The 282,392-nt window shown below is 49.4% G+C and overlaps 6 protein-coding genes and 3 long non-coding RNA genes across 19 annotated transcripts; 7 read left to right on the top strand and 2 right to left on the bottom strand.

Annotated features, from left to right (window-relative positions):
• Positions 1–2,816: 2,816 nt before the first annotated feature.
• Positions 2,817–8,360, top strand: LOC123614905 (uncharacterized). 3 transcript variants are annotated; one of them, XR_006722405.2, is made up of 3 exons: positions 2,817–2,963; positions 3,664–4,981; positions 5,093–8,360. It is a non-coding gene; the product is annotated as an uncharacterized LOC123614905 (long non-coding RNA). The 3 variants fall into 3 exon arrangements; XR_012509167.1 differs by having other exon boundaries at positions 2,834–2,963; positions 4,800–4,981; positions 5,093–8,357; XR_012509168.1 differs by lacking the exon at positions 2,817–2,963 and having other exon boundaries at positions 2,982–4,607; positions 4,800–4,981; positions 5,093–8,357.
• Positions 8,361–9,515: 1,155 nt separating this feature from the next.
• Positions 9,516–46,418, top strand: AHCYL1 (adenosylhomocysteinase like 1). Of its 4 annotated transcripts, none has more exons than XM_010948270.3 (17): positions 9,517–9,909; positions 32,318–32,429; positions 34,653–34,796; positions 35,816–35,916; positions 36,321–36,423; positions 37,592–37,686; positions 38,260–38,366; positions 39,182–39,298; positions 39,544–39,607; positions 40,413–40,501; positions 40,870–40,940; positions 41,321–41,415; positions 41,501–41,599; positions 42,015–42,083; positions 42,525–42,603; positions 43,748–43,868; positions 44,393–46,418. In XM_010948270.3, exons 1-17 carry the CDS (start codon positions 9,790–9,792, stop codon positions 44,397–44,399), a joined length of 1,593 nt encoding a protein of 530 aa, XP_010946572.1. In that variant the 5' UTR covers positions 9,517–9,789; the 3' UTR covers positions 44,400–46,418. The 4 variants fall into 4 exon arrangements, with proteins under 4 accessions (XP_074226234.1, XP_010946572.1, XP_074226232.1 ...); XM_074370131.1 differs by lacking the exon at positions 9,517–9,909 and adding an exon at positions 15,749–16,210; XM_045511647.2 differs by lacking the exon at positions 9,517–9,909 and adding an exon at positions 27,518–27,672.
• An 11,839-nt stretch (positions 46,419–58,257) lies between these two features.
• Positions 58,258–76,500, top strand: STRIP1 (striatin interacting protein 1). The gene is made up of 21 exons (XM_010948271.3): positions 58,258–58,482; positions 60,970–61,039; positions 61,787–61,861; positions 62,286–62,420; positions 62,511–62,631; positions 63,474–63,542; positions 64,570–64,676; positions 64,787–64,914; positions 66,272–66,454; positions 66,829–67,046; positions 67,986–68,051; positions 68,160–68,223; positions 69,316–69,387; positions 69,843–69,917; positions 70,157–70,254; positions 71,544–71,670; positions 71,883–71,983; positions 72,773–72,839; positions 73,416–73,520; positions 74,135–74,339; positions 75,528–76,500. The coding sequence occupies exons 1-21, from the start codon at positions 58,303–58,305 to the stop codon at positions 75,773–75,775; spliced, it is 2,514 nt and encodes an 837-aa protein (XP_010946573.2). The 5' UTR covers positions 58,258–58,302; the 3' UTR covers positions 75,776–76,500.
• Positions 76,501–78,486: 1,986 nt separating this feature from the next.
• Positions 78,487–90,906, bottom strand: ALX3 (ALX homeobox 3). The gene is made up of 4 exons (XM_074370134.1): positions 90,512–90,906; positions 85,122–85,438; positions 82,062–82,190; positions 78,487–81,648 (listed from the first exon to the last, which is right to left on the bottom strand). The coding sequence occupies exons 1-4, from the start codon at positions 90,786–90,788 to the stop codon at positions 81,340–81,342; spliced, it is 1,032 nt and encodes a 343-aa protein (XP_074226235.1). The 5' UTR covers positions 90,789–90,906; the 3' UTR covers positions 78,487–81,339.
• On the top strand, positions 85,452–133,989 carry UBL4B (ubiquitin like 4B). The gene is made up of 5 exons (XM_074370135.1): positions 85,452–89,874; positions 114,973–115,094; positions 131,336–131,453; positions 132,169–132,282; positions 132,453–133,989. Exon 5 carries the CDS (start codon positions 133,087–133,089, stop codon positions 133,987–133,989), a length of 903 nt encoding a protein of 300 aa, XP_074226236.1. The 5' UTR covers positions 85,452–89,874; positions 114,973–115,094; positions 131,336–131,453; positions 132,169–132,282; positions 132,453–133,086.
• Positions 133,990–140,313: 6,324 nt separating this feature from the next.
• On the top strand, positions 140,314–153,958 carry LOC141578623 (uncharacterized). Its single transcript, XR_012509169.1, has 4 exons — positions 140,314–141,345; positions 145,717–145,877; positions 147,450–147,515; positions 147,711–153,958. It is a non-coding gene; the product is annotated as an uncharacterized LOC141578623 (long non-coding RNA).
• A 5,793-nt stretch (positions 153,959–159,751) lies between these two features.
• SLC6A17 (solute carrier family 6 member 17) lies at positions 159,752–209,640 on the top strand. 3 transcript variants are annotated; one of them, XM_045511648.2, is made up of 13 exons: positions 159,762–160,201; positions 165,292–165,408; positions 176,272–176,642; positions 181,174–181,331; positions 182,911–183,037; positions 183,768–183,949; positions 185,615–185,725; positions 200,129–200,370; positions 200,619–200,811; positions 202,551–202,743; positions 203,287–203,446; positions 205,087–205,249; positions 205,752–209,640. In XM_045511648.2, exons 3-13 carry the CDS (start codon positions 176,360–176,362, stop codon positions 206,118–206,120), a joined length of 2,181 nt encoding a protein of 726 aa, XP_045367604.2. In that variant the 5' UTR covers positions 159,762–160,201; positions 165,292–165,408; positions 176,272–176,359; the 3' UTR covers positions 206,121–209,640. The 3 variants fall into 3 exon arrangements, with proteins under 3 accessions (XP_074226237.1, XP_045367604.2, XP_010946574.2); XM_010948272.3 differs by lacking the exon at positions 165,292–165,408; XM_074370136.1 differs by lacking the exons at positions 165,292–165,408; positions 200,129–200,370; positions 202,551–202,743; ... (1 more) ...; positions 205,087–205,249; positions 205,752–209,640 and having other exon boundaries at positions 159,752–160,201; positions 200,619–200,789.
• Positions 209,641–216,910: 7,270 nt separating this feature from the next.
• KCNC4 (potassium voltage-gated channel subfamily C member 4) lies at positions 216,911–239,865 on the top strand. Of its 4 annotated transcripts, none has more exons than XM_045511651.2 (4): positions 216,911–218,999; positions 229,649–230,585; positions 232,653–232,856; positions 235,241–237,371. In XM_045511651.2, the coding sequence occupies exons 1-4, from the start codon at positions 218,322–218,324 to the stop codon at positions 235,408–235,410; spliced, it is 1,989 nt and encodes a 662-aa protein (XP_045367607.1). In that variant the 5' UTR covers positions 216,911–218,321; the 3' UTR covers positions 235,411–237,371. The 4 variants fall into 4 exon arrangements, with proteins under 4 accessions (XP_045367607.1, XP_045367608.2, XP_074226238.1 ...); XM_045511652.2 differs by lacking the exon at positions 235,241–237,371 and adding an exon at positions 238,672–239,865 and having other exon boundaries at positions 216,912–218,999; XM_010948273.3 differs by lacking the exon at positions 235,241–237,371 and adding an exon at positions 238,734–239,865 and having other exon boundaries at positions 216,914–218,999.
• A 17,688-nt stretch (positions 239,866–257,553) lies between these two features.
• LOC141578624 (uncharacterized) lies at positions 257,554–259,576 on the bottom strand. Its single transcript, XR_012509170.1, has 2 exons — positions 259,197–259,576; positions 257,554–257,959 (listed from the first exon to the last, which is right to left on the bottom strand). It is a non-coding gene; the product is annotated as an uncharacterized LOC141578624 (long non-coding RNA).
• Between the last annotated feature and the right edge of the window lie 22,816 nt (positions 259,577–282,392).

Here is a 282,392-nt window from a genome sequence, read left to right on the forward strand (position 1 = left end):
AACTATGCAGATTTCCAAGGAGCTAAGGGCATCTCTGCTTCCTTCTCCTCCAGAAAGGTGTAAATAGTTCAGATAACCCCAGGCCTCTAGGTAAGCATGGCATTTGGCTGAACAGATCACCCATTTGAGGCCCATGGTCATTTAGGTAAAAGCCAGCCCAAGTCATTGATGTGAAGGCAGACAAAGGCGGAACTCTCTACCAGGCAGCCCCTCTCCAAGTGATGGGAGGAACAGATAAGTCAGTTATGTATTTGTTTTGTTTGATTTTCAAAAAAATAATTTTTCCTCAGTATTAAATTGATATAATCGTAATGTAAAAAAAGCCTATGAAGTAGAATGAGAAATTAAATAATAAATACACTAAAATACTTAAAGTTCATATAGTCATATAGTGCTTTTTACATGCCAGGTACTGTCTAAGCGCTTTACATATATTAACTCACTTAGTTGTAACAAAACCTCCAGTAAGATCGGAATCATTGTTCTCTCAGTTTTACTAGGAAATTGTTTGAGAATAATACGGATAGTTCTATTTGTGCAATTTTTAATACCTGTATGAAAATATAAAAAATAATATATGGAGGTAAGGTTCCTCACTCTAAGCCTGGAGCTTGGAAGTGAACGGGGAAGAGGAATTTCATTTGTGTTGCACATACATCTGTTTGCTTAGCTTTTTTTATGAGTACACATTATTTTTATCATTTAAAATTCAATTTTTCTTCAAATTACTCACCAAAAAAAAAAAAGGCAATACACACTCATTGTAGAAATTTTAGAAAATGAAAACAAGCTAAAATGAGAAAATAAAAATGACCTGTAATCTCACAACACAGAGGAAATAAGCATTTCGGTGTTTACCCTTTCGGTTCTCTTTTCTTTGTACAAACATGTAATTTTATGTTTATCAAACAATCGGTTCACACCGTAATGCTATTTTAAAAGCTGCTTTTTTTCAGCTGGCAATTCTATCATGGATATCTTTCCATGTCACTAAACAGTCCTCTGCCTGGTTGTACAGTATCGCCTTTACCATATTTTGGTCGCCTACTGCTGAACTCTTCTTTTGCTGTTGGTGGTGGAACGGGGTGATGAATTGAGCATTTAATGTGGCAGCATAACCTGATTGGGAAATCAGCCATATCTGGTTTTCTTGGCTGTGGACTCGTCAGGAAAGAATGTGAAGTATTTTCCCAACATCCTCCCAGGAGGGCGGCCAGGGCTTCCAGTCCTAGAGGTCAGAGAGGACTGGGGCTGGTTTTCCAACTAGGGAGTGGGAGCAGCCTCACCTGTGAGGCAGTGGCTTCCAGTTCCTAAGAAGAGGGTGGGGGGTGTGGGCGTCCACAAGTGGCAAAAGTTGAGATCCAAATGGAACACACACACCTCCCCCCCAACTCTCAGGGTGGCAAAACCTGGTATGGAGATAGCCATAAAGAGAAGGTTGGAAGAAAGACCACTAGGTGGCCAGCTGTTGGGAGAGGCCACTGTGAGTGGGCACTCAGCAGCCTGCCTGGGGAAACAAGAACCAGCTGCCCAGCTCTACAAGTCGGGCCTTTTGTTTGACTGTCTGGGGGGTTTTGTTTTGTTTTGGGTTTTTTTGTTTGTTTGTTTTGTTCTGTTTTGTTTTGTTTTTTTGTAAAACCCATGGAGCCAAGGGATGAAGCCCTAATAATGATACTAAACTTCTCACCAGTTGTGATGGGGCTTGGGACCAGATTAAACAAACCTGGAAAAATAAAGAATCCTGGCCTTTCTTTCCCAAGTGTTATGGCCATCATTCCTCGTTTATATGCAACACCATGAGGAACATTCATGTGACTGAATCTTTGGGTTCACCCTTGATCAATGGCTGCTCATTTCAAATGTCTTCTTGACTCCCTAAGGGGTGGCAGGCTTGCTGGGTCAATCAGCTCTGTGGATTAAGCTCCTTGCACTAAGGGACCTGAACTGGGCCAAGACAGATAAGGATAGGGAACTTGGCTCTAGTCCTTGCTCTATCACGAATGTGCTTTACAGCCCCAAGCAAGTTTCTCCTCCTCTGTGCCTCCATTTTCTGGTCCATACAGTTCTAGGAACCAGTAGGTCTTTGCCCCTTGGGAGCCCTCAGCCTGTAGGAAGGCTGGACAAACTCACCGGTAAATTAAGTGACACGTGCCTGGACACCATAATCAGCTCAGTATTTTCCCATGTGCTCCAGTCAAACCAGACTGCGGGCCATGTTCCACAACATTCTCTAAGTTTCATACCTTCATAGCCTTGTTCTTGCTTCTCCTTCCATCCAGAATGAGTGCCCCTCGTTTCTGATTATTGAAATCCTACTCATTCTTTGAGATTCAACAAAAACAACTCTCCTCCACAAAGCTACCCTCTTTCTTTCCATAGGAAGCCATCTTTCTTTCTTCTTCCACAGACATCTAATATCTTTGTCTACAGACACAGGGCACATGCTGTAGGCTCCCTGAAGGCAGAGGCTGGGCCCCATTCATCCCTACATCCCGTACAAGACCCAGCCCAGGATTCTGCCAGTTACAGTGCAGCCAAATGTTTGTGGAACTAAAACTGGGAGCTGGGCCTAGGCCCGGATGAAATTTCAGGCTATTTCAGGCCCTAGAACGGGTGGGGTATTGAGGGGAATGGTAGAGCTGGAGATAAAAGTCCTGAGCAGGAATGTGGCCTGGGCCTGACTGACTGGAAGGGCCTCTGTGCTCCCCTCCTATCCCCGCCCCACCCCCGACGCCTCCTCTCCCAGCCCCTACAGGAACAGGGACACACTGTGTACTTGGGACTCTTTCATCACACCCTTGGGCCCCTAGGACCATCACTCCACCCACGCCCTCCATGGTCCCTGTAAAGAGGGCAAAGGCCCAAGCAGATCTGCAGGAAATGGTTAGAGGGGCTGTGGAGCGAGGCCAACATCGAAGCTCCTGGACTGGCTTGGGCCCGACTCCTGCTCTTGGTCGAAAATGGTATGTTGACCCTTTGTCCGATTCTGTTTGGAGTGTGGAAGTGACATGAGCTCATGACAGAGTCTGAGAAGTCTTTCCTCACTGCTGCAGAATTGGACAAATGCTGAGGGTGGGGGTGAGGAAGCTTAACTCTTTTCCTGGGGAAGAGGCCGGGCTTGCATTGGGTAAGGTGGAAACTTCAACCCTCAAAAGGCTGCCCAGGCAGAACACCTGTGCATCGTAAAGCAGAAGAGAGGTTTTTAAGGTCTGGACAGACAGGTGTTTGGGGTAGCCTTGGGAATCCAGGTCTGCTACAAGGAGACCTAGGAGGATGAAATGGTTAATGGTTTATTGAAAAACAGGGAGAGTCCCTCCTCCAGGGGCCCAGCTGGCTGCAAAACCAGGAGCAGAGGCTCCAAGGGTGATGCAATGGGGCCCGCCCTGCACACCAGAGAGGGTGAGGAAGGCGGTTCCCACCCAGCAGCCTCCACACAACCAACAGCTGACCACTCTCTCCTGTAGCTCCAACAAATCCGCTACAGGGCAGGGCCTTTGGGGTGAAGGGAGCGAGACCCTGGCCACCTGAAATTTGGGAAACTGCAGCTTCTGCCTAGCCACTCCATCCAGCCCCAGTGCCTGTCCCGTCAAGACAAACACCTCTACTAACCCCCAGCAGGGTATCTAATCAGCCTGGTCAACCTGTTGTCTCTTCCAATTCCAGGCTCATTTCCAGGCCTAGGAGCAGGTGGCAGGAGGGGGTGGAGTGGCAGTCCCTGTGAGAAGCACAGACAGGCAATGCTGCGCCTGACTTGGCCAACTGGCACCTCCACCTCACCAGCCGTCTCTCCATCACCTTGGAACAGGAAAGCTGCCCAGGAGACAGTATTCCAGAAGCTTCTAAAAGACTCAGGGCAACTCCAAGGGTTGATGGGTCGATCTGAACTTTAGGGATGGACTGCCCTTCTCCTCCCCACCCTGGGGTCTGGGAGTCTCAGGAGCAGAGAGAGTGTGACTTTTACTTCTAAGAAGGACTCTGCAGGGTGTGGCACATGGAGAGAGGAAGGAGGAGGGCTCCTTTCTGAGAAGATATTGGGGGGCCCAGATTTTGTGATAAAGGCCTGCTATTGGACTCTAAGCCCCATGAGGACAAGAACTGTGTCTGTCTTGTTGACTTCAGATTCCCTGGCGCATACCAGAGCCGGTGCTCAATAAATAAGTGCCTGGCAAAAGACGTGGGCAGAGGCTGGAGGCTAAGGCCAGTTTCACAATTTCTGGAGTCTGCTTTTTGGTAAACACCTCCCCACAAACACAAACGCACACACACAGGGTAGAAAAGTACACAAAGTAGCACAAAGAATCATCAGAGCAGATTCCTTGAACATTGTTTACAATTACTGGATGCTTTCTCAGCCTTAACTTTTCTGAGCTGCAGCTTTGGAAACTGAAGAAAGATACATCAGGCTCTCTGGTCCAACCCAGAAAAATGCATTTGAGAAAGTTTTGAGGGGCTGCTAGACACACAGCAGCCAGTTCCGGAGCCAGGCTGTGCCAGGGAAGTGGCAGCTGCTCATGGCTGGGGCAGGTCCAGTCCCCCTTTTCAAAGAAGGACAATCCTAGTGCAAACAAGTACTGAGGACCAGCAATGACAATCTTTTTCTGCAGCAAGTGAGTTTCCGCTTTTTCTTGTCATTCTGGGAAGCAGGGCACAGGGAGAGTTCCAGGTTCTAGAAAGTAACTCCTTTCCCCTCCAGATTTTTAGCCTGGATCCACATCTTTGTAACTGACATTTGCACAATACTTGCAACTTTTTCAAAGCTCTTTTATATTTATTGTTTTGTTGTACTGGATCATGGCAAGCCCCAGATGGAGAGCTATCACCCTGTTTTGCGTGAGGAAACAGAGGTCCAGAAAAACCCAGAATTCCAGCAGCCAAGTTGGTAGTACAGTCCAGACTTGAAGCCACATCTCCATCTGCCCAGATGCCCAGCTTTCCTCCACACCACACAGCCTCCCCATGAGTCAGTCATCATGAGTTCCAGGTACTGGACCTCACATCCCCTTACAGCAAATACGTGCCTTCCCCTAGGCCCTGTTTATAGCCCGGACAATTGACCCCACTGCTTAACATTTTTGCTCCTTCTCTCTGGCAGGACCTGGTGCTGAGATCCAACCTTGTCCATTTTGCTTGAAAGCCATTTCCACTCTGACTCCTACCCTGACACACACTCTGTTTATATTGCACCGAGTTGGAAAGAACTCAAATAACGATAGGAAAACGCTTAAGTAAACTCCTCTGGCAACAGGATGGAACCCTTGGGAAGCGCTGACAACGACAAGTATGTGAAGGTCTCTGTATGTAGTAATGTGTTTTGGGAATATTGTAATTTGACCAAAGCAGAACCCAAGATGACATGTACATATCAATCACAGGTATGCAAAAGTAAGCTTCTACAAACTGATAAGAATCAGAAGTGAACTTAGAGAGATGTAAAGAGATATTTATCTTCACAGGTTTTTCTTTCCTCTAAAGATTATGTTCAAAGTAATAACAAACAGTAAAATAAATAGTGAATAGGATCATAATAAGCAGAGGAGGAGACAGAGAAGGAGGAGTCCTCAGCCCTTGGCTCTGGGGAGACTCTTCCCGACAGGGCTGGGATTGCAGATGGGGAGAGGAGGAGGCTGGAAGTGGGGAATCAGGAGCCGTGGGAAGTAGGAGCCAGATCTGACTGGGAGCCAGCGCCTGGAGCCACCAAGATGCAGCTGGGAGTCTTGCCTTGGGAGTCTCTCAGGGCCAGCAGGGCAGATTAGCAAAGGACGCCCTTCACACCAAATACTATGGTCAATGGTGCCTCCCAGGGCTGTGCAACAGGGTGGCTCTGGGTCAGAAAGAAAACGTCTAAAGTGGGGCCTGGAATATGGAGATGAAGTGGCCACAGGCAGAGCACAGCCTTGTTCTGCTAGGGCGCCGGACGGGCAGGGAACAGGAGAGTGTGAAAGTGACAACCCAGGCTCCCTGGGGACTCTGAGATGATGGTGCACTCCACGGAAAGATCACGCTCAACATGTCTCAAGCTCACTCCTTATCTCGGCAGCCCCTCTGCTAGACCTGCTTCTTCTCCTCCTCGTGGTCACCATCCTGGTGGACGCCACCACCACTCACCCACGGCCCGCCAGGCTCGGCAGGACCTGTCTCCGGCTGCAGCTCTCACTCCACCCCGATTTGCACCCTCTGCCCCACCCGCACTGAAATCTTTACAGTTCCTGTAATGTGCCAGGCTGTTTCATTGCCCTGCCTTTCTCCAGGCTGTTCCTTCAGCCTGGACTCCCTTCCCTGCCTTGTCCAGCTGGTATTTGTCAGGAGTCGGCTGGAGCAGCATCTTCTCTATGAAGCCTTTGCTGCTCAGCCCTCATCCCACCCCCATCGCACCCAGGTAGGGATCAGTACTTCACTTGTCTCTGTGGCCCCAACATCTAGGGCTGCTCCTTGCACAGCTTCAGCACTGTATATTTTATGAATTAAAAAAAATGAATGAATGTGGAGGGGAATCTTGGGGGTGGACAGAAGAGTGAATTTGATTAACCAGCCCAAGCCCACATATTTCCAGTGACAATATCTTCCCATTCATCTCTATCCTCAGGCTACTCCTTTCTAGAGCAGGGTCCCTCTGGTCTCTAGGCCCCTTGGAGACTTCCCCCCACCACACACAACACGTACACCTGTCCTTGGGTCTCTTGTTCTTCTCAAACATTAGTTCCCAGTCACGTCTCTCACTGTGTTGCTCAGGGCAGTGAGCCCTGACTCACTCACCTGACTCAGCACAGAGGCTCAGCTCAGATAGGTGGGTGGGTGGGCGGGCTGTTAGCCAGACCCAGAGCCAGGTTGGGTGGGAAGGTCATTTCTTCCATCCGTGAGAGGTCATGCCTGTAGCTGGGCCATGGCGCCATCTAGGAGTAGGGGTGGGGCAGCCGGCAATGGTTGTCACACATGCTATGTTGACATACTCTCTGACTGGGTGAGCTCTTTGATCCCCAGACTATGCATGACAGATGGCAGCCACCCAGGTCCTCTGCAGCGGGCTGGTTTCCAGGAATGCCCTTGGCTCTAGCCTGGTGTGAACCAGCTAGGCCTGCTGCCTTTCCACCAGGGCAGGGAATGCTGGCCCTCTGGCCTTCCATGAAAACAACCCGACTCCCTTAGGTCAGCCTCCCCAGCCTCCCCTTGGGCCAGGCACTTAGGTAAGTGGAGTCATACCTGCTGATCATCTTGGCTCAGACTGCAAAGGTACTGCTTACTCAAGGCCTGGCCCAGTCTTCACCATCCTCAGCAGTGGCAGCAGCCAATTCTGTGAGCCTAGTGTGAGGGGAAACCTGTTACTTGGTTCAGGAGGAATAAAAGGAGGCTGAACCTCAGTCCCCAGCAGTCTCACAGTCTGAATGCTAATATGCATGGCAGAGCTGGGGTCTGAGAAACAAAGCTCTCAGCCAATGGGAATTTTGAAAATGAAATCCAAAAGACAGAAATACCTGTGCTCCCCCCTCCCCCCAATACAATAAGTCACATGCTTTCCTATTCAAGGGATGTGGAGTTTTCACCTCTGTTCCAACTGGCTCTGCCTCTGTTCTCTAAGCAGGCAGCTCTTATCCCTGGACTCTGACAATAGTTTGGGCAAACCCACAGGATGAAATCCACTTCAGCCGTATGTCCAGAGTCCTCAGTGGGCAGGTGCAGCTCCTGGCCCCACTGGGAGGTAAGAAAACAAGTGCCAGTTTGGCACCCTTACGGATAAATCTGGTGTTCTGTTCCCCAATCTCTTCTCCTTTCCGCTGCAGGAATATCTCTGAGAGGGAAATCGAGGAGCTTAAAGAGTGGGCAGACAAGAGAATCCTAACAGTTAAAGATTAAGAGCCACAGAAGTGTGCATCTTTCCAGGCACTTCTACAGCCTACTTGAAACAGGTAGCCTCATGGGAGTGGGTTGCTGGAACATGGGCTTCTCTAAGACTTCAGGGGCCCCAGAAGCAAGTATTTCACACTCTTCCTAATCGTGAATACAAACTAGTGGGGAAAATGTCACTTCAAGCCACAGCTTCTTTCTTGAAAGAGGTGACCCTGCCAGACACCTGGTGGGTTTCTGGATATAAAAAGATGGGACAGGAGGAATTTAGGAAAAGGGACCTGGGAAGACTTGAATATTCAGCAGAGTAGAGAGGAATCTGGCTTCCCGGAGTCAGTCGAGGAGGAGTGGGGGAAGGGAGTAAGAGGGAAAGCGAGATGAGATGGCTGGGGTCTCCGGAGCTCTGTTGGGGGTGGGGGTGGCTAATAAGAAGTCCCCGGTGACGAGACAGCCAAAATAACTTCTCAGAACATTTCAAAAATGTGACTTCAAATTGTTTGTGGTGTGATGTAATCTCTCCCTTGTGGTCCACAAACCTTCATTAAAAGTTCTACTACATGTTACAGCATTATTTTTGTGGTTGTTTTGGAATAGGGGTGGGGGTTGAATGGAGACGGGACTGTGCTCCGTATTTTAACTGACAGCAGGAACTAAGAAACAGCCACAAGACCAGAATAGTGACTAAAACTTCAGATGAGGCAGAAAACTAGAGCCAGAGGTAACCACGAAAATCTAAGTCCCCCCAGTAATTCACAGAAATCCTGGGCAGGGGATTGGACTTTCCACAGGACGTGGGAGTTTGAGCCAATGTCATTTCAGTGTCAAAGGACAAGCTACCTCAGCTGACATTACCTCGCCTGCTGGACTAAGCCTTACAAAACATAAAATGTATTACTCACATCTGTACTATCTAGGGCCTTAGCACCGGGACAGCACATAGTAGGGCCCAGTAAAAGCGTGAATAGTCCATGAATGGCCTCGTGGTGCGCTGGGAGCTGGCAGAATGTAATGCCTGGCTGGGGGGCGGGGGGGTGGGGAGGGGAGCAATGATTTCTCTGCCCACCCCTCCACCCTCTGTCCTGTTAGCCCTATCCCATCAGCACTGTGGCATTAAAGTCTCGTAAACTGTCAAGGCCCAGCGGAGACAGTGGCGGAGAAGGTCACAAGGGTTGTGTAGAAACCACACTGCTCTGGGTCTGTTCTGCTCACCCTGACGGTGTCTAAAGGCAAACGCTGCCCCTGGGCAAGGGGCTTCTGGTTCCAAGGGCCTGGGCGAGGGCAGTGAGTAGGCTATCTTGAGCCCCGGAATTTTCCTAGGCCTGGCTGTACGCTGTGTCATGGGGACTCTGGTTTTTGCTCCCAAATATCCTTACGCCTTTGTGAGGCCTTGCCTTGAACTCCGCAGTCCAAAGACCGCCCCCGCCCGGTTCCGCGGCATCCTTTTAGGAACCATGCCCCGCTCACAGGGCTGATGGCGACACCTGGCGGCGCAAACAGTCTGGCTCATCCCCGGAGGTTCACTCGCGAGCTAGGAAGAAGGGGTGGCTTCGGCGGCCCCGTCGGGTGTGGTGACGTCATGACAGAGCGCCGTTTCTCCCCGCCTCTCCCCCGCCTGCCCGGAGCTGCCAGTACTCGACGTGGCGTCGCCGCCCTCTACCCTTACTTTGCGTGCGTGTTTGCGTGCGGCGGAGGTGGCGGCGCGGGCCGGTCGGAGCTCGGCGTTGCTGCTTCTGGTGCTCCTGTTGCCGCCGTCTCTGTCCGGCTGTCTTGGGCCATCGAGCGGACGAGGCGCCGGCCACAGCACCTCAGCCCCAGCCGCAGCTCCGCGCGGGGCTCGGCGGGAGGGTGGGCGAGCGCGTGTCGGAGGGCGCCGCGCGGGCGGGCGGGAGGGCGCCCGTGAGGGAAAGAGGCGGGGGCGGTGGGTCAGCCGCGGGCCGGGCCGGCCGGGGGATGTCGATGCCTGACGCGATGCCGCTGCCCGGTGTCGGGGAGGAGCTGAAGCAGGCCAAGGAGATTGAGGACGCGGAGAAGTACTCCTTCATGGCCACCGTCACCAAGGCACCCAAGAAGGTGCGGGGGCTCTGGGTAGCTGCGGGGTCCGGGCTGGGGCCTCGCGGAAGGGGCGCGAGCGAGCCCCGGGCCCGGGCTCCAGCTAGTTCGGGACTTTAGGGGGAAGGTTTGAGGGACCCTGGACGACTGAGGTGGTGTGAGGGGTGGCGGGTGAGCGGCCCCAGGCCGATCCCGAGCTGGAAAGGCCGCCCCTGACCTCACTTTCCTTTGTCCCTCGGCTCTTAGTCTGGGATCTTTTCGAAACCCCACAGGGCTGGGCCTTAAAATTGCGGCTGACTTTTCCTGGACGAAGGGCCTGGAGGACGGGAGTGGGAGGGGGTGAAGCACTAAGTGAGTTGACCCTTGTGACCAACCCCAGGGCAGGGGATGAGGGCGCTTGGAAAATCTCCCTTCAGGTGAGTAGGTAAATCTGGTAGTGCTTCTTTGGGTAAATCTTTGGGAGCAGTGGCCGGCTTATCCAACAACTGCGTGCGATCTTGGAGGCAAGGTGGAAAAATGCGTGGAGCTAATTCTATTATGCAGGTGAAACCATGAGGGCAGAGTGAAATTGAAAAGAAAACAGTGATTTTTGTCTTCTGTGGTCGTCTGGTTGCTTCGACATATGTAAGAAATTAACATTTGGAGGTTGGTGGCAGCAGACACTGTCATGGATACAGGTTGATTGTAAAGTCATGAGAACAGAACACTTAAGCATCCCTTGAGAAAGGAGCTTGGGTGGGTTGGAAGGGTGGGTGGTAAGGAACGATTGCTCATTCTTTATTGCACTTAGGGAGGCAGAACAAGTTTAATCTGTTGTCCTGTGGGTTGAGCTCAGAAGACATCCTTCTAATTCTCTTACAGTGGGAGATTAAACGGCAACCTTTGGAGGTTTTAATCTAACCAGCTCTTAGTGGTGATATTAGGATCCCTAGTGCTTTATGAACATTTGCTGCCAAACATATCTTGACCTTCTGCATACCTGGCACCCAGTTAACAGTAGACCAGAGAACCTTTGCAGAGAGGTGACCTTTCTGAAACCGGTAAGAACCTGGATAAATATTTCCCTCCTGTATAAAGGCATGCAGTGTTTGATGGGATGCACTGCTTGTATGAGCTGACAAAAGCAAGGTTTGCAGGAAGTTACAGTCCTTCAGGCAGAACTAGTTAAGCTGTCATCAGTGGAAGAAATGATTCTTTTTTATTTTAAGGAAATTGATGTACCCAGAAATCAAATTCAGGATTGAAAAGGTCACCATCGTGTGCTTTAGCTTTGTCTACCCACAAAATTTAGATCTTACCAAGAATGTCTCTCAAAATGTTGTAGAAGATCCCTTAATTCTAAGGAGTCTCACTAACCTTATTTTTAGTGCTCTCAATTCAGCTGACTGCTTTGCTGGGGGAGTAACCCTTTGTAATCTGCAGTATGTGGAGACAGAGTCATTGTCTTTATAAGCAGAATGCTTAAGGATAGTACCTGTGGTGAGTTAAGGGGAAAGAGTGGGAAGGCCCTGGTACCCTAGTTCCCTGAAGTCTTTCTCTCCCCTTTTAGCCTGTTGTCTTTTGTCTAGTTACTTCAGGCATGTTTCTTACTTGCTTTTATTTTAGCAAGGCTTTATTCTTGCAAGTGCCACTATTAATAAGACAAACTTTGTATTGTAGATTGTAAATTCCATTAAGTCAGAGACTCGTGTTCAACCATTGTATCCATTGTGCCTAGCTCTGTACCAAGCATGATATAGTAGGTACTCAAATATTGATTGCCCACCTGGCTAACTAGTAATTGAGATGTCTGTATTGCTGCCTACAGGAATAAATATCCCTTTTCCTCTTTTCTTCCCAAGAGGAATATTGCTAATGTGTATTATTGTCAGCCAAGTGCTAATGATTTTAGAGACTCATTCCATTAGCGGAAAGGAGCAGTCTCTGCCATGAATGTAGGAAGACCCTATTGTAAGTTTCCATTTGCTAATAAATTTACCCCCGTGTTTCTTATTAATCTTGTGCTTTCTGAGCTTTGTTGTTTAGTATTTACACAGCACTTTGTGTTAAAGTGCTTTATGATGACTAATTACCCTTCCACTAGTAATGGTAAAAGGCATTTATTTAGTTAATGAGTTGATTGAGGACTAGTCAAGGTCATACAGCAAGTCCTAAGTAATCTGTTTTTTCATAGCTTCAGCTGAATTGGACACTATGGTTTAAGTCACTTTTGTACTTCTGCCTTGTGTTGATAATGTAAGAAAGCATGAGCAAAGAGAAAAAATTCTATCTTGGCATGTGTTGAATGGTGTGAGAAAAAGACCTCTTCAAATGGTGCCGTCCTTCTCCTTTGAGGATTCCAGTGTGGCTCTAGACCAACTAATCCTAGGATCATTGCAAGCCCTGAGGCCCCTCAGGAAATGAGGATATTTCTGGTGCCACTTGGAGGCTATAGGTTACTTCAGGGTGACCTTGATGGCCCTTAGTCAGATTAGATTCCACTGTAACTTGTGAGTTTTATACACTTTGGGGAAGAGTGTATGTCCTTCAGTAAAAAGTATAGATACCAAGATTCGTCATCTATAATCATAGCTTACTCATTTTTGTATGCCCTGAGGTCTACTGCAGTACTATGTAGATAGTAGGACTTGTTGGTTTGATTCAAGGCTTGATCTGGGTGTCACAAAGCCAAATGGGTAACACCTCAAGCAAGTGAATTTCTGTGCCTGTTTCCTCAATTGCCAAATAAGTGCTTTTTGTTTAGAGCAGGTGGAGATAGGTGTGTGTTGGGAGCTAAGATAGCAAAAATGGTTTTTAAAGAGAAGTCTATTGGTATACTTACATTCTTTCTCTTTAATGAGCATTTGAGATGGCTTTTATAACACAGGACACATGCAATATAGATAGGAAGTCAAAACTGTAGAAAAAAGGAAAACAATATTGTTAACCCTGAGGGCTAAGGCAGTTGATGAGGCTGATCATCACACGCAACTCTAAGCTTTGTAGGAGTAGGAGGATGAAAGGAATCACAGAATTACAGTCTCATTAGCAGACATGGGAAATAATACACCAATTCCTCAGGGAGACAGCGTTTGCTGACACTAAGTTCTAAAGGAAATGTTCATGGGTCATTATTAATAGCTGTAGTGTGATTCACGTGTTAAGAGTTGTTCATGACTGTCACTGGTGATTTCAAATGATATTGCTAGGGAAATTTGGGAGGGAAAAGGAGTCCTTGAGTTGTAAGGGCAGTGTACATTGTACTACATCTAAAGAGGGTCCTTTTTCAGTGTTGGCATTTATCAGTGGAACCAAACAAGTCAGCTAGTTCCTCATCATTAGTGGGTATTTATCACTTTTTTCCTGCTACTTTGTGTTGCAGCGGTGATATTTGTCCTTGGGCCTTTGGAAATTGACATTGTATCAAGTTGTTTTTTTTTGTTCTTTTTTTTTTTTTCTGTAGAGTAAGCCCACATCTCCAGCTTGATAGTGAAACCTCCTGAGAGACGTGTTTCTCTGGAAAGCCAATCAGAGCATCTGCACTTCTGAATATTTGGGGGTACCCTCCAGAATGATACATTAGGCATTTAACCTAGGATCTGTGGAGTCAGACCTTTACCACCAGCACAATAGGGAAAAGAAAAAACACAAGGAACTACTTTTGCTTGTAGGATATTTGTAGAATGTATTTGAATAAAATATATACAGCACTAATTCTTCAGAAGGGTCAGCTGAGATTTAGGAAGCGTATCAGGTAGAGTCCCAGTGTTGACCTGTTGGGTGGAATCCAAGATGATCCTCTTACCAGGGTTATGTAACGGCCCGTTCTTGGTGCAGTTTTGTAGAACTTACACCAGTATTAAGTGATTTGATAGATTGGCATTTCCTATCTTCTCCACGTCATTAGTTTCTCTCACTTCTCTTTAGAGCAGGTACTGTTTTAGTGCTAATCTTTGAACAAAAGTCAGGGGTATAAGAAGGTCTTACTTTTTTTTAGATTTCTCTACAGATATTGATTACCTTTCTTTTTCTTATTTGATTCTGTTTAGTTAGACATTAGTTTCCATATTACTTTGTTGTAAGTTCCTTTAGGTTTTTTGCTTGTAACTAAAATCTGTTCATTGTCTAGGTCTCTTGCTGGCAAGATTACAAATGTGAACCTTTTGTTTCATCACTGGATTTGGATCCAGTGTATGTTACCCAGTATAATATTCTTGTAAAGTTATTTATTAAAGCATATTTTGATACATAGAATCAGGTAGATCTTTAGTTGCCTGTGACTCAGAAAAGTTTACTCTGCCACCTCAAGTAATCGTAATCTGTAAACAAGCACTTTAATGCCCTCTTGGGGCTTTTATTTAAAAGAACTGGCCAATAAAGGAGAATCAAATATACCTACTGTTTCTCAAGTTTGGAAATTTGAGTGTTAAAATTTTATAAAGAAGGATCATCCTTATTATACTGGGTATAATAATTCAGAACACATCACATTGAGATGGGTCAGAAGCATCCTCCTCAGGTGTATGAAGAAAAGTACATTTGCATAGACCAGATTTCAGTTTTTTCCTTAAATCCAAGAATCCAAAGTTAAAGACAGATTCTTACCACAAATCTTCCTTCCAACTCTTGTCAATATTATCAGTCCCTTGCATATGGTAAGCAATTAAAAATTCATATAATTGTGAATTCTGTTCTGATTCTGTATTTCCCTTGACTCATTCAGGTAGTTCTCTTGCTACCCCACTGTTGTTTGGCTGTTACATAAGACCTCTTTAACTTCCAGTAGTACAATGTAAGGTAAGCACTTGATTTTTGGAGTGAGATTTACCTTCTGCCTCTACCATCTCAAAGCTGTCTGACCTTTGGACAAGGGACTTCACCTGTTTGAGCTTCTGTATTTTTAATCTGTGAAATGCGGAATAATGATAGTACTACAGGATTGTTAAGGGGATTAGCATTTAGTAAACACTATTTGATATATTGACTCCTTTATAACTAGAGTGACCATATGCCCTGGTTTGCTTAGTACAGATCTGGTTTATACGTGTTATTGCAGCATACTATTCAGTGAGTGCCTCCTTACACTCTGAAAAGTACCCTGCTTTATATGGAATTTTAGAATATTCTTAAAGAGCCAAAACAAAGATGTTTCTATTGGAATATCTTCAACAGGAAAAAAATTTCCCTGACAAAAACGTTTTATGTAGAGCTTACACCTATTGAACACTGTAATATTGGTTGATTTCCAAGAGGTACACAGACAATGGGAGAACTTGGAGCTTGTAACAGAAATGAGATATGCTCTACTCCCCCACCTCATTCTGCATACCACACAACATACCCATAGAATATGGGCATTTGTCAGACACTGGCCTTGCTGAGTCCACTTTATTTCCTCAACCTGCAATAGTTTGGGAGTCTTCCCAAGCTAGACTCCTTGAATCACATGAAACAACTCCAGAGGCTCTTCTGAGCTGTGACTTTATCTTTGTAAATAGTCACCTTCAAATCCCATCCATGTGTACTCCAACTCCCTCTGCCAGGTACTGTTTCTCTCTGCTCTAAAGAGCCTGCTCCTAATATGTGTCGCTGATTTTCTTCTGCAGAAATATATGGCCTTTGCTCCACAGCAATTACAGAACTAGGGTGGAGCACCCTTTGCCTTTGTTGACACTCACAGTGGTTTCATTTTTGTTCCTATCTCTGTTCAATTTTTCTAAAGGATTCAGTCAGGTGCCTTAATCTCAGAATGTATATAGTGATTGGTACTGCTTATCAGTATATAATGGGGCTTAATCATTTACTACCTAGGCAGGACACAAAGTAAAGAAGTTTACTGACCTGCTGGTGAAAGGTAGTATCTGGCATGCTGGAGGAGAGATAGGGAAAGGACTTTGACAGAACTGCAAATCTAGGACTGAGCATGTTCCTGCTTTCTTGCTTTGAAAGCCCCAGTGCCTCAGCTAATGTGCCTCTGTACTAAACCTCTGGGGCGTAATGGGCTTAAAATGTTCTCTTTTACCAGCCCAACCAGTTCAGTTCTTTTAAAGTGGACACCCTGTACTTAGTTGTATGCTAGAAGTGAGGCTTAAACAGAAGGGATTTGTTCACTGTTCCATGCTATTCATCTTGGACCTGCCTCAGGCTTAGTTCTTTACAATCTGAAGAATTGCCCAGCTATAGCAAGCCCTGTTGTTTATATATTTTTCTCTTCTCTCCGGAACCTGTGTGTGTACAATAGCATCAGTGGAATCCCACTGAGCCTATGTGCTCAAGGTGCCAAGGAATATGCTAACATGCGGATCTGCAGTGTGCGCAGCCCTGTGAACTAGATGGTGAATTGGTGAGTAGCAAAATGAAGGGGCTGAAGGCCTGGAACAGATGAGCGTGACCATGTTTTTCATTCATTTTGGCCTCCTGAATGAGGCTATTCATATCACTGTGTATTGAGCAATATCAGGATTTTGGAAGTTGTGTTTTTAATGAATGGCTCCAACTCTTCTAGTGCTTATTAATTGTATTAAGGTGAACCTTTGGAGCACAGATTTCCATGGGCATAATGGGAATTACTTTATTCCCCCACCCCTGCTTCCCTCGCAGGACTGGCTTGACCTTAAGTCAAAGTTTTTAGGCTGTGAGCTATGGTTTTAGGATTCTGAAATCAAAAAGAGGACTATTAGGAAACTTAGTAGGAAAGATTCTGCTCTGCCTTCTTTGACCACCCCCAGCTTGTTTCCTTCCCCAAAGGCTTTTAAAGAAAATCTGTTTGGGCTCTTGTGATGGTTAGCTTTATTTTGGAGATGTAGAAAAGAGCTGTTCACCTTGAATTCTCAAAGTGCACACCCATCTCTGTTTATGATTTCAGAAGAGAGGTCAATAAGTAGACAAATCTGTGTGAAAGGTAAAAAACTTAAATAGATTGCTCTTTCGCCAGTTTAAGGGAATGCTCCTGAGATACGCACTGTATTAGAGACTCTAAACATGGTTCTTAATCTTTTGAGTGACAGGTCCCTTTAAAACTCTTTTAAAAATCACAGTTCTTTCCTCAGGAAAATTCAGGAGCACAAAAACATACATACAGTTTCAGAGGATTAATGGGACTCCCTGAAACTCATCCATGGATCCTGGGTTTAAAAACCCTGATTTAGAAAGGTAGGCCTCTGAGCCATAGTGTCTCCCTTACAGGTTCAGAAACAGACAAGATTAAGTTTCCAGCATGCAGTTTGTCCTTGGACAAAGCTACGGTTGTTGGTGTTCTTCGTCACCCTCCTCTTTGGGATGCTTCTAAGCTTCCCAGGAGACTCATTATCAGTGCCTTGAGGGTTCAACCCAGGAACTTATGCACACTGAAACCAGCATTTCAGCAGCTTTTGGGTTTTTTTTGTGCTATCTCAACCCAACTGCCCTTCATATGAACTGTTGGTGCCCCTAAAGCTCCAGAGCTGATCCCATAGGAGTGTTTAGAAGAGAAAGCTCACATACTAGACTGAGTATCAAAACTAAACAAAATAACTTGCTCCTCTGTGTCTCAAAAATAGGTTTGATATCAATGTAGTACTTCTCAGACTGTTCACAGGACTGACTTGATATCTGAATCTTATTTTTCTTTTGATTTCTCTAGACCAAATGTATTAAGGGCAAGGATCATATCATATATATGTATAGTATGTAGTGCCTGGCGCATAATACTGTTAATAAGTGTTTATTGAGTAAAATATTGTGAGATGGTTATCCCTAGGAGAAAATGAATTGGACTTAACCTGGTGGCTTTGGCTCACTTTCCCCTTTTGTTAGCCAGGGTTGTTTTTCTAACTTAGACCCCTCCCATGTGGGTGATAGTGGAGTACCAAGAATTGCAGGTAAGAAATTGATGAGATTTTCCAACAGCTTAGTAGATCCCTGTATAATGCCAGAAATGGGAGGTAAGGGAGGAAACTGCTGAGAATTTGTGGCCCGAGGCATCTTAGCCCAGTATCGTGAGAACCACAAGGCCATAGGCTTGAAGGTTCGAGGCTCCTTAGACATAATGGGGAAGGTAATTTGAATTTCCCACCAAGTTTTAAACCCTTAGCATTAGGGACTCTGCCCAAAGTTGAAACTGGTGTTCTGGTTTATTCTTGATTTAAGCTTACTCTTAGGGTGTTTGAGATTTGGGGCCAGTGATGAGTTGAACAGTTTCATTTTGGAATCAGTGTTGGAGTTCTAAAAGTAATAAATAACAGCTCTGCCTGGCAGTGCTAAGCAAATTTCTGATTCTTCTCATTCTGTAGCTCTGGCTGCCCCTTCTGAACCAGAGGCTGAGCTCAGTGCTCAGAAGCTCTGTATGCTGTTGTATTTGAAGCACACCTTCTTCAGAGTCACAGTCTTCTGGGAAAGTGCTTGCCCTAACCAGGAACTCAGGCTCTAGTTGGGACTGGGAATTCTGTGTGAGTTCTTTTCCCTAAAGTGTATATCCTAGGCAGGATTCAGGGGAAAGGAAGACTGCCAGAATTTTGTAGCTTTGGAAGTAGAAATCTGTGCTTCATAGTGATGGCAAATGTGTTCAGTTCTGGTAATTAATTCAGTTTCCTGCGGGTGGCCAGGTGGTATCCAGCTTCTAAAACAGTACTTGAGTTTTTAGAGTCTAGAGCACCAGACTTCTTTGCAGGCAAGACATGAAGATTCTCAGTATTCAGCTCTTATAGAGAATAGCCCAGCTGGCTTCTCATGCTGGACTAGATGAATTGTGAATGTTAATTATACTGATCAATACAGTGGCCTTGGTAACAGGCTTGTAGCTGCTGTAGAATCTGTTTACTTCAGATCTGTAACAGAAAAGACACCAAGCTGGTTGGGAACACGGTGTTCTAAGTGTAACAAATGTATTGCAAGTCCAAGGAAAATGCACACTGGAGGGACTGACCCTATTGCACCCCTTCCCCAGGATTTCCCAGAGAGAAACATTCCTCTGGGGGTGGTTTTTGTTCTTCTTTGCCAGTTGAGAATGAATTGAGGTTGGCAGAGGCTTGGTTTTTACTATAGTGAGGTAAAGGATGTTTACAAATCACAAAGGTTTACAAATCACAAAGGTTGGCAGCCTGAAGAGCACATATGTTGGGAGGCATCTCATTTCTATACCTGGTTTGTAATTAGGAGTAGAGAGTTGATGGGATTAGTTTCAACCCTTGCGTTCAGGAGAAGGAACCCCTCGTACTTGGGGAGTAGAGGGTTCAGAATTCTGCACATTCTTTTCTGACTCCACAGGGAGAGGATTAGCTGAGCATTGGGCATGTTTGGAATGAGAGCACCTTGCCAATTTTTACTGAATTTGGACCAACCCATTGGAAAAATACAGTCTCTCTTCTTCAGACAAGCTCTTTGTTGTGTTCTCCTAAACCCTTGTGGATCCATCTGATGGACTGTCTGTAGCTGACAGATGGAGTTAATATTAAAGGTAGATTCTATACTTCTTTGGCCTTATTTGTCTATGAATGATACTAACTCATTTGTTCCCTGTGTTCCTTGAGTCACTTTATCAGGAGCTTGGTAGACTCCGTGTGCTTAGTATTTGCTTTCTCAGATCCTGCTTAGATTGTCTCAGATCAGTCCTTCCCATGGAGTGGGAAGGAATGAATAGTATCAGTCACTTATGGAGCTTTTTCAAAATATTCATTACTGGGGCCCTAATCTAGACCTACTTAATCAGAATGGGGTGGGATTAAGGGTAAGGGGCAGGTGGAGAATGGGTTGGTATGTGCATTTTGGAATAGCTTCCTCTGCCCAACTTGAGAAATCTCAGATTTAGAACTACTGTTTTAGATTATCTAGCAAGGCTAGCCAAAATTATTGTGAAATCTGATATCGGGATGGTAATGCAGCTGCCAGCTATATTAGATGACTTTGGCCATGAGGAAAATCTTGGTCCTCATGTGAGAGGTCCTGAAAATATCCCATACTTACTCTTCTTTTCCAAAGTATTCAGAGTAAGCAGTGATCAGAAATCATGCAGCCCTCTCAGCTCAGGATTGAGCACCTTCTGTGTCCACACTTAGGATACATCAGTGAACAAAACAAATGTCCGTATCTATCCTGCGGAGTTTACATTCTTGTGAGGTTATTATTTGGGTCATGTAAATCTAATTAGTGGTTCCAGCCATTTGGGGTTTGGAGCCCTATCAGAGCTCTGCTTATCTTCCAGATAAATGTACATTATCTGTAACAATTTGCATATAAGGGGAGTTGGCAGCCTGAAGCCCATCCATGGACCCCAGGCTAAAGACCTAGAAAGCTTGCCTAGAATTGAAAATGTAGTGATTAGGATAAAGCCAGGCTGTGAGTTTGGGTGTTTGGACATATCTCCTAGACAAACTAGGTTGTATTTTCTTCATCTGTACAACTAAGGCAATGTGCAAAGAACTCGAAGGTGAAGTCTCTAGAAGAAGTATAAGTATAAAAAAAATGGCCAGACGTCCACTAAACCAACAGCATTTCTTTAGTCTGTGTTCTCTTTGAAATGCTAAGAATGATTTTGACTCTGTCCCCATTCCCACCTGTAGTTTCTGGTTGGCTGAGCTTGGACTCAGTGGATTAAAAGTCGAGTCATATGAGAATTTCCTTAACATGATCATTCATATTGTAAACTCCTGGACTTAAAGTGATAGTAAAATTATAAAGGACTTGAGAGGACATTTTAGTGAAATTCTGGCTTCAAAACACAGAAAATCACAGAAGGAGTTGATTGAGGGGCTGAGGAAACAGCCAAAGAGTAAAGATTGGAGAAAGATGATAGGAAAAAAAGAGGGCAGCACTCAAATACAGTAGACTAAGCTGTCTGCCAGGAGAGCAGCTTCCTCCTTAAGCCAAAGTGAGTGGACTTGAGACCCAGATTAAAAAAAAAAAAAAAAAGATTCCTTTTTAGTCTCGAAGGGTCTATCACTGTTGCTTTATTATCAAATAGAACTCAGGGATAAAAGGGGAGGTGGGGGTGGGTGGTATAGCTCAGTAGTAGAGTACATGCCTAGTACCGCCCAGATTCAATCCCCAGTACCACCATTTAAAATAATTTTTTAATGAATTAATAAACCCAGTTACCTCACCCCATCAAAAAAAGAGGGGGAGAGAGGGGGGCAGATAAGGTTTGCTTTATTTATACCAATATTAATATGTCTCCATCCATAGAAAAGTTGTTGTTTGACTGGAACAAATGGCCAAACTGTGCCTCAGATGGTTTGTGGGTAACATGTACTGTAGAAACATGAATGAAATTTCCTTAGAGGCAACAGGAGAAAGAGTTATGTAGAAAGGACACAACTAAATTTAGAGGTTGACACACAATGAGCATGCAGAGTCCCATGCCAGTTGTACCTTTACCTCCCTGAAATCTGACCTTTAGTATAACCATAGGCCAAGACCTCTTTAAGGTGATCTTTACAGGGATAGTCTTGCCTGAGGTCTAGGAAGAACTTTCCAGATCTACACTGAGGAATTGCTAATTAAGTGCAGTATTCAAGGCCTTCCAGGCCAAGCTCCTATAAATTCAGAGCCCTTTGGAGAACAGAGCTGACCGTCCTCCTAGAGGAGCCAGGAGACTAGATGGTTCCGGTTGTAACTGTTTTCCAGCACATGTAAAAAATTATTCTACATGAAACCTTACAACCTGCTATTAATAAGAAGATGTCTCATTGTTAGCTCAATGATACGTTAAAGCCAAAGCTAGCTAACCTAGGGGAATATAATCATACCACTAATTATCTTTAGTTTCTGTTTTTAAAGAAGCCCTTTAAAATGGTCAAAGGAATTTCAGACTTCTCTTCCTGGGACTGTTTAGATTTGTTTTGAGGTTCTATTCAGCTTGTGAAGCTATATTGTTAAAACCTGCTACTCAGTTTTTGAAAAAATCCTACTGTTCTTAAAAAAACAGAACAGCCAGAATTTTTATTCTTTATTCATTAAATGAGTGCTTTAAATAATGTCTGCCATGGATATGAAACCAAGATTCAGTAGTCGTATATCATGTCACTTAAATCCAGAATATTTCAATAAAATTAATAACCTTACAAGAACTTTTTTAAGTCGTAGTAGTCAGAGAAGTGGCACCAGAAAGTGGGAAAGCATCAATAACAAAATGTAAAAATTGTTTTATCCAAAAATTTTAGTTGGGGTCCCCAAATTTATTATAACTCATGTTGAAATGGGAAAATCCAGCCCTACCAGATCTTCCAAACATGTTACAAGGTGTGACGTGACTTGGACTGGGTACTGTTTGAGTGGTACACCACAGATGAGAAAGGAGCCTAGTAGAATGGTCTCAATTTAAGAGCATAACGAAGAGTTACTGTGTGAAAGAAAAGTTCCCCTATCACCAATCTGCACAAACTCCCATAAAAAGCACATTTAAAATATATTCTCTGGTGCAGGTTTTAAAACATGATCATTTCTTATGAAAATAGCCAGCAGGTTTCCCAGATGACCAAAAAAAAAAAATTATTGGTCAGTTTTGACCATACCAAATTGAAAACCCCCTTGTGGAAATAAATATAGGTGGAATTTTAAAATTGCTTTTGATTCCAATAGGAAACTCTGATCATTTCTTTCATCGTAGTAAAGTGTCAGGATTAGGTTGCCCGTACATTCTCCTCCTTCTCAAAAGACAGTTGAAAGTATGTGGCAGAGTGGAGCTTTTTGCTTCCACAATGTTTGGGCTCTGCTATTTTCTTCTCACCCTTTCCAAATCTAAGCAGCATTATCCCTCAATGACATTTTATTGGCAACTTTAAAATATTACTTTTCTTTGCATCATTTCACTTTTATCAATCTGGATTTTGGAACTGAAAGAATTCTTTTCTCTCTCCAAAGCTCACAAATGTTTATCTGGTACTCTAAGTTCAGAAAGCTTTAGGGCAATAGTAGACTGTTATGTAAACTAACCTCTTGAAAATAAATGGGAAAGCTGCTGTTTCCCCAGCCTGTTCCAAAAGAAGGATAGTACTGTTCTTGTAGAGATTTTTTTTTCTTTTACTTTTAGCATAAAAAAAAACAAAACAAAACTCAATGTTGGTAGCAAATTGCCTTGAGCAAGTCACTTAACCCCTACCCCTATTCTGTTTTGTCATCTGTGAAGGATAGATCCAGCAGTCAAAGGATTCCAAAATGTTTTGAAAATACAAATCCTCTATAAGAAAATCTTAGCCATGAGCCACAAATGTTGAAGCAGACTGTTTAGAGAGAATAGAAATGTAGGCACTTACAAAGGACTTTGGTTTTCACCATACTAATAAGTACGGATTTCAGACTTACAGTCAGCGTATGCTATCAGGTGGTTTTACTTGTTCTTTATATCCAAGATTTAAACAAAAATGGCTTGAAAAACATTTAGATCAGTGATATTCTAGCAGTGTTATTGGTAAAATTTGCTGAAGAACTTTTCCTATACAAAAGTTCATTTTGACTTTTTGGTTTACCATACAGCCTAAAGCGAGAGATCTTTATCCTTATGCATCTGTCCACTTTGCTCATTAGAAAATAGCTAATCAGAAAGTCACTGGTCAGGAAAACCCAAACTGTTTTATTATTATCTGAGAGAGAGAGTAGGGGAATTGTACTGTATTCATTCTGGAGCAACAGGTAGCTCTTATTTCTAAATACCTTCAAAGAAGTTGTAGTCTGCATTTTGTTTCAACCAGCTTGTTTCTTATAGGCTACCTAAGTTCAGGATTTCATACTGAGACTTTTACCTAAAATTGAACATAAACATTTCAATTTAGAAAGCCAAGAAGATGGCAGATACTGCCTCTCTAGAATGAAAAATAGAATTATGTTTTTAATGTGGTTGATTATCTTTGATAGTTCTTGTCTGTGTATTATGTCCCTAGTCTCTCCTCCTAGAGGCTTAATATTTTGTTTTGTTTTTAAGAGCTGTGCAAACTAAAGCGCATTGTAGCTGATCTTTAAAGTGGTTTCACCTTGTCATTTGAACTTGAGAAAAATTAACTGCACAATGGATTCTGAAAGGTCTCATTAAGCCACTCACCTTTAGAAACAATACCTGTTAACTACATAGTTACTATTTAACATTAGCTCTTTTAAATTAGATTATGTTATCTAATACTGAATTGATGGGTTTTTCCTCCCTTGAGCCTATGCTTGATGGGAAGCAGTGATGGTGACTAAAAAAGTGATACAGTTTCTGTGTCATTAACCTTTGTTGAGTGTTAGTCTAGGTTCTGAAAGCTGACTCTCATACACTCAACTGCTGCTTATTGGGAGCTACGTGTATTTCTTCTGTCATATCACAAGAGGAGTTCACTCACTCAAGCAGATATATGAAGAGGGTTTGAATTTGTAAAATGTAGCTGGCTTTCAACTTTACTTAAGCTAGACTTCCAGATCAAGAAGGACGAATTGTTCTTATAACAACTGCAATCTTGTTCCTTCTTGGTAAGCTAAGAAATTACACAGATAGCATTTACTCAGCTTACGTGGCCACCTTCCAAAATACCACAGACTTCATTTTCCTTTTGGAGCTGTCCCCTGATGGCTTGCTTTCAGTGTTAACTTTTCTTCTCATAGAAATTTGTTTGGAGAATACAGATTTACCTAATTTGTAAGCAGTTGAAAAGTTTCCATCTTAAAGAACATCCCAGCATACCTTGTGAGCTTCACTTAAAATCAGCATTGGCTTTAGAGAGGATTGCAAATTAAGGCTAATGACTTTTTATTACAAACATATAAGGTGAACAGTAGTAACCTGGCTCGATCTTTCCCAGCATTCAAGAATTATTGATTTTTATACTCTGTGAACCAATGCAAGTGGAAGAAAAAAAGGTGCAGAGTATTTTGCCATGCTACCTTTTGAGGAAGGAAGAGAGGGAAAATAAGAATATAAATACATATTTGCTTTTTCTACCTCCAAAAATGAACATAAGAAAGATAAACCAGGAACCAATAAAAATGGGAGAGTGGAACAAAGTTAAGGGATAGGAATGGAAATGAAACTTCTTTGAGTCTACCTTTTAAACTTTTGAGTCATGTTTATATGTCAAAAAATAAAATTAGGAAAAAGGAAACCCTGAAATTGCTTGTAAACAGAAACAAATGAACCTAAATACATATTAGGAAGGTTACACAATCACCCAGGAAACAGTACTTTGACTATACATCTTTATGACATACATTCTAAGGACAAAAAGAACTTCAGTGAAATACAGTTCACTGTGTAATTTATTGTTAATAGTATTAGTCTTGTAATTTTAAAATTATTTTATATTTTATAAAGCAAATAAGTAAATATTTTGTTGCTATTAGAGACTGAGATTGTCATCATAAGAGAAAAGAGACAGAAATAGCAAAATTAAAAGTTAAAAAAATCATGTTAAATTTGAAATAGAAATATCAGTAAGAACCCATGAGTAAAACAAAAAGATTTGTATGTCTACTGAAATAACCCAGAAGCACTGACATCTCTTATAGCAACTAGCACACCTTATACCCAGATTTTAGTTTTTAAATACCATTCCCCAGTGGAAGAAATCAGGGCTCCTTGGAGAAATGACTGATTCTAGGTCTGAAGTGCAGGAAGAACAAGGTGAGCCTGTTGTAGCTTCTTATATCAGAAGGAAAGGAAGCATTTAAATGACATCGTGTCAAAAGAAGAGTCACAGCTTGAAAGAGGCTCCTACTGGCCCAATTTGGGACAATTGGAGCACTCAGTGCACTCATGTAATTGAGTATAACGTTTTGGATAAATAAAAATATGAATGAAGAGTAAGAAAGAAAAAAGAGTGAAAGAGAAAGGAGGCAAGCTTTTCTTTATGATAGAACACCAGCTAATATATGTAGAAGGAATGATAGAAAAAAAATCATGATTCTCTCCTCCCCAATATAATTGGCTCAGGCAAATATTATGAACAGATGGTAAAGTCACTAGGGAACAGGACATTCACAAGCTGACAAGTATCACCCCACAAATTAACCTTTACTTACAATGGAGAAAATATACCTTTCAAAGACTAATGTTACCACTTTAACCAAGGGTCCAGTTTGGTGTCCCTAATAGAGAAGTGTATAACATCATTATGAAATATTCTTGCCAAATTTTAGCCTCTTTCTAATCAAAACTCACCGGACTTCCAGGTTACAGGAAGGAAACAATCTGAAAAATTCAAAATATAGCAGATTCTATAAAAGCAGTTGACTTGGACTCTGGGAAGAAGAGTCAGTACCACAAGGGCGGGAAAAAAAGTGGGAGGACTGTTCTAAATTAGCAGAGACTACAGGAACCTAACCGTCAAATGCATTTAATGAACCTTAATTCCATTCTGGGTTGGAAGAGTTGTGGAGGCTGTTGGGTCTACAACCATGAAGGATGTTCTTGAGAAAATTAAGTGTTTGAATACAGACTGGATATTTGATAACACAGAATTTTGTTGCTCTCAAGTATGATAATAATATCGTTTTGTAGGAGAATATCCTTGTTCTTAGAAGATGCATTCTGAAGAATTTATTGTGAATTTTTGTATTTGCAACTTTTTTTTTTCTTTTTTGCAGGACTGTTTGAAAGTATGCATATATAGAGAGAGAAACTTAACATGGAAAATGGAAAGATTCAATCTAGGTGGAGGGTATACACATGTTCATTATATTATCAAATTTTTTATATGTTGAAAGTGATCATAATAAAGTTGGAAAAATATATAGAAAGTATAACAGTAGTGCCAGGGCGGGTGCAGTGGGAGGAACTTTGGTGTATCACTGAAGTTATGGGTATATTCCTGGAACCTGGATTTCTTCAGTCACCTGTACAAAGAAAAAAACTTTTTTAACCTAGAGTTAATAATAATTCTATGTCAGGAGTAAAAGAAGAATGACTGGCATGTTTTCATAGAATATTGGTAAGTGGATTAAAGATGAGGGAAGTAGAGACAGGCCAGGTAATTGGACGGGTAGATAGCTAAATAAGCATTGAAACATAGCCCAGATGCTTATGTTCTGTTGCAGTTTGTGCTTTTCAGAAGATTAGGAAGCCTTTTGTCTTGTTGCCATTTGTTAAACCTCTTCATCTTCTGGTTGGCAGTTGGAGTCTCAGATCACTCATTTCCACTAGAGCACTTTAGGAGATAATAGAAAGCCAGAGTGCATTGTCTGATATGAAGAGAGGAGGAGGAGCTGATAAGGATAAAACCATTCTTTGGTAGAGTTTTTCAAGCTTTATATTCCTTCGTCACCATTTAAGTGGCTCCGTGGTATGGGCCCTGGTGTTGCCTCACCCCTGGTTCCTGCCAACATTGGAGAAAGATCAGGTTGAGTCCCATTTTAAAAGGAGTGTTTCTTCTGCCTGTGGAATTAGATTCTAGTGCTATGTGTGTGTTATATCCTGTTACTGTTGAGAGAGATGGGTGGAGTGGGGGAGGGAGATGTGTACTGTGATTAGTCAGCTTGCCCACTCCCTCCCTCTAGAAACTCAGGCTCCATCTGGGGAAACTGACAACTTAGGAAACTTGAGATAGGGAAGGAGGACAGGGAGCAGCCCAAACCTGCTGAGTGTCAGAAGACTGGTTTTTGCACCGGGGAATAGAAGATTTGACTGGATGTGGCTGTGGATTTGACTCTGGCCTGAGATCGATTCCTTTGAGATAAGCTCTTTTCAGGTGGTGTATCTGAGGGCAACAAGTTGGAAAGGGGATGCCCTTCAATCTTTGGGATAGTTCTCTTGCCTAATTGAAAGTCTGAAAGACATTCAGACTTTTATAGTTCTTGTACCAAGAAATTGGCATTTATTGATAACTGTTTCTTTGGATTCATCTGAAATGGGAATCAGACTGATCAGTGGTGAGTATCAAGAAAAGGTCTTGCACCTCTTTAGGCTGACAGCCTTACTCTCTTCTTTTCCTCTGAAAAAAGAGCATGTAAGAGTAGAATCTGTGGAAGAAAGAATAAATTAGCCAAAAGATGTGTGAAAGAGGTATTAGAAAAGATGTGATAGGAATTCTGGAAGGGATTAATAATTGAGTTTGTTAAAATTTCTAGCTTCTGATGTCACTTTTTTGCTTAGTTTCTAAGTGTTAGCTTGGAAATAGGCTGACCATAATTTTTAAATAGAAAAAATTGCACACACAATATGCTAGAGATAGTGGGACATTGTATAAATTTGAGAATGTCTCAGAAAATCAGTAGTGTACTAGAAGAGGAATACGGGCCCTTCTGATAATCCTCAGCAGTAAGGAGGACCAGTGTCTCTGTAATCACTTCCAAGCTATGCTTGCTTAATGATTTGTTTTCCTAGTAAATTGCTCTTTACCTTTGAGCCTAGTTCATCACCCTTAGGAGGAAACTTTCTGAAGAAATTAAAAGCTGTTGTGAAATAACAGATTTAGTAAGATGTCTAGCCTAACCTCTGATTTTTGGAGGCCCAAGTTAAACAATATCCAGATAAGTCTGTGAAGAGTACAGCATTTAGCATGTTCCTGAAGAAGCAGTGAAATTCTGTGACAAAGCCATTTATGTTATCATTACACTGTGATTCAAAACATATCTACAGATATAAAGGACCATATTACCCTTCATAGCTCTTAGAATATCACTGGAGTACTTTGTTAGTACCTACCAAATGTGTTGACTAGAAGAATATAATACTTTGCATATTATCTTGATCATCATCTGTTGGATATAGTGTCATAGTGGAATGCTGATGGCTATCAGTTTCCTGATTCAGGAGCTAGAAGGCAAAATTGGGTGGGACCTGAGAAGGAAGTGTAACTAAGCTGTTTAACATCTGACCAGATAGATCATGTGTTTGTGAAAGTAAACTTCTCAGCTTGTAATGATAAAAAATATCAGGAGTAACTAAACAAATAGTATAGAACAGTTTTTCTTCTCTGGGTCTTATGATTGTTTTCAGTTGCCTATGATTCCTTTTTCTTGCTAAATTCTGTACAGCAATTCTTTCTGCTCACTCTGTCACTAGACTTACCACTAGGTTGTAGGGGTACCGTACCCCAAATTATTTCTTCAGTAGAGCTGTTTTTTTTTTTTTAACCATTCTCAGTATTACATAGAAAAGAGTCAACTGTTGTACCACTAAGCTATTTAGAGAAGTGCTCTAAAATAGTTAGCATGTAAAATTGGCCTCACATTTAATTGAGTTTTTAAGGCACAGTAAGTAGTCTTCTGTATTTGGATGTGCTATTTGGAGAATGGGTCAATCTGACCTTCTAACCTTTCTCAGATGTGATTGATATTAGTTCAAGAATAGAACACTGGTGTGCTTGTTTTGGGTAAGGCCATTTATGGGGTGGTGAGTGTCCAAACAGAATAGTTCTTAACATAGGACTTTATGATTTTCAGATACTTTTTGGGACTTCAGTTATGTTGTTATCTTCTTTCCCCTCCTCCTCTTCTCCATCCTACATCATATTTAGAGCTGGCATTCCTAACAGACCTATATTTAAAGAAACATGAAAACATACCAATTAAGACTTAATAATGATTAGAAGAAACCATGATAAAAGGAAGTAATGTAAACAGAACAACTTTGTAGTCATTCTTTGTATTATGTTTTTACCTAAATGACCATGTTTAGCTTAAATGCAGTGAGTCTAACCCAGTTAAAAGGCTGTTATTGAGATCTGGTTTCACTAGAGAGAAAACTTGTGATATCTATAAATTGCTTTTGGCAACACTGCCTTTATTTACAACGTGAAGGTGAACAACACTTGGGAGGTACTTCACCAAGGGGAAGACAGAGCTGCTAGCTATGAAAACAGCCAGTGGAGCTGGATAGCCTGGTGGAAACTAGCAAAGAAGCTGCATTTCATATCAGCAGTTGCTGATACAGCTTCTCTTCCTGCAGGTATTTTGGGGTGGGAGAGAAGACAAGGTTGTTGTCCATCTTTGTGTAGCTGGATCATTTTACTTACAAGCCATGAGAGTCTTAAAATGCTGCAAGAATACACAGCAACATGTATGACATTCATGTCATGGCCTGAGTTAACTTTCTGTGCCCACTTCAAATATGGACCATACTCATTATTTGAGAGATGAGGCACTGCCGTGATTAGTAAGCTGCTTGCAACACTGATATTTTTAGATGGGAAAGATTTTGTTAAGCTTTAGACTAGTAGTGAGCTGTATTAATACAATGTAGGATTATGAGTGTTAGTTCTTAGATTGCTAAAGAAACACATTTCCATCTTGACACAGCAGCCTCTATATTTTTTATTTAAAAAATTGTAAATGTTAACTGCAGTTCCCTCCCCTTCCCTTCTGGCCCAGGTGAATGGTGTCTGGGAATATACCTAGAACCTTTTGGAAAAAGATGAACAGGGGAGGAAATTGTAACAGCCACTAGAGGAGAGCAGCTTCCAGATAGGCTGCCCACGCTAGGAACGAGGAGGCTGGTGTTGGAAGGGCTGCCTCTGGGGAGTGTTAAAAGGTGTTGATGGTCTCTTGACAGTGTATTTTTCATGCCACCAAAATAACTGCTTATTGGATTGGAAGTCATTACCTTGGTCCTGGATTAATCGCTTCAGTAAAACTAGCTTTGCTGACTACAGAAGTCATGTGAACATGCAATGGGAAATCCTATCTAGAAGGGCAGATGCTGACCTGTGGCCACTTAAATAAGTGATTTTGTTTTTGCTTTGTTTTGTTTTAAAAGGCCATTGTGTTTTTGACATTTAAGCAATTTAAAGTTGAAGTTGGAACACCTAAACTAAAAAGCTGCTTTGGATATATAAAGATACTTCTTAATCAAGTTCCAGTGCAGTATATGTGGTTTAGCTTGAGTATTATTTACTTATTTATTTTTGAAATTCGATTGATTTGATCCTATAGAAGAAAGAAATTTGAAGGGTTCACTTATTCTACAGGTAATTATTGAACACTTTCTATGTGCAAGGCCCTGGTCTAGATGCCAGGATATGTAGCTCTTTCCCTTCCACGCCTTTAGGATCGTCCTTAGACTTAATAAAACAGGCTGTAGACTCTGCCTCGTCCTTATTTCACAGAGCAACCTAAAGAAAAAAACTTGCCCTGTCAGATGTTGAGCCGAGGTGGGTTTTAAATGGAAGCACACTGAAGCTTTTCTTTCAGGCCTGCTACCCAGTAGTAGTATGTATGACTAATATTGCATCAGTATTCTCTGCTTTGATTCTTGGTAGAAACGTAAGTGTTCCTTGGTTTCTGCTTCATTACTGTAAAGTCCTGCTAATTCAGTAATAGCCTTGTTCATAGTAGCCGCCTGTGCCTAGGCTGCACATCTGAGCCTGATTCTTACATTGCCAGCAGATGCTACCCTAGCTGGAGGGTACATATGACAGAGGAGGGGAATGTTTTGTAGCTGTAACTAATGGGCAGTTTACTGTTCTTGGCTTCAAAATGCCTATGACCCTGTTGCTAGCAATATTGAGAAAAGATTTTTAATCTGTAAGAGTTTACATTTCCAGAAATATTTGCTAAAAACTTAGTTTAATGGATTCTCCATGGGAACCTTTTCAGATTCAGTCAGATTGTTTCAGATTATCAAACCATTCTGTTTTTCATGGGAGGTTGGGGTTTATTTTATATTCAGAGAAAAGATGTATCAGAGTTTAAACAGGAGTTCAGGAGGTAGGTTTAAACCACTTAATAGAAGAATGTGTTTTCCTACACTTTAGAAATGCCCATTAACTTATCTATAAATAATGTTAATTGTAAGCTACTTGCTATTTATTAAGGCCAGTATTCAAGTATCCTTCAGCAGGTAACTAGTTCTGCTTTATTTCATTTAAGGAAGTTTTTAATACAGAGTTTCCAAGTAATTATTTTTTCCTTCCTTCAAATTAGTCCTAATTAGTTAGAATTACTATGATGTGTATGTTTTTAAATTTTTTTAGAATATTCTGATATTTTACTGGATATGGAAGGTTCTGGGGATACCATCTTGGCTTTGTACAGTATAGATGTGATTGGACTCTGACTATTGGCACCTCAGTGCCCATCACCATTTAAGGCATCTCTTCATAATTCTTTCAAAAAACAAGACCGCTGCTAACTTCAGGATAAGAATGTGCTACAAGAGAATATTCTGAAATAAAAAACAAGCAGAAGCACTAAGAGATTATGCCTGCTTTTTGATAAGAGTTGGGAGGAAGGGTAAAGAGTTTAATGTGTCAAAGTTGTAAGGGGGAAGAAAACTGTGGAATGTGGGAAAGAAGACCCGTGGAATTAGACAGATGCTAAAAGAAGTTGGGTATTAAGATTTTTCTCTCTTGTCCCCCTCTCCCGACAAAATTCTGCCAAAAGCATTGGGAAGAGATAGGAATTTTGGGAGGAGTCAGTAGCTTCTGCCATCTTCATTTCTGGAGGAAAAGTGGGTGGTTTAATAGGAGCTACATGACAGCATTAGCTTTTAGGGGAGACAGTGTATGGCCTTTAAAAATGAAACATTTCATAGAATCCTTGTTGTAAGTTTCAACTTTTTGTCTTTCTCTTATAGCAAATCCAGTTTGCTGATGACATGCAGGAGTTCACCAAATTCCCTACCAAGACTGGCCGGCGATCTTTGTCTCGCTCTATCTCTCAGTCCTCCACTGACAGCTACAGTTCGGGTAGGTGTGGCCTTCATAATCTCTTTGATCTCTCTTCCTTGTTCCAGAGCCTTGAGCTAGCTCTCTACCCAGTTTTCTTCACTTATCTAGAATCTGAAAATATATCAGGACCGCCCATCTTTGTGCTGAAAGCTGATAACTAGTGGTGGGAAATGTTCCCATCCAGGTTGGTAGCCGGAGAAACTTTTGTCATCTTTAGACTTTCCTCCCCTGATGATCTCTGTGTGTGGTCTGTGGCCAGTGACTGGTTGGTAGTACTGGGCCAATTCCCATTCCCACGTTTATCCACCCAGATTGCAAAGGGAGAGAATCAGTGGTATTTTGGCTGACAGAACTGGCCTTGGAAAAGAGGTGTTCTTTGGAAGCATAATTTCTGATTTCTTTGTGTAAGATATACCCTGCCACCTCTTTTTCTTTCTTGCCTTTAAGACTGCTTATATTGGCACAATAAAAACTAGTATTTGGCTCCTTTTATTTACTAGGTTGCCCTTTTGGTTGAAGTATCCTGCCCTGTTAACCTTTGCAGTGGGAAAGAGTCAAGCTAATGTGGCTCCAGCTGTTTCTTTTTAGTTCTCCTCTCCTATCTTAACCCTATATAAGTAGTCTTTTTTCCTGATCTGAATTGTGCCCTTCTCAACTTTAGAGGGGGTATTAGAAAACATGGAAAAGGGTACAGAATTTTAGGGTTTGAGTACTGGAGGAAACGGTGCATCTAATCCAACCCCCTCATTGTTCAACTGAGGAAACATTGTTAAAAGATTAAAAGGCTTGCCCAAGGTTATAGATTGCTATTAATGTCAGTAAAGGGATTTTTACTAAAAGCTATTTATCCTCTTTTGCCAGAATGAACTGAGCTTGAGATACAAGGACTTTTAAAAAAAAAAAAAACAAAGTAGTTTTTAAAAACAACTTCTCTGTCCTGTGCCACTGATAACCCAGTATGGAAAGGGTAGGCAGATAAGTGCAAATGGTGGTATACATGGTTAAGCACTAAAATAAATGAATATTCAGACTTACTGTAGATATGTGGGCAAGAAAAGATTTCAAACCTAAGGACTATCATAAATGAAAATATGTTTTGGAATGACAGATACAAAAATGTTGTTAGTTGACAAGCTAATTATAGCTAAGAAAGAAAAAATTTTGAAAGATTGAGTTATAAGAGGAAGGAAGATGGGATGAGTGAAGAAAGCTTTAAGGAAGTCTTCAAAGATCTTGATGGCCATGTATTATGGAAACCTATTAGAGCATTTCTCGAAAGCATGGTGACAGGTAAATTTTCCTAGTGGGGTAGATAACCTTTGGTAATATTTGTGTTAGCTGGATAGAAGGAGGGTGTGTGCATGGAAGTCAGTGAGAGAGACCTGATGCTGGCAAAGATGGTAATCAAGAAGATATTTGATTAGGGAGAAAAGAGGTGATTTGTGAGATAAGGAGTGATTGTTGTTATATGTCCTCCTGCATATCTATCTGAAAGGACATTTTTAGCCTTTTGTAAAGCTGCTTTTTAAAGTTGAACATCTTGAGTGATCTCAGGACTGTTAATAGAAGCTGCTCACCTTTTATGTCATTTCTCTCTGTTCATGAATATAACCTAGTGTAAAATCTGTAAGATTTTCTAAGATCATCTTACTGCTTTTATCCATTTATACATTAATGGTTGTCAAAGTATGGTCTTCTAAACAGCAAGATCAGCAACACTTGGGAACTTGTTAGAAATGCTAATTCTTGGGTCCCACCTGAGACCTGCTGAGTGGGAATTTCTGGCATTGGGGCCTAGCCTATGTGTGTTCCAACAAACCTTCCATGTGATTCTGATAGATGCAAAGTTTGAGAACCAGTAATCTATAGAAATAGCATCTCTTATATGCCCTAAATTATTATTTTATTTTTGCCATGTCTGGTTCCAGTTCAGGTTGGGACCAAGTACCCACATTATCAGGGATTCACTTGAGCTGGCATAGCATTGGAATCAATAGCTCCTTATCACAGGCACTAATGGCGAAGTGTCCTCAGGGTATGTAAGAGGCCTACAACACTAAAAAATCTACATAGGTTTCGTTAGTACCATCTATTAGACCCTGGAGGAGTAGAACAGAGAGTGACATAAAAGGTGGCTCCAATTAAGAGTGTTCACTTAAAAGAGTCCCTTAGAGACTGTACTCTGTGGAGTTGAGCCCACTGAGGTTTTTCTATCCTCATTTCTTTCTTTCCCGGCTCTAGCTGCGTCCTACACAGATAGCTCTGATGATGAGGTTTCCCCCCGAGAAAAGCAGCAAACCAACTCGAAGGGCAGTAGCAACTTCTGTGTGAAGAATATCAAGCAGGCAGAATTTGGACGCCGGGAGATTGAGATTGCAGAACAAGGTAAAGAAAGGGGGTGGGTAGGGGACCAGAAGCAACCCACTCGTTGGTCATCCAGAATCCAGAAACAACTCAAGACTTGAAAGCTAACTTGAAAGTCTCCTGGGAAAATCCAGTATCCTGGACGTTTATATAAAAACAGATCTGTCTGTATGGAGCTTGGGCCTCAGGATTCTTGCTCTTGTTCTCCCTGCTTCCTGTTCTCAGCATGTGGTAATTACACAGAGTGGTTTCTCTTTTCCTCCCCCAAGACACCATATTCAAAGATCTGCTTGCGGAGTCAGCAAGTCCTGGGTCACTACGTGGTGGTTAGTTCTGTGGGATCCTACCACAATAGCAGAGACCCAGATTTCCCAGAAGCAGCAAATGTAGGAGGATTTTCAGCTAAGGATGTGGTGACCTGGGGGCTCACGTGGTCTTTGATCCTGAGCACCCTCTGCTGGAGCAGGAGTAAAAGTGACTGACAATAACAATAAGTTAAATATTGGTTTCTTTACCCAGCCCCACTCCCAATAAGGTTTCTTTACTCTGTTGTTGCTTTCACATTGAAGGCTCTCTACTGGCAGGGAGTACAGAAATCAAACAGACTGACAGAATAGGATTAGATAGCATAGAAAAACAGAAGCAAGTGGCTTCTGCTGAGGTGAAGTCTTTCTTCCTGGTCTGATGATTGTAGTATGTAGGAGTCCATTAGCCAATGCCATGACTACTGAACTCTTCTCCCAAATGAATGATGAGACTCACCCTCCATTGTGATCATTTTTGAGAATTTAACTACATGTAAGCCCTCTAAATATAAGTCTGAAACAATAGAGGAAGAGAGTAATTCCAAATAATTAGATGACAACTCCCTGCTGTGGTTCTGCCTGTTGAAGCTGCCAGTCACAAGAGAAATATGCTTAAAGTTCTTCTACCTTATCTCACCATATCTCAACATATTAGACCAGCCCTAGATGTTGCAGGGGCAGGAATTAATGGCATTCCTAGTGCAGACCTAGCTCAAATCCTCTGTTCTTTCACAGACATGTCTGCTCTGATTTCACTCAGGAAACGTGCTCAGGGGGAGAAGCCCTTGGCTGGTGCTAAAATAGTGGGCTGTACACACATCACAGCCCAGACAGCGGTGAGTTTGCTGGGGGAAAAGAGATGGACTTCTGATGAAGAGGGAAAAAAACTTTTTTTTCCCTTGCCAATCTATCCAACCTACAAATGCTAACTATTAGGTGAAACTTGTCAGTTACACAATAAAGGGGTTTTCTACTTTGTTTGTATAGATATAACCTGCTTTTAGCAAACCTGACTTAGATCTAGATTTGCAAAAATATAATTGTTATAAAAATGTTAAGACTTTTAGAAACATATCTTTTGGGTAAAGTTAGATACTAATGTGCTAACTAGTGGATTACACCCTTTTGTAATGTCCTAGTGTACTACCTGTTGCTGCTGAGTTACTGGGTGTTGTTCTTTTATATGCCACTCCTGTCTGGCCCTCCCTTTCTCACCCTGTTTTCCTATACATCTACATAGGTGTTGATTGAGACACTCTGTGCCCTGGGGGCTCAGTGCCGCTGGTCTGCCTGCAACATCTACTCCACTCAAAATGAAGTGGCTGCAGCACTGGCTGAGGCCGGTAAGTTCAGTTTTTTTCACCAACTTTGCCTCAAAGTAATTATCTAAACATAATTTTTACATATCAGAACTGTCTTTACAGCGTCATTTATGTCTGTGGGCTATAAAATATGGAGGGTAATAAAAATATCAACAGGAAGAAAATGAATAATAAAATAAAGGTCCATATCCATACTGGAATATTATATAGTTATTTTAAATGATCTTGAAAAGAATCTAATACATGGGGAAATGCCCAATTCTAATGTTAAATGAACAAGAAAGAACTTTGAACTTTAAACTATGTGAGCTATTTATGTCTGAGCTCAACTGGTCTCCTTTCACAAAAGTCTCATCACTTTTGAGAGAAGAGAAATAAGAAGTACCTTCTATTTGTTAGTTGCTTAGATAATTTGATATTCAGTATTGCATTGAAAATATATGGACCGCTTAAGAGTTCAATTCAACGTAAGCAATTTTTATTGTTAAATGTTCAGAAGAAAATCACTCTGAAGTTTCTTTAAGGATCTCCCATTTTCCTGTGATCCTCAGATAGCAACTGTGTAGTACTTTTGTTGTTTACTCTTTTCTAGTATATGTTGCAGAAAATTTGACGTTCCCCCTCAAAAATCCATAATCTTGCTACACAGAGATAATATTTGACATATTTTTCCTTTTTTGTATTCAGTTTTTACAGAGATGAAATCTCAGTATGTATACAATTTTATAACCTAAATAATAACATTTTCAGAAGCAGTTCTCCATGTCACTGAAAACTTTGACAGCATCATTAATAATACTGATATAGCCATGTGATTTTTCTTGACTGTTTTCCTATTGTTAAACATTTTAGGTATTTCAAGATACTTGCTAATATAAATAATGTTCCAGTGAATAACTTTGTCTTGATTTCCACTTCACTTTATCTCCTTAGGATACAGTTTCAGGTATAAAATTGGCCAAAGAGAATAACATTTTTAAGGTTCTAAAATACTTTGAAAAACAAAAATCCCTTAAATTCTTAACCATTTTCTGAACTAAAGGTGCTCTTTTGACTTTTTGCCCTTCCTAAATTTCCTTTCCAGAATAATATCTGTAACTTTTTTCTCTTCACCTGGATTTCAAAGACTAATATTGGTATAGGACACTCCCCAAAGGAGGAATCCACTGATTTGTTTCTATCTCTGCAGGAGTTGCAGTGTTTGCTTGGAAGGGCGAGTCAGAAGATGACTTCTGGTGGTGTATTGACCGCTGTGTGAACATGGATGGGTGGCAAGCCAACATGGTAATAATGCGTATTTATCCCACACTTTTGACAATGGATTTCTTTCCTTTTTTCCCTCAAAGCATGGTTCCCTAAATGTTTTGGATGTTTGGTCTTAAGCATTTTGTTGCCAAAGTGTTTAGCTTGATACCTATCCAGAATAGGTCTGAGTACTGAATGGAAAGGCGGGGGAAGGGTAAGACCAACTGAACACATGTGGCTCAAACACAGCAGAATGAAATAGAAGAAAATGATATGGTACATCTTTGGAGTAGGATTCTGGTTTCTTTCCTGCCCCAGCTCTCCTTTTGCATTCAAAGGGGCTGTATATTTCAAGGCTCTAGACTAAAAATGAGTCTGTGATAAGCCTACTACTCTTTTCACTATAGCCTAGAACAAACTTAGGAATCCATTTAACCATTTTACACCAACAAATTTAACTGTGTTTCCGCTGTCTAAACCTGCTCTAAGGAGCTCTCAGGAGTGCTCTTCCAAAACATACAGGGCTCTCTTACTAGTACGGAAAGTGGGTTCACAGTTCCCCCCAGCTCTAGCAGCCTGAATGCCCATAGAAGTCTTCTGGCTGTTCTGTAGATCCTGGATGATGGGGGAGACTTAACCCACTGGGTTTATAAGAAGTATCCAAACGTGTTTAAGAAGATCCGAGGCATTGTGGAAGAGAGCGTGACTGGTGTTCACAGGTAACAGATTCTGGAGTAGCTGCCCTTGTGTCCCTGCCTCAGCAAATTCTTCTGGTCTCTCTTAGGCTGTAGGGCTGTGTTTCAGGCTTGTAACTAAATGGGAGTATTTTCATTAGATAAAACTTGCAAATTTTTACCTTTGAAAAATCAAGGAGACTCTAAAAGGAAGTCATTTCAGGTTCTAGTTCACACATTTTTCTCTCCCATTTATTCCACTGTGATTCTCAATCAGTATTGGGAGGTAGGGGAATGAGTATATCTTGAAAACTGTATTCAACTTTGTACTATAATTTTATATTTGAAATATGAAAAAAGTCTATTGTAAAACTATGTTATACACACAACAAAAAGTAAAAGTGGGCTAAATATTCTTTGCTTGTTGGAATACCTAAAAGATGACTGAGAGAGTGTTTCTCATTTGGGGGCACATTGCATATGCTTAAATACACACACACGCGGAACCATATCAGAATCATTGATAATCTTTGTTTATCAGAAGTAGGCATGGGTTTTTTTAAAGATTGAGAAAATGCTGATCTAAGGAAATACATCCCCTTTTATGGAAGAGGAGTAAATTTCTTCAATTGAAAGTTTTTTTTTTTCTTCCAAAAAAAGGGAAGGGGGGAGGGGAGGAGAAATGAAAAGAAGTAAGGAGAGATAACAAGGAAACAATTTGTTTACTAATATTCTTGCGTAATAAATAAAACTGGGAGGGCAGCACGGAGCTTGAAGAGAATTAGGCAGACTTTGCCAGTTACTATGTTTTACCAGCTGATTTTGGTTTTGTTTGTTTTTGTGGCTTCTTCTCCCTTTAGGCTATATCAGCTCTCCAAAGCTGGGAAGCTCTGTGTTCCAGCCATGAACGTCAATGATTCTGTTACCAAACAGAAGTTTGACAACTTGTACTGCTGCCGAGAATCCATTTTGGATGGGTAGGTTGAATTGTATAGTTACTCAAATTTATAGGGGGTTAATTTGGGTTGGGTTGTAGTGTTAGTGTGATATCACTAAGTTTTGTCCCTGGTCTTCCTTTGGCATTAAAAGTTTGTTAGAGGGGTTCTGTCTCATACTGAGCCCAGCCAAATTCCAGTTAGGGGGCATTGCCCCACACTTAATTTTCAGAGGGACTGTGTTTGAGCTAATAATGTTTGAGTTGAGCCCTTGTCTGTTTTCACAGCCTGAAGAGGACCACAGATGTGATGTTTGGTGGAAAACAAGTGGTGGTGTGTGGCTATGGTGAGGTAAATAGCTGGGCCTCGGTGTCTGAGTTTTCATGGACTTACTAGAAATGTTGAGTGAATGGGTCTTGTGCTGTCAGTGTGGAGTCACTGATGCACGGTTTAAAATATGCTTCTACATAAAAGTATTTGAAAATAATAGCAAAAGTCCTTTATTCAGATTTATGAATAGAGACACATAAAATGAATTGAGTTTTCAGATTTCACCACTTTTCTTTTGGAGTGGAATGTTGGCATCATTTTCCCCCAGTAATAACAGTAATCTTTTATGAGGCTTAATTCAAGTAGATACGTAGCATTTTAGCTCCACGAGTGACTTGCAATGGAGTGAAGTATAGAATCTGAAGTAGCATATAGTTTATTATCTCTAAACTAAAATAGGTAGCAAGAGATTTTATTTATTGTCATCAACAATGACCCACAGAAGTTCCTGAGCTCCTAGGCTGTCCATGTATTAGATTCTTCACAAATGAGAGTTATCAGGTTTTCCTGGAATAAGAAACTAGATGTTACAGTTGCTCTTCTTTGGTCCTGTTTCCCTAATAGTAACACTTACCTCCGTGATCTCTTTTACTATCCCAGGCTCCAGCCCTTGCTATGAAATATGAAATGTCTGCTAGATCACTCCTCTGACTAAGGGTTACAACATAACAGGATCTGTTTCTCCTCTGTTGGGTTGGAGCATCCTTGCAAGGATTTTAGCTAGATGGTTGATGATTTTAGGGAGGTTAATTCCAATCTCCCAAAGAGCCTGCCTGCCCAAATACCCATGCCTTAGTGGACCTGACTTCTTTCTTATGCTCTGCAGGTGGGAAAGGGCTGTTGTGCTGCTCTCAAGGCTCTTGGAGCAATTGTCTATATCACAGAAATTGACCCCATCTGTGCTCTGCAGGCCTGGTAAGAACAGAGTGGTAATACAATTAGATTCACTCCAGGTACTTTATGTTTCTGGGCATTCATGATTGATTATATTAACTATTCTTTGCGGAAATCTCAAAGGAGACTAGGATTGCTCTATTCCCTCCATTATAATCCTAGGGCACTCCTAGAGCTTCTTGGTATTTTCCCTTCCTGGATGGAATCTTGGGGAGTCTGAAGAGGCCAGTGTGTGTATAGTTTAGCACAGCTGGTCACTTGTCATCCCAGTGAGGTAACACTGGATCTGACTTTTTTAGAAAGGAGTTTAGTTGTCTCATTTTGTGACCAGCTTCTGTCCCACTGCCTCCTTGCTTTTTCGCTCATAGTGTTTCTTCCTTTTCTTCCAGCATGGATGGGTTCAGGGTGGTAAAGCTAAATGAAGTCATCCGGCAAGTTGATGTCGTTATAACTTGCACAGGTTAGTATCAGCGCTTTGGTGTACGCGGAGGAGTGTTAACTCTGAGGTTAAATCTTCAGAATGGTCTAATAGGCTTTCATATAAAGTAGGTAAGAGCTTTGTTCTGTGTAAAAGTCTGAGAACTAGAGTAAGCTGTCAGAGCCTTAACATATTTTTCAGAACAAAGAGCCTTTTTCCTTGATGGCTTTATATACTACTCAATCTTAAAACCGAAGAACTGAGCCTAAAGAGCGGTTATGCAATGCACATTTCCTTCCTTAAGATGTATACATGCTTTTTGATGCCAGCAAACCTCCTCTCTCCCATATTCTAACTGAAAGCCAGTGCAGTATCTTTGTCCCACAGGATCTCTTTCCTCAGCCACTCTCCTTTACTTTTAGGAAATAAGAATGTAGTGACACGGGAGCATTTGGACCGCATGAAAAACAGTTGCATCGTATGCAATATGGGCCACTCCAACACAGAAATTGATGTGGTAAGGCTTCTCTTACTGATGTGTTGCTAGGTCTTTTTTCTCTTCCTTCTGTTATAGCCAGTCCCCTGTGCTCTCTTCTTTTCAGACCAGCCTCCGCACTCCGGAGCTGACATGGGAGCGAGTGCGTTCTCAGGTGGATCATGTCATCTGGCCAGATGGCAAACGCGTCGTCCTTCTGGCAGAGGTGCACACACACACAGGGTTTGGGCTGTGCAGCACAAGCAGTGTGCTTAGAGCCATTAGGGAGGGGCGGTAGGGGAAAAATATTCTGCCTGTGTTTCCCTGTACCTGCCTTTGGATAGAGGTATATTTCTCAAATGGTCTGGTCCCCAAAATAGAATCACTTAAAAAATACTTACTTTTTACTAAGTAACATACTACTTCTGGACCACAGCTGATTCTTCAGCTTGTTAGACTCAGATGGACTTGCAGAAACTAAGATAAAACCTGGAGTCCTGATCTGGAACTGTAATTCTTCCTCTACCAGCTGAGTCTGGAGGGGTATAAAGTCCTTCCCTGCACTTGCTGGACCTGCAGCATTGGAATCTGAGACAGAGGGATAACACAGCTCATCCCAGCGTCTTGTTTCAACTTTTCAGGGTCGTCTGCTCAATCTGAGCTGCTCCACAGTTCCCACCTTTGTTCTGTCCATCACAGCTACAACACAGGTATGTGACAAAATGCCTGCATAGCCTGCACTGAGATTACTGGAAATGGTTCCAATGAGAGTGGAACCAGCCGTCCTCCTATGTTCTTATCAATGTGTTTTCTTCAAGTCACAAGTTGTCGAAATTTAGGCTTTCTTAAGTATAGAAAATAATCATTATTCAGACAGAGTCAGTGTTTGTGTGCCTTTGAGTTGGCTGTTTTGATTGAGAATATAGTGTTCCAGCTTAGCTGTAGTTATTCTATTCTCTTATCAGGAACTACACAAAAACACCAGCAAATTTTCTTATGATGTGTGCTGGTGTTTATTACAGTCTGAGTCCTGGGTGCTGTCACTATGGTACATCACTGAGTATTAACCCCAAGTCCTTGTTAAATCTACTTTTATTTTAATGTCCCTAAGAAGTGTTTTTGTGTTTTCTGATTCTCTTTTCCCATCTTAGGCTTTGGCACTGATAGAACTCTATAATGCACCTGAGGGACGGTACAAACAAGATGTGTACTTGCTTCCTAAGAAAATGGGTGAGTGAAAACAGTAGAAACCTATATTTATCCCCAGACTGGTACATGGTTTGGTAAAATGAAGATCATGAAAAGCATTGGATTTAGAGTCAGAGTTCTGATCCCTATTCTACCACTTAATGGGTTTTGAACCTCGGGACAAGTTCTGATCTCCACGAGCCTCAGTTTCTTTATCAGTTAAGTGAGAATAATGCTACATATATTGCAAAATTAGAGTAAGAATTACAGCTGATGAGTAAAAGTGCTTTAACACAATGGTTTAGGATAAATGCTCTTACTCTGAGTAGCTTTTTAAAGTTCAGTAAGCTTATTACTACTGATTACAGTCAGGGACCAAAATAAGAGAAACAGAAACAAACACAGGTTTTATTGTCCATCTTCTGTGAGATAGGCAAACAATCGCCTATCATTCCGGTGGTCAGTTGTGTTGCGTTCATGTGACATAATACATCATCTTTAGTTCTTTACCTCTCTGAATAATGGTGCCAGCCTCCCATCTCTCATTGGTTGGCCCAAATTCCTGTCCTGTTAAAGCTAAAAGACTTCTTTCTCTTGTCCCTTCCAGCAGTTTACCTCAGATTGTTTTATTGTTATTATTAGCTATTCATATTCATAAAAGTAAAAGCCCAGGAAGCTTATCTATAGGAAACTAATACATTTGTGCCAGCTGCCTTAGAAATCCATGATCCTAAGATTTGAGGTCTTTATGGATCTTATCCTAAATAAATGTTAATGGCTCAACTCTTTTGAGCTTACTGGTATCCACTTTGATTCATAATTTGACTGTAATTCAGTTAAGGATGCTGCAGGACGGTGAGAATAGTACATGATAACATGGTATGTTGGCCATTGAGGTGAACCCAAAAGCTTTGCCAGAGAAGAATGGGGAGATACAAGTCTGCCCCATTTTGTCACCCCGGCACATGGCTTTCTAAATGCACTCTGTATGTACTGAGAGAAACAACTCAAAGGCAACTTTGAGGGTTTTTTAAATTAAGCAAATATTTCAAGTTGTAGATTCTTTCAAAGTTGTTCCACCCCTTTTCCTCTTTCTCAAAAAGCTTCGAATGAAAATAGGGGAGGTTATGCCCTGAGAGGCATATTTGAAATGGAGTCTGCTCCCCTGCTGCTTTGTTCTTCCTAGATGAGTACGTTGCCAGCTTGCACCTGCCATCATTTGACGCCCACCTGACAGAACTGACAGATGACCAAGCAAAATATCTGGGACTCAACAAAAATGGGCCATTCAAACCCAATTATTACAGGTAATCTAGGGGAAAGCAAATGAAAAGCTCTTTTCCCCAGTATTAAGCCAAGCAGGCTAGCTAGCCTTCTTAAATAGTGTTATAGGTGATTTTTTTACAGAGTATAAGAACTCTGCCCAAACTAACAGGGTAGACAGAGAAACTGTTTATCTAGTAGTAGATGTAAAGAAAATAAATGTTTTCTAAGATTTTGAAGCTTGAGCCTCACCCCCAGAGATTCTGAAACAGTTAGTCTAGAATGGGGCCCAGGGTTATTTTGTGAAACTTCCCCAGATTATTTTAATGTATTGCTAGGGTTGAAAACCACTGACTTATATTATTAGAGAGCAGGAGGTAAAGCTAGAGGTGGCGTTGTTGGAAGCTCTGTGGACGCACAGGGAGAAAGGATCCTGAGGAAATGGCTACAAGAGTCCCCAGCCTGGGCAGGGGAAGGACCCTGGAGAATGTTCTCTGTTTCTGATTCTTCTCTTAGAATTCTCATGTGGAGGACACAAGTGCTAACTGATCAATCTCTTTCTTTACAGATACTAATGGACCATATTACCAAGGACCAGTCCATATGACTCTAAAAGAAATATTTTTTAAGATAACTTTTGATTTCTTCTTATTCCTTTCCTCTTGATTTTTTTTTTTTCCTATAATTTCTTTCTTGTTTCTTCATCTCATTATCCAAGTTCTTCACACAGGAACTTGCTTCATGGCTCTTTAGATGAAACTGAAATTCAAGGTTTCTCACCCTAGTCACTAAAGAAGGATTTTACTCTCCCAGCCCAGAAAGGTGACTCTTTCTTTACCATTTCTGGGGACGATATAGTCTTAATTGGGTACCTTATTAACAGGAAATGCTAAGGTACCTTCTATGTGGAACAATCTGCAATGTCTAAATTGCCTTAAAAGAGCCCATTTCTTAGCTGCTGAAATCAGTGTTCTTTCACTTCTTCAGAGGAGCAGGGATGGTACCTACCAGTCAGGTAGGTTAGATGTAGGTGGTGCATGTTAATTTCCCCTAGATGCTCCGCGCCCTGTTTCCTGTGTAAAGGCGGTATGTTTGGTTCAGAGATGTGTACTAGTGAGTGTTGCTTGTTAAGGTCCAGTAGGCCCACTTGAATTTAGTACAGCCCCTCCTTCACTCCCACCAGACCTCATTTTTTCAGGTTTTTAACCAGACTGCAATCTATTAAGTTGAATTTTGTCCCCTAGCATTTATTTGTTGTATTTAAAAAAGAAAGAAAGAAAGAAAAATGTTTAGTCTTAATACTGAGAAGCTGGTTGGGTGGTTAGTTACCAATTTATCTTTTGAACTTTTGGAGCTAAAAATACAGAGTTGAGTCTAGAGACATGCTGATCTCAAACTCTGATAATTTCTCTGTTTCTAGCCCATAGTTTATAGCATTAATAAACTGGGGCCATAATAGCAAATTTTATCAGCTCTGCCCCATACAGCTTGGGCTGAAAGCAAATTTCTTGAGCCATTACTCAGTATAAAGCACTGAGCTCTATCTTTAGGATTTATCCTTCAAGAGCAGATTTCTGGTCTGCTGTGCTTCTGCAGTTTAAAATATTTAAAGGGATGAAGATGTGGATGGGAGGAGGAAGTATAAATTGTGCCAGGGTGAGAGAAATTAGCTCCATATAACTTGTCTGGGACTTTAGGCCCCATAGAACATTAGTGTTACACAAGCGGTACCACTTTTGATTGACACATGTCACAGAAAGTTTTTGAACTAAGATATTAAAAGGCAGTTTGTGCGTAGAGAAAGTAATCAGTATCTCCTGGCTCACACTCTGAAAGAATCCTCAGAGAGGTTCTCTCAGAGATTTATTCCCATGCCATGCACCCTGCTTACCAGCATTTCTGCATGGTCAGATGAGCTTGATGCTCATGAGCTTTAAGTGTATAATTATCCAGGATTCTAAATCCTCAACTTCTTCTAGCTTGTGATCCTTCAAAGCTGGGTCGGACATTAGTGCTAGATACTAGAAATTTTCATTTCCCTGTTGCCAGTGATCAGAGAGACAGACATTAAAACAGGAATATAAGGAAGGAAAGCTTTTCACTCTGTGACTTCTAGAAGGAGACAGTGATCTTGCCAAAATTTTTTCCCTTTCCTCTCCCCACCCAGCCCCTTCCCAGTCCTTGCCGATGTGACCATGCTTTCTTCTCTTAGATGCTAACGGTTCAGGCCCTTTTTCCCAGGGTATTTAACCAGCCAATCAGAACACCACATCCTTTAGGAAAGGTAACCTGGCAAACAGTGGTATCCATGGCGTCAGCTCTGTTTGAGGGAAGGAGCCCAGGTCCTGCTGCCCCCTGACCTGCCCCTACTCCCTTTTCTATTACTGTGTCCATAGGAATACTAGGTTAGGGCTCCATCTCTGTCAAGCCATGTAACAAATGACACTGGGAAATGTCTGGCATCAGAGGGAGCGTGTGGAGAGCAACTTGGGAGGAACAAGTTTATTTTGTATTGAATGATTTTTATTGAATGCAATATTAATCCTTGCAGATGAGCAATAATCATTAAAGTCAATTAAAATAATAAGACTTTATTGGAAGCCTGTGTCATTCTTGATTGAACAGCAAAACTTCATTACAACCTGTTTCCTAAGATGGGACAGGTCATGGGCCAGTCAGCAGTATCTAATAGAGATTTGTTGTGGACCTAATACGTAGAGGAACAGGCTGGATACAGTGTTCTTCAGTAACATCTTAAGTTTTGTATGCCTCCTCGGTGCCAAGCATTGGGCCTAGGCACTTTCACTCTAAATTCCTTCAAGAAGTGACTTGCTGCTTAATCTTCAGGGCTCCTCACTTACATAATCCTCTTATAAGACCCTGTACCTTAAAAAAAAATGCCTTCAAAGTTATGTAAGCTTCAACCCCCTCTTACACCTGTATCCATCTCTGAATTTGTCTTCATGTTATCTCATTTAACAATGTATCTGTTAATATTGCTCAAAAGTAATACCTTGTCTGTTTTGTTAAATTGATCCCAACCAATGTTGATATTTTCAGTGTAGACCGGTAAAATGAGTGTTTTTGATTCTGTGAAGCTTTATTATCCATGCATATAAATCCAAATTTAAGATAAATTTCACATTGCCTAATTGGAGATTTAAACATTTTTTTTTAGCTGCCTCATAAATCTATTTGATAACTTTACAGTTTATTAAGTTATCTGTTATGGTAGATGGGAAAATATCTCAAAGTTAAATATTTGACTATAAAGAATTTAAATGAAATGTTGACCCTGCAGTCTCATAAAACCAATTCTTCACAGTGATTTTTATTACCTACCCATGTGCCTAGGATATGTTTTAGATGTTTAGGATGTATCAGCTGAAAATCAATATCTCTTCCTTTGTGTAATTTACATAAAATCTCAGTAAGACTCAGACTTCCCCTTCCCCTTTTTCCTTTACCCACAATTCTACCATTAGATAGGGCAGAGCAAGCTAGGCATCCACGTGGGTTCCCAGCCTGGTGTGTGTGGGTGGGAGCTGGGGATGTGGCCTAGTACCAGGAGTCATTCTACACTTGGAATGGGGAGGACATCCATGCAAGGGAGGGGTGGCAGTGGTGGATTGGGTAGGAACAGGGAACTTGATTAAATAAGCAAAAATGCTAAGGATAATGGAAGCCAATTCTCTCATTTTTAGAGGAGGTATTATAAATTAGAATGGAAAAAGACTACAATAAACTGGAGAAATGGTTGGTTCCATGGCAGGGCAGGAGAGATGAACAAGGGAGTCCTCAAAAAATGATTGCATGTTAAAAGGACACAGAAGGCAGCTTTAAGGGGCTTATACTGAACAAATCTGGAATAATCTGAACATCAAAACAATGACATAAATCATTGAATAAAATAGGAAACTATGAGCATACTGATAGGAATGAATGAATGATCTAAAGTGGAGAGGCTTGCAGAGTTCACCTTAAGTGAACAAAATGAACAATAATAATGGGAGAAATCTACACCTTCTACCGCTTGATAGGATGCCTTGAGAAGAACACAGCATCCCTTCTGTGATATTTCTGCCACAGATACAAAACCTGACTAATCATGAGGAAATGTAAGAAATCCAAATTAAAACTCGTTTTACAAAATAACAGGCCTATAGTCTTCAAAAGTGCCAAGGTCGCCAAAGTCAAAGAATGACCAAAGAACTGAAGAGACTAACATAATAACTAAGTGAAATGAACTGGACAATTTTGCTGTCAAGAACATTAGAGCAATTGGTGAAACTTGAGACTGGGGACTAGGTAGTAACATCAGTGTTAATTTCCTGTGTAAGGGCTGACCTGTAGTTATTATAGAATATGCTTGCTTGTAGAAAATAAACACTAAAGAATTAGGGAGTGGTGGGTCATCAGGTCAATGACTCACTCTCAGATGGGTCAGGAGAAGACTTCGTAATGTACTTGCTACATTTTTTCCTTATTGGAGTATTTATTTATTTTCTAATTGAGGTATAGTCAGTTTATAATGTATCAATTTCTGGTGTAGAGCACAGTGTCATACATGGATATACATAGATTCATTTTCATGGATTTGGTTGTTTTTAAATCACAAGTTACCACACATACTCATTACTGATTCCTCTATTGCAGTGCATAAACACCAAACAAAAGGCCAATTCTTTTCAATGCTTTTCATGCCTTTTTGTTCCTATCTGGGCAAATTACTTCTGAAGGACCAATTTAGAGGTGTTTTCTAGTCAGGGGAAGTAATAAGGAGCTGAAGTTGAACTGAGCACAACCTTCTCTGAGGTGAACTAGCTCTCACTGCTTTTATGCAAGTTTGCCAACGAAGGGGATGGATTTATGTAATTTTTTTTTCAAGGAAAGACTGATTTATCTCAAGGCTAATGGTAATACATGATAAGGAGGAAACTCTCACACATACCAGCACTTGTGCCTTTTTCCTGTGGATTCCTGTGGATTTCCTAATCTCTAGTAAATGAGCTCTTCGCTCTTTTCTAATTTTCCTCTCAAAATCAAGTGAATCATATGAAAACATCACTAAATAATATGAAAATGGAGATGCAGCAATCCCTACCATTTTTTTCCAAAAATAAATATAATATTTATGTTCAACTGATTTTTAATTGAATTTTCTTTTTCATTGTGAAAAAATACACAACATAAAATTTGCCATCTTAAACATTTTTAAGTGCACAGTTAAGTGGTATTATATACATTCACATTGTTGTGCCATCATCACCACCACGCACCCCCATAACTCTTTCATCTTGTAAAACTGAAACTCTATGCCTAGTAAACAACAACTCCCCATTCCCTTCTCCCTCCAGCCCCTGGAAACCACCATTACACTTCCTGTCTCTTAAGAATTTAACTTCTCTAAGTACCTCATATAAGTGGAATAATATGTATTTGCCTTTTTGTGATTGGCTTATTTCATTTAGCATGATGACTTCAAGGTTCATCCATGCTCTAGCATATTGCAGAATTTCCTTCCTCTTTGAGGCTGAATACTACTCAATTGTTTATGTACCATACTTTGCTTATGCATACACCCATCACTGGACATGGGTTGCTTCCACATTCTACCTATTGTGACTAATGCCACCAAGAACATGAGTGTACAAATATCTCCTTAAGACCCTATTTTCAATTCTTTGGGGTATATACCCAGAAGTGGAATTGCTGGATCATATGGTAAATCTGTTTTCAGTGTTTTGAGAAACAACCAAACTGTTTTCCACAGTATGTATACCATTTAACATTCCCATCAACAGTACACAAGGGTTCCAGTTTCTGCATATCTTTGCCAACACTTGTTTTCTGGTTCTTTGATAGTAGCCATCCTAATGGGAGTGAGGTGGTATCTCAGTAGTTTTGATTTGTTTCCCTAATGGTTAGTGATCTCTTCATGTGCTACTGGTCATTTGTATGTCTTAGGAAAAATGTATAGTCACGTCCTTTGGACATTTTTGAATACTGTTTTTTTGTTGTTGTTGAGTTTTATGGTTTCTCTGTGTATTCTGGATATCAGTTCCTTATCAGATATATGATTTGCAGATATTTTCTCCCATTCTATGGGTTGCCTTTTTACTCTATGGGTAGTTTCTTTTTATGCACAAAATTTTTAAATTTTCATCATGCCAATTGTGTTTCCAGGAATTTGTCCATTTCATGTAGGTTATTCAAATTTTTGGTGTACAGTTATTCATAATACTCTTACAATTCTTTTTATTTCTGTGGAATCCATAGTAATAGCCCCACTTTCATTTCTGATTTTAATAATTTGAGTCTTCTCTTCTTTTTTTGAAGTCCATCTGCTAAAATTTTGTCAATTTTGTTGATGATTTTGAAGAACCAACTTTTTGTTTCATTGATTTTTCTCTATTGTTTTTCTATTCTCTTATTTATCTTTTCTCTAAGCTTTATTATTTCCTTCCTTCTGCTAGCTTTGGGTTTAATTTGTTTTTCTTTTTCTAGTTATTTAAGTTAGATTTTGGATTTGAGACCTTTCTTGTTTTTTAAATGCAAGTGCTTATAGCTATAAAATTGCCATTAGCATTGCTTTCACTGCACCCCATAAGTTTAAATATTTTGGGGTTTTGTTTTCATTCATTTCTCAGTATTTTGTAATGTAACCTTGTGATTTCTGCTTCCATCTATTGGTTGTTTAAAAGTGTACTGTTTAATTTCCACAGTTCAGTAAATTTTCCAGCTTTACTTTTGTCATTGATTTGTAGCTTCATTCTATTGTGGTTAAAGAAGATATTTTGTATGATACCTATCTTTTTAAATCTGTTGAGACTTAAATGTGTTGCCTAACATGATCTATCCTGGAAAATGTCCCACGTGCCCTTGAGAGAAAGGTGTTTGCTGTTGTTGTTGAGTGTTCTGTGTCTGTTAGATCTAGTTGGCTTATTGTGTTGTTTAAGTTCTCTTTTTCCTTACTTATCTTTTATCTGGTTCTATCCATTATTGTGAATAGGGTATTGAAATATCCAACTATTATCATGGAATTATTTCTCCCTTCAATTTTGTCAGTTTTTTCTTCATATATTTTGATGATCTTCATTAGGTGTATAAATGTTTATAATTATTATAGCTTCTTACTGTATTGGAACTATTATTAATATATAATGTCCTTTGTCTATTTTAAACTTGTTTTAATTTAAAATCTATTTTGTCTGCTGTTAGTATAGCCACCTCTCTCTTTTGGTTACTATTTGTATGGAATATCTTGTCCATCCTTTCACTTTCAACCTGCTTGTATCTTTGGATCTCAAGTGAGTCTCTTATAGACAAGGTATAGTCGGGTCATGTGTTTGTATCCATTCTGCCAACATCTGTCTATTGATTAGGGAATTTAACCCATTTACATTAAAAGTATTACTTATAAGGAAGGACTTAATTCTGTTACTGTGCTGTTTGTTTTCCATATGTCCTGTAGCTTTTTTTTTTTTGGTCCCTCGTTACTTTCTTCTTTACTGTTCAGTTGATTCTTGTGGTGAACTCTTAATTTTCTTTTCATTTCCTTTTGTCTATACTGTAATAGCTGTTTTCTTAGTGATTATCATGAGATTACATTTAACATCCTAAAGTTATAGTACTCTAATTTGAATTCATACCTTCAAAAACAAAACAAAACAAAAAACTATGCTTCTTTACAGCTCTGTGCTCACCCTTTTTGTTGTTAATGTCACAAAACATCATCTTTATACATTGTGCATCCCAAAATATAAACTAATAATTATTTTAAATGCATTAGTCTCATAAATCATATAAAACAAGATGTGTTACAAACCAGTTACAGTAATACTAGTTTTTTTTACTAACACTTTTTTCTTTTAATATATTAGTCTCTTAAATTACATAGAAAACAAAAAGTACAAATATAAACCATTGTTATAATAATAACTATCTTTTATAATTGCCCACCTATTTACCTTCATTGAGATCTTAATTTCTTCATATAGCTACAGTATTGTGACCAGAAACAGCAGCCTGTGACCAGAAGCAGCAGTCAATGATCAGAGCACAGATCCCCAATATTTGGAGAACAGGGTTCTTTTTGCCCACCCTGAAGCAATGCTCAATGTGCTCCATGCTGTGTGCAGAGCTGCCTGCCCCATGGCTAGGGGTGAAGGGTGGATAGCTGCTACTGTGCCAAAAGATGAAATTGACTGTAATGAACCACAATTTACCTTCCAAGTCTTCCTCTGGAAGTTGTAAGCTTTCACCAGACTCCAGAGTTCCAAAATAGTTACATCAAACTATTCTGCCAGTGCAATTGTTGTCTAGGTGGGGTACCAGATTCCTGGTGCTTCCTACCCCATTATCTCTCCAGAATCCTCTCCCACAATTCCTACCATTTTACCACTTAAATGTCATTTGAATATAGCCCACCAACTCCCCCATCCCCAAGCCAAGCCTCCAGATGAGACTACAGCCCTGGCCAACAGCTTGACTGTGACTTCATGAGAGACCTTGACAAAGGCTCTACCTGACCAAACTTTATTCGGGCTCCTCTGAGCCTTCTTGACTAGGCCTTACCTTGGCCCCCATCCTTGCTGGGCCTGCATACCCAATTGTAGCAAGAATCCCCTCACCCCTGGTATATGTTTACCCTTGATACCTGATCATACCCCTCATCCCCTACCCATGATATCTGATCACCCTGGCAGGCCTTCAGCCAGAATCCTATTGTCAGTTAAGCAAGAACCCCCCTAGCCCTGATGTCTCCTCTTAGTAATTTTTCATCCACTGACCCCCTCACTCCACTTATTGGCTACAAATCCCTAGCTGTCTTTTTTGTATTTGGAGTTGACCCCAAACTCTCTCACCTATTGCAATAGCCTTGACACCTATCACAATAGTCCTGAATAGAGGCTTCCTTTCCACTTTAACAAGCGTCAGAATAATTTTTTTCTTTAACAACCTTGAGCTAGAGGAACATAGCTAAGCCAACTTGATTCTTGACCCATAGAAACTACAGGATAATAAATGTTTGTTGTTTTAATCCTTTAAGTGTTAGGTGGTTTGCTACACAGAACTAGAAACTAATGCATGATGTATCATGGCTATTGTGATGTACTGCTCAAATTCCCCCTCCAGGATTGCGGCCCTCATTCTTCTACTGCCAGGAAAGCTGGCTGCTGGTAGTTTGCAGCTAAGTCCTTCTCCAGTTGTTGCCCTTAGTAAAGAAAGTTACCTTGCACAAAGATATGTCCCTTCCCCCAGAGACAGCCTGCCACCCAAAGATCTGTCCATGCAGGAGTATTAAATCCTGGCCCCTTGATCTCCAGCTTGGGCAACTCTGAAGGATCATCTCAGTTCTAGAGTGCCCTGGGGACCCACTGCAACCTCTGCTGCAACTGTGTCACAGTTCAACTTCTCCTTCTACCCAACCCTGTTTCTCTCATGTCCTCACAGATGTTGTTACCAAAGGCTCAGGGACAGTCCCCAACACACCTCTAAAATGCAAATCTCTGCCTGAGAGCATGCTTTCTGGGGACACTGACCTAAGACACTATGTGACCTGCAGCAAATACTTTACCTGTCTGTGTCTTGGTCTCTTCATCTGCAGAATGGGAGAAACACCAGTGTTCATCCCATAGGACTGTTGGGAGGATTCAATGAGTTTAAGCCCTTGGCATGGTGCCTGCCACACAGTAAGCACACATAAATACTTGCTGCTGTTATGATTACTATCTATCATATCTATAGTATTCCAGGCTTCTCTTTCCCCCATTCCTGCCACCACCCTCAGAAAACCAGCGAGTGCAAAGGTCTTGAGATAGCAGCAAGGTTGGTATGTTAGAGAAATAGGATGGAGGGCATGAGGCTAAAGGAGGAGAGTGTAGGAGATGAGGTCAGAGAAGCAGGCAGATCCCTGTTGGGCCCACGTGGGCCTTGTATGTTGGGGTAGAGTTAGGATTTAAGTCTAAATGAGGTGGGAAACCATGGCAGATTGAGAGCAAGTGAGTGATGTGAGTTGGTACATGGTTCTAAAAGCTCTGGCTTCAGGGATAACCAGTTGAAGGGCAGCAGGAGAGTAACTGGGGAAGGCTAGCGTGGTGAGGATCATGAATAGGGAGCTCCAGGACATGTTTTGGTCAAAGAGTTATTGGTGGACTAGATGTGAGGGGTCAGGAAGAGAGGAATTAAAAGAGAGAGAGAGAGAGAGAGAGAGGAATTAAGGATGTCTTCCAGGTTTTGACTTGAGAAAAATGGGTGGTTGGTAATAACACTGATTTAGATAAGGAAAAGCAGAAGAGCAGGTTTGGGGCAAGAAAGGGAGAACCCAGAGTTCTGTGTGTAACATGTTAAGGGTGAAGTGCTTTTTGGGCATCCAAGTGAGATGTCAAATCAGACCCTGGATGTGTGTTTGGATCCTCTTCTGACTGAGCCATACTGAACATAAGAAGCCTAGGAGGTTAACCACTATACATAAAAGTAGATTAAAAAAACAGATTTCTTCTGTATAGGGAACTATATTTAATGTCTTGTAATAACCTGTAATGAAAAAGAATATGTAAATGAATATATGTGTATATATATATGCATGACTGACATTATGCTGCACAGCAGAAATTGATATATTGTAACTTACTATACTCCAATTAAAAAAAAAAAGAAGGCTAGGAAGTTATAAATTAATTTAACCTGAGATAGAGTTAAGCTAACTGATTCCTTTGGAAGGTAAGGTTAATATTATTTGCCTTATTTATTAATGACTAACTAAAACATTATAAATCTTTTCCTCTTCTCATAGTCATTGATGAAGAGAACTCCACGTGGCACTGCAGCTAGAGGTTAAAATCTGGCCCAAAGATATCCTAGGGGTCATGACTTTAACACTGAGCATTTCAGTGGCTTAATCTGAGCTAAGATGGAAACTGCCAGAAACAGGTTTATTTTGCCTCCCAGCATGCACTTAGGGATGGATGGATGTGAAGCATCTTGCCCAGTACCTGATACCCTATAGGCACACAGTATGTGCCAATTTTTCTCTACAGAGCCCAGCTGGAACAACTACCACGTTTTGGTACAGCCCCTGCAATGCTATGATGGCTCAAATATGAAATTGTATTTCCTCTAGTCTCTTGAACTATGACTGCTTCTGGCAAAGGAAGGGCCTTCTTACTATAGGCTTCACCTCTTTGTAATAATAATAATTCTCTTTTTAAAAGCAAACATGTATACTTTTTAATATGATTTCAGATAAATTAGCTCATTTAGTCCATAGCCTTAAAGAGAGATGGGATTATCCTCATTTTACAGACGAGAAAAGAAGACAGAAAAGAGAAATGCATGAAATATCTTCTGCAACTTCCACCCCATCCTGGGTTGTGCTTTTCTGAAAGTTTCTTAGCCAGTGGAGGGGAGTGAGTTCACCAGCTGGACTTAAGCTTTCTGACATCTGGGATTCTTTTTCCTACCTGATGCCACATGGAGTTGAAGGGCTTTTTGCCAGGGTGAAGTGAGGACTCTCTGGAACTCAAAATTTGTGCCAAGTTAAGTATTTAACTCTCCTATCTAGAATTCTTGAGCTCATCACAGCTTGGAGACACTGCATTTCATTCAGGAAAGATTCCCAGACGAGCTGAGACAATTCTTATAAAAAGAAAAGAAAAGAAGTCTTGTTACTTTTCAATATTAAGTTTGAACAAGCAAGAACAATTGGAAACAACCGACATGTCTATCAACAAGTAACTGGATACACAATGGAATACTATTTATATACTATTGCTATCATGCAACAAGATGGATGAATTTCAAAGTAATTATGTTAAGTGAAAGAATTCAGACAAAAAAGAATACATATTGCATGATTCTGTTATTGTAAAACTGTAGAAGATACAAACATACCTATGATGTCAGAAAGCTTAATAGTGGTTACCTGGAATGGGAGAGAGGCACAGTAATGAGTGGAGAGACGATTACTAAGGGGCACAAGAAAACTTTTTGAGGTGATGGGTTTATTCATTATCTTGATTGTGCTGATGAATTATGGTGCTTGTATATATGTCGAAACATCAAATTGTATGCTTTGGACATGTACAGTTTATTGTATGTGAATTATACCTCAATAAGAATAGCACATTGATTATAAAATTTTCAAAAACAGAAAAGTATAAAGAAGGAAATGAAAATAACCTGTGTTTCCACTATCCAGAAATAAAACCTGCTAAGATTCTGGTATATTTCCTTCCAATCTTTTTTCTACACACACACACACACACACATTGAGAAGCAATTGTATGTTCAATTATATCATAAGCATTTCTCCATGCCACTAAAAATTCTTCTTAATATTAAACACAGATATTAACAGCTTCTCTATATTCAATCTTTTGCATCCCCCATTATTTAGTTAGCCATTTTCTTATTGGCTATTTCTCAAATTAGCCTGGTCCTAACTTTACACTATTGAAAATACCACTGCCTGGAACATCACCATACTATACCTTTGTCTAAATCTTTGATTATGTCCTTAGAATCTATCACTAGAAATGGAATTACTGAACCAAAACATACTTTATTCTGAATGTAGCTGAAACAGTGTACTGTGTTTAAAGGTCTAAATTTTTGCCCAGGTGATAGAGCTTGTGGTCAATCAGTCTTAGAACTTGACCAAACTGTAGCCACTGAAACTAGATATCAAGTGTGTGTTGGGTTGTGTGGGATTTGCTGATTTTATCTAAGAAGCCTGCCAGCATTAGTCCTTTTCCTGCAAATTCCCTAGTTTTTCTGACTAGCTTGACCTAGCCCAGCTTGGATGAAATGCTAGTTTTTAAAGTATATTATGGGATTTGAAAAGGAACAGGGGCAAAGGACAGGAAGATTGGTAGAAGGAAGTAGCAACACAGTGGCTTTGAATTTATTCATTATTTGGCAACAAAGATTTTTAAAGCACCTACTAGGTGGGACCTTGGTAGAAATCATGCAAGAGTTGCATCACAATGACTTTCTGAGAACTGAGCTAGGGGTGTGGAGCAGCAAAGATGTAGTTTGGAGAGAGAAAGATGAAAAAAATGCCTTTAAGAATTTCACAACACAGTAAAGGTAATTATTACACATCACTTCTAAGATGTCAAAAGGGCATCTCAAACATGACATGTCTTGATCTTCCCCCTAAACCCGTTTTTCTTTCTCCCAGACTTCTCTATTTTAATAAACAATACAACACACTCAGTTGCTCAAATCAAAGATCTAGGACACATCCTTTATTCCTCCCTATCCTGCTGACAGGATTCCAGTCTTTCAGTAAATCCTGTTGAATCTACCTACACAATATAGAAATACCCTATCAACCCAACACTCCACCCTGGTGTAAGCCACCATCGTTTCCATCTATATAGTCTCCTAACCTGTCTACACTCAGCTACTTTTGCAGCTCCTCAGTCCCTTCTCCAAAAGCAGCCAGATTGGTCTTTAAAGCATCAAGCCATGGCAGCTTCCTGGTTAACGCCTTCTGATGGTTTTCCATTTCATTTAGAATAAAATTCAAACTGCTTTCCATGCCCTTCAAGGCCGTATATTTATCTGGCTTCTGCATTTACCTGGCCCTCATCTCCTACTATTCTCCTCCTGGCTCACTGAGTTGCTGCCATGCTAACCTCAGAGGCTCTGCAGTTTGTTGGCCCCACTGCCTGTATTGCCCGCATGGATCTTGCATGGCTCTCCCTCACTTTCAGAACGCATTAAAAAATTTCACTCTCAGGCCAGCCTTCTGTGAGCAGTCTACCTAATATAGCCATGCTTAACCTCCCCGGTCCCCATCACTGCCACCTTTGAAGGTCTTACACTCCTTTTTGCTTCTTCTCAGCATTTATTTGTCTAATATATTCGTGTGCACATTGTTTGTCTCTCCCACTTAGGCACTATGTTATATACCATTAGTGCAGGAACCTGATTTTGTTCCCCATTCTATCGCACTGGCTGGAGCGTAAGAAATATTCATTAAATGTTTGTTGAATAAGTGATTAATGAATATAATAACTATAATTGTTTTATTCATTTGTTGATTTGTTTCGCACATCTCTCCCCTCGTGAATGTAAACTCCATGAAGACTGGGATCCATTTTGTTCACCACTAACTATACCCCACTAAGTTCTGAATCAGGACTGTAACGGTGACAAGAGCAAAGCGATCTTAAAGGAAGGTGGGGGGGGCGGGGCACTAAAACTGATGGGCAAAGGGAGGTTTCACAGACTAAACGACCTATAAGCTGGAACAGAAACAGAGTAGAAACTGAAAGAACAGAGATTTCAAACAAAATAAAATTTCAAACAGAGGTAATCTCGCGAGGTGTTGGGCAGCCAAGATGGCTTCCGGAACCTGCCGCCACACTTAATATGGCGACCAGAGAGCGTTCCCGGAGGAAGTCACGCGAGAGTTGGATCACAGACAATGTCCGTGAATTGAGCCGGGGGTGTGGAGCACCCAAGATGGAGCCGGCAGCCGGCGGTCCCGGCCCGCTGATCTTGAACAACAAGCAGCCCCAGCCGCCGCCACCTCCGCCGCCGGCAACCGCACAGCCTCCACCTGGCTCACCGCGGACCGGCGGGGGCCTCCTGCCTGGGGGAAAAACCCGAGAGTTCAACCGCAACCAGCGCAAAGACTCGGAGGTCAGGAGCTTCAGGGGGCGAGGCTAGCACCAGGCGGGCGGCGGCTGGGGGCCCGAGCCCGGGGCCACTCTCGGGTCCAAGCTGGGTTTCCTGGAGGGTTCGGCAGGGAGGTTGTCATTTAAAACCAAAGGGAGCAGGAAGCAAGGCTGGCATCCCGGGGCCGAAGGCGTGAAGGCTGGGTCCCCGCCCCGAGTTCCGCCGCCCAGCAGAACCTCCCAGAGCCGGTGTCCGCTCGTTTGCCCCTCTGTGGCCTGGGCTGTGAGCGCGGCCTTGGGGTCCCAGCCCTTGGGGAATCTGCTCCCTGCCCCACTTAAGGGGTGAAGAGTCAGTGGTCTGCGTGCGCTCCAGAGGGCGGGAGGCTGCACCCCTGACCCCGAATCATCTTTTGCTTCTAGCCCTGTGGGTTCCGCAGCGCTCGGCGGACGGCGTGTGTGGGCAGGGAAGGGACTGGAGAGGGTTGAAAGGCACCTCGAAGACAGAGCTAATTTGCACTAATAGTACTACCCGCTCCCAAGGTTGCGAGGGGAGGGGGGAGGAAACAGCCCTTTCCACTCTGACCTTAACCACTGCAGATTCAGGCCATGGTTTGACAGTGCCATGGTTTGACAGTGCCTGGTGTTGATGTGCCCCATGCGCCGATGCTGAACTGTTAAAGATCAGAAATATACATTTAAACATGCGTTAGGGCCCAGCAGTCCCTCTTTTCTTGCTAGAGCTGTTCCTCCCGTTCCGTAGACACCGTAGTCTGGAGCTGCCTCGTCACCTCACCCCGAGTTAAAGAATTACTCCCACTGCTTCCCATTGTAGAATTCATGAATGAAGACACACACGTCGCAGCGTTTTAGGGCTTCTTAATCAGCAAGTTCCCAGAGCACTTACTGTGAGGTCTCCTTCATCTGAGACAACCCCGAGGCTGACCAGCAGTCAGGTGCTTATTGAGAGGGAATTCCTCCTTGTCCAGGCATAACGTACCAGGTCATACCAGAGAGTGATGATACTATCTTTAGACACGTGAAATCAGCTTCTCTCAAGCTTTTGTTTTTGTTGGCAAGAGCAGACCTCTGGTAAAACATCAAAATTTGGCAAGTTCCAATCAGATGCACTTTGAGCTTGAAGTGAATTACTTGAAAAAGCAACAAAACTACTCTTAGTAGCCCTTGCTTGGTGGACTGATTGGACCGCAGTGGTGACTTCTTAATTTTTCAAGTATGGAGGATTATGAAAATGGTAGGGGTGAATCCACCTTCATCATGAGAGGAGTTCTACTTTTAAAATAAACATTTTCCTAAGTGACTATTAAGTGCATTTTGATGCATTTAAATATCACTTTCTATCCATTAATTTCCATGTAGACGCGACACGTGGAAGGCCACTTCTATTTAACACATTTAACACAGTTAAGCTGAGAGACCTGTGTAAATCCATTTTCTTAAGAGATACTGATGCGGCTCTTTTTTGAGTCATTGCTGAAATCAGTAGGCGGGGAGCCTGAGGAATGCCTGGAGGACAGGGAGGCATGTATTTGATGAGAGCTCACTGTGTACTCCATAACTGATTAGTCCTTAAAAAACCTTCAGGATAGATTTTTGTCATCCTCATTCCATAAATGAAGAAACTGAAGCTCAGTAACTTATGGAAGTGTCACTCTATTACCTCTGAATAAGGAGTAGAGTTCTTTGTGATATTCGCTGTTTGTGGCTATATTATATCATTTTGCGGGTGGTCTTTGTCTCCCCAGGCAGATTGTAATTAAGCCCGAGGACTACCTTTGTCTTCACCTCTTCTCTTTTCCCAGAATAAGGCTTCCAAGATGGTGTGTCCTTAGTAATCACCTATCCCCAGCAGTAAAAAGATTCTCTTTGTCATTCTCTCTTGTGTGTGGGAGGGAAGCCATTTCTGTTCAGCTGCTGCCTTCTCTGTCTGGTAATTCTCACTGCAGTTTGAGAGGAGGGCGGGAAGGCTGAGGGTGTCAATACTCATTTTATCCTGAGCTCTTGATAGCCCTCTAACCAGAAAGAAATGAGGCTTCCAAAATCTCAGCACCATATGAAATGGTCATTTCACTGCACAGAATTCAGAGAAGCTTTAGTGTTCATTCATCCAACAAGTATTTGAGTCTAAACTATTCATTCATTCAGCCATTCATGCCAATTAGTGTGTTGGGCATTGTGAAATCATTGGTGAGCAAATGTTCACTCTCAGGGAACTTAACAGTCTCATGGGGAAGAGGCAGACACTAAATAAATACATGTGTGCATATATAATTATGAATTATGATAAGTGCTCTGAAGGAATAGTGCAAGATACCCTGAGAGGGCTTATTAGGCAGACTTGAGCTCCCCCAGGAGAAAAAATATTGTGACAAAACATCAGAAAAGTGAAGACAATGACGTCCCATAACACAACAGTGTCTCTGGAAACATATGTGTTTGTCCCTTTGGAAAACACTCACAGTTATCTTTTGCATAACTCTCCTGTCCTCAACAGGGCTATTCAGAGTCTCCAGACCTCGAGTTTGAGTATGCTGACACGGACAAGTGGGCTGCCGAGCTCTCGGGTAAAGCACAGCCTTCCTATTATTTGGGAATACCTTTTTCCTTATTGGTCTTTAATAAAATTAAGAGTGAATGTCGTTTTGGAGTTCATCCCCCCCCCCCCCAGTTAGTCCTAGTAGTGATATGTATATATAAAACATGTTCATTATTGGAGTCAAGCCCTGTGTATCTCATAACTTTGGCTTGTCCTTGACTTTTATGAAGCACCTCTGTGTGGTCAGCTCACTTGGCTGTGGCCCAGTCCCAGCGTGGACACTGATATTCCTTGGCCATACACAATCCCCCTGACAGTGGTCTTTCCTGGAACAGGGGGTCATGAGGAATGCCAGGAGGTGTGCTTGCATCTGTGCACATTTGTCGCTGCTACTGCTGCTCACGTGTAATATGAAGTCAGCCTGAGCTGCTTCTCTAGCCTCCACAGTACAAGGCCTATTCTCGGGCCGCTTGAGAGACACATGTTCATGGTGGCGGGCAGCCTTTGGCATGGCATGGTGGGCTCGATGTGCGTCGGACTGGAAATGCCCGGGTTTGTGCCTAGCTGGCATTCTGGCTATCAGCTACAGGGGAAGTCAGCATTCTCTCCTTTGTGCACATCAGGGCACTAAGACCCCCTCAGTAATTAGATAGTGTAGTCCAGGGGTCACTGCAACTCAGGGACAGCCTAGAAGCAAACACCTTCCCCTCTCTGCTTCATGTGACACCTGCTGTGGGACATGGACCTGGAGATGATGAGACTTTGTTCTTAACAGAGCTTTACAGCTACACGGAAGGACCAGAATTCCTGATGAATCGAAAATGCTTTGAGGAGGACTTCCGGTTCCATGGTGAGATGATTTCCCCCACTTCTTGGCTCCTTTCCCTTTGCATCATGAGAGCTGCAGGGCTTCTCTTAGTCAGCTGAATGACCTAAGTCATCCTGGAGAGACCTGAGAATCCTGCTGAACCATGACTATTCAAGGCCAGTTGTGACATTTAGAGTGGGCTTGTAGGTACTCTGGTGGTGGCTTTTCAGAATGTGAGTATTGGGGGGAAAAACCACGTGATTAAAATTGCACCCAAAGTAGCTTTGTTTCAGTCTGGAAATTCAGATTCATAGAACAGTGTGACCTCATCCCGTACATAGAGAGTAATTTATCTTCCTGAGTGTTCTGGTCCTGTGGCAGTCCTGAATTTTATGGGTTAACATGGTGTCCATTCCACTGTGAGGATGTTTCCAGGCTCCAGTATAAATGGTTTCTCACTCGGCAGTGACAGATAAGAAGTGGACCGAGCTGGACACCAACCAGCACCGCACCCATGCCATGAGGCTCCTAGATGGCTTGGAGGTCACTGCCAGGGAGAGGAGGCTGAAGGTGGCTCGAGCAATTCTCTACGTTGCCCAAGGTACTGAGTGGACACCCTGGTACCCCCTTCAGTGATGTTGCCTAGTCAGATACGGGCAGGGACTTAGTGAGCTGTGCCCTGTGTTTGCAGGCACCTTCGGGGAGTGTAGCTCAGAGGCGGAGGTGCAGTCCTGGATGCGCTACAACATCTTTCTGCTCCTGGAGGTTGGCACATTCAACGCTCTGGTGGAGCTTCTGAATATGGAAATAGAGTGAGTTCTTCTGAGGAACTTGAGTGGAGAGAGGGAGGCCAGGGGCAGAGGGACAGAGCTGGCAGAACTAACTGGTTTTGAGAGGGTTATATGGGCCACATGGGGCTGAGGGGCTGGTCCCAGGCTCTGTTCTGACCAGCCAGGTGGAATAACAGGGGAGATGCTCACCCAAACCTTGAAGACTAATGAGGGGTCTTGCAGCTCACTAACACCGGAGATCTCTCCAGACAGTGCAGGTCCTGCCCAGGCCTACAGTGCCCCTCAGAAGGAAGCCTCTTGTTTTGAACTCTCTTTTGAACCTGCAGACTCCATTGTGTTTGCTCTGCAGGTTTCCCCTCAGCAGGAAGCCAGGCACAAGTCTGACACATGGGCTCAAACAAAGCCTGCTCTAGCCTGTGTCTCCGTTAGTCTCTTGCTTGGTGGGCAGGTCAGCTGCTGCTGATCTGAGGAAAACACCATCAATTATAAAAGCCCTCATGAGATGCTTATATGCCCCAGGCATTGTTCTAAGGACATTACACATACTAAGTTATGTTAATGACGGACGTGCTAGTACCATCTCCATATTACAGATGAGGAAGCAGAGAAGATTGAGTGTCTTGAGTGACAGAGAAGTTGAGTGTCTTGCCCAAGGGCACGTAACTATTAAGTGTTAGAACCAAGATTCAAACCTTGGCTGTCTGGTCTGGGGCCTGAGTCCTTACCCACTGAGTCCTGTGGGCTTTTGTGCAGTCTGGGTACAGAGCATAGTGTTTAATTCCCCTGTTGGGCAGCACTTTGTCAGGGGAACCACTTCTCTTCCTTCCTGGGGGAAGGCACTGACTCTCACATCTCTCCTGCAGCAACAGTGCCGCCTGCAGCAGCGCAGTGAGGAAGCCAGCCATCTCCCTGGCTGACAGCACCGACCTCAGGTGAGGCGAGCGGCAAGCCTGGGCTCCCTGAGCTCTAGCCAGAGAACAAGATCAGAGCAGGGCATGGGAGGATGCCTTTGGGTTTCCTCGCTGTGTGTGTGTTCCTTCACACCCTAATCTGCACACACTATAATCTGCAGGTGCCATGTGCCTGGTGTGTGATCAGTAGGCCCTACTGAGGGCTCTCCCCTAGGTAGGACCCTGGGTTGAGACTCCCAAGGAAATCCAGGGTGAAGCCACTTAACAGAGCCACAGTGAGGTGAGGCCTCGTGCCCACACTGCTGCCAAGAAATCTGGTGCTGTAGCATTTTGCATCCGGATGAAACACATGATGTGGCTTCTTGTGCTCCCATGTTTTTGTGCACAGCTTGGCCCCTGTCTACATAGGGCTAGTCCTGACAATTCCTGGTGTTTCCTGGCTGCACCGGAAGTGATAGCGACTGCTAAACAACAAGATCAGCTTCCCATTGTTGTGAGAATTAGAATCTGTCTCTTTTTGTGAATATGGAAGTTTTCAGACTAGATGTCCATGGTGTTCCCCACACTGTAGTTAGGGTCCCTGGCCATTGCCCTGCTCCTGCTGATTTCTACTCCATCACTTCCTTGTTCTCACCCTGACCATCCTCTGCTTTTTCTGATCTGACACCCGCTTCCACGGCTCATTCCTGCCTCTGTGTTGTTCTCATTCTGGGAGGCTTAGGGTAGTAAGTGCTTTTGGCCGTTCCTGTTCGTATCCCCCCATTCAGCAGCCATTTATTAAGCACCCGCTTTGAGTAAGCGCTTTGCTTGACCCTAGAAACACAAAGTAGAAGACAATCTGGTCCCAACCTTTACACCACAGACAGAGAAGGAAGCACCACAAGGTGCTCTGTGGGACTCTGTTTTCAGTTTTGACTATTTTGTAGCCCTCCCCCAGCACTCAGCCTTTGTGCACAGGCTTTTCTCACGTAAGCAGGGATGTGAGGAAACCAGGGGTGCTCCCTTGATCCCCCATCCTGTTCTGTTATGAGCTGGCTCTTGTGTCCAGGGTCTTGCTCAACATCATGTACCTGATTGTGGAGACTGTTCATCAGGAGTGTGAGGGTGATAAGGCCGAGTGGAGGACCATGCGACAGACCTTCAGGGCCGAGCTGGGTAGGACTCTGGGGACCCTGACTCGAGGCCCTGCCTGGGAGTTGAGACTGGGAGGCTTTGGGAGGGTCCTGTTCCTGCCTGTGATCCTGACACCTTTCGGCCGCCTCCAGGTTCCCCGCTGTACAACAATGAGCCATTTGCCATCATGCTGTTTGGGATGGTGACCAAATTTTGCAGCGGCCATGCCCCTCACTTCCCCATGAAGAAAGTTCTCTTGCTGCTCTGGAAGACAGTACTGGTGAGCACTTCCGTGTAGGGGCAGGAGGGAGACTTCTCACTGTATATTCTTTTGAATATTGAATTATATGGATACATAACTGCTTTGGTTTAAAAAACATTCTAAGAGAAGCTTCCTGAAAGGAAGTGACAAAAAAGTGTCACTTTTGGCTCACTGCAGCCAAAGAGGACTTGGCCTTTGAGTCAGAATAGACTGTTGGCTCCCTGATTCCTGGAAGCTGTTTTCTGCAGTCATAGAAAACCTTCTCCCAGACAGCTACTCCTGGACCTGGAGTTTGTGAAGTGATTTGAGGTGGGATTAGAGCTGATGTAATTGGGGCCCCTTAGTCAGAAGTCCTTTGAAAGAGGCAAGAATGAGTCCTGAGCCTGCATTTCCCTCAGGGTCTACTGTGAAACCTGACTCTTTTTCTAGGTAGAGAAGGGCTGGGTCTGGGAGAGCAGGCTGACCAGCGCCCTTGGCCAAACCAGGAGCCCTTCCCCTCCAGGAGGAGCGACCTGGGAAGAAAGTGGAGCTGGAGTCTGGACTCCTGCTCTCTCCCTAGGACTCGCCTTCCCTTTCAGAATGGGCCAGCTCTGCAGAGCCAGGGCTCAGTGAGGTTAGGCCCTCTTTAGAGTGGTCTACATGTTTGATCTTGGCCAGATAGCCTGTTGGTTTCTCACGAAGCCTCACTGAAGCCAGAGAGGAAAGCTGAATTGCTCAGAAACAGTGAACTAAGCAGCCTAAAATTGCTGAACCCTACTGGGATTTTGCTTCTAGGGTGATATTTAAAGGAAAGTTTTTTGGTTTTGTTTTTAAATTTGAGCATCCAACAATTTGACTTTGAAAGACTGACATGTACAGCTTTTGAAGTATTTGTGTGTCACCTACTTTTTTAGGTACTTGAAGCGTCAAGCATTCCAGGCCTTTTTTTTTTTAATTTTTTTTTACATTTTTTAATTGAGTTATAGTCATTTTATAATGTTGTGTCAAATTCCAGGGTAGAGCACAATTTTTCAGTTACACATGAACAGACACATTCATTGTCAAATTTTTTTTTCGCTGTGAGCTACCACAAGATCTTATATATATTACCCTGTGCTATACACAGGCCTTTTTTTTCTTGAAGAGTTTGCCGTACATACAGAGCTAAGTGTGTCTGTGCGCTAGGGCTCAGCCAGCCTGTGTGTCTCCCCTCCTTGCTCCCTTTCCTCCTCTCCCGTGCTGATGTCGCTCGAGTCTCCTGTGGGTGGATTTAGTCCCCTTGTTCAAAGGTTGTGTAGGTCTCTGCAAAGATGTTGGTCATGGTGTCATGAATGCTTTGGAGCCTGTCACAGACAGGGACCTGCTTACCCCGGTTCTGCACCCGTCTGTGATGCAGTGCACGCTGGGCGGCTTTGAGGAGCTGCAGAGCATGAAGGCCGAGAAGCGCGCCATCCTGGGCCTCCCCCCGCTGCCTGAGGACAGCATCAAAGTGATCCGCAACATGAGGGCTGCCTCTCCACCAGCCTCTGCCTCCGACCTGATCGAGCAGCAGCAGAAGCGGGGCCGTCGGGAGCACAAGGTGAGGGCAGCAAGGTTCTTACAACTCCTGAGGGTTCTAAGGTGCACGTGTGTGGTGGCATGGTCCCTGGACAAGTGATGTTGTTGGAAGTCCCCTCTGATCAGCAAGGCAGAATGAATGCCTTTAGGACAGGGACACTGTGCCCAGCCCAGGGCCCAGTTTGTAGTGGGTACTTGGGATGTGACACTTTGGAGGGACTTGGGTAAGAACTGATGTGTCACTTGGGCCCATCCTTGACTTCCTTTCTGGTTTTTCCGCTGCTCCTGGCTCTCTTCCTGCCACCTTTCTGTGTGATCGCTTCTCTAGCCTCCTTGCCCCCTTCCTGGTTCATCAGTTGGCTCTTGGGGTCTGATCTCCCTTCCTTCTGCTCTCAGGCTCTGATAAAGCAGGACAACTTGGATGCCTTCAACGAGCGGGATCCCTACAAGGCTGATGACCCTCGAGAAGAGGAAGAGGAGAATGATGACGACAACAGTCTGGAGGGGGAGACGTTCCCCCTTGAGCGGGATGAGGTGATGCCTCCCCCACTGCAGCACCCCCAGACCGAGAGGCTTACCTGCCCAAAGGGGCTCCCATGGGCTCCCAAGGTCAGGTGAGTCTCTGACCTCCCAAACGCTCTTAGCTCCTAAAACCAGAGCCCTCACACCCCTAGGCCTGGGACCTGGCCTGAGTCACCACGTGAGGTCCTGTGTAGGGCCAGGCTGACCTTGGCTCTGGGATGAGCCTCTCTTAAAGTGTCCAGTGCTGGCCCGCGGATGTCGGGGTGCTGGCCTTGCACAGAGAGGCCCTTGTGTGGCTCTTGAGTCAGTAGTGTGGGTTAGTTCTTGGTTAGACGTGATGCTAGTGAAGGGGAAATACGAAAACATTAAAACAAGGTTATTGAAGCAAATCCATCTCCACTCACCCTGGGGTTGTGTATAGTTATTAAAAGAAAATGATAGATTACAGAAGAATTTCTTGAGAACCGTAATTAAGATGTTTGAGGTACATGTGTGAATCAGTGGATGTGAAGGTACCTGGATGTACAGAAATTGTATCTGTTTGAAAGGGGACCAAGTTAAGAAATAGGTGAACATATGAAAGGTTGGAGAAGTCATTTTCTTGATCTGTGTTGGGAATACAGAGCAGGTCATCAGAAAATGCAAGATAGGCTGATTATTTGAGACAGGAAAATATGACTCATATGAAAAAAATCAGTAGCTTATAGCTCTAATTGTAAAAGTGTTAAATATTTGAGAAATTCTTTTGACAAACTTGTTATTAATATCTGAATAGAGTAAGCTTTTAAGCTTTATGTGTCACCTTAAGTTTTTGGGTAAACTGTTTACAGATATTTTCAGATTATTGATCCAACAACATTATGAAGAGTAGCCTGAAGATTTCAGTTCTTTTTCTTCCTTTCAAAAAAAAAAAAAAACAATTGTGGGAGACCTTTCTCTTCTGGCTTTACAATTTCTGGACAGGCTATGTTTTATTAACCATGAGACCTTGAAATAACATTTAAGAAAGCCGCACTCTGTTCCTTTGGCAGAGAGAAAGACATTGAGATGTTCCTTGAGTCCAGCCGCAGCAAGTTCATAGGGTACACTCTAGGCAGGTGAGTGTGATCTGAGTTCCTTTTGAAGAAAGGGAGCAGGAAGTTCACTCTCCCGGCCTTTGGTGTTTGGGGACCCAGGCTTAACACAGGGCCATTGTTGTTCTCCAGTGACACCAACACCGTGGTGGGGCTGCCCAGGCCAATCCACGAAAGCATCAAGACTCTGAAACAGGTAGGTGGCTCTGGGTGAGCTTTGGGCCTAGTTTGGTCCCCAGGGAGTAAAGTGAGAGCAGCCCTTTGGGAGAAGCCTTTTTAGACTGTTGCCTGCCTGAAGGAAGCTAGAGTGGAGGAATAGGCAGACTGGCAGTACCCTTTAAAACAGTTCTTTATACGTTTTACTTACTTTAGCTGAGCTTTTGTGGGGTACTTACTGGGGGTTCATTAAAGATTACATTACCTGCCAATCGGAGTTTTAAGGAGCCTAGTAAATAGCCTCCCGTTTCCTTGCCCAAGTTCTAAGGCAACTGAGTTAGAGGAGTAGGCAGATGGAGGTTGAAATGTCAGCTTTATTGCCCATATAGTGGTTGGAGAATGGGGCATAAGAACACAGCAGCAACAGGTGTCCTGATAGCTTACTTCAGAATTAGGCAGACTCACCTACCCAGACCCAGGCAGTGCTGGGACCCTGCTAAGCCTGGTCAAGGAGCAGAAGAAGGCACAGGCTTTTCTTTTTCCTTAAGAGAGAAGAGAGAGAGAGACTGGGCCGGATGTCCCGTTCCTGCTCCCACAGTCACCAGTCAGCGAGGGGGAGGAGAGAGTGGGAAGGGGCAGGGAGAGGTTGGGAGTGTTTTGTACTTGGATGTCCCTCCACATGGGAGGGACCATCACGAGCGGAGAAGAGGTGTCTCCTCTAACAGCATGTCTGGAGTGTTAATGTTTTTGAAATATATTTTTGAAATTTGTAGGACTAAGTGGGCCTTGTGCAGCTAGGCTTTTTGAATACCTGATTCTGAGTACTTGACTGCTTGATTCTGCTTATAAGTTTTTCTCCTGTCACTGTAGCTCTCTGAAAGCCCCTTTCTCTCCTTTAATTTGCTTTTTTCCTAATCCGTGTGTGTGGTTTTTTACACTGGTTTTAAGAGGTGGGTGCCCACATAGGAAAGTATTTTGGGTTTGGGACTTTAGTTCAGGATCTGTGTGGTGACTTAGTCCTCTCTGAGTAGGTGGTGTTTCAAGGAAATTGTGTGGGGACTTTGCCAGGTGTGGGTGTCTGGCAGGAGAATGAAGGATGCTTTCTCCAGCGCCTCTCTCCCTCTCTCTCCAGCACAAGTACACGTCAATCGCAGAGGTGCAGGCGCAGATGGAGGAGGAGTACCTTCGCTCTCCTCTCTCGGGGGTGAGTTGGCGGCCTTCCTCAGCCCACAGGATCTCACAAAGTGCCCCAGGACTACCTTCAAAAAGCTCCCAGTCTAGCTCCCGCTGCAGGGGCAGCGTGTGTCAGGTGCAGGGCTAAAGAGCAGGACTCTGAGCCAGCCACCTGCCTCTGAATCCCAGCTCCACCACTTGGTGGGCGGTGACCTATATGAGGGCCTGGATCTCTTTCTGCTTTCATTTCCTTGCCTGCTCAATGGGAATGACTGGAACCTTCTTCGTAGAATTGTGGTAAGGATTAAATGAGTTTTTACAAGTGCCAGGCATGTTGTCTTAGTCGTTTGCCATCATTACCAACATCATCACTGGCATCCACACTCAGACATTCTCCTCCAGTCAGCTGGCGAGCTAGCTGGCTCATGAGATCGTTGTCAGGACCAGGCTTTGTGCTTGTACCCATTGTGCCCATTGCGTTGAAAGGGAGAAGAGGAAGTCGAGCAAGTCCCTGCAGAAACCCTCTACCAAGGCTTGCTCCCCAGCTTGCCGCAGTACATGGTGAGTGCTCGTCCTCTGAGTACCCTCCTTGAGGGTGCTCTGTCTCGGCCCCTTCGGGGGGTTGTCAGTAGGTGCCTGCCATGGGATCAGCCTCCCCCCCTACACTGGCCTTGAGAGCGTGCCTGCCGGTGTCCCTAAACCCCTCCTGCTGCCTGAGCACCTCCAGAAGGACCAGCTCTTAGGGCTTACTTCAGCCCCTGGGCTCATACGTGCTATCTCGGTGGTCTGCTCCTCCCCAGATCGCGCTGCTGAAGATCCTGCTGGCTGCAGCTCCCACCTCAAAGGCCAAAACAGACTCAATCAACATCCTAGCAGACGTCCTGCCTGAGGAGATGCCGTGAGTATCAAGTCTCAAGTATTGTACAGAGTACGTGTGGTTCCTGTGAAAAGGAGCAGGGCAGGGTGGAGGGGAAAGGGGAAATGTTTTCCTTTCAGTCCCAGTGTTTGCTAGATTTTTTTTGCTGTTGCTATTCTTTGTTTTGTTTTGTTTTTGTTGTTGTTTTGGCTTAACTTCTCTGCAGGTTAAGTTTAAGGTATTCCTGGCTCAGAAGGAGGAAAATTTACTGGGTTAAATATTTAGTTTTACTACTTAGGGAAATGGCTTAATCTAGTTGGCTTGGATTCTAGTGTAGACTCTGCCACTGAGTGAACCCCTGAATGAACTGGGGAAAGGCATTTGCTCCTCTGTAAAATGAATTGGGGTGTGTTTGACATTTCCCCAAATGTTCCCTCAAAAGCTATGTGTTAGGGACATCCAGGATGTATAGTTTTAGCTTCTGGACAAAAATCAGCCAAACTTGAGCTGGGTGTAGATTCTTTCCTATTTGCCGGTGAACTGGCATCCATAATATTTCTGAATGTCTCAGGGTGATAGTGAAATCCTTAGGGGTTCTTCCTCCCTGGTGCACTGACCTCATCTTTTTGATGTGAGTACAAACCAAGATCATGTTCTACTTTGAGAAAGACCTGGGCCTTGACCCAATCTCTTATCAGTCTGGCATTACCACCTAGCTCTGAGCCCAGCTCCCTGGTGGCTGGGCCCCTGGAGTCTGGCGATGATAGCCAAGTGAGGGAGGAGGCAGGGATTGGCTTAACACCAAAGGGAGTATCATAGAGCACCAGGCCATTGTGATAGTCCTTGGAAAGAGGATTCCAGAGTCAAATTGTATCTCCTCTTAGAAAGATTTATAGTAAGAACTCCTAAATTAAGAAACTGATTTAACTCAATGCTTCCTAAATTTATATGACTCCAAAACCCTTTTTCCCCTTAATATGAAACATCTCAATACACTGAGAGTCTATAGAATATACTTTGAGGAACACAAGTTCATATGGTGGCAGAAGCTTAGGGGAGATCTTGAAATGAGAAGTTCATTTTTGGAGGAAAAGCAGGGAAGTAGGCCCAGAATGTGTTTGGGGCATCACAAGGAAGAAATAAATTGTGCTGAGCTGGATTGCTTGGGATGTGGGTGGGAGGAGCCTGGCCTAACCTCTGAGATGTCCGTAGGGTGGGTGGTGAGGTGGGTGCTTTGCCCAGAGAAGGCTCAGGAGCCCTATCTCTCCTGGGAGCACCCTGAGAGGGCTGCTGCACATGCCGCTGGCTCACCCGGGGGATTGTGCTTCCAGCACCACAGTGTTGCAGAGTATGAAGCTGGGAGTGGATGTGAACCGCCACAAAGAGGTCATTGTTAAGGCCATTTCTGCCGTCCTGCTGCTGCTGCTCAAGCACTTTAAGTTGAACCACGTCTACCAGGTACCTGCAGCATCTTCCTCCTGCCCGCTGGGCCAGGGCCTCAGGCAGGGCTGCTCCTCCAGCCCCAAGGAACAGAGGCCTTGGCCTTCAAACCCCCTTGAGCTCTGCCTGAATGTTCTAAGACACAGTCCTCCAGCCAAGGTCTTTTTATCACTGGAGGAAGGAGGGTGCATCCCAAGGGGCATGCTGATTTTTTTTCTTGTTGGTTTCAGTTTGAATACATGGCCCAGCACCTGGTGTTTGCCAACTGCATCCCTTTGATCCTCAAGTTCTTCAATCAAAACATCATGTCCTACATCACTGCCAAGAACAGGTGATAAGGACCAGGGATCAGGAAGGGGTGGGTTTGGCCAGATGGCTGGGCTCCCAGCTGGCCTCTCCCACTGAGCGCATTCAGCACCCACAAGCCAAGTGTCAGGACACAGAGATGAATGACGCACAGTCTCTGCCTGTGGAGGATGCCAGTTTGTCAAACTGAGTCTAGCTATTAGTGACAAGTGACTCATCTGTCTGTGCCTGGGTGGAAGGGGGCTCATCCTGGGCTCCAGTACTGCCGTGCTGCCCTCACTGTCCTGTGCTTTTTTTTCCCTTTCCTTTCTTTTTTTTCTTTCTCTCTCTCTTTTTTTTTTCCAAGGAGGAGACTGGTGGGGCTGCCTGCTCTCTCAGAGGAGCTTGGCCATGTGCACTGTATATAATGCCTTGTCTGCTGACTCTTACCCTCCACCCCCTCACCTGGGGCCAGCTGTACTTGACAGTGACCGCTCATCAGTGTGATACACCATGGGCTGAGCTGTTAGCCAGACACAGTCTCCAGGAGGGGCTTGGCATAAATTAAGTGCCTTGAGAAATCTCCCTCTCCAGCCCCAGATTTATTGCTGTGAGGGAAGCAGCGTCTCTATCCCTCACAAGATTACAAGCTTGTCTCTGGCTACAGAGGAACCTCACAAGTTCTGTTGTAGCAGGTATTTCGCTGACTTATAGCTGGGGAAACCAGGGTAGTGCAGACAAGGTAGATTCCTTTTTCTGCTCCAACAAGTGAGGCAGAAAGGCAGGAGCCAGCTGTTGCTCATGGTGGGCACCTGGGTTCTCTTGCCCTCTGCAGCATCTCTGTCCTGGACTACCCTCACTGTGTGGTGCATGAGCTGCCAGAGCTGACTGCCGAGAGTCTGGTGAGTAGCTAGGCTCTTCCCTGGTAGTCCCTTTGGCATGAGAATTGGTGGTGGAGAGCCTGCCCCGACCCACACAGCAATAGAGGTGTCTTCACAGGTGAAGTCACTGTCAAGTGCTTGGCATTTAAAGCACTGTAATCGCAGAGAAGGGTTGAGGGAGGGACCTTGCAGAACAGAAAGATTTGGTTTAGGGATTTTTTCTAAACCTAGGAATGTGGTCTTCGGGCTGCGTCTGACCCAGAGCTCACCTGCTCGAGTTGTTTCCCTCTGCCCACTCTGTAATTCTTTGGGGCCACAGCTCTGAGGGAGCCTGGGTGCCCCAGGTAGTGGGGCCTGAAGCCACAGCCCCCAATATCATGCTCCATGTTCCCTGCAAGAAAATTCTAGGGAGCGCCCTCTGCCCTCTGCCAGCTTCTGGGATGGAGATCCCCCTGGGCCGAGAAGAGGAGAGGAGAGGGTTGCTGGTCCAGGCATGGAGAGACCCAGCAGTGCTGAGATGATACATGTGAGGGCCTCTGAAACTGCTGAGCACCTGCAGCTGTGCAGGTGATGGTTGTTCTTGGGTTTTCCCTGCAGGAAGCAGGTGACAATAACCAGTTTTGCTGGAGGAACCTCTTTTCTTGTATCAATCTGCTTCGGATCTTGAACAAGCTGACAAAATGGAAGCATTCAAGGACGATGGTGAGTCAGCGCAGTCAGCAGGTGTGACACCTGGAGCTCAAAGCAGAGCACCGCATGCTATCCTGTCCCCTTCATGTGGGGAGCTTGCTGCTATAGCCGCATCCTTCTCACCTCACTTTCCTGTAGCTACATCCTTGCATTTTAAGGGCTGATCCCTGGTTCCTTGATGAGTTGAACTGGAAGCTGGAAGCAGCTCAGTCATCCACTGAAACAAATCCACATGTGCAGAAGGAATTATCTGTATCCTCTTAATTTCCACTGGTAACAAGCCAGGGTTCTGCAAGGCTGCTTAACCCTGAGTCTTTGGGGTGGGGTGGCCCATGAATTCTCTGAAATTGTACGTATATGTACATAGGGATATTTCTGGTGAGGGTATTCATAGCTTTCTTCAGATCCCAGAGTGACCTGTAATTAGAGTGACCAACCATCTAGATTTGACTAGGACTGTCCTGGGTTTAGCAGTGGAAGCGCCCTGTCCCAGGAAACTCCTCTGTCTGGGGAAAACTGCGACAGCTGGTGACTCTGCTCATAACCCCAAAAGGGGTTGCAGCAGGGTGGCAGTGCCAGCATTTGTGTCTGCCCTCAGCGTGGGCCTCCCTTGTGCCCCTTCCCAGATGCTGGTGGTGTTCAAGTCAGCCCCCATCTTGAAGCGGGCCCTGAAGGTGAAACAGGCCATGATGCAGCTCTATGTGCTGAAGCTGCTTAAGGTGCAGACCAAGTATCTGGGGCGGCAGTGGCGAAAGAGCAACATGAAGACAATGTCCGCCATCTACCAGAAGGTGCGGCATCGGCTGAACGACGACTGGGCTTACGGCAACGGTGAGGCTCCGTGCCAGGCGGCTGGAGGTGGAGGGGACGAGGTGACAGCTTTCTCTCTCTGCTCTAAGCTTCCCTCTGAGGAACCTGGAAGAGCCCAGCTTCTGCTTTTGTAGCATCAGGATGGGAGCTCTGGGAAGGACTTGGAGAAGCTGCCCAGGCTTGGCGTCTGTGATCACCCCTCATTCCTCTTGGTGCCTCCCCTTGAAGTCATTGCTTTTCCAGAAATTGTCACAAGACTTTTTCTGTCCTCTCATCCTTTCTCCTTCCCCCCGCAATTGCCTTGGTTCAGCATTCTCGCAGCTCCTGATGGCTTCACTGCCTCCAGTTGCTTTCTCTCCGTCAGGGCTTCAGACTTTGCCCTAGTCATCTTTTTAAAATGCAGAGCTGCTGGTGGTACCTCCCTGAGTAAAATCCTTCATTACCTTCTGATTTCCCTTAGAATTAGAACCAAACCCTTAAAGCATTTAAGGCCCACACATCGTCCCTTCCTGTCCTCAGCCCAGCCTTTGTCACACCCAGGGCTCTGGGCATATGGGGCGCTCAGTGCATATTGGCCACATTGTCCCCCACTTTTGTTCCTTCTCCCGGCAGGATGCCTCCCCTACCCCCTCAAACTGTTCTGTATTCGCATGTGTTCCTCGTCTTCCCCCACCCCCGGCAGCCACCTTGGCTTCCCGGGCAGTGTGGGTCTTCCCGGGGCTCCCTGAGCATGCTGCCTCACCCTCACAGTTCCTGGCCCCAGCACCAGGGCCACGGGGCTGCGTCTGCACTCCCAGCACCCTGTGAGTTTATGTGGAGTCAAGGTGGCCCACAGCACCTGGTCAGGGCATTGAGAGAATGAGCAAACACAGGAATCTGCAGGTTCCTGCTCTGAGAACCAGAGAACCAGGGAGACCGTGACTTTCAGGGAAGCATGTTGTCCCTGTGGCTTTTCTTCACCGGCTCCATGTAAACTGCAGTGTAGCCTGTTTCTCCATAGATCTGGCTTTTCCCCTTTGACCTGACTTTCCTTTGTATCTAGGAAAGAAGTCCTGTCAGTCTTCCTGAGGATGGGGCTTGGGGGGTTCTTGCTCCCAGTTGACAGTCAACATTCCAGGCGCAGGCCAGCCTGGCCCTGAGCTGCAGTCCACCCAAGGGGAGCTGCCACAAGGGCTTGGCTCCTAACCATGTCTTCCTGCTTTGTCCCAGATCTTGATGCCCGGCCTTGGGACTTCCAGGCAGAGGAGTGTGCCCTCCGTGCCAACATCGAGCGCTTCAACGCCCGGCGCTACGACCGGGCCCACAGCAACCCCGACTTTCTACCTGTGGACAACTGCCTGCAGAGTGTCCTGGGCCAGCGCGTGGACCTCCCTGAGGACTTCCAGATGAACTATGACCTCTGGTTAGAAAGGGAGGTCTTCTCCAAGCCCATTTCCTGGGAAGAGCTGCTGCAGTGAGGCTCCAGAGTGGGAGACTGGAAATGAAAGAAGGGGTGATCTCAAGGTACCCCAGGGGCTATCCTGGTTCCTTGCTGCAGTGCTCCCATTGCCCTCCAGGTGGCGGCACAGCCCCACCGTGCCCTCCTGAGCCAGCCGTGGGCTGGTGGGCCAGTCTGGATCTGGCCTTTTGTTGATTCCCAGTGTCCTGTTCAGGAGCGGTCATCTCTCTGCTTGGGATCCTCTCTTTCTTCACTCCTCCCCAGGCTCTTCTCTTGGACATGATTGGTTGCAGCTAATTTGTCATTTGGCCTAAGGCTGGGAAAAGCTGGGTGGACTGGGAGTGCATTACATCTGAGTATCAGGGGTCATGCTGACTCTTCCTGAGACATGCAAATCCTTGGCATGTCAGCTTGCCACGGCCAGGGCTTAGGGTGAGAGCCAGGACCAGAAAGTCAGAATCTTGGTTTTGCTTTGGGGGGTTTCTTATGTCATTCCAGCCTTCTGCTAAGTTTCATCCAGAAGCAATTGCAAAGGCTCCTGCAGCTGCCTCAGTACTTTTTTGGACAAGGTTGGGGTAGGAAGAGAAGCTTCCCTTAACCAGAGGTGCCATTTACTTTTTTTTTTTTGGTTTGCAGGGGTCTGTAAATACCTATATATAAATCTGTGTGTGTTCTCTTGTGTCCTGTTGGGGAGTTTTTAATGTGTTTGTGTATTCCGTTTACATTAAAAGGAAGCAAAAACAATGTCCATTGCCTTGTCTGTGGGAAGTATGACCCCTGAATATCTCCTCCAGGTCTAGAAAGTGGGTTTTTTTGCCAGCATTGATAGGTCACCTTCTTGTCCCCTGCCAAGCTGCCCACCTCTCCTGTTTGAAGGGGAAGGGGAGGGGGAGTTGGCACTTATCCAGAGTGTTCTTTCCACACACGTCTGGTATCACTCCAGGGCTCCCAGCCCCCAGGGCTCTGGGTTGCTGGAGTGGTAAGTTGTCTGCACTCCTGGGTTTGATGTAATTGCAGTAGGAGCCCCGGGTTTCTCTGGATCACACCCCTGAGCTGGCCTCAGCCAAACCAATTTCAGTGTTATTGAGAGAGAGACCAGGTCAGAGAGAGGATCGACTGTTCTGGGCCCTCACTGGGGCAGGTATTTGGGACTGAAAGGAAACTTAAGTGCCCAGGGCCTGGGGAAGCCGGCCATCAGGAGTCCTAGGAAAGAGAGTGTCGGAAGGCCCAGGAGCCCTCATGGCGGAGAGAGAAGCCAGGAACACCCTGTGGTCGGTGTCAGTTTGAGGCCCCCTGGAGCCTGCACCTGGCCTTCAGATCCCTGGACATGTCTGCTGCCACCTAGCTCGATCCTGAGGCTCTGCTTCTGAGGATCTTACCATTCTGATGCTGGGAAAAGGCATGTTCCCTTTTCAGAATTGCTTAAAATTCCCTTATCTTACCCATAGGCCAGGTATAGGGGGTTTTAAGTCTCCAAGGGATCTTGACTTACATTCTGGGGGAAATCTTCCCTTTGTTGGCTCCTGCCTGCAGTGTCTGCCTGAGGAACCTCAGTCCAGGCCTGGAGCTGGACCTCCAGCACAGGCCTTGATGTGCCAGCTTGATTAAGAGAAGCCTGGACAGCAGCCAGCAGTGTGCTCCTTATGTAAGTCACACGGCCTGTGAGATGGGACGGCCCTGTGATTGGCCATTTCCCACAAAGTGACTTGCACAGGACGAGGGAATTTGACACAATTCGTGTGTGCATGATGGATTCTTTGCTGTTTCTTACTAGGATTGATAAGAAGTACTAACCTTGAGATTGCAATTTGGGTAAGATGGATTTTCATGTTCTTATGCCACCAGGCTGTCTGGCTCACGGAACCTATCTGGCTGAGGCTTTGTCCTCCTTCCCCATTTTTGATTTCCCTAGTCTTTCTTCTCAAGCTTCATTTTAATCAGAGGTGCCATTTTCCTTCTTGTTTTGCAAAGGTCTTTACATATCTCTGTATAAATCTGGGCAAAATGAACACAGAATATCAAAGTTACAAGGGCCACAAAGCCTGGGCAGGTGAGTCCTGCGTCCCTGGGCCCAGGGCTGGCCCGGGAGGGCAAGTGCTTTACCCCGGCCACAAAGTATGCTCGGAGCAGATTGGTTGTTCAAAGCCAGGCCTTTGTGCAGAAATATCTTTGGAGTAATAGCCCTGGCATCACACCTGGGAGGCCCTTCTGGCCAGGCCCTGTTCTTGGTGCCCTGAGTGTCCAGGGGAACAGGACCCCATACTTGCACTTTCCTTGACACGCTCAGTCAATGGAGAGCTGGACGTAAAAGTAAGAGCAATAGTGTGGCAGTACCCAGACAGACATCTGCAGGGCCACACAGGTCCCATTGGTCCCAGCCAGTGCCCTCCTACTGGAGAAAGTGCTGGTGGGGGGTGGGCCTGCAGTTGTTGAGGGGGAGTCCTGGGGGTGGGGGTGGGCGTCCAGCATTAAGAACAAGGGCTCCAAGAGCAGATGCTTTGTGCTCGTGTCCAGGATGAGCCTGTGGCTGAGGCTGGAGCAGGGGTGAGGTATGTTCTCCCTTTGCTGGATACAGGAAATGCCCAGTTCCTGGTGATGCTGGGCTGTTCCTGTCTGGGGCTGCAGAGGGTCTGCACTTTGGGGTTGTAATTCAGGCTGATGTGTAAATGGTTGGGGAGGCGGGGAATGAAGACTGTATGCCTCTAATGAGAAGCATTTCCTGATGTGGACTGAAGCTGGAAGCCTGGACTGAGGGTGAGCTGGCTAAGACCCTCCTCTTGCAGTCTGGTGTCCAGGCCCCTGCCAGGACCAAGTGTTAGGACTTCTCTGGGTAGGCCTCACTGGAGCCGAGGAGCCTTAGCAAAGGGAGACCGAGCCTAGCACCTCTCTTAAGTTGAGATTCCAAGTAGGCCCACTTCCCTTTTCCTTTTCCAGAAGGGCTGCCCAGAGCCCCAGCCTGGTGTTGGGGAAACATTGGGCCTACGCTGAGGGCTGAGGTCACCTCTGGAGTGAGGCTGGGGGCAGGGGCATCTGGAGACCTGGGGTCTGTGTCTTAGGGGTGAGATGCCTAGGGTGTGGAGGAGGAGGGGAGGATGGGAGGACAGCTAATGGGAAGCAGGTGGAAGGGCTGCCCTAGTCCCAGCCGGGGGACAGGTCGGCTGGGATGGCCCAGTCAGTGGGAGAACCCATCAACTCACAGATAATCCTGGGGAACAGGCTCCGGGATGCCCATTCATATTCATTATGTGTGAAGTGGGCGGTTGTAAAGTTAGCTTTCTCTTCATTTAGCTGTCACTGGACACAAAAATATGAGCTGTGGGCAGATGCCCCTGGATGGGAGCCAGTAGCTGGTCCCTGGCCTCCCTGTGCCCTCCCCCACCAGGGCCTCCCTCCGGCACAGGGCCTGCTCCCGGCCTCTGTCCGCCTCTCCTGCCCCTGCCTCTGCGCGTTACTCTCTGACTTGACTTTGTTTTCATCTCTTGCCTGTCTCTTCCCCAGTGCTGCTTCCTTTGCTTTCACAGCTCCTTCCCTCTTCCCTCTTTCTAAGCTGTGGGAGAGGGGGAATCACGGTTGTTCTTGAACTTCTATCTCTGGCACCCAGAACAATGCCTGGCACAGGAGGCACTCTATTTGTAGAACAAACTAATCTTTCTCTCTGCATCTAACTTTTGTGAGAAAATGCAAAATTTTGCCGGCCACTCCTTACATCAAGAAACTTCTAGTGCAGTGGTCTTAGCCCTGGAATTAGAAGCGTGGGTTTGCACCACAGTTCATTATTGACCAGCTGGGTGAAGGTGGTTCTGCTCATCAGTGGTAGCTAGGTCTGCCTCTCCCTGCTACCCAGACTCTTCCCTTCCTAATGGACATGGGCTCACATCTGGACCTCAGAGCCTCCGATAGAGGAGAGAAATCACCAGAAGCCAGGCCCTCAAATGAAGGGAAGGGAAGAGAAGGAAGACACTGGTTTCCTCTAGGGGATGCTTGAGTCTTGTCACAGTGACTATTTTGGCCGGAAAAATCCCACGTGATGGGGGACTTACGCCCTCCTTGGAAATAAGCATGGTGCTGGCGTCTTTGTGTGCTTGGGTTTCTCTGTGCCTGAAGGAGGAGGCCCAGGCTTGGGGGGCCTGGGCTGCTAGCTGAGGCTGAGCTGCTCTGAGCAATGTGGTTGTGTTTACTGGGAGGGTGGGAAGGTGGGAGGGTCAGGCCTGCTTTTTTCCTGCCTTCCAGGAAGATAAGGCAGAAAGCGCGGATGAAGGATAGAATGGGTAATACTCTGAAACCACAAGAAAGAGTCCTGGCTTTCGTCGCTGCCCTACTGCTCAGACGTGCTCCTGGGGCGTCTGAGAGCAGGGAACGGCCCCACCCCCACTACTCCAGGGTCCTGGCCAGGGTAGTTCAGAGCCCTCCGTGGGCTCCCCTGACTTCATCCCATCTCCTCTCCGATGTCAGTCCAGCTTCAAGCTTCTTTCAGCTTTCTCACTCCCCTTCCCACCCCCAGTTCTTCCAAATGAGTCCAGCAGCCCTAGAACCAGGCTTTCCTCCCTGTCTCCTGATACCACTTGACCCCGGGCAGGTGGCAGAGCCAGGCATGGCATGCATGGGCTTCGAGGGCTGGTGACAGGCCCATCTTCCCCTAGCCTCTGGGATCCCTGCCTGGACCCTGTCACAGACCAGCCCTGGAGCAACCACGTGCCAAACCCTGAGGAGACACAATCACTTGGTATAAAAAATACTGCCACCTTTATTATAATGCTGGGCAGCACATTTTTTACAAAAGTATCTTTACAAAAGTGGGGGTTGGGATCTCAGGGGCTGAGTCTGTAGAAATCTGTTTTACCCTTACCAACATCCATATAGTAAACCAAGGGATCCTACAGTTTCCATGACATTGCTCTGGCCTGCTCTCATGGAAGAGAATCCAAGTATTTGGTGGTTTCTGGTGGAATTTCTGCCCCTTGGAGGGGGAGGAGGACTCCATAGCATGTTGCTGGAGGGAGCACAGGACAGGTGTAGAGATGGCTGAGCAGGGGAGAAAGGGGCACCTTTTACAGGGACCTCGTTTCCAGGTCTTTGACGCTGGGTGCACGCCCCCTTGTGGTGGGAGGGGCCAGTGAAGCCGGCCCTAGTGATCATGCAAGGCCCTGGTTTCCCCTAAGTGGCAAGGAGCTCCTATTTCAACCTGTGTCCTCCTCTTCTCATCTTCCTGCATTCCCTGAATGAGGAGTCAGTTAAGCTGTTTCAGCTGGAGGGATGACAGGTGAAGTCTGAAGGAAGCAGGGCAGTATCTTCCTCCTCCAGCCCAGAGTTTGGGTGAGGGGACCCACTCTATGGTAGGAAGAATCCTACCCGTTTGAAGCCTGCTCTCTCCTGGACAGCCCCACCTTATTCTAAGAGAAAAGACTCTGTAGCTTTTCCCTGCGGAAGCCTGAGGGTCCCAGCTGCTCTGCCCGGGCCTCCAGGAACCATCTGGGGCTTGGAGGCAGAGGTGTGTCCTCTCTGGCATCCAGGCCGGGGTGGGGTGGGAGCAGCTAGGAACAGAAATGGGGTTGGGCAGCTCAGTCTGCATGTCCACGCAACAGATCACGTGGTCCAGTTCAGCAGGCTGGGCGGCTCCTTGGGCTTCACCCTGAGTGAGATGAGGCTTGGAGACTTATAGTCGTCATCTGGGGAGGGCTCAAAGCTGTGGCCCCCTAGAGCGGGGGAAAAGCTGTGGATGGAGTAGATACCAGGGTGGGCTCCAGGAGAGGCTGGCACACCCATGAAGCCAGCCACATTCCCATGAGAGTGGGAGTACGGAGACATACATGGGGAGGGGATGCCCTCTGGAGACACGAGGCAGGGCCCCCCAGGGCTCCCAGACCCTGGACTGGGCCACAGGGAGTTCTGCAGCTGAAAAGAGAGAAAAAAGAAGGCCCATGAATCAGGAGTCCCAGGGGCCACCTTCCTTACCTAGAGACCCCCTCTTTGTCCTCAGGGCTTCAGAAACTTTCCAAGAAAAGTCCACTTGGTCCAGGTCTAGTATCTGCTCGCTCCTACCCCCACTTCTCCCAGTGGCATCTCAGGAGGCCCCTGCCATTGCTTCTCAAAATAGGAGTTCCTTCAGTGATTCCTTTGTACCAGCTGCTCTGCACACATCATTCATGAGACTGGTAAGAGCCCATTTTGCGGAGGAAGAAGTGATTTACCCACAGTCACATGCAGCCCTAATGCTGCTCCAGGTCTCCCCAGGGCCAGAGCTCATACGTTTGCTGGCCTCCTCACAGAACCGTCAGGCCCTGACCCTAGTGCAGAGGGGGTCTCACCTGGGGATGGCTGTCGGTTCGAGGCAGCACAGAGATGTCATAGGCAGACGTGAAGGGGTTCCGCCCCTCCTGGATCTTCCCATAACGTTCACGCTTCCGCCACTTGGCTCTGCGGTTCTGAAACCAGACCTGGGGGCCGGTTGGGGGAGGTTAAGGGGGTGACTGATAAAGCAGCCCTGAGGCATGGAGCCTACTGGGGAGAGAGCTGACGGTTGTGTCCTCCTGTGGGGAGGTGGGGAGCTGGCTCAAGGCTGGAGGATCTTGAGTTGCAGGAACTTGTAAATTCACATCATTCTCATGGCCCCGGGGGGTTGCTTGGGATGGGGCCTAAGAGAGGCCCAAGCCCAGAGGGGGTTTATTGGCCCCATGGGCCCTCCCCAGATCCCCAGGCTGAGTCACTCTCTGATTCTCCAGCCTGGCTGTGTCTGGTAAGGGTGTTATTGGAGTCCGTGGCCTCTGGGCACTTCCTGGGTGTACCAGTGCACATATGTTGTGTTTCTAGCCTCCCCACCTCATCTCCTTTCCCAATATACCCACCTCACCGCATCTGAGAAATCTTAAAGATATTTCTGTTCAGGTCCTAGTCCTGCTTAAATCCTCAGTGGTTCCCTGGAGACATCAGCCTAGACAAGGCCCTTGGCGATGACCCCTGCTCCTTTCCTTAACAAGGCCCCTTGGCACTGACCCCTGTTCCTCTCCACAGCCTCGTCTCCTGCCAGGTCACAACACTCGATTCTTCATAGCTGCCTCCCACCCCAGTTCCCCTCTGAAACACTGCTACATCTTGCCTCCCTGCCTTTGTTCTACCCATCCCCTCCACACGTCTGAAATGGGCACCTTCCACTGGACTTTGAAATACCCCAGCATTGTTCTCATTGTACTTACCACATTCTAGTAGCATTATCTGCTTTGGAATCTGTCTTTCCCATTCACTTGTGAGCTCCTGGCAGGTGTGGGTGGCATATCTGTGTGCTGTGCACGTATCTGGGATGGATTTGTCGTCTGGTATATGCCCTATGTGTGTTGGTGCACGCATTTTGCATTTCTATCATCTAATAAACTTTTATGTGTCAGGCTCTAGGCTAGACATTGGCAATATCAAAACCAAACCAAACCAAAAAGGCACCTGATTTCCAGGGATTTAGCTGGGAGCCACAGCAAAAGAAGCTGTGTACGTGTGTGTGTAAGTAACCCCATCTGAGTCCCTCACTCCACACGCTGCCTCTCATGCAGGCAGGAAAGGCCTGACAGTTCAGAAGCTGGGTGCTCTCTCAGCCCCTAACCCGGGTTGCAGATCCAGGAGCAGGCCTGGGCTGGAAAAGGGCACACCACCTACCCAGCTGCCTGGCTCTCCTTCCTCTGTTCTCTCTCCCTGCAGGCAGATGAAGGAGCCTGCAGCTGCTGATCACTTTCCTGGGAATTCTTCCCTGTCACCACCAGCTCTCCCCTCTGTGCCCTGAACCTGCCCCTGCACTGTCCCAAGTGGTCCTGTCACACCTCTCCATGGGTGAGGTCTATGGGTGGCGTCCAGCTCTTGTCAAGCTCCCTATTCTTGGGCCTCAATCATGGGGGAAGCTTCTGGACTAGGTCTGGGGGCCTTGTGGCCACCACTCCACCCTTTCAGGGTTGAAAAGGCCTAGAAGAGCAGTGGGGCGTGTGCTCCGCTGCCCCAGGGCACTTCCATAGGGGCAGCCATTCAGAACCAGCTCCCTCACCCTGTTTCCCTCCCCTTCCCCCTCTCTTCCCTGGCTGAGGCTTGCTGGGCTGTCTAGAGATGCGACATTTGGACTTCCATGGCTTATGTAATCTGGGGTTGTCCCAGTGCTGGGCCTCTTACCCTCATGGCCCCAGGCCCTGAGGAACCCTGGGGAGGAAGTCTGTTTTGGGTGCCACCTGGTAGGAACATGGGAGCAGGAAGACCCAGCAGAGAAGGGGAAACAGCGCAAGCTCCTCTGGTGCTATGTTGGATCCAGCTGTAGGGCCTTCTCTGCTAGACTGTTGGTCCCCACATTCTGCCAGTGCTGGCTCCTACCTCACCCTCAGAGCCTCTGGAGGGCCCCACCCCATGCAAGGTGTGATAAGAATGAGTGCTGCCCCTACTCAGTCTCCTCTGCTGGGAGAGGGACTGTCCTCTGCTTAAAGTTCGCCTCCTCACCTTTCCTGAGAAGTCCAAAGCTAACCCCTCTCCCGGCGCCTCCTGCTTGGCATCAGGGAGCCTGCTGCGTATCAAGCTGGTTCAGAGCAAGGCAGCAATGACCATCTACCTGTTGGGCCAGACTCTTACTGAAGCCTCCTTTTCCAGCCCCATCTCCTGCCTGCCACCTTTCTCACTTCCAGCATGCCTTGGACATGGAGTCCCTTCTCTTCTCCCTGTCCTAGCATCCCTTCATCCTCCCACCCCATCCAGCAGTGGAGCAGGCTGGGCTCCACCCTAGTGAAGCTGGCGACAGCCTCATTCAGGAAGCCCTGGGGCCTGATCTCTGTTGGGGAGCGTTTGTCATGGGCACGGGCTCCTGACCAGACTCTCTGAGCCACGGTCTGGGAGTTGGCAGGACTGAGGTCACTGGCTCGGGGTGGCTTTAAGCATCACTGATCCTGAGACCCCTGACAGGGACCCTCCCAATTTCCAGTAGCTACCTCTGGAGCAGCCCTGATATTTGTTTAGCATTTCGCTGCTTCCAAAATGCTGTCACATCTGTGATTCTCAAAGGTACTCCTTATGTAGGTATTACTATCATTCTCTTTTCCTAAATTGGGAAGCCAAGACTGAGCCAAGTCACCTGTCAGCTAGTAAGTGGCAGAGTTAGGACTCCCACACAAGTCTTTTGACTCCAGGAGGCTGTCACCCCCCCTCCCATGCAGAAGCCTCAACTTGGGCTGCAAGCCTGTGGCTGCAGCAGAGCCAGGCGTGGAGGGGAGCCCAGGAGGGCCAGCGGGGGCAGGCACTGGGAAAGGCAGCTCTGCGTGGTGCCAGCGTCCACCTCTCCCAGCCTTTCCATGGCCTGTCTCAGTCTGGATGGTCGAGTCAGCCAGAGAACCCTGTGGCCGGGGTGCCCTCACCTGTACCCGGGCCTCGGTTAGGTCCGTGCGCAGAGCCAGCTGCTCCCGGGCATACACATCAGGGTAGTGGGTTTTCTGGAAGACTTTCTCCAGCTCCTCCAGCTGGAATGTGCTGAAGGTCGTACGGTTACGGCGCTTCTTGCTCTTGTTCTTGGCTAACTCCATGGAGTCAGGGAGTCCTGGGGACAGAGGGACACGTAGGCTGGCCAGGCAGGGGCCTGGGGAGCTTGGCGCGTTAGAGGGCCTGTCTCTGGGGTCCCCTCGGCAGTCCAAGGGCAGCTGGGGGAAGCTGGCAGCTTTGGAGGCCTTCTCCTCAGCTGCAATGGAAAACACAAAAAGGAGGATGGAAACCGAACCAGGGGGTTTTGTGGGTGGAATAGAGGGAGGGGGAAGAACGTTGACGCTTCAGTCCCCGCCTCCCCCTTCCTTTTCCCTCCAAGCAGCCACCCTCCAAGGGAGCCTGGCATTTGGAGGCCTGCCTTTGGAGCCTCCAGCTGGGGAGGGGGCCCTGGGGAAGGCTATGCTCTGTGGTCTGGGTGGATCTGCTGGGGCCAGAGGGGGGGTTCATTTCGGGGAAGCACTCTGTGGTGGCGTGTCCCACAGGGTGTGGAGGTGCCAGGATTGGTGCCATGGCAGGGCCTAGCATGGGGGTAGGAAGAAGGGATGGGGATGGGGTGGTTGACACTCCCTGCCTCTACCAGGAAGTGCCTCCTTGTCCCTGACTCTGCAGGTCCTGGTTCCCATGCCTCTGCTCCAGGACTGGGCAAGGGACAGGGATGTTCAGACCACCTATGGCTGATCTGGCTATGCCTTATCCTCTGAACCCCAAGTTTCAGGACAATGTCAAATTCCCCTGCCCTGGGGTATGAGGGGCAAGATGGGGCAAAGAAGCTTCAAGAGGGATTATCAAATTCCTATGAAAATGTAGAGTAGAGGACAGGAGACAGACTGTGCTCGGAGGAGAGATGGGGGACAGTGTGGAAACAGGGCACAGCTCCATAGCCCATCATCCTCGTCATTGTCTACCCCCTCCCTTCCCGGGAGTTTATGACGGCTCTCTCAGTGCCCACAATTAGCAAGCAGCCCTGCTCTGACGTGCTAGCTCTCACTCAGGAAGCTAGGTGGAGCCCGCCATGACTGGGGCATGGTGAAAAATAGGTCACCCTGATCACCCCTCCCTCTCCCTCTGGCGAGGACCCCCAGCAGCGTAGCCATGAAATCTCTTCTCAACGGTCCCCTGGGATGGCAGGAGCGACGCCACAAAGACGGGCCACTGACTCACACAGCCCCTTCCCTGGCCCCAGGCCCATCCCCGGCGGGGGCCTGGCCCCCAGGAGGCCCAGTGAGCTGGCACCAAGAGGCAGTTTCTTTCCCAGGACTCGGTGTTGGGATCACAGCTGTGGCCGGTGGTGGGGAGGCCAGGACCGGAGAGATGGGCTCTGGGGTTCTGGGTCTGATGAGTCCCTGCCTGCATTGTGGTGGACTAGTCAGGCAATGTTCCCCTCGGTTGGAAGATGGTTGGTGACCTCCCAGGACCACCCAGGCTGTGAAATAAGCTCGGCTTCCTGAGTGTGTCCTGGAAGTCAGGGAGAGTCAGGCAGTGCCTGTCCTCAGACTGGTGCATAGTGACAGCCCAGACGCCAGGCTTCTTTCATAACTCAGGTGGAGCATGGGGGAGAAAATGCATCAGTCCCTGACTTCTATTCCTGGGTAACACATTTCCGTCCTAGGGGTAGTTTCCTCTGGTAGGACCTGAGTAAGGAAGACTGATTGGAAGTTGAACCAAATAATTTTAAACGGTCAGAAGGCCGGGGAGACTGGAAGGAGACACTGCACACATAGCAGGCCTGAGAGGGAGGGGTCTTGGTATCTTGAATTCAGAGGGAGAGCCTGCAGGGCTCTAGGCAGAAGCAAGCAAGGGTGGCTCAGGGATGGGGGTCAGAGGGGCACGGACATCACCACAATAGGCTCCCCAAAGCTCTGGGCTTGCTTATCTGCCTCTTGGGCCCTCCATCTCTGTCTCAATAGGAACTGCCCAGAGTAAGTGACCAGATTTGGGGCTCTGGGACTTGCCTTCCTGACCTTAAGCCACCTAGCTACCAGGGTAAGGGATGACAGTGGAGCAGGACTTCTCGGAATAGCCATCCCCAAAAGGGCCAAGCCTTCCAGCCCCTGCTGACCACCTGTGCCTGCACATTCTACAGCCCTCTCCAGGGATCACAGAACTTCTCCCCTCTTCATTGCCATTGCCCTGAAACAACCTCCATCTGCCTGGACTCCAGCATGAGGGCAGCATTCCCCCATCAAGGGGGACAGGGGCATGCCTCATTGAACAAGCAGCCTCTTGAGGAGCAAGGCCCAGAAGAGAAAAGAGATGGAGGTGGGATAAATGGAGGGCAGCAATCAAAGAAAGGCAGCGCAGGAACAGAAGCTGGCAGTTTGAATCTATGCTTGTCAGGGAGAGGCCGCACTGCAAGGCCGGGAGCGTGTTTCAGGCACGCACAGGCTGTGTGTGGGAGTCACTTGCACCTGGTGGGCACATTGGGTCGTTAACGGGGTAGTGCTCACGTTGGAAACTGGAAGCCTGGAGCTCAGCACTGCGGTATCCACGGCCTGGACAAATGCAGAACCACAGCAGCAGTCTGTCAGGACTCAAAGACAGGAGTCAGGACAAGCATCAGCGGAAATCTGTCCCTGACTCCACTCCCAGGCCCGGTGCACTTCCTTACACCCAGGCTGCCAGGGCCTTCAGCGGTGGCGGCCCCAAAGCGGCACCACTCCGCCGCCAACTGGGGGCCCCATTGTCCCCCATGAATGGTGTCCATTGACGTCGCAGGACCAGCCATCCGGCTTTCAGCTTTCGCAGCAGCCTTGCTCCACGCACGCCCTTTCCCAAGCGACCAGCGCTCGCTGAGGCCTGGGCTTCCGCAAAGCGCCAGAGCTGGTGTGGGCATACGCTTCCCTTGTAAACCCCAGCGGGGCCTTGGTGCTCTCTTCCTAGAGGTTCCCAGCCTTGGTCTAGAGGCCTCAGACGGGACTGACGACTTGGGACTCTCCTCTAAGTCCGCAGCGGCACCGGGGAGCGCGGCCCGCCGGGTTATTCGTCTTAGGGCTTCAGCGGCGGGCGCGCTCGAGATCAAGTAGCCAAGCTAGGGGGCAGACTGGACGGCCCCCGGCAAAGCAGGAAGGAACGGCCAAACACTTCTCCCGCCCTCTGAGCAGCCACGCGCAGAGGGCGCGAGGGTGGCTGGCATCGCCAGGACGCGACCGGGATCCAGACCAGAGCTGGCGCTCTCTGCAAAGGGCGGCCGCAAAGGGCTCGAGAAGAGCGCGGTGCGCCAAGCTCTCAAACGCGCAATTGCTCAGCCTCGGAAAGATCGCGCCGCAGCTGGGGAGCAGCTGCGCGCTCACTGGTCTGAACTGGAAACGTTCAGAGCTCGTTATTTTAGAAGCCGGGAAATAAGGCGGAATACCCCTTTGACCAACATTACCCACCAAGCAGACTGGGCAGCCCGAGTCCCCGGAGCCGGCCCTCCCTAGCAGCGCGGCCGCGCCGCAGGGACACAGGCCCCTCGGCCCGCCCGCCGAGTTCCGGCCAGGGCACCCGGGAGGCCAGCGGCGGCTGGGGTCTCTACCCAGGCTCCGCTCGCACCCGCCGAGCCTTCTTTTCGTTTGGTCTGTTTGAATCATTAATTTCTTTCTCCCGGTTGTTCCATTTTATTATTTTCTACTCTTTTTGGATGTCCCTTTTTTCTTTCCTTTTGTCTGCTGCTCCTCTTTTCGTCCGTTCCCTCCTTCTCCATTTACCCGCTTCGTTCGATCCTCCACTTTTTTTTTCCGTTCGTTCTTCATTTATTCCTTTCCGTTCTGTCCAGCTCGCCGATTGCCTTTTACCTCCTCTTCTTGCCTTTCTCCTCCGTTGTTTTGTTCAATTTCCTTTTCCTCTTTTTGGTTGTTTACACTCTGATTTTCTTTCTACGCATTTTGTTGTTGTCACCCTTGCCGTCGCCAGGTTCCTCCAGCCGCTCGTTCTGTTTCAGCGCTCTCCGCAGTTTGCGCGGTGCCGGGGCAGGTCCGGCTTTCAGTGTCCCGGCGGTCTGTCGCTCCCAGCAGGGACTGAGACCCGCGAGGTGGGTCGTGCCCGACGCTGCGCGCCGAGCAAGGCTGAGTACCTGTTCTCGGCGGTGCTCAGGGCGCTGCGCGTTCGCCGCCGTCTGGCTGGGATCAGAGGAGCCAGACCAACTGCTTCTCATTAAGTCCCAACTGTGGTTTTTATCAGGAGAACCTTTTTCAAAGGGCACAGACACGAAGCTCCGCGGACTCGTTCATTTCCTCGCTGACCCCCACATACCTCCCCTACACATTCCCACCGCCCCGACTAGGCGAAGGCCCGAGCTGCCCGCGAGGCGCCAGTGGGGCGGAGGCGGGTTGGGGCCGATCTCGGAGGATCAGGCTCTGGGCCTAAACTGAGGGATGCGGCAGCAGCAGAGATGAGGCGGGCGCGAGCGCGGACACTTCCACGGGTCAGCGGATGCAGCGGGCTGCGGACCCGCCCGCCAGGTCCCTGCATTCAGGCGCGTTCTTGGAAACCGCGCCGTCCAACTGGCCTTAACGATTAGGGCACCGGCCCAGAAGCCGACGGTGCCCAGTGTTTAGGCCCGCTCCCGACGGCCCCCGCGGTGACAATCCAGTGAGAGGAAACCAAGACCGCAAGAAGAGTGGCCATCGCCGTCCGTAACGACGGGGAGCCCAGGTTAGTCTGGGAAATAAGGAAACAGTTATTCCGTATTGAGAATGGCCTCGGCACTGCAGGACCAGCCGCAGCCATTGCGCCGAGCGCCTAAGGCGCAGGCAGTAGCGCCTTTCCCGGGGGAGGGCAGGCCGCAGCCCTCGGCTGAGTTCAGCTTGGCTAGTGAAGGTCGGGGCCCACCTCGGGGCCCTCAGCGGGCGCCAGACACAAAAGCCGCGCTTCTCTCCCCGCATCGGGGCCAAGAGTTCAGTGTGGCTCCCAGGCCCTGGGCCGGGTCCGGGCTTCTGTGTCGGTGGCAGTTCCAGCCCAACTCTGGCCAAGCATGATGTCTCCTTCCCGGTTCCAGCCGCTTTCGGGCCCGACTGGGCCCCGGGCAGTCGCCGCTCCACCCTCTCTCGACCTCCCGCCTCCCGTTCCAGGCCGCCAGAGGCACGGATGGCTCTGACACCCGCACCGCTCTGGCTTTCGCCCGGGACCAGCGCTGGTCTGGCTTCAGAGGGAGCCGTGGCGAGAAGCGAGAGGAGTAAAAAGTTAAGAAATAGGCAAGCGGGAGAGGGGAGCGAGGAGGCCCCGGCGGGCCCGGGGAAGGAAGTGGGAGAGTGGGTCGAGGCTGCGCGCTACGCCCCGCGCCGCGCGTTACCTTCCGCGGGTCCCTCGTAGAAGTGGCCGCCGTTGAGCGCCGGGCCCGGTCCGAGGTCCTGCAGGTACTTGGCGGGCGGCTTGGCCGGCTCCGGGAGGTAGGGCTCTAGGGGTCCGCAGGCCGGAAAGCGGGTCAGCCGCGGGCCGCGGGGCGGCGCGGGGTGCAGGTGAGGCGCGGAGGAGGGGGTTCCCTGTGGGCCTGGAGGCTCGTCCCCGGCGGCCGCGTAGGGGCCAGGCCCGGGCCCCACGCCGAAAGGCGCGCAGCGCTCGGGGTCCATGCCGGCTCGGGGCGCACAGGCCGCCGGGGTTTCGGGGCTCGCGCTGCCCGCGCGGCCTGTGAGCACCCGCCAAGGGGGAGGGACCTGGGCGCGGGGGCGCGGAGCCCCCGGGAGCGGCGCGCGCCGCGGGGGGCGGGGGGCGGGGGACCGGGGAGGGGGCCTCGCTCTGACTTAATGCTGGAACCATCCACGTCACGTGCGGCCCGCGCAGGTTAACCCCTCGGATCCCGGGAGCCCCCAGATTCACTCCAGTCCCCGTATCAGAGGAAGCTCGAGAAGAGGGGGAGGGAGCCACCCCCTCTGGAGGGCAGGGTCCCTTTTGTCTATCCATCTTGGTGAGTCCCTTGTTTAGAGCTGCCCCCTTAGCCCTGATAGCTAGAGGCTCTTGCTTCTGGATGCGGGAGGCTGTTCGGGGTAGAGTCCCCCTCCACTCGCAACAAATACTTTTAGGCCTGGTCTCTAGACATTGCCTGGGATGGTGGCCAGGGAGCAGGTAGGGGCCGGGCTGGGATTTTACCTAACTCTTTTCTGGGAGTAGGAAGAACGTTGCCTCCAGCAAAAACACCCCCGTTGGAAATCTCTGTTTCTCACCGGGAGAAGTGTCATTGGGAGTGTTGTGTGGAAGCAGCTCTAATCTGGCAATGGGGGCTGGGGAGGTGGGCACTCTCATTAAGTAGCTGTGGGACCTTGAACTAGCCACTTAGTGTCCTCATGTGACTGCGGAGGTTGGACACAGTCAATCCTCAGAGTCTTTCTATATATTCCTGGTGGGTTTCAGAAGCAGAGGCAGGGCCAGAGAAGACAGGGGTCTCGCAGGGGCAGTTCAGGACTGAACAGAGTCCAGCAGAGGTTACCACTGAAGCAGGTGGAAGAGTACCTAGAGGGTTTTGTGTTTGAACAGCAGGCATGGAGTGAATGCCTTTTAGTGGCAAATGAGCATGAAGTTCCTGGAGACCCACTGGAGAGAGTCTGTCTGCAGCTCAGACCTCAGGGCTCTATTGCCCCTGGCCTGCCATTTTGGAGGAGGATGAAGGTGGGACCATATCTCCTAAGTGTTGGGTCTCCCTAGCCAAAAGGAAGCATAGGACTAGGGCAGTAGCTTAGAATTTCTGACAAGTGAAACACCCTCCACCCTACTGGGAAGCTGCAGAAATACCCGAGGGCCCTAGGACCCTGCTCACTTCTGTGCATTGAGGGACCTCTAGGTCTGGGTTACACTGATTTTATTTTCAGTGCCTTCAGAGACTAGCGAGAGGGGTGGAGAGTCATCATTTGTATTTCATTTGAATTCTCAATTTTTAAAGGAATCCAAGAGGCCTGGTGTGAACACCTCCCTCTTCCGCTGGGGGCTTAGAGGGGGGTTTCTTGGCTGTCCTCAGCCAGAGCTGGGCTGTAAATCAAGGCCAAACAGGAACCAGAAGCCTTGCATCTCACAAGTAGTCATTAAGCCATTATTAAACATACCATAACTTCTCTGAAGCCTTATTGGTTTAAACACCACATTGGAGGCATTATGGCCATTAGGGCCCCTAATCACAGGCTGCAGACTGGCACAGTGAGATGGCAGCACCTGGGGCTGCTATTTCCAGCCAAGAGGGAGGCTTAGCTTGGAATCAAGCTTCCTCTGTGGACTCACCAGGGGGATCCATTCTCTTGGATCCAGTGGATCTCAGCTCTGTGAAACCAACTTGCAGTGGTTTCACTTTTGACCATTGATAGGATTTTTCAATAGTTATTGTGTTAGTAAATCCACTATACTTCAATTTAAAAAAATAGTTATTGGGTTAGGGCTGTGATATCGTTGACTGTTTTAGGCATATGTTATGTCAGTTCAGGATCCCTCTTCTGTTCCACAAAGTAATCAAGCAGCTTATTGTGGAAGGTGGAAGTATGACACAGGAAAAACATCAACAGTTTAAACAAAGCAGCCTAGCTTAAATGCCAAGTGTTTTGCCTCAGGTGATAACCTTTCTGAGCCTCAATTTACTCATCATAAAAATGGGCCACACACATGGATGAGGGATATTGGAGAAGCACTTGTTTTGATGGATGTGATGAACTATGTTTACTTAAGAGATTATTATTATCATTAAGAGATCCAGAAACTGCAGCCCAGATTTCTGGGTTACATCACTGAATTGGTGGAAGGCTCCTGTCCCCAGACTGAATGGACCAGAATTTGGGGCTGAGCAGAGAGACTTAGGGACCCACACCCCTTCTCAAGCCCAGAAGGCCCTCCTGCCATTCTCCCACTCTTTGACCAGAATTAATTTCCATGCCGAGATGGTGTTGCCAACTGAGCTGAGGCAGCAGGAAACCACAGATTACATTTCAGTTGAGTAGGTAGATCGGGTTGCCCCTCTGAGAGGGTTTTCTACCAGGACCATGCAAAACAGGGTACTTAGAAGAGCCATTCTTGTTAGTGCAAACTCTTATCTTTATCCATATAAGGTCTGGGCAGTTTGATGGGGCAGGTGCATAGAAAAAACCAAAAATGAAACCTCAGAGTTACTTAGTTTTCTTTCTTAAGAGGGCTGAGAGAATCACAGAGGCCCTAATTTTACAAATAAAAATAATAGCTAAGACATAGTACTTACAGTATGCCAGGCACCATCTAATGTATTCTCTATGTGTTAATTTACTTAACCCTCACAACCATCCCAGGAAGGACGCACAATGATTACCCCCATTTTTACAGAGAGAGATTGAGGCCCCAGAAGGAAGCTGTTTGTCCAAGGTGAATACCACTTAGTGGCAGAACCAAAACTTATGCTCAGATTAATGGTCTCCCACCCGACACCGACAGTCTCTGTCACATAACAAAGCTGAGATCATTTGGTGCACCTCCTTCTTCTCCCAGAGGAAGGTCAGAATTTCTTCCTGAGAGGGAAGTTGAGACCAGAGTGGATGGGGACACAGTTGGTCCTAGGTGGAGCTGAACCATGGCCTTTCTGATCATCAAGTGACAGTTTACCAAGACTCGCCACGCCCAGCTGTGGTGGAGGGTGGTTTCTGCTAAGCCGAGACCAAATGAAACAGAGCGTCTTAACACCTGAGAGGTTTTATGACCCCCAGATGTGGGGCAGAGTTTTAAGAGGATATGTGAGTTGGTGCTGTTTAATAACCAGTTGAATTACAAAAACGTTTTGTCACTGATGTTGTGTCCAGAGACTCAGTAAGATGGACCGATAGAATGATCCAGATAATCCTAGGTCCCATCATGAAAAAAAAAAAAAAACAAAAACCTAAAAACTTTCCACCTGCTGAGAAAAATTACTTTTAAAATGGAAATGATACTTACTGGCTGTTTCTCTGCAACCGTTTTACACTGGCTGATTGTTTCATTCGTTCATTAAGTAGGAAGACCCACGATGTGACAGACATTTGCTGGTAGTCGAATACAGTAGAGAGCAAGTCAGATGTGACCCCTGCCTTCATGGAGTGTACACTTTGCTGGGATGGAAATATCTCCTTCACAGTGGAAAAAAAAAGTTTGGATATGAATTAGAATGGAATCTGGTCTCCAGAGCAGAGTTCTGGTTTCTAGCCTCAACTGTAAGTTCATTTCTTGAATTAGGGAGACATCAGTCTGAACTATAGCTTTCCTTTCCTTTCCAACTTCCCTCAGCCTACACTACACCACCCGAAGGCAAATGTGCTCCTTTCTCTCCCGGTGGATGTCCAAAGGGGTCGGAACAACGGGAAAGATGAAACCTCAGATCTGATATTTGTTTGACATATACGAAACTTCCTTCCAGACAGGAAGAACAGTTGCTTTTTTTTTTTCTTTGAAGGCAAGACAGTCGGGACTACTCTTGTCCTGTTTAGACTCTTAAATCCTAAATTGATCCCTATGAAAATTCTGGGTTGGGGAGCCCAAGTAGATTGTTTCTCATTAGTGACATTCTTCCTGGAAGGTCAGGCTGAGGAATGGTAAATAAACCTTCAGATCCGGAGCTTCCTCCTCACCCATGATATTTGAAAGAAAGGGGTGGGGGGTGTTTGAAAAAAGCAGCTTTGTGCTGTGGATACCCACAATTCTTGGCTATGATTCTGACAATCCAGCCTGAAGTCTGTGCTTTGGGGTTAAATTTCTGGGAAGTTAGGGGGCTATTTTTTCTCTTCCATTGATTTGATCCGTTTCATTGGGAGATCGACTTAACCTGTCTGTACCTCAGTTTCTCCCCTAGAAAACTGAGAGGAATGATTCTGTAGTTCAGCTCTTCTGGCATGAATGAGACAGTGTTCACAGCGATGTTTCTTGAGCCTGACCACCCCCCCCTCCGCCCGAACCTGTATTTCTCTGCTCATTCTCTCCACCCGCCTACCTAGGGTTGGGTTGGTTTGGAACAGGGGCCAGAGAGGTCGAGCTTTGCCTGGGATGTGGCAGTGTCCTGAGGGCCTGATTCACCCTGATGTCTGCCTTACAGCCTTTGGGTGAAGGTTAATGGGTTCTGTGGGAAGTGCAGGCATGGGTCAGGAATAGTCATTTTGTGCGGGAATTTTTGATGAACTCTTTCTTAGTATAAAACAGAAGGGGGCAGTTTTAGACTTCCTGGCAGTTTTCACACTTTGATCAATTGATTTTATATGTTCATTCATTCAAGCACTTACTGAATGCCAGCCATGTGCCAGACAGTGGGGCTGTAACATTGGGAAGGGACTCAGAGACACAAACCACTTATTCTCAGGGCTTTTCTACACCAGCAGGAGAGACACAGAGCAACAGGCATGTATATAGCAGGGCGCGTTGTGCTGAGGCGGGAGAGCACAGGAAGCCGTGGGGGCCATGAGGCGGCACCTGTCCCAACCTTGGGCAGGGGCAGCTGACCATGGACCGCTCCCAGGTTGCATCCTGAGAGCTGAGTGGGGTGGGTGTATGGAGGGGGGCGAGGGGAGAGGACAATTCCAGAGAGAACTGCCCAGAGCTGAGAAAGAGGAAGCCAAGTTGGGGAACTTGGATTTGTTGACTCTTGCTGGGGCCTGGGCAGTTTGGGGTGGGGCGGAGGAAGACAGACAAAGGCGGAGCAGTCCACAGGAATCAAGGGAAACTCCAAGGGGAGGGGAGGATGGCTCCACAGGCATCAGTCCCCAGCATCTCCCAGTCCAGCTGCAAGCACTGGATTCGCTAGTGGGAGATGTAGAGGAGGAGCCGCAGGCCCTAGAAGTCTCCCAACACTACGTGGGAACCCAGGACCCACACCCAGAGGGCAGATATTAAGAAAACATGAAGACAATAACAGCAGAAAGGACATCTGCTCTTGGGAGCCATGAGGTGGAGAGCTGAGCGCGGAGGGGCAGGGGAGCTGCGGGATGTGGTGATGCGGGCAGGTGGGTGGTCTTGTGATGCAGGGCTTCGGCTCTTACCGGGAATGCTGGTCAGGGCACCCCTTGAACTCATTTCAGCAGGAAATCCATTGGTTCCAGAGGGTAGATTCCAGATTTGTTATTTTACAGGGCTAACAAGTATGTAATTATCACATTTGGGGCCCTTCAAAGGAAATGCAAACACACAGCCCTGAACACCCTTAGAAATGTGAGTGGGACCCACCCCAGAGTTCTGGATGGAGCTCATCACCACGTCACACGTACATCCATTCCAGCCTAGGGTCTGCTCCTGCCCTAGAGGAACAGAGAGGGAGGAAGTGAGGGAAGACTGGGCCTGAACCTTATAAGAGGCTGGGAGAAAAGCAAGCAAAGAGGGTGGAGGGCCTCTGCCCAGCCTTCTCTGAGTCCCTAGAGAAGGAAAGGGAGCAGGATGGTTAATAAAAATAGTACCCACCACCCAGAGAACACCTACAGCGTGCCAGGCAAGCACCATCTCATATCATCTTTACCGTGTTATAAAGTCGGTATGAATATTCCCATTTTACAAAATGAATAAACTGAGATTGGTCTGTGTATTAGTTGTTTAATGCTGCATAACAACTCACCCCCAAAATTAATAGAATAAAACAACAATAGTCAATGACTGTGGGTCAGGGATGCAGGAGCATCTTGGCTGAGTGTTCTGTCTTGGGTGCCTCATGACCCCAAGTCAGACATTGGCCGGGCTACAGTATTCTGAAGACTGACATGGCCTGGAGGGTTTGCTTCCAAGGTGGCCCACTCACATCGTTGGCAGGTTGGTGTTGGCTGTTGATGGGAGGCCTCAGTTCCTCCCCATGTGGGCTTCTCCCCGTGGCTGCTTGCGGGTCCTCATAACCTCCAGCTCACGGTAAGTGAGCAAATGACAAATGACCCAAGAGACCAAGGGGAAACTGAGGTGCTGTTCTATGGCTCAGCCTGGGAACTCACATACCATTACTGCTGCCGTATTCTACTGCCATACAAATCAGTCCTTGTTTTGTGCAGGAGAGGATTCCACAGTGTGGCTCCTCAGGGGCTGCTCTGGAGGCTGGTGACCACAGACTGGTTCAGAGAACTGCCCATATCCCCCTATTGCTGAGTGCCGCTGGGATTCAAACCCAGTTTGCCTGACCCCAAAGGCAGGGCTTGAATGCCAGATGTTGGGTCTGGAGGAGTGGACACATTGGTGTGTTAAGGAGGGGAACTGAAGGGGCATGTCGGAGTGCCTGGCAGGCAAGTGGCAAGGCCCACTGGGCAGTGAGAGCCACACTGCCTGCCCTGAGGGACACTGGGGAGGTCCCCGAATGGGACAACACGTGCCCTGTTGTTTTCTGTATCCCAAGTGTTCAGTTGTCATGGCAGGCAAACTCCTAGGGCGCTCCATCAAAACAGTGAGCTGATATCCAGGCTCCACGGGGGCTCTTCATTCATGTGGGTGAAGGAAGAAAGCAGACTCACCTCTAATGTGAGAAGGGTATTCAGATTCCCTACTCACATTGCTGTCAGTGTAGCAGAGGGAACCCTGGCCTTAGACCTTCAACTGAGTGATGGGGAAGGGAGATGGTGTGGAGAGCCCACTGGGAGTTAGGTCTGAACTAGGCATCTACACTTTAAAATTTTGGATAATCTGCTCCGAGGGTAGCTATTATGATTTCTACTTTACAGAAGAGAATACAGAACTCAGAGAAAAGAAGTAAGTTGCCCAAGCTAACATATACTTCCTAAGTGATAGAACCAGGAGGGCCCCAGGCAGGTGGCCTGGTCAGCTTGCACCAGCTCCAGCACGCATGCTGCCTGGGTCTCAGACTCGCCTGCCCTCAGTCATTCAGGGGATCTGAGCACTCAGTGAGGCAGAGACCATGCTGGGAAGAATTGCGGGAGGAGAGGGAGTACAGCCCCACTCCAAGACTTCTTCTCCTGGAGAGACAAGATCTGGACATAGGAACAATGCTCAGTGTTCTAAGATGACCACTAAGGGTGACAGAGGCTGCACTTGCCAAGGAACAGATGTGAGAGGGAGGGGCTGGTGCACTCGGAGGTCACCTGCAGGTGCAGAAGGACACTGCTGGGTGGACATGAGTGCATCACCACCGATCCCTGGATTCCTCACTGCACACCCTGAGGACCAAGGTGAAGGGCCAGCAAAATGTGGGCCACTGGGGAAGAGGGCAGCTGCTGAGCCTGGGTCAAGGGGGCAGGGTGTGTCTGGGCACAGGGAACTCGGCTGCCTCCTGCAGGAGGGTTTGGGGAAGGAGTAGCAGACAGGACAACAGATAGGCTGTGCTGGACCAGAAGGTGGCAGGTGCAGAAAACAGAGCCTACTTTCTTTTGGGCAACGGGGAGCCATTGGAGAGGATTGAGAGGCACTTGGAAGAAGGCCTGGCCCACAATAAGTGTTCAACAAGTGTTAGTCTTATTACTGTTGTTGTTGTTACTCAGCAGGAGAGTGAGAGCTGTGCTTTGGGAATACAGTTTAGGCAGCTTGAGCACAGTGATAGCAGTAATGATGGTACCTAACATTTGTTGAACACTTACTATGGGCCAGTTCTTGTAAGTATATTACCTTATGTACTTCCTTATGAGGGAGGTACCATTATTTCTCCAGACGAGAAAACTAGGGCACAGACAGAGTAAGTAACTTGCCCAAGGTAGCCAGGGGACACAGTCAGCGTACAGGAGAGTGGTCCAGGCATGAGGTGACTAAGGCGTGACTGGGGTGTGGCTGAGAAAATGAAGAGGGATGATGTATTTATTGGGAAGGAATGACCAGACTTACTGCCATATGGGGGGATGGGGTATAGGGACTGTCAGCAGCTCAGAGAATGCGGCTGCAGAGACAGACAGGGACAAGGCTTCAGGGAACATTTTGAACCTCTGAGCCAGATTTCCATCCAGAAAGGGATCCTTCCCTCAGTACATTTTGTCAACTGTAAAGTCAGGGTATCTGCAAAGTGCCAGGCTACTAGCTGGACTTTGGGGCTCTCCTTAAGGGGCTGAGGGAGGAGGGCTCTGTGTGGACTTCCCAGGCTCTGGAATTCTATGATCAGTGCCATCCTGGTGATGGCAGGGGGCATACCAGGTCCTGAGTGAGAGTGGGCCTGTCTGCTGGCTCTGTTGCCCTTCAGAGAGCCCTGGCTGTGAGACCTCATGTGGGGTTGGAGGTAGGGAGCAGAGCGCTGGAGTTGGGATGATTTCTGGGAAGCAAGAAAGATGCTTGGGGTAGTGGGGAGAGCAGCGGAGAAGACCTTGTTCTGAGTCCACCTGTGGAGATTAGGGAACGTTGGTCCCTTTAAATGAGTTGGAGGGGGCCTGAGTGCTCAGATGCAGGGGAGGTGGTTCTCTCCACAAAGCTCTCAAACTTTGGGATCAAGATGACGGTGATGATTTTAGAAGCTGCTCCTGCCTTTGGGGTGGGGGCACTATGCCAGGCTGGAGGACTGGGATGGGGTGTAGAGGGTTGTTTGTCTGCTGTGGGCATCTGAGGCTCTGTTGGTGGAGGGTGAACATAGTGTGTGCACGTGTGGAGTATGTGTGGCTGGGTCTCCTGATTCGGAAGACGCCTCAAAGCCCTGCATTTGCTTGGGGGGCCCCTTGCAGCATAAGTCAGCAAGCCCTGGATTTTGCGGGGTCCTCACGGGGGAGGATGTCTGTAACCACACGCAGACTCCAGGACGTCTAGGCAAAGGGATTTCTATAGGCACATTCACACCAGATCCATTGGACAAAGAGACCGGATATTTTGCTGCTTGATAAACTTTGTAAAACAGTGGAGCTGAGTGATTTTGCTGCTGCCTGAATGGAAGTATTCTAAGAACCCATGCCAAGAAGATAAATAAGGCCATGGCTCCAGGAGAGGAGCTGAAACAAATGTGCAGCGAGAGGTACATCAAAGTAAAACTAGTTCTCCTGACGACTGGGGCTCTGTGTGTGATGAAGCGCGTGCGCGGATGTTGGGGCAAGTGTTTAGCAGACACTAGGCTACACGGAGGGGCCAAAAGATGGACCCTGGGCTCTTGCCAACCCCTCGGAAAGCAGCCGTCTACACAGCAGGCCTGCTTGAGATTTAGCTAGGATTAGCCCCAGCCCTGCTTGGTACAAAGGGAAACCAGCATTAGCCACTGTTGGAGATTCAGGCCCTGTAGTCAGCCAGCTGGGGTTAACTCAAACTGGAGTACGTGTGCTGAGAGGGCAGGAATCCCTCAGTGGGCAGGGTGACCAGTCCCTGTTGGCCAACAAAAGATTTATCTGCACTGATGATGGGGTAAAGCTTGAGTGTAAAAACATCGGTCCTCTCACATTTGGTTCCAAACAGCTCAGGGGGTCAGGGGGAGATACAGGGCATGGAGATGGAACAGAATGTTAGATTTGGCATTTAAACACCATTTAGTCCAAAGGTTCTCTGATCCACAGGCTAGGAGCAGCAGAATCCAGGAACTTGTTAGAAAAGCAAATTATTGGCCCTGTCTTAGACCTACGGAGTCTTGGGAGAAACTCTTGGGGTGGGGCCAGCAATTTTTATTTTAATAATTTTTTCTTTTTTTCTGTGTGATACCAATGCAGTCTGCAGCTTGAGAAGCACTGATCGAGGCTGTCATCTTCATCTAGAAATGAGGGAATGGAGGCCTAGAGAGGGAACTTTTGCCAAAAGCATAGAGCTAATTAGGACACAGCCACTTCCCCCCTTACCCATATGGTCTCAGCTATTTATTTTGCAAATAACATGGGGGGGATTTTAATAAGTTTTTTCTTAGAGGCAATTGTTATGTGTTTATATATTTTCCATTTGTTAATAAACTATTTAGATCAGCAGTGTCTCTGGGGCCCAAACCATGGAGTTATTGGTTGTAAAGTTTAGGCTCGAGGAAGGAGACTTTTTTCCCAGTTTGGCCCCAAGTCCAGGCAGCCTGGTCACGTTCCTCCAGCTGCCCCTAGGTCACCAGCACCTTCTAGGTCGGTCTGTCAGTCGGTCGTCTAGCCCAGCTGCTCTCTCTGTAAGGCACCACCAGCCCCATCGGCCCCATAGGCTCCCTTCGTGCGGATGTTTTGGTCAGTAATCCCTCCCTCAGTTTGCCGTGCCAAGTGAGGGTGGACGTGGTGGGCTTAGTTTTGCCCACTGGCCTTCTCTGCCTTCCTGAGAAGACCTGCCTCTCCTTCCGGCTCTCACAGTGGGCCCAGCATGTTTCCAATATTGCAACAGTGTTTTCCCTAACAGCGTAATGCTTTAATGGGGCAGATTTGCTCTCTGTCCGGGAAACATGTGGGCCCTTGTCAGATGCCGTGGAAGCGAGTTGCTCTCCATCACGGCCATCTGGTCATCTCTTGGGGCTCCTGTCCCTGAGCTCAGGAGAAAGGCAGTTTCCTAGATCCGGTGGTGTGAGGAGAATGAGGGGCCCTCCGAGACTTTGGGGTGAGTAACTCTTCTGAAAGAGCAGAACCATGATAGATAGCATGTTTACATCAGCCCAGATTCCTGGAAAATTCATACAGAAATTCTGCTGTAACCTGAATTTCCTAGCAAAAGAGGAAGGAACCACTTTGCTTTGTCCAGTAAAAACTGGACCTTACTGAAGGATTTTAAATGGGAGAGAGGTGGGGTGGGAAGGGGGAAACCCATTCTCATCCTCCTCCAAGGCCTAGTTGGAAATGGCTGGCAAGAGGGTAGGGGGAGGAAGCCCAGGGCAGGACAGCGTCCCTGGCACCTCTTGTTAGACAGCTTTCCCTGTCCCCTAACCTCAATAAACCAAGCCCCTGCCCTCCTGGGAACTTGACTTTCTTTTCCTGAGCCCTGAAATTTCTGAAGCTGGTATTTCTCACCTTCAGAGAGCTGTGACATCCTGGGATGTCTTGTTTGATTCACCAACCTTTTCCTCCGCTTCTCCTGCCCAGTCAGGGGTCCATAACCTGCAGTTAAATAATTAAAGTTAATTAAAGTTTATTTCATTGTGAGCATTTCACAAAGACCTCGAGATAATTGGAGTTTCCCTAGAGCGTTGCAAAACCAGGTTTGGAAATGTCAGATCAAGAGGACATTGGGCAATGGATGATGGAAACAGAGGAGGAAGAAAGAGAGAAAGAGGTGGGAGGTGGGGGGTCGGGGTGGGGGTGGGGGTGGGGGGAGAGACAGAAGCTTTTGTTTCCACTGGGTCTCCGGTCTGGGCTGGAGGACTCTAGCAAGTTTAACAGTGATTCAGTCCAAAAATGGTTGATTCCGTTCTGATGTACGGGTAACAGAGATAGAGACACAGCCAAGGAGAGACCGAAAGAGACACACAGAGAGGCTGTCCAGGTCCCCCAACGGGACCACTGATAGAATCATCCCAGAAAGAGACCTCTATGCTCTATTCTCGATTGTTTCTATCCCCTCTCCATCTCCCCAATCATACAGGATTTTAGAGAAGCCCCTCTTTATGAACGCGAAGTCCTCTGATTTGAGTTAGGCCCCTCCTGCCCCCGGAAGATTTATTTTATTTAGTGGTCCACACCTGAAAGTAATTGAGTCTCTCGGCATGGATACAGGGGCTGCGGAGGGAGAACGGATTTGGGGCGGAGGCTCCCAGTTCCTCTCCCGCTCCGCGCCCTGCGCCTCCCGGAGCTCCTGTTTCCCGGTCGCTTCTCAACCTTGGCGCGGCCTCCCGCGCTGGCGTGGCGGAGAGAATGGCCTGGGGCGCGAGTGTGGGGAAGGAGGGATACGTGGGGCGAGCGGGGGCTGCGCGTGGATGTGGGTAGGTGGCAGCGCCCAGCGTCGCCCCCACCCCCCACTGTCATGCTACCGGGCCCGTTGATCCCGGTGCCTTCGCTATCCGTTAGAAATTGTCGCGCTGGCACAGGAATCCCCTCCCAAAATGGGAATGAGAGATTGAAATAGATAAAAGCATTCAAAGTTTAATGTCAACATCAAATCTCTATAAAACCAGATCAAAGGGAACAGGCGGTTGGTTTCTTCCCCGATTGCCGGGGACCTTGGGGCTCAGGGGCCCCGGGGGTCGAGCCCTCGGCCGTCCGCGCGTTCTTCTCTCCAACCGGGCCAAGTATTCCATCACCGCAGCGCGGGGCCTGAGACCCGCCGGGGCGCAGGCGAACGGAACCGGCGCGGTGCCCGTGAACCTAGGGCCTGCTGAATTGACAGCAGTCCGCAGGTTGTCTGCTGCGCAGCCAGGCTCTCCCGGAGCCGAGCCGGAGGCGGCGGGCAGAGAAAACGCGCGAGCCGGGAGCGCAGCGAGAAGGGTCCGCGACGGACCGAAAGCCCAACGGGCGGCGGACAGGCGGGCGGGTGCCGGCTGCTCCGAACCCACCGCTGCAGCGCGCGGCCCGCTCTGGTCCGGGCAGCGGGCCGGCCGTGGTGAGCTGCCCCACAGCGATTTGCCGCTTTCGGTCGTTTGCGCGCGCGGAGCCGCGCGGGCTTCCGCGCCTTCCCGGGGTTCTTGCCGCGCGGACCGTGCGTTTGCTTTCGTTTTCTCCTGCCCTTTCTCCATTCCTTTCTTCCATAAACATATGTGTGTGTGCTTCCCCTTGCGTTTCCAGAACGATTCTTCTAAGATAAATGACTAAATGGAGCTTTCTTCTCGTGGTCACTGGCAATTTTTGCGGGGCGGAATGAAACTCCCGGGTGTTTCCAATGAGAGGTGAGAATTGAGCTCTTTTCTAATTATAAACCTTCAATCTAACAGAGCCATACGACCACAAGAAATATGAATGAAGATAAACCCTCACATCTTGAGGATAAATATGGTGAACTTTATTAGTAGCAAAATTATAGTCTCTTTCTCTCACTCCACATAAAAAAGAATTGTAAATTACCGACGTTCTCTGCGTGTATCAGTTTTATGTGCTGTAGCATTCCACCCTTCCAGACATAAATTTCCATGTCTGCAGAGCCTGCTCATAGGTAAAACCACATGTCCGTTTTGTGTGCCTGCGTATGCTGGCACAGTAATCTTGCCGCCACGGACAGTTCATGGTGATGGACTTTGGGACGAGAGTTCCTGGATGGGCACGCATGGAGGGCCGTTTGTGTTTGGACACCTGGGAGAAATACCCAGGACTCATAACGGTGCATAAACCAGCCAAGGAGGAGTTCACCTCATACATAGTCTGAAATTACAGGAAATTCAGAAGAAGAAAAAGGGCAGAAAAATTAAAGAAAGGCCAAGGAAAAGAGGTTGTTGCTGTGAAAGAAAGAAAGAAAGAAAGAGAGAAAGAGAAAGAGAGAAAGAAAGAGAGAGAGAAAGAAAGAAAGAAAGAGAGAAAGAAAAAGAGAGAAAGAAAGAAAGAGAGAAAGAAAGAGAATGAAAGAGAGAAAGAAGACAAAATGTAGAGAGACAGATGCAGTGCTGAAAGACACAAAAGGGATGGAAATTCACAACAAAGGGATGGAAATGTCACAAAAAGACAGATTAGGAGAGGGAAACAGGGAAAGGAGCGAGAGATAGAACAGTTAGGACAAGACATATATAAAGAGAGATGGAAGGAGAAGAAAGACAGATGGAAGGAGAAAGAGTCGGCACAAAAAGATGTAGAAGAAAGGCATCAGGAAGGATGGAGAGACAAAGAACTGGAGCCCAGACTGGGGGTGGGGTGGGGTGGGGTGGGGAGGAGAAGATAGAAGCTTTGGAAGCTGGGAGCCTTCCCAGGGCTAGGCACCTCCCCAGGGCCTCACTTCTCAGATTTCCCCAACGCAAGGGAAATCCAGGGAAGCCTTTGTGGGCGCCGTTTGTTTGCTCCAGACCCGGATCTGATGATGCCGTTGATTTGGTTTTTAAACAGTGGGTTTGCAGCCTCGTGGGCTGGGGCAGGGATCTGCTAGCCATCCTTAAACCTGCAGATTGGATTGAATTTCGGCCACTTTGATGGTCCTGTAATCGTCTCCCAGTTTTTCAATTTCCAATCCCCTCCACCCGGCTGGGGGTTGAAAAGGGACTTTAAAGACGCCTTTGATAACGTCTCACGGTTACATATTTCCATAACAATTTTCTTTACCAGATCGTTATGTCTGATGCAGACCCAGATGTTCTGGGAGAGAAAAAGGGAACCAGTCCTCCTGTCCCAGCCTGCCTGGCACTGGAGACAGGCATGGGGAGGCAAACTCAAGTGTGGCAGGACCTGGGACCCTCCTCCAGCCCCTCTCTCTGCAAGAGCGCCCCCTTCCTCCAGGTCTTCCTTGGCCACACTTTCTGAATCCTCCCAGGGCCAGGGACACATAGCTCTGGCACTAGTGTGGCTTGAGATGTCTTTTTTCCACCCAAACTTCCCTGTTTTGGATCGCCTTCCATGCTCTCTGCTTGGTGACAGTTTGTGAAGTCGAGAAACCGCTCCACACTCATGTCTTAGTAGGGCAAATTGATTCCAGGTGCCCCTCTTAGAGAATTTTAACAGGCCCTTCTGGAGACACAGTGTCCTTGAGGGTATCAGGAGACTTTCCTTCCTCCTCAAACAAATATATTGAATATTACTGTTCGAATGCACTGTGATGGAAGCAAACCTCAATCTACTATGTTCTGCCTGTAAGGAGAGCAGCATCAGCGCTGTTGGGGAAATGGGACATGTATGCAAATAACTTGTGTTGAGGGCTGAGTGCATGTGAAGAATGCAAAAAAGAGGTGTAATAAAGTGGCCGCAGCAGTCAAAGGCAGCACGATGACGATGGCTGGGCACATCTGGGAAAGCTTCATGGAGGAGGTAGCATCTGGAGAATGTACAGGGTTAGACTGCCTGGTAATGGGGAACAGTAGGCACCGTGGTAGACTGACGAGGGAGAAGTTTGGAGGGAGAGGCAGTTTTTGGTGCCCTCTCCCCAAATCAGGCCTGGGTAGTTATTGGAGCAAGATTCTCTCATTCAATTCAGTTCACCCAACATTTGTTGAAACAGGGCACCAAACTGGGCATGTGCTGGGCACTGGGGCATAGGAATGGAGGAGACATGTTCCTGCCCTCCTGGGCCTAGAGCACAGTGGTATAGATCATTGTTCTGCAGAATTCTGAGGGGCTACTCAGGGGCACTGAGACAATGAAAGGGGAAGCCAAGCAGGCAGCAGCCAGCCCCCACCCCCTACTGCAGCCAGAGCTGTCCCACTTTTCATATACTGAGGTTCCTATGACATTTCCTTTAGAAGTAAAGCGGGGCTCTACTGCTTAGAACGAAAGAAAGAAAGAAAGAGTTCTGGTCAAGAGGGCGGAGCGGTAGGACCAGGAGCTTGCCTCTCCTCGCGACTACAACGAAACCACAACTGAAAGCTAAATAACCATTGAAAAAGACTGGAATCTAGCAAAAAAGATCTTCTGCAACTGGAAACATAAAAGAGGGAACCACAGCAGGACGGTAGGAGGGGTGTGCTCGCGATATAATTGAGCTCCATACCCCCGGGGTGGGCGACCCACAAGCTGAAGATTTGTTAAGTCATAGAGGCCCTCCCACAGGAGTGAGAGCTCTGAGCCCCACGTCAGGCTCCCTAGCTTCGGTCCTGGCATTGAGAAGAGAAGGAGACCCCAGGACATCTGGTTTTGAAGGCCATGGGGGCTTGGCTCTGGGAGCCTCACGGGACTGGGGGAAACAGAGACTTCATTCGCTTGAGAAGCGTACATGGAAACTCGTGTGTGCCAGATCCAAGGGCAGAGGCAGTGATTTCATAGGAACCTGGGCCAGACCTGCCTGCTGGATTTGGAGAGTCTCCTGGGGACATGGGGGATGGCTGCAGCTCACTCAGGGGACATAAAAGCTGGTGGCAGACATTCCGGGAATGTTCATCCACATGTGCTTTCCTGGAGGCTGACATCTTGATTGGATCATCAGCACCAAGACCCAGCCCCACCCAAAAGCCTGTAGGGAAGCCTCAGGCCAAACAACATACAGGGCAGAAACACAGCTCCACCCATCAGCAGACTTCCTAAGCCACAAAGGCCGCTAGACACAGAGGTCCAGGACCAAGCTTTACCCAGCAGTGGGCAGGCACTGGCTTCTCCTGCCAGGAAACCTGCATAAGCCTCTAGTCCAGCCTCATCCACCAGGGGCAGATACTAGAAATAAGAAAATAATAATCCCAAAGCCTGTGGAAGGAATCCACAAATACATAGAAAGATAGACGGTATGAGGCAGCAAAGGATTATCTCCCAGGCCAAGGTACAAGATAAAATCCCAGAAGAAGAAATAAGTGTTGAGGAGATGGGCAATTTCTCTGAGAAAGAGTTTAAAGTAATGATGGCCAAGATGTTCAAAGAACTCAAGAGGAGTATAGAGTGAAGTTTTTAGCAATGAGTTGGAAAATATAAAGAACACCCAATCAGAGTAGAAGAATAAAATCACTGAAATGAACAATACACTAGAAGGAACCAAGAATAGACTAAATAGACTAAATGAGGCAGAAGAATGGATCAGTGAGCTAGAAGACAGATTACTACTTCAGAACAGAAAAAAGAATAAAAAGGAATGAAGATAGTTTAAGAGAACTCTGGGACAACATGAAGTGCTCTAATATTCACATTATAGGGGTCCCAGAAAGAGAAGAGAGAGAGAAAAGACCTGAGAAAATTTTTGGAGAGATAATAACCCAAAACTTCCCCAACTGGGGAAAGGAAACAGTCACCCAAGTCCTGGAAGTGCAGAGAGAACTACACAGAATCAACCCAAAGAGGAACACACCAAGGCACATAGTCATGAAATTGACAACAATTAAGGATATGGAGAAAATATTAAAACTAGCAAGAGAAAAGCAACGAATAACATACAAGGGAACTCCCATAAGGTTATCAGCTGATTTCTCAGCAGAAACTCTACAGGACAGAAGGGAGTGGCACGATATATTTAAAGTGATGCAAAGGGGAAACTTACAACCAAGAATACTCTATCCAGCAAGGCTCTTGTTCAGACTTGATGGAGAAATCAAAAGCTTCACAGATAAACAGAAGCTAAAAGATTTCAGCATCACCAAACCAGCTTTACAACAAATGTTAAAGGATCTTCTCTAGTCATCAAACCATAGGAAAAGAGAACAAAAAGAAGAAAGAGAAAAAAAAAAAAAGAGTCCTACAAAAGACTGCTTTGGCTGTTTGGGGTCTTTTGTGGTTCCTTATAAATTTTGGAATTGTTTGTTTTAGTTCTGTGAGGAATGTCGTGAGTATTTTGATGGGGGTTGGGTTGGATCTGTGGATTGCTTTGGGTAGTGTGGCCATTTTGATAGTGTTGATTCTTCCACTCCAAGAGCACAAGAAATCTTTCCATTTCTTTGTGTCATTTCAGTTTTCAGAGGATAGGTAACCTCCTTGGTTAAGTTTATTTCTAGGTATTTTGTTGTTTTTGATGTAATGGAAAAAATGTCTCTGCCAGTTATAAAATTCTAGTTTTTGAAGTGAAAAAAAAATGAATGAAGGGCCGCAAATGGCAAAATAGGCTTCTTTTTTATGGGTGAGTTGTATTCCATTATATATATATGCTGCATCTTCATTATCTATTCAACTATTGATGTGCACTTAGGAAGCTTCCATATCCTGGCAATTATAACTAATGTTGCTGTTAATAGCAGAGTGTATGTATCTTTTGAATTAATTCTTATTTTGTGGTTGGCTTTATTCCTTTGATGACTGTGTAAATTTAACAAGCTAAAGCTCTAAACATTCCTAGAAACAATGAACAGTACATACACATAAATTTAAAAATATATATGCGGTAAAAAAAAAAAAGATCTATCAAGCCATGAAAGACATGGAAGAAACTTAAGAGACATATTACTAAATGAAAGAAGCCAGTCTGAAAAGGCTACAAACTGTACAATTCTAATCAAATGACATTCTGGAAAAGGCAAAGCTACAGAAACCATAAAAAGATCATGGTTTCCAGGGGTTTGGGGAGAGGGAGGGAGGGAGGAATGATAGATGGAGCACAAGGGATTTTTAGGGCAATGAAATTATTCTGTATGATACTATAGTGGTGGCTACATGTCATTATGCATGTCAAAACCCATAGAATGCACAACATCAAGAGTGAACCCTAATGTAAACGATGGACTTTGGTTGATAATAATGTGCCCGTGTTGGTTCATCAATTGTACCAAATGTGCCACACTGATGAGGAATGTTGAGGTTAGGAGAATATATATGTGTGGGTGGGGAGGGCTATGTGTGAACTCTGTATTTTCTGCTCAATTCTATTGTGAACCTGAAACTGCTCTAAAAGAATAAAGTCTATTAGAAATAAAAAAAGAAAGGAAGGAAGGAAGGTAGGAAGGAAGGAAATCCCTGGTTCATAGGTGCTTACGCATTATGAAAAATTGTTAAGTGAATGATTAAATGAAAGCATGACAATGTGTCAGGAACCAAACACTGTGATGATCCAATTCTGGGCACCTGAGTTTCAATTGAAAAGATCCAAAGTCCTATGCCTTCCTGGTTTGTCTGTGGCCTGTGGATAGAGAGTGCATCAGGTCCCAGGCTACGACTTTCTCTAACATTGTTTTTCTAAACCCTGCTCTTTTCTCCCACTCCTCAGCTGGTTAGGAGTGGCTAGATTCCATCTGTTCCTAGAACACTCAGGGGCCTTATCTTAGTGATACCCAAGATCAGGCTGCCCAAATAGAGGGTATAGTGGGCTGAACTCAGCCACAGTCAGAAATCCCACCCCTTGCTTTTTGAGTTCTATCTGTGAGTTGCAATATGATAAAATGCCACCAGGGGGCAGGACAGAAAAGTGGGGTGCCAATCTCTGACGGGCAGGCTTGATTTTGGCATCAACCAAATGTCTGGGGAGCGAGTCTAAGCACTGCCCTGAGGAATAGAAGAAGATGAGTGCACACAGCCCCTGCCTACAAGAAGCTTACATTCCCATGGATGACTTCAGTGATACAGTTCCCTACTCCTTAAGTGGGCAGAGGAGTCTTTTGGAGTTGTAACTGGAACCCCTAGCCGCTTTTGGCACCGCCCCCACCCCAGCAGTCCCTGCTGTACCCCAGACGCCTAGCCTCTGCTCAGAGTTCCCACTGGTTTCTCCAGCTCTGAGGACCAAGGCCAAGGGTGCCTTGGCTTGGCTCTTCCTCCCTATGAAGACCCCAGACATAACGTGGGATACATCGACTGCCGTGAGCTCCTTGCAGGTGGGACTGCTGAGGAAACAGGATGCTGGAGCCTGAGGCCAAGACCTCACAGCCAGAGGAGAACAAGCCAGCTCTGGTCCCCCCTCATCTAGGGGACCACCGTTCCCTAGCCTAGGCTGCGATATGCCTATAGGCCCACCGTGTGTCCCCCTCCCACTCCAGCTGAGAAAGGTGGGTGCCCTTCTTTGCTGGGTCAGGAAGAATGTCACTCAAAGACTAGGTGTGCTCATGTGCCTATGTGTGTGCACATGGTGCTGTGCGTGAGGGGCAGTGAGTATTCACAGATTGCGGTGGTGTCCGCACTTCCAGCCTGCTCACAGTGCCTTAGCCCCTCAAGCCAAGGATATGTTCTAAGCACCTGTCCTGCTCAGGGCCCTGGGCCAACGCAGTGGGAGGTAGAGCTGTGAACTAGACACAGTCCCTACCCTCAGGGTTGGGTGGGGTAGACAAAAAAGAGCTTCCTAGAAATGTGCGCCAGAGGCACTGCACGGTGGGCTGGCTGGGTGGGGGTGCGGTAAGGATTCCGCCTGAGCTGTGAGGCGTGAGCAGTCTGCGGGCTCTGATGGCTGGGGCATGCCTGTCCTTTCACTGCTGAGCCCCCTGTGCCTGGCAGCAGGCCTGCCATAGCGTGGGCATTTCGTTATTTGTTGAATGAAGAGAGGGAGAGGGAGAAGTGGCATTCCATCAACGTATGTGTTTGTGTGTGTGTGTGTGTGTATTGGTTCTGCTGGTCCTCTAGCCAGGACTGCTGCACGGGTGACCAACCATCCAGGATTTCAACCTGGAAGTCTTGTCCCCAGGAAGACCTTCAGTCCCAGGCAAACCTGGAGGGTTGGCCACCCTCGCTTCTGCCCCAACCTTGAGAAATGGCCAAACAGCTGGTTCCTCCCAGGCCCTCGCTCCAGTCCCCTACCCTTTCCTCTTTCTCCCCCATCCCAGCAGGGTCACCTCTTAGGTCTCCAGGGCCTTGCCCTGCCCCAGCCATGACCCCCAAGCCCGACCTCCAGGGCTGCCCACTTCCCTTTCCCTCAGCCTCTCCTGATAAGGAGACTAGAAGCAGGTTTGCCCTTTCACCTCTGCATATCTCTCCACAGAGTCTGCGGGTCCCCACATCCTAGGTCACATCCTCCCAGTCCCTGTGGCTTCCCCCCGGCTGCAGGCTTTAGGTAGGGGAGGACTGTGGGGATGAGGGGGCTGCAAAGGCCACAGCCCTTGGGATGTGAGCCTCTCCCTGTCCTGGCTGAGGACAGTCCAGGCGCCTGCTCTCAGGACACACAAGAGCTGCTGGACAGGATAGCTGAGCTGACCGAGTCCTGCCCTGCATTTTGACTGACATTCTTGATAGAATTGGCCGGATGTTTCTCCTTCACAAGAGACACAGCCTCGGGCAAGACAGCTGTGCCTCCCTCAGCCCAGCCGCAGCTGGAGGTGCTGAGAACCTAGGACCCACAGTTCCTACTTTGGGGATAACATCGCTGGGCCAAGAGGTCTCCAGGGAAGCGGCCTGGTAGCTTCTATGGGGTCCTAAGAGGTCAGCAGGACTTGTATCTAAATATCTTTTGTCCTTATTCTTCCCAAGCTCTAGTTTCTGCCTGGGTCTTTGGACCCCACATGGTCACTGTCATCTGACTCGGGCAGACACTGCTGTGCAGGGACCGTCTGATACACAGAGACCCTTGAGGTCTGGCCTAGGGCGGGCACTGCTCAAAGCCCTGAGTCATGCCCAAAGCCACTGCTTATTTTTGAGAAGTGCACCATTTGAGGACATTTGGGTCCAGACCCTCCATCTCCATAAATTAGAAATGTGATTAGGTGCAGCTCTTATTTAAAAGGAACATCTTAATCTTTGCTGATTCAGAAGACGTTTCGTGAATTTGCAGTGTTTGGGGGAATAGCATTGGTAACGTCAATTCTGTGACCTTGAGATGGTGAGAAATGTATATTCAGAGAAGTTTCCCCTTTGGTGAGACCTAGTCACAGCAAATACCAAAGGCAACATGGAAGAGGAAAAGTTATCCACCTGCGGCCTGCCAGGGCTATAAAGGGAAAGGAAAATGTTCCTGCCCTTGATCTTGGGTGGTTTGGGTGATTATGAGCTTCACGTATGAATATGAGGCTCAGGGCCCTTATTTCCATTTCTGCATCTTTTATAGCCATGGTTTTTCAGGCTTTAGTCACGTGAGTAGCACCTTCATGATTTTGGCCACATCTGAGCGTCACTTGGACTGTTAACATCTAACTTTAGATTAACACACACACACACGCACATACAGGCACTCAAATATCTTTTAGGAGGACATTGTGCATTCTTACCATGAATGGAACACCAGTAGCACTTGTCTTAAACAGAGAGTAGCTAGAAAAATAAATAAAACTTAAGTATAGAATGTGATTACATTGTAGCTAGAGTTGCCTTTGGAAGGCTTTGAGTCTAAGGTTTGCTTTCTTTCCTCAAACAGGAATGTCAGCCAGTGTTAGAGGATGTTAAAGTCCCATTGGCCACAGTTTTTAGTGACCAGATGCAGCTCTGATTCAAAGGGCACATTGTAATCAGGTGTGAGAGAGAATCAAACAGGAAAGATTTTCTCACTCTTTCTTCAGGACAGCATCTCATATTGTCTCCAGTTCTGCCTAGAGCACTAAGCGGTCCTGCCCAGGAGGCATTTTTCTCTGGCCCCCAGCCTAAAAGCATCCCTCTCAGCTGATTCCTGACCACATCTCTGTGGTTCTGGCCTCAGACATCTGCTCCACCCGCCCAGGGGGAGAGGACCCATGGAGTTGCTGGAGACCAGGGTGCCGGTCTCGCCTTCTCTGATGTTGCCCAGAATATTCCAACCTTAATGAGACAACCCTAGAAAGACTGTTTCCACTTTTCTTAGCAGAGCTACAGGGAATTTTCCATAATGATTATAAGAAAACCCCAAGCGTGAGAACAAGCAGGGCGTTCGGGTCCTACTTCCTGCTGCTGACGATTCCCAGCGGTATTTTCAGCTCTGCCCACTCCCCTGAGGTCTACACTTGTATGTCCAGCTGTCCATTTGTCCTCTCCACTTGCAGGCCTAATAGATGTCTCAACTTAACACGTCTAAGCAAAGCAGAACTCTTGACTTTGCCACAAACCGGCTTTTCTTTAGGGTTCCCTGTCTCAGCTACAGACACTGCCCCTCTCCAGCTGCTCAGGCCAAAGACCCACGTGGCCCCTTTCCTTTCCCCACACCCCAGATCCAATCTGTCCTTCATCCAATTGGCTCCACCTTCCAACAGTATCCAGAATCCAATTCCCACCCCCACCCCCTGCCCTGCCTTCTGCCCCCATCCTGGTCCATGTCCCCACTGTCTCTGGCCTGGATTACACCTCATAGCTGGCCTCCCTGTGCCTCCCCATTCTCCACACACCAAAGCTAAGTGTGATCTTTGCGTGACAGAAGCCTGATTGCATCACACCTTGGGTCAAACTACTCCAGTGGCCTCTCTTGACTCTCAGAACCAAACTCAAACTGCATCCAGGCCCCGGGCCCGTCCCTTCTTCACCTTCCCCTCTACCTCAGGCCCATCACACTCCAGCCTCTGGCTTCTTTCTACTCCTCTGACACCCACCCGCCTCAGGGCCTTTGTCCCTGCTGCTCCCTCCGCAGGGCACTCGCTTTCCTGATCCTCAGCCGGCCCCTGCTTTGCTCCTTCCCTTTATCCAAGTCTCCATGGAAACAGCACCTCCTTAGGGAGATGCCCTGACTTCCCCTTCCCCAAGCTGGCATCTTCCCTTGCCATTCTCCAACCCTTCACCCTGCTTGCTTTTTCCTCCAAGGATTTATCACTATTGACATTTCTTGCCTGAGAAGGTCTATTTCTCTTTCACTTTTGAGGGATAATTTCACTGGATAAGAATTCTTTCCTTCTTTTTAAAAAAATTTTTATTGAAGTACAGTCAGTTACAATGTATCAAATTCTGCTGTACAGCACAATGTCCCAGTCATGCATATGCATACATATATTCATTTTCATATTCATTTTCATTAAAGGTTATTACAAAATATTGAATATAGTTATCTCCATACAGAAGAAATTTGTTTTTTAAAATCTATTTTTATATATAGTAGCTAATATTTGCAAATCTCCAACTCCCAAGTTTATCCCTTCCCATCCTCTTTCCCTGGTAACCACAAAATTGTTTACTATGTTTGCAGGTCTGTTTCTGTTTTGTAGATGAGTTCATAGACCTTTTTTTTTTTTTTAAGAATTCTTTCAACATTTTAAATATTTCACTCCACTTTCATCCTGCTTGCATGGTGTCTGAAGAGAAGTCTGATGTATTTCTCACGTTGTTCCTTTGTGGGCAAAGCAGTTGTTTTTTTTCCCCTCCTGACTTCTTTCGAGATTTGCTCTTTGTCTTGTTTTCTGCTGTTTCAATGGCTTGGTGTGGATTTTTTGGTCTTTATGCTGCCTTGTGTCCTCTGTTGACACTATAGTATCTATTTATTTGCTTATTTTTGTACTGACTGTCTCCCACATGAAAATGAAAATTCGTGAGGGTAGGGACTGTGTCTAATTCACTGCTTTATTCCACTGTCTGGAATAATTTTGGAAGCTAATGGTATTCCATAAATATTTGTTGAATAATGAATGAGTAATCAAATATAGAGCATCTGACTAATGAGTTTGTGTAAGAAAGCAATGTTGTATAATGCAATTCATACTATCAACTGTCATTTTAGGTTTTCTCTTCTTAATTTGAAGTCATTTAATCTATTTTTATATTTCAGTATAAAGTTGGCAGCTGCACTTTGTTGGAATAATATTATTAATGGCTACCACTTACTACACGGCAAACACTGTTGGGCTTCGCATGTATTGGCTTACTTAATCCTCCCAAGAACTCTTTGAGGTAAGTACAATTATTATCCTCACTTTAGATATGAGGAAACTGATTCACAGAGAGGTTAACTAGTTTGTTCAAAGTCACACAGATACCAAAAGGTAGAGCTAGAATTTGAATACATGAAGCGTGGCCATGAGCTTCCATGAGCCTAATGTCCAACTTCTGTCTCTATTTGCTGTTTTTCATTGAGATGTGACTTACATGAGCAAAGTGCACTAACCCAAGAGTACAGATCAGCACATTTCTATGTGCTCCCAGGACTGGAGACAGGACTTGACTCGAGCCCTGCAGGCCTCCTCGTGTCTCTTTGAGTCATTTTCCCCCAAAGTAACCCCGAGTTTAACCTCTGTCACTAATTGATGTTGGGAAGTACTGTCTTTTATGTTACCCTCTTTATTTTTTAAAAAAACATTAAAATACCTTTATTTTGTCTTTTCTTTAGTGGCCTTACTTGATTAAATGAAGGCTAAGAACATTAAATAATGGTTTTGTGGTCTGTTAATACGACATTTGGGAACCAGCAAGTTAGACACCCCGATGCCCACCCTCTGCTGTCCCTGCCTGGCCCTGCTCTGAGGTGCCTGCTGACTCTCCTAGATAGAGGGAGAGGCGGGCCTTTTGGGGAAAATTTGGTATGTTTGTCACAGTGTCAGGCTTGTGGCAGGTATTTAAAACACCTGCTGGTGGGTGGACAGATGGATTGGTTATCTGTGTAGATTCTCTATCCCCGCCCTTGAGGATTTCTTGGAGAGATGCTGGTCTTTGTCTGGGTTGCAGGCTCCTAGCTGCCGGCAGGTGAGGTCAGAGGCTGCCCGCCTGGTACCAGGAACTGTTCATCACCAGCTGGGGGCCCGTGGCTGGACTCTCCCACCCCCACCCCCACCCCATGCTCACACGATGCTCACCACCCTCCCTAGTCCTATCTCTTTCAGTCATTCCTCCTGGATGCCCTCCTGGCTTTCTTCCAGAAGGCCTGGCCCCTTCCTGAACTTCCACTGGGCCTGCTTCTACCTCTACTGTTCCTCTTCCTCCTGCCTGGGCGAGGGCGAGGGCTAGGGTAGGGCAGTCCAGGATCAAAGCCATGGTGGACATCATATTCCAGGACTGAGGGCTTGCATCTGGGGAGAGAGGTATGGTGCACAGGGGAGAGAAACCCACAGACATTTATTTCTCTGCAAGTGGGTTGGGCCCAGCCTTCTGCAACTATTGCCCTTGAGAGCCCAGAGTGCTCTGTGCCCTGGTCATTCCATCCCCAACGTCCCCAACACACACATGCACATGCGCGTGCCTGCACGATTCCTAGCAGGGAACTGGAGGGGCAGCAGCAGTTGGAGGATCCCAACTCCCAGTCTGAGGGTTCCTCCCCCGTTCCTGCCACTTACCCCTGCCCTGTCCCCGTTTTCTCCCCAAGTCTTTGAAATACTCAGGAGCACCTGGGAGCCAACGGATGTTTTTATGTTAGTAAACGCAGCAGAGAGGAGAGAGGCAGCAGGGGAGCGAGAGAGAAAGGGGTGGCGTATAGACACAGGGGGAGGCTGCACAGTAAACTGCCCAGGACCTGAAGGGACAGGGGGACAGGGGAAAACCCAGGAGGAGGGGGATGTGATCCCTCTCCAGATTCAAGCATGTGGGGGTCCCCTCGGTGTACTGGGCAGGCAGCCTGGTAAGGATGGGGCGGCTGTGGCACCCCTCCTGGGGGGATGCTAAGGGGCAAGTTTGTACAACTTTAGGTGGGGGATACAGAGGGAGTCCTGTGACCCTTGCACAGTGCTGCCCCTTCCCCTCCATCCCACTCCACGTGGCCAGGCTGGCCACAAGCTCCAAGGTTCCCTGGCCTCCTGGGGAAGCCCAGGAAGGGCAGGAGTGGGATGGAGACTCAGGGCCCAGCCCTGCGTACCTAGAATCCCCCTCAAACCTACAGCTGTCTCCCCTGCTCCAGCCCTGTCTAGTGCTTGCTCAGAACTTACCGACTTCACAATCCCTGGCCGCCCCGCTCCCGGGGCCCTTCCCCGAGTGTCAGCAGCAATTTCCTGGCAGGCCTGGTGACAGTAGCCTGAGCCAGCCCAGGGGAAACCCAATGCCATGGTGTCAGCAGCGGGTGTCCCTTGGTGTCTGGGGAGCAGGGCTGAGACTGTGCAGAGCTGAGCCGCCCTAGGGGGTGGGAGGGCTGCCACCACCCCACCCCCGCAGCTCCCCGTCCCTTCCACACTCAGTGGAGGCAGTTGTGCCCACTGCCCCCCAAACCCAAGGACCCTGGCAAAGACACCTCATTCCTACTTCACAACTGGACAAAGGCTAAAAATTCACCCACACCCTGGAGACAGTGCTTGGGAAACAGTGCCCTGTTCTGGGCCGGCACAAGCCCTTTCTAATCTCGCTCCAGCATTCAGAGAGATATCTTTATCCCAGGCCCATCACGGGCCCGCAGTTTGCACCTTCTGCCTCTGCTTTTACCTTGTTGCTGGCTCTGTGCACGACGCCCACCTTTCCTGTCAGCCAGAATGCCTGCTAGGGGAGGAATGGGTCTCCTCTCTCCTCTGTATCCGCCTCAGGTCAGGGGCTCTGTCTTCCAAGGACTAGTTCTTGAGGGCAGAGACTGGTCATATTTTATTTAGTCTAATTGCTTCTTAACACACTCGGATACTTATGAATACATATATTCTAATTTTAACTGATGCGGCACTACTGTATGCACCGTTTTCCTGGGTAATGTGTGTTTGCCCCACCCTTGGCAAGAGCAGGGGCTAAGTCAAGCTTTGCTGCATCAAACTGGTTGCACTTGACCTACAGAGGGGTGGCAGGACTCACCGTGGAACGGAGGCTCTGAGCCCATCCAGGGGCGTGGGACAGTGAGTCAGTGGGGCATTAGTTTGATTTGGATCTAAGTCCTGCCTACTGTCCAGTTAAGCCTTTTTCTTATGGCCAGCAGACCATTCGTTGTTGTTACTAGAACTTCTCTCGCACGGGCCAGCTGAGCAAGCCACCCCCCGCCCCCGCCATCCACTTTAGTCCTCTGCCTGGGCCACAGCTATGGACTCAGTGCTGGAGGCCTGGCGGGTCTCTTTTCCGGGCGCTCCTCCTCTGTTTCTTCCTCCGGAAGAGGAAACTGAGGCTGAAAATGGAGTAATGTGCTCAGGCCTGCCCAGCCATCTGAGGTGCTACGCCCCAGATCTCCCCATCAAGTCCCTGCTGACCCAAACGCTAAGAGGTCGCGTGAGCCACATATACTGAGCACTTGTAGTGTGCAGAGCTCTGCACTCTGTCTCAGGCTAGGTAAGAATGTCTCCAAATAAAATAATACAGTTGTTCCCAAACTTGTAGATTTTATGGACCAGTTAAAAATTAAGGGGATGGACATAGGTCTGACAGTTCTCACTTTGCCAAGAATCAGTTTTCTAAAGTCTTACTTTCATCATGTTTTGTAACAAGAAAGAAAGGGCATTTGCAGTCAGAAGAGGGATGATACCATTTTAAATCGAAAAACTGACTAAATGTTCCCATATGAGGAGTTCATTATTGATTTTTCTTCTTCACCTCTGGCCGGTAAATGCATCATCATGGACCAAAACCCTCCCTTGGACCTGAATGAGAAGACCCAGGTCTGTCCCAACGGGCCCATGCTCTGGTCAAATGGGGAGTGGGCACTGGCCCAGATGTCCAGTTTTCACTTCACAGTCCCCTCCAGGCGAAGGTGGCCCAAAGTGTTGGAGTGTTGGAGTATGATGGGCAGAGCTAGTCCACCCTTCCCTAGTGCCCTGCTGTCGGGGAGCAGGACAGTTCTGGGAAGGGCCTCTGAGAGCTCTGCCCTCAACTGTCTGACACCCTTGTTTCCATCTGGATGCTTTGACCTAAGAACTAGCTGAGGCTGTTCCACCTGTGGGAGTTAGTTAGAACATAGGCCAGATATCCCAAGCCTTATGGGATTGTACCAGCTTCTTCTCTCACTGGCTGTGTGACCTTGGACCAGTCCCTGAACCTCTCTGGGCCCCTTTCCTAGGCTCACAGGGCTAATACACATACCACAACTCATACAGCAAGTGTACAATCATATGGCCACTGGGACTTTTTAAAAGGCGGTTGTTCCAGGACCCCAGAGCACCCAAGTCCTGCCTGCCACTCCAGAACCCTTCTTCCATGCCCCACAGCCTGCAGGTCTTCACCAAACCTGAGATCTGCCCAGGGATGTTGTAATTTCCCAGCCTCTGGCTCCTGTAGGCCTTGATTCCCTCATCCTGACCCTGACACCTCGCATCTTCCACCAGGTCCTGCGTTTTTGACTTAACGTCAACACCTGTCCCCTCTGGTGCTGGCACATCTGGAAGCTTGAGTCCAGACGCTGTTGCTCAGACTCCATGGCAGCCCCTGGCAGGGCTCTTCCTGTTGCTGGGCAGTGGAGACCGGTGTTGACTCTCCCTCACCTCCTTCCCAACATCCCTCATCCCAAAGGCCAGGAGGAAGCCCCTTCCCTGGAAAAAAAATGACTCCCCATTGGCTCTTCTAGGCTCCAGGGTCCACCCCCCGAGCCTGGCATCACCCTCCTCTCCTGCCTCACGCCAGCACCAGCATGGGGACTGCGGGCCGCCAGCCCTCTGCCCTCTCAGGGAAAACCTGTGTCTTTCCCTCCCTCCTTCCCATCCTTTTCATCCTCCTTCAGCCCCCCAGTTCCCCCGGCCCCCCAGGTCCTCTCCCACTCGGCTCTTATCTGCCCCAGGATCTGACCTGCACATGCACTCCCTGCTCAGCATGCTCCTGACCCTGGGATGGCATCACCGCCCAGCCTGCCTGCCCTGGGGCCAGCTCCGGCCCGCTCTCCTTCCCTTTAAAAACCCCCATGTCTTGAAGCTGATTAAAACAAACACAGCTCATATTTTTGTTCTTAATCCAATTCTGCACTGGGCTAGGGTCGAGGAGGGAGGATAGGATGACAGAAGCACATTCCTCGCCATGCCAGGGGGGGAGCCAGACCAGGTACCCGCCAGGAAGTCCCCAGTGGCTGGGGTGGCCATGGGTCCAAGTGGGGTGCTGTCCGACAATAGTGGATAGACCCCTCCCTGAGCAGGATTCAGCTGCTGCTCCTGGGGCAGGTCAGGAGGAAGGGCAAGTTCTCCAGGCCTTCCCAGAAGGGGGACGAGAGCCCCTTCCGGGAACGGAGCAGCCAGCTGGGGGCAGGGTCTTCGAATAGAGGCCTTTATTCTCTCTAGTCTGGAAACAAGACTGATCCTCTTGTCTCTGCGGACCCCTTCCTGTGACATCCCTCCCCAGTGCTTGGACTTGGAGTTCCTCAGGACACACAGACACAGACACACACTATGGTCACCTCCTCCTGGCAGGCTAGGCTCACAGGCCTCTGAGAACGCTGTTACTGTCTGAGTGAGAGGTGATTCCTCCATCACCCTGAATTTCCTGGTGAGGGGACCACCTGCAGTAGAACATGGAGGGGAGGGCGGGTCCAGTGATGGTGCATACAGTCTGGAGGCCAAGTATCTGGGTTTGAATCTTGCTCTGCCACTGACTAGTTGTGTGACCATAGGCCAGTTATTTCATCTTTTTGCTTTTCAGATTCATTATGTGTAAAATGGGGGTAGTAATAGCAGTATCGACCTCAAAAGGGCACTTAGAACCAAACACTGATAACAGTATCTGGCCCTGCACTGTATACTGTATTAAATACGCCATCTATATTTGCCATGTACTGTGTTCTATTCTGGCACTATACTGTCTACCGCTACTGTAGGAAGACTTGATTATTGTTAGTACTGAAGGCAGGTAGAGGTAATCATAGATCCACCATCTAATGGCTGGGTGGTTCTCAGCAAATCATGCCTGTTCTCTGAGCCTCAGTTTTGCACCTGTAAAATGGGAACAAAGTGAACCTCAGAGCATGATGGTGAGGTTTAAATGTGATAATAAACACGAAAGTGCCTAACACTGTTTATTAAATCTTAAAAGTGATGGGATCTCATTGTTAAGTGAGACCTTGAAGGGAGAGTCTTGTCCAAGAGAGGAGGGAATAGGATGGTTAGAGCAAGCAAAAAGAATGGAAAGAGGAGAAAGAAAAGATAAAAACAGTGGAATGGTTCAGAGAATGAGAATAAGAATGAGACTAAAGAATAGTGAAAGGAGAGAATGAGGACGGAGAGGAAAAATTAACAAAAAAATAGCAGAGAAGGAGCTTGATAGAGAGAAGAGAGTCAAGAAGGGAGGGGCAGTGGGCAGGATGGGGAGTGGCCTGGGAGTGAAGGGTCTGCCTTGGGAGCCCATAGGGCTGGGCTTTCTCCTTGGCTCAGGTCTCCAGGCAGGAGAAGGTGGGAGCAGGCGGAGACCCTGGCTGCTTCGTCCTCCCCACCAGGCTCTGTCAGCTCCCAGGCTGGGAGGCCCCATCCCACCACCCACGCGTGCAGAGCCAGAGAGGTCTCTGTACCGACGAGGCCCAGGTGGGAGAAGGTCTCCTGGGCTCTTCTGTGAGGCTACTGGCCTGATGAATTTCTAGCTCTCTGTTGGAGAGATGCTTAATAATTCTTTTCCCCAAATCCTTAGAAGTTTACAGCTTCACGGTCTTTTGGGCTACAGAAGACGCTAAAAATCCATTGTTTGAATGGTAGTCTGGACAGCTCGCCTGCCTGGCCAGCTCCAGAATGGGCTGAATACCTCCTAGGACAAGGCCCTACCTACCCTTCAGAGGGGTTTATTGGGCCCCTTCCAAGACAGACCCACAGTCAGTGGCTGCAGATCAGTCAACTGATCAGTAACAACTTTGTGAGACCTTATTTTGAGCCCTGTTTGAAGGACAGAGGGGCATCCTGGGGCACCCATAGAGGGTGAGTGGGTGGCCAGTGTGTCCTTGCTGAAGCATCCCTGCCTGCCAGGTCTGGGCTCTCTCTCATCCTCCCTCCCTGCCCCGTGGCCACTTGGCTTGGGCTGTGACAGTTCCCCACACCGTGGCTAGAAGCCACCATGCATCAGTAGGTCAGGGGGAGGGGGACTAGAAATGGCCCATAAAAGTCTTGGGCTCCCCATAAATGCAGAGCCGGCCTTTGAAAGCCCAAAGCACTTTTATGTGCTAGTTAAAGGGCCTTCCTGTTGTGTCGCCAGGATTTACAGGGAGGTGGGTGGGAGAATGGGGTGAGGTGAGGCCAAGTGCAGCCTCCACCTACTGACACTCCCCGGGCTTTTTGGAGCTTCAGCCCTCGGGGTCCCAGAGGAGAAGGGAGGAAGGGGAGGACTTAGCGACTTCTCGGCCATCACTCTTCATTTACGAAGCAGGGACTGGGAGGCTCCTCCTCGGTCCTTTGAGATCCTGAACCAGCTCACTGGGGCAGTGGTGACTGAGGCAGGGACACATTCTGGGCCAGCAGTGCCCAGTGCCAGGGGAAAGGAGGCCCTGAAAACAGAGGCAGAGTCCAGGCTCCCCATGTAGTTTTCAAGCACGTAAGAGTAGGATGGTCCAAATGGCTTCATTTGGAGAGGCTGTTCCGTGGCCAGTCTTGCCTATGCCTTGTGCCCGATGCCAGCGCCAGGGGATCAAGGAGAGAGAACAGGCCCTCGGCCCCCATCTCAGCTCCATGAGTTAGGGGTGCCTGTCCATCACCTGTCTCCACCGGGCATCCTGTAGGAATGCACTATTCAGGAATTTAAACTTCAAAACGTAAAAATAAAAAAGGGAAAAGCCCCACAAGGTTAGTGTGCTATTCTGGCCCCTGTCCCTCATGGAATGATAGCTGCGTGAGTTTACTTTTGTCTTTGGGAGAACTAAGAAGGACCCTCCCTGACCTGTGTGCAGAGGGGCAGGAGAACCCTCCCTGTTCTTCCACAGCATCCTGTGCTCACACCTTACCCCCAACTCCGCCCCAGGGCCTGCCAGCATCGTTTAAAGATCCAGTGTGTTCTGAAGGAAAGAATCAAGGTCTCGGATCACCCCTGGAACCAGCCATTATGCTGGGTGACTCACATCGTCCCATTTCGACCTCCTCTCGCCCTGCTCGGGAGATACCAGCATCCTCCCCATTTTACAGTTCAGGAGAGAGAACTAGCATTTGCCAAGCTCTTCTCCTTTATCAGACCCTTTTGAGAAACAGTACATGTGCTCTCTGCTTTAATCCCCCTGGCCTCCCAGGTGGATAATATCAACTCCAATGTGTGTATGAGGAAATTGAGACCCACGGAGGTTCAGTGACTCAGGGAAGGTCAGGTGGGTAGTGCCCAGCCCAGAGCTCTTTCCCCTCTCTTTGTTCCATTGGAGCTTTAGGTCTCCTGCTGTCCCTGTGCTAGCATGCCAGGACACTGAGGCAGGGAGAGAAGCCTGCTTCTCCGTTGATGTCTGAGGTGTCTCAGCCTTTGGCTCTCAGACCTGACTTGTTTTTGTCTTTCTAACAGCACCCCTCCCTACCCCTGCTTTACCTGGATTGCTTCATCCTTGGTCCATCCCTCCTGGGGAGCAGCCACCAGAGCACACTCAGCCTCCTAGGGGTAGGGCCCTGGGCAGGGGGATTTCTACATTGACCTTATGATGACCCCTGTCCCCAGCCTGCTGGCCCCAGGTGTCCATTGTGGCCTCAGGCCTCTGGCATTCTTCCCTGACTCTGCAGCTCCCCTCTGCTCCTCTGTGACCCTATTGAGTTTCCCCAGGTCTGGCCAACCAAACACTGCCATATGAGGGAGAGTTACATTTCCTGTATATGTGTCAAAATATCTGGGGGATGTGAAATAGATCAGACATGTATAAAAATAAACTTTTACAGGGTGACTGACTATTCCCCTCCAGGGGGAACCAGCGATTCACTCTTCATCTGGGGCCCAGAAGCTTGGCTGGGGCCTTGGGGACCACTCCCCACACCCAGCTCCCCACCGCTGTCCTGCCTCACTTCCTTGGGCTGGGCTCCAGCTCCTCTCCTGCAAGGCATTCTCCCAGGGGTCCATGGGCGTGGCAACCCGTCCAAAATAGGGCTGAGAGTAGCCAGTTACCTCTCCGGTCCCAGCTTCTTGATGGGGTGGCAGGACTTGCTCTGTCAGCCCCTTTTTTCTTGTGGGAAATTATGATTCTACTACCCAAGGTCTCCAGCCTAAGCCACAGCAGGACCATCTCATCACCTCTTCTGTTGAGTGGAACATGGAGATTACATCTCAGCTGTCCTTTTCCTGTTGCATTAGTGTGAGGCCTGGTGGACTTGAGTGCAGGGGTCCTTCTGACCAGGAACCCTTGCTTGAATTCACCAGGAAGGCTTGTCAAGGTCATCTGATTGTCAAGGTCATCTTGCCCATCCCCCTGCTTCTGGCTAACTGGTTCAATTAAATAGGGCTGTTCTGTTTATTGCTAAAAGTTTACAAGAAGTAGCATCCTAGGTTCATATCAGAAATTTCTCCCTAAATGTTATCCTAAATCCTTCTGCCCTCAGATTCCCTTTTACCCTTCTCCTTAACCATGTCCTTGCAGGGAAGTGGGGGGGAGGGGTCGTGTGTAAGTGGAAGCTTGAGACAGTGCACTGTGGTTTTGGACAGCTCTGGAGATTCCTGCCCCGACCTCTCTGTCACCCCTGAAGCATCTGGGGGAGAAAAGCCTACCTGCCAACCTACAGGATTCCCACCAGACCCCATTCTTGGGCCATTGGTTCCTGTCTGGCAAAGAACCTAGCCTGGTCACTTCTGCCTCTGCTCAGCCAAGTGGCCAGGGGGTCTCAGGACTGAAGACCAGATACCTGGCACTTAGTCAGGGCCCCATTTCCATTTCTCTACAACTGTGCAGGCTGGAGAATTCCTCTTCCCACCCTGGCTCCCACACCTTGCTTCCTGGCCCCCGGGCTGTCACTGCACACACACCACTCCCGACAGACACTGGCATTTGATGGGCAGCTGTCATTCCTGCCTGAAAGCTGGTGCCCAGAGCTCGGGCTGTGGGACAAGCTCTCAGCCTCCATTCAGCCTGGCCCTCCCATCACCCAGCCACCTGCCTGTCACCTCCCAGGCCTCTTTTGAACACTTTGTGTCCAGACCAACTGCAGACGCCAGAAACAGCCTCAAACCAGTGGTTTCTGAATCTGAGATGCAGATGGATGGGAAGACACAGGTATGTTAAGGATGTCAATAGGGGCATTATTTTGGAGAGCCCAAGGGAGGGGAGCTGACAGCTGGCTCATGGCTCCCTGGACATTCTCTAGTTCTCTCCAAGGCAAAGGACCCCTGCCACCCTCAGATCTGGTCCTGTTGCTCTATATTCCTTGCCTGAACATGAACCCTGCCATTCTCAGACACTTAATTAGATCCCTGTGAGTGAGAGGAATGGGTTGACTTGTCTAGGAGTCCCAGAAGCATTTGTTAGGAAATGGGCTTAATGTCCAAAAGGTCCAGTGTGATATTCTTACAACTGAGAAGCTCTTGAGCTCATGTTGGTGACCATAGGAGGGCCATCAGCTGGGATCTCAGGCTGTTGGCTGAGCAGCTGGTCACTAGGGTTTCAATACCAGGACTGACTCAGTTGAAGAAGTTCTGGTAATATACTAGGGAGGCTGAGGCAGCCCCTGATTGGGCCTGAGTTTTCCCGTTGTTTGATATAGCCCATGCTGCTTCCCGGAACATCCAACCAGCTGTTGGTTAGATTAGAATTTTTCCCTCTTGCTTTTGGCTCCAGCCTTTTCTAATGACTGGCTACGTGTGGTTAGTGCTGCCAGCTGGAAGAGCAGGAAGGTAACCATTACAACAACCAGCAACCTGCCCAGCCCCATACCCCACCTGCCAGATGGACTTCCTCACAGTTTTCCAAGCCCAAATCAAATCCAAGTTCACTAGCTGTTTTGTCAGCTGTCATTAGGTTCCTCTTCTCCCGGCAGAAGCCTGCCTTCCAGGTAGCTGGGTCCCCCCAAGGCCAGCCTCACCTGGTCTGTTCCCAGATTTCTTCCCTCTGGACCTCCATTTGGCCCGAGCATCTTTGAGGCAGTGGTCATGTGGCTGATTACATGTCATCTTCCCTGGCAGGAGCCTGCCTTTATCTCAACTCAGAGAATAGGGGTAGTGGGCAAGAATTTCATCCAAGGGCTGGCCTAAGCATCCTTAGGCCAACAGCCAGGCTGAAATGGCGGCGCAAGCTGCCCTGTTGGAGGACCAGCCTTGGCACCTCTCCAGGAATGACAGGGGCCCCTTTGGTCCTGCAGAATCAGTGTGGCAGCATCGTTAGCGTGGCCACAGACTTCTCCATCCAGACCCAGCAGTGGACTCGCAAGACCAGCAAGAGCAGGAGGTGCTCAGTGCAGGGCTCTGAGGGCACCTCCTCTTTCCTTGCTTTTAATGCATCATGTTTGATCTTTGCTGCATGGTGCAGGATTCCTGCCACTCCGACTGATAACACAGATCTTCAAAGGAACAGTCAGACATGGACGGAGGGGAAAATTCATCAAAGCCATTCCCGAGGAGTAGCACACCCACCAACGCTAGGTCCTCCAGGGTGCCCCTGGCCCTCAGCTGGGTCTCTGCAGCTGCCGCCGTTTTGCTTGACCCAGGAACCCCTTTGCTTCTCCACTTAATCTGGCTTAGATGTGAATACATTTTTTTCTTATTGTTGCTGCCTAGATAAGACTATAGATTTAAAAAAAATCTTAATTTCTATTATTATTTTTTTTAGGAAGCACATTATAAGGAAAGTAAGGGAGAAATAGTCCTCAGGAACTGGAGGACTCATGATACCGTTCAGAGCATCAGTCCTAATGGAAGCAGAATCTGCCCCATGACGGTCCACCCAGCCTGGCATGTCAGGCAGCAGTTCACCCCTCTGTGCTGCCCTGGTGGACATCCACGAGCTGTCTGCCTGAGCTTTCTTCCCAGAGCCTCATGCCTGTCCATTTTTTTAGGATAGAAGAAAACTCCTTCCCCCACTTTTACCTACCCCTCTGGTCCACCTCCTGCCCCTGCCAAGTCTGAGTCCAGCCTGAGCCCTACCTCTTGCTCTCTGTAAATTTGCAGAGCAGAGATTACTTGCCACAGTCTGGCACAAGTGTCTGGCACATACTTAGTGTGAGAGGAATGTTTGTGGAACGCAGGTGTGGATGCAGCGTGAATAACCAGCCCTGGCTCTGAGCAGCTGAGCCTCCCTTCACTCCCGGTGCTGATGGTCCCTGCTCTGAAGAGTCATCTTTCGGAATCTGTCTTTGAGAGTTTATAATACCACTACTCCAAAGTTCAGGGCATATTTAGTACTTCTAAGTGGATGTCCAATATCATGACTACAATCTGAAGTAGACTATTTTTTATCATCTGAAATCACACGGCCTGGATGCAGATGGGCTGAGAGGATGCCCTGTGTGGATCATGGTTGAAACGCCCCCAACTGAGATGATGGGCCACCAGCCACACCACGGGCAGCATCTCCACCAGGACCCACTAGGGAAGACCTCTTGGCAGCAGCACTGGGTGGGCGTTCCTGCAGCCCTGATGGAGTGCAAAGATGGTGCGAGAAAGCAAGCCCCTTTGCTGATGCCAGCTTAGGTTGGCAAGGAGAGAGTGCGTGTGTGTGCATGTGTGTAAGAGAGCCCTGTGTGCGCTGCAGGGATTTAGGATGTGATGTGCATAAGTCAGAGAGGTTTTGGCCGCAGTGAAGAATGCATGTGTGAAGGTGACTGGCCCCTGACTGGTTATCCTGCCCCATCTCCCACCTCCTGCCCACCCCGCCCTCTCCACAGCCCAGCTACACTGCATCCCACACTCTTCCACGTGGACTTGTGCGTGCTGGGCCCTCCACCAGGATGCCCTTCTTGCCTTTTTCCTGGAGGAAGCTCTTGCACTTCAGACCCAGCAAGACCCCTCCCTGATGAAGTTTCTCTGACCTGGCCCCACTTCCTGTTGACGTTGGAAGTTCCCTCCCTGCCATGGTCGAGTTTATGCACAGTGCTAACATGACAGGTTTATGTGTATGTGTTCCCCACAAAGGGATGTGTCTTACTATCCTCTCTCCCTGCCTCAGCACCTAGCTCAGCACCCAGCTCAGGGTGAGCACTGATGTCTGTGCCCAGAGCATGGCTCCTCAGAGCATGACCTGTGAGGGTGGGAGAGAGTGTGGATGACTGGCAGTCTGCCAGAGGAGGGGACTCATCTCCAAATAAGGCTCTGGATCCCGGCCCAGTCTGGTGTGCCCAGGCCCTGCTTGGTTGGTGATGCTGGAGCCGGCCAGGGAGGTCACCAGTGACATCTAGTGGTCATCACAGGCTGCCACCCCACAAGGTTTTCCAGGAGATGTGAGTCTGAGTCCCATGCACTGTGCTATGGGCTGGGCTTCTGAGTGGCTCCCAGCCAGTGTGACTTCTCCAGGGCTGCAGGACAGCAGTGCAGGGCAGGACCTAGGTTGCTGGGTGCAAGAACTGAGGCGTGGAGCCAGAGTGGGGAACCCACAGTCAGAGAGGGCAGGGCCTGGACTGCAGCCCGGTTCCCCAGGGCTCCTGAGACCCTGCCATCTTCTGCCCTCCCGCTCCAGCTCCCTTTCCCTGCCTGCCTATCTGCCTCAGTCTTAGCCCCTTAAACTGTGTCGGAGCAGCAAAGACCCACTTCAGTGCAGCTGCTGAGACAACCAGTGCCAGCCAGTGGGTGAGGGGCAAACCCCTACTGTACGCCGGGCCTGCACAGAGCAGCTCTGAGGGACCCCCTTCAAAGGGGCAGGGGGTCCCTGGTGACAGGCGGTGGGCGGCACAGGCTGAGTGGGGTCTCGGGCGGCACAGGCTGAGTGGGTTCTCAAGCAGCACGATGTGGACCTGAGGGCAGCCCTGGCCGCCCGGCTGTGTCTGGGGACTTGCCTCTCTCCTGCAGGCCTTGCAGCACCGCCATGCATGCTCAGGAGGTGCTGAACTGGGGGGTGGAGGCCGGGGTGCAGGAACCACGACTTGAGGCCCTCCGTGCCTGGTCGATGAACAGCTGCCGGGACTCCACTTTCTCTGCCAAAGTTTTCTCATGAACCATTTCCAGACTATAAGGAGAGGGGAAGAGGGATGCCGTTCTCAGCAGGGGGGCTTGCAGAGGTATTTATTGTCCTTTTTTTTTTGCTGTAACAATTCCTTCCTGCTTCTTCTTCTCCCCCTCTTTCCTTCCTGGCACAAGTGTCCTTTTGTGCCGTCTTCCTTCTGTCTCTGCCGCCCCCCCCCAACCCCCGTCCTCTCCTCCCTCTGGACAACTCCCCTTTCTAAGCATCTCCTGTGCTCAGGTTCCTCGTTCTCCATCCCCCTCCCCTCTCCACTCTTTCTGTGGCTCCATCTGCCTTTCTTCTCCTGACTTTGTCTCCATCCCCATTTCTCAGCATCTCCCAGTCCTCCACCCCCGCCCCCTCCCCTGGAAAGCCCGTGTGACATTATTAAAGTGCAATAATAACTTGATAACTTGCCTGAGGAGTGAGGTGGGCAGAAGCATAACAGACCTTTTTCATGAGCCTTTTGTGCATCCCCAGGGCAGTGGCTGTAGACTAGTCAAAGCCAGAGCACCCTATCTGTAGCTATCAGCTAGCATCTCCCGGCCCCTTCCTCCCCTTGGCCTGCTAGGTCTGCAGAGGGCTGCTTTGCCTGCCTACCCATGCAAGCGGGAGAGCTCACCCCAGCCCATGGGGAATCACACCTGGGCACATATCTAAGTGCGATGAGGTATTCCTTGACATTTGGGGTTGACAGAGCGCATGTTTACAAGTTTATATAAAATACACACTGTGCCTTCATAGGTCAAACACTGTGCTAGGTCCTGGGGCGTGACCTGCCTCTTGTGGCCTTCATAGCCACCCTGCCAGGGAGGGGAGGCATTTGACAGGGGAAGCAAATGAGACTCAAGGAGCAGGCTGCTCAGAGCAGCCCCAGGCTGGCAGCTGGACATTTGACTTGTATCCTACAGAGTTCACGCCCTTAGTGTACCAATGTCCAGGAGTAATGCCAAGGGCTCTGGACACAAAAGTGTTCACAGATCTGTCCCAAAGCACCCTCCCCTGACTCCCTCTTCCCTACTGCAGGCTTTGTGCTGGTTTCCCAGTGACACAATTGCATTTATGGTTGTTCGCAGGAGGGGTTCGGACTCACCGCTGACCAGTGTTCTCTCTGTACACATTTGTTCCTTTCCCTCCAGTCACAGAACCCACTCATTCCTGCTAATCTGCCCCCGTAATTATGGCAGTTGTTGTCTGATTGCATGCTCTGATTACACAACTACATTTTCTCATGCTAATTGCATAATGAAGACAGGCAATTACATGGGGAAAATTATGAAATTTCCAAGCTCCAAATATGATTTGAGGGCTCAGCAAGGTGCCTCCACTGTCCCCCTTGGGGAGGGCAATGGGGGTTCCAGACACAGAGGCAGGGGTCAGTGGTGACCATCTCTCAGCTTCCGGGGACATTGCCAATTCCGAAGCTTCTGTCCTCCTGGCCCACTAGGACACTGGGACTCTTTAGACCAGGGAGCTGATTTGGAAAGTGTGACCCAGCAGCTGTGGCCCTCCAAGTCCCTGTCACAGAGGCACCTGCCTGCAAGTGACCACTGGCCTTGGGGAGATGGAGCCTGAGCTGCGGCTCTCGTGTGCTTCTAGAAACCCAGGCCCAATACATCTTCCCCAGTAGCTGCCACTGTCACAGGCAGATGAGTCCGCTGGAGGCAGGCGGCTGGTTCTCTTCCTCCATGCATGGAACTCTGGCCCCTGCCTCTTTCCTCAGATGTCCCATAGTCTGGGAGGGAGATTGCAGGCCACTCCCCTCCCCATTTCACCTTCCTTTCATCTCCTGCAGAAGATGACTCAAACTTCAGCCCCTAGGAAGCCTTCCTAGATTAGCTCTACTCAGGGCATTGCCCCAGTAGCCCCCTCTCCACCCCCGCCAATCTTGTCTATCCCATGGTTTGCTCACCACATAGTCCTCCCCACCAGACGCTGGGAACTCCTAGATGGTCCCTGAGAAACCTCATCCACCCTGCACTCCCTCAACACGCTCAGCTCCCTGTGCGCCCTGCCATCACGAAGTACACGGCCCCTCCCCTCCCCGAACACTACATAAACTTTTGCAAATTCTATCTTATTTCAGATGCACCAAGGGAGTTGGCTATTTAAAGGATACTATAGAAGATCCATTGGTAAAGACTGGAATCACTTTCTGATTTTTTTTTATGTAATTTCGGATTGTCATCCCTCTAGGGGAGAAGTGGGGGCAAAGGAGAGGCTGCCAGCAGGTTCATATCCTGCCCCAGCCTGCCTTACATGACCCTGCCTCCTCCTGCATGGCTCAGAATGTCAAAATTTTATCTTCTTCATTCAGCAAACATGCCTGCGAGGCCTTCTGTGTGCCAGGCTCTGTGTGCTGGAGGCGGGGGATACAAAGACAGATAAGACCCATTCCCGGCCTCCGAGAGTCAGTGAGGGAGAAACAGACACAGGTAGGTGCCTCAACCCAGGTATCAAGGGGAGTAATGGTTACACAGAAGGAGGTGGGATTACCTCTACCCAGGACTGGGGAAAGCAGGGAAGGCTTCATGGAGGAGGGGAGAGGTTTCCAACCATTCTTTTTTAGATTCTTTTCCATTATAGGTTATTATAAGATATTGAATATAGTTCCCTGTGTTATACAGTAGGTCCTTGTCGTTTATCTATTTTATATATAGTAGTGCGTATATATTCATGCCAAACTCCTAATTTATCCCTCCCCCCCTTTCCTCGTTGGTAACCATAAGTTTGTTTTCTGTGTCCGTGAGTCTATTTCTTATTTGTTACTTCTTTGTAGTTGAACTTATTCGTAAGTTCATTTGTATCATTTTTTTTAGATTCCACATATAAATAATATCATGTGATATTTGTCTTTGTCTGACTTACTTCATTTTACATGATAATCTCTAGGTCCATCCATATTGCTGCAAATGGCATTAGTTCATTTTTTTTATGGCTGAGTAATATTTTATGGTGTACACACCCCATATTCTTTATCCAGTCATCTGTTGATGAACATTTAGGTTGCTCCCATGCCTTGCCTATTATAAATAGTGCTGCTATGAACATTGGGGTGCATGTACCTTTTAGAGTTAAGAGTTTTCTCTGGATATATCCCCAGGAGTGTGATTTGCTGGATCATGTGGTAACTCTATTTTGTTTTTTAAGGAACCTCCAGACTGTTTTCCATAGTGGCTGCACCAGAAGAGGTGGTTTTTACTCTACATTTTAAAGGATGAGTCGAAGAGTTCAAATGAAACATGCAAGTAAAGAAAAAGGCGGGTAGGTGTGGCTGAAGTGGAGGATGTGAAGTGGGGAAAGCTGGGTGGAAGCAGGGCCAGGTCGTAATGCCCTTGGATGCCATGCTGAGGAGCTGGTTTTGATTCCAAATGCAAAAGGATGAAACTGGATGATGTCACTCAGAGGAGTGACTTGACATCATTTTGGTTTAGGAAGACCCCTTTGGCTGCAGCATGAATGGCCCCAAGGGGGCAGGACTGGGAGGAGGAGATGAGCTATGAGTTCCGAGCCACAGGCTGGAGGCTGGAGGAAGGTGAGTGCCTGAACTGGGTGGGGGATCAGTGGAAATGCAGAGGAGGGGCGGATTTTGAAGCCATTTCTGAGGAAGAACAGAAATAATAAGGGCGGGGTGGCGGGGTATAGCTCAGTGGTAGAGTGAGTGTTTAGCATGCATGAAGTCCTAGGTTCAATCCCCCTTACCTCCATTAGTAAATAAATAAATAAACCTAATTACCTCCCTCTATCATCCCCTCAAAGAACCAATAATAAAAATAAAAGAGAAGAAAAATATATATATTAAAAAAAGAAAGAAAGAATAATAAGGCTCCTTTGGTTGAGGAGGGAAGAGGAGGAGGGAGGCGGGGAAGGCGCAGCTGATTGGCTGGCAGCGCACAAGTCCGTGAGAAAATGGCCGAGAGATAAATGTTAGCCGGCTCTCTAGACCGGAAGCTCCATGTGGGTATCTATCAGCTATCTAAAGTATCAACTGTGACACGATTTCTCCCTGAGGCTGGGTCCTAGCAGAGAGGACACCCAGTATGCACTGCTGAATGAGACAACGTGGACATGTTTCCTTCTGCCATCCTGTCCTTTGGGCCCTCCTGTTCCGTCTCCTGCTCTCCTTTCTCCCAGTCCTGTGTTTTCTTTCCTGGCCCTCCCTTTCTCCTCTTCATCCCTCCTTTCTCCTCTCACAGAGGAAGGATGGTCTGTGTTCAAAATGCCCCTCTAGGTTCCCTGAAGTTCTGCTCTGGGGCAGGCAGCATTGTTACATCACCACACATTAGCCAATGGCTGCCCTCCTGGGCCAGCGCTTGGCCTCCTGGGCCACCGCCCTCCATTGATAGGGAGAAGCCACTTCCTCCTGCAGAGCCCTTAACCCTGAGGGCAGCCGCCGGAGCATGGATCCCTCCTGATTCCGCTCTCGGCCTGATGTTCCTCACAGTCAAGCTGCTCCTTGGGCGGAGATGCAGCCTGAAGGTGTCAGGGCAAGAGAGCGTGGCCATGCTGAAGAAGCTGGTGTCGGAGCGGCTGCAGGTGCCTGAGGAGCAGCAGCACCTGCTCTTCCGCGGCCAGCTCCTGGCGGATGACAAGCGTCTCTCCGACTACTGCATCGGGCCCAATGCCTCCATCAACGTCATCATGCGGCCCCTGGAGAAGACAGCACCCGAGGAGGCCCACCAGTTCCAGCCCTTGTGGCAACATCTGGGCCAGGTCCTCGCCAGACACTTTGGGCCCCAGGATGCCAAGGCAGTGCTGCAACTGCTGAGGCAGGAGCACGAGGAGCGCCTGAAGAGGACAAGCCTGGAGACCCTGGAGCAGCTGGCGCAGCATCTCCTGACCAGGGAGCTGCCAGCGGAGCCCACTGGGGAGAGGGAGCCTGAGGCTGAGGCCTCGGAGCCCCCGAGACAGGAGGAGGAGAAGGAGGAGGAGGAGGAGGAGGAGGAGGAGGAGGAGAAGGCTGATCAGTAAACCGGCCATCCTACTCATTTGCACACTCAAATTTGTCTGGCCTCATCCTTAAGTGTTCCCTGGTGACTCTGCACTAGTTTCTGCTGATGTCGATGCATCTTCACCCCTTTTTGAAATTTCAAAGCAGCTGGAGGGACTTTGGACCCCTCTGTCCTCTCTTGGGCCTGTGGTTTCCCCTCTGAAACACAGAATGATTCCATCCCCATCCCCTAGAAGGGCTCTGATCACTACATGGGCAGCCTGAAAGGGGCAGCAAAGCCTGCGCGCTGCCTTCTGGGCTGCACAGCTTTGCCTGCACATGCCCAGGCTGTCAGCACACCTCCTGGCTTGGAGTCTCCATGGCTGTAGACAGACCCTCTTTCTCCAGGGGAACAGATGATGTGAATTCAATTCTTCCACCCCATGGTGCCTACCCCCAGACCCCTGATAGCCAAGGGGAGAGGAAGGCCAGGTAGCTGGCCCTTGTCCTCTGGGTGAGGCTGTCTCTGCTGTCTACCTGCTATGCTTCCACAGCTTAAGGGACAGGGGCAGCAGAGGTAGGAGTTGAGGGGAACACCTACTGTGTGCCAGGCCTGGAGCTCTCAGGGAGACACACACAGACTGGGAAGAGCAGGAAGCTGAGGCTTAGGCAGAAAAGGCAGTTTGCATCATCACACACTCACATGACCAACATGAACAGAGATGTGCCCACCCCCTGCCCCAAGTACCATCAACCAACAGGTCTCGCTGAGCCCCCACTTCCTGCCCAGCACTGCCCAGGCTCCCTGGGAGCAAAAATGGTACCAGCCGGGATCCTTACCTTGACAGAGCATGCAGCCTGGATGGAGAGAGAGGGCATAAGTCGGACAAGTAAAGCAGCAACATAAAACCGGATTTCAGTCTGTGAGACTAAATGCCCGGGTGCCAGCTGCACATCGCGGGGTCCTGGGCTCAGAGTGGAGGGGCCAGTCCCCACAGACTACAGGCCCTCTTCTCTGTTCTCAGTGTGAGAGAGGGGCCCTTGCCAAGGTGCTGAGGAGCCCCCACTGCCCGTGTGTGAGGGGGGCCAGGAGCGCCCCGAGAGCCCAGTCTCCTAAAATCCCAGAAGTTCTGTTACTGCAGTCGATCTATCCTGGGTGATGGAGAAAGAAAGAAGGGGATGAAGGCACAGTCTAGAAAGGAAGAAGAGGGCTTGGTTCCCTGGGAAGCATCCTTTCCTTGGCCTGTGGGTCCCCACATCCTTTTAATTGGGGCACATTATAATAGTATCTGCTCACCCACTCTTGCATTGGTGTTTATGAGGGTCAGATGTGGCAACTGTACAATTGAGAGTGATGTGCTCTGGGGTAGGGTCAGTGGCAATGGCAGGAAGAGACCCTTGAAACCGTGTGTCTGCCTCCATGAACCTGCTTAATAGCCATTGTCTCCTGTCCCAGCTAATGACCATCTCCTTTACCAATGCCACATCCCTTGCCCCACCAGCCAGGAGGAGAGGAAAATCGGGGCCTCCGAGGCCTCTCCCAGGGCACTGAGCATACAGCTCGGGGTGGCTGTGGTTGGGGGTAGGGTAGCCCCTGCCCCCTGGTTCCTGTCTGGGCTCTGGTCCTGCCCCCAAGTCCTCCATCCTCTGCAGGAGAGACCTCCTGAGGGTTCTGCGAGTGTGTCTGTGCTGGGGTAATGCCATTTACGGGGGCGGGGAGGGGGGCGAGCCTATTATCTTTACACCAGGGGAACTAATAGCCCATTTCCTGGGAAATCTGTGAGTGATAAAAACAAGTGGGCTGTTTTATTCCTTTTGTCTAGAGAAGCTGGCATGAGGGATGCGGAAGCCTTCGTTTTCTCTCCAGTTAGTGGGAGAGTCAGGGCTGGCTGGGTGCAGCCACCTCCACTGCTTGTCCACAGTGCTGCAGGGGAGGATGACTCCAACCCAAAATGGGAGGAAAGAGAGTTGTCCTGCCCTTCCGTGCCCATGACTGCCATGAACTACTGACTCCATCCTTCCCAAGGGGCCCCTGCTCCCGTCCCTTCCCACAAAGGCTGAGCCCAGGAGAGGACACACCACCACTTGGAAATGAGCAAGAACTTGCTTCCATTTGTTACCTCTCCCAGGGATATTTTACGCAATGCCGTGTTTCTTACCGTGGGGTGACAGGCTTTGTCCCCTAATGGATGAACTGACATGTAGCAGGGACTATTGGGAGACTGGGAACAGAGCGATCCCTCATACTCCAGCGATGGGTTAGAATCCTATTCTGTCTGAAGAGCTCTAGCTCCTGGGCTGCCTGCTGCAGAGATCCTCCCCTGACCCAGTTTCACCTTATTTCCAAGGTGAATTTAAATCTGTGCCAGCAAACCAGCTGAAGGCTGCCTGTTCTCTCCTCTGCTGTCACCCCTGAGGGGTGGTAGGAATGGGGAAGGCGCTCTTTTTAAACTGCAGCCTTGGGCATGTAGCTTGTACTTAGCACCTCTCTCCTACCATGAAAGGACACAGATGTCCCTACAGGTAACTACTTTGCTCAGGCAGGAGACATCTCAGGACAGCCACTGCATCCACGTTTCCAAATTTGTGTTCTTATCCACAGTGAAACCTGGCTGCTCCTCCTAACTCCTTCCTGTATCACTGTAGGCTAACACCCTCGGTCCACTGGCTTCTGGCGAAGCAGTCTCTGATGGAAACAGGCCCGGCACCCTGGTTCATGTGTTATTTCATAAGTCCTTTATTCTTCAATGAATACAGATTGATGATGGTCCTACTATGTGCCAGGCTTTGTGCTAGGGACTTAGGTTGGTAGACAAGGAGCCCTGTCTCCCTGAGAACGTGGTTTAGAGAGAAGCATGCCCCCTGCTGTCCCTTGCTGCATGGTACAGTGGAGGGGCTGGGAGAGGTCCTGCCACAGTCTGGGCTTGAGATGTGGGGTTGTGCTGGCAGCTTGAGGCATGGTTTTTGCCCATAGCTCTGAAAGATGGGGTAGGGAATGGTCTGTCAGAGTGAAAGTTCTTGCAGATGTTGGAGAAGGAGGGCCCTTATAGTGTTCCAGGGGCTCAGAGACTCTAGATGCCTGATGTTACAGTTAGAATCAAGTCAGATCCTGCCCACATTCAGAGGGAGAGGATCTCACAAAGGCCCAGACGCCAGTGAAGGATGGGAAAGAGGGGCAGCTGAAGGAAATCTGAGGGGCTTTTCCTGACACCTAGGGGTCCACATGTCACAGCTGGAGAGCTGTCACGTGACTCAGCACACCCAGCTTCTGATCTGGCTGAGTGCCTCTTGACGCCCAGAGTCACATGACGTGCCCACGGTGCACACCCACACACACACAGACATCCTCCCAACTCCTCACACCCATAGGTTTGGGTCCATAGTGGCAGAGCCAGGTTTGCAGAAATACAGAGCTTATAGGCTCTGTGCCACATGCAGTATCTGGGTCCAGACCTGGCTTTTTGGGGTTCAGGCTGCTGGAGCCCAGCTGACACAGCCCAGCCCAGGCAGCCCAGCCAGAAGATCCTACATGGTAAATGCAAGGACAGAAAGGGAAGGCTTTGCAGAGCCAAGCCCAGGGACTGCTAGGGCAGCAGGAAGAGGTGGCCTGGACCAACTTAGCTATGTTCAAGTGATGCCTCAGGCAGTTAGGACAGGGGTGCTCAAAGGACACCTGGAGGGACATGGAGATGGATGTGTACACATTTGTGTGTTGGGTGGTGGCTGGGCTTTGCAAGGGTGCTGCACACTTACGTCAGTGCCAACTCACGTTATGTCTGAGGACAGAGACTCCCTTTTCCGTGTGAACTCTCCAAGGTGGCAAGCTTGCTCCCCATCTCGGCCCCAGCCTGGATCACTCTCTTTGGGCTCTGAGCCGGGTCTGGGTGGCTGCAGCCTGTGGCAGGGCAGTGGCCGGAGGGCAGCCTGCGCTGTGTACAGGTCCTGCTGCTGAGCCAGCTGTTGTTCGTGGAGACGGCTGAGGCAAGGAAGCTGCCCAGGTCCCAGGCTCCCTGGAGCAGATGATGCGCCCACCAATTGCCTCGCCCACTCTTCCCCTCTTGGGTCACCTCTCTCCTCTCCCGTCCTTTCTGCTTTTCTTCCTGTACCTTTTCTCTGCCCATTCTCTCTGGTTCTCTCTAACCACGTTTGGGGCGGATTTGGCTGCATTGTGCGGACATCTGGGTACTTCCTTTCAGCTCTTTCTCTCTCTAGTCTTTATATCTCTTTCCACTCACCCCCGCCCACCTTCTCTTTCCTCCCATCCCCTTCATCCGTAGTTGCCCTTCTGTTAAACCCTCCCAGCTCTTCTCCCTGTCCTCGCAGTGTCCTCTTTCTTATTTGCCGACTCATCCAGTAGGCAGTTGTGAACAAGGACCCAGAACCCACTACCTTTGGCTATGTCCTCACTCTCCTCCCTACCTGTGCACACGTACAATACTAATTCATAGGCACATCTCCCCAGCCCCGTGCTGGATGGGAAATAGCCTCATTGCATGCATGCACATTTTTGCAGATATAAACCCCTAGACACACACCCAGAGAAAGGGCACAGATGTCTGCACACACAGGGTGGCCACAAACAGCCTTGATCACAGATGGACGTGCTGCCAGGAAGGGGGGACCAGGCAGTGTTGGCCAAGGCAGTGGGCCGCCGGCCGCCTCTCACGGCACTTCGGCCAGGAGGTTGGTGCTAGGTCCCTGCCCTTCCTCTCACACCTCTGCCCAGGCTGACTCAGCTGCACCCGGTGCCCTCACGGTCTTGGCTTAGCTCCTGTGTTCCCTCTGGTCTCCCTTGCCCTGGGAGCTCCTTAGCTCTTCTGAGCTCCAGGGCTATAAATCCCCTTCTGGAAAGGACTGTAACCCAAGGAGCCAGCAGGAAACCCAAGTCCCCAGGATGGCTCCCACCTCCCTGCCCTCTGCTGCCTCTGACAGCATTTCCCATCACAGTGATTTAAGAGCTCCCTGGCAGCCTTTAGCGGCTCCCTCTGCCCTCGTAGAAGGGTGATAAATCTGAGGTAACTACTGTCGGTCGCTGGCCATAAACCCATCATGGCCCACTGCAGTGGGGCCAGGCCTGCCTGCGAGGCCCGGCTGAGTCGGCCTTGTAAGCCAGCCGCCCTTGAAGAAGTCCCAGGGCACCCGAGCCTGGGACGTTATTTATGAGCCTCAGACCCCAGGATCAAAGCCACTGCCCATCAGAAAGGGCAGGCGGGAGGCCCTCGGAGCCCGCCCTCCACCAGCCCCTCCTCTCAGCCAGACAACCTCAGGCCACTGCTGCTACTTAAACTTGAATGACCATGTGTTGGAGAAAGCCGAAGTATTCTCAGGGTCCCCTGAGCCTCCTTCCACTTTATTTCCCTGACCAGCTCTAAGTGCCCCCCCCCTTACACACACACACACACACACACACACACACACACACACAAGAATAGGGACTCTGAAGAGGCGTTGGTGACAGAATTGGGGCAACAGAGAGGGCTCTAGCTTGGATGGCTGCCTTTCCTGACTGCTGCTGTCCCTCCCTCCAACACAGCCAGGCTGAAAGGAACGGAGGGTCGGGGTGCTCAGACCCCAGGACTTTGTCCAAGCGGCCCCGCTGCTGACATCACCGGGCAGACATGCTTGCGGAGGATGCACGTTCGTCTTACACAAGGTGAAGAGTCCTTCTCCAACCTCTGCATCTCTCTGTGCTGCCTTATTTCCTGGGGCCATCTTAGCACCAGACTCCCCTTGTCTACGCTGTGAGTCTGGCAGCCGTGAGGAGTGGGGGCGGACAGTGAGAGAGAAGAGTGAGATCTGGAATCTGAAGGCTTGGGGTGGAATCTTGAGGGGCTCCTTAACCAGGGGACTTCGGTTGCTTGGTCTGACCCTTGGCGGGCTTGTCTGTTCAGTGCCCTTCTTGTGGGGTAGTTAAGAGTACCCAATGACATGATGTATGTGAAAGTATTTTGTAAACTCTAAAGTGCTGTGCAAAATTAAGGGTTATTTTATGCCTGCCCCCAACACTGATGTCTACTGCAGGCAACAGAATGCCCTCTGACCAGTTCACACCTACAGGGATTTATTGCATGGAGCGGGGTGGTCTACAGGGTCTCTGGGAGGGCCCAAGGACCAGGCTGGGACACTTAGCTGGGAGCACTGCAGGCAAGAGGGTCACCCAGATTGCCACCCCACCTGCCACTTGGCTCTGGGGTCCCAGGAATGAGAATCCAGGGTCCCCACCATGGGTGCCCCGGGGACTCTGATGCCTCCAGCCCCATCCTGAAGAGCCACCTCTCACCTGGCTCACTTCCACCTACAAGTCATGTGTGGGTGCTCTGCCTGGGAGAAGCCAGGTTGTGATGAAATCTTAGTTGAAAGAGGGTCTTAGAAATGCAGATTTCTAGATGGGGGTTCGTGTATGGGAAATTTCATTGAACAAATGACCCAATTCCTTCAACAGGAAGGAAAAAATAAAGAGAAGGTGAAAGAGGAAGGGAAATCTACATATTAAAAGAAACTTAAGAGATGTGTCAACTCATTGCAATGTAAGGGGTTATTTGGATCCAGATTTGAACAGTTAAAAAAACAAGGCAAAACAATGGGCAAATAATACTGACTGGTTATTTGATAGTATTAAGGAATTAGTGCTAACTTTTTAAAAAGTGAGATATATTATTGTGGTTATATTTTTTAAAATCACCTTTTAGAGAAGCACACTGAAGTACTTCTGGATGGAATGTTACGTTAGATTTGCTCCAGAACAATCCAGTGAATTGGGACAGAGGATGTTTCCACAGTGACAGAATGATGAGAAATGACGGTAGAAACTGGGTGTGTGACGGCTGATCATACTACTCTATTTTTGTGTTTGTTTGAAATCTTTCATGATAAAAGTTTATTTTAAAGGTTTACTTCAGCAGCTAAGTTACTGAAGCCTTGCCTCCCACAGGCACCTTATTGTGGAGACCTCAGGGTGACAGCAGTAGCTGTTTCATCACGATGTGCCATCTACCACGAAAATCCCGTGTTCTGATGCTAACCAGCTCTCTGCTGTCTGGAAATGCAACTCGCTCATTCGGAAACCAGTCCCAGATTCTCATATCCTTGAGGGTTTCTTGCTTAGAATCTCTTCTAATACCCATCTGGGAGAAGGAATTCCACTCTGGCTGATTTAAGCAGAAAGGAATTTATTAGAGGATATTAAGTAGTTTATAGAATCTTGGAGAGAGCCAAGACATCGCAGAGCCAACACTCCCTGATCTGGTGAGACACTGCTCTGTCGCTCTCTCCGTAGGAAGGAGGCACTGGAAACCTCCTGCAGCTCACCCCGGAGGCTTCATCTCTCCCGACCCAGCTGCTGCCTCACACTTCTTTCTACCACCACACCTCCCTTCCTCCACCCCTCCAAATCTCAGGTAGGACTTTTCTTGGTGGAACTTGGTCACACGTGGGCCCTAGCTGCAAAGGAGTCTGGGAAATGTAGTTTTGTTCTTTCCAGCATCTTTAGCACAGGAAAGCAAACTCTCTGTCTAGGTCTCTAAGAGAATTTCTGGTTTGGTCCCCTAACTCCCAGCGCAGTGGCTTAACCTTGGCACTGGGCTGGTGTTTGTTTTGGCCCAGGTGTTAGCGAGACAGACGTTCTGCCCCACACCCTTAAAGTGAAACACCTACAGGATTCAGAGTTTACAAAGAGCTTGCACATACTCTTTCTCTTTTGGTTCTCTCATCAAGCCTGGACGGTTGGGATCACCATCCTCATTTTATAATGGAGGGGACTGACATTCAAAGAGGGGAAGTCAAGGATCTGGTAGATAGCAGATCAACATCTGAATCTTTTACTCCCCTTCCCTACTCCTCACCTGCCAGAGTGGGAAAATGTATCGCAATTTTAGTTTGTGACTTGAATTTGCTTTTGTAGCTAATAGTCCTTCCTCCATCCCAAGATCACAGGCTGGCCTTTGTGCCACCTTGTCTTATGCCTTTTTGGGTGGGAGGTGGCACAGAGCGATGGTGAGAGCACAGGTGACTGCAGTCCGAATGCTGGGAGCTGCCTGTGAGCTGGGCTGACTTTGGACATGTGACTTCAGCCCTCTGTTTTCATCATATGTAAAAGTGGCTAATAATAATTGCATCTACTTTAGAAACCTATTAACAGGATTAAATGAATGAACGCAAGTGAGGTGATTAGTATACAGTAAATGGTCAGTAAGCTTTGTCATTGCTGCTGCTGTTTGGAGAGGGGTGCGGGGAGGGTTAAAAATGGAAGGCTGGTTGTCACCTAGATCACTCTTACCGTTTCCTGGCTTTTGTTTTGTAAAAATATAGGTTCATTGAGGGGATTATGCTGGATTGTCTTGTAGGAAGGAGAAGGTAGTGGAAAGGAAGTTTGGAGGAAAGCATGCTGAAGGGGAAAGGATGGGCTCCAAGGCAGCTGGGAGGGGCCACTCTTCACTGTGGCACACCACAAAGGTGGCAGGGCCTGAGGACGAGGGCTGCAGGTTGAGAAGGTTGACTCTCAGCAGAGACTGAATGAGGACTGGTCAGTGGGCGTATCTGTGTGGACAGTGCACTCAGGGACCAGTGGGCCCTTCCCTGAATGTTCTGCCATGTGGGAGACCCCAGGGCCTTTGCTCGCCTCTGACGGAGAGTGGGCAAGGGAGCTCCCATAACAGCAAACTGAATTCCTCTCTGGACTGGTAAGATGTAGGCTTGGTGAAGATTAAATTTCATTGGAGGAAAGAAATGGCACCTTTTGAGCGCCTTATGCAGCAGAGTAAAATCCCCTCTTCATGACACCTTATCTTGTTATCAGTCAGGATGGGTCCCAGCAAAGCCAAAATTTAGACATAGATTGTCTTCAAAACCTGAGTCTCTGTCCCTTTGGCCTTTTCTCAAATACAGTCTGAACCCCTAGCTCTTCTCTCCTCCCTCCCCTTATCACAGTCACTCTGGAGAGGAGTGGATGAATCAGGTCCACACAAGCTCAAGTCCCAGCTCTGCCATTTAGCAGCTGTGTGTGACATTTGGTAAGTCACCAGTAAAGTAAAATCATTAAATACCCTTCAGAGAGCTGTCATGGGGATTATGTAAGACAATGGAACTCCCAGGTGCTTTGTAAGCTGTGACTGTTACATCAACAAGAAGTGTGACTAGTGTGTCTTTATGCAGATTTAAGCCAGTGGGGTATGTGATGGCTTCATGGTCACCTGGCTTGGCTTGAATCCCAGTCTCTCCTGGACTTGGAGAACAGAAAGGAGGTAGCAGCTATTTGGGAGCTGACACTCCCCATCTCCCAGTTACTCAATCAAGCAGTAACCCACGTGCTGCTGTAAAGGGATTTTGCACAGGTGATTAAAGTCCCTAATCAGTTGACTTTAAATTATGGAGATTATCCTGCATGGGTCTGGCTCAGCCTGTCGGAAGCCCTTTAAGAGAAGGCTTCGGCCTCCCTTGTGAGGGACCTAGGCCTGTGGCCAACAGCTTTGGCTGGTGCCTGTGGGTTTCAGCCCGCCTGCAATCTTCCCTTCCTGCCTGCCCCATAGACCTTGGACCTGCTTACCAGGCCCCACACTCACATAAGCCAGTTCCTTGTAATAAACCCACAGAAATCTCCTACTGGTTCTGATTCACTGGTTGATACAGGGTGGTCCTGCTGGCACACAGCACAGCAGGAGGCTTTGCCAAGCGAGTGGGGAGGTGTGTTTGGTGGAAGAGGCCCCCATGGAAGCAGCACCCAGGGTGTCACACAGGCGTGGCAAGGGAGTGCTGCCTCTGCCTGTGCTTCTGTGGCTTTTGTGGCAATCCTGCCAGCCCGTGGCTCGGCAGTACACACAGGGTCACATCACAACCTTTAACAGTTGGCGAGACAGGCATTGCTATTCTTACCTTTCGGATAAGGAATCACGATGGAGGCTCAAAGAATTCAAGTGATGAATCACTCAGCCAATAGGTGGCAGAAGTGAGACCTGGCTGGTCCTCAGGGGCCCTCCCAGCCACCCCCCAGCTGCACTGCCCATCTTGCTAGCTGCCTGTGTAACTACAGCCAGGTCCCAGTGCTGGGGATGGGGATCTAATAGTGGACGATCAGAACTTCTCCTGCCCTCACGGAGTGCCTAGCCCAGGTGTCTCTCTGGGGCCCGCGGCCAGGTAAGGGCTAATGCTGGACCTTCTGAAAGCTGTGGTTTGGAGTTGGCTTGCCCGCCTGGACCTGGTTGTCAGGAGCAATACTCAGGCTCACAGCCTTCAGGAGAAGCTGCTGCCGGGGTAGGTGCTATGGGCCTGCAGGCAGAGTGGAGAACTCTGAGGGCACCAGCAGAAACCCTGGTGGCAGTCCCCCAGGGTCCCCAGGGCCTTGTTAGAGGCACCGGTTATGGCACTGGAAAATGCCAGCCAGAGGGCGGAGTGCAGGGGCACAAGGGACTGCCTTTCTTCTGCCTTCCTCTGAACACGACCTCTCAGCACCTAAGCCCACCCACCCATCCAGCCTGAGGGACCCCTCCACTGATACGGGGAAACTGAGGCAGGGAGGTCCTCACCATCAGCCAGAGTGACAGCTCTCTGATTGTGTGTCTTGGCACCCCAGGAAACAAAAACAGACAAGAGAATATTCCCTGCTCTGTGTTTAAGTTGCACAGTTACCTTGTGAGTATAACTTTTACAGTAGGTTTATTTATTCTGCTGTCTACACAAACCAAACATGAGCTCCTTTCTACTTCCTATGATATGTGTAGACCAGCCTCTTCCTGCCTGACTCAATAAATATCATTTGAGGGCCTACTGTGTGCTCAAAACCCCCAACCCCTACCCTGCGAGGATGACCACCGATCGAGATACTTACTGAAGGCAAAGGGAACAAAAACTGTTCAGTGGAAGAAGGGAATTATAAATACTGCTCCGGCCAGTTGTAGAAACAAGGGCTGGATTTTCTTATGAATATGTTTATATATACATTTCCATTAAGCAAATATTTTGGGGATTTTTCCCTCTCTTATTCTCATCATTTAACATAAGATGTCTTAATAGTAGCTAACTTTATATCTCAGTATTTTAATTTATGGGTTATTAAAGGGAGGAGTGTGAATCAGCTAGAAGAATGAACATCAAACAGATAAAAATTCCTGCTCTGATTGAGCCTCCATTCTAGTGTGGGAGAGAAGTAATAGATGAAAAAACAAAATATATAGGTATCAGTTAGTGATAAATGATAAGGAGAAAAATAAAGCAGGGAAGAGGTACAGGGAAGATGATCGTGTGTGTGTGTGTGTGTGTGTGTGTGTGTGTGTGTGTATGTGAGTAGTTTCAAATAGGCTGGTCAGGGAAGGCTTCCCTAGAGGTGACACTTGAGCTATGGGAAAAAGCAGGTGCAAAGGTCCTGAGGTGGGTGTTCAAGGAGGCCTGCTGTGGCTGGAACAGGAAGGAGGCAGGGTGTAGCATGAGATAGGTTAAGAGTTAATGGGCACCAGATCACACAGGGCTTTTGGCTTATGCTAAGGACTTCAGTTTTCACCCCAAGTAAAGTGGGGAGCAAGGACGGGACTTTGAGCTGAGCGATATACACTGACTTAGGTTTTCATACAAATATCTCTATTGCTCTGAGGCTTGACCTTCCACTTGACTGTCTAGGTAAAAAGGCTCATCCTTAGCTGCACCCTGCTTCCCACCTAGTCCCACCCACGACTGTCAGAGCCCTGAGGTCCAGGGCTTTGTAGACAGGTGCCCAGAGGAGGGAAGTCTGACTACACCTCCACCTCCCAGCCCAGGGCTCCAGCTCTTTGCTGACTTTTCAGGGTCTTTCCCAGGCTGGCGTACAAATGACCCATGTTTGGGTAGATTCCATGAACGTGAGCCAAGCCCTCCCTCTGGCTGGATTGAGCTGAACTCTGAAGTTTGCTGCGATGACCCAGACACCTCTTTGCCCTGAAGGAGCCCTGCAGGAGGGGGCTGACAGGTGTGTGACACACTAACATGCAGTGTGAGGAGGCCTGTGTGTGGAGAAGCTGGGAGGAGAGAGCACGGTCATGGTGCTGAGGGTGGGGAGTGAGGTGGCGGCACTGGGAAAGTGGACAACACCGGAGCTGGGGTGTTAAAAAGAGAGGTTGGAGGGGCAGACCAGAAGAGGGAACCAGATACAGTGATATGAAAGTGTGTAGAAGGTAAAAATCTTAACCTCCACCTCGGGGGTGAGATCAACTTTTCTTTATTTTCTTAAAACAGCTCAGATTCTCTTTCAACTCCATTGCCATGGAGTGGTGAAAGTTTAACCTCGGTCGGTGGCTTTGGTAGGGAACCCCCATCTCTTTCCCTGGGGCTGCTTTCATAATTGGGAGCTTATGGAGAGCGAAGACCGGTGAGGGCAGGGATGTCTGCCTTTGACATTGCTGGTCCTGAGGGCCTGTTGCTGGTTGTCCCAGAAAGCCCCAATCCCCTGGCCAGTCCTCACGGCCCGGGGCTCCTCCGTTCCCTTCATACCAGTCTGAGGGAGGTGCTTGGGCATCGGAGAGCAGTGCAAGTCTGGTCTCTGAGAACCTCGCACTGGAGAGGACCCCAGGGCCCTCCCTGACCCGGACTGCCTGTAGGATGGACACCAGCCACCCAACGGCTCTGAAACTGAGTTTCTCCTGCATTAAAGGGGCAACTCCTAAGTACTTGTGAGGGTAAGTGGGTGGAGAAAATGGGATGGGAAGGCTGGAACGCCCCACCAGCTGCTCGTCAGAGCTTAGTGCCATCAGGGACCCTGACTCCCACACTGAGGCACTGGCTCTTGCTCTCTGCACACTCTGGGTGTAGTTTGGGAGGGTGTGTCCCCCACCACACTATGGCTTAGCCAGAGATGCCCTGGGCAAGGGTGGATGTTGGGGAGGGGGCCCAGGACTGCCTCCTAGTCCCCTCTTGGAGGCCCTCAGTTCTCAGGGCACTGGCTGCTCTCAGGGTGAGGGCGGTTGCAGGTGCCCTGGCCCCTGAATGGGACATTGAGGACCCCCAAGATCTCTCAGCAGGCATGCTGGAGGCTAGCAGCCCCTGCTGTCTGGAGCCTCTAAAGAGCCGAGATTTATGTGGCTTCCCCACTGCCCATGTCTCTGGCTGAGGAGAACGGCTCATTTTTCATGGTGTCGTGTGACTTTCCAGACTATATTTTCAGCCTTGGTTTGACATCAGTATCTTGCTTGGTCCCTAGAGATCGGCTTTGTACATTTCCAGGCTGTCGTAGCCAAAGCCTCCCCATCCCCTTGGGTCTCTTGTGCTGTTCCTGCTGTCCCCACTGCCACCTCCGGGGGGCACTTCCTGGAAAACTTCAAGTGGGACTCCCTGGGGCCTCAGGAGGCGGCGGTTGTGGGAACAGGGAGGGTCGCTATGTGTTGGTCTGTCCTGTATGGTGTGTGTGTGTGTGTGTGCGCGCGCGCGCGCGCGCGTGTGCACACGCGCGCATGCACGCGGGAGGGGGTGGAGGGCAGGTAGAGAACCAGAGGCGAGAGGTGTGAGCCAGGCTGGCTGAGATGTGAGGCTGCACGTTTGTTTCTAGGCTGCTCATCTGCAGACACTCCCTGGGACAGGCTCGATCCCAAGGCCTAAAAGGAGGGGAGGAAAGGTAAGAAAACGGGAGGGCGGAGTTGGGGAGAGAGGAAGATGGAGGAGGAGGGAAAGGGCCAGGGAGAGAGGCAGAGGCAGAGGAATGGAATAATAGCACAATTACAGGCAGCACTGCACGGCATGGCTTCCCCGTTTCTTTACCTCATTTAATCCTCAAAACAACTTTGCTGTGGACATTGTTCTCTTTTTACAGCTGGAGAAAACTGGCAAGAGAGACTGTTCTTGGCTGACAACACCCAAGACATCCAGTTGGCCACCGTTCCCTGCTGGCCATGCCTCCTAAATACCTTCTGCTGTGCACCCTGCCTGGTCTTTGATGCTGAAGAGATGCTAGTTCTTTTTCTTATAAGCCCTTCTTCCTGCTTTGAAAAGTATCGAGTGATCTGAAAATGTGAGTGTAACTGTGATACAACTCGATTCTTGAGCCTCCTTCTCACTTCTCTGCCAGTCACAGTATCCCAATCCCCACCCCAGGGACTGAGGCTTCAAAGCAGTTTCTGACTTAGTCCAGTTCCCACCGCAGGGCCCAGGTGACAGTCAGAAACTGTGTTCAGGGGCGGGGATTGGGCAATATATCAGAGTGGTTAAGCATGTGGGCTTTGGACTCCAACCCCAATTCTGCCACTAACTAGCTGTGTGACCTGGACAAGTTACTTAACCTCTCTGTGCCACCGTCACCTTACCTGTAGAATGGGAATGATACTAGATACTGCAACTTGTTTTGAGAATTAAATGAATTTATATACATAAAATACTTAGAACAGTGCCTGGCAAAAACTAGCGTTCAACAAATATTAACTTTTGTAATTATCACCTGGAATATAACAACCCCCTCAGTGGTCTTTGTGCTTCCAGTTGTGTTCCCTCCAATACATTCTTTACTCAGTGGCCAAAGGGCTTTCTCTGTCACTCCATGCAGGGTTGCCAGATAAAATACAGGATGCCCAGTTTAAATTTAAATAGATGTCTGGTATTTGCTAAATCTGGCAACTCTCCTCCCATGCTTAAAATTTTTCTCTGGTTCTCAATTACCTTTAAAGTAAAATCTGAGCTTTTTAGCCTGACATTCAAGTTCTATGTGATTCAGACCCCTGCCCTCTCCATTTCATCTCTCACCTCCCTATTTCTTCCCACTCCCAACCCCCTCATCTTCTGCTCCAGACGTCTCCAACTGCCTTCTTGGAATCCCAGAGAATGAATCTTAGCATTCTGGAGCTAAGATGAACCATTTGTCACATTTTTAGATGAGGAAATTAGGGCCCGGAGAGGTTAAAGACCAGCCCAAAGTCACACAGCTATAAGTGAAGCTCACATCACCAGGCCCCGTGTTCTTGCTAGGACATCAAACCTTGGTTCTGAAACATTGAAAGCCACACTCAGGCCAGAGGAAGACCCTCTTGGAAAAACAAACAAAATTCCTGTCCTCAGAAGACCAGACACATATTTTCTTAGAATTTGGGGACTGAAGGAAGGCTGGATCTGCTGGCCTGGAGCAGTTTCCAGGGGCCAGATTCAACAAGCTCTGATGCCCAAGAGATTTTGAGGGGCAGAGAGCTGACCTGGAAGTGTTCAGGGTTCAGGTGAGGAGCTCTGCAGGGTATAGGAGAAGTGCTTCTGAGATGCAGGGCTGGGGAAGCAAGGCCCAGTTTGCAGCTCCGTACTTGGGATTTGTCCTGGTATAGAAACTTATTTTCCCAAGGCCAGGCAGCTGAGAGTGAAGGCACTTTAGGCCGGGGATTATAAAATGAGCAGAATAATCCTGGCTGTGAATAATCCTGCCCAGAAGCTTTATGGTGGCTGCAGGGGCAAACACAGACTGGAGGCCACAAGGATGGGAGTGGGGGACACCCCTCCTGCGGGGCTTCTGGGGCGGGTCTCAGCACTCTGCAGTCACCCCTGGCATCAGACTTGAAGTGGACCAGCTTCCCAGCCAGATCCCTGGGAGGCTCTGGCTCTGTTACAGCCACTTGATGAAAATATCTCTGCTCAGTGCTGAGAACTTGGTCTCAGTAATTGACTTGTATAATGTCCAACGGCTCTGTGCATATAACCAGCTCAAAGTGATGCATCATCTTTAGCGAAAAGATTTATCATAGAATCTATGGCAGCTTCCCATTTATCTGGAGCAGAAATAGGAACGACTCTCCTTGCCAGGAATCATCTTTTGTCTTCAAAGCAAATTTCTCCATGGTTGGAGGCTTCCTGGGCCCAGGCCGTGGCCTGTGGCCAACTTCTTGGCCAACGTCTCTGAGTCCCAGTGTCTCTACCTCAAGAATCTCAGCCACAGGCAGCAGGGATGAGGGAGAAAGTGGAGGGAGCTCTGGGTTTAGGAGCCCCAAGTCCTAGAACTGACTCTGCCACCAACTGACTTGTGACCTTGGGCAAGTCACTCATAACTCAAGCTTTTACTTCTCCATCTGTAAAATGGAATTTGTGATTCCTGCTTAACTATCCCACAGCAGTGATGGAAGAAGAATCATCCATCACCTACTTTGCAAAGAGGCAGTGTGGAATCACGGTTCAGAGCCAGGGCTTTGGGATCGGATGGACCTGGGTCAAGTCTCAGCTCTGCTGCTTGCTTATGTTACATTGGGCAAGTTTCTCAACCTCTTTAAGCTTTGGCTTTCTAAACTGGGGATACTGAAAGTATCTACTTTGTGATAATGGCATCAGGAAGGAAAAGAAAGGATGCATAGGAGCTCCTAGTATGTGCTGGAGAGGGGTATGCACTCAAGGTTTAGCCATGCTCTCATTACACACCCCGTCCCCCTGGGCAGCAGGACGTGTCAGTGGTAATGTCTGTTTTTGTAAGACAGACTCATTACCACATGTCATACCATCTCACTGAACCGCTCACAACTGTAGGCCAGGAAACAGATTTGGAAAAATTAAGGACTTACACGAGATCACCCAACTCAGTGGCAAAGGTGATCTTTAAACCCGTTTCCAGCTGACTCCAGAATCTGTGTTTTTTTCTACTACATCACGCAGGCTTGTAATATATTTGGAGAGAGTGAAGATGGTCAACTAAGAGTGTAATTAACAGTGACAATGCAAAATCTGTGCAACCAACTGGACTTGAGTTTCTCTCTCCCACCGTCACCACCTATTAGCTGTGTGACCACAGACAAGTCACTTACCCTCTCTGAGTCTCAGGCATGGTAAGTTCTCAGTGCAGTGAATGGTGCTCCATCACGATAGCTCTTGTCATTATTGCTATGAAAGGCAGGCTGTCTGTGTGCTGAAAGGTGGGATGATAGCCAGTCCTCAGTGCGGGCAGAGTCTACCTGAGAGGAACATCCTGTGGGCTGGAGGTGATTAGGCACGGCAGCAGGGAGGAGTGACACTGAAATGGGGCTTTGAAGGACAGAAAGGCTTCTGATGAGCAGAGCCAAGTGGGAGGAAATTCTGGGCAGAAGAGATGGTGCTGGGGGGAAGACTCAGGTGCTGGGGCCAGGGAGCATGGAAGGTGGGAGCCTACGAGGAGGTGCTTCCATCCATGCACCCACTGGAGTAGAGGCGACTGCCTTTTAAAATCACTTTCTACATGCCAGACACATTGTAATCACGATCTCTAATTTTCACAACTCTTCTTCAAAGTAGGTAACATTATCCCCTTTCACAGATAAGCAACTGAGGCCCAGAGAGTCTGAATAAGCTCCCCAAGGGAGTGCCTAGTGAGTGACAGCCAGGACTCAGTTTCAAGTCTGTCTCCTAAGGTGCTCTGACCACACTGCAAGGCTAACTCCCGATCAGCACTGAATGAACGTGTGTCTGTCTCCTAAGGGTGCTGCATCCCACAGCCCCTGCTACGAGCCAGGGGAGGGGGGTCTGGAAACAGGCTGGGCAGCCTTGCCTCTGGACCCCAGCAGCTGGCAGCCTGGGTAAGGTAAACACATACCACAGGGCTGTTCAGCTGGCGGGAAGCACAGAGGAAACGTGGCCTGCCCACCGGCCTGCAGCATGGCCTCCCCATCAGAGCATCTGCTCTCACCCCGTAAGCTTGGGGACAGGCTGTTAGGAGTGGTCCACTGTTAGGCTGGCTAACAGCTGGTGGGGCGGGGACTGGAGGGGTGCTCTGTCCTTAGCTCCCAGGAGACTACACAGGTGATGGGTAAGGGAGAAAAAAAAAAGAAAGAAAAAAGACACAACATTGTAAACTGACTACACTACAATTTAAAAATAAAAACAAAAAAAATTACAAATTTAAAAAAATTTTTTAAAAGTTAGGGGGAAGCGGAGAGGGTATAGCTCAGTGATAGAGTGCAGGCTTAGTATGCCTGGGTTTAATCCCCAGTATCTTCATTAAATAAATAAATAAATAAACCTAATTACCTCCTCCTCCCCGTCTCCAAAAAAAAAGTCAGGGGGTTGGAGCCTTGCCCTGGGCCTCTCTGGCTGGTACCAACCTCCAGCACGGTAGATTTTAACCTCTGCGGAGACTGCTGGACACCCGTCTCAAGGCCAGGTGGTGACAGAGCCCGCTGCTGAGGCTGACAGATACAGCCCTGTGATGATGTCTATTTTTGTTCCCCGTCTCCTCGGGAATATTTCAGTGCAAGGGTTTCTTTGTCTTCTCCCAATTCACCCCTTCCTGGACCCTCCACAGCTGGCAGCTTGAGCCCATGTGATTGAACCATGTAAATCAGTTTTGTGGTCATCCGCATCCTATCCCAAGACTTGGTCAGCATTTCCTCCTCAGCCCACCTTGGTTGGGCTGTCCCTTCCCCAGGCCCTGTCCCAGCACCCTGTATTGCCTGAGAATGCCCCTCCCGATCTGCTGGCCAGGCTGTGTCCTGCTCACCATGTCCTCCTGGATCACTTCCCCGATTTCCAAGGCCCACCTACTTCCAGGTGAACGTCCGGGAGCACAGCTGCTGGTTAATAAGATCCTCTTCTGTTTGCTTATCCATGTGCACCTAAGCAGGGCAGCGCTGTGAGGGCAGGAAGAGTTTTTTTCTTGCCTTTTCATCTCACCCCCAGCACCAGGCAAGGAAGGGCACAGGACTTGGAGATGTTGGAGGGATTCAGATGGATGGGGGCAGATCTGGGACATTCTGATCAAAGAGGGATTTCCACAGATTACCATGGATGACATGTGGGTTTGCTCAGCACTGCAGGACTTCTCACGAGTTATTAGCCACTCTCTCCATGTGTATCAGCCAAGCAGCCAGGGTTGAGCCTCGGCACAGAATAAATAAATCTCCCTCCTTTGGAGGACCTGTGACTCCAGCCAGGTGGAATAACCTGGGAATCAAGGTACCGAAATTCCCACTCACCAGAGTCACACATATCTCTGGCCCCCATAGCCTCCAGACCAGAGCGGAGCCCCAGTGAGGTGGGAAGGAGCCTGCTAGGGACATGCTCCCTGGCACTTGTCCTAGTTTTCAACTGACTCGCTGCATGACCTTGGGCAAGTCTCTCGACCTTTCCGGGCCTGGTTTCCTTCATCTGACAACAAGCAGATTGTAACAGTCCTAGAGGATTGTTAAAGTGCCTTACAGCTCTGAACTTTTGCTTCTCTGATTCAGAGGCAAAGATGTCTATTGCTTCTTGAATAAAAATGTTCCTTGCCTGACAGCCAACCTGGGAGATCAATAATTCTGTCAGAGCATCCTTGGAATAAGGCTGGAGCTCTGCAGTCTTCCCCCAGACTGGACACTTTAGTCATTATTCACCCCCGTACTCCCTCTCCTTAACCCTCCCTCCAGCCCCCTTCACCACCCCACCCCCAATCCGGGATGTGGTGACCTGCCATGAATGAAGAGAGGCTGATCACATGGCTTGGTCACCATGGAGATGGATCCCCGCAGACGAGGTAGGCATCAAAGTCACATGAGAACCCCGGAAAACTGGCTGAGGTATTTATAGAAGCAGGCTGGTGCTTTTATGGAAGTGGGTCTATATTTGACTCTGGGACTGAAAGCTCCATGCTGGCTCTGGGCGAGGGAAGTTTTGCATCTAATTGTCTCGCCCCAGGTCTGGTCGGGCGTATAGCCCCCTCCCTTCCTGTTGTCTCCTGGCACATTCCCCTCCCCACCCGACTCCCTGTGGATGCTGCTCCTACTAGAGCAGCCCCCTCCCTTCTGTTTACATGGAACAAGGCTTCCTCCCCGGCTGGGAGTTTGTGGCCCCAGGATGCCGGGCATGCGGGCGATTTGGGACACCCTCTTTCACCCCTCTGCAGTTACAAACAAGTGGAATGTCCTCACTGCTATTCATAAATATTAGAAGATACTGTCATTGCTCAAAGCCTTTGCCACTTCTTTCTTCCTTCAATGTTTGGAGACAGTAGCCAAAGGGAGGAAGGCTTCAGCCACCCAGCCTGTCCTGGGGGTTACAGCCATGTTCTGGAAAAGCAAGTTAATTCTAGCAGGAACCACTGTTTATCCAGCACTCACTTTATACATGTTATCTCATGCACTCCTCACATACCCTAGAACATAGATACTGCTGATACTCCCATTTTACAGATGAGGATGAGAAAGCTCCAAGTCAGAATGAGAACCCCAATCTATCTGATTCCACAATCCCCGCTCTTCCCACCATGCCCTGCTGGGGAGAAGGCAGAGAGTATGCTTGAACGGAGAGGGGCCTGGGAGGGAGGCAAGGGCCTGGGAGGGAGGCAGGGGCCGAGAAGAGATCTGCAGAAGGCGGTAGTCTAGAGCAGCTGGGAGAAATGCATTTTGCTATTTTAATGAGCAGGTAATACATGCACATGGACAAGAAGAACGAAAGCAAAATTCAGTAAGTTCAATGCTAAGATTCTGTTCCCAGGGCCCTCCAGCCCCCAGTTTCCCTCTGCAGAGGAAGTCACTGTGGGCAGTTTCAGATGTTCCCTTTCTAGAGATCTCATATGCATTACAGAAGCAGATATGCCTATATGGAATTGACATGAGACAGACATAAGATACAAAGTTCAAAAGGTACATGATGACAAGCAAATTTTTCTCTCTTGCCTGCGCCCCACCCCAGCCATGCGCTTCTTCCTAGAGGCAAGCACTATTATCAATTTCTTACGTATCCTTCCAGAAATATTTTTATGTCTTTACAAGTATGTGGAGCATACCAAATGGTCACACCCTCTCCACACTCTCCTGCATCTTTTTTTCATTTAACAACTCATTTTGCAGATGTTTCCAAATCAGAACATGTAGAGAAGTCTTGTTCATTCTAATGGCTGGAAAAATTTGACTATGTAAACGGTCCCTTATTGATAGACATCTGAATAGTTTCCTGTTTAGAAAAAAATTACAAACACTGCAGTAAGGATTATCTTTAGATGGCTGCCTTTAAACAAACACATGCAAAATGAGTGTGTGTCTTCATAATTTTGATAGATATGGCCTGTGGGCAGTGGGATGCACCTTTGTAATTTTGATAAATATGGTCTAATTATCTTCCACAGAGATTGTACAATTTAATCCTTCTCCCATTAGCAAGATGCGTGCTATCAACCTTCTTTTTTAAAAAAATTATATGCCAACATAATAGGTAAAAAATGGTATATCGTTATTTTTCAACGTGCATTTCTTTTATCATGAATGAAATTGAACATCTTTTTATATGTGGAAGAACCATTTGTCTTTTGTATTCTATGAACTTTCTGTTCATATCCTTTTCTCTTTTTCTTTTTTTAATTAATTTTTGGGGCGAGATAATTAGGTTCATTCACCTGTTTATTTATTGGAGGTACTGGGGATTGAACCCAGGACCTCGTCCATGCTAGGCATGCACTCTACCACTGAGCTATAGCCTCCCCCCAACCTTTTCTCTTTTTCTTAATGATTTTTCTGAACTCTATATGTTAAAGAAATACCTCCCCCACTTTTTAAACCGTCACTCAACGGATATCCCTCAACACCCACTATATGGCAGGATTGTTCTAGGAGCTGGGGAGACAGCATTTGTCTGTCTAGTTGGGGAGCAGACAAGCAAATAAACATGGAAGTGAATTGAGTGCCAGATGTGATAAGTGATTTGGAGAACAATAAAGCAGGAGGACACCAGTGATTTTATCAGACTTAGAAAGGTCTTCCCCACTCAGCATTATGACAATTTTTTCCATGCTTTCTTTTAGTACTTTTAGATTTCATTAAAAAAAAATTAGACTTTTCATACGACAAACCTCTGGCTTTGATGATCCTTTCTATGATATGTTTGCTTTCCTATTTCACCAGTTGCTATACTGTCTTTATCATTTCCTCCCTTCTGTTTTCTTTAGGTCGATTTTCCTACATTCTTGAGATGGTTGCTTGGTTCACTGATTTTCACTCTCCTTTTCTAATATATCTATTTCAGGCTGTAAATACCCCTCTAAGTACTACTTTTGATGCCTTCTATGTTTATTTTTACATTTATTAATCTCAGTACATCTACAATGTATATGGGTATAAGGAGTAAGGCAGGGACTCAAATTTCCTTTTTTTCAGATGGCCAAGCCAATACCATCTATTAAAAATCCATCTTCCCGCTACTCATTTGAGATGTATCTTTATCATATTCCAAATGACTGCCTCTGCCTTTATTTCTGGATTACATGTTCTGCCTCATATATTTCTCATAACTAGGACCGCGTTAATTTAAACTTGCAGCTTTATGTTATGTTTTCCCACCTGCTAAATTCCCACATCACACCCATTACTCTCCCTTATAATTTCTCTGGCTGTTTTGCTGGTTTTTCCATATGAACCTCAGAATCATCTTGTCTAGTTAAAAAAGAAAATTCAAACCCCTTTGTGATTTTCATTAGGGTCATTTAAAAACATGGATTAATTTAGAGAGAATTAACATGTTACTGTGATTTATCTTCCAATCTAAGAAACTGTCGTTTCTTTTCTTATGTTCAAATGCCCTTTCAGATCTCTCAGTGGCATTCAGGAGCCTTCTACACATCTTTTAAAGTTTATTTCTGAGTATTTTTCTCTTTCATTGTTGCTATTATAACTGAAGCAGCTCATATCTTCTTACTGGCTGTTGTATATCTGGTGGTTATTGCCATTTTACATGTTAATTTTGCATTCAATCACATTACTGAATTACATTGTTTTTTCATGACAAATTAGTTTTTAAATGACGTTTTCAGCTTTGAAGGGGAGAAAGCACATTGCAGACTTTCAAGGTGAATGCCTTTTGAATGACTCAATGAGTTAATAGGTGTAAGATGCTTAGAGTAGCGTCGGGTACATCTTATGAGCTAAAAGCAACAGTGGGACTACTGCCTTGAGTTTACACAGGGGTTTATCTCATTTAATCCTTACAACCACCCCACGAGGTTAGAGAACAGATTATTTCCATTTTCTAGATAAAGTATCTGAAGGTCAGCGATATTAAGTGATTTGTCAAAGGTCACCCGGCAAGGCAGTGTTGGATCAGAACCTGAGTTTATCTGACATCCTGCTGTCTCAAAAAAAGAGAACGAGGCAAGTCCTTTTGTTGTATGCAGGGTCCCTTAGATTCACTGATCCTCAGGTGGGTTTTGATTTGTGTTCTGGATGTTCACATAGGGGTGTTTAGTCGGACACCCACCCTGCATGATAAGGACCCTGTGGAGTCAGATGCCCCAGGCCAGCATTCTAGGCCACCGAGTCCCAATAGGCAGAAGGCCAGGCTGCCTTTGGAGCTGGGCAGTGGGGCCTGGCCTGCCTTTGTGTGGCGCCTCTTGCTCCTGTGGAGAGCTGTCCATTCCTCTCCTCCAGCCTCACAATGCTGGAGTGGGGGGAGGTGAGGAACCAAGTGGTTCACAGGCTCACCTGAGTCACACCTGGGGATGGTGAGGTGGCACGCTGCAGGAAAAAATCTAGAGGCCCTCTCTGACCCTCCAGGGCCTCTGACCTCTCTCTCTCCTCACATTCCCCCAACCCTGCTCACTGCAGGAGTTCTCTCAGACAGGAAGTGAGGTAAGGTCAAGGATGAAGGGACTCTCAGAACTGCTGTGAGGTAGAACCTGGGACTAGAAATTGCTGCCTTCTCTCAGGAAGCAGGGATGCTTCTGAAGGGGTCTGGGGTGGCCTCCTCCCATTTAAGTCTAGATAGGAAGTCAGCCCCATAATGTCACCATCACGCTCTAAAACTTTCAGTGGCTCCCTATTACCTTCTGACATAAGTAGGCTTTTTTAGCCTAGCATGTCAGGCATCCACATTAGCAAATCCAACTTGCCTTCTGGCTTTATCTCTCACTTGTCCCCTAAGCTTGCAGCTTCTAAATGGCCTGACTGGATCCAGACCTAGGTCTGTGAGGCTGGGGGTGTGGTAAATTCAGCACAAGCTCGTCCCTGGTTGCTCTCTATTTCTTTAGAGTAGTCCTCTAGCTTCAGAGAGGAAGTTAGATAGACTGGTTACATCCACCCCTTCATCTAAAAACTACAGTTCTATTCACGCAGCTCAAACTTAACATTAACTGCTTTATCAGCATTTCACGTTACTGCTTTATATTTATAGCTCAAAATAAACTAAAGCTCTAGCAATATTCCATATAAGCTCTTGATGGAACTGAGAAGGATGGATTTTGAAAAGAAACATGAAACCAAAATGTAAAAGTTCATTAAGTTATCTGTGCTGTTTCCACAAAGATTCTTACATGAATCATATATATGTGTATATGTATATATGCACACGTATCGGGCATGTCCCAGGAGAGAGAGAGAGACAGAGAGAGAGAGTGAGAAATAGAATCCTGTTCCCTCTTGCAAGCAACATAATACTCAGAGCAAAAACTGAACTGAACACAACTCCCCTAGGTGCTAACAAAGCCCCTTTTTTATTGCTCCAGGAAACATTTTCTTCCTCTTATGTCTGGATGAAGTTCGTCATTGTTCATCTCACCTTCTCAGCTGCTTTGAGGCTTTCGTTGGGCTCTGGCCTATGCAGAGGAAAGTTGTTTAGCTCCTTAACACCTCCCAAGTTGTCCTCGACTGACTGTATAAACCCTGCCTCTGAATTCAGCCATGAGCTACTGAGCTTAGCACCATGCCTGACACAGACTAGCTGTCCCCAACTAGACAGGAGCAGGTGCCCTCGGAGCTGTAAGAAGGGCTGCCGTCCTCCAAGGATGGCACCAGGTGAGTTGGGAGAGGAGGGGCAGCTGCCTGCTTGTCCTGACTGTGCCCAGGGAAGTCTCTTCTCCGTTCAGATTCTCACTGCTCCCTCCTTAGCACACGACTCGTTTGGACCAGTGACAGCCTGGTTTGCAAGACAGAGCTCCAGGTACTGTTCCATGTGCACAGGACCCCAAGACAAAGAGCTCTGGCCTGAACCACCTTTCTTCCAAGCCCCTGGCCCAGCTCCTCACTGTGTCATCATCAACATCATCATCAACACAGCAGGAGTTTACTATGCGACAGGCTGCTGTTAGAAATGTCTTACTTGGAAAAATCTCATTTAATGCTCAGTATCCCATGGCTCATACCTCCCTGTCTAACTGCACCTCATATCAGCCCGTCGCTGCTCCAGCTCAGCCAGCCAGCCCGCCTGCACACCTTCTCCATTCTCTTGAATCTTTGTCCTTATTATGCTGTCTCCTCCACAGGGGTCACCTTTCCCCTTTTCCATTGAAATCCTGGCCACCCTTTGCGGTCAGTATCCTGTCTCACCTCCACCATAAGGCCTGCCCAGAGCCCAGTCAGAAATTCCCTCTCCCTTCACTCACTGTGCTCAATCTTGTACGGTTCTTCCATCCTTCTGTCTTAAATTGTAGCTTCCTGGATAACCCCTTTTCTGCCTCCTCCCGGAGGTTCCATGCCCTCATCTCCCAGAGGGGCGATCTTCTTAGCCCCCACAGCCTCTGGCATACAGTAGGAGCTCAATGGATGAGTGGTGTATTGAGGAGGTAAACGTACAGGGAGGAGTCTTGCAGAATGGTAGGGTGGAAGGACAGTGAAGTGGAAAAGTAAGAAGAGGGTGAACAAAGGCACAGAGATGGAAGTGGCTAGGGCAGGGGAATGACCACTTTGGCGGGGTGAGTTCATGAAAGACGGCCGAAAGAGATGGACCTGAATAGACGAATGAAGGGAGGCCCAGGGCTCAGGAGGGCCTTGGCCATGGGGCCGCATTCCCCTGAGGGCAGAACCTGGTAATGCTTCAGGGTCTGGGTCCCTTGGCCAGGGGCTTCAAGAGGCTGCTCCTGGGGCAGACCCCTCCCTCTCCCTGCCCACCCCCTCCGCCTGCGTCGGCCATCAGAGCCTCCCTCGCGGACCCAGAGCCTCGCATTGACGTGGGCCCGCGCGTGAGTCAAGCCTGCGTCACGGCGCCCCGCCGCCAGGGTGGCCTTTCGCAAAGCGAGGGAACAGTGCGCGCTGCGCTGCGCTGCGCTCCGCCCCGCTCCGTTCCGCTCCGCAGAGCCGGCGCGGCCAGCGCGCAGGGAGGGTGGCACTCGGCCTCGGTGCCCACAGCCTCACGCGCTCCCTCCGCCGCGGGACCTGGGTTCCCGGACCGCTCCCCCGAGGCCTGAGCGCGCCGCGGGCGGGAGACGGGCCGGGACCGGCGGCGAGGGAGGGAGCGAGGAGCTAAGCAGGATCGCGTGCGCCGGCGCGCGGCTCCGGGTCCCCTCCCAGCCCCGGCCGGGGCCCATCGCCACCACACTCGGACTACCCGTGGGAAGGGCTGTGCTCCCGCGACCCGTCGGGGACCGCAGCTACTCGACCGGAGCGTAGGGGCTGAGGCTGCGCGACGACCCACGCGGGACAGGTGAGTCGCCGGCTGCGCCCCGCCTGGCTTTACCAGAACATCCACCGCAACTTCATCTGTTTCGGCCCCGCCCCAGCCAGGGAGGCCTAAGGACCAAGGTGTGAGGAGGCGCTGCTTCGGTGTCCTCCCGGCGCTGCGCGGGCCCGGGGCTCCTCCCGCCACTCCTGCCGCCGTTGCTTGGCGACGGAGCCCCGGGGCCGGCGCTCCTTAGGCGCCTCGGGGGTGCCCAGCGCCGCGCTCACGGGTTGGACACTGGGCTCCAGCTTCTAGGGCTCAGGAGGGCCCAAGAACTCCGGAGGTAGTAGGGCAGAGCTGCCGAGGCAAGCGCCCCCTGAGGACCGGGGTGGAGGCCCCGCCAGAATCGCCTCCCTGAGCCGCGCGCCTAGGGCGCAGTTCTGGCGGGGAGACTCCTGAGCGGCTGGAGACCCCAGCCCCAGCCGCTCGGCTTCAGGCCCATGACCTTGACAGTAACATTGGCAAGAGAATCAGAACGCTCACGCCCGCGATGAATATTTAATTCCCAGTCTTGGGGCTGGTCCTCGCTGAATTCAGAGCTAGCGGGGAGCCCATCTTCCCTCGAGGGATGAGCATCGGGGAACGGAATGGCAGAGATGGGGGACGTGCGCGGGGAGCAGGTCTGGAGGGGGCGCCGCCTCGGGAGAGAGGGCCTCTGCCACGTTTATACCTGTGCGCACCGTGCTCTCAAGCGGCGCTTGCAGTGCCCCGGAGAAGCTGGGGCGCGGCCTCCTGCTCTATTCTTTTAAAGCCTAAACAGCCCTGTCAAGGCTGCAAGTGTTCAGAAATCCTGAGGCCACTCACCTTACAGGACCCAATGGCTATCAAGGGGAGTTTCTAATAATAATAATAATAATAATAATAATAATAATAATAATAATAATAATAATAATAATAATAATAATAATAATAATAACCAAACAATAATAATAATAATAATAATAATTATTATTATTATTATTATTATTACTGTTTGTTGCCATTCCTCTTTCCTTCTTTGAGAATTTTTTAATAGACCCTCAGATTAGGAAATTTCTAAGCAGAGCTACCTTTGGAGCAATTCAGCTGTGAACATGAGGCAGGGGGGTTTGGGTTGGGGAGACAGGTATAGGGAAGGAAGATTCTTTTGAGGACACTGCCCCTGTTAACAGGAGCTTCCAGGAACAAGGAAAATCCTGTCATGGCTCCAAAAAAATTCAACTAAAACTTTTGTTTGATTGTGCTGTGCTGGACATACTGATTGGTGTCTGGAGAGCAAGGTCGGAGTGTGTGGGGGTTAACAGAGGGCTTCTTGCATCTCTTGCTGTGCTTATATTATCCCATGGTCCTGTGAGGTGGACCCATCCCCTGGCAGGAAGGGCTTCGAGGTCACACCTGCTTGACCTTGGCAGGAGCCCATCCATGGAGACTGTCAGAGGCTCAGCTCCTCTGCTGGCTTTTCCTCTGATGGAGCAGCTGTGGCTAAGTAGGTGGTGAGTTTCAGCGCATCCCTGCTGCTCAGCCTGGAGGGTGACTCAGTGCAGGAGGCAAATCGTGCCCACCAGCTCTGGTCGGAGTGAGTGTGTTTGGCCTGAGTCACACACACAGAGTCGTGTGTCAGCTGTTTGTGAGTTGAATGGGGTTCTTTGCCAGGACTTGTGAGTGGCAATGGCCCGAGCTCCCAGTGTTTTGGGTCCACTGACCAGAGGTTAACAAGTCCCCAGAGTGAGGTAAGCAGAGCTCAGACTGCCTGTCTGCTAGGCAAGGGTCCCGGAGCTCTGACCCCATGGGGAAGCGACTGAGGCTGGGTTGAGGGGGAGGTTGGAGGAGAGGGCCTGTGACTGTGGTGAGAACCAGGCGAAGTGCTCTGCCATGTGCCAGTGCAGGGTGACCTTGGGCAAGTCACTTTATCTCCCGAGCCTTGGTTTCCTGAGTTGTAAAGCAGAGATGCCTGTGGTACCTTTTCTGCAGGCTTATTTTTGAGCCCAGTGCTAGGCACATAGCAGATGCTCATTAAGTGTTAGTTCCCCACTCTTTTCCTTATGGGCCTTAACCAGAGGTGATTCTTTCTCATCTTGTCCTTGTTTCTCACTCTGAGCGGGGTGTAGAGACAAATGAAAGTGTCAGGGCTTCCCGTGTGGTTAAGAAGGACCCATAACTCAGCTTCAGACTGACCTATTTCCAACCCTCAAGTCTCCCCTGAGAGACCCTGAATGGGGAAGCCTGAGTAACAGAGTTGGGGAGGTGGGGAGGGCCGGGCTGGGTCTGCTGGGTGCCCTTGGCTGCCTGCAGTTGCTCCGGGGTGAGATTCAAGCACAGACCTTGCCTCCTTAGGATCGTTTGCGACCGTGACTGCACCCAAGTTGTGGCACCTGCTGAACTTTAAGAGTCGCTGCCCTCTGAACAGGTCTTGCCATCCCCTTCCCCACCTGTCCTATCCATAATGGAGTTGGGAGCTACAAGAGAACTATCCAGAAGAAGTTAGGCTAGCCTTTCCTGGAGAGGAAAGGAGTATGTCTCCTGCCTTTCCTGAAGGATCCTGGGCCCCTTCCTCCCTCCTGTAATGTGTCTAGACCTGGTGCTGATTTAAGATGTGCGCCCCTCCAGAGCAAAGGAAGTAAGGGAATCCCCAGGGCAGCAGGAAAGAAGCCATGCTGACCCCCAGGACTCCAGTCTGCTACTGGAATGTGTGTGCATGTTTGTGTGGGGAGGGGAGGGGTACATGCACCCTGGAATCAGTGCCCTCCCAGTTGGATCTGGGAGAAAATTCCAAGGATGACATATACAGAGATGAGAGGATTCCTGAGAAGCAAGTTCCTTCTGCCTGGACAGCTTCCCTTCCCTCCTGCTCCTTCCTGTCCAGGTTTGCTGCGGCAGGACAATTCATCATTAATCCCTTCAAAGCTGCTAAGATAAGCAGCAGAATAGTTTAAAGGGGAGATGGATTTTGGTGGTTTTTTTCCTCTTGAACCAGTTCTGAGTGATTGCTTGCTCTCAGGCTGGACTGCAAGAAATCCTTACAGCAAAATACCTGGAGCATCAGGATGGGGGAAGACTCTGTGATCAGCCCCTACAGAGTCCTTTTACATCAGCCTCCCCCTGACCCCCGACTGGTGTCCCAGGCTTTCAGAAGTCAGAAGCAGAGTACCGCAGGTAGATCTGTGTTAATGCACTACCCCAAGCGCAGAGGGGACAGTGACCTGTGGGGAAATGCCTACTTTGCCTGCTTTTAAGCAGGGTGGGTGCAGTTGTGGGTTCCAGCAGCTCATGCCATGCTTGGCACATGGTGATAATATCCAGGTTTTTACTGAGGCTCCTGTGCTGGGCTGAGTGCTTTATTCATAGACCATCTCATTTATCCTTCTCTCTAGTCCCAGGAGGCAGATGTTGCTCTCAGATGTTTACAGATGTGGGGCTTGAGGTTCAGAGAGGTTTAATAATTTGCTCAAGGTCACACAAGTAGTGAATGACAACCTGGGAATTTGAACTCAGGTCTGTCAGTTTCCAAACTTGATGCTCTTAATATCTATGTGATATGTCTCCATAAGAAGTTCTTAATAAATGTTGCTGGCAACCTAGGCATTTACCCAAATGTGGTTGTCTAAACCTGTGAGTCTAGTTCTTTATGCTGGTGCCTTGAGAAAAGGGGACATGAATTGCCACCAATGGGAAATTGGTAGAGAGTGAACATACCTCAACTTCTAACATTCAAGAAATATGGTATGTGGTTTGAGGTGGGTTGGAACTTGGAAGAAGATCCCAGGCTCCATCTTGGTGCTCTACTGTCCTGCCCATCTTTCTCTTCCTGACCTCTACCACCCCTGACCGCTTTCACTTAAAGTTTGTCCAAGTCAGGGGTTGGTGCTGACAACAGTAAGGAAAGAGTCAGAGCAGACCGGAAGTTGTCCTGAGGCTTTTTGCGTCTATAGAATTAAGGACAGCCAGTCTCTGGTGGGAGCTTTGATGTGTCAGATTTCTGTGCTGGAGGGTGTGAGCCAGGGACAGGCAGCAGTTTCTGATGAGATCTTAGACCCCAGGGCAAAACTGCTAACACTTCAAGGTTTTTTACAGCAGCTGCTTTGTGGGCTGCCAGGAGAGATGCTGCTTGCTTTCTGGTCTTGTCCCATGGAGAGCTCACTCTCCTTACCCTTGGGGCTCCACCGCTTCCATCCTTGGCTGTTTTGGGAAACTTGGCATCTGATTCCTTGTGGTTCTCCATCTCCTCTCTCTGAGAAATTGCCTGGAAGAACAAGCCCATACTGTCTTCGCCTGCCTGGCATCTCCAAGCCACCTTTGATCATGGTAGAGAAGTTTCTTAAAGTCAGGGTGGGTAATTGGAATGTAAGCATTACTGCTCCCCCACCCCCAGTGAACAAGGAGATCTTCCCAGAAACCCTTGCTCTGTGGGCAGCCATTTTGAGGGGATACAGTCTCTGGGTAATTCTCTCCTCCACCTCCATCTCCCTATGAGTGATTTAAAAAATTAAAGCATCGTTCATTTATGGATAAATCCAACTATTTAAAAAATATAGTTAGATCTTCACTGCGTAAACATATAGTTAGATGTTCACTGTGTAAAAGTATATTTTTAAAAATATACTTAGATCTTCACAGAAAACTCACATGTGAGAACATAATTGCAGATGCAGGGTGTATTACTGTACCGAATCATCCTCATGTTTAGAACCAGGTCTGTTTTGTCAGAGAGGAATTCTGGGTCAGGTGAGGCCTGGGCGGCCTGAGTCCCCAGCTTGGGAGCTGAGGCTGAAAGTGCTCTGAGGCTCCTTGTGGAGTGAGGGTGGGGTGACTGCGGGCTGGAGGAAGTGACGCCCCAGCTCCCAGGGCCTGGGGGCATTGCATCAGCTGCATTTGTCCCACTGAGCTGCCACTCTGTCTTCCAGAGCCTACTCACAGCTTATCTGATGATAACAAGTTGCCTCTCACTGTATTCCATCATTTCTAATTACTGGTTTAATTAGAATTTCCATTGGATTCTGTGCACCACTAATCTGCCTCCTTATTATTTCACTTGCAAATAGAATTCATTGGTCTACACCTCAAATTCCTGCTGATTGCATTTTCTCTTTAATTATAAGACTTCTGGGCTCCTGTGGTTTGAAATCCTACTCCAGATCAGGAGTGCTGTTTGATAAAGCTGCCTTTCAGGAGATGTGAACAGTCATCGGTGGGAAGGCTCCCGCAGGTGCTGCCAGGTGAGTAGTCAGTGAGGACGTGGAGCTCCTCTTCCTGGGGTCTATAGGAAGGGAAGCAAGTGTGCTCCTGGGCTGGGCAACCCAGTACTGGCTCCCAGAGTGGCCTGGTGGGTGCTGTCCACGGTCTTGGGACACTTCTGAGACAACCTGCCTGCTAGTAATTTGGAGACTCCTTTAGAACAACTGGAAGAACTCTCCTTGGCCAGTCCCCGACATTGCATTACATCTTTAGCTTTGGGAAAGGACATGGCCAAGCGAGGAAGCTCCTGACCCCAGGGAGGAAGGGTGGTAGATGGACTTGTTCTACTGTTGACTTGCTGAATGAGTCACGTGTGTCACTTTGCAGTGCAGCATGGTGCACTGGAGGAACTTCCTAACCCGTGCCCCAGGTGGATGGCATGTGGCCCAGAAATAATGATACCTTCATCCCTGGGAATAGCCTTGAGTGGCCCAGGGTGGTGAAGCCACCTCCATTGACCCCAGTGTGCCATCCCAGTCCTCTCTTCTCTGTGTGTCATCACCTGCAGAAGATTGGAGGAACCGGTACACGGGAAAGAGTTTGGGCTGCAGAGTGTGGGAGATCACAGTGTGGCTCCCCTCTCCTCCACTTCCTGGCTGGGCAATCTTGTACATGATGGTTATCTTTCCTTAGCTTTGGCTTCTTCGTCTGGAAGATGAGAATTACATTTTATCCCAAGCTGTTGAGGGGCTAAACAACATATGTAAGCACAGTATGTCTTCAAACATGTGTGCTCCCTCCGCTACGATCTCAGGTGTCCTGCGACTTGTTCCCGACGGGAACCCCTCCACAAAGCCACACCGAAGGCTGGTGAGGAAAGAGACACAAACGTTTCTGGTTCTCAGGAAACAGACATCATGTTGAGACTGTAATTAAGGCTTTCTCGTCACTATTCCTTCAAGTGCTCTTTGGCACTCTGGTGGGTGACTCAGGTAATTGGACACCCTTGATCCCTTCTGTCTGTCTCTCTCTCTCTCTCTGAGACAAGAGAAAATAGTGGCTTTTAAAAAATCCAGGTCAGAGGATTTGGGCAGATGCTGTGAGGACCCATCTGTCACCACCGTGGGCCTCCCTTGAGCAAGAAAAGAAGGGAGTGAGGCCTTCACTCATTGCTCTTGGAGTTTTTATTTTTCACATCTGATTAAAAAATTTTTTTTTTCCAAATCAGAACAGTCTCATGCATCTTCCGCCTGGGGCCTGTGTGCCTGTCAGCACCCTAGGTCCTCTGTTTTCCTCTCTCTTTAAATTCCAACAGCCTGGCCCAGGTCACCACCATCTCTAACCACCCTCCCTGCTTTCTCACTGGTACTCCAGTGATCCCTCTTAAAACAGTTGAGTGACATCACCCTCTTCTTGAAAACTGCCAACAGCTTCCTGTTAGCCTTGAAAGGAACCCAAACTTCTTTCCATGGCCGATGAGTCCTGCCTACTAGATGCCAGCTATCCTTTTGTCTCAGCACCTCCCACTCTTCCCTAGCTCTGGATTGCTCTCGGCACAGGGCACTTCTTCTCTGGTCTTTGAACTCAAATGCTGCTCCTACCTCAGGGCCTTTGCACTTTCTGTTCCCTCTGCCCTGAATGTTTTTCCAGAATATCCACATGGCTCGTTGTCTCACACTATCAGGTCTTTATCAGAGTTACTTTCCTAACCCCCTGTATACTGTAGCATCCCTACCTCACTCCATCCCCTCTATATTATATATTCATTTGATATCACTATGGATACAGTATATGCCTCTATATACAATATTAATTATACATTTATCTGATTTTTATTTGTCTTCTGCACTAGAATATAAATCCCCCAGGGCAGGGACATTATTTGCTCTGTTCTCTGCTATACTAGGACAGGGCCTGGTGCATAGTTAGCGTTCAGTAAATATTTGTTGAAGAAAGTAAAGGACAGGAAGGAGAGACAGAGGGAGGGAAAGTATAGAGAGGAGTTTTTAAAATCTCATATTTTAGCAGAATCTATAGTTCATGGGAGTCTCTGGGCTCCATTCTCCTCCAGCCCAAGAGGGAAGTGGAAGATTAGTTGGAGTTCCAAGCACCTGCATCCCCTGCTAGCCCTCTGTGTCCTCAGGCACCTGCGTGCTTGTTCCACTCCAGTTCCAGGCCATCGCAGGACTGTGGGTGGATGCGCCTCTATTCCTGTTTGAGCCCATTCCCCCGTGTTCTTATGTGGAGGGGCAGCTGGTGCAGGTTTACAGTGTGACCCCTGCGTTATCTCATTTTATCCTCATGACAGCCCCAGGAGGTCAGAGCCTCATCCCCATCTTTTCAGGTCCAGAAGCTGAAACCAAGAGAGGCTGTGTACTTTCCCGAAGACTCACAGCTAGTAAGTGGCAGCAGGACCCAGATCCAGGTTTCCCTGGCTCCAAAACCCGTGATCTTTCAGTGTCATGGTTGGGAGTCAGATTCCTGAGTCAGCCTGTGTTGGTGGGGACTCAGGGCCTCAACTTTTTGACTGTGTGCCTTATGTCATCAATTCCAAGGTGCATATTTTTGCACAGTGTCACATCTTAAAATCAGGGTGTGCGATCGAGAATGTTTCAGATCAGCTGTTGGTTAAGTAGAGTGGTGACCTAGTTGGGGGAAAACCTTCCAGGGACCTCTGGTAAGTTAAAAAAAGTACCAGCACCGAAGGGTTTTCAGTTCAGTGAAATATAGGTAGTTAATCCCTCTGAGCCTCTACTCCTTCACCTGTAAAATGGGAATAATAGTGGTACCTGCCTCATACAATTATTGGTGGGGCTACAGGACATAATGGCTGTTCAACACAGTGGATGCTATGGAGTCAGCCCTCCAGAAGTATCGTCTCCGTGCTACTGTTGTCATTGTCTTTATTACTATACCCGACTCTGCCCTCAGCACCTAAATTGTAGTGCGAGGCTCATGCATCTTGCTTGCATACCCACTGGGCATGTGTTTCCCCCTCACATGATATGGTAGAAATGAACCAAAAGATTTTGTTGGCACTGGCCCCGCCCACATTTTCCAGTGCCAGTTCCTCCCCCTGTGGACCATCTGCCCCCTTTCCTGCTTTCCTTCCTCCTTGACTAAGAAAACAAAATACCGACTGCAGAGAACACGCTCGGCAAATGCAGCAAGAAGGTGAGACGGGCTGCAGATGATTCCACTGGCTCCTTTGCCTGTTTGTTGCTTGGAATGGTCCACCAGCCCCTGGAACACTCGGTGCCAAGACTGTGCCCATCCAGGGTTCATGTCTCTGAGGTGAGGATGGAGCCCGTCTGTAAAGTAGAGAAAGGGAAGCACAGACCACGGATACTTTATAAAAGACAAAAAGTCAGTGAATGATGGCCAGACTTCTTAGTCTACCTTAGCTTTAAACTGCTGCTGGGGCATCACATGTTCTTGGGATCATCAGAATATCACGTTGGAAAAGGGGGAATATTTGAAGCTGGAAATCACATCAGACTCTAGAAAATTTGGGGAGCTCAAAATCCACAATTCATTGATTCACTCATTCACTTCATTCATACCATATTTACTGAGCACATGTAGGCACCAGGATTTGACCTTGCACAAGCAAAGACGTTGGGAGCTGGGATAAGGCCTGGAGACCACAGTACAAACCCAGCGAATCTGTGAAATGGAGTTAGGAACCACTGTTCTGTTGGCTTCACTTCTCAGTAAGCTTTTCTTTCTTTTTCCCCTTTATCCATGTGGTAACCAGATGCAGTTGGTAGGCCTTCCAAGGCCTGGGGGTCCTCCCCACATGTGCTGCAGGGCTGCGTGGAATTAGAGCCCCCGGCTGGGCAGGCGACTTCTGATCGGTGTACCATCTCTCTAGTCAGAGCTGTTAGCTTTTCTGCCCAGCATCTTCATGTCAAAGGCAAAGGCAGTGATTTGGATTTCAACATAGGAAGCAGGTTGTTCCTGGAGGGTAGGCAGGCAGAGACGCCGGAGCATCTGTAAGTGCCGAGCTCTGTCCTGTGTTCTAGGCACTGCTGGGCCCGGGCAGTGGAGAGGGGCTGAATACACCCTGAGTCCTGCCCTCAGAGAGCCTTGTCGTTAGGAAAGGGATCAGGCATGTTAACAGCTAGCTATACCAGATAGCCAAATGATCAAAGTGTGAAATAGTCTTCTTAGGAGCCTGCTGTGGAGGGGAGAGAAAGGGACATTCGTTCTCACTTAGAGAATTGCGGAAGGCATCACGGGTGAGACGGGGTTGGGGGGCTTGAGCTGGGCCTTCAAATACTAGAAGCTCCAGTTGGAAGAGGTCGGGGAGTGGTGGTTGGGGGGGGGGGGGAGCCGGGGCTGGGGAGGTGGGAGGGAGCCCAGAGGAGGAGCTGCGCATGCCTGGGCCAGGGCGGTGCGGTGGCAGTGGGAATGAGGGGCACTGGTCTTCTGAGAAGCAGCCTCTGAAAGCCTGGAGGAGAGGTGAGCTGGGAGCCTGCTGCCGGCCTCTAGAGGAGAGAAGGCTTGAGCTAAAGCATGAGGGATAGGAGAGGATAGATCTGAACCTGCTGACAGGAGTTTGCAACCTTAGGATGGAGGGTGAAGGAGGGAGAGGCCGAGAACGGTGCTGGGTCCCTGCCTGTGTGTCCTGGGCGAGAAAACCCAAGGCAGGCGAGTGGCCACCACATCCAGGCCAGGGCCTGTCAGGAGCAGTTTGCCCCAGGGGACCGCCAGAGGTTCCAGTAAGACAATTAAAAATAATTTGGAGGACAGTTTGTGTCTGATAACGGCCTGACCAGTTTTGCTCTCTGTGGAAGCCCAGAGGCTCTGAGGTAATTAGGAGAACTGTGTGGACCACCACTTCGAGTCACCTGGAAATCAGGATGCTGTCAAGTTCTCTGAGAGGAAAGGGCCCAACCTTGCTTCCTTCTCCCCACCTGGATTGGTCGTCGGCCGTATGGCCCGGGGAGCTGGGCCTTCTCCATGGCCCTCCCTCCTGGGGGCTCTCACGGCTCTCCCGCCGTGGAGGTTTACATTTATGGGTGTGCGGTGCTCTCTCCAGACCCCTGAGACCCAAGGGCAGCAAAGCTGGGCATGCTCCATGGGGCTCGGTGAGGCCACCCCTGGGGCGTGGGTGGGGGTCTGTGGTCCCCTTGGCTGCCTGCTTTCCCCAAGATGACAGCTTGTCCACTCAGCCCCCCTGGGGGGTCTCACTTGGAAAATAAGTGACTCCCTTAAGTTTGTCCCTTGAGTTACCTGGTACCACCTCACCAACCCCAGAGGCAGGTGCTCAGAGGGCTGACTTGAGTGTTCCAGAGAGACCCCTTCCCCTTCTCTGGCTGCTGTGGGGTGGAGAGGGGCCCCTGGCTTGGCCTTGGTTGCAAGGTGAGCAGCCCCCACCCCCACCCCCTGGGGTAACTGCTGGGTGCTGCGCTGGGAAAGCTGTTGTGGAGCCATCAGCCCTCTGGCAGGAGATATTTTTACCTGTCTGCCTTTTAGTCGCACTATTTTTTCCTCTTTTTAAGAAGATTCGCAGTTCACTCGCTCATCCTGCCTTTCTCACACGTGCTATTCTGAGCTGTAAGCTGTATCCGTTGCTAAGTGACAGCTAAGCGAAAGCACCGAGCGCTTTCTCGGCGTTTGAGCCCCTCTGCGTTGTACTTTAAGTAATTGAGGCATTCCTTCTAGAGAGTACCAAGGAACTTCATCATCTGATACGCTGCTCGTTTACAACCCACCCCCAGTTACTAGAGGGGAATAATTCGAGTATGGCTGGGCTGGCTGTCAAAACATCCCCATGAAGCCCCAGCGAGCTCTTAGCTGACAGAGGGTGGCCTGACAGACCCGAGAGCCTGCAGTTTCTAGTGCCTGGGGCAGGTCATGCCTGGCTCACACCCACGTGCAAGAGGGGCCCTCTCTGGATATATGCAGAGCTGAGCGGGATCTCAGAGGTCATCCAGACCAACTCGTTTTACACACAGGGAAACCAAGGCCCAGAGAGGTCAGGGCGATGGTGCTGTTTGCATTGGTGGTTTGGTTGGTGGTTGGTCAGGACCAGCATGGGGCCTCTGGATGCCTGGATCACGGCCTGCAAAGGCCCAGGCAGAGAGAATCTGCCTCCTGGTCCTTCTCTGATCCTGGTGCTTGTCCTAGGCAATGCTTCAGGGTTGTTGGCTGGGTATATGTTGGATTTCCATGCTCTTTTCACCTGCACAGGACTCCAGGCTTCAGGGAGCTGGGGGTGGGGGGAAGGAGGGTTATTCCAAGTCACTGATGCCACCTCCCCCTTTAAAGTCATGGAGAGAGCACAGGAGTGAGGAGACCTGGGTGCTGACAGCTGTGTGACATGAGCCACGCACTGTCCTACCCTGGGGCACAGCTGTCCACCTCTCTTCCCAGGCAGGGCTGTGAATCCAATGAGATGACGAGATGAGGTGGGGTTTGTGAGCACTTGCTGGGAGCCGGTACCCTTCTGAGACCTGTACAACCTCTCCTCCCCACGACATCTCGGGGTGTGCCCTGCTCGCCTCACCGACACCTCACAGTGCAGTGAGGTGAAGAAGCTTGCCTGGCTGGCAGTTGGTCAGGGGCGAAGCTGAGATTCGAACCCAGGCAGTCCGGCTTTGAAGCAGAATCACCACCCTATTCTGTGCCAGCAGACTGTGTCAAACACATCTTTAATGCTTGCTAACTATTAGAACTACGAGCTATAGTTTGATTAGTAATGTTGCTAGACTTTACTGAGGCCATGTTTTTATTAGTAATAGTATTGCTGATCTCTGGGTCCAGGACCTGGTGCCGCCTGGCCCTTCGCTGCTGCCCTTTGACCCCGGGGCGAGGCAAGTGGGCCTGGACTTCGCAGGGTGCTGCCCCATCAGCCTCAGGGCAGTACCATTCTCGCTAAGAAGAAAGAACATTTCAGAGATGGTGGTGTTGCAGTATGCTCTCCACCCTCTACCCCATTCCCTCTGCAAACTCATTTCAGCTTTTCCTGAGGAGAAACGGGGCGTTTATGTAATGAAATATAAATAGGGGGACTTACATATTTTTAAATGAATAAAGGCAAACAACAGGAGGCTTCCAGGAGCAGCCACTACCCTTTGGATCCTTCTTGGCGCCAGTCCCCGTGCTCCTCACTTTGTGTGCATCTGCTCACTGAAGCCTCCTCCCTGGGAGACCGGAACTGTCATCAATAGAACTTTTCACCCACGAAGGGGCCGATGCTCACATGATTAAAGTGAGATGGCTGTTCACCCCTCTCACAGCACCCGTCCAAGGCCTTACAGTTGGCAGCAGTGGTAGCTTTGAAGTCAGACAGGCCTGAGTTTGAGACCTCCCATGTCATCCATTCATTCACTCATGCCCTCGACATACATCTCCTGAGTGCCTCTGGTCAAATGTCCCCTCCTCAGGGGCCATAAAATATCAGCCCTCCAGCTTGCAAACTACTGCACCCTCCACTCCATGTTATTTCTCCTGATAGCACAAATCAACACTGGCTTTTTTTTTAATTGAAGTATAGTCAGTTTACAATGTTGTGTTAATTTCTGGTGTACAGCATACTGTTTCAGTCATATATATACATACATATATTCCTTGTCATATTCTTACTCATTACAGGTTACTGTAAGATATTGAATATGGTTCCCTGTGCTATACAGAAGAAACTTGTGTATTTATTTTACATATAGTAGTTAGCATCTGCAAGTCTTGAACTCCTAATTTATCTCTTTCCAACCTCTTTCCCCTCTGGTAACCATTAAGTTTGTTTTCTATGACTGTGAGTCTGTTTCTGTTTTGTAAATAAGTTCATTTGTGTCTTTTTTTTTTTTTAGATCCCACATATGAGTGACATCATTGGTATTTTTCTTTCTCCTTTTGGCTTACTTCACTTAGAATGATGATCTCCAGATCCATCTATGTTGCTGCAAATGGCATTATTTTATTCTTTTTGTGGCTGAGTAATATTCCATTGTGTGTGTGTGTGTGTGCACGCGTGCGCGCGTGTGCGTGCGTGCGTGTGTGTGTATCTTTATCCAGTCATCTGTCAATGGACATTTAGGTTATTTCCATGTACCACTGGCTATTTTGTATGTTTATTTCTTTCTTTAGTATCTGGCCCTCCCACAAGAAGTATAACCTCCACAAGAGGGAACAGGTGACTTATTTTGTTTGCTGCTGTATCCCTCACACCTAGAAACAGAGTCTGCTACAGGGAAGGCTCTCAGTAAATGTATGTCGAGTCAGTGAGTGAATGAATGAAAGAAATGTGAGCTCTCAAACACAAGCCTGTCTAGCCCCAAAGCCCCTGCCCTCCACCACTGCAGCTGTCTTCTTCCTGTGTCAGTCCCTGCTGAGTCTGACCCAGTGGCTTTGGGCAATTCATTTCCTCTCTCTGGGGCCTCAGTTTCCTCATATAAAAGATGAGAATGTTCCTAGGGTCCCTTAAGCTTTAATATCCCAAATGTTGGTCTCTGCTGTCACATGAGCATATTCATTGGGCACAGAAGGTTCTAGTCATGATTGCAGCCCAGCCCAGTGCCTCAGCTTGCAAGTTTGCACCAGAACTTTGCTTCCTGCAAACTGGATGGCACAGGAGGACCCTGGGCCCCTATCCTGTGGTGTGGGATGTTCATGCACATCAGTGACATCTTGGGAAGAAGGAAGAAGCTCATATTGAGTGGATGCCCGTGATTTCCTTGATGCTGCTGTGGGTCTCCTCTGGCTTTACCAGAATGCGTTAATTTTGTCCTCGAGCCCTCCTAGTTTGAAATGATGCCTTCTTCCCTTCACCCCCCCAACCCCTTTCTCATACTAGTGACCAGAGCTGCCACTCACTAATCTGTTTATGAGGAAGCATGTTCTGCAATTGGTCAGCCTCAAGATCAATTCTGTAGACCTGCCAGAATCCCCCTTGGTTTTCTCCAGTTGCAGCGTGATGAGCAGTAAATCATATCTAATGCATTGCAGATTGTTCTGACCCAATCCCGCTGCAGGCAGAGCACCTGCAGAGAGGCTCTGAACTGAGGTGGCCTGGTGATTGCAGTCGTCAGGGGGACTCGAACCCTTCTCCTTAGCTGTAGTTTTTAATAAAATTCCTGATGTACACTGAGGAGTGATGGGGTACCTGGACTAGCAGCCACTGAGTGTGCCTCAGATTTTGTTCTTCCTTTGAGTACCTGAGGACCTGCTTGGGGGAGGGGCTCATCCTGGCTGCCCAGGCAGGAACACAGGTCTCCACCTTGCATAGCTCCTAGGAGCACCATTCACTTGTGTAGCCCGGGGAGGAAGCTGAGGGCTGGAGGGTCCACAGTCCCACCTTGAGGTACCCTCCCAGGCACAATAATGGAGTGGCCAGCTGACCCACTGCGGAGTAGAGTCCCAACTGACAGCTGCGTCTCTTATAGGGAACTGTGAGATCTTTCAGGCAGGCTGGCTCTGTCCCAGTCACTCTAGAGCCCAAGACCCTGACTGTTCCTGGAGTGGCAGTTACTAACAAATCCCTGTCCCCCTTAGATGAGAAGACAGGGAAGTGTCACCTGCCTGTGTGGTCTAAGGGCTGGCCTGGAGAGGGCTGGCTAAACCTACAGACCAGGGTGGACAGTTGTCCCCAACTGCCAGGCCTCTCAGCTTCATCGCATATATAACACGATCCAGCTAGCCAGGTCTCTTTGAAGGTCAGGTGTGGGCTGGAGTCAGCCAAGAAGTCTGGGTCAAGCTCAGCAGGAGGGGCAGTCGAGCACTCTTCCGCCGCACAGGGACCTTGCCCGGCAGTTCAGGTGGCCTGTGTGAGAACAGAGGCAGCTCCTCCCTTTAGTAAAGCAATTACAGAGCCGGGTAATTTACATCCCTAGAAAGATGCAGGGCAACTGCAGGCCGGGGTGTATGTGGTTTAAATTTAAATCCTCCAACCTCCCCTTAATGAGAAGATGCTTCAAAACGGAGCAGAATGTTGGGATCCTTCAAAGGACTAATTTCCTTGGTGCTTTATTTGTTTAAAAGAAAGCATGAATGACAGATGAGGAATGGCAGGAGCAGGGGAGGGTTTTGCCTCCCCCGCCCTCATTGTGCAGACATTATCTGCTGTAAAACTGTCACTGAAGGATGGAGAACCAGCTTTTGGCTGTGGTGGCCCTCAGATAATGTCACTTCTGAGAAATGACCCAGGATTTGTTGGCACCAAGCAAATATCTCTAAGGCTCTGGTGCCAGAATCCTGGTCAGTGCTCCTGCCTGGGGAATGAAGGAGCCTGGGGAATGCTGGTGTCCAGGGGCTCCATGGTAAAAGCTCTAGCCTTTTTTTTTTTCCTTCAAACATTAATGTCCCTTTGAATTGCTTGGAGGTTCTGTGAAAATACAGAGAATGACTCAGTAGATCTGGGGTGGGCCTGAGATTCTGCTTTTGTAACAAGCTCCCCATGATGCCACTGGCTCCTGAACTACATTTTGAATGGAAAAGCCCTAGGGAAGGCAGATGCTGACTTCCCTGGATCCCACCAGGTGGTCTGACTAAATAGAACACAAGAGGGCTAGGACTTGGCCACACCCTGCGCTGCCCTGGGGGTCGGGGGAGACTATGGGACCCTCCAAATGTAGTTGAACATTCTAGTATCTGTGATTATGAAATGGGGCAATGTCGTCGTGGGTGACCCTTTAGTTGGGTTTGCTGTCTGGTGTTGCCTCTTCCGCCCCACTAGGTTTGCCTCTCTGATGATGCTCAGGTAAGAAGGCCTGTTGGGAAACCGAGTGTGCAGAACTCAAGCTCCTCCAAGGGTACCCCAATGGGGTGCAAGGCGAGCTCCACATTCAAGGCCACTGACTGGCCTCCGAGCGTGTGATGGGAAGTTAATTGGGTCATGTCCACTCGGGCCCCCTACCTCTCTGGTGTGGTCAGTTCATCCTCTCCTGCTCACCTGGTTTCAGAGGTCCCTGGATGAGAAGGAGCTGACAGCAGCTGAGTCCCACCCTCTCTGTGTGCTGGGGAGCAGGGCTGCACGGCCCAGGTGGCCCAATGCCGAAGAACAGCAAGGTGACCCAGCGCGAGCACAGCAGTGAGCATGTCACAGAGTCAGTGGCTGACCTGCTGGCCCTCGAGGAGCCCGTGGACTATAAGCAGAGCGTCCTGAATGTGGCTGGCGAGGCAGGCAAGCAGAAGGCGGCAGACGAGGAGCTGGATGCGGAGGACCGGCCGGCCTGGAATAGCAAACTGCAGTACATCCTAGCCCAGATCGGCTTCTCCGTGGGCCTTGGCAACATCTGGAGGTTCCCCTACCTGTGCCAGAAAAACGGAGGAGGTAAGAGGCTTGCCCTGGGAGTGCCCTACAGATGGCCTGGGCTGAGGCAGAAAAGGCAGAACCAGAGCCCTGGTAGTCTTGAGCTCCAACCTACAAGTGAGACTTCCCCGGGAATAGCTAATAGCCAAGTGCTAACAGCTCCCAAGAGGCGGTAGACACGATGATAAGAACATGGGCTCTGGCCCTGGACAGCCTGGGTTCAAATCCCAGTGCTGGGACCCTGTGCAAGATGCTTGATCTCTCTGTGCCTCACTGTTCTGCATCTGTAAAATGGAAATAATAGTAGTTCCTGCCTCATGGGATAGTTGTGAGAATTAAATGAGCTTTTCACGTAGAATACTTACCACTGTAACTGACTTAGGAAAAAGTAGCTGTTGGCCGTTATTATTAAATGCGTATAGGGGGAGGGTATATCTCAAGCAATACAGCTCATGCTTAGCATGCGTGAGGTCCTGGTTCAATTCCTAGTGCCTCCTCTAAAAATAAATAAACCAAATTACCTCCCCCCCTCAATAAAACTGCTTACAGATGCCAGACACTGTTGTAGGCACTCCCTAGATATTAGGCTGAAATACATGGAACTGCTCATGTGACTGTCTTAGAACAGACAAAGCCCCAACTATTGTAACCTCCAAAATCCCTACATGAGGAAGAGTTATTCTCCTCCTCATTTTAGAGACTGCAAAACTGAGGCACAGAGAGGTTAGATAACTTGCTCAAGGTCACACAGCTAGTGATAAGGTCAGGATTCAGACCTGGACAACTTGACCCCAGAGCCTGAGCACTTAATCGCTGCACCAGCTGTCTCCCAGGTCAGAGGGCCCTTCAGGCTGCTCCCTAGTTCCAGTCCACCCAGAGGATCTTGCCCCTGGTACCAAACCCCTTCTACTCATGACTTCTAACCCCCAGGCCCTATCCCCCAGCGCCTTGGAGGCAGGCTGGGATGTTCCAAAGGGAATTTCCTTCGAAACCAGGGGAAAACTAACCAAAAATACGCGAAGAAAAATCCAATGGGCCGAAAACAATGATGTTTTCAGGCTCAGACTTCTGGGCCTGGGAGAGTGATTTGAAGCAGCAGAGAGCTTTCATGCCACTAAGTCCCTGTGCCCTGGGGCTGCCATATTCTGGCCCTTAGGTGTGGCCACAGCAGTTGCAGGCATTTTAACCCTGCTCCTCCCCTCCCTACTCCATAGAACTCTTCCCTGTAGCCTCTCCCAGAGACATGGCCCCATTCAGGGACCCTCCCTTCTCTCCAGGACACAATCTCTGGTCCAGAAGGCAGAGTCTTGCTAGAGGCTTCCCCTCCTTTGCAGTGAAGGGCAGGGAGTGAGAATGCCCACCTGAGTAAGGCCAAAAACGTTCATCTTTCCACTAGGACATGGCCTATTCCCTATTCCTTTTTTTGCCTCTCAATAAATAACTGCCAATCAGAGTTTTTGGTCTGTACAGCATGGCCAGACCCAGGTCACTGAGCTGATTTAAGACTAGCCCAAAGCAAAGATGCAGATGGAAGTGTGTGGTTCCCTTAAGGGGAACTTAAGTGCTGCGAGATGTTGAGAAGAGTTCAGAGTATCCAAAACTACTTTGGAGGACACATTATTTGGAGACTCAGGCGAGCAACCGCTAACCTTGTCCTTTGTGGCTGAGAGAGTCTGCCTGAGCACTCAGTGCTGAATCAGAGTCCCTCTCTCCATCACACACACCTGCCAAGGGCAGTGTTCCTGCCAAAGTCTGTTAGTTCCCAGTGTCGCCGGATGGTTGCCACAGCACCAGACATCGGGAACAACTCCCAGAAGGAAAGCGTTGTCTGGTCTCAGGACTCTGAACTCTCCATTCCATGTTCCTACCTTCATTTTTCAACTCTCCTGTATTTTCCTGGTTTTATAATAAGTCATCTTGTTTTTTGGAAGGAAGCAAATTATTACAGGAAGGAGATGGTTTGTCTGAGAGTCAAAACTCTGGTTTTGAGCCTTGGGTGATCCAGTCAAAACTGCTTAATTCTGGATGGAAACTCTGGAACTCTGCCTAGCTCTTCCAGATGCTGACAGTTTTTTTTGTTCTGCATTTCTCAGTTTGCTTTTTTTTCCTCTTTATTTTTATGAGAACGAGGCAAATGTTCATCAAGTGCTTACTATGGGTAAGTCACTCAATTAATCCTCACAACAGCCCTGTGCAGTAGGTATGCAGTTGAAGCATATGAAACGGCCATTTTCATAAGTCAAAAATCATAAAGATCAGCAATTTCACGTGGTTCTACCTAATATTTTCATCCTCTTTACATAGATGGAAAAACAGTGGCACAGAGAGATCAAGCAATTTCCCCAGAGGCACACAGCTAGTAAGTAGCAGGGTCAGGATTCATACCCAGGAGGTCTAGCTCCAGGGTCTGGATCTCAACCCCTACCCAGTGTGCATTTCAACAGGCTGAGACCAAGTCGGGTTTTTCAAAGCCCAGGAATAAACTTGGGGTTTGCTAGAAGCAAGACCAAGTGTAGACCCAGACATAGGCTATTAGAGATCCAGGGAACCTCAGAGATCCCAGAATCCAACTTTCTATGGCCACGTTCTACTAAACTTCCTAATACCCTGAACAGTGCTCCGAGCTGTTTAGACTGATGACCTGAGGCCCCTGAAAGCCTCTGAAACATCACAAGAAATCCAAGTGTGTCCCAAGTTTTATTCTCTAAGGTGGAAGAGGGTGCATTTCCAAATGATTTCAATAAGGGTTGATATGAAACAGTATCTCTGATTAACCCCAGATCCTTCTCACCCACACTGTAGTCCCCCGAGCACTGTGGTGAGCCAGGCCTCGGTGCGTTGGAGAGACCCGCAGTCTGGTCAGTGCGCTGGGGCCTGAGTGCTGGCTGGTAGGTGCTGGGCCTTTGCTGCGGGATCAGTCTCCCGAGAGCACTTACCTGGAGTCCTTCCCTGGCTCTTTAGGGAAAGGAAAGAAGCATCCACAGAAGATGCCGCCCTACTTCTCTGACCCCAGAAACTCATCCTGCACATCTCGCCTGACCCGAGGACTCACAGGCGAAATACAAAACCAGTGAGGCTGTGTCCCTGTGCTTTCCTCCTCCGCTTCCCTGAGCCGGAGACCAAGAGGCAGAGCTAGGTTAAAAGACAGAACCAGGGGTCCTTCAGGCCCTCCTCCTTTAAGGATCATGATGTGGGGCTTGTTAGTGACAAGTTGGATTCATGTGAGCACGTGACGGTGTGCGTCTATGTGTTTAATGAATTAGATGCTGCTGCATAAACAGGTACGGGGGTTTGCTCCCCTGGAATCCTCTCCTGATTTGCTCTATCCCCACCTCTCCCTCCCGCAGCATGTATGTGCTCAGTTGGCCATATGTGATGTGTGTGTGACGTGGGGGTGTGTGTGTGTGCATGTGCTGAACCTGAGAGTCCTGCCAGCTCTTCTGGGGTAGCATCTGTGCCTTCTGTTGCTCTGATATGATATCCCCACCGCACATGCCTGGTACAGGGTAGATAATGACTGACTATTGCCAAGTGCCTGTTCTTGTGCCCCAGGGATGTCCGACCCCCTGGGTTCCTTGGCAGATTGGGCACATGTTGGGGAGCTTGTGGAATGTCACACTAGGAAGGGCAGAGCAGTATTGCTGGGGATCTTCTGGAGACTCCCAGCTTATGGGGCTTGGTTTGGGGGAGCTGGGTGACAGGCACTGGTGGTGGGGCTGGTCTGACACCTTCAGCAGACAGGCAGGGCTGTGCCAACAGCACTGCTCACAGGACTAGGTTGTTGGCACCGCTCTCCGCAGGGATCACTCATCTGTGTCTAGACATGGTTTTAATTCCCTGCTAAATGCCCTGTCACTTGGAATTGAGATTGTGTCTGCAGTGAGGCCCCGGGAAAACGAGTTTAATTTATCATCTGGAATCTTTAGTGAGATCTTTTCTATCCTTTATGATCCTCCTGGCTACGCTTTCCTGAACTGCTAATTTCTCTCCCATTCCTCCCAATTAGCTGTAGATTAATGGCGATGCTGGTCAGACCCTCTGTCCCTGGAGAGCTTCCAAGCTCTGCTTCCCGGGAGCTGCCCAATCTGCTGCGTCTGCATCTGGTTCAGACGGTGGGAAGACCATGCCCAGGGTCTGTGCTCTGCAGGGCCAGTGAGCCAGGACCCATGCCATCCCGGGCCTCTTCTCTCTGGGCAGGAGGGGGTGTGAACAGGTGTCCACAGAGTACATCTGGAGGTGGTGGTGTGTCTGTCTGTACGATATATATCTGTCCGTCTCTGGGTCTAGCCTTGTGGGTGGGAGGTGTTGACATACATCTGGATCCTCTCTTGGCATTTCGGGTCAGGGGAACCAAGGGGGAGAAGGAGGTCTGGGCGGCCAGCGTGTGGTAGGTCACATGTGTGAGCCAGACCATTCCTGGAGGAGCACAAGGACAGGTGACAGTTTGAGGATGATCAGAGATGTGGCTGAGGCTGTAGGACACGGCTGCCACCCCTCCCTTACCCTGCTGCCGTGCTCCAGACACCCTCCAACATCCCTCCCTCCTCCCCAGGTGCCTACCTGGTGCCCTACCTGGTGCTGCTGATCATCATCGGAATTCCACTCTTCTTCCTGGAGCTGGCCGTGGGCCAGAGGATCCGCCGCGGCAGCATCGGTGTGTGGCACTATGTGTGCCCCCGCCTGGGCGGCATCGGCTTCTCCAGCTGCATAGTGAGTTGGGGGCTGGCAGTGGGCACTAGCCAGGAGGCTGAGGGTCTGCTCTTGGACACAGGGTTTACAGACCGATGTCCTGGGCAGGGTCAAGAGCAGGGAGGGAGACCCTCATCACGAGAATTGCATCCAGCTGGTGTCTCAGGACCACATATTTCCTAATACAAGGAGGAAAGGCTGAGACATATTCACAAGAGGGTGCCTGGGACATCTTAGCCAGAGTTCTCTGGGGTCAGGTGGACCTTCCTGGATACCCCTCTCTGCTTACAGCCCATCACCTCTGTGTGAGGGAGTCCTGTCCTTGTCCCTTGGCTAAGGAGTATTGGAATTTGGGTAAGTGGGTGGCCTTAGTAGGCAGCCCTGGGTCATGGGGTCTCCTTGCCAGTTCGCTGTGCATATGAGCAGAGCCGGAGGACTCAGATAGGAGCCCGTGGCTGACCCAGGAGGGGTGAGGCTTGGAACAATGGGAGACAGGGAGACCCCACTGGCCTGGATGGGGAACTCTGTGAGGGCTCCAGGCTGATCCACAGGGCTGCAGGTGAATCCCCGCTTAGCTCTCTAGGTGAGGAAATTGAACCTCCCTTAAGAGCAAAGCCTGAAGGTGTCTATGTCATATGTGGGATAAAAACTGGAATCTGCTTCTTGAAGGGGCCGAGGCTTAGCCAGGCCTGGCATTCATGAGTGTGAGGGGGTCTCCGCCTTGGATTGAAAGCACCTGAGTAAGGACAGTGGACGTCTTTCCCTCTATATTCCATATAAAGTGCACTGTGGGAGTGTCTGCTCATGCATATGGGGGCTCAGGTGACATTGATGAAGCAAGGGGCTCTCAGCCCTCACGCTGACCAGCAGTGTCACTGATGCAGAGTATAGCCGGGCCCCTGGAGATTAATGGGATCTCTCAACATCCAGAGTGGAGGCAGCAAATCCCTGCGTGTAAAAGCATTGCTTTCAAAGAATCCCCTTGGGCCCTCAGTCAGAATCTGCGGGCTCCTATTTTAAATACAGTCCTATCAAGGTTAGTTACCATGTTTCCAAGAAATGAGAAGTGACATCTTTCTGGAGACAAGAAATGAGAAGTGACTTCTTTCTGGAGACAAGAAATGAGAAGTGACTTCTTTCTAGAGGGAGGCTGCTGACAGTACCAAAGAGAAAGTAGCATTCTGAGAGAAGGGAGGACAGAGGAAACCAATAAGAAGTGTCACAAAGCCTCAAAAAGCCCACCAGTCGGGCCCTGAACGTAGAGGCCAGAGCTGTGCTCACTCCGTAGTCCGGCAGGCAGCTCTGGAATTATAATCCTGAGTCATCAGGAAATGATGGGGAAGTGCTTCGGGCATCTTAGAAGAATTTCAAACTGGAAAGGATTAACATTTTAAGAGTTTATTGCTTAACGGAGAGAACTTTAATATCTGAAACATTCCTCTGTGGATGTCCTGAATAACAGATGAGTGGAGGATTAGGAGCAGGCCCTCAGCTGCCTTTGTCCCATCCCTCTACCTCCTCCTTCAAGGCTGCGCTAGGGGAGGCGAGTGAGGGTGGAGCTGCCTGCAGCCTCCCTGACCCCGCGGACCCTCATCCGCAGGTCTGCCTCTTTGTCGGGCTGTATTATAATGTGATCATCGGATGGAGCATCTTCTACTTCTTCAAGTCCTTCCAGTACCCATTGCCCTGGAGTGAGTGCCCTGTCGTCAGGAATGGGACCGTGACAGGCAAGTATGGTTCCTCCTAGGAACCCAGCTGGGGATTCCAGCCAGCTCTGTCCCCAGAAGGAGCTGAAGGAGCCTAAGAGGCTAAGGCACAGATTCTGGATCTCATTGACTTGCTGTATCACCTTGAATAAGCCACCTACCCTCTCTGATCCTCATTTCCCCTTCTGATGACCTCTTGCCAGCCTATCCCACAGAGTTCTTATGGAGATTGAGTGAAATAGGTAAAACTCTGGAAATTGTGACTTCTGTTTAGTTGTTATTAACTACCCCTACATTACTCTTAACACCAGCCAATCTGGAAACAATCTTAATTTGCATTCCAGTCCTATAAAGGGCTGCATGATTTATCTGACCTCACAGATGGGTAAACTGAGGCCCAGAAGCAACTGTCCCATGGTCACACCACTGAGTTAACCAAGAATCTAGGATGGGAATCCAGGTCTCCAGCTCCTGGCTCAGTTTTCCAAGGAACTTGAGGCCAGTTCTGCCTAACCCTTACTGCCCTCCGCGGATGGACATGGGCAGGGGGATGACATAAGTGGGAATCCAGTCAGATCAGTGTATCCTGAAGCCTCCCTTGGAGAGCCCTCAGGGTCTGCCAGATTCTGGCTGACCCAGAACAATACAATCCCCTTCTGCTACCCAGGCCCGGCTGCTCCGGTTGGGGGTCCAGCAGAGGGGGTCCCACAGCCCTGCCACTGAGGCCCTGTGGGCTTTGCTGTCATTTCAGTGGTGGAGGCAGAGTGTGAAAAGAGCTCAGCCACTACCTACTTCTGGTACCGAGAGGCCTTGGACATCTCCAACTCCATCTCGGAGAGTGGGGGCCTCAACTGGAAGATGACCCTGTGCCTCCTTGTGGCCTGGAGCATCGTGGGCATGGCCGTTGTCAAGGGCATCCAGTCCTCGGGGAAGGTGAGTGGGGCAGGGGTGGCAACCACACCCACATGGGGGGAGAGGATACGGGAGAAAAGAGTGGAGGGCAGGGGGTGGAGAACTCTGGGTCGCCCCTGCAAGGTTCTTTGGGCAGGCTTGGCCTCTGGTTGGCTCAGGATGAGGACACAGCCCCTGAGGAGATGAGGAGAGGATGTATTGTACTGTTCCCTGTGGGCAGCCTGCCAGGAGTGGACTTGCGGAAAATCACTGCTTTGAACCCAGCTGCCTCCTTGCTCAGATAGCTCAGGCCTGCTCTGCAAATTTCAAAGAGAAGGAAAACTGGGAGTTGAGCTGGGACATCGTCTAGATCCTGGTCCCTGGGCTTCCCTAGCAGAAGCTCTAGAGAATTTTGCTCAGCAGTTTTTGGTGAAAACCAACAGCTCCCTGTATCAACAACTAACGGGCTCTGTGAGCAGTTGGGTGCTGGGAGTGAAGGAGGCCTTGGGGGCCTCTTAGGGTACAGACCAGCCAAGACCCACACACCTTCTCGCAGCAGGTCAGATTCCCTTCAAATAAAGGCCCTTTCTTTGTCATGTATCAGTATTCATGGACTGCTGGGGCTGGAAACGGTGCTGGAGATCCCATAGCCCGATCCACTCATTTCACAGATGAAGAAACTGAGGCCCAGAGAGGCGAAAGTACCTCACCTGAGATCAGGCAGCCAGTCTCAGGGCTAGAACTAGAACCCTGGCTGGCTGTCTGTCTGGGGCTCTGGGCTCTTTGCTGGATTTGATGAGCAGGGGAAGCTATGCTCTGGAAAGGTAGGGTGGTCTTAGGCACCGCCTCTTCTCTCTCCAACGGCCTAAATAGTAGCTAGCACTTTGTGGCGCCAATCAGGCATGGCCACATGTATGAATGCATTTGCCACAACAACCTTAAGAGTTAGGAATTATTATACCCACTTTATAGATGAGGAACTGAGGTTAAATAAATAGCTCAAGGTCACCTGGTTGGAAAACGGTAGAGCCAGGATCAGAACGCAGGTGGTCCAGCTCTGGACATGCACACTTATGACCTCGACACCATCCTCCCAAACAGCTCTCTTGATTTGTTTCAGTGCAGCAAACTTCTGTAAGCATCCCCTTTGTGGGAGGCTTTGTGCCAGACACACAGGCATAGAGAAATGTTCAAGAAATGCACGTGCTACAAAATAGCACATGACCTACAATCACAGGCACAGGGGCAGCTTTTCTGATGCTTTTGCTTAGGAGCTGTGCCTATACCCTCCTGGGTGCCTTGTGTCAAAGGAGCTCTAAGGACAGGGGAGATCCTCGTGGGGTTCCCTGGAGTCAGGGACCAAAAAGCAGGCATGAGACATGAAACAATGAGGAGGAGAGAGCAAAGGGGTCCTCACCCCTTTGGCAGCCCTTGTGGGTGGGGAAGCTGCGGGCCAGCTACACCAGCCCTTGAAAGGAGAAAACAAGCCTCAGGCCCAGCCGTGCTGACTCCAGCTTGTCTGTGTGCCTGCTTCTGCCTTGGCTCAATGCCAGATGCGCCGTGGGTTTGGCCCTGTGCCCAGGAGTTTCAGGGCTCTGCTTTCTGCTGCCATCAGAGGAGGCGCGTGTGCACCAGCTGGGAGCAGGGAGGAGGAGGCCGGCTGCTGGAGGGGCTCTGCCCCACAGTGGGTCCCTGTCCTCTCTGCAGGTGATGTATTTCAGCTCCCTCTTCCCCTACGTGGTGCTGGCCTGCTTCCTGGTCCGGGGGCTGCTGCTGCGAGGGGCCATCGATGGCATCCTACACATGTTCACTCCCAAGGTAAGGGTCTCAGGCTCCCAGGGAGCACCGACAGCTCCACGGGGCCTCATCCGTTTCGTGCAGTGTAACACTCACTGAAGATCTTCTGCGTGTCAGGCACTGTGTCAGGTGCTGGAGGGAGGCACCAGGGAAGCAGGCATGGGCACTGCCCTCACGATTCCAAGGAGAGGGACAGCACATCATATGGGTGAAATCAGAAGCTTCAGGGGAAGAGATGACATCTGAAACAAGCCTTAGGGAGCAGGTAGGATTTCAGTGGGCAGCAGTAGGACACTGCGGTCAGAGGAACCATATCAGCAAGAATAGAAACGCACTGGGCGTGCTTGAGGCGATGGTGGGAAGTCAGGTTCGGCTGGGGCTTGGAGACAGGGAGTGGGCGTTCACTGAGTGAATCTGTGATAGTAGGAACCATGAGGATGCTTGAGAGAAGAAAGCTCTCTGAAAATCCCAGCTTGTACCCAAATCAGGGGAGTGAGTTAATTATCTTATTAAAGATCAGAGACCACGTGCACAGTGATTGGACCCTTACCAAAGCCATCCATGTCGCCTCTCATGTAATCTTCCCACCAGCCCAGTGAGGGGATGAGCAGGATGGGCTCGTTTCACAGGGCTGCCGCAGGGGCACAGGCGTCCTCAAGAGGGCCACCCGGTTTCCTAATGGTGGTCTCTGCCCACCTGGTGGCCATGCCTCTCTATTGCCCTTCAAACCACTAGGCACAGTTGGCATAAGCCAGGCCACTGAGGAAGAAGAGAATTCCAAATGCAGATTGTTATGCCCTTCAAAGTAACCCCAAACAATGTGCATTAGTCACCCCAGCAGGCAGGCTGGGAAGTCTGCCTCCAAATGCCAGCTGATCGATAAGCAACATCAGGGACCGGGGTGAGGCTCCAGCCCACAGGCACAGGGTCAGAACCCCACCAGGCCAGCTCAAGGCCATCAGTATTGTCCCTCAATAGTGCTGTCTCATGCATGAGCACTAATGCTTACACAGAAAGTTCGCACAAATGACACAGGGAAAAGAATCCAGATCTAGTGGTGTAGGAAATCCCCATTCCCTCCCAATTCCCCTGCTCTGCAACTGCGAGTGGCTCCTGGTGTTTGTGGGGTGGCCGCGGACAGGACACATGCCACTCCCTATTCACCAGACAGGGCATCATTGGCCCTTGGCATCCTTGCATATAACATCTGAGATTTCCATGTGAACAACGACTGAGGTCCACTTTATGAAGCACTTAGCGAATCTCCTGGGGCATGAGTGTGACTCCCGAGCCACTTGGCTGGGGTAGGGTTGTTGTGAACATGTGATGTCTGACAAAGAAGAGAAAAATGCAAACTTGGTTTCTTTGGTGGAAAACAGCCATGAGAAGAAAACCAATTATTTTATGAATGAATGCAACTGTATTTCTAGAATCATGCTTAGTCTAGTGTGTTCACTGGAGTCTTTCAGTTCTACTTTGTTGAATTTTATGAGGAAATGATATACTCTGGAGACATTCATCAGTGGGACTATTCACACAAATCCCCAAATGGGCCCCTTGGCGATGTGAAGAGAGCTGGTATGTAACTCCAGAAGCCAGGGAACCAATTCGTGAGATCGGCAGTCCCAGCACACACAATGCTGCTCGCCTTCTGATTCACTCTTTAAACCATCTTTTTAAATGAAACATCTCAGGCCCACGTATAATAATGTAATAAACATTCTTTTTTTGAAGGATTTTTAATTAAAAAATTTTTATTGAAGTATAGTCAATTTACAATGTTATGTTAATTTCTGGTGTACAGCATAGTGATTCATTTATATATATATATATATTCCTTTTCATATTCTTTTTCATTGTAGCCCATTACAGGATATTGAATATAGTTCCCTGTGCTATACAGTAGGACCTTGTTGTTTATCTGTTTTATATATAGTAGTTAGTATCTACAAATCCTGAACTCCCAGTTTATCCCTTCCCACCCTCTTTCCCCCTGGTAACTATAAGTTTGTTTTCTACATCTATGAATCTGTCTGTCTTTGTTTTGTAAATAAGTTCATTTGTGTCTTTTTTTTTTTAGATTCCACATATAAGTGATATCATATGGTATTTTTCTTTCTCTTTCTGGCTTACTTCACTTAGTTTGATGATCTCCAGGTCCATCCATGTTGCTGCAAATGACATTATTTCATTCTTTTTTATGGCTGAGTAGTATTCCATTGTGTATATATACCACATCTTCTTTATCCAGTCATCTGCCAATGGACATTTAGGTTGCTTACATGTCTTGGCTATTGTAAATAGTGCTGCTATGAACATTGGGGTGCGTCTATCTTTTCAAATTAGAGTTTCCTCTGGATGTATGCCCAGGAGTGGGATTGCTGGATCATACAGTAAGTCTATTTTCAGTTTTTTAAGGAATATAATAAACATTCTTGAGGAATAAAATATTACATGCCATAAAAGTGCCTGTGTAGCTCCCCTGACCACATTCCTTTCCCTTCCCAAAGATAACTACTATCTTGAATTTGGGGTTTATCTCACTAACACATTTTAAATGTATTAGATATATTAACTATATTTTGTAATACATATATGTGTATCCATAAACAACATATAGCACTCATTCATACTTTTAACCTTTGCATAAATGGCATGATATTATATATGCAACCTTCTGCAACTTGCTTTTATTATTACTCAATATTGTTTTGGGGGGTTTAGCTATATTGATATATGTAGCCGTAATGCATCCATTTTCACTGCTGGATTGTAGTCCACTGTGGCACTATACTAAAGTGTATTTATTCATTCTCTAATTGATGATCATTTCCAGTTCTCACCATTTCTAACCATGCTGCAATAAGCATTATTACACAGGTCTTCATGTGCACGTGTTTCTCTAGGGTGTGCGTGTTTCAGAGTGGAATTGCTATCTCAAAAGGTAGGCATATCTCCAGTTTTACTAGGTGTTGGCCAAATTGCTCTCCAAAGTGGTTGCATGTATTAACACTTCTGCCAGTTGTATATGAAAGTCCCAGTTGCTCCACATTTGTTAGACTGCAATTTTTACCAATCAAATGGATGCAAAATGGATGATGTGTACTTTGAACAACAGAGGGGGGTGGTCCCTTCCTAAACCTTTCCCTGGATGTTCAGGAAACAGTGTGGTTCCACTCCAGCATTTGCAGAGGCCCAGAGTCTTCATGAGGTGAAGCTTAAAGAAATCAAATCCAGAAGGCCCTAGAGGATCCAGGTCACCAAGAATCAGCAGGTGTGGCCCTTGGCCCATCTAGCTCTTGTGACTTGCAATCTGGATAGAGCTTATCGGGCCCATCTTGAGACCCTGTCCACTGAGCAATTTCATGGGGCAGCTCCTGCCCTTGACTCTGAAGGGATGTGTTGAGCAGGGAGTGGGGGGCTTGAGGGCCTCAGAAGCCAAACCCCTCTGTCAGGGGTCTCCTTCACAGCCTGTTCCCCTGTTTGTTTTAGGCAGGCAAAGCCAGCAGTGATGGCTAGGGTGAAATTCCTATTTACAAATCCCTCCCAGTCATCTTCAAAAAGTGTGGACCCACTGTCAGACACAGTCATCTGTCTGTCCATACGTGCATGGCAAACCACTGTTGCAGAGCTGTGTCTGTTTCAGCATGGGACTGGTGAGATGTGAGGAACCCTGGCACCACATCTAATCCTTGTTCTAGTTTAGTGCTATAGAGTGCCAGGGTCACCACACACAGCTGCCCGGCCTGTGCACTTCTCCATTCATATCGACCACAATGTAAATGACATCACCCGGGGTTATGCCATTTGGCAGCTGTGGCAGAGTCCAAGAAGACTTTTGGCCAGGATATCTCAGAATCCCACCTGAAAGAAGCACAGGCTCTCCATGGATATGCTGAATAACCTGAGGGATGCTCCCTCCTACAAAGCCTTCCAACATCAGGAACCATCCAAGATGGAGGACCTGGACTTTCAGTCCATGTCTCTAGGCAGTTACCGGGTGTGATGAATACAATGTGGCCAGGATACCATGATAACCCACAGGTACCTTTGATGGGACAGTCACTCATGTTAATGGCTAACAAATTTCTTGAATTCCTCGGGCTACTTCTTTCTGGATTATTCTTTCCATCCAGTTAAAAGCCCAAGTCAAGGGGTACCAGATAATTAATCACGTGATTTACTCATAGATTAGGGTAGATTTTCTAACCACCAAAACTTCCAGGGAATGTTTATCAAAATTAGAACTGTTCACATCCCTTGGCCCAGCAATTCCACTTGTAGAATTTGTCCTATGGGTGTACTCAACTCAAACAAAATGGTCTGTATACAATATTGGTCATTGCAGCATTTGTTTTAGTAGCAAAAGAGTGAAAACAACTCAAATGACCATCATGCATTTATTCCTTTATTTAATAAAGGTTCACTGAATTCCTGTTATTTTCTAGGCACTGCTGTGTGTCCTGGGATCCAGCAGAGAACAAGGCAGACAAAATTCCCAGCCCTGTTGGAGCTTATATTTTAGTGAAGGGAGACAGATAATAAGAGATAAAGGAGTTGCTGGATGGTGTTGCTAAGGAGAAAGATGAAGCAGAGAAAGAAGGATTAGGGGCACTGGGGAGTGGGGTTGCTGATCTACGTGCTCATGGAAGGGTCCCCTGGGAAAGGGACATTTGAGTGATGACTTGACGGAGGCGTGGCCATGGATACTGGAAGTAGCACTTTCCATTCCAAACAGAGAGAACAATAAATGAAAAGCCCTTGAGGTTGAACGTGTCTGGCATACTCTAGGAGGCTGATGTGGCCGGAATGGGAGGGGAGAGAGGTAGGACATGTGGCCAAGGGGGCAGTGGGGAGCCACACCAGGAGGGTCTCATAGGCTAGGTGAGGACTCTGGTGTTTACTTTGGGTGAATAGGAGCCATTGGAGAGCTCTGAGCAGAGGAGTGATATGATCTGACTTCCATCTTCGAAGGATCACTCTGGCTGCCATAGAGAACCTGGGGGGCAAGGGTACAGCAGGAAGATCTACTAGAAGGTCCATCCGGGTGAATTCACCCAGGGGCTAGAATTCATCCAGTGGGAGGTGACTGTGGTTGGAGCCCAGGTGATGTCAACAGAAGTGATGAGATGTGGTCACACTGAGGATTTATCTAGAAAGTAGAGTCAACAGGATTTGCTGTTGGATAGGCTGTGAGGTGTGAAAAGGGGCTGTCAAGAATGACAGCACAGCCTTTTGCTTGAGTGACTGAAAGGGTAGATCTGACATTCGTGGCGATGGGGGAAGACATTGTAGGGGCAGGTTTGGTGGGAAACACTAAGAGTAATGTTCTGAACATGGGAGGTCTAAAATATCTAGGAGGTACCCAAGTGGAGATCTTGAGTAGATGGTTGGATGGATGAGTCTGGAGGGCAGGTGGAAGTATAAATTTGGGAGTCAGAGAATTTAAAGTCATGGACTGGTTCACCTGGAGAGCAAACGTAGGCAGAGGAGTACTGAACACTGAGCACTGGGGTCCCAGAGTTCAGAGGCTGGGGAAGAGATAGTTAATGGAGGAGGAGGAGGAAAGGAGAGAGAGACAGAGAAAAAGGTCCATCCCAGAGGCCAAGTAGAGAAAGTGCTTTAAGAAAGAGGGAGTTGTCAGTCAAGTCCAAAGCAGTCGAGAGGTCAGGTGATGAGGACTAAGAAATGGCCAATGCACTTGGTAACAGCGGGGTCACTGGTATCTTGACAGCTCTTTTGGTGGAGTGCTGGGGAGAAAGTCTAAAAGCATTGGGGGCAAGGGAAGATGGGAGGTGTGAGACTGGAGACAAGTAATAGGAACCACTTATTTTCAAAAGTTTTTGTGTGAGGGGAGCAGAGGAGTGAGAAATGGGATGGTAACTGGAGAGGATCATGGTATCAAGGGTGTTATTTCAGAGTTTTACGTGATGCTAAAAAGAATCCATTATTTATTGCTGGTGGGACTGTCAAATGGTGCAGCCACTGTGGAAAAGTCTGGCAGTTCCTCAAAAGGTTAGGCAGGGTTATCGTATGACCCAGCAATTCCATTCCTAGGCACGTATCCAGGAGAACTGAAAACGTATGTTCAAAATCTTGTGTGCAAGTGTTCATAGCAGCATTATTCATAATAGCCAAAAAGTAGAAACAAATCAAATATCCATCAACAGGTGAATGGAAAAATAAAAGGTAGTATATTCATACAATGGAATATTAGCCTGCGATACAAAGGAATGAAGTACTTGCTACAGCGTAGATGAACCTTGAAGACGTTATGCTGAGTGAAAGAAGCAGGTCACAAAAGACCACATATTCTGTGATTCTGTTTATAAAAAATGTCCAGAATAGGTGAATCTGCTGAGTCACAGCTGGAAGGTGAAGAGAACGCGCAGAGACAGGTCGTGGCCATGGGGGATTGTGCTGATGACCGGGCCTGGTGGCAAGGTGCGGGCAGCTAGGGAGGTGCGGAGGCTTGAGTCAGAGCAGGGCACAGAGCTGGCCATCCCGGGATGAAGTCCAGAGGAGGGAAGACAACCCTGGAGTCATGGATGTCTGGCAGCAGCCGAGCTAAACTGGGCCCTGGGACCAAGGACCCAACCTGGTGGTCCCTTAGGCAGACTGTAGGGATGAGGCAATGAGTGGGCAGGGGCAGAGTGGGGAGCTTGCCAGGAGCCCCAGGACCCTGTGGGTTCCCAACTCAGCACGCTGAGGAAGTGCTAAGGCTGGAGGCACAGGCGGTGGACATCTCTGGCGGTAGACAGTAGGAAAAAAGGGAGGAGGAATGCACACACACATGTAGATATGTGTGTGTGATATGTGTGTGCATGTATCTCTATACTGCTATCTATATTGCTAGTACACATAAAATATCACTGAAAAGTAAGCAAGAGACTGTGGTTACATCCAGGACAGAGTCACTGAGTGTCTGGAATACAGGGGTAAAGAAAAGGACACTCTCTTGTGCCTTTTGAGTTTTAAACCATGTAACCACATTACCTACAGTCTGTCAAGATGGAAGCCACACCCATGTTTCAGGGACTGCCCAGCACCACCTGAGCCATGGGGGAGCATCCGCTTGCTTTGTAGCCCCTGGGGTCTAAACAAGTGAGGGGTCCTGCCCAGTGAGCTAGACTGGCTGCAGGGTCAAGGGTTTGCTCTCCTTAGTGAGGAGGAGTGGGGTCCCTGCAAGTCCTAAGGGCCCAGGGTAGGGGTCAATGGGAGAACTTGTGACTCTCACAGAAAGAGTAAGGCTCTGAGCAGGATGGCGAGGGCAGCCCAGCCTTGTTACCAGAGGGGACGCTCTGGAGCTGGACAATCTGATTGAGGTGGCAGCTCATCACTCAGTCATGCGAAGGCAAACTCCTTGGCCTCTTGGGGCCTCAGTTTCCTCAGCTGCAAGATGGGGTGAACCCCGGCAGCTCCCTCACAGCGTTCAGGTGAGCATGTAGGGCTGCTCCCGGGTGCAGAGAGCGCATGGTTAGCACGAGCCATTATTCTTCTCGTCCCTCGTGAAGGTGACACTGTTCTTGGGCAGCAGGAACCTGGCGCTCCAGTGCCATCTGGTGTTTGTGGGCCCGTCTGGCTCTCGCACTAGCAGGTGCCCGGCCGACCGCACTGAGAAGCAAGGGCGTGTGCTCCTGTCACGCAGCAGCTCAGGCTGGGGCTCAGCAGCTGCTCCTCGATTCTAAAAGCATCTTCATGCTGCTGCGTCAGATGCCGTGGAGCCACCTTGCTCCCTGTGTGAGGAAGTGACTCAGCTGTGTGCCAAGGAAATGGCAGGAAGCCCCTGCTCTGTTTCAGGGCGGGCACCCCGAGGAGGATGTGAGCCTTGTCTTGGGTGGGGAAAGCCTCTCCTCTTGCAGCCACCTCCTGACGTCTGTAAAGGACACTGGGCTTCCTGAGGTCCGGCCACGGGTTCATCCTCAGTTGACACTACAATCAGGACCTTATTGAAATCAGGCATCATGAAGCCTGAATTCTGAAAGAACTCATTTAAATTCAAGGATCACAGGCATTCAGTCCTCCGGTGCCTGAATCTTCACCCCTAGAGCATTGGGCATCTGGTTGTCCCCCCTGGCAAGAGTGCTTTTCATGCTGCAGGCTGGAAGAGGGGATGTCCAGGGACCACTCACAGCGAGACCAAGCTTTGGCCCTCTCAGGTGCTTTCCTGGGGCCTTAGTGTCAGATTTGGATCCATCAGTTTATTTCAAAATAATCTAGAGGTGGCTGGGAGGAAAGATCATGTGCAGATAATTGTTGAAGCTGGGCGACGGTATGTGGGGGTTCATTACACTATCCTCTCCCCTTTTGTACATTTTATAGTTAATATCCCATAATTTTAATTTTTAATTATTTATTGGTTCAGTTTTTTTAATTGAAGTTTAGTTAGTTTACAATGTTGTGTCAATTTCTAGTCTACAACATAATGTTTCAATCATACATATACATACTTATATTCATTTTGATACTCTTTTTCATTATAGGTTACTACAAGATATTGAATATAATTCCCCATGCTATACAGTAGAAACCTGCTGTTTATTTTGTATATAATAGTTAGTATCTGCAAATCTCAAGCTCCCAATTTATCCCTTCCCACCCCATAATTTTTAAAAATGGAAAAAGAACAGCAAGTAGATACAATCTCAACATACAAACAAACAAAAAACAATTTTTGTTTCCATCCCAAATTGTTGCATATAAGGCAGTCCTACCCTGTCCTCCAAGAAACCCCCACACTGTAGGGCCAGCTCTGATGGTGCAGTTTGGGATTATGGTGCCCTCCCTGAGGTGGCTGCCTCCATTCATGAAATTTGGCCCTGATGGTGCCTAGGCCTAGGAATTTATTCACATCTTAGTTTGAGGTTTAGGGAGCAGTGAAAACCCTAATGATGATATGCGTCTGGTTCTCACACATGGCCTAGATTTTCTGTAAAATCTTTAGTAATGACTGACATAGATCAAAAAAGGAAATAATTACTTTAGAGAGAGAAAGAAGAGAAGGAAAGGAGAAAGAAAGGATGCCAGGATTAAAGTAGCCATGTTTTAGAAAGTCAGGTTTAAAGTCCTAAGGATCTTCTGGTCCTAGAAGACTGCATCTTAGCACAAAAAGGCTGGCACAGCTTCACAGCCCCTGGTCTGGTCCTTCCTGCTCAGCTCACCTCAAAGACACAGGTCAGCCTCTGTCTGTCTCTCTCTTGTCCTCCACTCTTTCCTTCTCTCCCGTGAGCCATGCAGGCAATGCTCACACAAAGATGAACAGGAGATGGGCTCCTCCCTCCAATAAACACGAAGTATCAGAAGGAAGACAGACACATAGACCTGTCCTGCGAGTACTGACAGGAGCGGTGAGAGCCCACGACTAGCTCTGCCAGAGGCAGTCAGGCAAAGCTTCAAAGAGCAGGTGATATTTGTGCTGGGTTTTGAGAAGTAAATGGGAGTTCACCAGAAGATGAGAAGGAGAAAGGGAATTCTAGGCAGAGGGCACAGCTTAGGCAAAGGCTAGCAGTATGAGACCGTGGTACTTTTGAAGAGTAATTAGGGTGTTCAGAACACAGAATGGGAAAAGATTTTCCAGCAGACAGTGGGGAGCCATCAAAGATGTTTTAACACTCAAATGACATGGCCAGAGCTGTGTCCATCTCAACCCACCCTCTCTTACAAAATCTTGTGTCTCTTTATAGTTGGAACTCCCCAAACTACCCAGAGCCATCCCATTAAGTCCAGTTTCTAGCCTGAGGGAGGTGCCCAGGTTCCAGCTAATTGGTAGGAATTTCATGACTGACATTTGTGTACAACAGTGAATGCCGGCATCCTGCCAGGCATAAGTAACTCACTCATTTCTCGAACCTTCTGGGAGAATCATTAAAAAAACAAACAAAAAACACCCCACCCAGTAGAACGGAGGTACAGAAGTCCTTTTCCAGGGGGACTATGACTATGTTGTTCTCCATTTTCTTTAATAATCTCCTAATTTCTATTAGGAGCATATAGAGTTTCTTATTTCTTTCTCCACAATGCCCAAATTCTAATAGCCCTGAAAAACAAGGTTTTTTTTTCTTTCTCCCTTAACTCATTTGGTGGCAAAATGACCTGAACAGATGTGAGGCTATTTATAGTCTTTATTGACTCACTTGGTGTGAATATTCATATTCTGCTGCAGAAGTACAGTGTGTTTGATCGCGGGGTGCTGCCCCAGACCTCGCTGGGGGTGCTGTGTAATTCTGTGGCATGTGCACAACATTACCTTTCTGAAATGGAGTGAGAAACAAAGCCTGCTTCCCCAAACCAGTCTGGCTCCAAGGCTTTTGGATGAGGAGCTGTGGGTCTGTATCACTTTTGTAAAGAAGATGACACTGTGAGCACACTGGCCCGTCAGCAGTGTGGGATGACCCTGTGCCATGTCTCTGGCCACTTGCTTTCCCATGTTCCACTGTGAACATTTTAAACCACTTCCACTGCCTGAACCTTCTGACCTTCCCGCCAGCACGCTTCGGTCCAGCAGATGATTTTGCCTCCTGCTTTATGGGGAAAACAGAAGCCACCAGGACAGAAACTCCCTTAGAGGACAGACACAGAATAGAACCTACCACCCTGCCCACAGCTGCCCCATCCGGTCCTCCTCCTCTTGTCTCTCAAAGGAGCAGCTCAGGGTCTCTTATAGGAGACAGCTGCCCTTCCCACCTCTAGGTCCCCTGCCCTCCATCAGCGTTTATGTTTCATCAAGTCATTGCATTAAAGACAAAAACGAGACAACAAATAGAAAAGCAACCCTGCATTGATCTCATAACCTTCGCCTGATACTGCCCTGTCTTGCATTCCAAGCCTAGCTTGTCCTCTGAGCATCCATGTTGCCTCCATTTCTTCCCTTGTTCCTCTCAACTCTTGTCATTCCTACTTGTCTTCTGGTCCATCGCTCTCTGAACGGCTCCAACTAAGCACACCCATGACCTCGTGGCTGTAGCATCTTTCACTGTAGCACAGGTCCCCCTCCTCCCTGGAGGGCTTTCTTCCCTCCGTGACCCAGCCCCCTCTTGCTTTTCCTCCTATCTCTACTGCTGCTGCTCCACTCCCTCTCTTGTAAAATCCTCTTCCCCGCATCACACTTGGAGATCTTGACATGGCTCTTGCCTCGTCTCCCTCTGTCCACAGCCACAGCTGCAGTCACTGCTGGTACACCTGCTACTCGCATATACCTCCAGCACAGCACTCTCCTCTAAACTCCAGACTCACTTGTCTAACTGCCGGCTTGACATCTCCTCGTAGCTATCTAAAGGACACGTTAAACTCAACACTTCTAGAACTGGTGTTTTGATCCTCCCTGTTCGAGCCCATTGAGACCTGCCCTTCTTCTGCTGTTTCCATTTCCACCCACTCAGGTCTGCAGGCTAGAGACGTGGCCGCCACCCCAGCATCTCCTCCTCCAGCGCCCCCCTCCCCATCTCTAGTCCATCAGTAAGGTCATCTTGGTTTTTCCTGCTGTAATCTCTCCATCTGTACCACCCTGACCCTAGGCAACGCCACCATTACCGCCCATCTGGACCCCAGAAAGCGCTCCCTAGCAGGTCTTCTGTGTCCACTGGTTTCTTTTAGAAATGCGCACCCAATCACTCCCCTCCCCTTTCACACCTTAGCAGTATCCCGAATTAAGTGCTTCCTTAGCTCAAGATAAAGATCCTTACGGGCCTTTGCTCCGACTTCTCTGACTCGCCCAGCCTCGTCGGGACCACTCCCGCCTTGTTCTTGGCGTTTCAGCCAGCTTGGCCCCTTGCACTTCCCTTCACGCGTTGCTCCCTGTGTGAGGAGAGGTGTCCTCCGTTCCACCTCGGGACCTCTGCACACACTGTTCCCTCTGCCAGAATGCTCTTCCTTCCCCTTAGCGAAGGCAGCTCAAAGATCCCTTCCTCTGGGAAGCCTCCCCTGGCCTCCTAACTCAATCAAATCCTTGTCACAGGCTTTCCCAGCCTTGGGTACTTGGCTTTCCCAGACTTTGTCACTTTTGCAACTTCGCATCTGTTTGTGGGCTCATTTGAGCAATGGCCGTCTCTCCAACTGGAATGTCAACTCCACAAACACTGGAACCTTGCCCACTGTTGCTCCCCATGGTTCCCCAGCACCCAGCACTGGGCTTGGCCCACGGTAGGTGCTTAAGTCTATGGATGAGTGGTGGCATGCCGTATCCACAGGGAGGGCACAACGCGTTACAACTGTTGAGTGTCCAGTGAGGGGGAGGGGTTGGGAGGGTGTCTCCTCCTCATGGATGCCAAGGCACTCCTGGATCCTTGAGGTCTGGGCTCTGGGCTTTCCTGGTGGGCCAAGATGGCTTTAGCTATTTTGTGCGGAGTCAGGGACCTTAATCTCCCCTGGAGCCCACATACTGGCCAGCCAGGCAGTCCTGCTGGGCCTCCCCTTGTGTAGGAGCCCCAAAGCCCAAAGGCTCTACTGCCAGCGCCCTCCTCAGCCTCCTCCCCAGCCCACCGCTCTGCCAGCCCCCAAGCTTAGCCGGGGAGTGACTTCTGGTGCTCAGACATGCCTGGGAAGCTGCTGAGGTGGTGGGCCTCTGTTCCAGATGTTAGGGCTGAAATATTAGAGCTGAATGGATCCTCAAGTCTGTCGCTACACTGTACACACAAGGAGCATCCTACCCACAGGCACGCAGCAAGCGGCGGCCGGGCCAGGACCACGTGGGACTTGTGCCAGCGGGAGCATGTGGGGAAGGCGGGGTCTCTAGTTGGCTCCTGGCCTTCCTCATCTGTCTGGAGTGCAGTCCCTTGGGTCCACCGGGGAAAGTGGTCTGGGGAGTATTGCCGCAGGCCGGCTGAGTCAGGAGATGATGCTAGAAGGGAGCCATGGTCCAGTGTCAGGCGATCTGTATTTTAATAACTCCTCTGCCCCAACTAGCCAGCTCCATTAATTTGGTCAAGTGATTTCACCTTTGGGTCTCACTTTACTCTTTCAAAATGTGGCTAACAATTCCTTCCCCACCCCCCTCCCCAGCAAAAACAAAAAACAAAAAAACAAAACCACCTCTGTCCTGAGGTCAGAGGTACTTTGTCAGAATTAGATGCTCCTATGCGCCAGGCATTACTTATGACTGTTCATTTGAGCCTCACCATCATTCTGGGAGGGAGGCTCTATTTTTATTCCTATTTCTTGGATGAGAAAACAGGTTTATAAAACAGGCCCTGTCACTTGTCTAAGCCTTTCAACTATTTAAAGAGGAAGTCAGACTTAGAACTGGGTCTGTCTGACTCTAAAGCCCTGTGCTGGGTCCAAGCTGTGGTCCCTGCCTTGAGGAACAAACAATAAAAGGAAGACAGACATGAGAAGCATTTGGAAATTGCCTCGTGCCATCTTGATGCTGTGGAGGTTTAGGCTCCTGTCAATCTGAGAGCAGTTTGAGAGTCAGGCAGGAGCTTTCTCTCTTCAGGAAGTGTCTGGGTTCTGTGCTTCAAGTTGGGTGGGTGGGGGGTTGTTCTTCTGTGATCGAGAACATGTAAATGTATATGAATGAACTTTGGGCCTTTATCTTTTTTGGAAAAGAGCATTTGGATGAGCAGGAGGAAGAGGTTGGTATCCTTTTTCATGGTTTGAGGTGGAGGAGGTATCAGGGACACATTGGTGGTCTTAGTTGTCTTGTACTGTTGTGCAGGTTGTACACTGCCCAACTCCAGGAGGCACCATTCACACTATAGTCTAAGTGAATGGCACTCCCTAGCTTTGGCACTAAACATCATACCCAATGGCCTTAAAGATGTTCTTTGGCATGATAGCTCCATGGTAAGCAATGATAGCAGTTAAAATTAACTGAGAATTTACTATGTAAGCATGTAGCTTTTATTTTATCTTACTTAGGCTTCGCAACAATGTCTGAAGTTGTTACTCTTCTTTTTTTAATGGAAGTGTCGTTGATGTACAATTATTTCATAATTTACAGGTGTACAATATAGTGATGACAATTTTTAAAGCTTATACTCTATGTAGAGTCATTATAAAATGTTGGCCATAGTCCCTGTGCTGTACAATATTTCCTCGTAGCTTAGTTTACACCTAGCAGTTTATACCTCTCATTCCCCCACCCCTGGCTGCCCCTCCACCCTTCCCTCTCCCAGAGCCCTGGTAACCTCTAGTGTGTTCTCTGCGTCTGTCTGTCTGCTTCTTTTTCATTATATTCACTAGTTTGCCGTGTTTTTTTGATTCCTGATAGTCACGTTGTCTGTGTTTTACACATGGGGGACCTGAGGCTCAGGGGGTTAAGGGAACTGCCCGAGCTCCCATGGCCACAGGTCTTTACCCCTACACCACGCTGCCGCCTCTAAACTAGTGAGGCTGAGGAAAGGGGGTGTGGTGAATTGCAGGTGAATAAAGCCATTATTTGTGTGTCTCTTTTTTCCCCCCGCCATGGTCCCCCCTTCCCCCCCACAGCTGGACAAGATGCTGGACCCCCAGGTGTGGCGGGAGGCGGCCACACAGGTCTTCTTTGCCCTGGGGCTTGGCTTTGGGGGTGTCATCGCCTTCTCCAGCTACAACAAGCAGGACAACAACTGCCACTTCGACGCTGCCCTGGTGTCCTTCATCAACTTCTTCACCTCCGTGCTGGCCACCCTCGTGGTGTTCGCCGTGCTGGGTTTCAAGGCCAACATCATGAACGAGAAGTGTGTGGTCGAGTAGGTGGCACCTCTCCTCCCATCCCTTCTCCTCCCTGTCTGAGATTGGGCTGGGGATGGAGAGCCTAGGTGCTCTCGGTCCCCACCCTGGACCACAGGGACGGCTTCAGAGATGTCTCTGTTGATGGCCCGTGGCGCCGTGCCTGGGTGTCTGGGAGGTGCCCCCAGGATGGTGCCCAGCCCTGCTTTTTTAGCTTACTTTTTTTTTTTTTTAATCTTTTTACCTTATCTTCCTCTTTGTGCTGCAGGAATGCCGAGAAGATCCTGGGGTACCTCAACACTGATGTCCTGAGCCGGGCCCTCATCCCTCCCCACGTCAACTTCTCCCACCTGACCACCAAGGACTACGCGGAGATGTACAAGGTCATCAAGACAGTGAAGGAGGACCATTTCTCAGCCCTGGGCCTCGATCCCTGCCTTCTGGAGGACGAGCTGGACAAGGTGCGGTCAAGGTTGTCTTTCATGAGACAGGCAGGAAGGCAGACGTGGGAGTATGGAACCCAGAGACAGGCCAAGGATGGGGAGGTGGCTGGTGCTTGAGTGCAGAAAGCCACCAGGGATTCACTCATTTACTTGAAAAGCGAGGACCTACTATGTGCCCAGAGAGGGAGAGAGGGAAGGTACTGGCTAAAACCCCTGCCCTGGGGTAGGTTGAGTCTTGCTGAGAAGACGAGGCAGACACATCCGCCCTGGAAATCAGAGGGAGTGCAGACGGCTTTCATGTTTCTTGAATGGGTTTCCTGCACACCTATCACTGCCACATGTAATGCACTTGAAACAGTGCCTTGGACACAGCATGCAGAAAATAAGTGTTTACATTAGCATCTGCCCTTTGCTGTCCACCCTCCTGGGCCCTCATGACAGCACTGTGAGCTGAATATGAATACCGTCACCTATTTTACAGGTGAGCAGCCTGTATGCTGGGAGGCTGTTCGAGGCCTTGCAGCTAGGAAGTCAAGAAACTGGGGTTCAAATCTTTATGCTTCCACCCCTTCCACAACTGCCCCACTCCAACTGCCACAATGACCCTTGGCCCCTGGGTGGGGCGGGGTGACGTTGCTCCCTCATTAATGCTCAGGCCCCAGTTTGGACATCTCGCTTCTATCCCTGTTTGCACAGCTGGAAACACAAAGTGACTGTTCTATTAGGAGGGGTAACAGGAGAGAGACACGCCCATGGGGTCCTGGGACCCAGCTGGTAGCAGGGCTCACAGGGGGCTGAATCAGCTTCGTTCTACTGGCACCATCCTAACTCTGAGGGACGGTGTCCTGTACCCCGTGACCTCTTCCCATGTGATCAGGAGCAAAAAGGCCCTGTCTGGGGACCCCTGCCCTGGTTTCTTCCCCAGGTGACTGGCAGCACAGAGGCCTGCCCCTTCCTTGAGACCCTGTCCCACTCTCACAGGCATGGCCTGGTCCTCTGAATAGAACAAGAATTGTAGCATTTTAAAAAATATAATACAATCTTATATTTTTAAAATATAATACAATCTTAATAATATCCAAATGCCAAGAACTACGCTCTCACACAGTTGGTAGAGGTGGTCCCTTGCAGTCACTGGACATCACAGGACAGCACAGAAATAATGTCAGCTGACAGTATGTGGTCAGTTCCCCATGAGAGGTTCCAGCCATTGAAGCAGTGCTGTCTTCCTAGGCGGCCCATCAGAGTCAGCCGGGGGCTTTATAAAACCCTAATATCCAGCTTTACCCTGCAGGCCAAGCAAATCTTAGTTCCTGGGGAAAGACCCAGGCATTGGTGTTTTTTAAAGGCTCCCATTTGAGTCCATTGGACAGCCGTGGCTGAGAAGACTACGTTAAAGGCTGGAGTTCAGAGCTGGGGGTGGCCACACTGCTTAGAGGTAGAGAGTCCTGAGCTGGGCATGTGTCTAAAAGTGAGCATCTTCATCTGAACCACACAGAGTCCTTGGACAACTTGCAGAATCCAAGCCCTGCAGGCCAACTCCTGAATTAGCGTTTTACTCCCTGGGTAGGGTGGCAGGGGTGGAATCGGATGCTCACTCAAGTTTGAGACCAAAAACAAGAGGATTTAGGTGAGGGTGGAGATCCCTGTGAAAGGGAACAGCTATTCCTAAAGCTCCCAGGGCAGAGATAAAGAAGCAGGGGGCTCCCAGGTGGGCATGGACCCTCACTGAGCCCCACCCTCTGCCCCACCCTCAGTCCGTGCAGGGCACAGGCCTGGCCTTTATAGCCTTTACCGAGGCCATGACGCACTTCCCTGCCTCCCCGTTCTGGTCCGTCATGTTCTTCCTGATGCTCATCAACCTGGGCCTGGGCAGTATGATCGGGACCATGGCGGGCATCACCACGCCCATCATCGACACCTTCAAGGTGCCCAAGGAGATGTTCACAGGTAACGCCTCCCGGCAGGCCCCACTGACCTTGTGCACTACCCTGGAGGACAGCGATCAGGTTGTGGCTCTAATTTTAGAAAGATTGGGTTCTGACTGGGTTATTCATGACTCCATCCTTAGAAGGCTCCACTCCCCCGGGATGTAGCTGGAACCTGGCTCTGCCACCCAGAGAAGACCACTTAAGAGCCAGGAGGGAGAAAGCTGTTTGGGAATCTGTGCCAAATTTGGGCTGGGAGATTTGCCCTTCTCCCCAAGGGCCTCTGAAGTGTCTTGGCAGGGGTGGCCTCCCTCCATGCTGGCCTTGCACTCCGCTTCCATCCCGGTCACTCCTGGCCCCAGGATGCTCCCTGCCTAGAAGAGTGGGAGCTCTGAACCTCAGCATCTGGACCCCTCCCCCCATTCAGGGCTGGGTCTGCCAGAGGGTGGGCTGCAGGCCTGCTGAGGAGAGGGGTGGGATGGGGGGGCCTGGGTGCCCCCAAGATCCCCTGGGCCCTGCCCACCCTGCACCTTTGCCCCCACACCGGCCTCCCGGCTCTCTGTAGTGGGCTGCTGTGTCTTTGCATTCTTCGTGGGGCTGTTGTTCGTCCAGCGCTCCGGAAACTACTTTGTCACCATGTTTGATGACTACTCGGCCACCCTGCCGCTCACTGTCATTGTCATCCTTGAGAACATCGCTGTGGCCTGGATCTATGGAACCAAGAAGTAAGGGGGTCGTGGGGGAGGGGTGGGGACAGGAAGAGGGGTCCATCCCATCATGACTCCCTGGAGAGTGCTGTGTGCCCAGAGCTGCTCGTGAGTGGGACAGGAGATCACAGAGTCAGGATGTCAGTCTGAAAGTGCCCTTACAGCTCCTTTAGGGAAACTGAGTGTCAGAGAGAGGACACGACTGTCCAAAGCCACTTGGCTGGTGAGAGACAGAGCCAGGCTGAGGACACAAGTCTCCTGGGTTCAGGTTCTGGCATCCTCCTAAATTGCCTTAAATTACCGAAGCAACTTTCCCAGGTATCAACTGTATTTTGTCACGCTTGTTAAGCATTTAGTACATACACAAGCGGCCCCTGCCCTCAGAGAACCTGTCAACTTCAGCAGCCTGACTCACACTTTTTAGGGTGAGCTACAAAAGGGGTGTGAGACAAGCTGTGATGTGATCCCCAAGTTTGGGATTGGGTGGGGTAAGAAGAGTTCAGCAATATGAATGGACTGGGTCTCATGGCCTGAGCCTCCGGCAAACCTATGCACACTATCAGCCCCTGGCCTCTTTCCTCATTTAAAGACAAACCCGTGTTCCCAGGAAGCCCCAGGACTAGGCCTCCCACGCACACTCAGCAAGGCCCTGGACTCCTGACTCTCCCCGATGTCTAGACCTGGTGTTAAAATCAGGCTCTCTACAGGCCCTGCTGCAGCCGTCTGCTTCCTAGGAGTGTGCAGGAGGGGATGGGGTGAGCAGACAGGGAGCAACCCTGTGGGCCAGGGTGCTGGAAGGGCTCTAGTGAAGCCCCATACCTCCTTCTCAGAATATTATTTTTAAATGCATAAGATAAAATATCTAAGATTTTATAAGAAACTCATTATATTGAAAGTTACAAAATAATGTTTAAAATCTGTGATGTAGTAATATATGCATACTTTATTTTTACTGCATTAAGTTGCAGTATCTAGCTGTGGGTCTGATAACGATGATAATTTCAAAGTGGTGATAAGCATAAATGATGTTTGTAGGTATCACCATTGTAATGCGATAGGAAAGTATCTGGGATTTAATCAATTGCTTACAGAGTCCCGGGTACTATTAATAGTACTGTCATTCCTTGCCTTTATAATAGAAAGAAATGAAAGATTTCAGTTAAGTGTTACTGAGGTAAAGATGATTTTTTGAATTCCATCTGTGTACGCATCCTGCCAGCCTCCCGGAATTCCACCCACACACCGATTGGTTAGAAATCCCCGAGTCAGGGCAGCCTTCTGCCTTTGGATTCTAGAGATGTGCACTTCTACCTCTCTTCCAGCAGGGGGAGTCTAGAGCCAGGCTGGTATGAGTGGGGCTGGGTGCCCAGCAAAGCCCCCTGGATCCCGTCCACCTGCCCCGGGTGTGTCCCGTGGGCTGTATCATCTCCTTGCATGGGGTGTGACGCGACATAGTCAGAGGAAGAGGAGGACAGCAGAGCCTTTTCAGAGGCCAGCTGGGCCACAGAATGATGCACTGGGAGTGTTGAATGTGAAGAATGGAACAGCCTGGGAGGGAGAGACTGGTCAGCGAAGGCTTCCCAGAGGAGGGAGCTGGGGGGGCATTGTGCAGGTGCAGTGGGGATGCCAACTTCAGGGCCCTCTGCTGTGCTTGGCAGGTTCATGCAGGAGTTGACGGAGATGCTGGGCTTCCGGCCCTACCGCTTCTATTTCTACATGTGGAAGTTTGTGTCTCCGCTGTGCATGGCTGTGCTCACCATGGCCAGCATCATCCAGCTGGGGGTCACGCCCCCAGGCTACAGTGCCTGGATCAAGGAGGAGGTGAGAGGTGGGGGCCTGAAACCCCAGGGACGCTGACATCTTTCCTGGCCTTTAATGCAACAGGTGATAGAGATAAACCCAGTTAGGGCAACTACTCAGTGCCAGGCCCTGCCAGGGGCTTTGCACACCTGATTTGAAACCTTTACAACAACCCAAGCAGAGAAAGGTGACGTTATCTCGATCACACAGAAGGGGAAACTGAGGCTCAGAAAGGTTAATGCGCGTGTTCAGTCTTTCTAACCCGGGTTTTCTCTCCACACGGAGTCTGTGATGGGGAACCACTCCAACTTTTTACAAGTGTAGAAACTGAGACCCAGGGAGGCTCAGGCTCTTAGCCATGGTGACGAGCTAACCCAGGGAACAAGCCCGGAGGACCCCAACTCTGTAGATGCCTGGCCAGGATGGGTGGGATGGGAGAGGGCGGGAAGAGGCGGTCCTGGGGCCTGAGAGGGTGAAACTGCAGCAGGGCGGGGCAGCAGCCCTCACCGCTGTCTGCCCCCAGGCTGCCGAGCGCTACCTGTATTTCCCTAACTGGGCCATGGCCATCCTGATCACCCTCATCGTCGTGGCCGTCCTGCCCATCCCCGTGGTGTTTGTCCTGCGGCACTTCCACCTGCTCTCCGACGGCTCCAACACCCTCTCCGTGTCCTACAAGAAGGGCCGCATGATGAAGGACATCTCCAACCTGGAGGAGAATGACGAGACCCGCTTCATCCTCAGCAAGGTGCCCAGCGAGGCACCCTCCCCCATGCCCACTCACCGCTCCTACCTGGGGCCCGGCAGCACATCACCCATGGAGACCAGCAGCAACCCCAACGGACGCTATGGGAGCGGCTACCTCCTGGCCAGCACCCCTGAGTCAGAGCTGTGACCACCAGCCCGCCCCGCCCGCCTCGCCCCCAACACCCAAGCAGCCCACATGTCCCGGCCTGGCCTCTCTCTCCAGGTCAGGTCCTCCACCCAAGGAGAGGGGGTCCATCCTGCCTCGTCCGCCGCCCTGTCCCAGCTGACTTCTGCTCCCTAGATCTGAGTGGGGGCTGGGAGAAGCTTTGGCCCCCAAACTAGGCCCCCAACGCAGCTAACCTTCTGAGGTCCTCTTACCAAATTGCAGCTGAGTAGCTGGAAGCATCCAGATGTCCCGATTCTCAGCTCAGGGGAGACTCCAAGTGGCCACTCCGGGGGTCATTCCCTCCTCTTTCTCTCCCTGGAACTTGACATCTGCAGGTCTTAGGTCTTGGGGTCCCTTAGTGCTGCCAGGTAGTGGTCGTGGTGAGAGGCACCAGGGTGGGTTGGGGGTGTCCTGTGCCAGAGGTGCCTGATTTAAGGTTGGGGACGGAACAGGTGTGCTAGGACTTGGGGCTCAGACTTGGGAGGGAGTCTGCAGAGGTCCCCATTAGTTCTGTTTGGTGAGGCAGATGGTGCCCTCTAGTTTAAGCACAAGCACTGGCAGCAGGGGTCGGGGATGAGGGGATTCCTCTGCCTCGGCTCTAGGTGGAACCTCCAATGTCCTTGGCCCTGCCTGGGGTGGGTGAGGTGTGCTCCTGTCTCCTGCCTGGGAGGGTGATCCCTGGCCCCGGAAACCTTCCCACCTCTATTAGGGCTTGTTCTGCCCTCTCCTCCCCAACCCTGGAGCCCAGGGCGGTGGCCTCTGCCTCTGTCCTTGAAAGAGAAGGGCACAGTGCACGGAGAGGTCTCCAGAGCACCCCTGATGGTTCCCAGCACAATTTGGACAGTTTGGAGCACAATTGTGAAGCACACCCCCTCTCGCGCCCAGGGGCTGACTTTCTCACTAGCGGCAGCTTCTCCCCTGGAACCAGAGTCCCTGGAGTTCTGGAGCTCACCCCCCTGGGAAAGAGATAATTTCACTGCCCCTCTGAGCCACCGCCACTCTCCTTGTACAAGCACAGCCACACCATGTGCACGTTGTGTGTGGACACCTTGGAAACCTTGCCCAAGCTGCCCGGCCCATGGCCCGTGAACATTGCAAGCTGCCTAGGGGAACGGCCAGGCCTCTGTCCTGGGACCCAGGCCTGCAGAATCCCCATGCACACTCACCTTCACCTCCCTCAGAAGAGAGCTGCCTTCAGAGTGCAGATTAAGAGGATTAGAACTTGACGGGAGGTCAAAAGTCTGCAGAGCGATTGATGGAAGGATGGATGAATGGATGGATGGATGGGAGGGATGGAGGAAGGGAGGAAGAATGGCTGGGACAGCAAACCTCCATCTTTGAGAGCTGCAGTGGGCAGGGCAAGAGCAGGCCACAGTGCTTGGACTGGCTACCTTCACAGAGGGTCCTGAGCCACTTGTGTGTCCCTGACTTCTCTCAGCACTGGGAGGCACAGACCACACCCAGGGTTCCCTCCTTCACCCCTTGGTCCCTTAGTTCCCCGACCTGCCTTGGGGTCTGCCTGCCATCTCCCTTACTCGTCTCGCCACCACAGTACTCCCGTTTCCAGCCCTCTCAGCCCCACTGGTCCTTCCTGAGTGTGAGAGGGGAGAGGGGAGAAGGAGACCCACATCTCCCCAAAGACACGAGCTTTTGGAGCACAACATCCCGCTTTAGGCCCCCTCACCTGCCAGTACCTCCTACCTGGCCGCGTGCCTAATCCCAAGCAGAAATAGCAACAGGAAAAGCAAAGCCCCAGGAGAGACACTCCACTATATATACTCCCATATATTCTATTTCTATTGTATATTCAATCTGTACATGTGGGTGTAAATGCTGTTAAATGACAAACCCAATATTATACTGTGGCTGGTGGACTATTTTCATCCTCAGTGCTATACAGATCTATTTTCATTGTATATTTGATATATTTTTAATTTTGTAGCTTGTGGCCGGGCCAGGCCCCAGCCCGCCAGCCTGTGATAGGGCAGCTGAGCTGGGGCCTTCTGCTTGGTCCTCGTGGGCTGGGTAGTGCTCGTAGCCAGCTGTTGTAGGCCGGGCGCTGTCCTGGCTGTGTATCTGCTGTTAGACGTAGGGCCTGGAGCTTGGCGTGTGTGCGTGTGCGTGCGTGTGTGTGTGTGCACATATGGGTGTGGGTGTGCATAGGGTGCTGATTTGTGATTCCCAGTGTTCACGCTCCTGAAGACCACGCTGCCCTCCCTGCTGCCACCTCCTCCTCTCAGCTCCATCAGGCGAGGCCTCAGGGCAGGGTCCTGTGGGAAGCCGCCAGCTGTGGGAAAGGCACACGCTTCTTGCTGGTGACTCATTGCCTTCACACCACTGGGCCTGCCAGAAGCAGGGAGGGAGTGGTCTTGGGGGGATGGGGGAAGCCCCCACATCTATTTTCCAGCCAACCTCTTGCTGTGCCCACTGGAGTCACAAGCTCTTCATTCCCCAGGGAAAGTGCTGGGTTTCTTAAGATGGTGAGCCCCCAAGAGGGCATCTTCCAGTGCCTCTGTCCTGTATTTGTCCTTGAGACATCGGTGTCAGTGTTCAGAAGGAACAGCTGCCCCTCTCTGGGCCTCTGACTCATACCTCTGCTCATGGCTCAGGGGAACTGGGAGTGGGCAAGGTCAAGGGGGCGGGGATCTGGTGAGGTAAGATCCAGCCCAGATCCCCTGGAGGGGCAGGAGGTGCCCAGAGAGGGGCAGGCCTCCACGTTCCTGCACAGGGTCCCTGCCCCACTGACTTTGGTGCTGTCCATACAGTGCCCACCAGGGACAGAGCAGACTCCAGGGCAGGACAGGGCAGGGGTCTACCTGAAAAGAGTCCCTGGTCCCTGGTCCTGCCCCTGCCTGCCTTCCAGCCCCAGTCACCAGCTTCTTGCTCAGGGAGCCCTCTCCACTGAGGCAGCATGAAGTCTGAGGCCCAGGTGGGGTGGACAGGTGGGCATACGGGTTGATGCCAGTCAGCCTGGCTCTTGCCCTCCAGCAATGAGTCTGTGGGGACTGCGGCTTTCCTAGTGCCAGGAGAAGCCCTCGCGTGAGGTGGGGCTTCGGGAGCTGCATGGTCCCAGGCCTAAACAGGCCTGCGGGTATTATTGGGGGGGGCTTTCCTCTGCCCGTCCTCGCAGCCGCACCTCCGCCTCCCTGCCAGAGCACAGGCTGGAACACACTTGTCTCCCTGAGCACCCACCAGGCCCTGAAATTGGGGGCTTGCTGCCCCTTCACTGGAGCCTAATGACTGGGGATGGGGCAAGAACATCCAAGGTCCTTTCTCATCCCAAGTACTGCTTTGTACAGACCCAAACACACACAGCAGGCGTCATTTTAGGTTCTGGTGCAAGTTTAGAACAATTCGAGTCCACGCACCCCGTGCTGCTCAGAGTCCTGGGTCAAGACCACTCAGCCCAGGGGAGGGGATGAGGCATTGTCACCCCCGGGGTCCTTCATTCCTCTCTAACCCCACCCCCCTGGTGTACAATAAAGCGTCTGTTCTTACCAAACTTCTCTTGCCTTTCTGACTTACTCCGGCATCAGGGAGAGGGGATGGTGGAGGCCATGGATCCTGAAGGCAGGTTTGCAGCGAAAGCCTGGATGGGAGGGATCAGAGGGGACTTCTGTGGGAGCTTAGGGGCTGCCTGGCTATCTGGCTGAGGAGTTTGAGGAAGATGAAGAGGGACATATATTTATTTTCCTAGGAAACAGAATGAACTAGGGGTTGGGGAAGCACTTCTTTCTTCACATCTCAAGGAACACAGACATTGGGAGAGACAAGAAGTCTGGCTCCTGGGGGAAGCCCCTCCCCCTGGCACCCCACTCCAGACTAGAATGATGCTGCCTGATCCCTAACACAGCCGAAGTCCCCCAAGGAACCTTCCATTTCCTTCTCCCACCACAGAGAAGAAAGTGCTGTTCCAGGAATAGCCACCAGAGGGCAGGAAAACCTTTCTCTCCAGATCGTGGTCTGTTTCCCTTCCCCACCAACTCAATCACTTACTCCTTTGTTAATTTATTCACTGAACGCACATTTATTAAGTATCCACCATGAATAGGTTCTGTGCCAGCTATGGATACACAAACATAAATAAATCAGGGCTCTCTGTCCTGAGTTTGGGGAAGGGAACCCCTCCCTCCTCCCTCCCATCTTCAAATCTCCCCATCTCTCTCTCAAATGGGGAAATATCTTGGCGCTGGAAATATCACTCCTTGAAAATTAATTCAATTCTCTGGTTGAAGGTAATGTTTTGGAATGCCAAATCTGCTTCCGGGGGGGACTAGAGATCCACTGAGAAGTGGTATAAAAAAGGCTTGGGTTTGAGGAAATTATGGAGTCAGTTCAAGTTCAAATGCCAACTAGGCCCTCTGCCTCCTGAAAGACCTAGAGCAAATTATTTTAACCCCTCTGAGCTTAAATTTCCTAGTCTGTAAGATGGAAATAATGCATGGATTGAATGAGATAACACACGTTGCTGTGTATCCAGTTACCTCAAAACTTAGTGGCTTAAAACAACCATTTTATTACAGCTCATGGTTCTGGGGGTAAATAATTCAGGCAGGGTTTGTCTGAGTGGCTCTTCTGGTGACAACTGAGGTTGCTCAGTGGTATTCAGTTGGCAGATGAGCTGGTCTGGAGACTTCAAGGTGGCCTTGCTCACATTCATTCAAATGGCCAGCACCTCAGTGAGAACGGCTGACACCCTGAGCTCAAACTGTCCCCAGAGGAGCCTCTACAACTGGACTCGCCAGCACAGTTTATCTCTGGGTGGCCAGACGTGTGTGTGATGGCTCAGGGTGCCCAGAGAGACCATTTCAAGAGACGGGAGGTAGAAGCTGCCAATTTCTTAAGCCCTGGAATTGAAAAATGGCTCAGTGTCACTTCTGCCATATTCTGTGGGTCACAGCATCTGTCCAGAGTCAATGGGAAGGCATAGAGGCCCCGCTGGCTGATGGGAAGGGGGCCAAAGAATTGGTGGCCTACGTAATAAGCCCATTCCAGGGGGCCAGGGATCTCCCATCACTTGTGCCTGAGTGGGGTACAAACAGGGAAGCTCTTATGGGGAGGGGAGTGGCTGAGCTTGGGGCCCTGGATGGAGGGAGCAGAGAGGGAGGAAGAGAAGGCCACGTGGGAGGACACGAGAGATGATTTCTTCTGCTGTGTGTTTGCCTGGGGCAGGCGGCAAGGGGTAGGTTTGAATCATGGCTCTGTAACCAATCCTATAACCTGGGGCAAATCACTGAACCCTCTGAACCTCCCTTTTCTAAAAGAAGAATGACAATAAAATCTCTTTTTTGCAGAGATGTTATGAGGGGAAAATGAACTCTTTCTGGAAAACCTACTCAAATGTAGGATAGAATTCCTTCCAAGCTGGAATAGGTGCCCATTAAATATTAGCTTCCTTCCTTCTTACAACTGAGTAAGTCCACAGGGTCTGCTTCATTCTGGGGGCCCTATCTCCCTTGCAGGGAGTCATTCTCCCAGAACTATTCAGAAAGGACAGTTTCAGCCTAAAACTCAAAAAAGCCAAGGAAGAAGGAAGAAGAAGAAGGGGAGAGAAGGCACCATTTAAGGAAAGGGAGTATCAAAGTGTGGGGGTCTCACCCATCCCGCACACCACCCGGCTCCCCATAACAAATAGCCACAACCAGCCACACAGCATCCCCCAGCTCTGGCCACAGGGCCTTGGGCTAGAGTAGAAGGATTCTACAGACCATAGGGATGTGGTGGCCTTTTTTTTTTTTTTTTTAAAAAAGAAGATCCCAAATTCTTTAATACTTCAAGGGAATGGAGTCCATGCTCCTCCCCTTGAATCTGGGTGAGCAAACGCCTCCTTTGACCAACAGAGTGTGGTGGAAGTGATGCCATGTGACTTCTGAGGCTAGATTAGAATAGATCATGCCCCTTCCATCAGGCGTTCTAGGGACACCGGTTCTGGGGAAACTCAGCCACCATCTAAGAAGTGCAACCACCCTGCGACTAGCCTGTTCCAGAGAGGCCATGTGTTTGCAGGTGAACAGCTTCAGCCAAGTTCCCAGCCAACAGCCAGCATCAACTGCCAGCCACATAAACGCACCGTGGTGCACATTCAGCCCAGCTGAGCTTCAGATGTCTGCAGCCCCAGCTGACATCTGCCTGCAGCTGCACGAGGGACTCTAAGTAAGGTCTCTTTACCATCCCTTCCTAACTTCCTGACCCATAAAATCATGAGCAAAATACAATGCTTATTGGATTTACACCACTAAATTGGGGTAATTTGCTTCACAGCAGCAGGAATCAGAATATGAATCTTAGTGATTATCTGGCCCAACCTCCTCATAGAACAGCTGGGGAAACTGAAGCCCAGAGAGGAGAAACTCAGAGCCTCATAAACCATGGACTTGGAGTAAAAGGGCTGGAAGTGATCTGAGTGTCAACCAAGTGGGGGCAAAACTGGGGCCAAAGACTGGGTTTCTTGACTCCCAAATCCAAGGAGCCCTCTAGTACAGCAAAATGCTGACAGGGAGGGCTCCCACCTGCCCACTCTCATTCCACCACCTCATTAATTCCATGCATCAAGCATAAAACAAGTATTCTGAGTGCATAGGATTGTGCCAAGCACTGGGAATATACAAGGAAAACTCAGGCAGGGGTCCCTGCCTTGTAGTCATAATCTGACTCGGCACAACCTGCCATGTCACACTCACCAGTGCCAGGCACACTGCTGCATTTACTTACATGGTTGCATGTGGGAAGAAACCCGGGAAATGGGGGGAAGGCCTTATCTGTCACTCAACAGCAAACCAGTCATTATTAGGACTATTCCATGCAAACCATGGTGCTGGTTGCAGAGCAGACCCAGTGGAGGTGGAGCCTGTGGCTGGCTTCTGGGTGTCTTTGTTCTTCTCACGGCTGGCCCAAGCAGGGAAGGATCCATGGGCTTCATGAGTCCCCAGGAGGAGCCGGAGTTTGGTCTGCCTCTCCAAACAACTGCTTTCCTTTTCCTGGAGCCATTGCCAGAGGGGACCAGGACCATCAGGCCTAATTCACTACTCTAATGGAATAAACCAGTTTTGCTGGAGTTCAGCCCAAGTGGGATGAATCTATACTTTTCTAGATGGAGGAGCATTGAGTGCCAAGGAGTCTTGCCAGCTGGGTCCTGAGCTACCATGTGTGCACATGCGCTCTTGTTCTCTGGACCTGAGCTGGGTCTCTTCCTCAGCATCCTGGAGCCAGGAGGGCTCTGGGGATCCACTTAGCCAGCCCCGATTCTGTGATACCCATGAACACTGTTCCACATGCAGAGGCCACATGGGCCCAACCCCAGGCCCAGTTCAGTTTCCCAGCACTCATGGCTCCTTAGGTCTGAAATCTCTCAAGGAGACCATGTCTGTAAGCTGACACTCAGGTCCCTTCCAGCCCTTTGACTCCAAGTCCATGATTTATGAGGCTCTGAGTCCTGCCCAGGCCTTTTGATCCTTTCCCTTTAAGAGCTGGGCCATCAAAGGCCATCTGTGGAGCTCCCCCAGAGCCCTGAATACACCTTCACTAAGATTTTCACAGCAACCCAACCCTGTCCTCAGCCCTTGCGCAGAGCCCTTCTCGATGACATCCACAAGGCCCTATGGGCCATCTTCTGTGTCCAAGTCCTTCCCAATTCCTCCCGGGAAGGCTCTCAGCATTTGATTTGGAGCCTGCAAGTCTCCACTGGCTGCCTAGAGGTAGGGGTGGGAGGCAAGATAAAATGAAGTGATAAGCAAACAGGAGGTTTCAGTCTCCTCTCGCCCTCCCATTTCTCCCCTCCACGAAGGGAAAGGCTCTATCACCCTCTGCCCCATGATGATGGCTGATAAAGCAACTCAATTAACCAGTCTGGGAAGCAGGGAAAGCTGGGAAAGGATGCTGGCTCCTTGTCCTGAACCTGAGGAAGGACGGGGTTGGTCCTTGGCAGGAGCTGGGATATCAAAAGGGGAAGGTGCTAGGACCTTGTCTTGGCAGCCATGGGGCCTGCTCCTAGACCTGGAGCCCCTCAAAACAAGCAGAGTCCAGAGTCCACAGAAAAAAGATGGAGAGGAGATTGGATGGCTCATGTCACCCCAAAGTGGCTGAGCCCCACACCAGGCCCGGAAGAGGAAGGGGAGGGGTAAATGGCTGTAATATCAGGCTCTCAAGCCTCCCACTGGCCAGATTGCCCTCAGTTCTCAGACAGCAAGGGCCTTATGTGTGTGTGTGTGTGTGGGGGGGGCGGCACTAGAAAGGCTACAGGTACTTCACAGGCTCCCATCAGCACCACTCTGGGATCAAACATTGCTCTCTTTTCCTTTTCTTTTGCCATACCTTTATTCCTGGTGATGGAAACCCACTGTGACCAACACTTTAGCATAAGCTGGCTCCCAGACTGATGTTCTTTCTGGAAAGCCAGAAGAAACCAGGGCATGCAGGGGAGGAAGGTAGAGAAAAGGTGACAGTGAAAGGGAAGAAGCTTACGAAATTAGGAATTTCTAACTGTGACTGCTTCGTGGTCTTGCTTAAGCCTGTTTGTTATCAAGGTCTTGGAGGAATGTAAAAGGGAGAAAAGAAAGCAGGCAGAGTCCCAGATGGAGAGCTACCTGAGGTCCTGGAGTTGACGGGAAACCTAGAACCAGTCTTTACTTCAGGACTATTAGCCCCTTTTTCTTCCATTACCACAGCCCAGTGTGGGAGGTCTGGAGAAGGATCTCCTAGTACCACCAGGGGGCAGCACCCACCCACCCACCGTAGGCTGTCATGGCAGGCTGGGCAGGTGGGTCTTTCCTTCCTGGGTTCTGAGCTTTGAGGAGATAGCATGACCTCATACCTACAGAATTGACAGAGACAAGCCCCTATGATGTTAACTGCAGCATACTGAATCTTCCAGAAAATCCCAGAGGGGCTCAGGTAACGGGCTAGCCCAGAGCTCTAGGACAAAATCCTTCACAAGCAGTGAGGACTTGTCTGGAGAACTCTGGCCTGAGGCTGAGTTTCCCTCTCCAGGAGCTGGTCAGCGTGCTGAGTCAGGGGTACTCCCACCACTGCACCTTCACCTCGCTGCCTCTTCCAGCTTTCTGACCTCCCCTCCTGGCCGCCTTTGTCCTGGCAGCTTTCTCCCTCCACCCATCTCCCACCATCTACAGATGCTGCAGAGTGGAAACACCAGGAGGGCAGAGATTTACCAGGGTGAGGTTGGAGGGACTCTGTTTCATTCACTGATTTCCAATGCCTGGAACAGCTTCTGGCCCAGAGTAGGCACTCAAGAAATATTTGCTAAATGAACAAATGACTTAGTAATGGGATGCTGAGATGGTTTTTTTCATGTCTCTCACCCCACCCCATCAGCATCTCCCTCGTTTTGGAATGACTGAGTTCAGCCAGCCTGAAGAATAGAAACTGGGGGAGAGACATCAAGGGAGTTTGCTGGGACACAACCAGATAGGGCTTTAAAACTATTCATTACAGTCAGTTTTTTAATATCCTCGCTGTGTGTCTTCCTTCCTCACTCCAGCTGCTGCGCAGTCCTAGGTCTTCTCTTTCCAGTCACGTTTAGGAGATTTCTTTTTCGCTGCAGCAAAATTGAAGGCCAGTTAAATGCAGACATCAAGTCCAAGGGGTAGAGGGGTTGGACACAAAATAGGTATCAGCAAATGTGTGTTTCTGGCTACAGTCCAGGATGCTATCCACCTCTTTTGCATGTTAATACAGGCCAGAGATCATCGTCATGTCATTTTGGTGTTCTGACCTCATCAATGATGAGACTTTTGCTTATAAGAATCCCTCGAATTCACAATAACCTTTCCTTGGATCACCCCTGGGCCCCTTTCTTATTTCTCCCAGTAGAGTCAAGTAATGCCTGATCTGGAAATCAGATGGTGCACAGGTGTCCAGGGCAGGTGTGTCAATCACCTTGTATTTCTGCTTTAAAATCCTTCTTATGTGATCCAGATGGACATGGAAGCTGCCTAAAACTGTTAAAAGAAAGAAAGAAAAGAAAGAAAAAGAAAAAAAAAAAGGATTAATCCAAAATGTAGAAAAAGTCTGGACATAAAAACAAATGAATCTGGACATTGCTCTTGGGATGAGGCCAGTCAACCAGGCTGGTGCCTAATGTTTTGTACTGGGCAGCTTCTCAATCACTTAGCAAACAGGTTCTCAGAGGCAGGCACTGTGGGAGCCATCAAGATGAAAAAACAGTGTGGTCTGGAAGAGCTCAGGGTCAGAGAGGGGAGATAAGACATAAAAAGGGCAAAGTCAACTTGCAACGAGTGAAACAACGGTAGAACCAGGAGGGAGTCACAAGGTGGGACAGTTCCTATATGCCCCCAGGACAACGATGAGCCACGGCTTTAACCTTTCGGGGCCACCTGCCCCACACCACTAAAAGGGCCAGGGCTACGGTTTCCTTCCACCCAGACCAGGAGCTGCTTCTCTGCCCAAGGCCACCGGGTCCCCTATTCCACCGCGGGGGTTTCAGTGACTGTGACAGAGGCTGCAAGCATCAAGTTCACAGGGATCTTGGGCCTGGTGGGGGCTAAGTGGTCAGGAGGCCCCAACACAGTGTCTGGGTCAGGAGTGGGCAGCCTCCTCCTAGCGACACCATCTCTTCACTCTTTCTTCCCCGGCCTCCAGTTAGCCGCAAATAGCAACAACGCGATCAGCTTGGTGGGGAGGGGCCAAAGGGAGCAGCCAGAAGAAGGCGACAGAGGTTAGAGGTCAGGGGTCGAGAGCGCTTCGGTGTCACCAGGACTACAATGGGAGGAGCTGCAAGCTCGAGGGAGGCGGGGGGTGCGGGGGTGGGGGGATGGCGGCGGAGGCGCGCAAGAGCGGCGCGCGGGCGGCGAGGGGGTTGCGCGCCTGGCTCTGCTCGGCTCCGCGGAGACAGGCAGAGCTCAGCCGCCGGGGCCCTGCAGCGAGCCGCGCCGCGCCCCGCCCACCCCGCCCCGCGGAGGACGCGCCCGGGCGAGGCGGGGCCGGGAGGAAAAGGCGCCAGCGGAGAGTGGCGTCCGCTGCCAACGCCGGAGAGAGAAGGGGAACCCCCTGAGCCGCAGCCCACCCGCGTGGAGGCGCCCCTTCCCTTAGGCCACCTCTCGACCGCCCCCTGCAGCGGGCCAAGGCCGGCGCCCCGCCCGGAGATGGGCAGACGCGTGGATGGCGTGGCTCCCAGCGCTGCCAGATCGCAGGAGCCCGGCGCCGGGGCGCTGCGCTGAGGATCCCGCTCCGCGCTGCCTAGGAAGCCTGCAGGTGTCCTTGGCCGCTCGGCCACCGCCCGGGAGACTCCTTCGCCAGTACCCAGAGCCCTGCTCCCGGGAGCTGCCCCGCCCCCCAAGCTTGGCGCCGCGCAGGACGCCCCGTCTGAGGCCCCCCCGCCCCAGTACGGCCCCCGCAGCGCAGCGCCCAGCCCAGCGCAGCTCCTCGCCGCTGCCGCGCCGCGGACGCAGGACCGGAGGCTCTCTCCTGCGGGCGCGCTTGTTTTCCTTCTGCCGCCTCGCCCTGCGCAGCACCCGCCCGCCAGAACGCCGCGCTCCGCTCGGCCCCGCCCGCCATCCGTGCCCTGCGCTGGATTTATGAATGGGGGGAAGAGGCCACATGCCGCCGCCGACGCCTCGTGTTGACCGCACGCAGCCCGGGCCCGCGGAGCTCCGGCTGCCGTGAGAGCGTCGGCCCGGCCCCGGCAGCCGCTCGGAGGACTTGTTGCTGCTGCGCTGCCGCCGCCGCCGCGGGGAAGCCGGCCGCTCCCGGGGCTCGGCGCGGACTGGGAGCCGGAGGGTGGCCAGTGTGAGTGTGAGCGCGTGCGCGCCCTGGATCCTCGCAGTGCGCCTGGACTGTGCGCTTCCCTGTCTTTAGGGAGGTGAAGGGGGGGTGTGTCCCGGGCCTCGAGCGTCTGAGTGTCCAGTCCTAGCGGGGAAGCGCGTGGGTGCTTGCCCCTGCCTCCCTGGGCGCCTCGCTTGGGTCCTCGGCTCTGCTTTCCCCCTCCTGCCTGTCTCCCTAAACCCCAACCACCTGTGCACCCGAGAAATCCAACTCCTCCCGCTCGGCGCCCCAGGGGGGAGGCAGGGGCAGGGCCAAGCCGCAGAGGGGGCCGCAGCCGCCTCCTGCCTCCTTGTCGTCTCCTCCCCCTCCCCCGTCTGACGCTGCCTCCTCGGGAAGGGTGTTTGGAGGGCAGCGGCCGCCCCAAGCCGAAGCCCCGCAGCGCTTCTTATGATCAGCTCGGTGTGTGTCTCCTCCTACCGCGGGCGCAAGTCGGGGAACAAGCCTCCGTCCAAAACATGTCTGAAGGAGGAGATGGCCAAGGGCGAGGCGTCGGAGAAGATCATCATCAACGTGGGTGGCACGCGACATGAGACCTACCGCAGCACCCTGAGAACCCTACCGGGCACCCGCCTCGCCTGGCTGGCGGATCCCGACGGCGGGGGCCGGCCCGAGTCCGATGGCGGCGGTGCAGGCAGCAGCGGCAGCAACAGCGGCGGGGGCTGCGAGTTCTTCTTCGACCGGCACCCGGGCGTCTTTGCTTACGTGCTCAACTACTACCGCACCGGCAAGCTGCACTGCCCGGCCGACGTGTGCGGGCCTCTCTTCGAAGAGGAGCTCACCTTCTGGGGCATCGACGAGACTGACGTGGAGCCCTGTTGCTGGATGACCTACCGGCAGCACCGTGACGCCGAGGAGGCGCTCGACATCTTCGAGAGCCCTGACGGAGGTGGCGGGGGCCCGGGGCCCGGCGACGAGGCCGGCGACGATGAGCGGGATCTGGCCCTGCAGCGCCTGGGGCCCCACGAGGGAGGCGCGGGCCCCGGCGCTGGGTCCGGGAGCTGCCGAGGCTGGCAACCCCGCATGTGGGCGCTCTTCGAGGATCCTTACTCCTCCCGGGCTGCCAGGGTGAGTGGCAGGAGCCTGGGTCTCCTCTCGGACCTAGACTGACTGACTTTACCACCGCCTCCTTCCCAATTCCCCCTGCCTTCCATGGGCCCCCAGGGGAATCATACCCCCCCACCCGCCCCTGCACGCTTCATCAGGAGATTGCACGCACTTGACTTACTACTTGGACCTAATCCCAGCTCCTGCTTTTAAGACATCCCCTCTCAGTGAGTGGGGTGCCTTTAGCTGAGCTCCTCCACCCCCTTCTTTCTGCACAGGCGGTGGAATGGTAGAAACATCTACCCCCTATTCCTCTGAAGGACAGAGTCCTGGAGAGCTGAAATGAGGCCTTATGCTGGGGTTAGGTCGGGTTTGGGGGAGAAAACTAGTGTAAGTGCCTACTCTAGTGGGTCATTGGGTTTGCTGCTTCCTTGATCCCACCTTGTTGAAATCCCCCTAGCAGCTCAGTGTGCCAAGAACTGAGTTTTAGAGAAGGGAACAGAGGCTTCAGCCTCTTCAGCCACCATGACAGGCAGAGCTGGGACCAGAACCCAGGTCTCTTGCCCAGGTTTGGGAGAGGCCTTCTTTTTCCCAGGGATAAAATTCAAGATGCCTGCCCCTGAGGCTTCCAGGACTCCTGGGTTGTCCTGGCCTCAGCTGGGCTGGGGGGAGAGTCAGACAGGAAGAGCCTAATATTCCGGGCCCTTCCGGCTTCCACAGCCAGTGGCCAGCCACAGGCTGCCTGGGGATGATCCTAGATTTGTTGCTGCTGCTTTCTTCGTGCTGCAGCACAAATTGGCTTCCCAGAAAGCCCTGGTTCAGGTTACTGCTTGAAATAGGTGTATGGGTATGGATGGGGGAAGAGGTAAAGGTTGATTTATGCAATATTTAGTCCCTTCCCACTACCCCCTCCCCAAGTCAATCCAGTTTTCCCTAACCCCCTTAAGTGGAAGGGGGCAGTGGGGGAGATAGGTTTGAGCATCTGAAAAAAAAAAAAAAAAAACAACCAAAAAAAACCCCTGAAGGATGATTTAGATTCTTTAAAAAAGAGAACCCTGGGGGTTGGTGTCTAATCTCATGGCTGGCAGCCCAAAACCATGGCTGGAAACCTGACTGGGGTCTGTCTGGGAGACAGGAAAGAGCAGTGTGATGTGTTGGGTCTGGGGACCGCCTCCCGCTGTGGAAGCTGGTAGTTACCTCTGGTATCCAAGTCATCACGTTAATGAGTCTCAGAGCCCTGCCATCCTCTCCAGCACCTCCTGGGCTGGGCTTCCACGCAGTCATGGAAGGAAAAGTTCCACTCCCCTCCCACCAACCCCCTAGGGGAGGGTAGGAGATTGGGAAGTAGGGCTGCAGGGAGGGGCCAGGCTGGCATAAATGCTTGACCAGGGTATATGCATCTCCTTCCTGGAAGGGGAGGGAGGAACAGAGGGCCCAGAGACTGAGGCATACCCAACCCAGGGCAGCCACCGTAAGGCAGGGAGCTTTTTCGGGACTGGGAGCAAAGCTAGGGTGATACCTCTGTGTCTTCTCCCACAGCCCTGGGACTGGCTCAGAAGGTGAGGGCAAAGTGAGGCCCTGGCCTGGGTCAGCTGTGAGTTTCCCGGGCTTCTCACACAGTTCTCTAACCGTGCCAGTGTCCGCTCTTGGCTGTGTGCACTGAGGGGAGACAAGTGCAGGTCATTCAGGCTCTTTCAAAGTTGGGGATTGGGGGAGGAGGCGGATTTAACTCGATGGAGATGGGGAAAGAGGGCAAGCCAGGGAAGGCAGGAATGAGACAAGGTGGTTAGGGGCCCTATATCTGAGCATTCTGGAGTCTCTTTGTACTTTTCACCTACTTGGTTTCTTCCCTCTTGGATTCCAAAGGGCTAGACCGTCAGAGAGTGTTTTCTCCTCAGCTCTCTGCAGAGGGATCCAGCCAGGAGCTCTGCAGGTAAGCTCAGAGCCTGGTCGGCCCCTCGAAGTCCTCCAGGAGCCCAAGATACTTGGCCCTTTGGATGTGGAATCACAGCAGCCAGGGCATTCCAGTTGAAGTCAGAAGTTTGGGGCTGGGCAGGGTAAATTCTTCCCATTGAAGTAACAACGAAACCAGGATTCCGAGATGTTAAGCATCTTGTCACAACACTTAACTAATAACAGAGCCGGCAAACCATCCCGAGCTGCCCACCTTCTGGGGGTTAATACTGATGTGCACAGCTGGATGGAGCTTTGGTGGCCCTCACGCCAGAAGGGGACCTGCCTCCTGCTAACGATCACAGGCAAAGGCAAGCCTTCAGCTGTTCCTGGGACACACAAGTGAGAATACAAAATTTAAAAAATCAATAACTACTGTTTACTGCAGTAATCGCTAATCCTCCCAGTAAACTTACAATGGGGGTATTATCCCCATTTAAAAGACTGAGGCTGTGAGAGGGTAAACAGCTTGCCTGAGGTCACACAGCTAGAGAGTGGTGACTCAGAGCCAGGGCTCTGACTCCCCGGCTCTTGCTCTTCGGATGCTAACCTGTTCTTTCTACTGAATGAGGCTGTTTTTGAGGTGGAGAGGTGGCTCATTTCTTTTTTTCCCCCTTAACGGAGGTACTGGGGACTGAACCCAGGACAGTGTGCATGCCAAACATGTGCTCTCCCACTGAGTTTATACCCTGTCCCTCTGGTGGCTCGTTTCTTACTCTGGTCTACGAGGTGTTCTGAGGTTCTGTGCCTCCCATGGATGACATCAGAAAACCCAAGGGCGGATGGGGACATCAGAAGGGACACTTACTCTGTTACGCCCTCAGGCCTGAGGGTCTGAAGTGCAGGGGTTCTGGGGCTGTGCCCTCCTTGCTGTGTTTACCCTAGGCCAGTAATCCCTCCCCACCCCCATACCTAGCACTGTCCCCTGGGTCTGTGTGCACACCTTCCCTCCCTCCCTTGGGGCCTCCTCCTGCTGCCTCCCTGGAGGGGGCCCCGCAGCACTGCGGGTGCTCACTGAGGGCCAGGAAGGGCAGAGGAGCAGTGCGCTGCCCTGGGCATCTCTTCGCATACAGCAGCTGGTCATTTGAGTAGTGCGTTATGACAGGAGCCAAACTGATACTAACAGAAAGTGAACTGAGCTGATGATGGGAGCCTGTTGCCTAGCTACTGGCCTGGCCCGCAGAGCCATTCCCATTAGGGGAGGCCCCGCCTTGGGGTGCTCACCCCTGCTCCTTCACTGTGGCTGGGCCCATGGACTGCTGCTGCTGTGGTTCTGTTTCTGTAGCCTGACCTGGGAGCAAGCACGAGGGGCAGACTGGCCTTGTCCCCATCTGCCCACTGCGCGTGGGCCCAGGCAAAGTCAGGGCTCAGCAACAGCGAAGGTGGCTTCCCGGACTGAAGACCAGTCGGGGTTTGGGCAGCATCCTGAGCTCTAGAATCAGGCCTTCCTCCTGAGGGCAGACAGGAGGCCTGATGAATGGGCCCTGGGACACTCGCCTCCCTCACCCTCAGTCTCCAGAGGTCCCAGGGACTGAGCTGGCTTTAGCCCAGTTTTCAGCTCTATTAAGGATGGTAGTCCTCCTTTGGCTAAATCAGTACCTGGACTGAGTTTTCTCATGATGTTTCCCTTCTGAGTAGAGGAAGTGATCCCACAGGATCCCTCTGCCCCAGGAAGGCAGCTGGAGCTGGAGTTTCGCGTTGATTGGGCATTCACTCTCAAGTGCTGTTGCCTGCGCTTTTTTCTAATCTCTGACCCATGGGAGGCAGGGATTATTAACCTCAGTTTACAGAGGAGACAGAGGCCTTGCTCAGGGTCACACAGCTGGTAATAGAACTAGAATCCAAGCCCAGATCTTGTGCATCCATGTCTGTGTGGTACCGTCGCTTCAGCTGTCTCCTGTGGCTTCTGCCTGGAATGGCCTCTGACTTCAGGACGGCGGGGGCTGAGGGGGGGCTTCTCGCTCTCTGCCCAGCTCTTCCTTCACTTCTTCAAAACTAAAGCCCCCGTCTCCTTGCCCCCCAGAATTGCTTACACCGGAGCCTGCTTGCTCTGTATTTCCCCCACTGTGAGGCTCTCGTAGGACAAAAGGAAAGGAGGCTTGGCTGTGAGAGGAGACTAGGTGTCCCCTGGCCCAGGCAGAGGACTGAAACTGAGGCCTTCTAGGAAGGAAATGCCAAGCTCGCTGCCTGCTCACTCCTTCTGAAGGTCCCAGCTTCTCCAGCCTGGGTGTTTGGGACAAGCCTGTCCGTGAGTGAGGGCCAGGATTCGTGGTCCTGCGCCCTCTGGGTGAGAAAGGGCCAGGAACCTGAGCCCAGGAGGCTGGGTGCCCTGGCTTCTGCAGCAGCAGGGCAGTGCCAGCATGCCCTCGGGCCTCTCCGCCACCTCCTTCCTGGGAGCAGGAGCAATGTCAGGCCAAGGGCTGCAGGCCTCCCCCTGACCCTGCCCTGAGGCAGCCTCTCAGTCTCCTCCCGGATTTGTTTTCTGTTTTCCTCTCTTGTTCTGAACAGACCAACATTTGTCTCCGAACATCTTGTCTCTGGATGATGAGGTGTTTCTGTTTGTCACCGTTTGGGGTAGGGTGTAAATGGGGGGAGGGATAAAATAAACCTGGACTATTTTGGAGAGTTGGGGGAAGAGCAGGCAGGAGCAGAGTCAGGCAGCTGGGCCTTGGGAATGGGGAGCGCCCAGAGCCCTCATCTCTGCCCATGGTCAGTGTCGGCCTGGGATGCTGGGCATCAGGGCACTCATGCGATCTTTGTTCCTGGGCAGCCAGCCTGCCACGACCTGGCCCAGCTCCCTGCTGGGGTTCTTTTTGGGCTGGGTGAAGGTTACCAGCCCCTGGCAGGAGTCCCCATCAGGCAGAAGGCTTGGCCCACCCTGGAGAGCCGCAAAGTCTGAGAGCCCCAGTGCCTGGGGGACTCCAGGGCGGGCATCCCTTTGTCACCTCTAGTCCCAGGTTGTGGGGCTGATGATCTGCTCTTGTGACAGGCTCCCTAGGACCAGGAGAGGGAGCAGGCAGTTCACCTTGGCTTCTGTCATTCAGAAAACATTTATTGAGCACTGACTACATGCCAGCCACTAGGCTGGTCTCTATAAATATCAAGATGAGTTAGAGGTGGTCCCTGCTCCTGAAGAGAGCAAAGTCAGGTGGAGTAGGTGGCAGTCGGGGAAAATTGGGTGACAAGAAAGAGTAATAAGATAGGGTGACAAGATAGGTCATGAGACGTGCCACAGTAGTCTTAAAAAATAAAGTTCAATAGGAGATGAGAAGGGGAAGAGAGTGATAAAGCCCACCTCTGTATGGGACGAGGGGTTTTCTTTTTTGGAAGAGGGGGTTGGTATGCCAGGAAGCTTCAAGGAGGAAATAGAAATTATGCTGGGTAGGCCCTACTAGATAATGACTTCGCTCCCTCAAATAATTTTTAGGAGGCAGGTTATAAATAAATACATAAATAAATAAATATTTAATGTGGGTAGTGCTTAACCATACAGAGTTAGGGAAGAAGGGAATTTTCCTTGCCAGGGGACCAGTCCGAGCAGAGATAGGACAGCATGGGACATGAATGGGCAACAACCAGGAATTGCATTTGGCTGGATAAGTTCTTGGCTAGTGATCTGGGCTGGACTGAATTCCTTCTGGGCCTGGGACTTGTGGGCTTGAGGCAGTCCAGTATAGCCCTGAGAGGCCCAAGAGGGTCCTGGCTCAGGATGAAAGGTCCAGGGCCAGGTTCTCCCAAGAGGGGAGAGGAGCGGTGGCCCCTCAGCTGGGACCAGGGCATCACAGTACAAGCCCTTGCCCGGGAGCCCAGGGACAGCTCAGAGATGCCTTGCCTGGCAGACTCCCTCTCCTTTCCTGCCTCTCAGCCCCCGGGGCTGCCCACTCCCTTTCCAGCACCGCCTGGGCACTAGGATCTCGCTTCCCCAGAAGGCTCAGCTCCTCATCCCATCCCCTCAGATCTTCCTCTGCAAGAGTCTTTGGCTGTGTTCTCAAATTTCTCTTCTCCTACACTTCATCCTTAATATAGGTTTTTGGGCATGAGTCTTCTTGTGTTTATCTGTCCATCTGTCTCCTTGGCCCTTCCTCCTTGGGCTCCCCTCCCCTGCTGATTGTATTCAGTTCCCAGTGACTGGTGTCTGTCACCTCCTTCCCACCCCCCCCCAACCCAGCCTGTGCCAGATTTCTGAGACACTCTAGGCTCTGTGCTGAGTTTTACAAATATCATTTCTTTTAATCCTCAGGACAACCCTAAGGTAGGGGCTATTCTCATCCCCTCAACACATCAAGCATGCTATAGCCTTGGCCTTTGCACTGCCTATTCCTGCTGCCTCTGGAGTTCCTCTGCATCTTCACAGAACTCACTCCCTCACTCCTTCAGGTCTCTGCTTAGATGTCACCTTGGCATTGAGGCCCTGCTTGACCACGCAATTTGAAATAGCTCCCTCACCTCACACTTCTTAACCCGCTTTTCTCTTTGTTTTTCTCCCTAATGCTTATGCCATCTGACATAATGTATATTTTACTTGTTTATTTGCTGACAGTCCCCTTCTACCGGAAGGTAGGGTCTAAGGGACAGGGGTGTTTTGTTTCCTGCTATTCTGCAGCACCCAGAACAGTGTCTGGCACATAGTAGGTGCTAAGTTTTCCATTTTATGAACAAAGATCCTAAGGCTCAGAGAGGTTAAGAAACTTGCCCAAGGTCTCCTGGGCAGTAAGTAGCAGAGCCCGATTCGTACCCAAAAGTGTGATATACATTTCTGCCAAAGACAGTCAGAAAGATGAGCTCGGTGAAGGAGACTGGCCACAGGGCTGGTCCGCTGGCTGAAACATCTGGGGACAGGTGACTCATACAGCCAGCCAGTATGAGGGGCCCAAGGGAGCAGGAAGCTCAAATGAGCAGCGCTCTCCTTCCCAGAGGCCAGGAACCTCCTGTCCAGGGTGGTGAGACCCTTCTGCATCCTCCCAGCCGGAAGGAGAGGAGCTGCTGCTGGCCAGAGCAGTTCACACCAGCGGTTTTCCCCTTGGACAGTTTTGACTTCCGGCAGAATCCATGCCCTGTGTCCTCACACAGTGGAAAGAACAGGCAGCTTCTGCCATGGGAACCAGGCAAGTCACTTCTCCCCAGGCCTCAGTTCCGTCATCTGTAAGACAGCAGAAAGGGAGTTGAACTTGATGACCTTCCAAGTCTGTGATATTTTGGGCTCCAGATCCAGCTTACCCTCAGAAGCTGCGTGCGGGTGTTCACAGAGGTCCGCTCGCCTCCTCAGCTCTGTCATCATTTATTGAGCACTTACTGTGCGCCAGGCACTTACCATATAGAAACTCTAATCCTACAGTAGCACTACTAGGGGGCACTAGCACTGTCCCGTTTTGTAGCAAGGAAACAGGCACAGAGCGCACCCTTTCCCTGGGTGAATGGAGGTGCCAGAAGGAGGCACCCAGGCAGTCTGACCCCAGGGCGCTGTTGCTCTCCTTTGGCCTCCCTGTGGCCACACCGCCCATGTGTGACATGGCCAATGGGACGAGCTCTGATGAGCACTGCCATCTGCGCAGGATGGCCCGGTGGGGGCTGAATAGGAGGCTCAAGTGTGAGGCCTTGACCTCTAAGCAGGGCGGGGTCACTGCAGCTGCCGCTTCCTCCCTGGTCCGTTTACATCCCAGTCAAGGATTATAAGAGGGAAAGTAATGTCCCTGCCACTAGAAGGAAAAGGTCTGGTGAAAGGCACTGAGTGCAACAGAGCCACCACTTACAGAATAATTTGGGCCTTGAAGGGAGACATGTAAACTTGGGACCCACTGGGGACAGCCTGCCAGAGCACAGGTCCCTGCATCTACCATGGCTTGGCCTCAGGTCTGCCTGTGTCCTCGGGGAGTAAGGGTTTCCTGGGGCCTGCACTGCCAGCCCTGGCGGGACCACAAGGGAGGCTGAGACCCCATCTAGGTTTCATCGAAGAGGAGTGGATTGTCCCTACCTATTTGGTGGGAGGGGCCAAGAGGAAAGATCTCTGAGCTGGGAGTCAGGAGACCTGGCCTCAGTTTGATCCTGAGCGAGTCATTTGCCTCCTCTTGTGCCTCTGTTGCCCCTGAGAGATGGGCACATCTGGCTTTCAGTTATATGTCCTCAACCTCTGAGAGGGTGACGGTGAGGGGTTGAAGTAAATAGATGGGATGGTTCTGGGTTAAAAAAAAAAAGTGACACTGCAGGAATTCAGGGGGTCGTTCCCTAATGCAGGAGGGGTCGTTTGCACTCATTGGGCCTGCTGCAGGAGCCTGTGGGGTGGAGTTGAGGAACACACCTTGGCCCGGTGGGTGAGAGAATGGCCCTGGCCACGCAGCCCTCCCTCCCCCTCCTCCTCTCCGAATCCTTTGCTCAGCCCCTTGGTAGCTCTTCCTGAACTTGTTTTTCCAAATCACTAATTAACTTCACGCTGGGCTCCCAGGTGGATCAACTCTCCTGGCTAACTTTTCTACAGAGAGAGCAAGCTTCTGCTTCCCAGGCTTCCTGGCAGAGCTGAGATGTGCTGACCAACCCCCTCTGCTTCCGGGCTCGGGGTTCCGACATCACCACAGCCACTGGACAGGCACCGCTACCAGCTCGTCTCTGGATGGCCGTGGAGAGCCCATAGGCTGGAGCGCTTGCCTAATGCTCATATCAGCCTGTATTGTCTTGACAGCCCATGTCTCAGGGGAAGAAAAGTGAAACCAGAAAAGGAACTTGAAATTCACCTTCACGGGGGAGAAGCAGGCAGGAGAGGCTCCAGTCAAAGCTGTCAAGTGGGAATGTGTGTCTGGTCTCCTACCCTGCTTCTCCTAACTTGCTGTATCTGATCAACCTGCTCATGTTCAAGTGTAAATAAGATAAACCTTAGTGTGTGGCGTCTGTCCCAAGCTAAACGTACCCATTCCTAAGGATGAAATAGTCATCAGGGAGCTGGCTGGGAGCAGTATTGATAATTCAGAGAATTTCCTGGGTCTATGAATTGACCCTGCCTCCGAGGTATGAAGAGAAGGTTCAGCCCCTGAAGTTAAACAGTGCCTGACTTGAAGTTTGATTTTCACTTGTTCCAGACTGTGTGACCTTAGGCAAGCATATAACCTCTCTGATCCTCAGTTCCTCCTTTAGAGAATGGGCTGATGAGGCCTACCTCACAGGGAGAACTAAAGGTAATAACACATACAAAATGCCCAAGTGTGCCAGGCACAGAATAGACAGCTAGTGAATGTTCATCCCAAAGTTCCCTCCTCAGACTTGCTCCTGCTCCAGAAGCCCTTGGAAGTGCTAATTCTTGCTTCATTTTTCCGGATGCCCCATATTCTCCATTGGGGTTTTGCCATACTCAGAACAATGTGTGCCCACCCACCCCACCCCTCTAGGTGCAGACTCCCAGGGAAGAAAGCCTTTCTGAGAGGTATCACTAGGTGGGGGCAGTGCCATAGCCAGGTGGAGATCAGAGTGGGGCAGGTGTGGGGATTGCCAAGTGGTCATGAGGCCAAAGTCCTCCCTCATCTACCTATTTAAGCTCAGCCCTCTGCTCAGGGAGGAAGCCCACTCCCACCCACCAATCAGGACAGGCAGCAGCAGGGAGCGTGGACCCCAGCAACGGGTACCCTGACAGTGGTAAATGGCATCGCATGAATAGCAGATGAAGGCTCCGTAATTGGTGTTATTACACATGCATTTCATCTCCATTCATAATGATTGGACACTTAAACCCAGCCGTTTCTCTGCTGAGAGCCGCTGTCATCATTCTAGCCGAGATCCCAGCAGCTGTTTGGATTAACTGCTGTCACGCTCTGATCCCAGTGGGTGCAGTTTATTTTTTGTTGGCGCTCAGTGTCCCAGGAAATGTCAGTTCTCGGGAAGTGAAGTATTCTGGGCAGACCATCTCGTCTCCTTCCATGGAGCGTGTTTTCTTCCTTCTTTTGCTTCTCACTGTCTGGGTAGTGAGCTGGGACATCCTAGGGTGAGAGACAGGAGAGAGGGGCTGGGATTTGGGGCTTGAGGAGGTAGGTCATGGCTGGAGCTTAATAGGCAGAAAGCCAACCCCCTGCCTCCAGGCATGTCCCGCAGTGCAGTGGCCCTCACAGCTTAGTGTGTATCAGAATTACCAGGAAGGACTGTTGAAAGTTTGCTGGGCCCCCTCCCCCAGCAATTCTCATTCAGTAGCTTTGGATGGGGCCTGAGGATTTGCATTTCTAACTAGTTCCCGGTTGATGCTGCTGGTCCCTGCTCTCACTTTGAGGAACACTGCCTTAAAGCCTGCTTACTCCAGGTATGGTCTGTGGACAAGCAGCCTCACCTGAGAACTTGTAAGAAATGCAGAATCACAGGCCCTGCCCCAGACCTCCTGAGTCAGAATGGGATTTTAATAAGTTTCCTAGATGATTTAAGCAACCTTTACAATTTGAGAAGCCTCAAAGCATGATTAGGTTAGAGGTGGGCAGCCCTGTTCTCTGTTCAGTTCCTTCCAGCCAAGAGCAGCCTCTCACTTCTGTGCATGTAACAAGGATTGGGAGGTATTGCCTTAAAGCAAGCAAGCAGATGGATAAAGACCCTCTGAGGAAGGAATTCCAGCCCCTGACTGTTCACCTTAATCCCATCTTGTGCCATCTAACACACTGCCTGGTGACCCCCTCCCCGTCACTCCACAAGCACAGGGCCCTGTCCCTGCTTAGGGCATCCACCCCTTCTGACCTCACTCTCCTACCCACCCATAGGTGGTGGCCTTTGCCTCTCTCTTCTTCATCCTGGTCTCCATCACCACATTCTGCCTGGAGACCCACGAGGCCTTCAACATCGACCGCAACGTGACGGAGATCCACCGAGTGGGGAATACCACCAGCGTGCGCTTCCGGCGGGAGGTGGAGACGGAGCCCATTCTGACCTACATCGAGGGCGTGTGTGTGCTGTGGTTCACGCTGGAGTTCCTAGTGCGCATCGTGTGCTGCCCCGACACGCTGGACTTCGTCAAGAACCTGCTCAACATCATTGACTTTGTGGCCATTCTGCCCTTCTACCTGGAGGTGGGGCTGAGCGGCCTGTCGTCCAAGGCGGCGCGCGATGTGCTGGGCTTCCTGCGCGTCGTGCGCTTTGTGCGCATCCTGCGCATCTTCAAGCTAACGCGCCATTTCGTGGGGCTGCGGGTGCTGGGCCACACCCTGCGCGCCAGCACCAATGAGTTCCTGCTGCTTATCATCTTCCTGGCCCTGGGCGTGCTTATCTTTGCCACCATGATCTACTATGCTGAGCGCATTGGCGCCAGGCCTTCCGACCCTCGGGGCAATGACCACACGGACTTCAAGAACATCCCCATCGGCTTTTGGTGGGCCGTGGTCACCATGACGACGCTGGGCTACGGGGACATGTGCCCCAAGACGTGGTCCGGCATGCTGGTGGGGGCGCTGTGTGCACTGGCGGGCGTGCTCACCATTGCCATGCCTGTGCCTGTCATTGTCAACAACTTCGGCATGTACTACTCCCTGGCCATGGCCAAGCAGAAGCTGCCCAAGAAACGGAAGAAGCACGTGCCTCGGCCGCCCCAGCTGGAGTCTCCCATTTACTGCAAGTCGCAGGAGACCTCACCCAGGGACAGCACCTACAGTGATGCCAGCCCCCCGACCCCAGAAGAGGGCGTGGTTGAGAGGAAACGGGCAGGTGAGATTGGGGGTCAGGAGGGAAAGCCACCTCTCCCCTAGTGGCCAGGGAAGTTCCCAGGTGAAACTCAGCCCTTGGAATTTGGGACTGTGCTTTTATTGCTCTGGACTTCCCTAAGTATAAGGTGTGTCTTTACAAGAGCACAGTATTGAGGCTAAATCTCTATGCTCTGATTCTCTGATAGCTTCCTGAGCATCAGGCTCTGTGGAGTGAGTGTCCCACTGAATCTAGGCTGCTACGGGCAGTGCGTGGGGCTGTAAATTGGAAGTCTGGGTTTCTAATCCCTCCTTGGCCAGTGCACCTTGCGCTCTGAGGCCAGTCACTCACCCTCTCTGGGCATAGCTTCCTTACCTGTAAAATCAGAATGATATCAATAACTTACCACCCAGACTTTGACGAGACCCAAGCGAATGATGGATGTGAGAGCACTTTGAGAAGCTAAAACCACTTTACAAATATCAAGCACTGTCATTGTTAGCTGGAGAGCAGGGCAGCTGTTCTTCTGAGGCCCATCAACACATGACTCATTTTTTTCCAAACGTTTGAATCTAATGTCTCTTGGCCTAATAATTGGGATAACGTAATGGCAGTGGGAGGCTGCCTTCTGTTTGGCACAAGCTAGATTGAGTCCTGGGCTCGGGGTTTAACATGGGATGGAAGGAGGCCAAGAGGGAGCAGTCTGGACAGTGTTGGGAGGGGGGAAAGGAAAGGTGGAAGAAACTGGTACCTGCAGCCTGGAAGAGGAGGGCCTGCAGGTCTGAATCTTGCCCTTCAAGGATGGGAAGGGCCATCCCAGGAAAGCTTGCTTCTACCTGAGTCAGGAGGTAAAAGGAAATTGGCTTCACCCACAGCAACGTGGAGTTAGGTTGGAGAGCAGGAGCCCAACTATTAGGTACGGGCTCCTGAGGGAGGTATGAGATTCCTAGTAGGCGGGGGCCATTGGATGCCAGGCCACTAGGAAGCTGTGGGTGGGCCAGGAGACTAAGGTAGCAGATCCTGGCTAGGCTCCGGGGGCAAAGTGGTACTCGTCCTTGCGGGGAGGTGCCTGATTCGGGACATTCATCTGTGGCTTGGTGGTGGTGCCCATCAGCCGCTCATTCCCTGGGGTCATTCAGGGGTCCGGGTCTTCCAGAGACCTTGATGGGACAGCACCCATCAGGCTCCCCTCCTCTCCTCGACCAAAGTGGTACCCCCTTTCCCAATCCCTGAACATAAATCTCCCAGCCAGTACCCCGGGGAATTTCAGCTCTACCCTGAGGTCCATTCAGGGCTCAAAGGGTAACAGAATCTCAAAATGTACAAGTCCCTAGCTGGCTCCTCAGTGTGCACTTACCTGTGGTCCCATCAGTCATACCTTAGCCTGACCCTAAATGCTTAGCCAGGGTAACGGCATTCCTGGCCACTGCCTTCAGAACAAGTGACCCTCCTTCAGATCTAAGGGCTCAGCTTCACCTGTGCTGCTGCCTGCCTGACAGAGCAGGGATTGGGGCTCAGCCCACAGCAGAGGGAGCTGGATTGGAGCCTCTGTTCCTCAGGGTTGTCCCCAGACACAGGTGAGCCCTGAGACCCAAGGGCTCTGAATCCTTCGGGCATCAACTCCAGCTTGGATGCCTGGTGAACAAGAGTAAATGCCTTCAGGTAGTCCAGGGAGACAGCTGTGGAAGCCATTCTATCAGTTTAACCCTGGCAGTGCCACCTCTCACCCCAGCAAGCCAAGCATTCTCCTAGGGAATACAGACTCATCCAAGTGTCAGCCTGAGTCAGACCCATGGAGGAAGCAGACTCTGCTGCCCTCCTTGGGCTGATCTCACAGGGCCAATTTGGGGAGTCCCTGCTTAGGGTATTGGTGGTCCCATCTATGGGAAAGACTCTCGACCAAGGCTGAGAGAGAAGCCAGCATCCTGTACCCGGCCCCCAGGACCAGGCTCACTCCCTGGCTCTGGTGACACTCTCCCCTCGGTTTGAGGAAGTAATGCCTCAGGTCTGGGATCTAGGAGACCCCAGGCGACTCCATGCGGAAGGCCCAGGCAGCCCTCATTCGGCCTCCTTTCTGTCTGCCCTCTTTAGACTCCAAGCAGAACGGCGATGCCAACGCGGTGCTGTCAGATGAGGAGGGAGCCGGCCTCACCCAGCCCCTGGCCTCTGCCCCCACCCCCGAGGAGCGCCGGGCCCTGCGACGCTCTGGCACCCGAGACAGAAACAAGAAGGCAGCTGCCTGCTTCCTGCTCAGCGCTGGGGACTATGCCTGTGCCGATGGTAGTGTCCGGAAAGGTATGGCTCCCCAGGCCGGGCAGGGGGACAGCCCCCGTGGAGCTGAGTCTCCCCCATGTCCCCCACAGAGCTTGAGGCCCCCTCCTCCTCTGAGGCCATGGCCACCATCTCCTCTGCCTTGGACGCATGCCCGCTTTTAGGATGATATTCCAGTCCTTGGATTAGAAAGGCCTGTGGCACCCCCAGAAGGTGCACAGAGGACCCCTGTCCAGGTGCCCACAGGGAAGACAAGTGCTGGAGGGCAATGGGACCCCAGATCTGGGCTCCTGCCCACCTCCCTCCATTTTATCACCTCCTCTTTCTCTGGTTCCTGCTGTGACCTTCAGGCCTGGCTCCACAGGGTCATTGCCAGCCTTCCCCTCGGCCTTCCTTAAGCACAGCTCAGGCTTCCCCTGAGTAAGTAGTCCCAGGAGATGCTGACACCACTCAGGAGTCAGGATAAGAATGTGATGCTGGTGTGAGGTCTTCAGAGAGCTTGGCACAGGCCCCACGTCCTCCATCCTGCACTGAGAGCCCAGAAGGGGCTGACCCAGCTCTGCAAGCCCCTGGGATATGACTGGCCACTCCAGAGAGATCCAGAAGGTGCCAGGTTGGTGGTGGTGGGCAAGGAGAGTAGGTTTCCTCTGAGGTGTGTTCTGAAGGATTTGGAGAGTTTAAGGGAAGGCTGAAATTCCATCAGCAGGCCCCATGTCGAAGTTGGGCAGTGGAGCTATTGATTCCCAGCCTGAAAAAGTAGGACTGAAATGATCAGAGATGGTTGAGGGCCAGTGCTTGGCTGAGAACCAGGGGTCTCAAGACCAGATGCTCCTTCTGCCCAGCTCCTGACCACTTCCTTATCTTTCTTGTCCTCTCTCTGTGACATAAGCTCTCTATAAACAACCTGCCTATTGTCTGGATAAACTCCAACTCTCCCTGCAAAAAAGCTCTTCCCTGGGTTCACAGGCCACTTCTTAACAAGCCTTCTTTCAGTCCACCACCCCCGACAACTTCCCACTGTCTCCCAACCCCAGACCCAACCCAGGTTGAGTGAGGCAGGGACAGTGGCTGCTGTAGGAATAGCTTGTGATGCCTCTGTTCCCCCAAGGATCCTGCCCAGCCCAGGCAGCCTCCAGGGACACCTTCCCAGGCCCTTTCCCTAGCCTGCTCAGTGCCACTGTCCTCAGGGGATCCACAGGGCACCCTAACCAAGCCCTGAGGGGTATGTGTCCAGCTTTGCTGGGTGTGTCTCCTATGGGTGGCAGAAGCAGGAGCAACAATCTGGAACCTGGAGATGGCTGGTTTAGACCAGCTAAAGGGCTGCAGATGGACAGCGTTCAGACCACTTACACACTGTCCTGTGTTCTTCTGGTCACCCCTGGCTCTGTGCAGCCCAATTTTTGGGTTCTGGGTGTGTCTGTCCCTCCTGCCTCTGACCCCAAACATGCTGTGGCTTCAGCTGTGTCCTGGTTCATACCCGGAGCCTTGCTCTGGCTGGAGCATGCTAAGTGGATGGTGTAGAAGGTTGGGTGGAGTGGACCCCACCTGCCACGTAGGACTTGAGCACAAAGAACTGAGTGTTGAGCACCCCTGTTTTCATCCAGCACAGTGATGGGCTCAGTGGAAGTAGCAGCGTGGAGGAGGCTAGGAAGGTACAAGTCAGAGGAGGGACCATGAGGTCCTGGGGAGCAGGTCACACCTAGGGAAGGGGCTGCGTGTGTGGGGCCCAGGAGCCTGCATCCCACCAGCGTATCCCTCTGGGTGCTTGTGGGGCCCAGCTGCTCTATTTTCAAGATGCCTCCACACTGCTTCTTGGCAACAAGCATGTAGCTCAGCCAATTAGAGTGACCTTCGAGAGGGAACAGGTGGGTTGCTGGGAAACAGGCCCTGCTAAGCAAGCGTGGCAATTAGCATCGCCAAACTCCCAGTGCTCACTCGGCACCTTTCCCCGTACTAGACCATGCTGTACTTCTCTGCACTCAGGCTATATCCAGGACCAGGAGTGAGTGGGCCCGGGCCTCCTCTGGCCACTGGCACAGATGCCATCATTAGCCTGTAGCTGTCCATGTGACAGAGTGTGACCTCTCGATCCCCCGGGAGGAAAGTGGTGGGTGCCAATGAGAGCTTCTTCGGGTTGAGAAAGGAGGGTGTGGAGGGATGTGGGGACTTCATGCACCTGGAGGGAAACTTACCTGGGGACAATGACAGGGCAAAGGTCAGCTGGGTCTGGGGCCCCTAGGGTCCATCCAGAGACCAGAGAGAATCAGGGAGCCTTTCCCAGGTGGACCACCCCCCTGCACCCAGCCCTGGGGCTGCTCGCCCTGCGGGGTCCCCAGAACATGGATCCCATGGAGTGTCTCGGACAAGGAGCTGCGCCCCTCTGACCCATGTGCCTTTTCTTCACCAAGGCTGTGGAAAGTCCCGGAGTCTAAACAACATAGCAGGAACGGCTGGAACCAGTCTGGGGCTGTCTCCACTGGCATCGCGATACAGTTCACCCTATCCTCCAAGAAAGCTCCTGCTCTCCCACCCCTTCCACCCGCTCCCCAGTCCACCCCCTGGCCACTCAGCCCAGTAGTTGCACCCGCGGCTTGCCCCGCCTCCGGGCGCATGCGCACAAACAGGCACACGCACACGCCTCCAGTTCTCATTCCTGCTGGGCCCAGCGCTACCCGCAGACTTGGGGCCCGTGGTCCTGAGGAGGATGCAGGAGCATTCAGGCCCCCAAGCCCCTCCTCCACAGCACCCAGATCCCCAGAATGTTCAGCTCTGGAGTCTACTCCCAGGTCTTCTACCCGACTCGCTCCCATTCTGAGCCGAAGGTGCCGTCATCCCCAGGACTGTGTCTCTGGGCCCTGCCTTCCCCTCGGGGTCCCACCTTAATCACAGCAAATGCATTTCCACTCCTCGGGGCCTTCAGCCAGTAACCAAACAGCCCGTTACTGAATATCTCTGTCTGTCTGTCTGTCTTTCCATCCCACACCCAGACCCGTGAGGAATAAGGCTGTCCCCTGGGGCATCTCTGCTGGAGTGTAGTGGCTTGACTCCTCAGGGGAGCAGTGCCACCTCGTGTTCTCCAGCCCTGGTGTGGGGTGCAGGTGGGGGTTGCTAGAGTCATAGCCCCAGGATTGGCTGCCTAGGCTCGGGAATGCCCTCCTTTTGGAGTGGTACCCAGCAGCGGAGCCCGGCAGCCCATCTGCACCCTGAGCTGCAGCATCGCTCACCACGCTGCTTCCTCTGCTTCCCCGACAGTTCTTCCTCTCCCGCTCCCTCCAACTCCCAGCCCTGCCTCTGAGTCACCTGCCACTCCCACCCAGCCTCTGCGCTCAGTATCGCTGCCAGAACCGGAGACTCATCTAATTTCTATAATTAAGTGTATTCATTTACCTAACGAGCCTGGGAGCACAACAGGTTTGTGAGTCATTGAGTGAGCAGGGGTGCACCCTGAGCAGGGGCAGCTGAGGGGAAGTGTGGGGACAGAAGCCATCCTGCCTGCACCTCCTCCTGCACCAGTCCCCTGCCACGCCCAGGGCGGGCCCAGCCTGGGGGAGGTGGGGGGGGGCCCTCCCCATCGCACCAGCCAGGCTCTCCAGGACCTCCTCAGCCCCAGAAACTCGGAACACTCCAGCCAAGACATTTCCTGTTTCACCTGATGGGAATTAGACCTGACAGCAGAGCCGTGTGCCTGGCAATTTTTAGAGTCAGATTATGCAACTTTGTTGAGGGAATGACTAAGTAAGGTCCATATCTGCTCCTTCCAGGATGGGCAAAGATAGGTAAGGCCAGACAGCATTCTGGGACTCGGCAGGAGGATGGAGACTCTGGAGGCCACCCTCATGTGTGAACTGGGTAGAAAGGTCAGCTGATTTCATGGGTTGGGGGCTGTGAAAAGCCTATTCCAGGAGCCTCCTCGTTGCAGTGCCTTCTTCAGCCTTGGGCAGACACAGGAATGGCCCTTCCAGAAAAGTCTGTTCAAGGTGGGTGCTAGGCTACCCCAGCCTTGCTGTGGTCTGTGGGGCCTGCTTCTGGCTTGCTCTCAGAATGAAGTGTTCCCCTGAGAGCTGCGAAGAGACAGGGACGTCTGTGCCACTGCCCCTCAGGAGGGGACACAGGGAAAGGGAAGCTCTGTGGGGCAGATGGAGAGCAGGGGACCTCCTCCCCCCTCAGCCCAGTCTGAGGGCCCAGCTTCTCCTCCTGCCCCCGCTGGCCTCCCTGGCTCTGACGTGGACATGATGAGCTAGGTGACCGGTTTAGCTGTTTTCTCCCCTGACGTGCCTTTCTGGTTCAGGGAACCGAGGCGGCTATTTCTGTGGCAGCCCTCAAGTTGTCAGGAGCCCAAGTTTCCACGGCACCCACCGCCTCCTTCCCTCTCTTCCTCCCACAGGAATGGGCATGCTCACGGCACCCCCACGGTGGGCACAGATGTCCCTGGGCGACATGTGGCAGGAGTGCCTTGGGAAGTGGGCTCCCACATGCCCCTCCTAGCTCTCTGGCTTCTGTAGGGTTGACACAGGACCACGCTGATGGAAGAGCTGAGCAGGCTGCCTGCCCCAGCTCCCGCTCAGGGCCCTGGGAAAAGGCAGAGCGAGTCCTGAAGTTTCCCGAGCCACACTGTGCACCAGGCCCTGCCGGGGGAGGCGGCTGCCTGCACGGGCCTCAGGCTTGTCCAGGCCTTGGGCCTCCCTCCTCGGGAGAAGGCTCTCCTCCCGCCCACAACCTGAGAGCACAGTTTGCTTTACCTTGCGTCCGGGTGTGGACCTGTACCCATTACTTTGGCTTCTAAAGGCCTTTCCCTCACAGCTGGGGTCCAGCCCTTCCCTGTGAAGCAGGAAGCGGCCCAGGTAGGAGTTGTTACCCCTCCAGCGTGTACCAGGGCTGCTGACAACCTAGAGGCCACTTCTCAGCCCCCCAGGGCTTCCGAGAAGGGTGGCTGGGAGCTGGAGCCAGAGGGGAAGGTGCCTGTTCAGCCTGGAGCCCGGGCTGCATGGGAGTCAGAGGGGAGGCTGCATAACAGCCCAGGAGCCCAGGGCCGCCCTTCCTGGGAGAGGAGGGCCTCCTCTGTCCTGGCCAGAGTATCAGCCTCCGCAGTGCCTGCCCTACCCGTCCCCAGCTGGGAAGGGAGGGGAAAGGAAGGCCCAGGCCACTGCCGTCCCAGGCTGAGGAGGAGATGCTCAGAAGGGCTCACTGAGGGGTTGGGTTCCTTGCCTTCTCTCCTGAGAGGAGCACGTTTGTCCTCCCTGACCCCCTTCAGCCTTCAGCCTCCAGCTGCTGGGACTCTGTGCCTGCCAGATTGAGGAAGGGGGCAGGGCATAACATGGCAGCACACTCAGGAGCCTTTCTCCCAGCCCCCTGGGACAATGGTCTAGCCCCAGGTGGTGATGGCAGATGGGGCTATGTCAGGGGGAGCACAAGCTGGGCAGGCAGCAGCCCAGGCGATGGCCTGTGGGCTGTGAGCCCTGCCAGGAACCTCCCCCACTGCCTCCGTGCCAGGCGGCAGGGCTGCTGTCCCTCTCCCCACTGCACTGCAGCTTTGAGGACCTGAGGGTTCATGGTTCCTGGAGCTCATTACGTGAACCGGCCTGGAGATAAGCTGTAACGTCACCAATGAGTCACTTCGGCCCAGCACTGGGTCAGCAGAGGGGTGGTGAAGGGCTCACCCCTTCCCTCCCTATCCCCGCTCTTCCTGGCCTCTTAGCCCTGGGCTCCAGGCCTTCCAGCTCCGCTCCTGGCCTGTTCCTTAGCCCACAGCCTGTGGGTCAGCAGCTGCCTTCCTTTTAACATCTCATTCTTTGTTTCTCCCTTTCTTTTGCTGAACTCCTTACCCCGCCCCACCCCTGAGAAGGCAATGTTGAGCTGAAAGTGTGCGTCCCAGTGTCTCACACCTGTGCTCTTTAAACACAGAGACCTGCCAAGACGCCCTCTCGTCCAACTATGCCCAGGCTGAAGTCCTCACCCTCTCTTAAAGCGGCACCAACGTGAGAGAGAGACAGACAGACAGACAGAAAGCCAGAGGCTTAGGGCAACTCTGGAAGCCAGGCAAGAATCTTTCGCTGGGAAAGACTCAGATATCCTTGTTTGCACAGGACTGATGGAAAACCTCCCATGTGACCCCTGGGGCCCAGAGCCATCGGGTCTGATGTTCTGTTCTGTTGTACATTGACGAGATATATATGCACATATAGTATCTATATTCATACATACTATACTCTTGTGTGTCGTGCACGTGCTCTTGGTGGTCTGTCTTTGTTAGGCTTTGTCTCCCCAAGCCCTGGCCCCACCCCGTGCCTCCTTCCTCCCCCTTCACTGATTCCTTGTTTCTGCTGAATGTGTGTGTGGAATGTCCCAGGAAAAGTGCACCTGGTACTGCCGGTCCAGCCGGGTGGTCCCAGGCTAGCCTCTCCCTCTTGGGAGCGTTTCCCCGGTGGTCTGGTAGCCTAGGGGAGGCCAGATCGCCACCCCCTACCCAGGGTCACTGCTCCACTAGCCCCGCCCCACCCCAGATTGGGGCTCTACCTCCCACCCCATGCCCCAGTTGTTGGGGGACTTCCTGGGGCTCTTCTGCAGCTGCTTCTACTCCTTCCTCCACCTTCCCCGTGTCCTTGACTGAGTTGGGGGTTGTCTTTTTTTTATTTCCCTGGTTTTCTGTTCTGTCTCCTTCGTCCGTTTGTTTCCAAGGATGCTGTTGGGCGGATGGGCAGGGAAGGGGTCTGTCTGCCCATCTGGCTCAGGGGTCTGAGAAGGGGAAGCCGTGGGTGAGCGGAGACCAGTTGCAATACTGTACTTCCTGGCCGGTGGCCAGAGGATGCGTGCAATAGCAGAGGCCAGGTGCCCCCTTCGACCTTGGCCTCTGCCCCTGCCTCGGCCCTCCCTCCCTACTCCCGGCCCACCCTGCCCCTCCCTGGTGTTGGTTGTCCTTTTCTAGAGCCGTCCCCTTGTGTGTCTGAGGCATGCCTAGGCTGGGCCCTGCAGCCCTGTCCTCATGCCTTCAACTGTCATGCTGTGCTCAAGCCCCAATAAAGACATCTGGAGCGTCCTGCTGTGCCCGCTGTGTGAATGACTGCCTTCGCCTCTCCTTTCTGGGTCTGTGGGGACCTCCCCAGGCTTCCCCCGACACCGAAGAAATGCAACACATTCCTCTCTTAACCCTGCCCCCACCAATGCAGACCAGCCCCTGCGCTTAGAGCCAGACACAAATGCTTGGAGGGGAAAAGTGCTCTGCCCAAGCTCACGCCAAGAGGACTGACCTGGCCCCTGGGCTCCCAGGCAGCCCTCTGGTCTCCACTGCTGCCGCCGGGCCCCCGCCCTAACGGACATGAAAGGAGAGATTCGTTCATGTAGGGAGTTCCGCGGTGTTCCTGCTGTTTTGCAGGGAGCCTCCCCTCCTCCCTGAAGTTGCACCAGTTCTATGTGGGCTGAGGCCCTGGGGCTGCCGGAATCTTTGTGATGAGCGGACGGCTGACAAACTGAGGCTGATGGGGGACTGGTGGCACAGCTAGGACCACTCAGGGACGGGGAGTAAAGGCATCCTGAGCTTAGATAGGATGGGGGTGGTGGTGAGTGATGGTCAGACATGGACCCTCGCTGTTGTCCCTCTCACACTCCTGCGGGGGCCTGAGCAGGGCTGGTTTCAGCAGTAAGGAACTTGTGCTGTCGCTCAGAAGGGCCCACAACTGACAGTACTCAGCTGTCGCCATCTTGGTGTTACTAATAATTATTGAATAAGGGACCATTTTCACTTTGCACTGGGCATATGTTTGCCCTCCTTACTCTTCATACCCCAGGCATAAACTTAGAGTCAGAGGGGCCTCAGTTCAGAGCCTTGATCTGCCACTTAGCTGGGTAGCTTGGGGCAACTTGCCAAACCTCAATTTCCCTGTCTGTAGAATGGGCATAATGATAACCCCGTCTGAGAGACAGGGAGTATGAAGGCTTGGCCCAGTGTCATATGTTCACATAGGGCATACAGTAGATGCACAGAAAGTGTTAGCTCCCTCCTCACCCGTTTCCTGTAGCTCTCAGCTTTTCTCCCCAGATTTCCTTGTCCAGTCACACCAGGAAAGGACAAGAGTGCACCAGGGAGCAGGAGGTGAGGACGGCAGGGCTGAGGGGAGGGAAGAAGCAAGGAAAAGCCTTTTCCTGAAGCAAAGAGAAAATTGGGCTTGGAGCCGGGGCCAGCAGAAGCAAGGTGATGGCAGGCAGCCAGTTGTCAATTAAAGATAAAAATCTCTCCTCTGGCAGTGGAGGGCAAGTAGGGGCTGCGGCCCCCCCAGACAGCAGAAAGCCATTTGCAGCCAGGCTCGCCTCGGAGAAGCTTGGCCAGGCGATAATGGGATGGGATGTACTGCTGGCTCCATAATGATATTACGCATCAGGGCCCACATCCAAATGGTGTAGGGTTTGTTTTTGTTTTTGTTTTTGTTTTTGGAGATCAGTGTGGAACCATTTCATGGTCAGGGGCTGAGAACCCAGCAAGCAGCCCAGGGGTACCCAATGCCAGGGTGGGCCTGAGGGAACCCAGGGAGATGTAGCTGAGGGGATCCTGGGTGACACCCTTAGACTCCTGGAGGGGGAGAGGCAATGTGTAGGAGGGCAGCGTTCAGTGACAGAAGCAGAGACTGCCCCTCCCCCCCCCCAAAACAGCAGGTGACACTGTCAAGGGAGAAAAGGCTCTGGCTTCCTCTGGTCCCCAAAGCTGGAATGGAGCCCAAACTAGGGATCTGGTTAAAATCAGGACCCTGTGGTGATGGAGTCTGACTCTGGGAGTTGGACAGATTCAAGCTGGAGTCATGCCCCTATCACTTCCTAGTTGTGTGACCTTGGGCCAGTTACCTGTGTGAACCTCTATTTCCTCATCTATAAAATATGGGTAATAATGCAATATACCTCATGGAGCTGTTGGGAGAATTCAGTGAGGCAGGGCGTGTGATACCCTTAGCACAGTGCCTAGCACAAAACATTGCTCCCAAATGTCAGGGCCAGGGGAGCAGCTCACCCCAGTGACCAATGACCTCACCTTTCAAATAGGTGCTATGAATTCACCTCATTTTGGTGAAGCCCTTATCCCTTTGTAAAGGAATAAGAGTCGGGGTGATAATACCAAACAGCTAACCTTTTTTAAGTGCTGAGCAGTACACCTGATGCTCCTAGAAATGAGCTTGGTGTAATCATAGTCCTTGTTTCAGAGGAGAAAACTGCAGCACAGCAATGTCAGGTCATTTCTCCAATGTCACACAGCCAATAAGTGGCAAAGCTGGGATTTGAACCTAAGCCATTTGGCTCTATGAGCCCTACACTTAGCTGCTGTCTAAATGGAATGGGGCTTCTAGGTCATCACACCTAGGGTATAGATTTGTGCTTTTTAATGTTTTTCATTTCCTTAATTTCTATTGATTCTCATAGCAAAGGTATTGTTTTCCCTTTTATAGGTAAGAAAACCAAGGTTTAAGGAAGTAAGTGATTTGCTCATGCCCCCCACGCACACATAAAAGGGAGAAGGATGTCTTCTCAGGCCTCATCAATTAATTAGCATGAGGTAACGCCCGACTCAAAGAGTGATTGGTTCCGTCTTTCTGCAAACCACTGAGTTTTATTTTCTGATGCTCAGAAGTGGGGGGGACTGGGATGGCGACTGTTCTGGAAACCACATTACGTGAAGAGCAGCTCAGCCTGGAGAAGACTCGGTGGAAACTTGATCCCCACCTTCAGGTATTTGAAGGGCATCGGCTGTTGGGGGAATGGGTTTAGATTATTCCCCAGAGAGCAGACAAGTAGGTGGAAATATTAGGAAGGCAGATTGGGTTCAAATCAAGAAGAACCTGATTTTTTTGGTTGTTTTCCTTGCCATTATAAATTTAACACGTGATATTGAAAGCATCCCAAACCAAATGAACAGTGAGACCCCGTCACCCTCCCTCAATCCCACTGTCCTTCCTGGAGGTGACCTCTAACATCTGGTGTTGGGTCTTTCCAGGCCTTTTGGAAAAGAGACACTTCCCAACAATGCTAGCAAATAGGAATGGGTTATCCTGTGGCAAATGAAGGTCCCATCCTGGAAGTTTGGAGAGACACTAGATGACCATGTTCTGGAAGTTTCTGGGAGGAATTTTTACTCAACATGGAAGGTGGAATTGGAAGAACTCTTCCAGTTCTAAGATGCCCTGACTTACATGGGGCCACACAGCTGTTAGTGGTGGAGGCACGTCCAGAACCCAGGTCTTCTGAGCAGGACTCAGATCAGCTCCTTTCCCAGCATGATTTTCCTCAAAGTCCTTAACTCTAGGGTGGAATTCCCTGCTAGACTCCCTGTCTGCCTCTTCCCAGCCAATCATGGGTATAAGCCAGGGCAGAGATGGCCTTTTGTGGTACGTCTAGTCCGGAGTGGATGCTCTGGGCTTGGTTGACGACCTGTACCCTGTGCCCACCCCTACACTCTCTGCAGGCCCGACAGCATCACCACAGTGAGCATCTGCCTTCATTTCCCAGCTCCAGGCCCTTGTGCTTGCCCACCCTGGTCCCCTCACCACAGATGGCAACAGGTCACCAGAGGCTGTGGTAACCACACCCATGCCCCAGTGGCAAGAGTTGCTCAAGAGGGCGGCAAGGGCTGCCAGGGACTCTGGGACTTGCTGTCTCCTGGGGGACTCAGTTGGGCTTGACCCCAGCATCATGGGCTGAGAGGCAGCTAGGAGGAGGGCCGCGGCTTCAGGTTAGAGGGGTCAGAGGCCTTCTGCTTTTGGTGCTAGAAGCTTCTCCTTCCCCCACAGCTCTGTGGGGCCCCCGCCTGCCACGTTTGCCAGCTTCTAGGGCTTGCTCCATGAGTCCCCCGGAACTGCAGGGCTTTGCTTTTTGCTCAGTTAGGGTCCCTGCTTCCTAAATCAGCAATACCTGGTGTGCAGAGACAGGGTGGCTGGTGGGGAGGTCCCTTCCTTTCCCCAGACTCTCCTAGATGACCTCGTCCACTCCCACAGCCTTTAACACCCTCCAGGTGCTGGTGACAGCCGTGTTTGTAGTGCCAGCCCAGAACGCCCCTCTCAACTTCATTCACTCATTTATTTACTTATTCATTCATTCATTCAACAAACATGTTGAGCCTCTTCTGTATTCCAGGCACTGCTCTCCCTGCTGGGTGTACCCCCCCCCCCCCCCGCCCATCACACTGCCTGCTGGCCCCTCACAGGCACCTCCCCCGCTTCCCTGACAGTGGGCTGTGCCTTCAGCTCTCTGCCTCCCTGGTCTTCCTATCATGTGCTGCCATCATTCACCCCGAGGCTGAGCTGGAAACTGAGGTGTCATCGTTAATCTCGCCCTCTCATTCTCTAATTCAACTCACTCACTTACTGTGCATTACCTCTTTATAAATGCCCGTACTGTGTCCTGGGGAACCAATAGTGAACGAGACTAATGGGATCCCTGTCCTTACGGAGCTTACATTCTAACACGGGAGATAGACCAAAAGCCCAGTAGGTTCAAAATTATCTAATGATATCTCTCCGCCACTCCAAATCCAAACCATTAGCGAGTTCTATCATCCCGAGCTCTGAAGGGTACCTCACATGCTTTCTACCTCCGGCTCTCTTCCATCCAGCTCAGAAGGTGGGCTCCATCTCCCCTCCCTTGGTCTCCCTGGGCCCTATGGCCCTTCTCCCACCCTGTCTCCACCCAGCAGCCAAGCGGAACCAGACTATGCTACCTCTGCTTCAAACCCTCAGTGGCTGGATTCCCACTGCATTTCGAACAAAATCCAAACTCCTTCAAGTCAGGCGGGCCCTCAGGGCCCTGCCGCTCATCAGGCCCCTTCCTGCCTCTGCTGTTTTCTGTCTCTGCAGCCTCTCAGTTTCTTCCTGGAACTCAGCACTCCTTGTAACTGTATTTCTTTATTGCCTGCCTCCCTGTAAGTACCTGGGGCCCTAGCACAGTATGAAATAAATGTTTAATGAATGAATGAACGGGCAGAGATGGGCTTGGCCTGAGGAGCTGCTGACCTCTGTCCTCTCTTTTCCCTCCCAAGCTGTCTCGGCTGGCTTTGGCACCTCGCTTCTGGGGCATTCCTGGGAGTCCTTGGGGAATAACAGGAAAGCGCTTCTCTTTACATTATGCATCTCCTGCCCGAGAAACTGTCAGAATGATGAGGAGGGCTGAAGGAGAGGGACTGAGAGGAGAGTTCCCATAGCTTTTCCTTTCGGAACTGACCGTTTCTACCTGGTGTTCTGGGTGCTTATAGACTCCCCTCTCCTGGCGCTGAGCTACCCCAGGTTGCTGATCATCCCAGCGCTCCCTGCACGGTATGTGCTCAGGGAAATATTTGAGTGAATGGAGAAAGTGATGGAAAAGGAAGAAGAAGAAGAGTGAGGAAGAAGAAAAGGCAAGAGGAGGCAGAGTAATTATATTTAATGTCTTGTAATAACCTTTAATGAAAAAGAATATGAAACGAATATATGTATGTGTATGCATGACTGGGACATTGTGCTGTACACCAGAAGTTGACACATTGTAACTGACTGTATCTCAATTGAAAAAAAAAAAAGGAGGATGAGGGAGGGATGAAGGAGGTGATAAAGAGAGGAAAGAGAAGTGAGGTTGGGGCATGGGAAAAGGAAGGAAAACCTTGAGGCAGAGTGCCTGGCCCAGCTTGGCCCTCAAGCCAGTACCCCACTCACCTCCCAGGCCCTCTTCATTCTGAACTCAGCCTCCGGATCCTGCTCAGGCCTCAGGGTGGGACAGGGAGGCTCCTTCAGTAGCATCCTGAGCACTCAGGCCCTGGAGCCACCAGGGGTGACTACCCCTGAGGGGACCTCTGCAGGGATCAGAGCCTGGGATTCCTCAACCTGTGGTTTGACTCCACGCCTAATATCCCCAGAGATTCCCCCTTAGCACTCCTCACAATTCCTCTTCTTAGGCCCCAGGTCTAAGGACAGTTATTTCAAACTCAGTATCAGTGATCAAATGTTCAGAGCAAACAGAGAAAGCAACTTTCCTCTATGCACTCAGCCCCAGAGGGGCTCAGAAAGGATGTGGCCCACCACACCCCACTCCCCAACATGGCCCAGGCCAGGCCAGCTGCCCCTTGGAAAGATATGGGGTGAACCCAGGAGGCCCAGGGGACCTGTTCCCGGACTAGCTGTTGCCATGGTGGCCCTCCCTGGGGTGGCGGTTCCCAAGGTGCCATGGAGAGCAGAGTTGTGACACCACTACCACCACTACCACCATGGAGAAGCTGCCTGGGATCCTTAACCGTTCCTTGGCTGCTGGCTAGTCGGCCTGAGGGCCAACATGTGCCATCCTCTCAGTGTGCCAGGTGGCCACAGGACCAAGGAACAGGGTAGAAACAGCCTCCTTCCCAGAATCCCACCTGCATCCAGCCTTGTGTCTCAGGACCACCTCTTCCCCTCAGAGGACAACACTGTACTCCTGGCAGATCAATCCTTTCACTCAGAACCCCACTGGAGGGGTGACCAGGGAGTCTTGGTTGGGATGGTGAGGGTAGGGGGCAGGTAAGAAGGCTCCAGGGGCTACCACTTTCCCTCTGGGCTGCAGTAGGCTGGACTGTGACAGTTAGTCTAGTCCTCTCCATCTCTCTTTCTGGCTTCTTCTCCACCCTTGTCAGGGGCTTTCACTACTGGACCCCTCTTACTGCTCTCCCCACAAACACACACACACACACTTCCAGGGTCCTTCTGTTCTCTTCACCCTTTCTTCATGTTCTAATCTATACATAGGAAAGCATCTTGTGTCAGTCACCCACACTCTAGTATAAAATAGGGTCCAAGTATATTTTACTTCTGAGGATATAGGATTACTAGGCCTCGTCTCAACTTATGAAATGAGAGCCTTATTCTCTGTCATAGGAAATCCTAGCACCAGAGAGCTCCAAGCAGGGTAGATAATTTTTTTTTTTGTTGTTCAGAGGAGAAAAAAAAGTGCTTTCTTATGTGAGTCTAATTAGAAGCAAGGGCTGTACAAAGAATTCTGGCATAGCTCTGATTAGCAAAAAAGAAAATGGAACACAAAAGGGAAATCTGAAGTGATAAGCAATAGGAGTTGCCTCTAGATGGAAGATCCTCTTGCTCCTTTTTGGCCCCCTTCCACATTTCAGTATTGAGTCCTCTTCCTGGCAAACTCTTATTTATCCCTCAAGATCCACTCAACTGACACTTCCTCTGAGAATCCTTCTGGCCTCTTTCTTTGTGCCTCACTATACCTTGTTTATCCCTCCATCAGTGTACTTATCATAATATAGCTTGTTTAGTCATTTATGAATGCTTCACCTTTTTAACACTTTTATCTCCAGCCTGTGCTCAGGGTTCAGGAGCTCAGCAATGAAGGAAGGAGGGAAGGAAGGAAAGAAGGAGTAGAGAGTGAACGAGTTAGCTGCTCACTGCTGACTTCTGTCCTTCATACCTGTCATTCCTGCCCATGTCTGGTCTCAGAATTTGTCCAGAACAGCTCTCTGGGATGTTGGGCCTCTCCGTCTACCCCCACTACTGTGTGCCAGCCAATTCTCCCCACCACCTCCCTGTCACACTAAAGCACTACCGGAGGTGAAAGTTATCAATCCTCCGACCTCTCAGGGGTGGCGTGTTCCTCCAGAACCAGAGAGTTGGAGCCTCTGGGAATAGTAATAGCTAATGCTGAGGACTTACATGGGCCAAGCACTGTTCTAAGCCCTCTATGTGGATTAATCCTCAGAACAAACTTAGCAGCTAAGGGGTCTTTTAATCACTCATTTTATGGATGAAGTAATCAAGACCCAGAGATCTCAGAGACAGAAGATTCCACAGCCTGATTGTGACCTGAACTCATTCAGGCCCTGTGCTCCTGACCACTGCTCTGTGGCCACACACAACCACAGGTAGGAGCTGGCCCCTCAGCACCAGGAGCACCACTGCCATGGACTTGCCGCCCAGGCTCAGGATGCTAATTCTGGCTATCACTGGTTTTGTCACTTATGAGCTGTGTAACCTTGGGCAAATGGCTTAACCTCTCTGAGCATGGTCTCTCACCGTGAAATGAGAATAATCATACATCTGCTGCAAATTTTGCCAGGAAGAGTAACTGGAGGAGGAATACGTGAAACCGCTAGCCAGATTCAGGCAGGTGAATGGTACTCACTGAAGTGTGTGTCCTTCCCCATTTATACTTAGGGAAATAGTCAGGGGGGTAGGGGGTGGAGGCCTGACTTCCACAACAGAAAAGATTTTCCAGAAAATGCCTTGCTCTGGCCACTCACTGTGGGATGACGGGATGGAGTCAGGGTCCTGCTTGAGGTGGGCCCAGGGGACGTGGATCCTCATAGATGACTCACTGGCACAGCCATTTCCCTCTCAGTGACCCAGAAGCATGATACCTGTGTGCTTGCTTCCCAAAGCAGTGAGAAGTGAAGAAGAAGCCTGCGCTCGAGGCTGCCTGCTCCCAAGGCTACGCCAAGCTGGGGGTTCCTCCGCCCCCATCCCCTTCTATTCCTCCTCTCCCTGCCAAGGCCCAGGGATCAGGAGCTGCCCCCAAGGCTTTTGCGCACACACACAACACACACCCGTGAGCCCCTGGGAATGGGAGCCAGAGGGCAGTGAGGCGAGAGGAAGTGCTAGAGGAGAGCAGAGCAGGGACCTTAGAGGAGGAGGAGTGAGAGAAAAAGCGGGAAGGGAAAGAGCGAGGGGGAGGGGGAGGGGAGACGGAGGGACCAAGCCCGGCGGGGGACCTGACATGAACTGAACTGGAAATAGAACAGCTGGGCAAACCCAAAACACTCTGTTTGGGTGTCTGCTGAGTGAGCATGTGAATGCGCTGAACTGGGGGAGCAATTCAAGGAAGAAATAGATCACTTCCCCTCAGAGGCAGGTCAGAACAGGAGGCCAGTGTTCTAGCCCAGCCCAGATTAGTCGGGGTTCTTTTCTGAGGCTGCTTTCTTTATGTAATCATTATTTTTAACAGGCTGGCTTGGTGGCTGCGTTAGCCTGACACCACCCCATCCTTGGCAGGTGGAAGGTCTGGTTACTTTGAGACCAAGACCACTCGGGGATTTTATTCTAACTGTGGATGCTGCTGGCTTCAGGGGAAGGGATCTGAATCTACTTTCCCAATGGGCACTTGGGAATTGGAGCTGTGTCATAGAATCCCACTTCCCTTTTTAGTACCAAACCTGATTCTGGGATGGGTCAGAACTGGTCTGGGGGCCCCTGCCTCCCTCAGCCCTCCCAGAGCTCCACCATACCATTTGATGAGCTCACTTTGATGCCAGCAAACTTCATCCTGGGAGGTGCCCAGGCCACCTGCGGCTCTGCACGGGCTGCCTCCTTCCCTGACCGTCTGGGCGTTACCTCTCTGCTCCTTCACCTCCCTCTCAGAGCCCATGGTTTCAATCTGCTCTGCTCTGCTAAATTTTTCCTCTCTTTCCTCACCTTGGCCTCCATGGAGACTTCTGGGTTTCAAAGAGAATTTGCCAAGTCTGAGGGCCTATGAATCCCCAGAAATTGCAGCCAAAGTTGTGTGTATGTGTGGGTGAATAGGCATTTTTGAGAGAGAGGATCCAGAGCTTTCATCAGATTCTCAGAGGAGTTTGCACCCACCTCCCACTCCACCCTCTGCCAATATGAGGACCTGTTAGTTAGTCTAGAAGTCAGAGGCTGGGCTGGCACGGGCCATGTTGATAGCTGCAGCCAGGTGGCCCCGGCACTGCTTTTTAGCCTGGTCCAAGGAGTCCTTCTCACTTTGGGACCTTTGCCCCATTGCTGATTTCCCTAGAGCTCAGATCAGCTCTACTTGGGACTGAACGTGGACAGGAATTAGGGGGCCGGAACTCTGGCTTCACATCCACCACTGGCTGTGCAATCTTTGGCAACTTGCTTAACTTAGCTGAGCGGCAGTTCTCCATTTGTAAAGATGGGGATAATACTGCCCACCTTAGCAGGTTCCCACAAGGTTCAATGAGATCCCATGTCTCCACGACTTAGCTTGGTAACTGTCACTTCATAAAGCTTAATGTCCTTACTCCCCTTTTTCCTGGATGGACTCTAAGGCTCTTTCCAAATTTAATAAGTAGACCCTACTCTAGGACCTTTGAGGAGACCTAAACTGGGGGGAGAGAGAAAGGCCATTCCACTGCCTCTCCATGAGGGGCTGGAGCTGGAGGGTTAGATCTGGCAGAGGATGGGAGATGGGTATCTGAGCAAGCAGGAGGTCTCCGCTGTGATGGAGAGGCAACTGAACCCTATCTGATATTTGGAACACAGCTGGTTACCGGACTGGATTTCGGCTTTAACCAAATATTTGACACTTCGTAGAGCTTATTTCTAAACATGAGGCTGGGGGCTGGCAGGCCTGGGTCCAATTCCCAAGTTCTAATTCAGGTCCCTCTGCTGCTCTTGGCTTTACTTTTCATCAGAAGACATTCACACGAAGCCCTAGCTGGTGATCAATTCATGGCAAAAAGCCAGGGGAAGTCTTATCTCCAAGGAGATTAGATTAGAATTTTCCTGTTTCGACTGGATGGTTAGTTCTGCCCATGGTGATTATATAAACCCCAGTGGAAATAGGACCTTCGAGCTGTCTGCCTTCTCAGACTGGCCACTTGGAAACACATCAGCTATTTTAAAAAGCTGATTTAAGACCCTGTGGCCCCTGTACACACCACCAAGAGAGACAGCTTGATTGCAGAGCCATCCAGAAATTTCTCCTTCCTCACATTGCCTCTCCCCTTCTTGTAGACCACAGGTGTTTGGCCTAAAGTAGCGTATTCTGTGCACTTCAGGTAGAATTAAAAGTCAAGGATGTCCGGTCCCTCTTTGATGAGGTGGGGGACCAAGGAGGAGGTTTCAGAAAATTCAAGAGTTCTTGGTTCTTTGTACTATCTGTGCCTGTTGCAGCTTTCCCTGCCCTTGTTTGACCTGCCTCTTGCAGGAGTAAGAGATGGCATCTCAGAGAATGCCCGTCAGGTACTCTGAGCTTCTCAGGTGCAAAGAGCAAGAGAAACCAAAGCCAGCTCTTATCTCTATCCAGATGATGGGGATCAAAATAGTCCAAGCCTGTGCCCTCTCTTTCCTCATTTGGCCAGTGGCTGAGTTAATTCCAGGCTGAGATTTCTCTTACTAACTTGGCCCTAAAGGGTGCCAGTGTATCAGCGACTAAATCACCAATCCGTGAAGGTCATTTTGCAGCCTTCCTCAGACCCCAGAGGAGTCTTTATTCCATCCTTGCCCTTTTACCAATGCTTTCTTCACTCTGGCTTTGGGCATCACATCTGGAAACTGATGCCTAGCAAATATTTTTAGCTACCAACCATGACGCAGACTTCATCCTCATTCACAACTGGGGTGATGAGAGGGTAGGGAATTGGAGAAGATTCCGCCAGCCACAGAGCCAACAGCTTCTTAAGGTGTCTTCCAAAGAGATAAGCCTGGTCATCTCCCTCCTTTTCTGAAAACCCTTCTGAGGCTCCCGGTTGGATAGCTGTGAGGTGCCCAAGGCCCTTGACCATCTGGTGCCAGCCTAACTTTGAGGCTCGGTCCCTGCCCTCCCTGCCCACACACCCAAGCACAAGTGCTTTTTGACCTCGTACACTGTCCTGTTTTTGGTTACATTCTTCCCTTTGCTTGGAGTGAAACCCACTCATCCTTTGTGGAATCTTTTCTGATCCACCCCATCCCATCAGCCAAACTTGGGCCCTCAAAGCTGCTAATACACCTGCCCGAGAAAATTTGTTGCACTAGATGGTTACAGGGCTGCCTTGCACAAACCCTTTCAAGGGCCATTCCCCGGATTCGCCTTTCCTGTGCCCCTGCCAACGAGGTCACAGGGATCTATGCAGATGTGTAGGAAGAGTCATCTGAAATTTAAATTAGGCCAAGAGGATGACTGTATGTTCCTTCAGTATCGTACTGAAGCTTCATTTAACAGACCTACATGAAGATTATTTCATTCTCTAGAACCGTGATAGCAACATATGGCTACTGAGCCCTTGAAATGTGGCTAATGGCACGTGCAAACTGACGCTCTGTTGGACATGTTGGGTTAAATAAAACATAATCTTAAAATTAACTTCACCCATTTGTTTTTTTTTTCCTAATTTAATATTTATTATTTAATTATTCCAGTTGGAGAAGTATCAAGCATTTACATGATTTACATTTTTTTAAACACCTTTATTGTGGTATGGCTCCTGTCCAGTAAACTACACATATTTCAGATGTACAATTTAATGAATTTTGACAGATGCATACACTTATCTATTTGTTTTTAATTCTTAACGTGGCTACGAGGAAAACTTAAATTACACACATGACTCATGTTACATACTGTCGGACAGCACTGCTCTGGGAGGCAGGTTCATTGTTTGACTTTGTGGTTTGCTGTTATTAATGAAGGACTCAGACTGTGAAATTTCATGTTAACTTGGAGATTTTTGTGGGAAAGATTCAAATGATTTCTGTCCAGTAGGAGAGATAATCCCTGTTTTATTGCCTGTAGGGCATGTATCAGATTTCTCTGTAACTTAAAACAAAACTTATTTTGGTGTGCCTTTCCTTTAAGTCCCAGTTCCCTAAATGCTCGTTGAACCAGCTTTGTCACCTTATGGTTCCCTCGTTAGTTACTGAGTTCAATAAAGCCTTTGACACATGTTCATTTTGTATCTGTAGGAGACTCATGCTTTAAACTTTTTGAAAGTTATACTTAGATCTCTTATCTCTTGTGCAGATTAAGTGCAGAGACTGAATTATTAACATGCCTGATATTAAGCAGGAGCTCAGTAAATGTTTGTTGAATTAAGAGAAGGCACTTGCCTAGAATTGGGACCTTATGTTTAAACTGCCGACTATACTTTGTAGTGGGATCTCCACCTGCTGTATGCTGGGGTGCCAGGGGATTGAGGACGTAGGAAAGATGAGATCCTCTTTTCAGGAGCTCAACTATTTGGGTGATCCACATTAAGATTCATTGATTCTTGGGGCCTGTGATCCCAAGGGGATGCTGGCCAAAGCATCAGTAAACTCAAGGGAGGTCCTCCCAGCCCCACCCACCCAGGAGGCTGCAGAAGTCAGGGCACCCAGGTAGGCTTCCCTTCTCTTGCTGCCCCACAGCCTGGGCTCTTGCCCACCTCAACACTGTGAAGACCGCCTCCCCCCTCCCAAAGAACTCTGACTCCACAGCAGACTTTCAGCCTTCAGGGAGCCCTAGAAAAATCTCTGGGCCCTGAGTCCAGGTAGACAGTTGCAAAACTGTGTCTCTTCCTGTTGCTGTCCTCGCCATCTCTGCCGTCTCCAAGGTGGGAAGGCCAGGTGACAGGTAAAGGTGGAAACTGACTACAAATTCCTTGAGGGCAGGAGCTTGTCATTTGTATGCCTGGCACCCGCTGAGCACTTTGCCAGGCGCACAGGGAAGCTCAGTGAATGCTAATCTGCCTCCCCTCCCTCTGCTCAGCTCCAGCCTGCAGCCAGCTTCCTTCCAGTGAGCCTGATATACAGACTCCCCAGCCTCCACAGAACATTGATTAATCAATCCCCCTCTGGGAGTCTGGGCAGGATCCCCCGGTAATTAGGCGTCAAGCTCAGGTTGGGGAACATTTAGAAGTGTCGCACCAAGCCCTCCCTGGTCCACTCTCCCTACAAAGATGAGAGAAGTTGGTAAGAGGTTCTGCTGCTGGAGAAGAAGAATAAAAGCAACATTTCTTTTTATAATTGTAGTAAAATGTAGTTAACAAATGTTATTATTTTTAAGTGTATGGTTCGGTGGCATTAAGTACATTCACATCACCACCGTCCGTCTCCAGAACTTTCCCACCATCTCAAACTGAAACTCTGTACCCATCACACAACTCCCTGTTCCCTCCTCCTCGAGCCGTGGCAACCACTGTCCCGCTTCCTGTCTTTACAAATGAGACTCCTCTAGGTCCCTCACACAAGTGGAATCGTGCTGTATTTATCCTTTTGTGATTATCTTACATAATGCCCTCAGAGTTCATCCAGATATAGCATGGGTCAGAGTTTCCTTCTTTTTTAAGGCTGAAAAAAAAATCCAGACTCTGTGTGTGAGAGCGATCTCTCTCACTTTTTTTTTTCTCCCATCTTATTTATCCATTCATCCCTTGATGAACACTTGGGTTGCTTCCACCTTTTGGCTCTGGTGAATAATAAGTGTACAAATACCTCTTTGAGATCCTACTTTCAGTCCTTCTGGGTATATGCCCAGAGGCAGAATTGCTGGATCATACAGTAATGCTGTATTTAATTTTTTGAGGCAACAGCAAGATTTCTAAGCACCTATGTTGTGCTGGCTCTGAGCCAGGCCTTTTCCATATGGCATCTTGTTTAACCCACAGAACAACCCAAAGGGCAGGAGATTGTTATCTCCACTTTACAGGAAGTGAAAGTTCCAGAAACGAAATGGTTTGTTCATGGCTCTGGGTAGTGACTGGCAGTCAAATGTTGAAACCAGGTCGGCTTGATTCCAAAGCCACCCGTCTTCCCAGGCAGCAGGTGATGAAAACAGACACGGTCCTCAAAAGGAGAGGCCCCCACTTTAAAGCTTAATTCACAGCTACACTTTTAATTAACATTTAACACTTTCCTTGATGAACAATTAACACCTTAGCAGGAATCAGTTGCTGACAGAATGGGTCATCACTACCCTCCTTTCTCATGTCAGATGAAACCTTGCTTTCCAGATGGTTCCCAGACACAGCTCCTCTTTCCCTGCTCTCCCACCCAACCCCCCACACCACCAGGCCTCCCTCATTCACTGACCGCAGCCCACAGGACCCCACTCATGCCTCATCTCCACCCAGAAGTCTCCCCAGCCACACCCCCAGGAGGGCTCCCTCCTCCTTGCTTCCCCGGGCTTTCGGCCACCCTGGAGTAGGCACCCCACACTTTGCTCTGTCGGTTGACACACAACTCCCTCCGGTCCCCAGGGCACAGTTCACTGTCCCCTTGGATAGTTCGCACCTCCTGGTGCCTGGTGCTCTGTAGCTGTTTGAATCAGTGATTCAATGAGTGACTCACTCCATCGATGACAGGAGGGAAGACAGGAACAAAGAAAGAGAAAATCATCCTCCTCTACTTCACTATTTGTGTAAGACCAGGCTGTGAGTTGCTCAGAATAATTTTTGTGCCACATTTGGCACCACTGCGCAAGTCTGAGCCATTTTGGGGTTGGAAACTCCCAGGAAAAGCAATGGAATTATCCTCTTGGAGAACTGTGCCCACGTGGTTGGCCCAAGGAAGGGGAGGAAGGGCTTTCAATGTTGGTAGGGATTTCATGTCCCAAAGAAAACCTAATCCCAAGGGGGTGAATTCTTTGTGAAACTTTCAGCACAGTTATTCATTCATTCCTTCATTCACCCAGTAATCCCACAGATACACACTTCCTCCGAGTCAGGCACGCAGCTGGGCACCTGCTTGAACCTGAGGGAAAAGAGGAGATTTGGACCCGCTCCTGAGTGCTGTGTGCTCAGACACAGCCACTCGGCCAGGAGAAGCCGCGTGCTCTGAAAGGGGTGCAGGGAGGAGGAGAGGGAAGGCTGAGAGGGAGGCTCAGCCCAGCCCGTGGGCACGGAGGCAGGTGGCTGCTCCTGGGGCTAAGTCCCTGCACTGTCAGGATGCACTGGCCTCACCTGTAGGCTTGGCTAACCCTGCATCCTTGGACAACAGGCCATCAGGGTGGGTAGATGAGAACCACACAGCAGGCAGGGAGGGGAGGTGGGGCGGTGGGCAAGCAGAGAGAAACAGCCAGGTATCTGGGCTGGCAGCTGTTTGTACCCAGAGGGAAGGGGGAAGTGCCAGCAGGTAGGGGAGCCCAGGCCAGAGTCCCTATAGGATTCCCGTCCATGTGAGGCATCATGAGGTCATTCTCCTCCGCTGCGTGCTAGTCCAGCTTAGCTTAGAAGACTGTTTCGAGGGCTTCAAGTTCCACAGGCCATGAACCTCAAAGTGTGTCTCAGAGAGACAGGATTTGAATTTGATTGGAGGGCAAGGATTTGGGATTATTTGCCCAAGAGAGAAGGAAGCATTTAAGTGACTTGGTCATTCATGATTATTTGTAAGGTGAAAGAATGACAGCATTAACCCAAATGGTCCTCGCATCAACCCCATGAGATGAGCGGGGCGGGACAGCATCCCATTATGCAAGCAAAGAAAATGGGGCACTGAGAGGTTAAGGCCCTAACTGGCCAGTCAGTAGTTAATCAAAAAGGAGATTCAATGCCAGTGTTTCTGCCCTGGGTCCAGGGTCCTTGTTCACCCAGGCTGCCTCTCCTGAGCCCATGGGTAAAAGGGGGCCCCCCATTAGGGGGACTTTGAGACCAAGTCCACGATGGTGAGCTGTCCACTGCTCTGGGTAGCACTCTGAGGACAGGCCACAGGAAGGAGCGGGGGTGGGGGTAGGCTCTGCATACCCTGAGGCCTGTGCAGCCTGCCGCACCCACCCCCACACTTGGTCCAGGTGCCCAGAGCCCAATGGCCCTGACAGCTGGAGTGCGTTGCCTTTCCAGGGCTCAGCAGGGGTGCTTGGGGAGATCAGAGGCTTCATGGCTGGGGAAGGCTCTCCAGGTTCTGTGATTCAGTGTGCCCGCAAGAAAATAAATCCACCAAAATGATTTTTTTTTCTTTCAGCAAAGAAATGAGGTTCACAATCCAACAGTGACTGCCAGAGGACAGCCCGCTCTGAATTCCTTTGCTGCCTCGGTTACAGTGGTTAAATTGGTCATTTGGGTTCAGGGGATGAAAGTCCGCCCTGTAGGGCTGTGGCTGGCCTGGTTAACTCACTGGCTTAAGCCTGGGAGGGGATGGAGAGAGGCTTTGCTCCCCACTGGGCTCTCCCTCTTCGATGCGCAGAGCAAAGTGCTCAGAGATGCTCTCCCTGCGTCACAGGGGAGAGGGCAGAAGGCTCAGCTCAAACTCACCCTCTACTCAAAAATCTTCCCAGTGGCTCCCCTCCCTGGAGTGGGTCTGAGATATTATCACGTTCACTGGACATCTCCTCTGCCAAGTGTTTCACGACATTAGCTCCTTCAGTCCTAACACCACCTTTGGAGGAGTTGAGATTCCCCTCTTGAAAGATGAGGAATCTGATGATCAGGGAAGTGATCTTGTGTGGGATCTAGTGAGCTGCAGAACCATGGCCTGGATCTGATGTACTCCTCACACTGGTCATTTCAGGCGGGTATTGTTATCAACATTTCATAAGTGAAGAAACTGAGACTCAGGCTAATTAAGCTTGTCCAAGGCAAACAGCCGCTGACTGACAGACCTGACATCAGAGCCAAAGCCCAGTCTTTGCAGCCCTGTCTCCCTGCTGGGCAGGCTGTCTTCCCTGACAGTGTCCACACCTTCGCTCACTTGGTGCCTCCATCCTCAGACCCTTCTCCCACCTGCATCCTCTCAGCCGACTCTCTGAAGCCAACATGGAGTATCTTCATAGTCCCATTTCCAATGGGCTTCTCCACACAGCCTTCCCTGACACTTTGGGCCATGTCCATCTGCCCCTTTCTCTCCTTCCCAATCTCCCATTGCTTTCAGTAAACATAAGGGCACTTCATTATAGTCTCGGATTACTTCACATGTGTGGGCTTTGTGCCTGCCCCCGCTTGCCTTCCCTAAAGAGCAACAATCAGCCATCTGCGATGTCGTGTTGCTTACAGCCCTGAGATGTCAGCTCTAGATTATACAAGCTTCCTGAGAGTGGAGGTCACCCCTTCCGTATCCGCCATCGGGCCAACTACAAAGCAGGTGTTGAATAAATTCCACACATTTTATTGTGTTATTATTGTTCGAAGCATTTGAATATCCATTGCCTTGATGAATCTTCCTGAGAATCTTGTGAGGGGGTTACATAGTTTCTGAGGGGCTAGCCATAGCTAAGGGGACTAGCTGGTTAGCTGAGAGTAGGATGGGGCCCCAGATTTTCTAATCCCTTGTGTGTAGGGCTCTTTCCTCCGCCCTGGCTGCAGACAAAGGATCAGCTGTTTCATGGAATGGTATCCCAGGTTAGCTGAGTTCTCTCCATTGCTTCTTCCTCCACCTCAGGACCTCAGCCATGAGAGGGGTCCCGCGGGGGTCTTGTTGAAGGTGTCATCAGACTGGCTCTTAGGGCAGCTTGAGTCAGGGAGTCCAGGTGGTTGGTAAGAAGCATCTCAGGTGAAGCTGAAGGACGAACAGCAAAATGGCCACACTTAGGCTAACCGATTCTCACCTTTAAGCTTGCCCTTAAAATGGTCAACTAAACTGACTGACCGATTGCTACTCACAGCTCCAGGCCCATTGTTAAAACTAAAGCTATTAATTTTACTGTTTCTACTTTATTCCAGTTATCAAAAGTAATAATCATGTGTTGTCTCTGAGTCGATCTCCAGGGAGAAGTTCACAGGACCATAACCTTACAAAATAGCCTGAATTATCAAGAAGACCACGCCTTGGGCACTTATAAGATAAAGAGATCAAAAGACTGACAACAACTAGCCTCTATAGACTTGGTCACCTGGAGGCACCATGACACCACTCTGAGTCTTATGGGCAGACAATAATTCTGTTGATTATCACAGATGCTTCACTGTTTAAGCTATGGCTATATAATCACACCGCCCCATCCTGAAGATGGGTTCACAATTCTGAAGGCACTAGCCCTCTGTGAGTTCCTGGCAAAGCAATAAAGCTGCCTCTTTTTTCCTAAGCTCCAAGACCCTGTCTCTGAGTTATTTGGCTTGTCAGGGACGGGGGCCAATCTTTCGGCAACAAAGCACTGAAAGAGCCCAGCACCTGGCAGGGCTGAGGTCCTGGCCCAGGAGAGGACCCCTCCAGTCATCCCCAGGGTTCTGAGCTGGGTCTGGGTCTACAGAGTCCCCGCCCCACTCCATGGCCCTGTGGATGCAGGTGATCACCTACAGACCAGTCCCCAGGTAGCCACAGGACCCTTCCTCCAGCAGGAGGGGAAGGAAAACCATCCAAGACCTGCTACTGCCTCACACAAAAGAGGGAATAATCAAGGCAGAAGGAGACGCCATTGCAGCTTTGCCCACAGAGTTGTAGGAGGGAACCAAAATCAGAGCTGCATCCCTTGGGCAATGAATGCTCCCATAGGATAAATCTAGAGCTGCTTTGTCCAAACAGAGAATTAGGTTACATGGAACAATTCTTGTTCTCAGCCATGAAGCCCAAAGGATTTGGGGAGCATCCAGGAGCCCAGCCCCTTCTCTCTCCTCCAAGCCAGCCAGTCAGCTGCAAGACCTGACCCCCTGAGGCTCAGGATCATGGCGACATCCTCACTCACATGATCTGGTGCATCATTTGTGGCCTCCTCATGTGACCGCATAGCACCTACTGTGTAACCAAGAACAGCCCCCAAAGGTCGTGGTCAATTTCTATTTCTCCATCTGTGACTTACCTGCCTCGTGGAGGAGGCCAGGGTTGGAGCTGGGACTGGGGCTGGGAGTGTGACATCTGCTTTTTGAGAGCAGCCCTGGCATGAACTGCTTGCTCTAAACTCTACACAGCTTCCTACTCTGGGAAATGCAGAATTAATTGAATGACATGTGCAGTGATTACGGGAAAGAAATGGGGTGAGGGGAGGACTGTCTGCAGATCCTGCCAAGGAGACTAGGAATTAATTCCACCTGTCACTTAACACTGAGCTCCCTTAGCAGGTGGCAGTGGTGTGCTCATCTCATCTATCCCAGTACAGTACCTCAGAGCCTGAGCACACACTGCAGAGCTGGTCAGAGCCTCGGCGGGGCTCACAAAGAGGGCTGCTGCGCCAGGTAGAACGGGCCACAGAGGCCACAGCAACGCCATTACATTCCACCCCATTACATTTGATCCAGGATCAGCTCACCATCTACTATATGCTGGAAACATGGCCAAGGTTACATACAAAATAATCTTCAAGTTGAAGAAGCCCACTGCATAGCAGAGAAGACATAGGTGTACATACAGTATGTCTGCACTTCCCAGGATAACCTCAATTTCAAACATTCTGTAAATTCTGCTAAAAGCAGGGAAACTATGCAAGCTTCATCACACTGGTAAGCCCAGTACCTGGCACAGAGTCTGAACAGAGTCTGACTTAATGTATGTTTGTTGAATGAATAGATGAACAAATGCCTGAATCATCTTAGTCGGAGCAGCAAGCTCACTGGCGCCCTGCAGAGAGTTAGGATTCAATGTGCTCTGCTGGCTGTCCCCCCACAACCCCTTGGTTTCCTCTCAGGAGATCTTCCTCACTTCTCCACGTTCTCCTCTCCAACATACCCACCCCCTAGACCTGTGCTCTGCAATTTTGCATTCAACTCTCCACTCCGTGTTTCCTCAAGCCCAAGTTACCGAAGACAACTAATATTAGCAGGTCAGAGTCAGCACAGATGCACTTTCAGATGCTCAGCCTGGCTGGAGTGCCCTAGACAGATCTGCGTGTATTTTTAGCTCTTTGGTAATCTGGAAAGGTATTGAGATGCAGTGGTTGTTGCAGACACCCTGGCAAATCAGTATTCTGTTACTGGCCTCCCCACACCAGCAGTTTCCATTCAGTGTCTCAAAAGCAAGGGTTGCCATGGAGATTGAGCGCCAGGGCAATTGAACTTCCTGTCAGGAAACAGCGGCACAGGTAGAGCTCTGGGCCAATGGGAATCGAGGAGCTCCTTGGATGGCCACAGCTTCCTCTCCTGGAGGCAAATGACGGCAGAGTCTCTGGTATCCTCAGAAGGGGTCAGCCAGGTGATGGAGGATGCTGTGTCTGGCAGTTTGTTCAGAGACAGATTGATATTGATTCTATTTCTCCCTCACACCTGCCATAAGGCTGGTTTAGTTCTCTCTCTGTTTCTTTGCCCAAAGACTTTGGCCATCCGAAAAGCAGTCTGGAAGCTGCTTGTGGAGGAAGGTGGCAGGGCCATTTTGTAGTGGAAGCCAGTCCTGGCAAATACCTAGGACACAAGCTCTGAGTGGGGCTGGGGGAGGCCAGGTCAACCCAGTCCTGGAGCCAGTTGAATTATAGTAACTCACTCTTCTGGTTGGCACTGTGTAGGATTATCTTATTTTATCCTTGAAATCATGCATGGAGGTAGCCAAGACAAGCAGTATATCCCCACTTTCCTCATTCACTCAACTAACATTTCCTGCATACCTGATATGCTAGGCAACCATGATGAAAAATCTGAGGCTCCAAGTGGCTTAGGTGACCCACTTATAGTTACAAAGCTGTAAGAGGTAGAACCAGAAGAGCACCCAGTTCTGTCTAGTCCAGAATCAGAAAGATAAGAGCCCAAAGAAGTTCTTAGAGAGCATTTAGCCTGACCTTAAAAATTCACAAAAAATAAACTGAGGCCCAGTGACAGCATGAAGCTTCGTCACCCAGGGAGCTTGTGGTAGAGCAGGGCCAGGATTCTTTTGCGCACTTTTCTTCTCATCACTAAAAGCTCTTTCCAGAGGAATGTGCTCTGGAAATGGACACTTGCTCTGTGTCAGACACTGAATCAGCTAAGAATTTCTTTCAGTTGTTGTTAACAGAGACATGACCACAGTGACTTAAACAAACTAGGTGTTTATTCTCTTTCATTAAAAGAGTCCAGAGGTAGGTATTCCAGGGCTGTATGACAGCTTGACAAGGTCATCAGGCAGGCACGTTCCTTCTGGCTTTCTAGATCACTGTTGTTAGCACACAGTTCAATCCTAAAATAACCAATATAGTTGCTGGAGTTCCAGCCATCATGTCCACATTCCAGGCAGGAAAGGTGGACAAGAAAAGAACAAAATGGCATGTAAGCATACCGTGTCTGGCCCCCTCTCTCCTTTAAGAGTCTTCCTGAAAGCCCATCTAAGTTCCCCTTGTAACCCATTAGCACTTGCTAATTGCAAGAGGGGTTAAGAAATATCATCTTTTACCTGGGCACATTGCTACCCTAAATAACATTGGGGTTATGGTAGGAATGAAGAATGAGAGAATGACATTGGGAGCAACCAGTAATTTCTGCCATAAACAGAAATTTTCTAGGCACTGTATGGGGATACTATACACACACACACACATACAGTGTGTGTATATATATATATATATATACACACACACACATACATAGATATACATGTATATACGTGTGTGTGTGTATGTGTATACATGCTACATATGGGTCCTAAGATTTATGAAGGGCTTTTGTTTCCTGCTTCTTAAAACTTTTCTGTACTTTCTAAATTTTTAACAGTTTGTATATATTTATTTGACAATGAGAAAAAAAATTACCGATCCATCCCTCTTCTAAACCATCCACACAGGTGATTATTAGCCCTATTCAGAGTCACCTATGTTATGCTACCTTCATGAGGCTGGTGCAAAAATTCTTAAAACAATGTTTGAACAAACTTAGTATCAGGTCCCATTTAGTTAGAGCAAAATCTACAGACCTTGTAGATATCACCTTTGGAACAGGCTTAGAGTAGAAATGACAAATCCACCAAGGAGCTGGAGAAAATCATAGTTTTATGCGAAGCTAGTCCCTGAGCTCTGAGCCTCCCCCACTGCCAGCCTCCAGCTCGTCTTGTCTGGGAGTGCCTCCCACACAGTCTCCTGGACGCTGAAATCTAATGCCCTCCCGGACTGCTGGGCTGCACGCCTGCCTGGAGTCCACTAACAGCAGGGATGGATGTCGTGGGTCTGCCAGCAAGGCTCAGCCTTTGCCCAGCCTCTCACAGATGGCTCCGGTTATTTACGAATTGGAACTGTCCTCCTCAAGAACTTATAAGGTAAGTCAAGGACATGGAGGAGTCCCACAGTAAACCAAAACCTGGGCCCAGGCTACTTACCTCCTGCCACCCCCATGGAAATATTTCAGGAGTGACTCATGGGCCAACACAGGGGCATGACTGGACACACAGGGAGCCCACTGCAAGACTGTCTCCCCATGTGGTGCTTCTTGACAATATTTGTAAGTAATACATTATGCAAGGCATGATGAAAAGGTTTTTGAGAGGGTGAGATAGGAGGGAAGGGGGCAGGGCACAACCATTGAAAGAATGACACAGCCATTGAGGGTATGACAAAAACTGATTAGAACCAACTAGGCCCAAGGTGGCCAAAGATTCAACTTCCAGTAGACCTTGAGCTTCATTACGCACTCACTGTAATTCATTAGCATGCTAGACAGCACACCCACAGGCGCCAGGACAGTTCTGAGGCTGACCAGAAAAGACCAAAAAGTGGGTGGTAGCCCAATTCCTGGAAATCTCTGCCCCTTCCCCATAAGAACTGGAATAATCTTCCCACTTGTTAGCATATGAAATTACCCAGCCCATAAAAACTAACAAAACCGTCCCCCAGGGCCTTTCTTGCCTTTGGAGATGACCCACGCTCCATCTATGGAGTGTGCATCTCCCTGAATAAATCTACTTTCACTCTACTTCAGCTCACTCTTCAATTCTTTCCTGTGCAAAGCCAAAGACCCTCACATGGTGGCCTGTCCCAGGGACCTGCTGCAGATCCGGGACAGGAACATCCTCTCATGCCCCTTTCTCCTGCAACAAGGGCACTGTGGAAAAGCAAAGTGCAGTCTATTCAATGGAGAACTGAAGATGGGCGGTTCACTCATGAGATAGCCTGGACACTCCTAGTTTGTCTAGAATCCATCCTCCCCTCAATCTTTACTGAATGAACGCCAGTTTCACTGGGGACAGTGATGTGTTCAGTTGAAATATCTGCTCTCTCAGGCTCACTTGCAGATTTACACAGGGACAGATAATAAAATATAGGTAAACATCTCTGGGAAGGCTGTCCATCCCTTAATAAAAGGCAAAGGCCCAAGAGGAGAAGACTGCATTTGGGCCTCACCCCGCCCCTTCTTCCTGCCTGGAATGAGGAGTTGCCTGGACATGGAGAAATCACCTAAGGACCCTGAGAAAAAGCCTCTGCTTGGATGACAGAGCAGGAAGCTGACATGCTCTGAGGTCCTTCGGGACTTTCTTGAAAAAAAAACCCCTGGGCTACCTATCTCCTGACTCCTTGTTGTATGACAAAAATAAAAGCCCCATCTGGGTAAGCCAGAGTGGTTTCCGTTACATATGGAAAGGCAAATGTCATCATAACTGACACTTAAAGGTTACCAGAGGGTTGTGCCTTTTTTGTGTTCACAGCTGCACCAACCAATCTGCAGTTCCTGTCTTGGTTCCACCCCTAGGCTCCCTTCCTCTGGGGTTAGGACAGGGTTAGCTTGGATCAGATCACCCCATTGATCAAGGACAAAAACTGCGGCTGAATTTTTCAGCGGGCCTGGGCATGCGTCTCAGCCTCGGCCAAGCTCCTCCGTGGTTCACCTGCCTGTATCACTCTGGGGGAAAGTGAAGAATGAAGTCCCATGCTTTTACTCCTCCCGAGAGAGAATATGGCAACCAGGAAAAGGCTTCTTGGCTGAAAAGTCACTGAGAATTAAAAACTTGATCCTCCCAAACCCAGGGATAAAATCTCCCTCCCTGTTTCAAACCATGGAGGGCATGAGACTGCTCCCACTGACGGCCCTGTGGAGCATAAATCTCAACTCTTCAGGATCTGAAAGATCTTTGTAGGGAAGAAATGATGACTGTATCTTCTATTAGATTTTTCTCAGTTCAACCACCATCTTTTTGACTGCCTGCTACATAGCTATACAATCTTCACAAAATAAGCAAATGTTTTAAAAGATACCTGCAAAGAAACCTGAATTAGAGACATTATCAATAATGCAAACATAAGAAATAAGAATGGCCTTTCTCCTCCTCTTGGTTAAGCTCTTTATTAGCTCTAAGGAAAAGCAACAGCAATCTAATTGGCTCTGAAACAGTAAGTCCTTGAAATATGGTTGACATTTATTATTGTTAATGAGGTTATTGACCTAAGAGTTTTTGCTCTGAGATACTAGCTAACGATAGCAGAAAGTTTTCCAATTAGTAAAATATTTAAAAATTAAGCATCTAGACCATGAACATAAACTTCCTCAATTATTTCATTGATGTTCAAAGTTATTACAATACTTAACCCAGTATTTAACAAAATTTTATTAAATGTAATGATAAACATACATGAGTCTTTCGGTCTTTCTTAGTAATTGCAAAGCACAAAAATCCATGTGCCCATAGGGAAACCCTTGCTTTTTCTACCATGAAAAATGGCTGAAATAATGCACAAAAAATGCGACCTCGTATCAGCAAGCATTTTTGAAAGATGCATAGAAAACACTGCTGAAAATTTTAAGAAATAAATATTAAGGCAAAATATGCCTTACAAGGAAGTTTGCTTTATGTTTGATTAAAAATTATAGAGCGTTCTAACATTTCAGTTAATGGAATTTGCTAGATTTTGGTTAAATACTAGAAATACAGGAGTAAGGACTATTTTTGAACCACTAAAGGGAAGATGTGTGAGAGAAGAGTAAATTACTTCTGTAAAAAATGCTCTATTATTTAATTCTTAATAATAATCATTATTAACTGGAAGAAAAAGAGGTACCTGGAGTGATGTTACAAAGACAGAAACACACTGGTTATTCATTCACTCGACAGCAGAGGAGTTCAAGTCAGACACGCACAAAACTCTGTGTAGTCATTGATGTTGATGCAGGGAAAAAGGGTGTGGGGCGTGAGGAGGGCCATGTACCAGGTCTCAGTAGAGCCCGTGGGACGTGACCCACCAAGTGTGGGTCTTTGGCTTCGCGAAGGAAAGAATTCAAGAGCCAGCCACAACTGAGTAAAGGTAGATTTATTTAGAGAGATGCATCAAAAGGCAAGAGAAAGGCCATGAGGTGTGGGAGTTGGGTGCTCAGATTAGAGTAAAGGTAGGTACACGCTCCATAGACAGAGTGCGGGCTGTCTCTGAAGAGGAGGGAGAAAGAGGCAGCTCCATGTCGCCAGTTTTTATGGGCTTGGTGGCTTCATATGCTAATAAGTGGAAGGACCAGTTTAACTAGCCTGGGGAAGGGGCTGGGATTCCCAGGAAGTTGGCCATTTCCCACTCTTTGACCTTTTGTGGCTAGCCATGGGACCGTCATGGCACCTGTGGCATGTTATTTAACATGCTAATATATTACAATGAGCATATAATGAAGCTCAAGTTCTGCTAGAAGTCAAATCTGCCTCCATCTTGAGCCTTAAGACCTACTGGGGGTTGAATCTTTCCCTATTCTGGTGATAATTGCAGTGTTATTCCTTGAATGGCTGTGCCCTGCCCCCTTCCCCGTCTCACTATCCGCACTTATTCTAATGAGGATGTCCTGTCTCTCCAACAAGACTGTCAAACCTGTGAGCACCAGACTATGAGCCTCCGTGGAACCCCTGCGCCAAGAACAGAGGCCTGGGTACAGCAGGCTTCATGACTTACTGTGGGTGACTGCTGCTGTATGCGGCCAGTGCTCACTGGTGACAGCGTGTCATCCTGGGACCGCATAGTGACCTGTCTGCATCTGTCATTTGTACATTTGTCTACGATGGAGGGAGTGGCCATGTGCTGTGACCCTAGAGTTGCTGCCTGCCTGGTGGCGGAGGGGACATATGGGGTTAGGAGATGTGGGCTGCTCAGCCAGTTCTGGGGACAGCTGGCTACCCTGAAGCCAAGGAACTGAGGGCTGGATGCTGGCTCATCCCTTGGATAAGAGTTACATCTTGGGAGATTTGGGTTCAGGAGACATGCTTTAAAAATACGTAAGATTTAAGGGTTTTTTACCCCCCTATACCTGCTGAGGAAACATGTCCACACGTCTGGGCTAATATTAGGGCTGTTTGTTTTCCACAGCTGACATTTCCTTGGCCATCTAAGATTGCTGTTGGAGATAGAATGGCTTTTATTTACTTTGGCACCCTTGGTCCAGCAAGGATGACCACGGACAAGTAGCAGCACGTCTGGATAACGCAGACAGACAGACGGACGCCCAGAAATATGCGAGCCATGCTGACCCAGGCCGTCTTCTGGCCCACAGTTGTTTCTGGGGTTCAAAGTGGCCCTTACATGAAGGAGACAAGTTAGAGGAGGGGATTTCTTGTGGGGGGATGATAGGTTTAAAAGTCCAGTTCTGCACATGGAGTAAGAAACAGCCCTTCCGGTGGGGAGGGCTGCTTTGGGGGGAACAAGGCTCTGGAAGGCAGCGGGCTCCTTTCTACAAACAAAAGCAAACTCTTCTGAGCTTTGAGTGAGGAGGAGGAGATGTGGCATCTTCATCTGAGAAGGCCATTTTGCAAGCATCTCTTGAGCTCTGGGCTTTGCCTCTCCTTTGAGTACAAAGCTCCCCCCATTCTCCTCATCAAATGAATTGGAAAAGAAAAAGTCTCTTTTGAGGTGCCAGTTGGCTCCTGCCGAGGCCCTGTGACTCCCAAACTTCCAGCCCAGAGACATCTGCCCGCTCCTCTTCGGAGGATAAAGTACACCTTTTCCTGATGTATTTGCCTTCCCTGAATTAGCAGCTCTGGGAAATGGCTAGCCTCACCGTAGCTCAGACCGACTTCTCTCAGCCCACGTTTCCTCCTTATCGGAGCCATAAATCCCACTACCCTGCTTGTCTCAGCCCATGTCTCCATCTTACTGGGATCATAAATTCAACTATCCTCCCATGTACCAAAGCCCCTTACTTCATTGATAGCCAATCCAAAATCTGTTCCCCTACCCCTTTGTGTTCACAGCGCCTTCCCCAGTAAAAGACTCTGCACATTCACCCCAGCGCTCACACAGGTACCTGTTGTCTTTGTGGCCTGATGTTGCCTATCACAGCGTATCTATTAAACTTTTCCTTTGTTTCTTAAACTTTTCTTTGTCTTTGGTCAGTTCCTTTCCCACCCATGACACTGCCTGCTGTGTGCCCCAACATCTTTCTTACGTTGCCCTTAATGTAACGAGGCAGGTTGGAATTCTAAAAGGGATCCGGAAAGAAAAAAAAAAGAAAAAGAAGAAAAGAAAGTAAAGTACAAAAACAGTTGCAATACCCAAATATAATTTATTGATGGCATACTAGAACTTCTTTCACTCTGTGCCTTTCCGCACAATCTTTGAAAATACCCAGAAAAATCTCTCCTTTGTAGTGTTTAGGCTCGTCCTACACTGGAGGCCTTGGAAAACAGTTTGGAAGTGGCTGATAAGTAAACAGGAGAATGCTCAGGCTTGATGGGTCTCCAGCAGCAGGAAGGGGGGAAAAGAGCCATCCCACCCAGGGGACAGCCCTTAGCCATCTGGAAAACGATGAAAGGGAAAAAGCTGAAAGAGGCTGAAGCGGCTTTTAGAGAAGGCTGTCCAAGACACTCATCTGGGCCCCTCTCCCCAGGCAGCACAGGGTGTGGTCAGCCCCTCCTTCTGTACTCCTGGCTGCTTGAAGCTCCTTGGATTACGCGCTTATGTCAAAATATTAACCCTCACTGGTTTGGGGAGAGAGCCCAAGGAGATATCATCTTTTGTTTGGCACTAAGAAGTCAGTTCTAGGCCCCAGAGAAGAGCTCAGAGCCAGGAGAGGGTCCTTGGGAGCTGGGTAGGACAGGCTAGGTTCTGCCCAAACTAGACTCTCTCCTCCTGAAAACATCGCAATGCTAGGCTGTGGGGTCAGGGGCGGGGGCTGGGGAGGGGACAGGCTCCTGAGTTCTGCATAAGGACAGAAGGAGCACCGTTGAGCAGTCACTCTTGTGCTGATGTACAATTCACTCAATTCCCCACCAGCCTGTGAACCAGAGGGAGAAATAACGAGCAAGAAAGTTAGTAGCCGATTAGGCTTTGTGTCGTCTAGATTCCCAGTGAACAGACATTGAGATGTTCGAAGCTGTGGGGCTGAAGCTGCACCCTGGAGGTCTGAGCGAGGAGGGAGGCTGGCAGTGCCGAACAAACCCGGTCCCACAAGGAAGTCTAACCCCACAACGTGCTTGGAATGCCTCCGTAAACATCGCCATCCATTGTGGATAACCCTTACTGTGTCCTTACTCCCGGCCAGGCTTGCTCTAAGCACTTTACTCAGGATAACTCATCTGTCTCCCCGGCAACCCTGGGTGGTGGGTACTATGACTGTCCCCATTTTGCAAATGAGGAAATGGAGACTCAGATGCATTAAACAACGTGCTAGGGGCCCTAGGGGCCCAGAACCGGTAAGTGGCAGGGCTGGGACCTGAACTCACGCTGCCCAGCTCCAGTCTCTGCCCTCGGCTATGGCTGCCACAGCTGTTGCAGCTATTCCTGGCTCTGATTGGCCCCTTCGCTAAAATTCACTCTGGGTAATGGGCCCCAACTCTCCCCCTGAAGTCCTTGGCATTTGTACCCCCAAAGGACCTGATTACCAGGGGAGACTTGAAGTCATGTGTTCCTTCAGCCCCTGAGGGCCCCAGACCTTGATGCCCTGTTCTCACAGGGGCTTCTGCTCCTTCCAAGGTCCCCTCACTGTCACCTGGTTAGTTCCCCTGGGGCACCCCCATCTCTCTCCTTGGCTTGCTGGGCAGGCCAAGCCAACAGAGTCTGCCAAAGGGCCTGCAGCAAAACAAAGCAGGGTGGCCTGAGAGGCCTCCGCAGCTTCCATCCAGCAAGCCGCCCACAGGCCTCAGTGGGCAGCGCCCCCGGGGAGGGCTGCGCCTCATCCTTCATTTGGCTGCCGCTGGCTCAGGCAGCCATGCCAGGTGGGCTTTGCCGGGAAGAGGGGCACTAGCTTTCTAGGAGCTGAGGGTTTAGTCGGGAGGGGCTGGGGTTGAGCGGGGCTGCAGGCTGCCTGGGTGGGGAGAGGGGCAACATCTTTGCTCCATTCTGATGTGGAAGAATCTTGTGTTTGCTTGTTTGCTGTTTACACTGCGGTGCTGTCTAGGGGTTTTCTTTGAAGCGATGGTAAGCTCTGAGGCATGGAAGTACGTTTCTGGCTTAGTGCTGTACTCTCACACATGGGTTCATCTGATCCAAGGCTGGTCCTTATCTTCCTACAGCCTGTGGACAAGGGTCCCTTCTGAATTCGTACATTCCAGATACTACCACTGCCACCCACCACACCCCCACATAAACACATTCCTAAATATATTTAGAATCTTGCTCCTGGGGGGAGGGTAGAGCTCAGTGGTAGAGCGCATGCTTAGCATGCGTGAGGTCCTGGGTTCAATCCCCAGCACCTCCATTAAAAATTAATAAATAATCTTAATTACCCCTCTCCCCCACCAAAAAAAAAAAAAAGAAAGAAAGAAAAGAAAGAATCTGGCTCATGCTTCCTTGCCTGAATGGTGAAACTTCATTTCAGCCTCTCTTAGAATTGGCCATGCCCTTAGCCACTACCTTGTTCTCTTCTTTTTAGCAGGATGTGACCCTCTAAATTCAGTTGCCGTTTTTAATCCTTCCCACTACACTCCCATATACCTCACCTCCAGGACAGGGCCACTTTCTGAGAAAGCAAACACCCCTTTGGCCTTCCTAAAGCAGAGTAAATCATATATTTTTTTCTAGTTGTTTTTATCAGGGTATAATTTACACAAGTAAACTCCATCCTTTTGAGTGTATGGTTCTGATTTTTGACAGACACAAACGATTGTGTTACCATCACCACAATAAAGAATAATTCCATCACCCCAAAAGGTTTTCTCATACACCTTTGTAGTTGACCACGCCTTCCACCCCCAGCCTCCCACAACCACCAGTCTTGGGGGGTTTTATTTTTTCCCTCTATTTTGCCCTTTCCAGAATGTTACATGAATAGGATCTGAAGCCTGGCTTCTTATATTCAGCATAATCTTTTTGAGATTTGTCCATGTTGTTGCATGTATCTGAAATCCATTCCTTTTTAATGCTAAATAGTATTCCAAAGTATGGGTGTACCACAGTTCCGTGTATCCACTCACTAGTTGAAGGACATTTAGGTTGTTTCCAGTTTTAGGCAATTATGAATAAAGCTGCTATAAACATTCATGCAGAGGTTTTTATGTGGACATATGCTTTCATTTTTCTTGGGTAAATACCTAGGAATGGGATTTCTGAGCTGTAAAGTAAGCATATATTTAACTTTTAAGAAACTGCCAAACTGTTTTCTGAAGTGGCTGTATTATTTTGCATTTCTACCAGCAAAATGTGAGAGATCAAGTTGCTCCACACCCTTACCAGTATGAGGTATTGCCAGTTTCCCCAGCCCATCTCCTCCCATTCTAAAGATGAGCTACATGGTACTTTAATGATTGATTTCTGTGTTTCTTTACCTCAAGTGGCAGTTTAGATGGCAGGAGATGGAATCTGTTTATTTCAACCTTGCCTACATAGAATACATCAGGGGAGGAGCTCGGTTAATCTTTATTACTTGAATGAATGAATGAACACTTTCCAGGTTGCTTGGCAGTTTCTAGAGGACAGAGCTATTGATGCTCCATCACTCACACCTGGAAAACACTGTGATTTGACCACCTCCCCTCCAGTGACAGGGCAGTACCTGGTCTATCTCTTCCTCACCCCTTCTTGAAGTCAAGTCATCCACACAGTCTCCTCTCTAGTCCCCTTCTCTTAAGATGCTGCCTGTGCAATAGCCTCATTCTTTTGAGAATAAACTGAAGGTAGAGAGGGCCTTCTCCCCAGTATCAGGTGGCTACCCTGGAGGATGAACACTGGGGAGATATGAGGACTGTGGGATGAAGAAGGAACTGTTATGAAGGACAGGTGCTTCTGCCTGGAAAGTTCAAACCAAAACCAAGGAGTTGGGTGAGGATATACTGATATCTCAGGTGGACTGAGAGCGAGGCAGCCCAACAGCCTGATGACCCTGAAGCTACAGGCTCACAGTGAGTCCTGTGAGTTATCACACACTGTGGCTCCGGGCTTCTTTAGTGAAACAAGCTGCTCTTCGGAGGGTCTGAGCTCAAACTGGGAGTGGGAGCAAATGAACTCCAAAAGAAATGGCTGTGGGGGCGCTCAGGACCAGGAAGACAAGCAGAAGCACCCTATGACGGGGACCCAAGGCTGCAAGGTGGGAAGGGATTGCCTGCCAGAGCAAGCCTGGGTCCTCTGACCCACCCACCTGATATCAGAGAGCAGCAGCTAATCAGGGCCCTGAGGACCTGACTGCAGGACGCCTGGCCCAGCCTGGCAGCCACTATGCCTTCTTGATCCTCAGCAGACAGGCTCTGCGGTGACCCCAGTTTCAGAGTTACACACTCTGGGACAATGGAGCAGTCTACTGATGTGGAAGTTCAGCCTGTCAGTAGGTGGAGACTCTGGGAAGCTGAATGGAACTCTCCTGAAGGATTTTTACAGGAAGGTGCAGGGTCAAACAGAGGGATGCTGAGGACCACAATCCTGGAGGAGGGGAGAAATCGCAGAAAAACAAAGCAACAAATGACTCTCCAGAGTCAAGGGCATTCCGATCCCCTTGTGCAGGCTGGCAAGGGTCAAAGGCCACCCAAGCGCCAGAGAAATTGAGCGAAGTGAAGAGAACAGTTAAACCTGCAGAGGTGGGGTGGCTGTGGGTTCAGGGCATATTCCCAGAGAGGTGAGGATTTTGAGTGCTGATGCGTGCACTGGTAATGGCTGGGTCACAGATGGCCAAGAAGAAAAGAAGATAAAAGTCACCTACTCCAGATTCTCTCTCCTAGAAGTGAAAAATCTGTAGCCGAGGGTGGGGAAGGGTCTTGCCCCTGGTCCAATGGCTAAAGTAGTAGAGAGAAAACTGGAACCTAGATCTCTGGACTCTTTAGAGAGTTTTGAATCCAGAAACCTGGCAGTTCATCAGGAAAATCTAGTCTAGAGAAACCTCTCCTAAAGAGCAAAAAGCTAAAAATGGAAAGCAAAACTCATTTTCGCCCAGATCTGTTTGGATTGGCTCATTTCTTCCCCAAATACCTGCACTTTTCTAGCTTGTGACTACAGGAGTTTAAGCCTAAGAATGTGGTGCGAGGGGACAGTCTCTTCCTTTTAGAGGACATTCCAACAAAAAAAAGGGCTGGCTGTTCCTGGAAATATTTAGGCCCAGTTTTGCCAGAAAGCAGACGACCATGTGGGGTTGTTTCTAGTTTAGGGTATGGCAGAAGGGGGGTGGGTTAAGGGATGGGGGAGGAGACTGTCCCTGCCACATGCTTCGGGAGTCTTCCCTCTCGCTGACAGTTGTACAGTGACTCAGGGAGGCAGCTGGCAGTGGAGGAGGAGGCTCTGCTCACACATAAAAGGCTAAGAGTGACCTGAAGCCTACACCACACAATATTACACTATGTTCCTCTAAATTGTCAACACCATGACCCAGACATACCTCTTTTTCTGGCCATGATTTTCCCTAAAGTGGGGCCCTTTGATGACCTCAAAACTGATCTAACATTTTTTTTTTCTGAGGTACCTGGATTTCTCTCTCTCTCCCTCTCACTCTCCCTGAGATCTGCCTTGTTCTACAAACCCTACTGAAGGGACAGGCTCAAGCTGCCATATTTGTCCCATGTGATCCCCCAGCTACAGCTGATTGGCCCAGAGTCAGATCCTGCCTTGATGTTGAACTATTTATCGGCTGTTGTCGGGCAGGACAACTTTCCCCTTCTTGGTTCTGGGGGTGACCTCTTAATTAAACTGACACAAGAAGACTAACAGGAAAAAATATACTTTAATTTTGTACATACAGGTGCTCATAGAAATATGAGACTCAAAGAAGTGACCAAGGCAGGCAGCTTTTATAGCTTTTAGACAAAGAAACAATAAATTTGTCAGGAATTGACAAGACAAAGAAGTCTGGGCTTGGGGTAGTAAATTGGTGAAGGGCTAACAAAGTTTTTTCATTCAGGAACCCCCAGCTATCCAAAAGTAGGGTGTTCCTATGAAACCTTTCCTAAGCTGAAAAGATATAAAGCAAAGAAGCAATTACCTTAGGACACATCTTGCTAACAAATACACAAAATAAATGGAGATAAAGCCCAGAAGCTCACAGACACAGTTCAAAGCATTGGCAGCTTGATGCTGAGATGCTGAATGTGGTTCTTGGGGGAGGAACTTGGGGTGCACACTACCTCTGTAACAGCCGCTGTTAAACAATTGCTGAATGCTATTTTTGCTTCTCACACATTTTTATAAAATCTCTGGATTTGTTTCCATTAGTAAAAACAGATGTAAATGCAGGTCTTTCATAAAAGTGAGGTGGTGTAAAGCGAACTTCCCAAAAGTGGAGGATACCTGTGCAATCTTCTCAGCCCTAAATTCCCCATCTCTCGTCATGAGGATGCCTTCTACCTCCTGGTACAAGGAGGATGCCTATTTCTGCTTTCAGGGGGCCAAGAGGGTTAGAGTGCTTCTTGCTGTGGCTGCTTAATAGCTTTAATTCAAAATAATACATCAAAGTGGCGTATTTGAGGGCAGCTTGCCCTGATCCCCGTCACCGGTCAGTTACCAATCAGATACACCCTCTGAAGAATGTGAAGTAAGCGCTACAGAGCCAGAACTCAGTAAAATTTAAAGATTATGGTGGGCACTTCACCCAGAAACCACACGCTGAAGTTATCAGGAAACAGAGATGCTTCTTGAGCAAGCTGAAGAGAGGAAAATGGCACCCACATATAAATAGACAAGGCACCATGAAAAGTCAAGAAAGAGAGTCAAAGAGAGGGTCTACCTTGAGCGCTAAGAGTTTAGATTTCCCAGATCCAACTTCCAGGAGACTGAGCTGTACTTTATTTGCATGAGCTGCATTGTAACCTTACAACAATTACCTCCTTTATTTTGGCTTGCATGAGTGCTTTTCCATCGTTTATATCCAGGAAACCCATCCTAAGATGCCTTTATCTTCATGTCATCTGAGTTTATGTATTGTAAAAATGATCATTCTCAAATCTTCAAGGGATAGCCCTGAGGTTGGTGGTGGTGTCTGAGTCTCTGCAGTTCCCATGACAATTGCCTTGGCAGAATGAAAGACCGTTAAGGAGCCGAGCGAGAAGAGGAAGGAGGAGAGCCCCACTTCTATAACTGCAGAGAAGGTTTCCGAGAGAAAAGGAGCCCGGAAGCTGAAAGAGAACATCTAGTTAGTGATGGAAAGTGTCTTTCATCAACTTGGCTTGGTCCCTAGACAGAAAGCACTCTGTGTTTCCTTGACTGATCCCTTCATTCATTCCACAAATATTTATTGTGCACAAATGTGGGCCTGACTCTGGGCTTGGTGCTAAGGAAACCCAGAAATAAAGACACAGTTTCTTCTCAAAGTTGCGTGAGGGAGACAAACACACTTGCACTTGGTTGGTGCTGCAACTAGGCCTTGATTAGGGTCTGCCTCCTGCAAGAGTTATTCATCTCTATGTCAGTCTTGTCTATGAGATGTAGAGTCCAGAAAGGACAGGGACCCTGAGTTGTCCTCTCTCTTCCCCCTGCTGAGACTCCTGCTGAGCCCAGCACCCAGGAAGTGATTGGAGAATTGACCAGAGGGTCTAGGCATAAGTTTGAACTGTGTTGCTTCTCAGTGTCCACTGATGGTGCCCCTGGCCCTGACCAGCTAATCTTGGAAATATGTGCTAGTGGGTCACAAAAGGAGACCACATAGAGGTAAGGAAGGTGGTTAAAACCATTCAAACCCATGTCGGGGAAAGAACTCAAAGCACATGCCCTCTGGGTGTGTGTGAGTGGTGTTTTAGAAGTGCCATAGGACGTGTAGATAAAGCCACTCACCTGGGAGATCAAGCCAGTAGCAAACCCAGTTGTTCCAAAGCTCATCCGATGCTCTAAGTTTTCTGAGGCAGTCACCAGAATTAAGAATCTAACGAGTTGTAGGAAGAACCTGAGACACTCCCAGGACTCAAATGTCATTCAGAACTGAATGTATGCTTTATGAACTGTATACATGGAGAACGAGTTAGTAGAAATGAGGAGGCTTTCACTGTGTGCAGGCAAACAAGAGGCAATGAACATCAATGTTTCTAACTCTGTCAGAGGGCAAGGGAGCCCTGACCAACCCCCATGGGTACCTGGACTCCTTGGCAGGAATTCAAGGGCGGAGATGTACGTACCCGGCTCCTGTGGCATGAATATTGACCATCAGAAGCATAAATCAACCTCCTGCCCCTGCATTCTGCCTCAATACCATCCAAACAACAGATTCCAGGATACTGGGGAGCCACATTTCTCAAGACAATTCTGATTTACCATCAATCCCTTGGGAGGTTAGTTGGCTTTAGTTAGTCCTCTAGTGCATCTAAATATGAGAGCACCATCTTCAGGCAGGAGACTTTGTATTCATCACAGCATAAAAACAAGTGTCCTAACAGCCCCAACAGCCTCATATCTCATGCAGAAGTGGTGCATCATGTCACCAAGCCAAAAACAAACCAAAGATTGACAAACACGGAGCTGCAGGGGGAAAGCTGTAAAAGTGAGATGATCACAGGCAGTTCGCCCAGTAAGCTCTCGATGGCGCTGAGACCTGGGTCCTGTGTATTTACCAATACTGCTCACACATTTTTAATTAGTTAGAGACTCAAGTTTAACTAAATTGCAGAGGACTGTAAACTGTCCTTTTCTTCTGAAGCCTCTGCTTTCAGCATCATCTGCCACCCCCAATGCTGGCAAAATCTAAGTTTAGCCATCTCCTTCAACTATTTCAGTAATCACCGGGGCTAGACTCACTTGATAGGGGTGATGTTATAAGTGAAGTCAAGAAAGAACACATCATTAAAAAATGTTCAGGGCCAGCAAAATGCCTTTGAAATTGCTTGCTTTTTAGTTGGAAATGTGAAATAGCATAGCGGAAGCAGGTCTTGATGCCTGCATTAGGAAGATAATAGAAATGTAATGCTATTTCCTGTGCCACTTTTAAAGCTATGGGCAACTCTGGGCTCTAACAAATTAACAGAAGGATGTTCTTTTCTTTAAGAGAAAAGGAAAATAAGATTTATTGGTGAAACCCTGACAGCCTGCCAAATATCCTAGTCTGTCACCTTATCTGCCCTTAAAATAGCTCATCTACTACTACCTTGGGGTCCCTTCTGATGAAACCTAGGTCCTTCATTTCCCTTTGATACCAAGACCTATAAAGCCTGACGTTCAACCAGCAGCACTGCCATGGGAGCTGAGAGTCACAGTGTTTCCATCTCTAGAGCCTGGTGCATTTTGTTCCAAACCAGATTCCAAGAAGGTTGGAATGGGGAGTGACCTCTGTGTGGTGGGTATTATAAAGACTTCCCCAGGGAGATTCGCCAAAGAACAAACCAAAGTTTCTTTGGGTGGCCCACCTCTTTGGACTTCAGTTTCTTTATTCATACATTGAAGTGATTTGAGTCAGTGGTTTTCAACCAGGGATGACTTTGCTCCCCAGGGGACATTTGGCAGCAACTGGAGATATTTTTGGTTGTAACAGTGTGAAATAGGGCTACTGGCTTCCATGGATGCTGCCAAACATCCTGCAATGCATAGGACAGCCCCTCATAATATTGACCACAATTATTTGAATAAAATGTCAATAGTGTCAAGGTTGAGAAACTCCAGAGTAGATGATCTGTAAGTTACCTTCAGGCTATAAGAATATCTGCCCTTTTGCATGAGTGTTAAAAACTCATGTGAGCATGTGTAATTGGGACCTTCAGAGTGCTGATGACAAGGCCCAAGGTTCCAGGAGGGCATCCTGCTTCTGTTCCTACCTCCTGGGGCTCACCTTCTTGGCCAAGCAGACCCAGGGCCATCTGCTGGCATCTTATCTGTCACCCCAGCATCAGCAGAACATTCATCATCAAGGAAGGTGTTTTGAGTTAGGGAAGCTTGATGGGGGACAGAGTCCATGATGGCATCACTCCAACAGTCCACCAGGTTATCACTGGTCACTGGACTTTTCTCAATGCCAGATTTCTCTCATTATCTGGTGAACTCTGATCCTGTCTGTCAGCTATGCCTGCCAGGGATCCAGGACTGCAATCTTACTTCACTGTCTCAAGTCCATTTCTTTCCTCCTTTGGGACTTAGATCTGCCCGCTCTGAAGACTCACCTTCCCTGGAGCTGGGGACTCAAGCTCTTCACTTCTCCCTGGAGACTTGGATTCACAGTCTTAAAGAGAGCATCAAGATTCAAGCTATGATGGATAAACAACAAATTTCTACTGTAGAGCCCAGGGAACTAGATGTAATCGCTTGTAGTAACCTATAATGAAAAAGAATATGAAAAGGAATATATATGTATATGTATGACTGAAACATTATGCTGTACACCAGAAATTGACACAACATTATAAACTGACTATACTTCAATTTAAAAATAAAGAAAAGAAAGATTCAATTTAAAAATAAAGAAAAGATTTTTTTATTAAAAATAAAAAAAACTATGAGCTCTTATGCCAGGATTTAGACTGCAAGAAAATGTTCAATGTGAATATTAATAGCACACATGGTACCTCTTCTCCCTCCTGCACCCATGGCAGACATCACTAATCTATCACAAAACTTTTCACCATGAAACTGGAGCACGGCTAAGCATAGCAAAGCCACTTCTGACTGGTCAGAGCTGGCATTCTCATTTCAATCAATTTGCCATCCCAGTCTCTGAACCATTCAAGTGAAGATGGCAGCAGCAGTTGGGAAAGGCCAGGGGATGAGACCTTCAGCTAGATTGTAAGTTCCATGAGGGCAAGGACATGGTCTGTTTCATTCACTAGTCTATCCCCAGGATACACAGGAGCAGCTCAATAAAAGTTTGTTGAATAAATGAAGAGCCTCCTACCTCGTGGTCTCCCTAAGACGCACACTGCGTACTTGGCTCCAGGGGGTGAGTAGACTCTGATCTGTAGCTCATGTTCTGGGCTAACACTGGATAAAGCAGTGCTGGGAAAGGAAGGGAAGGAAGGAGGAACGGTGATTTAGTGAGCTCCACTCTCTAGTACAAAAGTGAACTGTGGGGATGATGGTTTCCATTATTTCTAAAAGAAGGGTAATGGCTGGGAGCAAGAGCTTTGAAAGAATCTGGTTCTTGTGTAACTTCCCCACATTTATTCTTTTTATTATCCCCTCCCTGTGATGATTAGAGGGCTCTAGGTATTTTAAGCCATCATTTAGTGAGTGCTGTGTTTGAACAGCTTTATAAACGTTAACCTACTAGACAATCACAGAAGGTCAGTTCTCATTTTTCCCCCATTTCTCAGAAGCTGAGGCTCAGAGTGGTTAATTATATGCTCAGATGCACCGCTACTGGGGGACTCAGCTCAGCTTCATGCCCAGGCCACTGTGCTTGCAAAGCCAGACCCACAAACCCTTCAGAGTCTGGGTGTCTGTGTTTGGTGGCTGTAGGGTGGGAGGGGAGGGTGTTCTAGTTCTCTGCCAAGTTGGAGGAGAGAGAAACCCCAAGGGAGGGAGTGGCAGAAGAGCATCTGAGGACCTGAGACCTCAGGGAAGGCAGAAAAGAGTCCCAGTAAATTGGCCTCGATAAGGAATAGGTCCTTAACACCCAACTCAGGGAAACTCCTGGGGAAGGTGGGATGACTTAGGGGTCCAGCGAGCTCTATTGTATTTCTGGTCTACCGCCCCATCATCCTCATCATGCCCTTGTTACTGCCGCCCCATCCCTTAATCTATTATCTACCACCTTCTGGACCACTGTCCCACCATCTCCTGGTTGTCTCCCAGACCATTAGGGCTGCCAGATTTAGCAAATAAAAATACAGATTGGATGTGAGATTCAAATCACAGCAAATTATTTTTTAGTATAAGTATGATCCATTGAATATTGGGGAGATACTTATACTGGGAAATTATTCATTGTTAATATCTGAAATTCATATTTAATTGGCTAGCGTATATTTTGTGTAACAATTCTATCCACTAGATAGAATTGCTGCTGGCTTGCTGCCTCATCACCCCTTGTTCTACTGCCCCACCATCGCCTGGTTTACTGCCCTTTGACTCCCAGTGGAAGCTCCTGAGTAACTGTGTCACATATCCCGCCCAGAGCTGCCTGGTGATCTTTACCCAGCTCAGCCTCTCCTGGAGCTCTCCTTGAAGCACTCAGCTGCAGCCCTAAGGACAGAGCCTTAAGCACCCTTTCCCAAATCACTCAGGTTCTCCCAGGGGCTTGAGACTCTGGGGTGGTAGATTCAGGCTTCCTGTTGGGGTAACAGGGGGCTTCTGGCTGGCAAAGTAATCTAGCTAATGAGCCCCCAAAAACATCACCTTATGGTTTGGAAAACATCACTTCCCTAGCTCTGGACAAAAACAATCATCTTAAGGTGCTTAGAGGATGGGGGTGGGAGATGAGAGGCTGGTGGTGGTTGTTTGTTTCTCCCCCAGACTTGCCAACTGCAGACAGGTTAGGTTAATGAGGTGTGAAAGTAGAATTCACCCAGGAAATGATGCACGGCCACTGCCTGGAGCATGTTCCTGAAGGCTGTAAAGCTCGGGGCTTGGACCTGGCGGAACCTGGAAGCTCACTGCTTCCAGGTTCCTGCTGACCCCTCCCTTCAGACAGACCTGTAGAGACGGAAAAGGACTTGGCCTTCAGGCAGGAACCCCATAAATTGAGAAAGACAGGAAAGATGGCAGGAGGAGGAATTAAAGGAGCTGTGCTTTCCCTATCACCCAGTCCTTTTGTGCGTGCGCACGCGAACACACACACACACACACACACACACACACACACACACACACACACACACGGGCTCGCACATGCTCGCAGCACAAGAGCTGAGAGCTGGTTCGCATACCTCTTCTGCCGCTCATGGTGAGCCATTTGCTTCCTGTCTGGGCCTCCGTGTGCTCATCTGTCAAATTTAAGTGAGGGACTAGAATCTCTCAGCCTTGTCTGTAAAGGCCAGGGAGTTTGGTACCCCTACCTGACAATGAACTCCCTGAGGCTTCAATTCCTGGGTGACTGAGTACCCAGAACCCAGCCAGCCTTAGAAGGACCCAGCAAACCAGCTTCTGCTGTGGCCACAGTCCCTAGACCTGGAGGCGACCCACAGAGCCAGGGGCATTTCTCAAATGTGAGCTGGGACCCTTTCAGGCTGCTCTGGCAGTTGCCACTGGAAGAACCTGTTTCGGAATTTAGGATGCTGAATTCCCAAGATGGTCACCCATGGGCACCCTGCACCACCAGTGCCTTGGGACCAAGCAGGAGACCTTGCAGAGGGTGAGAACACATCTGGAGAGTGCCACCCCAAGTCATTCACACACTCACAGTCACTGTGAACGCCTTTCAGTTTAGCTTAATTAAGCCATCTGCCCACATTAAATGGAAAATTATCTCAATCACTCCTCTAATGCCAGAGGGAAGAAAGAGATAAAAAGAAACTGTCATCCCGTGAGTGGAGCTGAATGACCCTGCCCCGCCTACGGGACTCCTCCCCCTTCATGAGAAACTGCCTCCAGTATTTACAAATCCTCCTCGTTCCCAAAACTCTGCCTCTATCTGTTGCTTCACTGCCCCCTTTTTTTAGGGGGAGGGGAGGAGCCGGGCTCACGCAAGTCTGACCATAGGTAGGAAAAGATTAGAGCTTTTCTTAGTTTGTTTTCCCTTCACCTTGGGGCACTTGAGTGCCTGTGACATCATTCTCTTTCAATAAGCCTGTGTCCTTTTGGCCCTCCCTGAGCTCTTGGATCTGCAGAGGAAGCCTCATGCACCCACAGGTTTGGGGACCCCAGTAGGGCATCACTAAAGTGACCGGTGACTTTCACTCGACTCTGCAGGTATGTGGCTGAGGCTGAAGGATGAAGAATGTCATTAGGGACATCTTGGGTTGTGTGCATGTTGGGTGGGAGAGTCTCCCAGGGCAGAGGCACATTTGCAGGGCTGCTGTGGACCAGGTGATGGCCGTTGCTCTGCTTTGAAGTCCCAGACAATGGATTTATAAGCATGTTTGTAGTTGTTCAAGCTCAAGAGACATTGACTTACAATCACTAAATCCTAAGACACTGATGAATCTGAAGCCGATATAAAACCAGGGAACAGAGCTCAATAGGGATAGAGTCACAATCATTAAACTCCTAAGAGACTGAGGAAGTCAAAGCAAATGTAAAACAGCGTGACATTCCTACCCGGTATCCCCCTTCTGGTATCAAGCTAACCCAGAGAACTAACAATCAGAAGGTTGCTTAGTAAGTATTGTGAGATTTGGCAGGCCAGTACATGGGTGGTAAAAGAACATATCAGAGACAAAGGAGGGAGTTAGAAAAGAAGTTTATTGAGTATGCTGGTATAGGCAACAGCGGACCACAGATGAGAGGTGTCTGTGTGCCCCGAGGGTTGGTTGCTGGGGTCTTTTATAAGGGAGGATAACTTTTAACTCCTTATGCTTACATGACATTGGGCACAAAGTGGGTCACAGGGTATGTGATAGACTCTTGCAGAAGCCTCTGATTGGTTGATGTTGAGGGAACAGAGAAGGGAGGGGATTGTGAAAGGGTAGGGCTAGGGATTTTGGTAGGGGGATGTGACCATTCCTGGAGGCCAGGCTTCCAGGCATTGTAAGGTTGATCAATGTCTAGAGTAGTTAGTTCAGCCAGGCAGGTAGTTATTTAGAAAGGAGTGTTCTTTTGTTGACTTTAAAGGGCAGCAATTGGATGCTTGAGGGGCCTTGGAGCAGAAATCTGCCAGATGTCTGTGGACTCCACAGTAAGTGTAGAGCAAAGGGACATTTTGTGAAGGCATTAGAAAATTGTGATCATCTATTCTGACCCAGAGCAGTCTCTCTCTCCAGAGCCAGGGTGTCTCTTTCAGTCCTCAGACTGTGTTAG

Source organism: Camelus bactrianus, chromosome 9 (assembly GCF_048773025.1).
Source record: "Camelus bactrianus isolate YW-2024 breed Bactrian camel chromosome 9, ASM4877302v1, whole genome shotgun sequence".
In the NCBI taxonomy this organism is placed as follows: Eukaryota; Metazoa; Chordata; class Mammalia; order Artiodactyla; family Camelidae; genus Camelus; species Camelus bactrianus.

What these genes read in the sequence shown, in the direction of transcription:
- AHCYL1 (XM_010948270.3), top strand. Translation starts at nt 9,790, where the DNA reads ATGTCGATGCCTGACGCGATGCCGCTGCCCGGTGTCGGGGAGGAGCTG. An exon ending in TGCAGCACTGGCTGAGGCCG is followed by an intron (nt 36,424 to 37,591) that starts GTAAGTTCAGTT and finishes CTATCTCTGCAG; the next exon opens with GAGTTGCAGTGTTTGCTTGG. An exon ending in CTTGCTTCCTAAGAAAATGG is followed by an intron (nt 42,604 to 43,747) that starts GTGAGTGAAAAC and finishes TGTTCTTCCTAG; the next exon opens with ATGAGTACGTTGCCAGCTTG.
- UBL4B (XM_074370135.1), top strand. Translation starts at nt 133,087, where the DNA reads ATGTTTCCTTCTGCCATCCTGTCCTTTGGGCCCTCCTGTTCCGTCTCC.
- SLC6A17 (XM_045511648.2), top strand. Translation starts at nt 176,360, where the DNA reads ATGCCGAAGAACAGCAAGGTGACCCAGCGCGAGCACAGCAGTGAGCAT. An exon ending in TGGAGGACGAGCTGGACAAG is followed by an intron (nt 200,812 to 202,550) that starts GTGCGGTCAAGG and finishes CCCCACCCTCAG; the next exon opens with TCCGTGCAGGGCACAGGCCT. An exon ending in TGGATCTATGGAACCAAGAA is followed by an intron (nt 203,447 to 205,086) that starts GTAAGGGGGTCG and finishes TGTGCTTGGCAG; the next exon opens with GTTCATGCAGGAGTTGACGG.
- KCNC4 (XM_045511651.2), top strand. Translation starts at nt 218,322, where the DNA reads ATGATCAGCTCGGTGTGTGTCTCCTCCTACCGCGGGCGCAAGTCGGGG. An exon ending in GGTTGAGAGGAAACGGGCAG is followed by an intron (nt 230,586 to 232,652) that starts GTGAGATTGGGG and finishes TGCCCTCTTTAG; the next exon opens with ACTCCAAGCAGAACGGCGAT. An exon ending in CGATGGTAGTGTCCGGAAAG is followed by an intron (nt 232,857 to 235,240) that starts GTATGGCTCCCC and finishes TTCTTCACCAAG; the next exon opens with GCTGTGGAAAGTCCCGGAGT.
- ALX3 (XM_074370134.1), bottom strand. Translation starts at nt 90,788, where the DNA reads ATGGACCCCGAGCGCTGCGCGCCTTTCGGCGTGGGGCCCGGGCCTGGC. An exon ending in CTACGAGGGACCCGCGGAAG is followed by an intron (nt 85,439 to 90,511) that starts GTAACGCGCGGC and finishes TTTCCATTGCAG; the next exon opens with CTGAGGAGAAGGCCTCCAAA. An exon ending in GAACCGACAGCCATCCCCAG is followed by an intron (nt 81,649 to 82,061) that starts GTGAGACCCCCT and finishes CTCTCTTTTCAG; the next exon opens with CTGCAGAACTCCCTGTGGCC.
- STRIP1 (XM_010948271.3), top strand. Translation starts at nt 58,303, where the DNA reads ATGGAGCCGGCAGCCGGCGGTCCCGGCCCGCTGATCTTGAACAACAAG. An exon ending in CCATGGGCTCCCAAGGTCAG is followed by an intron (nt 67,047 to 67,985) that starts GTGAGTCTCTGA and finishes TTCCTTTGGCAG; the next exon opens with AGAGAAAGACATTGAGATGT. An exon ending in GTCCTGCCTGAGGAGATGCC is followed by an intron (nt 70,255 to 71,543) that starts GTGAGTATCAAG and finishes TTGTGCTTCCAG; the next exon opens with CACCACAGTGTTGCAGAGTA.